General features: G+C 39.5%; 3 protein-coding genes and 1 long non-coding RNA gene across 14 annotated transcripts in view; all 4 read right to left on the reverse strand.

Annotated features, from left to right (window-relative positions):
* The window catches only part of pappaa (pregnancy-associated plasma protein A, pappalysin 1a), a 121,639-nt gene extending 94,645 nt beyond the window's left edge, over positions 1–26,994 (reverse strand). The window contains exons 1-6 of the mRNA XM_074690474.1: positions 26,109–26,994; positions 16,321–17,422; positions 4,705–4,850; positions 3,740–4,033; positions 3,443–3,635; positions 3,026–3,147 (exon numbers count right to left, since the gene is read on the reverse strand). Coding sequence (XP_074546575.1) covers positions 3,026–3,147; positions 3,443–3,635; positions 3,740–4,033; positions 4,705–4,850; positions 16,321–17,422; positions 26,109–26,499 — 2,248 coding nt within the window. The 5' untranslated portion in view covers positions 26,500–26,994. The remainder of the gene's footprint in view (positions 1–3,025; positions 3,148–3,442; positions 3,636–3,739; positions 4,034–4,704; positions 4,851–16,320; positions 17,423–26,108) is intronic.
* Positions 26,995–56,749: 29,755 nt separating this feature from the next.
* On the reverse strand, positions 56,750–87,930 carry znf618 (zinc finger protein 618). 5 transcript variants are annotated; one of them, XM_074690008.1, is made up of 15 exons: positions 87,580–87,930; positions 73,245–73,584; positions 72,079–72,156; positions 71,850–71,894; positions 67,759–67,848; positions 66,488–66,568; positions 65,972–66,061; positions 65,553–65,642; positions 65,222–65,311; positions 63,251–63,328; positions 62,345–62,389; positions 61,742–61,819; positions 60,117–60,287; positions 58,909–60,005; positions 56,750–58,816 (listed from the first exon to the last, which is right to left on the reverse strand). In XM_074690008.1, exons 2-15 carry the CDS (start codon positions 73,555–73,557, stop codon positions 58,289–58,291), a joined length of 2,874 nt encoding a protein of 957 aa, XP_074546109.1. In that variant the 5' UTR covers positions 73,558–73,584; positions 87,580–87,930; the 3' UTR covers positions 56,750–58,288. The 5 variants fall into 5 exon arrangements, with proteins under 5 accessions (XP_074546109.1, XP_074546108.1, XP_074546112.1 ...); XM_074690007.1 differs by having other exon boundaries at positions 65,514–65,642; XM_074690011.1 differs by lacking the exon at positions 65,972–66,061.
* A 29,399-nt stretch (positions 87,931–117,329) lies between these two features.
* On the reverse strand, positions 117,330–136,462 carry LOC141805897 (uncharacterized). 2 transcript variants are annotated; one of them, XR_012599742.1, is made up of 4 exons: positions 136,297–136,462; positions 124,395–124,495; positions 124,115–124,269; positions 117,330–117,538 (listed from the first exon to the last, which is right to left on the reverse strand). It is a non-coding gene; the product is annotated as an uncharacterized LOC141805897 (long non-coding RNA). The 2 variants fall into 2 exon arrangements; XR_012599743.1 differs by having other exon boundaries at positions 124,115–124,288.
* Positions 136,463–136,760: 298 nt separating this feature from the next.
* rgs3a (regulator of G protein signaling 3a) lies at positions 136,761–232,406 on the reverse strand. Of its 6 annotated transcripts, XM_074690207.1 has the most exons (8): positions 232,259–232,406; positions 219,776–219,910; positions 180,494–181,480; positions 154,234–154,304; positions 142,175–142,276; positions 139,910–139,971; positions 138,946–139,112; positions 136,761–138,852 (listed from the first exon to the last, which is right to left on the reverse strand). In XM_074690207.1, the coding sequence occupies exons 1-8, from the start codon at positions 232,349–232,351 to the stop codon at positions 138,652–138,654; spliced, it is 1,818 nt and encodes a 605-aa protein (XP_074546308.1). In that variant the 5' UTR covers positions 232,352–232,406; the 3' UTR covers positions 136,761–138,651. The 6 variants fall into 6 exon arrangements, with proteins under 6 accessions (XP_074546308.1, XP_074546309.1, XP_074546310.1 ...); XM_074690208.1 differs by lacking the exons at positions 219,776–219,910; positions 232,259–232,406 and adding an exon at positions 204,330–204,603; XM_074690209.1 differs by lacking the exons at positions 219,776–219,910; positions 232,259–232,406 and adding an exon at positions 196,592–196,748.
* Between the last annotated feature and the right edge of the window lie 17,758 nt (positions 232,407–250,164).

Below are 250,164 nucleotides of genomic sequence, written 5' to 3' on the forward strand. Positions count from 1 at the left end.
AAAGAAATAATAATGCGCTGGTTTCATATTCTGAGATTCAGAGGTACATCCAAAAAGGCACATGCTCAATAATGCTGTTGCTGTCAATATCAGCTCTGATATTTATGATATTTATCGTTGTCAATGAACAGATCACATCTATGCTGATCAGTACAACAGCATTTCCATTGCGTGATATAACTTCATCTTTTTTATTTAGATAGGCAGTATCAGACATTAAACCAATTTGTCTAGCATTGGGTAAGTGTCTGTTCATTTTCATTTCTTTTAAGTTAATTTATGGGATCTTTTTCCTCACTTTATTGAATCAGATAGCTCAAAGGAGACAAAAAATGTGGGGAGCTGAGATGGGGGGAGGTCTGCAGCAAGGAGATCTTGACTGGGGTCGAAGTAGAAACCGCTGCGGCGAGGATTACATGGGGCCTCTGTACATGGGGCACAAGCTTGAACCGCTAAGCCAAACCAGTGCCCCTGTTTATGTTTAACTTGTGAGTGTCTTTGTACTTTCTGTTGTGTTACATATTATGTAACAAGTTGGTAGAAGGAGTACTTTTTGTTGTGGGATGGTTATCCTTGTTTGAACCTTCCTCAGTCTAGAAAATGACTTCTGTGTTGTTTAATATCAGACAAATCCTGAAGTCATGACACAACATTTCACTTTCACTTCTCATCATCATCATAATATCAAAGAACAATACATACATGAAACATTATGTACCGTCCATATACTGCAAAAGCACACAACTATTATTCTATAAGGAAGTCTGCATCTGCAAAGTAACGTACACACTTTTCCACATCTGATGGCGCACACACACATCCTGAACCTTTCACTTCCATTTATGCACACACTGCTGTTTTCAATCAAGCCAGAAACCTCCCTTGTGAATGTCACTAACCACATGCAATTCTCTTAACTATCTTGGGTGGTTTCCACCCCTCCCAACCTCTCTTACCCCCTCCCTGAATCCATATCCATGTGTGTTTTCTCCTCTTTTATACTTTGCTTTTTTCATGCAGCTCTTTCTGCAAGGCACAGAGTGGTCAAGATTTATGACGGGTACTCAAGCTCTCTGACCATGGGAGTCTTTCCAAGTCAAGTGGTGAGGACACAGTCCACAAATCCTTCGTTAACAGGTGCCATGTGTATGCATGAGGGCGGATAAATTCATGGAGACACCTGCATAGTCACGCAAGTGGAAATATGAAGGTATTACCTCTTTGTTCTAACTTAAGATCGCTTGCCTTGCAATAAATCAATATGTAGACTCTTCAGCATACTGTATGTAAGGGTTTATGGTTTGGATGCTAGAAAGTGCTGAACACATTTGAGCTGTCACAGCAGGAAACACCAGCTGCACTGTCCAGTGAGTAGCTGGTCAGAGCACAGTTAACAGTGAACGGGGAGCTGTCACAAACAGGGACCCTTTCCAAGAGGGAAAATAGAGTACAGTTTACACACACAGCTTGTTAGACAAGCCCAGACTTGCCCCTGGTACACACACTATAGCCTGTGTGAAGGCAAGGCTGAGTGATGTTGGAATCTATAGATCATCTAAACATGGACACAAACAGGCAGACACGTACTTCAAAAGACACGATATGAGAGAACAGTGTAAAATGTAAAAGTTTTTTGTTCTTCCCAGTGTGTATAGCTTTCGATAACCACCATTTCACTGTTATTTGTCAAGTTTAAATCAGAAAAGTTGTAATATAACCACCACTATTTTTTTTCTTTTATTTTTTATTCCCCAAACTTTTATATGAAATAAAAGCTTTCCTTGGTTTAGGCCTTAACTTGGCAACATATAGGAGTAAACTTGTTAGCCTAGCAGCAATAAGGGAACAAAAAGGAAATACTGCAGCTCACTGAGTGTCCACTGGAGGTTGACTCCGGAGCTACCGTAAACCATCTACGTACCATTTTTACATTTCAACTTAGAAGATATTATGTTTACAAGATTTTCAAAATCAGAGGGGAAGCTGAACTGATTTACAGTTCAGACAGGTTCGCTTTAGCTTTTAGCACGGATGCTTAAAGCCCGTCTCTTTCCTTTACAAGTAGCTCAACCCAAGTTCAACATTTCCAATATGTCAACTCCTAAACACTACATCCATATATTACACAGTCTATTATGTTAATATGTTAAGGGGTTGGAAGAGGATTTTTGCATTAAAGGAGAACATCTGCTGTTGTAAATAAGTCTATGTGTGCTCTTAATGCAGTGGGAAAAAAGTCCCAAATTCAGGACACAGTGTTCCCCACGTTTTTTTGTTTTTGTTTGGACAAGTGGAAAACAATGCTACACCAAGGATATTTATCTTAACGCAACCTTGTGAGACGTGTTGTTCCATGTAATTGTTTTTGACTTTAAAAGTACATTGAATTAAATATTTATTAGAAAGTGCGTCATATGGGAGAACAACAGCTTGCATAAAGAGTATTCAGAGCAGCACAGATGGGACGACAACTATTTTTATAGCATAAATACCTCACAATAAATGAACAGAGGAGATAAAACGGCTTTCCCCTCCTAAATTTCCCTGATTTCAGCATTTGCTGGACTTAAATCCCCCTAAACTGAAATACAAAAAGGGTGGATTTACCACTTAGTGTGATCTTTAACCTCTGTTTTGTTTTTTTTGGCCTAAAGTGTGGTATGGGAATTGTACCATACAGCACCATCCAGTGGGAGGCGACCTCTCTGATCCTTCCATGTTGTCCCACGACCCAAGTGTCATGAATCCAGTGAGTCATTTGCATATTTTAAGGTTGAGTCAGTTTCCAGATTTTTTGCATGTTTTATTATTGACTCAGAAAATAGAGGAAAAGGCAAAGTTCAAATCAGGTAAAGAGTAAATTGTGGATAAAAATGGATGTGGGGTTTCATTTTGCTTATTTACATAAGGAAATGAAGATATATTCCAAATTGTGCTTATATTCTGTAGGACAAGTGTGAAAAATGTAACATTAAAAGCACAAAGAACAATAAAAACAGGCTAAGTTAGTTATTGTGTTATTTACCTTCAGCCTCTCGAGGGGACCAGTGTCCAGAGGGGGCACATGGTCTTGGGGACGAGGAGTTGGAGGCGTACTGCAGCAGAACTCTCCCCTCCGTGCATTTATCACACACTGATCCCACTTCTCTAGGAAACCAACAGACAGGCACAGCAACCAACTTAGATACAGGCCAAACACATAACATTAAGTCAGCAGAAGTTATGACAGCAAGGTAAAATTTAATTCATTTGAAAAGAGTAAAAGAGTTTTAAGGTGCTGCTCTCAAAGACTTGGCTCTCTTAAAGGCCTTCATGTTGGTAAGAAAATGATACACTGTTAAATGACATTATCGTCACTGGAGCTCAAGCAATAATAAATCTCAGTCAGCTTTATTAGCATACACACCATCATCTGATTGGCAACCTATGTAGCTCATTTCACCTGTCGTAAAAGTGTCCAGATATGGGCGGAAACCATTCCAGGATGATGGAATTATGATGCTGCTCAACCACTTGGGGCGGCATGGGCACTGGAGGAGGTTTGGAAGCAGGTTGCCAGGTTTGGTAGATGAGATCCAGGTAGCAGTGCATCCTCGCCACCTGGTTCAGTGTGAAGGAGTCTGTACAGGCGTCATCTGTGGGTAACACAGGTTAAAGAGGAAGGGGGGGTGAGTGCATGTGTTCCTAAAAAGCACAGTCTACCCATATTTTATCAAATCACATAAAGGCTACATCTCACCTGCATAACTCATGTAGTTGTTGAATGGTGTGTGCGTGAAATGCCGACATCCGCATGTTTCGTTCCCCGGTTCAGGGTCATGGCAGCCTTTGTATTTAGGGGTCGGGTTAGTGTCTGCACAAAGATCTCCGGTCTCCATGGAGGGCTCTGTCTCCAAACAAGCATCATTACACGACTCAATCTCTGATATTCCTCGAAACACGTGGTAGAGTCCAAGGCTGTGGCCGATTTCGTGGACCATGGTGTCGGTGTGACCGAATGTGCCGTAGAAAGAGGGATTCAGCACAATTCCTCCTGAGAGAAAAATACAGAAAAATAAGATTACATGACAGCATTGCATTATTGCAGGGCCTCATTCAGCTTCATTGTCACTTCATTATATGTGTTACAACTGTGAAAAGCAGATATTACTCCGGGCTTGGCCTGCAATTTCTCAAAATCAACCAACCAGAATGGTGGCAAACATGTATCTGGGGAAAGTTGTGGCTTTCAGGTAATTGAATAATTGAAAATTTGTTCAACATTAAATAAATATTTCATGTGATTTTCAAATAATCATGTCATTATTCAAAATATAAGGGATTTTCAGGGATTTTTAAATATCCTAATTTTTGTGACAATTAAATGTGAGTTTCTTATGTTTGAATAGTTGTTCGAGTTTTCTTGTAAGAAAAAATTTACTTGTTGTGGACCATCTGAAAGCTATACACTTTGTGCTGCGAAATAACAAAATAGCATTCAATTTAGCTTGATAAAGCACAAGTGCCCCTCTGAGATTCATAAATGGAGAACAACATTAAGACTTTTAAAGTTCTTGGAGGAACTTATACAAAAAAAAAAAACAGATTTTTATCTCCTTCTGTCAGAAGAGGGTGGCAGATAAATTGATCAGTTAGCAGTGACTATCAAATAGTATTCTTGGTTAAAATCCCTAATATGTATGTGTGTATTTATCTGTCTTCTACCCAAATGTGTGAGGGCCTCTTTGTCCCAGGGCCAAGTGGCAACCCCGGCCAGGTCTTCATCAGAGGAATTGGCAAAGAAGACGTTCAGGTGAGTAGAGCCATCCAAATGCAGGATCTCTTTTAGCTCTTTTACATCCAAATAGGCTCTGGAAAGAAGCACAAAGAAAAAACAAAGAGCATTAAGTTAAGTTAATTGCATTGCAATGAAGATAGTCTCTTCCTCATGAATGGAGAATTCACCATGGGAAATTTTACAAACAAGAGAGAGTCTGTGTAGCTTTATATTTTCCATGAAACAATGCTCAAAATGAGGTCCCGGTTGATTTGAAATATTTCTAAATTGGCGATCACATCCTGCAGTTTGACTATCCGACAATTACCAATGTTTCCTTTTGACTCATTCAAACAACTGTCCAGACTTGATTTTGCACCTGTAGTGCGGTTATAAATGTCGTCACTTAGGTGAAATGGCTGTGAATCACCCCTTCTATCAATTTTGCAATTAAGACAGCAGTCCCTGATCACTCACATTTGTGTAATCGCAGGAGATTACAGACGATGTTGTTGTTGATGTTGATGTTGTTGTCTAGGAAGTGCAGGAAGCAAACAAACAGCAAAACACCCCAAATATGTTGCTCTGGGCGTTTTGAATGCTTTTTAGAGTTTTGAGGAGACAGGGCATGCCAAGCCGCAAAGTTTGTGTGTGGATGATGATGTCAGATGTTTCCTGCTGGAAGACAGAGAGCCATAACCACTGAAGTATTTTTATTTTGTCTGTTTTTGACAATCCTTATGAGAGAGCTATGTTTCCAGTCTGACATTCAATAAGAGAGGTCATTTCAAGTCACACCATGTTAGCACAAAACAGGTGTGAGTGGGAAGAAATAGACTGGCAGTCAGACTTGAAGCTCCTCTGGACAAAGTCATTCCTCTTAGCTATTCATTTATCTTTTGTGTTTTTAATTTAAAAGTTTTACTCTGTTTTCTTTTCACAACTAAATGTGTAATTCTTAATATTTCCTATAAAAAAAAAATAAATAGGAGAGGCTTTTTCATTACATCATCTGATACCTACCCCCTCACATAAGCTACAAGCATTAGAAATGACAGTTTAGAAAAAAATCTGTCCTGTTTTTGATGCCCTTGTTTGCTTTTATAATTAATAAGGGGCACCACCCTCAGTAATTGTCTGTTTCATACCGAGCAAAAAAAATTCTCACAGGAGCTTTAAAGTAATTTCAGGATTTTTGATTTTTTTATGCTGGGACATTTGAACAAAGTTTTTCGTGTATCTGATGCGTACACAGCAATCTAATTACAACCTTTCTCCAGTTTTGGGTAAAAACTGTACAAGACTCCTGATTGGCTGTCTTTTCTGGATACTCTATTACATAACTTAATCGTCACTGAAGCCCTAAATTTATTGAATGATTCATTACACTGATTAGTAAGCAGTGTTCATTGGACGTGGGATAAAGCTACCGTATGGAACCCTGCAAGCAACCTTCGTCCTGTTTTTTCCTTTATTTAGTCTCTATCTGTAGCACAAAATGTGCTTTTTTCATCACATCCCAAAGCAGCCTGACTCATTCATGCCAAACAGGGACTTCAATTAATTGCTCAGCTATTCGGATGTCCCCTTATCCATGACACAATGTTTTGTCTCAGCCCCGGGAATACTAACAGCAGTGCTAATGGCTGCAATCACTCAACACAATGAGATATCTTTCCAGCAGTGAAACTGTCATTCAATTTATGAACACATCAAACAAGTTTTTCCTCTATGAGCCTGGCTGGTGGTCCTGGCAAACAGCATCAACATGCTCTGTCATCTCTTGGAAGAGTCAATAATGTGTTGCACATGCTGATGTGATGGTTTATCATTTCTTTTGGCTGAGGAAGGATTTGGAAATAGATACGCAGTGGATAAAAAAGGGAGTTCATCAGAAACAAAACATGACATCGAGCCCTTTATCACAAATAAGACCCCCTTCAAATGTGTTGACCTAGTTTATATGACCTACTTGCCCACCATACATTTCTTACACTAACTTTGTTAGTGCTAGGATCACAAGATTAAATGCAATAACAAAAAGGCTAAACTAGTTTCTTGATACTGCACCTGATCACATACAGCACAGTGTTTCTCTGAGCTGGCCCAAACACCTATTCATACAAATGTATATCAAATGATAAGTAGTTGGCTTGTTTGCATTTGCAGGCTCAAAAATGTATGCCAAAGTCTCAAACTATGGCTTGTAATGTAACAAAGATACATACATATATAAGTTAAGAGTCAACTTGCGTGTCTAGCAAAATGTAAAGAAAGAGGTTGGAAAACTGCTAGCTGGGCTGCTTAACCTGTTAATCAAGACTTTCTAGATGTGTCGATGACATTTAGATTGACAGATTCAGGAATGATCTACAAGTTGCTGCATGGTGAGTCACGAACTGTATCTACTATCCACATCTGAAATCAGCAATTACTTTCATTGTTAGCTTAGATGCTTATCTGTTGTCAAATGTGGTAGCTCTGTGGTGTACGCTAGCCCAGCACCAAACATTACCTTGTAATAGAAATAGAAGACTAAGTAGAAGTCTATCATGTAATGTTAGCTTGGATGCTTATCTGTTGTCAAATGTGGTAGCTCTGTGGTGTTAGCTAGCCCAGCACCAAACATTACCTTGTAATAGAAATAGAAGACTAAGTAGAAGTCTATCATGTAATGTTAGCTTCCAGCACACATTTGTATTGCTAGTTTAAGTACCCCAATTAAAAATATCAACTTCAGCTGGTGACTAAATTGTGAGTTACAAAACTATAAACACTTACTGTGAGATGTTAGCAAATACTGTTAACAGTGTTACCCTGCTTGCTCTTGCCAAATGGCACTTATGTTTTGCTAGCTAGTGCCATATTGCTAAACTCACTTTAGCATTGCAACAACTGCCGAACCCATCTTTACATCCAGCAACAAACTGTCACAGCAGAAAATGCCAAACCAGTCTGTAGTCACCTACAGTTTACAATACTTGACTCTTAGCACTTCAGCAAGCATTACATAAGCTAGCATTGCAGCTTTCACATGACTTAGGAATTAGATATCTTAGCAAAACCATGCCAAATTTAGACAATTAGGAAAGTTTAAATGACTTTTGATGGTTATATTTAAATCAATCTTGCCATGATGCTCAGTTAATCTGCTTTTACACTGCCACATAATTTATTCTACATATTTAACTTGATTGTGCTATATGGTTCATTCGAAATAATACAGTTTAAGCACCAAAGGTCCATTATTTGAATTTCCTGCTCAGCTGAGAGAATCAAAGCCTTATTTAGACTACATTGCAAACATTTGAAACGTGAAAACATGTTCTTTTTTGCTGCATGATTTTGTAAGAGTAAATGCCATGTTTTGCTTTTCAAAGTGAACGTCACATTTGTCCCACTTAGGTGAACTTGTGTAAATAGAGGTATAAAAGCAAAAGAAAGATCAAAGACCTTTTTGAAGTATGTAATCCTGGAGTGTGCTATTTATATTTGCTCTTCTACTCAACAGCTGACTCAAAATAAAGGTATTTACATTGTATTTATAGTTGCTTTGTAAAGTTGTGGGATGGTGTAAGGTGGATCATTCTGCTACACAAAGACATTTGATTTGATTGCACATAAGTGAAGGAAGTGAGGTTTTCACTGGCAGTGTGTAAAGGTATAGCTCACCCACTCATGACATTACACCTCTAGGCCGGCTTTCACAAGTTCTTGAACAACTGTGGGGCACTGGTTGACCTAGGTACCTTATTACCCTGACTCTCTGCCCACCGAGCAGAGTGTGCTTGCCTCTCTGTTTCACACTGGCCAATAGTAACTTGCCCACGCACGCCTCAACCCTAAAGACAAGTGTACTGTGCTCAGGCACTGTACACTTCTTTACTTTGGCACACTTCAGAGAGGTGTGCTTGTACATGGTATGCTTGATGTATCAGCACAAGCACAACTGGCGCAAAGCATGTATTCAATGACATATAATTGCAGTGACTGCTGCTCTCGACAATCATTTTTTAACAGTGACAGGGATGTTGGAGGGCTGTGTCAAATGACTTAAAAGAAGCCAAAAAGTAACTGAAGTTAAAGCCATGTTCTTTGTGTTCATCATTGTGCTTACTCTGATGGGACGGCGCCTCGTTTAAACAGACATTTCACAATGATGTAGGTCGGCCATACGTGTGATTGGAGTACACGCACATACGTGAAAATGTGAACCCAGCAAATGCACTCCTTGAGAGACGCCCCAAAATTGTGCAATTAAGGCTTTCAGAAGGTCTCTTGTGTCAATCAAGAGGTAACAGAGGGCCCCCATAGTCCCCCCTGTAATTCACACACTAAATACAATACTATACAATTGGATACTATACAATACAATGTGATACTATATGATATAATGCTTTGCTATAGGATGTGGTACCATACAAAATGATGTGGTACAGTCAAAATGATGTAATACAATGGGATGTGATGCGATGCTATACAATTTGTATACATTATGATGCTATAAGATATGATGCTACAGGATTCAATGCAATGTGATAAGGAAGGATCCTGAAAGATACGATATGATAGGACAAGACCTGATAGGATAAGATATGTTCTGTTTCACTTCAATATGACTTAATACGAGGTTTGATTGATAAGAGTTAAATGGCCTGTAATAGCAGTTATATCCATATGTATCTGCAGCATGCAAGGAAAATGCCTGTGATTAAAAAAAATCAGTATTTTTAAATAGTAAGGTTATTTTAGTGTTAGTGCTGAGTTAGTTTTGATGTTTAAAAAATGAAACACATTAAATGGCCTGAAAAGAAAATCTTATGGGTATTGAAACATTCTTGGAAACAAATCTAAAAAAGCCTTTAAAATGAGGCCAGCAGATCCAAAGTGTCCCATTTTCTTTTTTGAATAGTTAATATAATATTCTATGATACTTACACATTGGAAAAGAAATTTGTGAATTAAACATTAAAATTTGAGTGTAAAACCCAAAGGTCTCAGAGCATATGTTCACTGTCGCCTACAGGAAGCAACTTAAAAGTCAGTGAGACTGTTTGGGAAGACTTTACACCAGTGATATAGCTCTCCCTCTGTGACAGGCCTGCTAAGGTTACCACCAATGCACAAATTCATACACAGAGTGTTTCATAACATCTCCCCAACCCATGCTGGACAAATCTGTCTGCCTCAAATCAGAAGTTGGATTAGGAGCTGCTTAGCAAAGATGCAGTGTTCCCCCAAAACAGACGTTTCGAATAAAGGGTTCAGTGTAGCAGACACTTTCTTGAAGCCGATGCAGGAGCAACTGGGGGCACTCTCTGAGTGTGAGGGAGAGAAGAGATAACATAGGGTCTCTCGTCCTAATAATTTCAGGAATTTCATTATTTCCTTTGAAAATATTTGTCTAGAGTTTTTGGACATGCATGACGGGGAAAGGGGTCACAGGGGTTTGGTGTAGAAAGGATTGAATCAGTGCTGATTCTGAACAGAAATTCTACTTGGGGTCAAATCTGAGCTACTTGGAGTTCATTTATTTGGGAAAAACACACAGTGCATCACGTGCTTAGGTGATGCACCCCAGGGGACTCTAGGATCAAAAGTAGACGGTATCATGTTATCAATTGAGCAAACATTTTTTCTCTGCATACCCACATGTGCAACAGAGTTGTATTCAAGTCCAAGATTGGAACTTGAGTCTAACACAAGTCTCTGTTTTCAGAGCTTATTGTTTGACTTGGACTTGGCCACTGGTGACTCAGACGTGAAAATGGACCCAAGCTTGAGCATGGCTGACTTGGAAGATGGAGAGATTGAGTTGAATTTATTTATCAATTAAGACTCTCATGTTGCTGTTTTTGTGGTTTAAAGCCAGGATGAGCTTTCCAGTTTTGAACAAGGGTTGGCACGGGTGTTTACCTGCTCGTGTTTTCACGTGCTGCTAGGATTCCCAAAGAAGTACAACAAACCATGAGTTATTTTTAAGGATTTTGTCATGTATCAAACATGTTAGACACATAGAAGAGCTTTCAAGGAGAGGACCAACTTCAAACAGTAAGCGAAAGTGAGATGCTAAGATACTTAGCCTGTTGGCAAGTTTCTAGTGAAAACCAGCCTCTTAGGGGACTCAACCACTAGATACAAGATATTTGATCAGTTGGTGTTATTCTTCATTCTGATTAATACCAGGTCATTGTCAATGTAAGTCTCCAGAGATGCCTACAGGAGCAGTCAGGATCAAGTGGCACCCCAGTGTAAAATATGAAGCCTATGCAGAAATGCTAAAAACTACAGTTCCTCAAGCCTCCACTGAAAGCTTGCTCTGGAATTACCAAAAACCCCATACACACCAATCTAAAAAAGTTTTTTTATGGCAAAAACAAACATGACACAAACTGTACACAGGCTGATTTAAATCACAGGCGGTCAACCTGTAGCTGACTGCAAAAAGGGATAAAGGCCTTACGCTCTGCCCCATCGAAACTTGTATGAGGCTAGGTTGAGTTCAGTATTTCTAATATGACACCTGTCTTTGATAGGCTTAAAAACCTCATATCAGAAACAAACAAGTGACATCACGGATACTACTTCTAAATGTTGTACGTTCAGAATATAGTGTTAGTTAATGTAAAATTGTGACTTAAATAAGGATTTCGTAGAACCTTTGGTTTGCTTTCACCCAAAGCAGCCACATCCCAATGACATAATGCTGAGGCTGTTTGAAGTCAGAACAGTGTGCACCTTTCAAACACTGACTTTCTATCTGTCTATGCACATCTCACTCAAACCTCCTTGCCAGAAACTCCCCCCCTGTCACACACCCTTCAACTATTTCCCCATCCCATAGCCCCTGTTACCCTCTCTTGCCTCTCATCATACTTTTTTTTATTTTTTCAGGCGAGATGAGCCACTTGGGAAGAACAGGATTTTCCATGCATTTAACCACACCACTTTTCAGACATGTCCCAAGAAGAAAAACTTTTTAAGACCCAACCGAGAAAAAGAAAAAGAGAGCGCAGAAGAAGAAGTGAGGTGAAACTACAGATTGCTTGAATTCAAGCCTCACTGCAGGGCATCTGTTAGAGATCAAGAGGTGTGTGAGGAAGCATAAGTGCCATGTTAATGCTTTTATATCTGATACATTATAAAAGGGGATTATGACTTCTCCCATTTGCACCCATATATAATTTATAAAAGCTCATAAATTTGTTTTGTATACATATGTCTGAGGCAGCATGCTGGGAAAGCAGGGGTTTTCTGGCATGGCAGTGACGGTCTCACAGCCAAGAACACTTTTAAATTGGAGGGGGGCCCTCAGCTTCCCTGTCATCGAGGCGGTCAACACCACACCTTAAACCCATCATTCATCTCTGCCTTTATTACTATACTTGCAAGCTCCCCTTCTAACCCTCCAACCTACTTTCTTATTAAGATTTTCATGTCCAAGGAAGACACATGTGGAGGCAACTTGCCATGTGGATTCCAGAGATCCTGAAGATATACAGAAATGATGACTGGATGGTCCGTTTGGTCCATCAACTCCTTAGAAACAGTTGATTGAGTCGTTTGGTGGACACTGTCTCTTTGTGAACCTCTTCATTGGCCTTACTACTAAATTATTTCTTCTTTTCCATGATATCACCAAAGCATTATCATTTGAACTCCCTCAGTCCCCACACTCTACTTTCTCCTCTTCCATCTTGTCTGGTTATCTCTTTTCTTCCACAGAAGACACATAGATCAACACTTGCATTTTACGGATCTCACAGCATCTGCTACTTACTGAGACTTAAATTGGAAAACTACTATCTAGAGACATACACTCTGACCAACTGGATAGGAAAAGGATCCCCCAACTCCAACCTTAAACACAAATTCTTGATTAGATATCATAAACTCTCCCAATGTGTGAATCCCTTCATGAGCATCTCTTGACTTCAGACCCCCAGAACATTGCCAAAGCATTATCCGTTAAATTCCTCGGTGTGTAATATGTTAAAAAGACCACCTACAGTATCTGGCAACATATATTCCCATTTAAGCCAGATGTAATCGCTTGTCCTGCCTTTGGGCCCCTCCTTCCTGCAATTCCCTCTCTGACTCCAGAGCAGCAGAGAGACTTCTATCACCCCCCTCGAGAGCACAGGTGAAACCACCACAACAGGTGCTTTTATAAGTGTGCTGTGGCTTTAAAAGGGAAGTGCAAAGTCCTGGTATTTACGCCCAAGCACTCCATTATGTTTTATGGGACGGGGGCTAAGGTTTAGACGACCAACTGTAAAATACCCAAGTCAAGGGCCCTGAAGATTAGCTCCCCGCTCCGAGCTGGAATACTACAGGGAGAGGGAGTGGAGGGAAAAGAAAAGAGTGGTCCATCCATTAACCTGCCACACTGAGAGGTATTGACTCAGTAAGGGGAGGGACACAGAGGCCAAAGAAAAACAGATGACCTCTTAGCCCCCTATAGCAGGTGTAAAACTTCATTTCCCAAAACATACTTAAGTTGTCCTTTTATTACCTTTGAAAAGTTTCTGTATCCATCCTCATGAAGCATTTTAATCAACGCTCAACTCACATTTTGCCTCATATGAGTTCTTATTCCACGTCATCTATCATCTATCCAGTTACTCAATAACAGATCGTTTATAAGAAGTTGTAGAACAACACAAGAGACTTATATAACTTTTTTTAGAGTGCCTTTTTCTAGGGATGGGCATTTCAACCAAAAAAACTATTTACCGATTAACTGAATAGTTCCCTGCCGCCCCCTTCAGACACTTGGAGATAATGATCCATTTAATGACTGTGCAAAGTTGTTAAATATGATATACAGAGAAATAAGATCTACATATGTTTTATAGTTTAAACTTGTTAATCTTTTGAGAATTTATTTAATAGAAGTTTCTCCAGAACTTTTTTTGTTCTAAAACAGCAAACATGTACAGCTTTAAGATGCCCTACAACTACTGTCTGGGGGTTATATCAAGATGCAATTCAAGGCTGTTTAAAACAGGTGGAAAAACTATGTTTTTAAGGATAAAATAACAGTTACATGAACTAAGATTATTCAGGTATTCAAAAATCGCAACACATCCTTTTTTATTTATGTTTTTCATTCTTTTTTCAGAAATTGTAAATTTATGTTGCTTATAATTTGGTGGACATAATTATTAGGATTTTGAGTTTTTTTATTTAAAATGGTCATTTAAATACCCAAGAAACTAATAAAATATCTACAAAGTCATCATTATGTCATTACCACCAAATTGAGCTATCATAAAGTGATTTCGGTCATTTTCCCAATTAAAAGGAACACTGAAATATGGACTGGCCACTTCACTTTCGGACCTCAATGCCACTGAGCCATATAGGGCTGTGTTGGAAAATAAACTGGACAGGTGTATTGTACATTCAAAGAAAAGCCTGGGGCTGGAGTTGCTGAAGACGTAGGATAACATTAGAGTCTCAGGAAATGTGATGACACTACAACGGAAACAATAGGACTCACTCCATCTAAATTTTGTTGTTTTCAGAGCAACCATTTGCATGTTTCATATCATGCTTTAGACGCAAAAAAAAAGCTTCTTCACAAGCAACATTTCTGACGTGATGTAGTCAGCAGTACAATAAGTGCCATCTGAAACTATCATATACCACTAAAGTCACAAGACGTGTCAAGACCAAAGGCTGGCAAAACAATGCAATCCTTAGTCACACACAGCAGCACAGATAAAGGGGGGTTATTAACAATAGCATTTTAAGAGCAGAGACTGTTGCAGGACCACAGTGTAGCCCGAGTCCCATGTAAGCCAGACTTTTAAAAAACACTACATGTAAGTGGTAACAGGCGCAGATGCTGAAGAAATAAATGCAGGAACCTAACAACCATTGTTCCCTAGTATGCTCAGCACATTGTTCACCCAGGATTCCATAATTAAGAGGGAATGTCAAACTGTTTGTAGTGCAGCTCTCTGCAAGTCTCCCCAGACATACCATAATCAAAGCAAAATAAGCAAGCACTTGACGAGATTCCATCTATTTTGCGTCCTCTTTCCATCTTTCTATCTGTCATGTCTTGCCGGTAACCTAAGCTAGTCCTTCAATGTCCACAGGGAGGTCTGAACACTGCAACAGCAAGCAATTTGCCAATGGCTGATGTCTAAATGAAGTCCTTTGCCCGCTGCTTGATGAATGAGCTTCTAATGATGACTAAGCTGGAAGGGATTTGGTAGGAATTGAGAGATGGAGGCAAAGGCAAACCCACCTGCTTTTCCCCTCTCATGTTGTTAATTAGATGTCATTATTTAGCTATTTAGCAGTCATTTTAAACAACATGGCAGTGCCAAGCAGACAATGCTTCCAGCTCAACTGTGATTGAAAACAGTCTGCTTTCCCTGATTCATCCTATCAGAAGTACCCAAACAATCCCACACACTACTCGTCTTTCTCCTCTTCCCTTGTCCCCGTTTGACAGTGTCATGAAACACTGACAAACATCTGAATTTCAGCCATTTCTGTCTCTCTTTCTGGCGTAACCATAAAGACCTCCTGCATTGTCCACAAAAATGTCTCAGTCTACTGTGTCGAGTTTCGGTTGTACCAAGAATCAAACAATCCTGCTATTGGAGGTCTGGCATAAGCCTTATTACAGCAAATTCCAGAGATTTGTTCTCCTTGCCAGCTTTTACTCATCAACTAGGAGCCACAATGAGATAACCACAAAAACAAAAACTTGCATGCATTCATGAAGGCCTGTGTATTCTCCTGAAGTAGTGACATGACACCGCATAATCTCTTGCTCCATACACGGTGCACCTTGGAGAGTTTTCACTGCTGGTGTTCACATGCAAGTGAAGTGAACTTTCTCCAATGTTTTCTTTCTTGGAAAATTCTTCCAGGCATCCACGTTTAGGAAGCTATACCTGCAGGAAACATGTCTTTCAGTGGTTTCCTGGAAAGAGCAGCATGTCTTTGAAACTGTTTCCATCACCACACGCAAACGGCACACTGGACTCTCTTTTCTGACCTCTAATTGCCCCCATACTCTGTTTGAATTCCTCTTTAAACTAATAAACTTCTTCTCCAATCAAGCCGGCTTAATTAGGACCACTTGGTGTAAGAGACACAGTCTAGGGGAGGGTGGGGAGAGCTGTTGAAAAATTGATACGAAAATGAGTGGTCTGGCCTGCACATTTGCTACCAGTAAAGTCATCCGGTTGCGTTTGTTTTGCCCCGCTTAAGTGTGGAACACTGATTGAACCAGGCCAAGGCTAGATTGGACGAGCTGTTCCCTGAGGATTTCCCAGGCCACACAGGCTGGGAATTATGTTACACTCTGCCTCAGCCCAAATGCTCGGGAAACAGTAGGACTAGACATTAAAATCTCTCCTCAGGGAAACATGTATGGAAACATTTGATGTTTGATTGACTCTAGGCACGTACGACCAGTTGGTTTATGAATATGATTTAGTTACGCCAACCCAGAAGAACAATCAGAGCTCCGAGTCCTCTCTTTGTCAGACAACAACTTAACAGGATTTACTAAAACTGGAAACTTGATGACTTACTTGTGCGGAGAAGAGCGGTTGAAACAGGTTTTGGTCACGTCCGTCACATTGGGATTACAGCAGTCGCCAAGGTCGTAGAAGAAGTTCTCCCAGTTACATTCAGGATCACAAACACCGTTCCCCTGCTTGTGCTCAGGGCAACGGCTCCGGTGCCCAGACATACAATCACCTGCGTCGTACCCTGTCAGTGGATGGTTGCATTCTGGGTCGCATGCATCATCCCCGACTTTGCTGATGTCACAGTTGGCGAGAATCAACCGGTTTCGAAGGGAAGAATTTGTTACGTTGTGAATGCTCAGCTCCCACGTGATGTTGTAAGGGCTGAAGGCGTCGTTCAGCTGCTGGTGCTGCAGGCTGATCTGGTGGTCGGATACAGTTGGCTTCATGCGCTCGTCATCCCAAATATTTATGACACGATACCGTATTTTCTTGAGGCGACGAAAGGTCCAAAGGTGGTTGTAGTTTTTGATGACTTCAACATTGTCACAGACAGTTTGACCACAAGTTGGCGGCTCCAGTTTTGTGTCTAATAACTCCTCTGAATTTCCACCACCACTACTGAGAAACCCTGATCGTCCAATTCCTCCTTGCTCAGGCTGAGGGAAGCTACCATCTTTGACGGTCAGCCACTTCCGACCTGGGTGTTCGAATGTTTCTCGAATAACCAGCTGAGGTAGATCTAAGGGGTCATCATGGCCATGCATATCCCTGATAATATGCCTCTGCCCTCGAGCCTGCCTCCAGAGTCCGACTCTCTCCACCACCCCCCTGTAGTTGTGATTCAGTGCATTTCCTCCTATCATCAGTACTTTGCACTTTTTGGTCAACGGACTGAAGACGTCTCCTGATTGCTCCCGACTGACGCCAACTTGGGCGCCATTGACAAAGAGCTTCATGTACACACCATCGTATGTGACTGCGACGTGTGCCCATTGGTTGGGAATGTAGCGAGCGTTGGAGTGGATGGAGGTCACTTTGTGAGCGCGGTCGGTTTTGAGGGAGAAGAAGAAGCGAGGGTCACGATTCCCATGTTCACTAACAGCCTGGATGCCGAGCAGCCAGCCTCGGTCACTGGAGGCGTAGAAACATTTGTCGTAAAGGCCTGGAAAGAGAATAGGAACGAAGTTAGTCTGTGTAAACGTTTTAAAGAGACAACACTTGTTACTTTGAGTTCACATCCTCGCTTTCAATTTGACAAGTCTTGATAAAGCTTTTCCTAAATAATTTTTTTGTTGGGAGACAGTTCAATTTTTACATTTTGAACACTCTAGGTAGTTATTGCATGTTCTGAAAAGTTTCACAAGACAATCAAAATACAGAAGAGTTGAGGGAGCATATGTTTAAGTGTGATTTATTTGGAATCTGTGTGGATGCCATTCTGGAAATTGGGTTGAAGTGCATGTTTAACCAAGGGAGACCCCATGGAAATCTCTCTATATAGGGTTTTCTTGAACACTGAGCACATTTAAAAGCAGCTCGTGTAAATGTCCCTTGCTGGTGGGGAAGCCAGAAAAGGCTAGTTTTCTGTTTTTCTAGAGGTACCAAAACACCTTTTTCCTGTTTCACTTGGACCGTGTGTGTCAGCTTCAGCATGGTAATGTGTTTTCACTTCTTAGGGGATCTCTGAATGTTAACTGTTTGTTTGTTTTGCGCTTGTCGAGGTACGTGTGTGCCGGCACACATATTCATGTCTGTGTTCCTGAAGGCGTGTTCCTGACTGTGTGCGTAAGCTCGAACAACTGAGTGAGAGTTTGTGAAGAATCTAAAAACACCTCCACACTTCTTACACTGCAAAAAATGGGAGTCTAAATACAAGATTAAAAAAAAACTATATGCAATTAGAAAATGATTTTTCTTCAGATATATTCCAAAGTGCTACAAAAAAAAAGAAATATGAAATGCTAGCTAACAAACTGCTTAGAGCACGAGCAATAAAATCCAAAGGAACCCGAAAAATATCACATATTTATGTTAAACTATGACCCGCTATTAGAAAAGTGAGATTAAGATGATTTTTCAGTTTCAGTGAAATTGTTTGTGTCACAAATATATGTTTTTTTTGTGATATCTTGTGCAAAAACTGTCTCTTCTACATTATGTTTGAGCGTTTTAAATGGTCGGTACATGTTTTTAAATTATTTTGTGTAAGTCTTAAATCAAGCTACCTTGAAGGGGCTGTGAGTGCTAACAGAAAAGCTAATGTTTTTCCAGAACGAAGACTATATTTTGCATTAGCATTATCATCCACTGCCGTAAAGAGCTGATTCTTACCATGGCGCGCATTTGGTTTGGAAGCAAATGAACAGTAAGCAAATCTTCTTTTTAACACAACTTTTTTATTGTTTCAGATGGTTTCTTTTCAGGATACAAAGTTGCAAGGTAATGCATCTATTAATGGTTACATAGCACTGTTGTTCGAAACATGACAACAAACAAACTTTCTAAATTCAGTTTGTACCATTGTTTAGTAATGGACTATATTTAGTGCATGAGACGTGTCCAGAACATGTAATTTGGTTAATGCACAATGCTTATTTTACCTGGTGATAAATAGGATTCTAATTGATACAAAGAAAAGACATGTTCATGATCAGTTAAGGATGATGCCTTATATTCAAAGTTAAATAGATCGGTATTTGTCAGTATTGAGCTTTCAGGCATGTACTTCTATACACAAAAAGATACTCAAATGCGACCAGATCTTAAGTATGGAGGATCCTTCAGTGGCATCTTTGATTTGTGCATTACATGCTTAGAAATGCCCTCCATATTTGACTTTGGAAAGGTTTCAAATTATAAGCTGTTTACCATAGCAATGATCACATCTTCGCTTTAACTCCTCGCCTGCTCAGATGTCTTTGTTCCCCATCGATTAGGACGCTACCTAAGCCGCCAGTAAGTGGCGTGCAAATGGTGATTGCACAGACATCTTGCTAACTTTGACCTGCTTCTAATTAGATGCACACTCCAGTATGAATTCATTAACCGGGTGTTTCAATGGACTAATGTTCAAAGAGTGAGGGCTGGGTTCAGCGTCAAGGTCAGTCCTTTGGTGGATGACGTTTTCAGGCTTTCCACAACACTGGAAGGAAAAAGCCTTCCATCTGTCAGCTAGTGCACTCAAGGCTAAAAGGTGTGCTAAAATGCTCGTAGGGCTCCTAGTGTAAACAGCTGTCATAATTCTGCCATGCTCAATTAATCTAACACACTCCACTTTTCCAGACCCTGCACTGCAACTCCTCCAGTTCGCGCAAACACACCTACACACACGTGCACATGCTTATACACATGCGTGCGTTTTTATGCATGTGCACATCTGTGTCCTCTCTGAAACAACACACACACACACACACACACACACACACACACACACACACACACACACACACACACACACACACACACACACCAACACACACACCAACACACACACACACACCAACACACACACAAAGGGATTTGCATGTGCACACGCAATGGTAGAGAGCTGTTCCTGTCAGGTTCAAAGGCAACCTTCCCTGCACTTGCCATTTGTCTTCTTCCAAGAAAAACACACTCAGGAAAAAAAAGAAAAAGTCAAAAAACACACATGCACACACAAAGAAAAATGTCACAAGGACTTGATAAAAAGCAGGGAGGAAGGGAACAATGAAGACTTGGTTTACTTTTCAGCTGATCTGGCTCTGAAAGGTCAGAGAAACACTTTTCATAGAGTCATATTGAAGTGACCGCCACGGAGGGGACAATGGAAAACTCTGTTAACATTTAGAAAACAAGTTATTGACTATCAAAATATCATCAAATGACTTAAAACACTTGACTTGAACCTTTTCACCATCAGTCCACTTTATTACATCTCACTCAAGAGTTTGAGGTTACAATCGGTGCTCAACACACATTGAAACTCCAAACACTCATCAGGTGATTAGTCTAACCTTGAGATTCTCCTCTCAGAAACCAAAGTTGCTGCTTGTTATGTCAGAAAAAGAAAAGGATACTCTGTGAAGACAGCACCACAACAAACCTCTTATCACCAACATTATCTGCCACCACCTGCAAATAATCACCCTCAGCATGTCATGGAAGACATCCTCCTCTTCTTTTGATGCGGGACAACCCAACATGACCCGGTTACAAGTGCTAATAGGGCATAACAAAGTTTGCATAACATTTGGACACATAACTTGATGTTCTGATTGTGTATAGGTAACTTTGATAAATGCTTTCCCAAAGCTGGGATCAATTCTACCCATATGTAACAGTCGTGATGGGAAATGACGGCACAGGAAACGCTTTTCATCTGCAGGTCTGGTGGTTGAGCTTAGAGGGCTCAAGTCAGGCACTACACTTGTGTTTGATAAAAATTTGATCCGGTCATGTGTGGAGTGGGAGTAAGAGATATTTATCCCTGAAATTCTTCTTTTTTTCCCTCTCAGATGTGGTTCTGCCTTACCTCTTTGATAGACCGTTGGTCAAGGCAGGTTTATTTATATGGCATAATCTGGCAGCAAGGTAATTCAAAGTGCTTTAGAGGAAAACCTGAGCTTACAAATCAGTGATCATCATAAATACATGCAACATCTGTGGGCTTAAATAGTTTCCTGTTTAATTTTAATGCAAATGAGGAATTGATCAGCCATGGTCCATGTGGGGGATGCAAATTCACGATGCAGCCTTTCAATTTTCACAAATTACAGAAATTTCTCTGCAAAATTGACCTTCAAAACTGAAGATCCTCTCAGCTTTGCAGTGTTTTGCTGCAGTGGACTGGCCTTTTAAACACTGGTGGTGTGAGAACCTGATACCTCTACGTCAATGTGTCCGCATTGCTCTGCAGCACTCCTCCGAAACACATGAGGGCAGTGTGGTCTGTGTGATTTTCAGATTGCCTGTTTCTACCCCAGCCAAGTTTTCTCCTTGCTTTTTCACAGCGCTTTGAGCATATTCAGTTATACCGGAGCTGATACATGTTGCAGTAAAACATAGAGTAATTATTAAGGTAAAGACTGTAATGAGCTTTCAGAGCCCATTAGCGACTTTTTCTAAAGTTTGAAAAATCTGAAGTAAAAGTGTGGATCGATCTTACTCTTCTTAAGCAGTTGCTGCTGTGGGCCCCTCCCCTACTCCAAAACACAAAAGCGACACACTGGCCAGCCAGAGAAGGCTGCTACATGTAACTGAATGGTGTGTGTCTTTTTAGGTTACTTCTGCCAGTCCCACAAAGGAGAAGGGTTGTTATATTGACATTAAAGAAAAATAAAGAATCAACAGAAGAAAGTTCATTTGTAGTTACTAACATAGAACGGTGTTTTTTACTCACTTTTTGACTCTCCCACAACAATCGGCTCTCCTACAGTGTCCATAACAAATACATACAAATGGCCAATTATACAAAAAATTCAATGACGTCATTTAGTGACTTCCTCTAGTTACTTCTTTTAACAACAAGGACAGCCAAAAGGAACTTTCCTCACTGAGGACATGGCAACTCTTGACTGTTGGTTAATTGGAGTGTCTAAGGGCTCACTTACACAACAGCATTTCATCCGAAAACTCTGAAACACAGTGAAAAAATTACCATTTACACAGAAACGCTGAGACTAGAAATGCTGTAGTAAGCATGCCAGGCCTGTAGGTGGTGCTTTAACTTTCTTGTCCAGAAGCAGGTTCTGGGGGACTCCTCTGAGGAGAGTTGGGCCAATCATCTGGTGTATTGGTGAATACTAAGGGTGCGTCTCAAAGCTCCAAAGTTCCATCCTTCCTTCCTCCACATGCTTCGTTCACTTGCATCCTCCACCAGAGATGCATGGGAGAGACGCGAGGAAAAGAGAGGAGAGAGGATGGAGGAGATTCATTTTTTAGAGCAATGGGACATCCTCTCCTTAGGAGCGTCACATGATACGACGTGTTTCAGTGATGACGGCATCAGCTGATCACCTCTGGATCATCTGTCAGTCATCTCTAACAGCTGTTTGTGCGTCTGGGCATGTGCGCTGTAATAACTCTGATGAAACGTAAACAGTAACAGAGGTTTGTCTGTTCCTTTAACCTGTTTAACAAACACGTGACCATGAAGAAAACCTGCTCTTGGTTTATTCTGTGTGCAGTTTAGAAGCTCATATGGATCACTTTTCCGGTAAAATGCGTGAGATAATTTATGAATTATCTAGCCTTTATCTTGAGCCCATCTGATCGTGAACACTGAAGCATATCAATATAACCCACCTTATTGTGTCTCATGAAGATATTATTTATCAGTCAGTTTTCTATATTAATCCTCTGTTATATTGATTTGATGATGGTTGTGTTCAGTGTTTTGTGCTTTAAACTCACAGCGAACACTTTATTACCAGATTTACGATCAGTTTCTGAACGATCCTCCGTGCCCGTTCTCAGCTCGTCTTTTCTCTCATTAAACTTCGTTGTGTTTGTGAAGTTACATGAAAAGTCTGAGCCGCTGCAGCGTCCAATCAGAGAGTGATATTCAATATGGGGGCGTGTCTGTCAGTGAAAAGACTTCCGCAAAGCCGGCTCTTGTCTCCTTGATCATAGCTCCTCCGATCAGTCTCCTCCATCCTCTCTCCTCTCTCCTCTGAGCGCAATTATCGCTTTGGGACAGTCTTCAAAATGGCAACTGGGAAAGTACTTCCGGTGTCTTGGAGGAGATAGGACGGAGGAAGCAGAAAGTTAACGCATTGAGACGCACCTTAAGTGCAGAAGTGGAGCAACAGATGCACATTTTGTTGAAAGACAGTTAGCAGATTGAGCTGCACAAGCACAACGCAATAGTCTGCAACAATAGTAACAACGTTACTGTTGTACTGTTGTATGCACTTGCTTGAAGCGGAGCGTGATGTCAGCATTTCCACTGAAAACGCCAGCTTACAACTGTGTCTGCAGTGTTTCGGAAAAATTCCACTCTGGAGGCCATTCTCAAAAGTTTGCGTTTCAGGTCGGCAAGAATGCTGTGCAAACGCAGGGGTGAAACGCAACAGTACTATTGAGTTTCACTCTAAAACTGTTGACGTGTTAACGGCCCCTAAAGCACAAGTAAGTATTCCTCAATCCCTTTCTTTTATTTGCTGCCTTTGTTCCTTCTATTTGTTGTATTTTTTTATTTTGCTGATTTTTTTTTTTTTTTTTATATATTTGATGTACTTTGTGAAGCCTTGTAACAACATACAATGAAATTCATAAATGACTGTTTATTTTTTCTTAACTACAGTTCCTTTAGCCTCTTCCTGATTCTTCATGGTTTTATGTATGGTCCAATAAGAGACTTTGTTTCAAACTTGTCACCAATTAAGAGAATTCCTCTCATTTTCTTGCTGCCTGTCATTTTGATGGTTACATTCTGTTGATAAGGTGATACAGTCTATGGATGTCACTGGATGAGTCTCTTAACCAGCAACAGCACCCTGTCTTAAATATAAAGCCTATACAAAAGTTTTAGAAGCTGCAGTTCATTGAGCAGCCACTAGAGGCTGGCTGCTAAAGTAACAGCAACCACATACACACTAATTCAAAAAAGTCATTAAATTGACCAGAAATGTCACGTTCCTCAGACCAACAAAAATCATTGCCACCTTCAGTGCAACTTTTCTGAAGCTGCCATGAAATCAGGAGTTCCAGGCCCCAACAACCACAGAAATTACCTGTGAAATCTTGGTGTGACAGTACTAAATAATGACATGACAGTGAGTCCAGCACTCAATGACCATCACAACCAGCATAGAAAATAACAACTGAAAGGTACACTGAATTTAAGATGATGGAAATAAAAGCAGCAGTCAAAACAACAGTGTTAAAAAATAAACAGCAGCTTCTGCAAACAACACTGCGCTGGGATCAAAACAAGAGGATGGAGCGTTTTTCAGAGGCACTGGGATTTTTGAGTTCTGAATTGGATTTAAAAGATTAGGCTTTATTGAATTTGTTCAGTCATCATATTTGTTCTCTTTAGGTCCCCCTCTTTGGGACAAATCTTAAAAATGGACACACAAGATTACACATGAATATTAATCTCCAGCAGGCACACGTTGGGGGATGGGGTGCAAAAACAACACCTGTAAAATCAACACTTTCAGACATTAAATCGTGATGAAACGATACATTTTCTGTCAGGATTGTGTGCCAAGGATGTTTATCAAACTCTCTGATCATCTGTTGTCGCACAGGATTGCCTTCTACTGTGCAGATGTTCATGTTATTGTGTCCGTCCTCTGTAAATCTAGGAGTCACTCAGGTCACAACAGACCCTCTCACCCCCTTTTCCTCCCCCCCAGTTTGAGACTCTTATGAGGGATTGGTTTTACAGAGCTTGTCCCTGCCAACTGGCTAGCGCTACCTAAAAGTGTGCTGAATCTCCAAACACACACAATCTCACAAACACACACACACACACACACACACACACACACACACACACACACACACACACACACACACAAGTGATTATTCTTGCCTGTGTGTTTGAGGGGGGTTGAAGTCAGACAGACGGAAAGTAAAGGAGCATGTAAATTTACTCATATAGTTCTGCAAAGTCCCCAAACGTGCAGGCAGGCTGGCATAAAAGCGGCTGAGGAGGACTGAGTTCAATTCAGTTCAGTTCAGTTCAAAGGCAGCCATCTGCACAAGTACTGTAGCAGGCAATGACTTGTGTATGCAACGCTCCCTATCGGCAAGGAAAAGCAACCAAAACCGTCCTATACTGTAATGCACAAAAAGCGCCATTGGTCAAAAAAGCAGATGATGCAGAACTGTTTTAACACCTCTCTGGTGCTCTTTTACGCATGGCTGCAGGACAAAAAGGAGTGCGCGCAGATGTCAGCCGCAAAGTGAGAAGCTTTCCTCTGACGACAGGCATCTATTCAAGTGTGCCTCTGCAGTCAGGACAGATATACATCACCCAAATCTGATTGCGCCTTTTTTACAAACTCGTCGACCAACGCATGATTTCGCACAAGAGTCGTGCGCTTTGGAGAGACGCGCGACTTTCACACTACCACCTCCACCACAGCACAAACACAAGCACAAGCACGCAGGACATTTTCAGGCATGAAGAGGGAAACCCTGGGTCTCTCACTCCTGTCCCGTAACTCCGGTAGCCAATCCAAAAGGTGTCGGTTTTGGGGAAGGAGGAGGGGTGGGCACTCATGCTTGCGGCTCGAGCTGTGTGCTGTTGAGCGTCTCCACACACAGGCACGCACGCACGCGCGCACCCACACACACATTGCAAATCTCTCCCTTGCTTTGTGCCTGACGTGACGTGCTCGCTCACAAAGTTTTGGCCATTACATCATAGTTTTAAAATAGCCAAGACGGGCTCGGAGAAATTACATTTTACGCACAGTGACATCAGCTGCTGGTCAAGTAGATGCGGTAGCTTCTATCTGCTGCCTGTATTCATCACTTGTGTTTTTCTTTTCAAAGCGTAAATCACATTTTCAGAGTGCGAAATGAGAGGGAAAGCGGTGCGTAAAATAAAAGCGTACTGCAGCGATTTTTATCTGCAAGGTGGCCAACTTAAATGTGATCAAATCTTCAGTGACCCGGTGCTTGCACTACCTAAAATATCCGCTGTACTTTTTAGAGCATTACATCATTGTCTAGCCTGATAGATGAACTCATTTTCAACTCGCTGAAACTGCATGTTGCTTTGTTTGATTTGACTAAATGACACATGGATGGAATAGTTCACGTGTGCATGTTTACTTCTCATTGAACTGGCTTTGGAGACACTCTGATAAAATGTTGACATACAGATGAGGATGTGAAGTCTATCTTACCTGCAATCACCGTGGGTGATCGTTGACCTCCCTCCGGTTTGATCCACAACTCAAGAGTGAAATTTCCTCGGGGTATCTCCACGCCAGGCTTCAGCCGCAGCTGGTCTCCTCTGCCGGTAAAATAGACCGCTTTACCCCGATCTGGAGAGTTTTCCTCCGCTTGAGAGGAGCGCCGACGCTGCCGGAGCACCCGTCGCTCCAAGCCGGGCAAAGAGCGTTTGCCCCGGGGCAGACGTGTGGCACAAGCCCCTGGGATGGTGGCTTTCGCCTCCCTAATGCGCACTAACTCCCTCTTGGATCTCCCCTTTCTCCGGACTGTCCCACACTCTGATCCAAAACACAGGAGGAGAATCACCAGGCAAGACACCCAGGGAGATGTCCAAAGTTTCATTTTTCGGGAAAAATAAAAAAAGAAAAAAAAGAAAAGAAAAATAAAAAAAAAATAAAAAGAATAACTAGAAAAAAATGTAAGTCCACAATGTCTCTCTGGATTCCTCCCGAGTTTTTCCTTCTGTCTTTTTTACAGCCGTAGAATGTCAAAGCGTAGAAACTGTCTAAATAAACCCATAAAGCTATGCTGTTTTCCCCTCTTTATAATGCTAAGCCCCGGCCCCCTCTCTTAAGCAAAACTACTCTGGAGACATTCAGGGGACACAGGAATATTTGATTCATGTATGTGTTCCACGTTGCCTTTTCAATGGGTTCCCATTAAGCCAAAGGGATGACTAATAAGTAATCAATCAAGAGGGGGGTCCGGCCGATGCCCCCCTCATCCCCTCCAGTCGGTGTAGGAGTTACTCGCAGAAATCCACAGTTGTCCGCCAAGCTCTCGTCACACCTTTTTGTTGTTTCCTTATCCTACCCGTAAAACAGCATAAGAAATGGCACATATTAAATCCCAAAGAAAAGTGACAACAAAGCGACCTCTCATATTTATTACAGGAAACAAAGAGGTAAATTGGGAGCAAAAAAAGGAGTCCAAACTTCCCCCTCTCCTGTGTGCCTGTACAAAAGTTGAAATGCACTATAATATGTGCTAAGGCGAATGAGAGAAAGAGGGGCAGAGAGCTGCAGAAGTAGTAACCATCGCGGTCCTCATTGATTGCCTGGAGCAGATACACTTGGAGGAGTCGTGGCTCGGCGTCCAGCTTTAGAGGCAGTTTTCTCTCTAAGTCTTTTTAAGAACAACTCATGTTTCAAATGTTCCGGGGCTGCGTGCGTGTGTGTGTGTGTGTGTGTGTGTGTGTGTGTGTGTGTGTGTGTGTGTGTGTGTGTGTGTGTGTGTGTGCTTTTTTTCAAAGTGGGAAGTCACACAGGTAGGCAACTCTCACTGACGGCAATTCTCTCTGTGGCACATAGTGATAGGATGGTGTTTACGGAGTTTTGAAAGGCGTATATGTATCCCTCTAGCGGTTACAATTTAAACAATCCAACACTTCCACCGAGACCACAACACAGGAGCACGAGCAGACGGTCTGAGGACACGGGGAACTTACACTGAGCTGTGTTGTTTCCTCCTCCACATCCTGTCTAAAAGCACTCATTTTCTCTGACTTCACTTAGCAAGCAACAGACATTTACGCTTACCAATAAAGTGGTTGAAAAAAATATATATTGAAATCCATATTTTTATCACCTCAAAAAAATTGAAATGTTAAAAAAATATATTAAAATAAAAAAATAAAAAATCTGATGATTTATTATAAAGGTTGACCCACCCATCCTAAAAGTAATTTTCCATAAATTATCCTTGTAGTTACAGGAACAGTGTTTAGTTTTAGTTGGCATTTATTGGCTAAAACTTTGTTTGTAGTAATAAAACACAATAACCATAACTGTGTTTGAATAAGTAATTATCACCCGAAAAAAAGAAATGTTCATCTCAGGGGTTTAAAATTCACGAAGCCCTGAGATGTCCCACCCTGACGTCAGAATTCCTACTTGGAAACTCTTAAACTCTTAAACTTCAAATCCAAAATTTTGCAATTCACCACTTCATCCTCAGTGGGGGGAAACAAATAAGAAATAAATACACGGAACAAAAGAAATCATAATGATAATAAATTTATTTGTAACTTAGACTTGTTATGTGTAATAAAATTAAAAGTCCTGTCTTCCAACACGTTTCCATGTTGCTCTAACAAAGTGCATTGTCATTGCCTGGAATTTGCAAAGATTGCTGACAACAACATAAAAGCTAATGGTTAGCAATTTACGAGTTGCTTCAACCTGCCACTAGAATGCAGTCAACTTGTATTTGACACCATTTCCAATCTCTGAAATCCACTTTCTTATCATATAGATCAACATAGAAGCAGGTCCCTTCTTATAGATGCTTCCGTCTTGTTCCGCTACATTTCTTCCAAACTAGTACCATAAACATTTCGTAGTTTAATGAGAGGCCATGCAAAATGCACTGGTTGGAAGATGAACAAAAGAAAAGTGGTTGTTCTGCATGGTCAACAGACATCTTAAAGGAGGATGTTTCTCATGCCTCTCAGGAGTTTCTCGTCCTCACATGCCACCTTCCCTTCCAATCCAGTGTTGCCAAGTCCACTTACTATAAGTGACTCTGGGCTTCTTTTTCTGGAAAGTTTCTGAGGTATTGTCAGCTGTGGGTTGTGTTTTTTGGGCTTCTTTCCAAAGTGTTATTGCTTATTTGGGCTTGCCTCGTGTCCTGTATGAACCACTCTTGCTAATCTCACCCATTCCTTCCCCCCTGCAACCCCCAACACACAGATAACAGAAAAGATCAGAGCCATAGTTAAAAGAGCTATGCTGCTTTTTCAGGGCGGTTGAGTGTAAGCAGAGAGCTACTTTCTCGATCTTAAAAATTTGAACCAGTCTGTCAGGTATTTCTCTCATGCATACATTTTCTTGGACCTCATGTCTGTGATGTCACCCATTTGTTTCTGATACTGAGTTTTGGTGCTTAAAGTCATGGGAACCTATCAGAAATGTTGATTTTATCCTGGATTAGTTTTGAGTTTGGATGAGGTAAAGAGGCGGGTCTTTAGCCACTTCACTGGCAGCAACAGGGTCTCTGCCTGTCAGTGAAATCAGCCATGCCCTTGTATGGGCAAAACTCTGAAATTTAATAACTTCAAAAATAAAAACAAGTTAAAGAAAAATCAACAAATTTTCCAGCCAGCTTCATGCTGAATCTTGGAACTACAACTAGTCTGGTTTATACTTCCAACTCATAAGATGTGGACTTCCTCAAAAATAAAAACCAGGTTGGACTAACACATATCACAGGTCCTGTGATTGGTCTGCTAGGTGACATCATATTCCCTACATTGCCGACATTTTCTGGATTGCCATACAACTGTCAAACATCCTCTGACATCTCTTCTCTTCCTGTATTAGCTACAACTGCAATATGATCAACTGCTGCTCAATTTCTATCTGCTCCAACCCTGACATGACTGTTATCAGATAAGGTGTCAGGAGTCATCAAACAAGCAGAGAATGTAAGGTGGCTGGTAACTATTGGGAAAACCCGTGTTTAGCCATAGTATTGCAGAGAAATGAAGACATGCCAACTCCCAAGTATGTAGCACTCAAACAATGGTCACTATGATGTAGTGATAACGTAATGCCAGTGAAGTATAAACCAGGTTAAAATTTAGAATATGGTGTTAGCCTTCAGCAGCTTGGGTTCGGGTCCAGCCTGCATTAGTTTTTGTTCTACCCTTTGGTTTGTATTCGCCAGCTAAAGGCATAAACACCTGGGGAAAAGAAACGATTATAATTAATAAAAATTCTGATGCTCAATGTGACCCCATACTTTGTTGGAGTGCACTGCTTTTAGACCCAGCTCATGTCTTGTTTTACATCTTTGAGTATAGAAAGACAAGGATAAGTTAATGCAGTTCTGCAGTCCAAGTGGCAGCCTCCTAAAAAATGAAACCAATATAGAAGTCCAAACAAACTGCAGTACCCTGCCTGTCCACTAGAGGCTACAGAATCCACTTTAAAGTCCATATTAAGACACTCAGTTCAGCAATAGATTTAAAGGATGTTTGCTTGAGGTCTCATTACTCCATGTCCCAAAAACTACATAACTGCTGTTTGATTGAAGTCAGAAGTTTATATAAAAGGGGCGTGGCCGAGTAAACAGACAGTTGGGTTAAGTCAACTTAAGCTCCGCCTCTTTACCAGTTTCCAGGTCAAGTGACTGTTAGGTTGAGCACCACTTTCAGGCTTCGAAATGCCTCATCTGAAACTACTGGATGATGTCACAGCATCATAACTTACACAGTATTCTTTGGGCATCAGATCTGCCTCTTTGCCAGTTACTATTTACTGAGTTTGACTGATGCAGTATTCTCAATTTGACCACTGAGACTGTTTGATCCAGTCCTTGTTCTTGTCCTCACTTGACTTTACTGCTGTCACTTCTGCTACGCACCACGACTCACGACTTCTCCACTGACTGAAGCAAATTTTGATGTATTATGAAGATAGACCTCTCTCCTGTCAAAGTCATGTTCCCCATTAATTTCCTTTCAAAATAAAGTTAGCAGTGGATCAATGAAGTAATGGGAGAACAAAGATGGAGTTAAGCGACTTTTGTCTCCTTTTATGAATCACTTAATATGATGGATCATTTGCTCATGTCTTTTTAGTTTTAAAGTCATAGTTTAACATTTTTTAATCACAAAGTAGCAATAAGTGCACTTAAATTTTTCTACTTCTACCTGTTTTTTCTTTTTAATCCGGTGAACTCAAATGACTCCCAAGTTCATCCTGATTAATCGCACAAGGATTTCTGTCCCGGGTTTGATAAAGAAAAATGTAAAGGACTTTTAAGCCTGAGATTGACTCACACATCCTGCTGTTTACTGAGCCGTCACTTTAGATGGATGCAAGTTTCAAAACCACACACTCAGCTTAGGTTTTGTTAACAATGATGAATCCTTTGTAATTCTTGGCTGTTGGGTGAAACAAAGATGACAGAGAAAACGGGGACTTTACCTTCAACACCTTTCCTTAGAAACCATCATCTGGAATGCAAGTGTCCCTCCTCTATGTCCTCCCACGCTTGTTTGTTGTAAATGTGTGTTTAGACGGCCAAAACTTGCCAACTACCATAAAGGAAAGGGAGAACAAACATTCAATATTTGCTTTTCCTTTTCAAATGTTGTTGTGACTTCAGGCCACATATTTTCTTTTGTGCCTCCCAGCAAGGGGGGAAATGACACGAAGAAAGGTGTTTGACTTTGAAAAGTTACCCTGAGCGAGTTTCACATGGAGAACAAATTGAAATCTTTTCTCAGGACATGTTTGCATCTGAAACTTCCCATGACAGGTTGTGAAAGCACATTTTCCTGTCAGATTTGAACTCTGAGAGACAGTTTTCTTCTTTGTCTCAAAGGCTTTTCATTTTAAAGATGCACACTTTATTGTAAAATGTAGCTTTTTGCTCGACTGTCCCATATTTTTTCACTTTTAACCACAGCTGGATCACAGCCTGTACTAGAACTTAGTGTTGAAATGTACTCAAGGTGGATTTTTACAGCGTGTTCTTGATATATGAGGCTTGAAAATGGAAATCTGAACATGCTAAGGTGCCAATGTATCACGACAGAAGGTGAAAGACTTCCCCTGGTTCTATAATTGCATTTGTCACTCTCTTTGTAAGGGACCATGAGTGTTACAGATAGAAAAGATGACCTAATATCTTCCGGTCAGCATCAGCTCAGGTTGGTACACTGTGTTCAGACTGAAGGGGTAGAAAAAAAAACTCTGAAACATGCTCACATAAAGGTCATTCACCATCCCTTGGTTATGTAAGGAGATTGAGCTGAATTGTTTTAGTATAGCCTTGCACCCGGCACCCAGCCCCTCAGGGCAGGGACCATTCACCATGCACAGAGTTCAAACGGTGTGCCGCCCTGGAGCTCTAGCCGAATTGAGCATCGGGGTATCTCTCCTTTTTTCTCTTTTTGTTTTTCCTAAAAAAAGAAAAAATAGGCACATTTTTCCAGGATTTGATGGTCCAGGAAGACAACATCCCATCTTAACCCAGTGACCTGTGATGGTTCATGTCACAGAGCTCCTGTGCTGTTCAACAAATCCTGCTGCAGATCAGAGTCGGTGTGGAAAGTCAAAGCTCCTGCAACGCTTTCAGTTAGGTTTATGCATGGGTCAGCAGTAATTATGAGAGGACAAAAACATGGAAAGAAAAAACCTTCGACACTGTCAAATCAGAAAAAAGGCACATGCAGCAGTAAATCATAAATCTGGAGCCAGCTATTTAATATGAAACAACTTTTTTTTAATGTAAAGTTGCAAAAACCTAAGCAGAATTTTAGAATTTGTATCATCAAACTCTATGTTAAACACAAATGCACTCAAAATAAATGCAACGAAAGAAATCCAAGAAAAGCTTTTTAGAACCTAAAAAGTGCAAAAGTAGACGACACTTTGTGGATTATCATCATTTAGCATCCAAATTGCATGCAAGCACTTTTTGGCTTTTCCCTCCTCTCTTTTTTTCACTCACTTTTGACCCAGAAAGAAAACATCTGTTCGAAGAAGCAGCTTGGCTACACTGGTTAAAATACGACACACTTCACTGCAAGATTTTAACATTTTAGATTTTGTTTCAATCACTTTTGACGTGTTATGAAAATGAAGAAATGAAACATATTCTTCAACTTTATCTCTGGCTCCATTATGTTTCCATCACTGCCTCACTGTCACTTCTGTTTGCAGAAAAGTGGTTGCAGTATCGTACAATAATCCCACTACGTCACCCGAGTGACTGTGGAGCAGTGCAAGTCGAACAGGAAAAAAAAACATTGTCCCATAATCCATTAATGCACCGGCTTAATCTGAAACTGTGGCTGTTCTAAAGTGCAAACCTAAATGGCTTTTTCCTTCATTTTGAGTGGATGATCTGGAGGGAGAAATGATACATGCTGAAGTCATAAATATGTTAACAAACATAAAGAAAGGCAAATTAGTTAAACAGTAAAGCCACGTGTTTGAGAATGGTTGTCAAAGTAACCTGCGAGCATAAAGTGATGATGGGATGTTTAAGGCGGTGGTTCTTTCTACACATCACAGCGATGCACGGCTCACATTAAAGCCTTTAAGTGTATAATCCCGCACTACCTACAACCCAACACCAGGTCAAGTTTCCACACATTCTCTGAAACTAGCACGCAGTCGCTTTCCTGTAAGAAGAAAGCCCTACCCAGAAAGAGAGGCGACAACAAAGATGGAGGTGTTGTTTGTTACTTTGAGGGAGAAGACCGCAAAGATTACAGAAAATGTATACATTGGAGTAAGTCGGGTTTAATCTTTTCTAATGCTTATGACAGCTGTCAGTTATATGCGCTTAGCCAGTTCAGATGGACACTGGTGGACTATATATGGACCCTGAAAATACAGGCTACAATTGTGCGATGGTTTAAGAGTAAAAACATGAAAGACTATTCATAGCAGCAAGCAATTAAAAGCCTGAATGTATGTATGTCACAATTTTCACCTAGTCAAAGTTAATGACACCTAAAGTTGATATTTTGCATTCATCAAAGGAACTTTCACTGTCCTCCTTTATGGACACCCTAAAAGGAATATGATAAGATACATTCTTGAAAATTGTGGACCCGTCCAAATTACACCAGGAATACACCAGATGCGTCTTCTGACCAGCTTTGCTCCGTTGCGTGTTGGCTGCGTATTCTGTCATCTGTTAACTCAAACCGGTTCAGCCAGACAGCTGGACTTGCAACAGGAGTTCTTGTGCTTTGATGAGCCTCTCTTCATTCATGTTAAGATGTAAGACCTCAGGCCCATTTTACACTACGTTTCATCCCAAGAAAAACCACTAAAACGCAAAGAAAAAGTCTGTATTTACAGGGAAATGCTGAGGGACTGAAAACGCTGTAGTGAGCATGCCAGACCAGTAGGTGGCGCTACAACTGTCTTGTCCAGAAGCTGCTTTTGGTAGATCTCCACTGAAGTAGAGTTGGGCTGATCATCTGGTGTATTGGGGAACTCTAAGTGCAGAAGTGGAACAACAGATGCACATTTTGTTGATAGAAAGTTAGAAGAGTGAGTAACACAAGAACAACATGGTAGTCCGGTAGTACTGTTGTACTATTGTATGCGTGTGCGCAAAGTATGATGTCAGCGTTTCCACTGAAAACGCCAGCTTACTGTTTACAGGCCAATGGCGTTGGCAGCGTTTCAAAAAAAAAAATATCTCTGGAGGTTTTCAAAAGTTTGCATTTTAGGTCAGCCAAAACACATTTTCTCTGTAAACACGAGACCGAAAAGCAACAATACTTTTGCATTTCACCCTAAAACCATTGTCGTGTAAACGGCCCCTCAAACCTGTTGACTCCTGGCTTTCTCCTGCTCAAAATGTTGTTTTTTGTTGTAGTCAAGTTAAATACGACCTGGTTTTCACAGGATTTGGTTTTATTTTGAAAGTCACTGGGCATTTTTAGGTAGTTTACATGCATAATTTCATGTCCCGCTGGATCTGTTCTTTGTTAACCTATGCATCACAGCTTCATCATCAAGCAGACCTCAGAAGGTTGAGTATCTGCTGCGACCTGCACGAGCTGTGATACTGAAACTATAACGGAGAGGGTCCAGTATGAGCCTTTTTGAATGAACAGAAATGTGTTTCCTTGGAAGCACATCTGCTTTGAGAGACAAGTATTTAGCAGCAAAATTAAATAATTTTTTTGATCAAGTTATCTTTAAATCTATAATTAGCGTTAACATGCTAGTATCTTAAGATGGCAGCCTGTTAATACACAGAATAATGTGTAACAAGTTGCTGGCTTTTGGTTTTTAAAAACAGAATTCTGACTGGGTGATACTTCACGACTTAACAACCTCTGCTTTGCATCAAGCTAACAAGGCTGATTAGCTAGGAAATTGTAAACAATCAGCAGGTATTTTATTCTCTTAATTGCCTGGGTGCAGACATCAGAATCATCACACCTCCTTTAAATCCCTTAAACCGAAAAGGGTTTAAGGGATTCATTGCCAATTTTGTCTGATATCTCACAACTTGACCTTATCAGAATCCAGTCTTTAAATCTATTTTCTTTTCCAATTAGACTCAAAAAATGCTGAAAATGGGCCATTTGACCTGGAAGTACCAGGTACTTAGAGTCCCAGGAACTTCCCTGTAAAGTTCTAAATGGTTCTTGTGGTCCATCATCTTCTACTTTCCACCGAAGCCCACCAGACAAATAAAGATGATGCAAATTAGAGCCAGGGACGTTTAGACCCCGTTTACACGACAACGTTTCATCTGAAAATGCAGTGAAAAAATCTGCATTTACACGGAAACGCTGAGGGGCTGAAACGCTGAAATGCTGTAGTATGAATGCCAGGCCTGCAGGTGGTGCAATAACTGTCTTGTCCAGAAGCAGCTTCGGGGAGATCTCCATTGAAGTAGAGTTGAGCCGATCATCTGGTGTATTGGGGAATACTAAGTGCAAAAGTGGAGCAACAGGTGCTCATTTTGTATGAAGACAGTCAGCAGATACAGCAGATTGAGCAGTACGAGCACTGCACATTGCTTTGTGACGATCGAAACAAAGGTACTGTTGTCCTGTTGTATGCGCTCGGGTGAGGCGGAGTGTGACGTTAGCGTTTCCACTGAAAATGCTGGCTTACGGTTTACACGGCAATGGTGTCGGTAGCATTTCAGAAAAATCCCACTCTGGAGGCCGTTTTCAAAAGTTTGAGTTTTAGGTCGGCTGAAACGCTGTTTCCTTGTAAACGCGAGGCTGAAACACAACAAAACTTTTGCATTTCACTCTAAAACCGTTGTTGTGTAAACGGCCCCTTAGAGTAGTAATGACAGAAATTACAGTACACCACATAGCCAGTAGAGGGCAGTAAGAAAGAGACGAATGCCATAAGACATAGATGACACCATAGACAACAGTTGGCCAACACAGTTATTGGTTGTATATCACATGAAAGGAGACAAGTGCTTGCGACAAAGCTGATTGAATTGACAGATTATGAGACCCATGGCAGAGATCAACTGGTGTTTCGGTTTGGGGTGTGGTTTATATCCCTTGAGAACTGCTGTATATCATCATTAAAACCGTCAACGATGAGTATACTTTGTCATTGATGGAAAATTAAGCTAGGATACGTAACCAAGGACTCCCTCCTCGGGTCATCAGCTGATTTAAACTCGGTATTCATTGATATGTTTAGCTGAAAGTCGCCATTTTACTGCATCGTTCTTTAATCTGTAATACCAAGGGCTGAAGAGACACATTCCTTTTTGAAAAAGGTGTTTGTTAAAGAGTTATCTAAGGGGGAGATTTACTCCTCTGGGACTCATGTTTGGACTGGCCAAACTGCAACTGTTGTTGTTGAAGTTATTATTCTTTTGCATCTTTGAATACATAAAAATAAGCCATTCTAATTGTTATAGCTTTGATTACTTCATTGAATTGTCAATTTTAAACAATTATCAACAACACAGCATCATTTCCAGTTTTATACAGTTCACAAGGGTTAGCCAAGACTAAATTAACATTATTATTTCAAGTAAACTTTCCAGTAAAAAGTATTTCAGAACTCACCACATGATTTTTTGATCCTCTTTTGGAATTGAGCTAAACTAACACAAAAGAACATGAACACAGCTGAAAATGCAATTTACTCCCCAAAGTCTCACGTTATGAATTGTTATATGACTGTTTGTTGTCCCCGCTGGCATGCCAGAAACATGATCAAAAATTTGCTCTTTCATTGTGCTACAGTTAAAAGTTGGTTGACAAACAAAGGCATGATACTCCAGCAGCAGCGTCTGGTAAGCTGTGCGGCTGAACGGCTAAATTTATTTGACAAACTTGGCTGCAGAGGCACTTTGCCTGGCAAAGCTGATTCATCAACTGATGCAGCTCACTTTCTCTGAATTTGTGGCATGTCTTGCTTTTTTTCTGTTGTCAGAGGACCAGGCTGGCATTAAGTAAATAAATGCAAGAGAGAGTTGGGGATGGCAGAAAGTTGGTCTCTTACTTTCACTGGCAAATGGAAGTGCAGCGGCCATGTTTTTAAAAGCTTTAGCTGAAAAAAAAAAAAAAGTAGAAAAAAAAATCTGTGTTTTTTAAAGGCTTAATTTTTTTCCCCCTACATTGCAATGCAGGGCTGACATTTACAAATCTATCCATTTTGGAGAGCCAAAACACAGGGGGAAAAAGATGCTTTCGTCAAACTTATTCACATGTTAATTTTTAAAAAGAGCAACCTTCAAATGGTTTACTTTTTATGTCTAAGCCAGATGCATGGTGGGAAAATCCAACTACAAAAAGTGTTGAAGAAGTATAAAGAAACCAAACCAAACATCACATCATTGTCTACATATGCAAATGTGCATGAGGAGTGTGTTCCTCATCATCCTCACATCCTGGGTTGTAGCCACTGTTGTGAGCTCTGCGGTAAACAATAACCCATTATGAGTCCCTGACGGCAACTGGGTGCTTGCCCTTGGTTTAACTCTACCGCTTGTGGGGAAGAATTATACGTTCAGGGTTGTAGAGTACGGCACCGTCAGCACACCACGGCTTGCCACCACTACTGCCCCTCCGTCTAGACGTTAGAGCACGTCCCATATGGAGATGGTTAAAAAGCTCATTAGCCGGCCTACTTGAAATACAGTTGCAGTGACGCTTGTCCATAAAAACACAAAGTGGAGTGGTTTTCTGCAGCAGTATTAACCAGGTTGAGGCATCAAGCCCCCAAAGACTGACAACAATTTGGCTCAGAGCTCTAGTTCACCATACGATGCCTGAAAGCAGCGTGCTGTCCAAGAATGGAATAAGGAAAGAAATTATTTCTTGGAAGATTTCTGGAACTTTTATTTTTGCTTGAGGTAGAGCCCTGATCCATCTGGGTGAGGAAGAGTGGAAAAATGTCTGGTAAGGTGAGTGGGATATGGCCCATTGGAAGAAAAATGGTGTGGTCTTATTAAAAACATTTAGGGTGAACGAAGGATTGCTCCAGGGCAGGGAAAGATTTGAGTGGAGAAAGTGCAATTCTTGCAAAGTGCCTCTCCAAGTTTGTCACTTCTAAACATTCAGCATTACGTTCAAACACTCAACTCGCTGAACTTCAACTCAAACCATCCTTTCTTCACTCACAAATGGTCCTCACATAAAATAAACTGAATGTTCAGTAGGCTTTCAGGTTGTAAAATACAGTCATAAAAACAAATATCGAAAGGTATAACCCCTTTTACTTGAGTAGAGCAGTAGATTAAAGCACCTTCCACACCTACTGTACACCACACAGACCTCTACAAAGGCTTGATTTAGGCTAATTAGGGAACCTGATACCATGGGGAAATGTACCAAACTGTGCAGAGGAAAGTAAGTGAAAGTGGTTTTACAACCTCCGAAGCTTTGATTAACACACTGTGCGCTGTCTGCACAGCACAAGCAGACAGTGTTTGCACAAAGCTTGTTTTGCAGTTGAACAGCTCGGTATTTCACACGGGAGTTGGCGGGGAGGAAAAAATAAGGTAAAGGTAGATTGAGTTTTGAATTGTAGTCCTCAGGTTAACACATTTGAGCTGACTTCATAAATAAATAAATAAATAAATAAATAAATAAATAAATAAATATAAAACCCTCCTGGAAGCTTTACCCAGACTTTCCAAAGTGGGTTGGAGATGGGAGAAATTAACACCCTCTATCATTAACATCCTGATTTTTCCCTTCCCACTCACTACACGTCTGTGTGAAATCAGGGGCGGGGCTGATGTAAGAATGCAGAGGGTAATACAGGTGGGGTGATATCTAATATAAACCCTGAATGGGTTGGAAAAAAACAAAAATAAAAATAATAATAACTGAGAATTTCAGGGTTTGTCTACTGAAAAAAAAACTAGAAATTTTCAGGAGTGTATATGCAAAATATGTTATTACCTTGTGTTTAACTCCAAGGGGAAAAAAAAACGTGTCAAGGACACAATTTTAACTCTTCAAATCTAAACCAAAAATGCTTTGTTGTTCCTCAAAATTCAATCAAAAAAAAGTTTTTGAAAAGTTTTTTTCAGTCTATCTCTAACTTTTTTGTTTTTAAATTGTGGCCTTAAAGCTCCTGTAAGAAGAACTGATACCTACCCCTTTGCAGTGATGACAACCAATAAAAACGAAATAACAGAAATTGTCAGGTGCTCTGCTCATGGTCTTTATTTTATTTTATCTGTTTCACAACCAGTTAAAGAAGGGGTATCTTTTTTTTTTTCAACAACTCGAAGTCCCCCTCTGTGTCCCCCTGGTACCCCTTAAGTTGCTGTACATGATTCACAGTTTAAATAAGAATCCCATTTTCTCACATTTTTTTTTCTTGTGAGCCCTAATATCAGCCTTTCAATTGCTTCATTTTAGCTGCTGTCTCTTTAAGGCTCCCTGCACCACAAACCCCCCTCTCTCTGATTGGCCAGCCCTCTGGAAGCCAGTAGTCAGAGCTATGGGTAGACCTTGGTGTTTAAGGCCCACACCTCCAACATTTCATGAACCTGTCAGGAAATCCTTATGCGATGACCTCATCTTTGTAGCAAGTCTCATGAAGATCTTGCGCTATTTTTAGAACAAACCGTTTGGAGCAGTTTACTGACGGATTCGGGGATTTTCTACAGCAGAAGAGGTTTAATGATTTGCTCACACTTAGTATGATCATCCAGCACTGTTACTTTATATCCATGCTCAAGTATGGGACACCATAATACCTCTCTTTAAAAACTCCTTATGACAGCTTTAAAATGATAATTTTTCAATTCTGGTTGAAGATTTTTGTAATTCCTCAAATTTCAGAAATAAAAATTGACAGATGCATACTAAAAAAAGACAAAACGTGGCCTCATATTCCCAAGGAGCAGCACTAGGATTGTTTTAATAACATTCTCTGTTTTAGTTCGATAGTAAAAATCAGGAATTAATGGCTGGAGGAACATTCATCAAAAGAAAAATGACAAGGCTTGAGATAAGAAATGAAATGGCAATCTAGGATTGGGAAAACTTCATCACGTATTATGGTGTGCAGATCTGCAGTAACTCGCTCAGCAACCTTAACAGTGGTCATTTCAGGACTGAATAGTGTTTGACAGCAGTGACCACAGAGCAGCCAGAAACACCGTTGAGCACGAAGGAGGGAAAACCTCAAACATAGCAGATGGGAGATATAGATAGCAACCTTACACCACGGTTTAACTGGTTTGAAATTGAAGGTAATGCAGCTGCAGAGCTTGCCTCAGCACAATTTGTTTCATGCGAACACAACACCTGCAGTGTGGAGGTCAGAGCGACCAGTTTTCTAACAAAACAAAGAGGAGGAAACATTATGCAGAGCAGTGGATGTGCCATGGTCTAGCTGTACTCCCTGCCCAAGTATGTATGCAAGAATGAGTTGAAGTGAATAAAAGGCTGTCATACAACAGACCAAGTCAACATTCAATTGAATGTGTTGTGTTAGCACAAGCGCACAAGTTTTCTTAATGCAACCAAGCCTCATTGCTGAAAGATTTGTGTGATTTATTGGGAGGGCATCTTTGCATTGATCTTATCAATAAAAGAAAAACTATGTGCCAAATACTCATAGCGCATCAAATTTGTAGAACAGAAATCTTTTTTTAAAGTGTGTGCAGACTAGTGCAAAGAAGTGTTTGTGCAGATCTTGAAAAGATAGATACAAATGTCAAAGATGTGTAGCCCCCCGGTTATAACCCTGAGAGAAATGGCAAGAATGTCTAGAATGTGCTCCGTAAACAAGGCTAACAAAATGCAGCAGACTTTGTAAAGAACATATATACACCTTACGCTCTTTGGGTGTGTCGTAAATAATCAAATAGCTTTGTGGCGAGGGTAAACAATGTTTTCTGGACGCGCAGTCTTGTGTGAAATGTGATGTATATTTTACTCCACTTGGGGGCGGGGGGAGAAACATAATGTGTTTAGCAAGATGCTAAAGTCAGTAAGCGGAAAAACACATGCTGCAGCAGAAGTAAACAATGCATAATGCTACATTGAGATGAGCAAACAATGAGCACGTGCTGATTTGCAGTCAACAATGCAATGCTGCACCTTAATGTGTCTGGGCCAAACAATGCAAAAGCCGATTATGCAAATTGGGGTTATCGAGGGCACTGCAATGTAACAATGGCACCGAGTTGATTGAGCTGGGCTGTGTGTGCGTGTATGCTACCCATCCCCTTGGGTTTCTCTTTTTTTTCCCCACAGATGCCTTTCCCAAAACCCCCTATCCTATCCTCTCTGCTCTGAGGCCTCATTATAGGGGCTGCTGTCAATCGGAAGGTCAAGGGTCACGGCAGATCAATACCCCCTGGCCTGATCAATCAACTTGTCTTTTGGCATCCACCAATGAGAGACCAGCTTGCATCAAAACAAAAGAGTGAGAGGACCAAGAGTGCCAGAATGAATTAGACCGAGTAAGAAAAAGGGAGATTGTAAACAAGCCCTGCTTTGCCGAACAGATCCCAGAAGCGTCTTTTTTCTCTCAGTTTGGAATGACATTGTCAAGGACTAGGACATTGATGGGTGGTGTGCGTCATCGTGATGCACCTGTAATGCCCTTGGGCCTTTTCTGTGTTTGCTCCAGACCCTGAGACACCTTGTAGGAGAAGTACGTAGATTTGTGGCTGAATCGTGACCAGTTCCTCCTGCCAGGAGCAAATTGTGTTTTTCTTTGTAGTAAAAACTCCAGAGCAAAAAAAAAAAAAGTTGAAAGCAAATCCTTGGAGTAGAAAATCCATTTTTTTTAACAGAATAACTCAAACAATTACGGCACAAGATTACAAAAGTACACTTCCATTTAATTATGAATCACCTAATTTCATACATCCAAATTACAAGACACAGCAAGTCTCTCCTCATTACCTCTTAGCATTTCCCAAGTTAAGAAAATTGAAATGATCCATTAGCTTTGATTATCAAACAGGTTTAATAAATGGGTCATTTTTCAGTATCCTCTTAAATAAAATTGCTTACTGTGTATTTTCAATTGAGTGTCGGCCTCTGTGCCAAGGAATTATTCTCCCCAAGGAATCATTCCAGCCACCAAGTAGTTACAAATCATGGAAATGAGATGATGGAATATGGAATAGAGAGGCAGTCAATGCTAAATCATTAAAAATGTACTTTCTTTACTTCAGTTCCAGAGCGAAGCCTCACATGACATTCGCTGGCAGAGAGCCAAGCGTAAAAGCCTACTTTGTGGTAAGAGATAATTCTTTACATACTAAGGGTAATATCCTAACAACACAGTCATGACACATGGCAATAAAACAGATTTAAAAGGTTTGTAATGCTCTGAAATCAGGCAGAATAATGTACTTAAAGTGATGACACCCAGAGTGCCAGAAGGAGGGAGTCACTCAGAGAACCACTCTGACCTCGCTTCTGTTACCTTCAGCAATATAACAAAAACTTCTCTACTGAAGGAAAAGATTCTGACATCAATCTAGTACGACCTTTTCCCACAGCACCACACAACTTAGAAAAAAGAGGATTGGGAGTTTGGAGGTGCCAAAAAAGGCAGATCATTTACTCATTTTATTGGTGAAGTGCTCAACTTGGGATCAACTTAGCTAAGCAGTTAGACCAAATACTTGGAGAAGTGTTTGCCTTTCCCAAGTTTAAGAAATAACAAAACTCCTTAGAAAACCTTCTCTGTAGGGGTGGCTACCTGAAGTGAAACTACCTGCAGTGACTTCCTGGATGCCTCCCATCTTTATGCTAAGCTAGGCTAACAGTCTTCTTCAGATGTTTAACCCCTGTGCTAAATTGTTGCCCTATATTCTTTATCACTAACCAAAATATTCTTCACTTAGATTACGCTTTAAAAAAATAAAATAAAATCCCTCATTAAGGAACTCTTTTAGAAACTTGTTGAGTGTTAAGCTAGGCTAAAATTCTTCTTCATCTGATTTAACCACTGAGCTAATCAAATGCCCTTTCATTTTTGTAACAGAGCAAGAAAAATCATTTCATAACTCAGACCAATGTCTTTAAAACCATGTTGCATGAAACATTTTTAATACTGTTGTTTCTTTCAGACAACAAAGCCCTGCAGAGCCAAGCTTTCTTGAAGCCTCCTTCACTGTTGTAATGTAAATTAGATAATTGATCTGAGCTTTTATGGAGTTTCAAACGCAGATGATGAACAAGCTGTTTGGAGCAGCCAGTAAATGAATGTTGGATGTTAAGCTAGGCTAAAATAAAGAAGTGATAAGCTGATTTGACCCCTCTGCTAAATCAATCTCATTCACTTTTTACAGCTTATAAAGGTTCTTACCATATCTCAGGCTGGTGTCTTTATATTCCCTCATTTCAGCCCTCGTGTGAAACATTACTCAGCTTCATTATCTTTTAGACTCCTCAGTACTACCACACCCAGCATTCCTGAAGCTTCCCTCACTGTTGCCATGGGGAAAAATGTAAGTATCTCTTTTTAAAATGACAAAATATCTGTATTAAGGACATTCACCAAGTGGTGTTGACTGAACTGTTCAGAGTAACCTAGAAATGTTTGTAGGATGCTAAGCTAGGCTAAAATTATTTTTCACTTTATCTAACCCCTGACTTACATGACTAAAATGTAGGGATTTTAGTCATATGTAACATTTTTTAACTACTGTTTCTTTAAGACTCCTTAGCCCTCTAGAACCAAGCATTCTGGAAGCCTCCTCTACTGTAGTCAGGTGGATTTTTTTTATTTTTTTTATTAAAAAGTCAAATCTTTTTGGGGGATTCACCCACAGGTAATCAACAAGTTGTTCAGAGCAGCTAAGAAATGCAAGTTGGATGCTAAGCTAGGCTAAAAGTCTTCTTCATTTTTTAACCTCTGAGCTAAAATAATGGCTCATTAACTTTGACAGTTTAAGAATATCATAACTTATCTCACTTCTGTCTTTGAAACTCCTCATTTGTATTGAAGCACTTTTAAGCTACTGCCTTTTTAAGACCCCTTACCCCTCCAGAACCCAGCATTCTGGGAGCTTTCTTCACTGTTTCCAAACAAAAAATAGTTGACCATTTTTGAATTGACAAGTTTGGGTTTTTTAAGGGGACTTTTCCTCTGGTAATGAACTGTACAGAACTGTCAGGAAATGAATGATGGATGCTAAGCTAGGCTAAAAATAAAGTCTTTTTGCCTGATGTAACCCCTGAGCTTATTACATGACTCATAATTTTGCCACAGGCCCATGAATTCTTTACCTGTCTAAGGTTGATGTCTTTGAAACTTCCCATTTTAGTTTTGTCTTAAAATTGTTTTTGGCTTCGTCTCTTTTAGACCCCTACATCCCAACAACCCAGCATTTTGGAAGACTACTCTGCTGTTGCACTGAAAAAAAAAGTGTCTAAAAGGAAATATATCCCGGTGAGATTAGCCAGCTAGTATCCAACAAGCTGTTCAAAGTACTGCACCTTTAAGACCCCTCAGCACTCTAAAACCCAGCATTCTGGAAGCTTCCCTTATTGTTGTCTTGCAGAAAAACTTGTTTCTCATTTAAATGAAAAATTTAGCGTCTAATTATTTTATTTTAACAGATTTGAAACTTTGCTTATATGATGTATCTACATCCAACATTTGAACTTGATATTTGTTTTTAAAATATGGAAATAGCATATTACTTGAATTTCCCAAAATGCCAATGAATTTAGTTGAAGACAAGTAAAACTTCTCACAAATTTTTACCAAACTACTGCAATCCATTCTACTTGATGGTTTATGGATGAAAGGGAATCAATAGATATAAAAGAACAGTATTAAAACATGATGGAATATCATAGAATCTGAGCTGCAAGATTTGAAAGCATTTTAATCTATAGAAAGATTTATAAACAGTCTCTGTTTATTTTTCTAGTGCTCCTTTTTTCTAGTAAAGGAACAGACCACCAGAAAAAAGGGAGGGGAGGGGTAGGAAATGGAAGAACAAACAGGTCATGAACTGGATCTAAAATTCACTATGTTACAAGTACATGGTATATGTTTTAGCTTAGTGAGCTGTCAACACAGCCCACGGGATTGCATGTAACAAGTCATTTGCAGGGAAAGAACTTAGAAAGGTGAAGCAGAAGGTGAACTGATTGAGCGGCTGGAAACTGTGCAGACACCAGCAAGACGACAAAACAAAATAAAATACTGCAGTAGAAGGAACGGATTGTAGAAAAAAAAGCCAAGGCATAGGAGATGATTACTTTCAACTTCTGACATTCGTCATAATTTCCCAGCCAAATAACACAGTTTTATTGGTGTGTGCAATGTTACTTGTCAACCTTTAGGTTTCTTTCTGCAAATTAATTGTGGTATAGAGAGTTATTTCATTGAAAAAGTACTTAACAAAAGCCAGAGTCTTGTCAGAAACACAACCACAATGGTTGTAAAGACCAGTCAGCAATTCTGGATATGGCAGTACAACAAAAGGACAATTACATCTTTGAAAAAAAAAATTGGCCTGTTTCACCAAACCACAAAATATATGGACTTCATTGTTAGGGGTCTAAAGTTTGGTAACTGTCCTCTTGTCATTATCTACAGCAACTGAATAGTGAGGTTGGAAGCCCTCCCCAGATCATGACAACGATTAATAAATAATAACGGTGAGATCAGGGGGACGTCGCTGAAGGGGCTATTTATATCCACAGAGCAAATTTAACCTTGACCTCCTTTATTACAGTGACCACCCTCGCCTTCCTCGAGCCAAGAGTCAAACCACATTTTCACACTTCGTCGTCATCTCATAACTCTGACTTAGATATGAAATATTCAAATACTGCTCGGCCTACTGTAATAGGCAGTGAAATTCCTCATCACAAGGCTTACAGACTGGGTGCTCTTTGTTTCAGGAAGATGTTGCCGGCACCTGTGCAAAAGCAACTCAACTCTCACGCACGTCACCGAAGGAGTCAGTTTTGTTTTGTTTTGATTTGTTCTTTGCAAAGGTCCAGATTCAACATGAAAAATGTAGAATCTGTAGAATGAGTTCTGGTTTCATTTGTGAAACAATGAATCAGCAGCCTTTAGTTCATGAAGGTAAAACTTAACAAAAGTTGTCAATGTGCTATCCAATTGTTATCCAACAATGCATTTATCTCTGAAAACACAACAAGAATAGCCAGCAAGCAGTACTAGACCAAAAATTCTAACAAATCTACTCACTGTGTCACCAAAACTAACCAACTTCATCTTAACCACCTTGGAATATGATTTGGACAATTATGCTACAAGGTTAATGAAATGCACAAAAGAAATGATCTGACTTCTGATAAATCTGCATCATGCTGGAAGACTTAAGACCTTTAAATTACAGGTTGACTTCAAGATATTCTGTATCTCCTTCAGGGCCACACTTCTGAGGTACATCAGACTGAAGCCTCAGTATAACTTACTATTTACAGCAAAACTGAGACTTTCCACAAAGAATCATCCTCCTGAGTTGCTATTTGGACTTAAGCGCATAAAGAATGGATATTGTAAGTCAGTAAGGCGTTATTTGCTCACAAAACTGCTGGTTACATATGGATGCATGAAGAGCTAGCCCTCATTCCAAGAGATGCATATCATCATTGAACGACTGCTGAGTTGTTGTGAAACAGTTTTTTGTGTTCAATGATGGGAGCTGTATCAGCCTCTTACATGACGCCAATTCCAACAAGAGACGCAACGTTCGAACTACACAGCTAACTTAACGCAAATACAATTGCATTATGATCTATGTAAAGTTAATCTCTTAACACTAGCAACGTCTGATGCTGCATGGAAGATGACACCACACTAATACCAGTATGGATTAAAATGCAGCACCAGATGCACATATAAACTGCACTGTGGTGGTGCTAATATAGAGTGAAGTTCTCTCAAAAGCTAGCATGTTAGCATACCAAGTTTTCTGACACATAGCACACAGTTATTAGTGCTCAAGTCTCAAAAAGAAAACAGGCTTTGTTACTTTTCTATATCCTGTTGTATTTGCCTTTAAGCAGAGCAGAACAACTCCAAAAGGTGAATGAAAGAACAGAGACCGTCAATCTTTTTGGACCAACTGTGAGAGACCAGAGTATGAGTCAGAGTACGGTGTGCGTGCATCTCTATATACGTGTGCCTGCGCAGGTGTGCAGAAGGAGCAGAGCAGGCAGGCAAACAGACAGGTGCACCGGGTGCCTGTGAGGTCAGGGGCTAGGTGGAGTGTTAGCAGGAACGACACCTGACAGCAACTGGGTGGATGCGCCCTGGCAGTTCTGTACATTCATGTCAGTACTGATAAAAGTCAGCACCTGCTGAGCAGGAGAAACCACGGTGCTGGTGCCGTGGGGTCCTCCATACAGGACAAGGAGAGGTGGATGAGAACACTTCCTTCCTGCCTGTCCTTCTCTGTCCCTCCAGTGCTCACTGAGCAGACACGTCAGGACAGCTGTGATGGGCGTCGGTTGGGCAGGGGTGAAGGTGCCAACCTTGTCAATGCCAGAGGTGGGAGCAAAGCTGCACGGCACGACTGATTTGGGCTTGGAAAATGAAACCTGGATGCCTCTGTTGGTTGTGTAACAGCCAAGGGCAAACGGAAGTGTACAGAAGCCTCTCTGTTTCTGTAAATGTAGCTTGACGAGTACATGTGTTCAACTGAGTGGAGCAAAACAAGTCCAGAGGTGGAATCTCTTAAGTGCTCAGGACGGAAAAGTTAAACATGAAAGCTGAACCCAGGAGGTGATTTCTTTCAGAGACATGAATTTCTACCAAGATGTTAGAGGTTGATGCTGTTAAAAGTTACACATCCAGAAAAATAGAAGGTAATAAATCACTTATGTTAAGAGTTTGCATCCAAATCTGTGTTGTATCTTGTATGTAAGCTTGCAGTATTCATTGACTGGATTAACCTGTGTTTTGATTTGATGCTTTTATGGAGTCAACTATGTAGTTGATTATAAGCCAGATACTGCCACCTAGTGTTTAAGTGCTGGTACAGACAGGGAACCCCCTTTGTTTCTCCAGTGTTCCTGCTGCAACATCTGAAAATAAAGTTTGGGAATAGCAGTAAAAATATCCATTTTATTTCTGTTTGCATGCCCTGCTTGCCTGTATTTAAATTGCAGAGCAGCCCACCTAACTCCTCCTTACTTTCCTTCAAAAACAGCTGACCTGCAACTTTACCCAAATCCAGAACGAAACGGAAGCAATTGTCCAGTGGGAGGGGTTGTTTTCCCCAAACTTTGCGTTTCTAAATGACTGAAAATTGGGGCCTCAGCTCGCACACACTTGTTGCCGTAAGCAAAAACAAACTTAGCACGTCACTGTGGTAATGGCTTGTGGAAAAACGTCACCTTCAGGAGTGGGGTGTGGAGGAAGGGAGGAGGTTGTGTTTGCGAGTGTGTGTGTGCGTGTGTGTGTGTGTGTGTGTGTGGGGGGGGGGGGGGGGGGGGGGGGTAAAGAGAACTTGGACGCATGTGCTGCAAATTAAGCTTGGGTAGGCAGCCTCTTGTGTCTCAAGAAAGAGAAAAGTGTTTATAAAGACTGCAGCACCTTCAGGAGCAGACCAACCTGGTTGAAAAAGATGAGCAGGCCGTGATGAACACTTGCACCTTTCCTCTCCTTCTCTTGCTCACTCTGCTGCCCTATCGGTAGCTCTCTGGGGGACCCTTGCACGCACCTCTGAGCTGCCTCTGTATATTCACTTCCCATGTGTAGGTCTTCAATAGCTCTGCCCTCATACAGGGCCTCTTTCCCCTCTACATGTGTTTGAGGCCCTCTGTGGAAAGCTCTGCTTCTGAAAGGAAGTCCTCTATCAGACTGAAAATAAGCAGAGAGATGATTTTTTTCAAAGAAAACACACCTTTTCTCCCTTAAATTCTAAAATAAATGCACGGAAGGCAGTTTTACTCAGACTACACTGAAAGTTTTACCATTTAATTTGCAGGAAAAAGGTCAAACTGTTCTTCCTCTTGAATACTTCCCATATTTCCCCTTATACGGACACTGTATATCAAAGCAAGTCAACTCTTATAACAAGACCAGTGTGACTCCCATACATGACAAGGTCAACAGAACGCATCCAAAAAACAAAGAGGCACCACACAGGCACTCGAAAAGTTGTTTACTAGAGTAATCTGGGTGCATCCTTCTCCAGGTGCTGAGGGTAAAAGTCCCTCAAGACTTGCTACACTTGTTGCCAGACCACAGTACACTACACAGCTACACTTGTGGCTCATGTTTTCAATCACTTTCATATCCCTTTTACAGGGATGAACACAAGTCTATGGAAAACAGCATATCTCAGCATTATGAAAGAGGGATCCCTGACCCATCCGCAAACTCTTCAAAGTGGCAAAAGCACTGGATTTGCTAGTTAAATGTCAGTTAAACAATTCTTTCTCCCCAGTCAATCAAGATTTAGACCAGGCTATGGTACTTTCTCTGCAGCAGGCCTTGTCTTAAATGGTTTGGTAAACTGAATTGCTAAAGGCCAAAAATGTGTTGCCTGTTTTGTTGACTTACCAAAAAATCCTTTGAGACACCAACTTCAATCTATGTTCCAACCCCCACAAGCCGTGAGTAGTGACTGTGTAAAACATGGACGTAGTCTCCTCAACGTCACCCGTCTGTTTCTGAAATGGGAAATGGAGCACATTGGCTATAGCGGCCATATTGGAAGGGGGAAGGGCTTTGCGTACAGCTATAGGGCACCTGTTGGTCACGTGACCTGAGCTGTTCCTCTGATTGGGCGAGCTTGCGATCTTAATATCCTCTGAACGGCCCAGTTAGAATAAAAGTCACCGCCTGTACAGTGTGTGCTGGCGGTTAAATTAGCGACTCAGACAGGAGACGTTTTTTGAACCAGGTTGTAAATAGGTTAATTTCTGTTTTGAAAACAGCCTTTTTTGGGTTGGTGTGTATGTGACTTCTGGTACTTCCTGAGCCAGCCCCAAGCGGACACTCGAGAAACAGCAGATTTTAGCACTTCCACATTGTCTTATATTCTTTGACCGGAGGTTGCCGCTTGGTAGTGATCGAAAGAACAAGATGACAAACAGAAGTCGCTGCAATGAGCTTCCTCCACAGGGTGTCTGGGCTCAGCCTTTGAAGGGCTGGGAAGGGTTTGGCGCTCGGACATCTGGAAGAGGCTTGGAGTAAAGCCGCTGCTCCTCTGTGTCGAGAGAAGGTAGATAGGGTGGTTCGGGTATCTGCCCCCTGGTCACTCCCTGGGGATGGGTTTCCGACATGCCAGCTGGAAGGAGACCCCTGGGTAGACCTAGGACACTATGGAGAGATTACATCTTTCAGCTGGCCTGGGAACAACTCAGTATCCCCCCAGAGGAGCTGGAGGGAGAGGCCAAGGACAGAGGTCGTTGGTCCCCACTAATGACATTGCTGTCACCACAGCCCAGGCCTGGATAAGCAGCGGAAAATGGAATAGAACTCATGCAATTGCAGGTAGTGTAAAATTATCTTTCAAGGAAGTTTACACAGGAGCACCCCAGGGATCATTTCTTGTTCCACTTGTCTTTGCTGCAGGGCACCCCTGGAAAAAGATGAGTTAAAAAAGGATCAAACTGACCCTGAAAGAAAGAACAGTATCATTTATGAAATTCAGTGCCTTCAGTGAAACAAAGATTTTTCAGAGTGTAGAAAAGGGAACACAGAAAAGTATATGAGCAAGAAACATGACATAAATAAGGAAGACTTCGGGGATCAGGAAACAAGCCCAGAGGATGGTAAACCAGGATGAGGGGGCCGACACCCTGGAGGGACTGAGATGACAACAGGCGGGTGTGGTTGTCCTGTTGCTTCTGTCAGGATGCTCAAACCTCTACTACATCTGTTTGTAGTCAAAACATGTCACGGAAAAAAAAAAAAAAAGAAATCCTATTCGTCAGGTCACAAGAATTTTCTTACTAGTTATCTTTTTTTGTCAATAAAAAAGAAAAAAAACACATCTTGACACAGATTTGGAGTTTATTCACACATCACATACTACAGTGAGTAATGTATTCAAGAAACACTGAACAGCGCTGCCACATATGACACAGGAACAAAAAATAAACAAACCAAAAAAACCAACACGGAACCCTTTCTTCGCCGTTATATAAAAATAGTGTTGCTACAAAAGTATAAATTAGGCTTACTAATAAGACAACTCAGATCTGAAGCTACACAGTTATCTGCTGCCAAAGTGCGATAAAAAAGACAAAAAAAGAAGAGAATCAAACACATTTTTTGCATTTTTAGCAGAGTATAAAAAGGAAGTAATGCCTGTAAAGTAGGATGAAAGCAACACCAGATTCTTAACCTGAATTGATAATACAGACTATAATTCATAGTTAAAACAGAACAGATCTCCATGTTAGCATTCGTATACCATATTTTACAATTATTATCTGAATAAGTTAAAATCCTGGAACAAAATAAAACTTACAGCTGAGTTATAACAGTATCTAAGTTGAGTTGTCTATTATATCAAAACCTTTTTGAAATGCTACTGTAGAAAAGAGAGGTATAATGTTATTGGTGTTCCCTACTGTATCTCTGAAATGAAGGCTCCCCCTTGTGGCATAAAAACAGCAGTTCTCCTGTATTTACAGAAAACATCCTCTGAAATGGATGATGTCAACCCAGAAACACCAAGCCATCACCAGCGTCGCTACTCCCACCCTCGAGGGGTTCAGATCCAGCCCAGGTTGTTTATCTGACTCCTGAAAAGAGCGATTTGAAGGTAACTCATTAACCAGTGTTTGTCTTTAGATGTAACTGAATCATGTTGACTCTTACTTTATATATCAGTAATCTTATTAAAGCATGCATATCTTAGATATAATCTCATTAAATCAAGAAGAAAAACGCTATTTCTGAGTAGAATTAAGTTGACATCAGTGTGTCAACAATGGCGTTTTGTCCCAGAGTATATTCTATTTAAAATACTTATTTAAAAACTGTAAGAAAAATCCCTTCATCAGTTCAAATGAGCATCACTGCTTCAACGGCAAACCAATGTACAGTATTTTGACTATATTTGACTAATTTGAATCAGCGCATTTCAACAGCTGATTTCCAATCTCTGAATAACACGATTACCTTCTGAGTACTGAGGTAAAACATTGGATTGGTGCTCTAAATAAATCAAATTTAAAATATATTTTACAGCAATTTCTGTTTGTACCAAAATATAAATGTGTGAGATACATTAAGTGTGAAACAGCAGTAGACAGATTGATTTCAGGTACGCAAAATCAGCACATTGACGTCTTTCTTCCCTCAGAAAAGTAACAGAAGCACTGTTCAAACCTGGATAAATGTTTCTTTTCAGAATCTCAGAGTAAAAAGAACAATTAGACATGTTTTAAAAAGCCTTGAAGAGCAACGTTAACACCCTCTGAGAATGTAATCTCTGCTGACCTCTAGTGGTTGAACTTCTCCTGGCTGCAGTGACTTACAGGTAGACACTGACATCACCACTAGGGAGAAGAGGGCACATTTCTGAGGACAGAGGAGGAACTTTGCTTCTCAGTGTGGTGTTAAGTTACATATCAAGAAGAGACAAGTGTTAAAGAACACTGAACACTGAACTGTTGATGGAGGTAAAAAGATTCTGAAGCATTTTAGACCTTTTAAAAGCTGACTAACTTCATAGTGACAGACAACAGACTGAAAAGACTCTTCACTAAGCACTTTATCTGTTCTTGGCTTTCCTTGGATGCCCTTAAATGTCCCATGTGCAGTGTACTGACTCACTACTTTCCATAACAGTGAACTGTCCCTGTAGCCCGTTTGTGTACCAACAAAAGCAGATCTGTAAGGTCAAAGATACAACAGTGAACTTCCAAGAAGAGTGTTCCCTAAACCTGGAGGGTGTACCATAAAGAGAGGTCGAAATTAGAAAGCTGGCTCGACAAAGATGAAAACACTACGTACGCCATGTATCACAAACTGGTTATGAACTTATACTTATTAAGAAGTTACATTATTCATAACTTACTTTGTCAGATAAAATTAGAAGTGATGTCGAAGGAAGAGCGACTGAACTTTAGCAGACCAACATAATTTCAGAAGTAGACCTTGGTCAAGAACTGCAGGTCTGGTACTATCCCTTCGTAAAAAATATGTGAAAACAATTTTACTATTTAAGCAAAATCACAGAACTGGTTTTATTCCATTCCCAATAAATAGGACGCCTAAGACTTAAACATAGGAAGGATGGGTATTTCAAGCCTTAATGCTGTTCGATAGCCCCTGAGGCCAAGTGCACCAGCATGGTGTACATCAAGGTGGACTCATCAACCCACCAAAAGTTAAGGCCCATGCGCTAGTTAGATAAAAGCCTTGTTTGAGTTTCGCCTGGGCGTAACTTTGAGGGCTTGTCAGGAGTCGAAAGTTTTTGTATGTTTGTTTTGTTTTTCAGTCTGCACACAACTCTACAAGTCAACATATTATACCGACTATACGGTTTTCCTCTCTTAGGTTGTGTTGTCTGTACTGTCTGAAGCTAATTTGATCAGAGGGAAGAGAATAGAAGCGCAAATGTTCACATTAACGGGCAAGGTCAAACAAGGCCCAACTAAAACCAGTCGGGCTTGGTGCCCTTGGTGCCAGATAAGAGTTCGGAGCTAGGTCCACTGTAAAGAAAAACAACTTAACAAGACAACCGCTCTAACTCTGCTCCGGTTTGCGTTTACTGCGTGCATTAATCAATAAGTCACTGCCCATTTGCTTTTTATGAGTTGTTGCATATTGATGTTATTCAACTGCACTCAACTTCAGTTTCTTTTCTTATCTCAAAGAAGTTCTTCACAGAGACTTTTGACAACGGACAGTCACTTTGCTTTTCTCTGGTTCTAGATCTCCTAGAACCACACTTTCTTCTTCGTTTTTTGTTTGCGATTGAGATCTTTCAGAGGGGCTACAGTCATCGTGAGCCAGTTGTACAACCACAACCTTTTACACAGTAAATAAATTATTTTTAAATAAGGAAAGTAGTCATTCAAACCATTTTTTAAAGATTAGATATATGATTAATAAGATAATCAAACAATGTAGACTCATCCAATCCCCTCATGTTTAGTCTCTTACCCACATTTTCCCTGTAAAGTCAGTCAACTACACCTGATGAAGTTCTAACAACCTGCAAACAGGTGAAAACGAGATAAGAGGTGGAAATATTTCAGAATATGTTCACCATCTAATAAATGCTTTCACGGTGCACGTATAGTAGATGGTTGTAACTATAACTGCACAGCTTCAAGTATATTTCTTCCTACCGCGGCTGACAGTTCAAAAGACATGCCTCATCCTCTAAACTTTATGGTACACCCCCTTGCGCAATGTGTCAAGTGTACGATATGACCGTGTTGTGGTTTTGCGCTACATAAATAAGAAGTGATTCAAAAGATGCCTGAATGTGTCTGTTAAAAGACTAAAACCTGTACTGAAGAGGAGACTGAGGCAGAAGTGTCACAAGACTGTATACTAAGTTGTAGTGGGACCTAAGTCTGAGAAACCTGTCACAATATCATGATATGTTTTTGAGAAATGATCATTTCAGACATGATATAAAGCGTCTAATGCTTGATTTTGGCGTAGAAAACAGCGGGTGCTTGTGCTTGAGTGATTTCATTGTTGCAATATTTCCTGACCGGTTGTTCAAACTAGCAGATGAATCAGAAAAAAAAAGCACGTTAGGTTAATTCAGACCTTCTCAAGGTTGAGGACTTCAGCACAATGCACTGAACTAATACCACAGGTGTCCATGTCTACATTTGACCACTAGAGGACACTGTTTCCAACCCAAGAAGTCCCTTTGATTCTACAGGAGTGAAACAGATTAAAATAAACACAAGTTTCAGAAAGATGAAAAAAGAAGGCAATTAATAATAATAATAATAATAATAATAATAATAATAATAATAATAATAATAATAATAAAAAGGCATGAGGTCAGCTCTGATTGAAGGATCTAAGGTGATCACATGACCTAAGAGACTTAAGGCCCAAAAACAGAGATGACACACTCGTACTTAACGTTTAGTACCAAGGGCAACAAACTTGTTTACAGCATAACATCCATTCATCCAAGTCATTCCGGAGGTATCGTCTCATGTAAATGTATACTACAATCCATAAAAAAATAAATAACTCCGCTTCATTCGTATGCATGTGTTGACTCAAGAGAATGTACTGGCAGAATTTGCTTCATCCTGATAAAACAATAATCTCTCAGTGATGCGTTTGCTTTGAGTCGCCTTGTTTGTTGCGAATGGCACTAACTGAGCTCGGGGTGGAACGTCTCGTAAAAGTCGCGGTTCAGTTCATATCGCAGCTTTGAGGTCACAGTTAGGTGTGTTTTTTTCAGTACAGTGAGGAAAAAGAGTTGTGGGTGCCGGCTAGGGTGCACTCATTCCTGAGAAAATCCCGTTCATTTCACAAAGAGAGAAAATAATTTACCTTTTGTAATGACCTGTAGGAGCTTTGTGAACAGTCGTTGTGGTGGATAAAGTTGGAGGATAAAGCTTATTGCCTATAAAATGGACAGTTGTAGCTTATGTGAGGAAGACAATGTATGTGATGGAAAATGAGAAAAAGAAATAACTTTCCTATGGATTAGTCACAAATGCATGCACAGTGAGAAACAGCACAAAGACTCATGCTATGAGATCAATCCTTGCTTATGAGTTAACAAACTGATGGCTAATAATATTATTCTGAGAGGGAAGCACAAGAAAAACATTTTCCGTATCAATGCAACTGAAAGAGGACTGTATGTGACATGGTGATATTCCTGAATTACCATCAAACCAGACAGACTAACAGCCTCATGGCGCCATTTCTGTGTAATTAGTGACATTAGCTGGGTTGTACCATTAAACATTAACAGAAGTTTGATTTAGTTACCCAGTGTCATGTTTGATTTCCTGTCAGAACAGCAAAGCTGAACGAAACGTCAACTGCTGACCTTTTGACTGATATCATCCTTGGGGTGTTCACTGATTGCAGTGACTAATTTATCGTGTTTGACAAATTTGTAAGCCCACCACTCAGTGTAAGGTGTTCGTTTTTCTAATTATAAAAAAAAAAAATGTGTTGTTGCTGTAAAGGTTAATCCACCAGTGTGTGTATGCTATTTAATCAAAATTATATCTTTAATACTTAAATTATTTATGTTGGTCATTACTTTTCAAATGTACTGTTTTACAATAAAAGGGGAAAAAATAAAGCAATTTTTTATTTTTTGATTGCCAAATTACAGTTTCTTTACTTTCACTCCTGAACAGAGCAATTTTATTTTATTTATTTATTTTTTACTGGCGATTATTATTTTTTATTAATTTCTTGCTTCTCAGAAAATTGCAGGTTTCTGACAGGTGAGAAAAACATTTTTTTAGCCTTCTGTAAAGTTTTATTCTTATCAAAATATAATTTACATGGAAGCTCAATAACAGCTCGGACATATTAACCTCTAAAGACCTGAGCTTTTGTCTGGTATGCCATTTTTTAGTTCTCCTTACTATATGGGATAAGTAAGACCTGATAAGTATAACTACAGTTGGTCATTGTACAGGAAGTTTGATTACTTGTGTAATGAGTTCTTTATTAGTTGTTTGTTAGCAGTGTTGGTATACTTAAATACATTTGGGTTTTTTGGGGTTTTTTTTTTTTACTAAAATGGGTGTGATGTTGTGATTCAACCAAAAGATGATGCTGGCAGTGTCCCTAAATGTGGCTAATAGGTCAAAGTTTAAAAAAATGAAGTATCATGGGCGTGAGAGGCAGAAATGTAATGTCCACATTTGTGGACGCTGGGTCTTAAGAGGTTAATGTTATTTTCAAATTTAACTGCTTTTCTTATGATTTGTGAATTACAAAAATAATCATTCCTCAAAAAAAGGGTTTTTGTTGAGCTATTTCACAAAACACTTTTTTCCTTGTTTGTGATCTAACAGATTTCGAAAAGGCTTCCAAATCAGTTAATTCTACCAAAAATAATCTTTCTTTAAGCTAAAATAACAATAAAATTGAGATTATTGTGTTTATTTGTTGAACTAAATTTTGTTCCAATCAAATTTAGGGTAATTAAGGCCTGAATGACTTTCACAATGTAACGCAATGTTTTTTGTTACTTGTTTTGAGAAGATTAATTTGAGTCCGAGGCCAAGATGGGAGAATTAATAACGACAGAAATTAAGCAACAAGAGCAAAATTGGCTTATTTGGCTCAGTTATTTTCATTGGGTGCCAAAAGCTTTGGTGGTACATTCATAGCTAAAAACAAATTGTAAAAAAATAAACCCAAAGCTTGATGGTTTTCACAATCTGACTTGATGTAACTGGCCCTTCTGTGCAAATCTGTCTGATTTGCATATCTAGCAGCTAAAGACCCTTTTAAGTTCAATTCAGACAGAAAATAAAAACGCTATTGGGTTTATTTTTTTCTCCTCATGATTTCTAACATCAACAGAAAGGGAAAGATCATACGATCTTTAATCTTTTATCAGCCGCTTTGAATGCATGCAGAGCAGCGCATGCAAATGATGCACAGCTACATATTTAGGCCACTGAAGCAGGCATCCAGTTGGATGGGATGAAAACGTGAAAGCGGTGCTTGTGAGTAAATCATAAACCTGGTTTAGTTCATTGTCAGAGGTGCACTGGCAGTGAGGATTCACCACTTGAAGTTTTTGTCGTACTCCAACTGAAACAATACTTTCCTAACTTCCTGTATCCTTTCAGAGGTTTATGACGGTCGTTTCAAGCAGTGAAAGCTGACTTTACCTGAATATGTTGCCATCCAGAGAGAATAACAGCATTAGAGCCTTTAGGCTGGAGTAATTCAAACTACAGGCTGTGATATGACTGAAGCTGATCCTGCGTTTGTGTGCATCCCCAAACTGTGGGAGGCAAACAAACAGGACAATTTGAGATTAACCGTTCCACCCCTACTTTTTTCCATAATATTTCACAACAGTCCTTTCTCCGTAGAAAACATGGAATAAGCCGTGTTGTTTTATGGGTGATTGAGACCTGTACAACGTGAGTTTCCTGTAAGTATTTGTCTTGAGAAGTATATTAGTTTCCAAACACAGTTAAGTTTACAGTAAGTCTAACCCTACGGTATATAAATAAAAGTCCTCAGTCATTGGTTGGAGGTGAAGGTTTGGTTGGTTAGGGTTGGTTTTTCTAGCCCATATTGGAGCGCAGGAAAATAAGCTTGTTCATCTCTTCAGCGGTTACCTGCTGCCTCCTCTTCATCGCCAGACTCTGCTCGCACACAGTCACACATTCACTGCGGATGCCCACAGCAGGCACGGCGAGCAGCCACAGAGCCAAGCGAGACAACTTGGGAAACTTGTCCCCGACAGCTGAGCTCCAGTACTGGAAGAGGTCAGGTGTGCCTTGGAGAAGAGGTTCAGCCAGGTATTGGAAAATCTCTTGCCTGACTTGGCCAGAACCGTCAGAGTTTCCCCTTGAGGTGCTGCCGTTGTTTCCTCCTCCTCCCTCTATGCGGCTGATTTTGGGGGTTGGTGGGCCATCAGTGTCTCGCTCTTCGCCACCTGAGCCGCCTCCGCCACCGGACAATCCTCCATCTCTGTTTTCAGCGGCCATTTCACAAGCGCGGGAAATGATGTCTTCATGCTGGTAGGCTGGCACAGAGCGCAGCTTGAGTTGTGGGTCCAGCACCATAGCAACTTGATGAGCTCGCTCAACCTGAAATCAGAAAAACATTTTACCTTCCTTCATTTTAATGTTACCATTACTGAAAGTAGATTTTATACTGGTACCATAAAAAGCTTCTGTACCTTAAAATTTTCCTTGAGTGCTTCCAGAAAGTAGTGGCACAGTTTGCTAGCTGTTCCGGTTCCAGCCTCTCCAGCCTTTGATGTGAAAAACTTCTCCAGGCGTAGGTAGACAGGTAACACCTGCTGTAAGGTGGGTCTCCTCTGGCTGCTCAGCTCCAGAGCTGCCAGACGCAGAGGAGACAGCAGACAGGCCAGCGTACCAAGCAGATGCTTGTTGAGACCTTGGAGGATCGGAGCTGTTGCCTTACTGCGTCCATACGCTTCACAAATGTGCTCAAAGTGGGCATGGACTTGCAGGAGAGCTTCGGCCATGCGGTCCCAGCATGGCGGGGTTGGGCATTGTGCTGCACTGCTCTGTGTACCTTCCTCTGTTGTGCTTGTTGACATGTTGGTGAACTGTTCCTCACGAAGAGCCAGCGATGAGGAAGAGGCGATGTCTCGGCATGTGGAGAGAAGCTCGGCTAATTCGTGAAGACCTCGAGCCTGAAGGCTGCGTTTCCCGAGAACAGCCTGGACGACAGCGCCGAGAGAACACCCGGCGCATCTCAAGCATATTCTCCCACGCCCTCCACTGAGAGGTGAACCCGCAAACCCTGCTGCCCACACTTTGGGCTCTGAGACGTACACAGTGCGGATGTCTGACATCACAAACTCAGACAGCACATTCTGCACCCAGTGGTGAACCTGCTCGGGCCCCTCCCTCAGCTCGGCCTCCCTCACACCAAGCACGTAACGCTTCAGTCTGGACCCCTCCACCTGGTAGGCTGTAAGAACGTAGCACGCATCAGGACCTGAGGTCTGGGAGTGGCAGGTGACAGCGATGCCCAGAGAAGCGTTGGAGCCCAGAGCACAGGTAACTTTGACTTTGACTTGATTGTACATGCGGGGCAGCTGGCGCAGCGCCAAGGTGCTCATGTTGCCAAAAGCATCGCGGGTTGAGTAGGCTCCATGACGAGCACCTGTATCCACCAGGGTCTGAGCCAGCTTCAGGAAATCCTTGCTGTTGAGCACGTTGAGCATGCTAAGGTCTGCACACATTACCCGTAAGAGACGCTCGGCCACCTGCTGACGCTCCTTCTCAGGTAGCCCGTTATTCTCTGTTGGCACAGACAGCAAAAGAATTTAAACAACGTGACTAAATCTTCTTTTTTTTAAAAAAAAGGAGATGGAACTTATAAATACTATAACATTTTGAAAAATCTGCTTACGGCTGACAGTGTGATTTCTCTGGGTGATACTTTGAGGTTGGATTTGTAGTTTAACTGAGGGATGGGCCGGGGCCGGGGCCTGAGTCTGAGAACCTCTCCACAGTGGCTCTTGAGGACCAGAGACAGAGGAGGTTTTAGGAGAGTCGCCTTTGGTGTGGTTCTCATTGTCAGCTTGGGTGAAAAAAAAGAGAAAGAAGGAGAAAATACCAAATAGTTAATAGGGAAAAAAGTGTTTTGAGTAAAGAAAATGTGAAGAAAAAAACAAGAACTTAAAAGGTAATGAAACACTACTCAAACTGCCTGAATCTGCCTTTTATAAATAACTGATTTTAAACTAACCATGCAAATTAAAGGCACTGTGAGGATTACCCAGATTTGTATACTTTTTTACAGTTTAAAGACTCTGTCTCCCATGAGCACCTTTACCCAAGGTGGGCATTTGTTTCAGAAGCAAATGAATGGAGAGCATATCCTCTTTTTAGCACCACTTTCTTTGTTGAAGTCAACTTTTTGCAAGATGCAAAGCGACAAAGCTTAGCCTGTGTTTTCCTACGCTCTGTCACTCTCCTGTTTTGCTGTCTTCTGTCCCTTTTTTGACAGTTCAGCTCCAGTGTCCAGCATTGCCACAAAACAAATCCAAGAGATTGTTTTCTTTAAGAAAAAGGACAGATCTTGCTTCTTAGGGCTAAACTCTGCTGGCTGGGGTAGTGTCATGGTTGGGACTTTTGATTTATGTGACATAAATGGGTTTTGGCGCTGATCATCTTTTTTAAAACTGTGGATTATGAACAGGCAAATACATGAAAGTCAGAATATTTCAAGATTACTCATAAAGTCCTCACAGCAACTTTAACAAGTTAAAAGTGAGTATATTAGCATTGCTGTGGCCAGAACAACCACATTTAGCCCATTTAGCCCAGATGAAACATTAATGTGCTTTTACCGTTAAGGCCGGATGTGACATGTAGGTAATTTCAGGTAATTTCAAAGTTAGAATTGGTTTTTACTCCACATAGCATCTGGTCTGAAAAGTGATAGACGCGCATGTGTAGCATCCAGCCTTGAAGGTAAATACATGTAAATGTTGTACCCAGTCTAAATGGGCTGAGACTCCAAGGTGATGACTGTGGAAATCTAACTACATACATGGATAAATTGAAAGATAAAAAGCTGCACATGAAAACATTTTGTGGTTACACTTTCTCAGAGACGGGTATTTGCTTGTTCTCCTTGCTGAAACAATGTTTGTTTGTATACTGGTATGATTTTGTCATGACTTTCAGCTATGGTTGCATGAAATTGGAATTGGTGTTTTTATGGCATTTCCTTTCAAACTTAACAGGTGACAGTACACCTACTGAGCACGTAAGATTACATGTATGATGCACTGAAAACTGTAACCAGCAGCCTCAGAACCAGATCTCCAACAACCAACATTTGGTGGTTTTTTTTTTTCATAGTTCTTTAAACTCTAAATACATGTGCTGTGTTGTATGAAATAAATATGCTTCTGTCTCAATTGGGATTAAAAAGACTTCCACGTGCATTGCAGCCACCCCTTGGTGTGTTCACATCCTGCTTTAATCTTTGCTGAGCTCAACATGCAGTAGTAGTCGTGGACTCACCAGCGTGGGACTGCATGTGCTCCAGCAGGTTGTTGTAGAACTGGAACTGGATGCCACAGGCACCACAAGTGTAGGGTTCTAAAAAATCACAAGGCCCAGAAGAGTGTTGACTCTTTGTCAGAGCAGAAAATATATATACACTGTGCATCTTTACACCTACTGGCGTCTGGTAACCCTAAATTGCTACATCAGTTGAAAGTCACTTTCACCAATTCCACCAGTTTCTCTGTGATTTGTGTTTCCTAAATTTTTTGTGTTACTGCAACCATGGCCTGGATGCTGAAGGCGCCAACTGTGTCATAACAATCCTGGTATGAATCTGATCCAGGGACTTTGTAAATTACAGGATTCCCTCCAACAAAGACGGAAAAGAATAAAAAAAACTGATCGTTACATCACAAGACATTCAAAGAAGTGCTGCAGCTTCTCTAAGTCTGCTTTCCATGAGACAGTATGACAAAGTAAAAAGTAGAAAATCTAAAGTATTTTAAAGAGAAACTACTTGCACTAAATTGTGATAGATTAAAAAAATAAAAAAGGTAAAATGAGAAGGGAACAGCATGCATATTTTTTGTTCTGACAGGTAGGTGGGGTTGGTCTTACTTTGGGCTGTGACGAAGGTGCTGGCCACCAGAGGGCTCGGAGTTCCTGAGGACAAGAGGATAATGGGGGCGTTAAATCTGCAGGCACTGTTGGCCTTTCTCTTTTTCTCCTTTCTCTCCTTTTTGTCTCTTGTTTCAAACATGTACTGTCCTTGATTTGGCACCAAAACATTATGAGATTGAAGCATCTCAGTCTCAAAATCGTCATTACATTCTGAGATATTCTGGACTAAAAAAACAATTGAGGTTAGGCCTGAAAATATTTACATCCTTTAGGTGGTATTTTTAGGAGTTAGTGTGGTTTGTTTGTGCAGAAAAGCCAAAAAAGGAAATTCACAGCACACAATCATCAGATTGTGATTCAAATGAGGCAAATCAAGAGCACAGAAATACATTCCCTTCACCTTTAATCTCAGCCTACTTCAAACCAGTATGATTGTCAAAGACAAAAGGACACAAACAGAAAACTTAAAGATTTGGAACTTAAGCAGATTGTTTTTTTTTGCTCATGTAGGACAGCAGAACTTACAGTACAAGCCTGCTGAAGGAAATGTGTTTTCAGGCTCTTTAATTGCAAGTCTATTTTTGGGTCAGAGCTTTGATTTGTAGCAGCTGTTATCAGAGCCAAAGGTGATCCAACATGTTATTCAACAAGGTCTCTGTTTTCAGGCTCTGAGTATGGGCTGGAATAATAATAATAATGGAGCTCTCAGAGTAGAGCTTTATATAGTGACAGTTGATGTAAGGTAGGTCACATAAACCTTTTTACATCCTCTACTCCCCCCTCCATCTCCATCTCCATTTCCAGCCCGAGAAACTGGAAATACTTTTCACGGTTCGTGCAGAAACGATACATTTCCTCACAAGTGCACAAATGACCACATTAAGTAAGTGACTCAGTGCTCACCGCTTGAGTTCTGCGAGCTGTTTGTGTCAACCAGACTAGACTGAATTGCATTTTGCAGCTTCCGCCTGAATGGACTGTCTGAAAGTGAAAACACCAGAGAAACAATCAGTGACAAGTTAATGGAAAGTGATGTTTATAATTTGGAGATGCGACCCCACACAACAGAGAAGACGGAGCAGAAACCGAGACATGCAAGTTATTAATCTTAACTAGTTTGGAGCGTGCAAATCAATCCAGCTAACAGCCATGACAAAAGGATCCGAATGTTCGTATTACATTTAAATATGGGTTTAATTCCTCCTCTTCATTCCATCTTTTTGACCCACTTCTACCATGTGAGTGTGCCACGCTTTAAATAGTTCTTTATGGCAGAGCTCTTCTTAGCAGAAAGATAGAGGGGGGTGTCATGAACTACAAAATATAGAACCAGTTTGGGAGAAAAAATGATCTAGGACAGCTGAAAAACTTTTCATGAAGCAGTGAAGGGGTAAAAAAATGCATGTAGAACAGTAATTGTTCAAAATGTATCTTTATTTTAAAAAGTATCTTTAAGTTCAATTTGACCAGAAAAAACATTCTTATCAAACCCAGAATTTGTGTATCTCTACCAAAACTAAACTCAAAAGGATTATAAACAAGAATTTAAATGTCACCCATGCTTAATAGTTTCCAGCACCGTTGCCACAAATACAGCGACAAGGTGACCCAGAACCTTTAACTCAATCTCTTGTGGTTCACTTAAATCCTGTTTCCACTCTCTCAGTGTAGCACACTTCAGTCACAGTGAGCTATGCTCTTATAAATTTCCAATACGCCCTAACAGCAGGTCTAGTAAATTACCGTGGCCCTCCTTGCCCTCAAACCTTTCTGTGTCGGTATCATTGTTAACATAGAGGCAGCTGCTCAGCAGACATCCAGAGTGAAACCAACGTTTTAAGAAAAGAGGTTATTTAACAGTTTCTAATGATGTTTAATCATCAATCTAGGATCATTTTCTCCTGACTTCTTTGAAACAGTATAAAACTTCTTCATTTTGAAACCATGATTAACTCAAAGTATTACGTTCCAAATTAAAAAATGAAAGGTATTTTAATTTGATCTTTTAATACGTTAAACTGCAGGAAGAGGCTAAGGAAACAAACCACTTTAAACATAGCACATAAAAGTTAAAAAAATTGAGTTTGGTGGATTATTTCTTTGCTGTAACAATGCTTCTTGGCAATAAATCTTATACTGTTGGAAATGGTGTTTATTTCACTCTAAATGGTGCAATATTTGTAAGGAACATACATTTGAAGGATCAGCAACAGAGCGGACTGTATAGGTTGTGCTGATTAAATTTCTTCCAGATCTTCTCGGCCAATGCCCAACAGCCTCAGTTCCTAATCGCTGACAGGTTCAGGTGTCTTCTTCTTTAAGGCCTGTCTCTAACATCCTCCCTTGTGTGGAACTTGTCCTTTACTTTGGAGATGGTACCAAGGACTCACTTGAAACAGCGCAAGGTTGCTACATACAGATCAGTCTAACTTGGCGTGGTAATTCTTAAAGCAGACACAAAGTGACCACTGTGGCAGCGCACATGCTCACAGGTGCTTCCAATGAGGCACCAGAAGCTCAAAACAAGAGTCAATAGCAAAATCACATTAAGCTGTTCAGCACTGGCCGAGAGAATTGGCAAAATTTTCATGCTGCAACCAACATACTAAGCTCTGCTGCTCATCACATCAAATGCTTGTTCCTTGCAAATGTGGCGCCATTTAAAAGGGAATTTCGCAAAGTAACTACAAATAAAGGTTTTTCAACAAGATAAGATTAAGTGTCCAGAAGCGATGTCACAACAAAGAAATAATCTACCAAATAAAAGTTTCTCTACTTTTGTGCTAAATTCAGATTACGAAGTATCAGCTCAATCACCTCAACCTGTGAAAAAAAAAAAAGAAAGAAAAATCAGACAAAAGAAACTGTGCTTACTTTTTATCTTAGCAGCTGGGCTGTGGCCAAATTTACTCATATCAATGCCTCCGCATTCAGGTACCCGTGATGCCTTCAAATCAAAGGAGCCTACACATCAAAGACACATTTACAGAGTCAGTTAAATCTCAGAGCTTTGCCTTAAACCAGTGACTTCAGAAGTGGAAATACAGATTTTATCCTTACAAAGACGTGAAAACACCAAAACAGAATCCTAAAAGCTGATATGTGTGTATGAGATTGAATCTTTGTGCAAAGAAAATGAGTGAAGAGGGAACTCTTAAAATCTTACATTTCAATAAACCGGGTATTGCGGATAACTGAGGCTCACCCAGTGGTGTGTGAAGAGCAACATGCTCCTGGTAAGGGTTGAAGTACTTGTACTGCTTCCCACAGTACTCGCAAATGTAGCTCCCCGTTTCTGCAGACAAGAGGACACACATTCAAACCTATGATTACAGTTACATCCATGATGTCATAAAAACCTGACATTTCAATTTAGATCCAATTAGATGTTAAAAAAATGATTATTTGGTTAATTATTTCTCATTTCATCAGAAGCAGAAAAGAGGAGGTGGAAAAGAGGAAGGAGCTAGAGATTCTGGTGTTTTCCAAACAATTCAGAAAGTTTACGTTTAGCAGTGCCTCAGTATCAGAAATCCAAAGTCTCCCTGCATAGTGCATTGAGGTTCATAATAACCCCCCAATCAATAGGAGTCATTAGTGCAGTGACAAGTGCAGGCTTCCCACCTGCGAACACTGCCAATTGTGTTTGAAGGGACACCCGCTGCCGTCGGTAGAACCCACGGTCTCTGCAGAGGTGGGCGAGTGCTTTTTCCCCTGCGAAGGAGGACTTTTGGACTCATGTTCTGAAACCTTTCCAGTGTGGAGTTAGCTCATATGCTTAGTGTATTTTTTACTTTAAGGATCATAACCATGACTTAGAGTCATTCACTACTGAGTGTGTCCAATGGTCGGACAAAAGCGACCTGGCTTGACTTAACGCCGACACAGGTGGACCACAGACTGTCCGCCTGTGTGACATGTTAAGAATAATCCAAGGGATTATGAAGGCAGCTACAACCTATTTTAGAATGTTAATACCAAGCAGGCAAATGTCAAAATATTTCCTTAAAAATAAAACAACACAAGCGTGAGAAAATTATGTGTCAGTGTGCAAAAATCCCAATTTTTGGCTCTTTAATTATTTCCAATTGCACTGAATACCTGTGTTAGCAACTACAGAAGTGCATCAAACAGTCTTACTTGGTCCGATTTTCTGGTAGGGTTCAACAGGCTCCTCCTCTTTAAGGCCATCCACAGGTAACACTACCTGTTCGTATGGGTCTAAGAAGGTCAGGGCAGAAGGTAGAAAGAGGAGAGTCATTTGCCTGTCAGTGAAACCTTGAACCTTTCATGTTGATTTTGACTTTGATGGCATTTAAAGGTCTGCAAAACACTGAGAGCTGTGTAACGATAAGAAACAACCTTGACGAAAATTTCTTCACTTATAAAGTTAATTTGAAACACACAGTGGGGCAAAAAAGTATGAAGTCAGCCACTAATTCTTCAAGTTCTCAAATTTAGAAAGATGAGAGAGGTATGTTATTTTCATCAGAGGTACACTTCAACTACAAGAGACAAAATGAGAAAAAAAATCCAGGAAATTACATTGTAGAATTTTTTAAGAATTTATTTGTAAATTATGGTGTAAAATAAGTATTTGTTTATCCACAAACAAGCAAGATTTCTGGCTCTCACAGACCTGTAACTCCATCCTGTTCTATATTCTATTTTACTCTATTTTACATTATGTTAAGGTTTAGTCTCCCTCGACTTTGGAGAGACCTGCCCAAGGACACGAGGCCTGATTAATCAGTTTCATCTTTTAAATCTTTCTCTCTCTTTGTCTTTACTTTTCTTTTCTAAGAATTTTATGTGTTCGGTTCACAAAAGTGTTGTAAAAAATGAAGCAAAAAAACAAATGTTTTTAAAGGTTCTTTACAAAGAAAGTTATTATCGTTAGTCATTACTTTGGAGCTAAGGTTTTATATTATCACCAGCAGCGACCTTGACACTTGTCTTGATAAATGTGTTGTTGTTACTTTGTAAAATGTTAAATAAAAAGAATAAAAATTACTTTTACATAATAAGAGATCAAAAGATGTCTTTAACCAGCACCAATGAGCTTTATCTACATGAAAAAATAACAGTTTGAATTTCAAAGGACATCTTAAATCAGGACCAGCCTGAACTTTTAGGAGAAGACAGACTGTTCCTGAAACAATGAAGCCAATAAAAGCCTAAAAGAAAAAGTATTAACTATTCTCCCAGTCTGTTTTTTATGCACATCTGGGGTCCTGACTTTTTTACACTACAAGGTTTTTGTTGCTCCTGCACAAAATAGAAATTCTGCAGTGAGAGGGAAGTGAAAAATGGGAAGCTCACTCACACAGTCCATGACTCTCCAGTTCATGGCATTAAGTTTCAAAGGGGGAAAAAGTGTCGCGCAAAATTTCAGAGTACTTTAGGCTTACCATCCACTGCATGCAGGTCACGATGCTCCTGGAAGCAGCTGTAGTATTTATACTTCTTGCCACAGATGTCACAGGAGTATCGGAAGCTACCTGCAGAGCAAGAGATGAAAGAGGGACCAGCATTGTTTATCTGTGGCTGATACACAAGGAGGCAGGTAGAGCTACCAGCACTGAAGAGCAGTGAAATCTGGATTGCTGTGTGAAGAATTCTGCTGAATAGTGCCGCAGAAACAGTGGTATGAAAGAACCACGATACATGAACAAACACAGTGAGATTAAAATGCATAGGAATGGATTGGATTGTGACAGAGGGAGCTTTATGAGATCAGATAAATGAGACAAACAGGCTGATGAATCCCTTAGAGAGCTGGGAGAAGTGGGAGTAATGATTTAATTTCTTCTTGAATTAAGTGTGGTAGAAAAAAAAAAAGAAAGAAAAGTACACAGAAACTAAAGAATATGTATGCCAAACAAGTTAAATGTAAATATGTTAAAAGCTGCAATTTGTCTTCAATCTCTTTGAAATAAAGAGTTTTATAGGAGAGTGAAAGGAAACCAAAACTGCAGACTACATTTTCTGCTTCTGCTAGTTTTGTTGCAATGGGAGGAAATGCGCAAGCAGGTAACTTTCAACCTGGTCTCAACCCAACAAACATATGATAGCACACATTCCTGCTTTATTACCGTGTAATGACATGTTAATAACCTGCATTTCTTCTGTAACCTGGCAACCAAAATAACGAAAGGGATAACGTTCAAGGAGTAGTAAAATCCTCTATTTCAGTATTATACATTACTGTGACACAACCTGTAATGATTTGAATACATGATTTGTTAGTCAAACATTTTGTTCTGCGTCAAATTTGAGCATCTCAGGTGCTGGAAACAACACAGCTCTGCCAAATCCCTTCTATTTTTTGTCCCAACACCCACAAAGTCAAGACTACAGAAATTTTATTCAAGCAGGGCCCCCAAAATACTCTCTGCAAACTCCAAAACTCCTCCACAACACCACAACGTGTGTTTTCCTGTGCTGTTTCAGAGTTCTCCTGTGGCGAGGAATATTTTGCGAATCAAAGCAACTAGAAAACCAGGTTGATTTTGTTGTGGCTTAATTTTCTTTCGAAGGTTGACTTTTTTTCAAAGGAGGCTATTGATTTTGTCAGGTGTTTCTGAAATGTTTTCTGAAATGTTACACCCCTTTGCAACCCTATTATACACTAAGATAAGATAAGCCTCCTATTATCTCAGGTGACAACATTTTCATTTTCTCATTTTGGCACCATCATCACTAGTTTATTTCTGCTTGGTTATTTTCTATAGTTTTATGTAATTTTATACTTGGTCCAGTTTGCCTGTCCTTTGGGGATTTTACTGAAAATTGAATTTTTGTGGTTTTAACTTACTTTATGTTTTTTTTTTGTTTTCTTTTTGTTACCCTGACATGCTGAAAAACATGTTCCATTTTTGTACTGAATTAAAAAGAAAACTAGAAAAGCACTCAGAGAGCACAAACCTCCACCAAGCATACTGTGATTGTCACTCAACACTTTAGTCCTACTTTAATGTTATACCACCTTTCAGCAAACTGTCTGTTACAATTTGGTGTTAGTTGCAGGTTTGTTCGATAATTTGTTACCTGACAGTGTTGAAAAATATGATGACCCAGTACATATTTCATATTCCATATTTTAGTATCCAGAATATTGCCGGGATCTGGATCATACTTTTAAATTTGTCAGAAATGATGGTGATCTTGTCTTTTGTTGTTTTGCAAAGCAATCAGACATTTATGGTTTAGTTATACACGTATGGTGAAAACAGCTCTATCTCATAATGATAAAGAATCCTTTGAAAAAATCCTGGATCCAGATGACGATCCAGATCACCTCCAAAATGTAATCACTTCTTTCTTATCCCATTTTGAACATTTCCTGAATTTTTTTTGAAGATCCATTTGTAACTTTTTTTTACAATCTGCCTCTGTTTTATTTTTAGTGAGTGACATATTTGTTTGACTTCTTGGACCTCTCATGGATAGATTATGTTGATATTACATTTTTAAATTGGCCTGCCAGTCATTATCAAGAGGAAAGTCTAAATATGTCCCATCAACCAAAACTGCGTTACAGCATGTTCCCTCCTCTTAAGAATTTAATCTATCAGCATTTTGCCAAGCCGTCTCTGTGGCCTACTTATCACACTGTCACAGCTTTTCTGGTCAAAAAGTTTGTCCTTACTAAACAAAACAGAAAAAAATGTATGTTGTTAAAGGGGTTACTTTCTGTTTTTCTTTCCTTCCTGCTATGTTGATACTGCTGCTTTTAAGCGATGTGCCCATTCATGTAATGATTGCTGGGTGTGAGTGTAGGACGCATTATAAATAACTCTCAAGTACTACTCTGAGGTAGGAGTATTTTTAGTCCTAATCAAACTTTCACAGTGATTTCTGGGAGTGATTTTTAAGATGTCTGATAAATACAGGCCGCTAAAATGTTGGAGCAACATTCCTAAAACCTGCAAACAGCCACTTATCTTTACAACAGCTCAGGGTTAACCTTAGTCTAAGTGGTGTTGCTGACAATGAGGATCCAGTGTGTGACATTTTTAGGCTGTGAGGACATGAAGATTGGCCCTGCTGGGAAAATTCAGTTAAAGTGTAACCAAGTCGATTTTATCAGCAAAATATCTTCTGGATAATTAGAACATTGTGTCCAGAAATGTTGTGCAAGAAATGTTAGGGTAAAGTTGGATGTTGCTTCACTGGCATTTAATAATAGGATGTCACCTATGGGAGACAGATATAATGAAGGAACAAAACTGATGGGAGAGACAGAGGACAGACCAAGTAAATAATACAGCTATAAGCTTGCTGAGTCACATAAAGGCAGATCTTCTGGAAGCCAAGAAATATATGGTATTGAGACATATACCAAGGTTGGAATAAAATATTAATATGGAGGCCAATTTTGTGCATTTTGGAGCTAGAGAGACATCTTTTCTCTGAGAGGAAAACAGGCTCAGGCGCCATTTCCATACAGCCCCTAACTTTCATTTTACAATGTTTTAATTAAAGCATTGAAATTTATCATATTCTTAATCATGTGTACATTTTCATTTTCTTTCAAGTGCACAAACAAAATCAAAGCATTTCTAGTAACGTCTCAAAAAACTACATTTGGACTGTGCACAGGCTGCTTATGGAAAACTAAAGCTCTGTACTTTCTGCAGAAACTCAAGAACTCTCACAGCTGATGTGTTGAAACAAATGTTTTTCTCATGATGTGAAAATGTGGTTCATGGACATCCAGAGTTCAAAAAACACATCAGAGGACACAGGGCTAGCTTAAAGACAGAAGAGAAAAAATAGTGCATAAAATTGTTTAGATTGCAGGATAAGAAATATGGTGCTATAAATGATTCTTAAAAAAAAAATGAGATGAAATCCAGATCCTGATCCTGCCATAAAAACATTTTGACATATTTTTCACATATCGCCCCCTACTGGAAAACATTTTTGATGAGAAGAGGCACAGTTGGCTGATGTTTACGCAGCACGTGACACTACAGAAAACTGACCACTTATCATCCAGTACCAAAAGATGACTAAGGGACAGGTGAGGTTTTATTTTTTATGTCTGTGATGATGGCACCAGGATGTTTGACGACATTTAGTGACTGAATTTTTCAAGTAATCACTAAAAGAAAGTTAACAAAAATTGCATTTATCTGTTACTTTGAGGGTTAATAAATATTTAATTAAGTCACAAAATCAAATGCAGCGCTGAAATTAGGAAAGCACTGTTTTCAGCACCATTTTCTATAAGTAAATTTCATATGTTGAAACATTTTCAAAACCACAAACGTGCTAAATCAGTAGTGTCTTTTATTCTTTTCTCTTAGCTAAACAAAAACAGATGAAGCTACAGTCTGATCTACACTCTGGTTGAGCTCTGGTTTATAAAATAAAAAGTTTAGCAGAATGATAAAAAAGTACAGAAGCACAATGTCTGCTCAATGAGCCATGCACTAACTAAACAGCTTGTGCTGGAGCTGGTGTGTTCACTGAATGAGTGTGCAAAACTACTCACTGTTGGGCGTCGGGGGTAGACCATCTGCAACCATGCTCTCTGATTCTATAGAGAAAAAATAGTCAGCCTTAGAGAAGTCTGTGAGAAGAGGAGTGAATGCTCACCTTTTCTGCAAGCTAAATCAATATCTCTAATTCAAAAATAATTCAAATGGCAACATTATTGTACTTCTTTAATCGATAGGACGTACTCTTCATAAAAAACAAAAACATGTGAAAAAGTGTCTGACCTCTGTGTGCTCTGACGTGGGTCTGAAAGCAGTTGTAATACTTGTACTTCTTCCCACATACCCCGCAAACATAGGAACCTGCATGAGAATAATCACAAAAAACACAGAAAGCAAGTGGGATTAGGAGTGAGTTTATAGCATACGTGATCCTAAGTGCTGTAAACATTTAGCTCCTGATTACTTCTAAACCAAAATACTATCAAAAAGCGATTCAAACTCCAATTAAATCCAATTAAATGTCACTTTCCATAAAATTCTACATGTTATGAATCAGAGGTTTTTCCAGCTTTTGTTGCCTGAAAGAGTAGAATTACCACAAATCGGATTATTTGATTGTAATATGAATAATCAAAGTCAGGAGCCAAGACTGGTATTAGGGCCAATCAAGGGATTTTTAACCAGTCAGTTTGAGTTTTATAATCCTGCTGCCATTTTCGAGTCTTTGTTTATTGTGCTGCAATTATGTGAGCTGTCAGAGATCCTCAATTGTGCCCAACTCAAAATTGCAAAACCAGGAATTAATATTCTCAACTTTCTCAGATAAACTCCAAATGAGTTAAAGCTAGCTAGAAAAAAATGTGCAATGTCAGCTATAAAGTTAACTCTAAGTTTAAGATGGATTAGGTCACCCGGAAATGTAGGGGCCCATCTAATCCTTTATCCGCCTAAGTTATAAAAATTAGTTTCCACATTTGAAAAAAACATACAAATTAAATGAAAGCAGGATTTCTGCAAAGCTTATATTAACGATCATTACCACACAGGTTTATCTGTCTTTGGGATTTCAGCTGCAAACAAAAATTAAATACTGCATAAAACAGAAGTGAACAGAATTTCAATTGTGCCCACGGGGTTGGAAAATGACATTTGAAAAATTCAACAGCAACAGAATGCTGTAAACACATTTCACGAGGGCCATTTTGTCTAGGAAAAGTATTTCCAATTAAAACGGCTTACAGCAGGGTGTGTGGATTATCTCAGTAACAAGGACATTGTTTCTGAAAAAAGATGCTGCTGCTGAATGTTTAAAATGTCAGTTTTGGAAACGCTGTGCAGTTTGTTGTCTTGTTTGGCTAGAAAAAGTCAGGGTCAAAGAAACAACCCCAGTGTTTTGTTTTCAGGGAAGATAATGACATCTTTAAATGTATTTATGTGGTTTTACACACCTATGCATGAGTCTGTGCTCTTTGTTGGAGGAGGAGTACCCATAGCAAAGATCCCCTCAGCCTGAGCTCTACGGGATCCAGCTCCACTCACTCCTCCATCAGCTCCACCCAAGACGACACAGATCTCAGCAGGGTTGGCATCGCCTACTTTCCCATTACTCGTCTCTGAGGTCTCAGGCTCTTTCTTTACTACGACAGGTGGTGGGCTGGGGCTCTTAGGCTTTGGGGCTACAGTTGGTGAGGGTCCATCTGGGGCAGCACTGCTACCATCCGCCTGTTCCTCTCCTGGTTTGGGTGCCTCTTGTGCACTCATGACTCCACCTCCTCTGCACCCGTGATTCTGTACCAGGAGAATAAACAAAAGACAGACAAAGGCTTGTCATGACAGGCTTGACTTCATCAGGGGCCTTCTTCAACATTTAATATTTCTGCATTTTATCTAATATGTTTGTTTTCAAATTGCCATGGAAACAACATCAATATGAGAGGCATTTCTTTTTTTGTACATGTAAGATTGGATCTGATCTTGTCTTGTCTTAGAACCCAAGAACCAAACAGGTTTCATTCCTAAATCTCTGACAATTCACTGTTAATAATGGTAACTCAACTTCTGCATCAGCTTAAGTCATGTGGGGTTCCTCAGGGTTCTATCCAGGGTCTCCTTTTACTCTCCCTTTATTAAAAATCATTCACAACTCGCAACATTATTCTTTTTTTTCTTTCTTTTTTTTATGCAGGTGATAAACAGCTCTACATTCCCTAAAATTATGTTCATTCCCCTTTAAGATGAGGTACAGGGTGTGTAGTCACGTGACTCCACCCATCTAGTCGCCTGTTTTACACTGTCTATGGAAGCGACTGACACAGCTGTAGATGAAGTAACGTCAATCAAAGTTGGTCCTGTTGTGCAAACATAAACGAGACTGCCACGCACTACACCGTACTCAGAAACCACTCTAGTCAGTTATCGTATTCACACAGCACACACTACGGTCCACAAGGGGCACGATCGCCAACGGCTGAGCGCGGCTGTTTCGTCAAGAGTCTATTTTGCCAAAGTGTGCTGCAGACACGCGTCAATCTCTGCAGAGCTGATCGTACCAGTGAAGAAATCAGACACGAAAATGATCAGAGTATCCAGTCATTTCAATAAAAGGCGCCGTGTTCTAACTCCCACGCATCAGCAATGCAGGAAAGCGAGTGTTGCATCTTCACAACGAATCTTCACATCAATGAAAAGCAGTTAATTTGCATTTCCTGCAGTTATTTTTGGACGGCAAAGCCATACAGCACTCAGGGATTTATCGCACGTTTATCGTTATTGAGCTAAAACTGCCCAATTTATGGTGATATTGATTTGAGGTCATATCGCCAAGCCCTACTCTGTTCTAATTACATTGCATATTGTTTTGGATTGTTTTGGTCATAGACAGACTAGCTCACAATATTCTAGAGTTAAATGAAGAAAACGTGATTCTTCACTTTGGCACCTCCCATCAGCCTACACGTTAAAAACTTCCAACTCAGAACCATATCAAAAATCAAATATTTTCTACTACCCTCTGATATCAAAACAGGAGATAGTAGAAAACACTCAAAAACAGTTAAGGCATTAATATCCTACAGGCTGGACCTCTACAACTTATTCAAAATGATGCAAGGTGAAACCCAAATTTGCTGGCTGTGCCACGGCCAGACACAGGGCCTGTGGCACCTCTTCAGTCCTAGGTTAGCGTACCATAGGTCATTAGAAAGGCAAAGTCTGTTATAACATTTAGAAAACACTTTAAGACCTGCTTTTATTTTTTGCTTTTAAATGTGTGTAACTCTTTTGAAGAGTTGAAATTTTAATCTAGTATTATTTATAACCCGCCCTGCTTAAAGTGCACAGGAGTCACTGCCAGCCATTTATCTGAGCATGTGTCATTTTCAGGACAGAAATAGGAGACGGAATTCTCTTGTTATCCGTGAAGAGGAGCAGAATGGTTTTAATGTTCATGAGTGACCTTTGATGGCATGAATTCCTCAGCTCTATGACATCCAAATGCTCTAATTTCAGAAATATCCAAATTACACAACTTGCCACTTCAGCACAAGGCTATAAAAGGCCCTGTCAAGAGAATGTGCTCAAAATGCAACCAAGCAAAACAGAGTTATGCCAAGATGACTGATATTATGGAAAGAGGGAAAACTGGTCTTCTAATAATAGTACGCCATAACAGCAACAACAAGCCCTGTCATAGGCCAAACACACCTTTCTTTAGAAGTGAGACACAGTCGGGAAGCCTGAGCAAACAGGTCTGGAAAAAGAGTAATGTTGTAATAAAAAAAAACACTCCAGTTATTCAGTCTAAATGGCTTGCCTTGTGCAAAAATACAAAAAGACCTTAGGGGTTTTTGCGCTTTTGAAAGTGAACTGAGCCCAAACACAGCTTGACAAATTTGAAGTTAGGTTTAAATTTGATTTGGTAACAAAGTGTGGGCATAGTAAATTCAAAGCATACTTAATGAGAACTTCATTCAGTTAATTTCTTTATCATGAAAAAATAAAGCACAGAAGTTTGACCTTCTTGTGGGAAGCCATTTTTTCAGTATTTCCATTTAACTTTCAATTTTCATTCAAAGTTTAGTGTTAGTTCATTCAAAGAAAACAAGCTTTTGTTTTCATTTCCCCCAAGTTATCTTCATTTAAACTTTTTAAAATCCCTTTTATTAAAATATCCATTTTGAGGCTTTCTGGAAGTAATTTTGAACTAATGCAGTGATTCCCATGACAGAGTCACGTCCTTTTGTAAGAAAAAGTGCCATCAGATCACAGCCATCCAGTAGTTTTTTAAGCACTATTCCTCTTACACAGAGTTTTATCTAGATTGTCTTTCTTTTTTATATTGTTTTTTATATATTGTATGATAGAAAATTAAATTCTTTGCCGTTTGCTACTTAGGAACATTATTCTGAGGTCGTCAAACTATTTGTTTGTGCAGTCTCTCACAAAGTGGTGAACATCTTCCCATGCCGACTTGGGAGTGACTTAACCTCTGTGGAATGCCCTTTTTGCACATATTCATGTTACTAATCTGCTGCAAATTAACCTAATTAGTTGTGAGATGTTCCTCAAGGTGATATTTTATTTTTAGCCCTACATCATTTTTTTTTCAGTGTTTTGTTGTCTCTGTAACAACTTTTTTTTCAAATGTAATGCTGGCATCAAATTCAAATGAGTTAATATGTGTTTTTTCAATGTTACAACATTGCATTTGTCTTGGCACTATCTGCAGTTAAATCAAAGGTCTGAATGATTTTGCAAACAATCAAATTCTATTTCAAACAACCCTTCACTTAAAGTCCCAATTTCTTTGGGGTTGTATTTGAATTTTTTTGAAATAGTAGAAATGAGTACAACAACAGTTTAATACAATTTATACAAATTACACATGTGTTTCTATTCAATCAAGCAAGTAAATAATAATAAATTAACATAAAAAAACAAGCTTTTCTATGTTCAAACCATGTTCTGTAACATTTGGGGGTACATCAAAAGCAACACAATTTCTCGGTAAGAAGATTAGGTTGCATAATAGGAACAGTTTGATGAAGACTGCCAATGATTATAAAACTTATTCAAGTTAAACTATTTGCCCCTCTGAGTCACCACTGGTGTTTATTTAAGAGGATTTGGTTTGGTAGGACACATAACAAAACAGTGACAAAAGGGCTATTGGGCTTTACTCAGACAGCACTTTGAGGAAAAAAAACTGTAATGATCAAAAAAAAGAAGGCTGAAATGTATGTAATAATGATTTCTAAATATATAGAAATCACCATTTTAAGTTTTAGCCTTGGGTTTTAAAACAATATTGAAAAATTAAATAAAAATTTTGTCAATTAGTATTACAAAATTTTTTCCTTAAAAAGACTTCAGGGTAAATGTAGAGGTGGGTTAATGGATCTCAGTCGGCTGATTGACCAAAGAATATATTTTCTGGTAAATGATTGTTGATTAGCCTTTGAGTTTTCAGATGTCAAACATTAGGTAGATCTGCATACAGTTTGTATACAGTAAGAACTTGCTGCTCAACTGTTTATTATAATGTAGGTCACCATGTAAGAGCAGTGCAGTCTATACTCTTCATGTTTCTCTTATAATCTTGTTCTTAAAGACTCAAGAGAAAAATCAACGGATGGATCATTCTTTTTATCTACAGTAAGAAATGAGAGAAAACCTTGAAGTCGTCACGCTTGTGTTGTCAAACTAAACTTCAAAGTAAAGTTCAGTCATGTCGTACAAAGAGATTTTTTAAACCAAATTTAAACATCAGTGTAAGGCAGTGACTGAAGAGGCCTTACAGCTGCATTCGTGCAGAAATATTTTAGGCCAGCGAAGTTTGTGGCCCATTTGCTGTATGCGCAGCAGTGCCACATTTTACATCCAAGTGACATCATAAACTAAATGGGCAGCTCTCCGTTCACTGGCTGTTCTGTCTTGCTCAAAAGTTAATCTTTGTAATGGTTTGAACTCTGTTTTGTGAGTGCATTGCTGTTAAAAAAGCAGCCTTAAAATCAAGAAGAATGCTTAAAAATGTTTAATACTGGAATTGTGCTGTCAATAAGTCAGTGCTTTCATTTAGCATATTTTCTTCTGGCTTATACGACAAATCACATATAAACAAGCACCGCTGGTACATAATTACACAAATTTACAACATTTTTTCTCACAAATAGAAAAACTACCTCTTTTTTTGACCAAAATGCAGCAGCATCATTTAGGGTTAAAGCCACAACGAAAATAAAAGTGCTATACAAAAAAACTAAGAGCACCCTCTTGTGGCAGGAATTAAGTATTAAGAATTTTTGTCTCAGGGAAAGAGACGTGATGTTTATAGATTTATTTTTGCAGTTAATTTTTGCCAACCAAAGTTAAGTTGTTTCGCTGTTCTTCCCAGTGTTGTTAAAGGATAAGTTTGGTTTATACAGTTTTTACATTGTTTATAGAATGAAGTAGAACAAAATACTCACCCAGAAGGCTTTCCTGATCCAAGCAGTGCTTCGGAAGATATTTAGATCCAAAATCGTGGAGCGGACGTCCGTATAATGGGATCCATCGGGGCATAGACAGCACCGCTCCTAAAACTGCATTAATCGTCCAAAAACTCATGTTTTTCACCAATATTCCATCATGGTCCGCTCCAGGTTAGTCCTCTGCTGCAGTCAGACAGCGCTGCGTGGCTGTAATGATCTCTGAACTGACGAAGACTTTGTTCATGTTTGTAAACATGCGCATGCGCAATACTCTCTGGAGAGCCGACACCTTTCTTTGAGGGACAATCGTAAACAAAGTCTTCGTCAGTTCAGAGGTCATTACAGCCACACAGCGATGTCTGGAGTGACACAGACTGCAGCAGATCATCGATATCTAACCCGGAGCGGACTATGATGGAATATTGGTGAAAAACATGAGTTTTTGGACGATTAATGCAGTTTTAGGAGCGACGCTGTCTATGACCCGATGGATCCCATTATACGGACGTCCATTGCACGATTTTGGATCTAAATATCTCCCGAAGCACTGCTTGGATCAGGAAAGCCTTCTGGGTGAGTATTTTGTTCTACTTCATTTTACAAACAATGTAAAAGCTGTATAAACCGAACTTATCCTTTAACTTTACAAAAAAGAACAATTCAACATGGAAGTATGAATTTTAGTGACCAACCTGATCATGAAACACTGTTAGGAGAGTCGCAAAATCAGTTCCAAAACCAAAAACCTTTTAACGTGTTAAATGTTATGTAAAACAGTGCAACATTTGATTGATCTGTTTTCAATATTTCATTGTTCCTACAAGACCCTTGCCGTGACGTAGCTAGGATAACAACAGTATAAGTGGCGACAGGTACTTTTAACAATTAGAAAAGATGGAGAGTCTAATCTTTACTAAATTTAGTGTCTTTGGCTTTTGTTGTGGTTGTTGGTTTGTATTATGTCTATTTTTGGGTGGCCGTTTAGTGTATTCCCACACTCCCTGGTCACCGCCCCGTTATTTTGAGGCTGTGAAGTTTGGGAACCCCACCTGTTTCTCTTTTTTACAAGCTAAACTGATGCACACATCCCCAGTGCAAGGACTGCCTTTCTTCTTTATATGCAAATTTGACAACTTTTCCTTCAAGCTCTTCTGTCTCAGTATTTTCCAATCTGTAAGCCTAAGGGGAGCAAATTTCACAGCTGACTAAAGCAGAATTTGGTGCTTTTCTGGCAGAACTTTGATTTGCATCAACAGAAAAACCCACCAGGGTTGACAAGTCTAACCCATCATGTTCACCAAGAGCAACACATCATCATTGTTGTTTTTTATTAATGATAGGGTAAAGACATTATGTCAGCTAAATGGCAGCCAAAACAAATGAAGACAGCATGGGTAGTGACTCTTTACTTTGATGCATTTAGCAGCAGTTTATAATTGCTAACACAAGAGAGTTTGCAATGATCTTGTCATTCACTTGATTCAAAGTGAAACAATTTATGAGGAGCTGTCAGAATAAAGTTCTAAGTACATATTTTAAGGGCTGGTACCATTTCACAGCTAATGTTTGGATCCTATTCTTAAATAAAAGTCTCCATGAGAGGGACAATGTTAAATACAGCCACTTAGCCCCACAATGGCCTTTACTGAAGCACACAGTTCTGTCAAAGATTAAATGGAAAAATAAGGAATAACAAAATGTCTCTGATGCAATGTTAAAGATAAAACTGGTGGTACTGAAGTATGTTCCCCTATAAAAAACCTTGTGTGGTTAGAGGAGCCTGGGCCACGTTAAGCGACGCTTCCCCTCTAAACCTCCCACATGGTTTCATTTTAATAACTGTTTGAAGCAAAAAGAGGTGAAATTATACATTATTCTACCCCAAAGCAAAGATCAGAGAAAAAAAGAAAGAAAGAAATCAGAAACAGATTTTGTTCAGCAGGTTCTTTTTCCCCTCTCTTCTTCAATATTTGGATCTCAAAACCATTCAGATTTAAAAGAAGACCTTGAGGAAGTGACTGTTATTAAAGAGGATGGAACTAACTTTGCTGGCTGCATTCATAACATGCTGTCTCAATATTATTGATATATAATATTTACAAGACTATGATGTAGGCCTGCTAACTGAGTAATAAAGTATCCCAAGGTTAAACAGCAAAGGCTTTAGTTTCATTACATTCTAAAAAATAAACTGCTGCATGATACAGAAAATAAATACAAAGGAAATGTTTTTGCGTAGATCTTTTTCTGTGTGGTTAGGTTTTCAGTTTGTGTCTTTCAGACAGTACATTTCTTTTAACAGTTGATTTGGGAGATGACTTTTGAAAAATGATTATGAAGTTGTCATAATCATGTAAAAGCTGGTGATAAAAAGAGAGATAAGAAAAGAATCATACATGGCCAAAACAACACTTCATCCCACTACTTGTTAACAGTAATGTCAATTAAGTTCTTCAATGCAGAATTTACTTTTCAGATGTCAACAAGGTGATTTGTCAATTCAGAGATCTACACCCATTAATCTGGACAAGTATTACACTGGGGAACAATTTGAAAATAAAATGGGTTGAGTTTGATTTTTATGTTGATTGAAACTAAAAGTGGCATGCTGATTCTGAAACTGCAGTACGTTTTTTTTCTAGCACGTCAAGTCTTTTCTCCACAGCTTTCCCTCCAGATAAGCAAAATTCCTTTGATTAGTTTGAGTAAGATTTGCCGGTTGATTACGACTGGACTCATCTGCAGCTAAGTGGAAACTTGTTTGTGCAGTCACAATGGAGACAGTGTGGTGTGTGCAGCCCCCAATAGATCAGTACTATCAATAACTGCAAACAGAAAGCTAGCAAAGTAGGAATTAGGAGGATCTGTGCTGGCTTTTCTCTTGACCTTGTAACCATGGGCATACCGTTGTAAGTTCAAAAGCTTGTAACTATTACGTCTCAGTGTTTTATTTACATAGGTATATATTTCCTTTGTTTCAGTCCATGTCTGCTCTAGTAGCTACTTCAGCAGCCACATCCTTTGTTAAAAAAAGAAAAACATAATAGTGTTAAATAAACATTGCAGCCATGCCTGTTTCTTTCATATTTCATTGAATGTCAATATTTGAAGATTTTTGTAAAACAAACACATATATGTTAAGTAAAGTATTTTTCTTGTTTATTCAGAAAACTGAGATCTATAGTTCAAAAACTTGACAGGACAGAGATAAACTGAGATCAGTTTTGGATCCCGCACCCAAAAGTTAGTTAAAAACAGCTGTCAGACCTAACTCAACACAAACTGTGTTCCCCATTGTTATTTAACATCACTACAGAAGCAGCACAGTTAGTCTAACATGTTACTGCTTTTAAATCTTATTTTCAAGTAAGCAAAGTAAAGTGAAGGTAAAGTGAAGCCAAGCTTGACTGATGAGCGTGATTGATGTGTTGCACGTCATGTGATGTTGACACTAAGTCAGGCTGCTCAGGCATAATGAAGAGAATCTATAAAGGAATCTTAAAGCGTAAAGGCTAATCATGTCAATTGAACAAAATATTTTTAATCCATTCTTAAAAGGAACTGGTTATAGATGCCTATCCCTAAAGCCACCGTGGACATCTGTGTAAGTAGGGATGCAACAACCTGATCTTAACTTGAGTCTGACACAAACTCAAAAAGCTAGATCAGATATCAGCGGCAATGGACCAAACCAATGGGTAGATCCATTTAGCCGATATATTTTAAAACCATCATTCTTTTAATCATCCTATCAAGGGATAGAGATTGTCAAATTCATAGCGGTCCTGGATCAGGTCAGTATCTGTATTAGTATTGGGACTTGAAAAGTGTGACTGTTGCATCCTTATGTATAAGTGTTGTGGCTAGGGATGTCCCAATATTACATTTTCACTTCCGACATGATACCGATACTGCAGCATTGAGTATTGGCCGACACCAATATTGATCCAATACAATATCAGCATTAAACATACATACTTTTATTACTTATTTTGTAGTATGTCTGTCATGTTAGAAAAGGCTTGATTAAGTGATATTATGCAATCAAAGAACAGTAGTCAGCAACAGGTATGAGCAAAAACTGACTCATTTATTAATAACCAATGGACAACAGAAACTGCTTATATCGGAGGTTTTTGATGCATTCCGATACGATACCGATATCTGTTTTTTTTGCTGATATCGGACCGATATCTGATATCAATATCGAACTGGGACACCTCTAGTTGTGGCTAGAGATAGAGAACTAGGTTCTTTTATAGATACCTACTAAAAATCTGTCTGTAGTATCGAGTAACAATTGACGGAAAATCAAACAGTAGTACCATGTTTAGGTACCTGAACACACCCTTGTGACTCTAAGAGAATGAAAGAGTAGGCAATTTTCCATGCAGGACAGGAACACAGCATTGCAAGGTTATATACTGAAAAGTGAATAATGTTAAATTGATTAAAACGCTGATATTCTATTAATTAAAAAATTGATATCTATTACAGCATAAACACATAAAAGTACAGATACTGATTGCTAGGTACCAGGCATTGGTACTGTATCGTTTCAAATATGAAAGGTACCTATCCCTAGTTGTGGCTAACCATTCGTGAAGTTGTGGGATATTAAATACAGATATCTGTATTTCAGTTTCTGCAGGTCAAAATAAGAATTTTCAAAATCGACTAATAACATTTTCCCATAGGCAAAATGGCATCCCTCTTGCCATTCAAATGTTTTGGGCTTTGAACATCTTTTTTCTTTCAGAAAAAACATTTTGGATATTCTTCAGGGGAAACTCCATTTTAGATTTCTATTAACCAGTTGTTGAAACCAGATTTTTTACTTCAGATTGCTGCAAAGACAAATCATTTTAGATACCATAAAACAAAATGTGACTGGTAAAATGTTTCATTTCTGTGATTAGAGTTGTGAATAAGAACAGTTCTTAGTTTCAACACAAGATACATAGTTGATATTTGTTGATGGAGTAATAAGATGCTACTTTGTCATAACAACGGCTTAATGGCTGTTCACAATTCTGTTTCTGATATAAGATATAAGAGCATTTTTCTTAGTCAAGGCTGTAGCCTCACAAGTCTCTTCCCCCTTTAGAAAAGAGTGGGGGAAACTTTTCAACTGCTATCAACATACTAACAAAGTTAGTACTCCTATGGGTGACATGATGCAGTGACACATGAACACACAAGTTTGTTTGAGGTTAAAAAGCATCATAAGCTGCTTCGAGCAGCTGTCAGAAGATCGATTGGCCAAGATGAAACCAGCAGATATGTCACCTATTTTTATGCCTGTTTTTTTATATTAAATTATCTGACTAAAATAATATCAGCATTAAGTGACTTTTATCAGCTCTAATCAAATAAAATAATGGCAGGGAAAGATCAAAATTAGATCAATGCCTTATTCATTGTTTAATATTTCCTGTGCAACATTTTGAATGCATGCCCTGAATATATGAAATGCCTGTTGTGGCCTGTTTTCCTCTAATTAAAGTCAAAATGCAGAATTAGCCATCTGGCCTTCCGTTCTTTTAAAGCCTGAGCCTTCTGATATACTGTAACCTAGAGACCCCGTGCAGGAAGGAAATCTTAAACAGATGTATGTTTGCTTGATGTTTCTTCGAAATAAAAACACAACCTTAAAGAAACAAAGAGATCAACATGCAAGGGGAGGAGGAAATGAAGCTAAAGCATTTCCATTTTAAAGACCTCAAAGTGAAAGATTATTTTAGTGGTCCTGTGGTTTTTGTCAATTTACCAAACTAGCTTCCTCTTTAAGATTTATCCCTGCTGTATTTTAAAATGTCAACACATGCATGTTAATGACTATGTATTAAACCCCTGTACTACATTTATAAAGAGTCACAGAGTAAAGAGGTTAGGCGTACAAGGAAAAATCTCCAGGACGTACCTCTGCTCACAATTCAGCACTTAGTCGAGGTACTTAAAATAATTGGCCTATATTTGGGCAGTACTGTATCTGCCTCTGCACAGTAATGAAGTAAATCAATCACAGTGCTTGGTAAAAGAAATAAGAAGTATTTTCTTTTCTTCTAACTTGGAAAGCTTTGGTGACTTTGGATTGTACCTTACGTTGCTAAAAGTCACTGTGCCCTGCATGCTAAGCAGGCTGGAAAAGAGATTCCAAATATAAAATACAAATTTGTTTAAGGCTCATCGAAATGTTTCCACTCTGGAGGGATTAAAAATAGGAGTGAGCTGAAATGGGTGGGGGTGGAGGGGTGGAGGGGGTCACTTCAATCACTGCTTTCACTGCATGTTTGTCGAACTCAGAGCAGAGTCAGTGACTGAGAGCAAGGGGGTCCTGCAGAACCTGTTTCACACTAAATGCTTTGCTTTTCCCCTGTTTCTTTAATCAAATGCACATTTTCTCGTCCTCTGTAATAAATGTCTTCCAAGATGGTGTACGACCAATGATTTCAAAAAGCAATAATGCAGAGAAATGGATAAATCCCCCCTCCCTTCACCCCACATCACACACACACACACACACACACACACACACACACACACACACACACACACACACACACACACACTGACACACACACACACACACACACGGGATGCTCTGGAAAAAGAAACTGTGTCGTCTAGTAAAATTCCATCAGCATGCACTCAAACCCCCATAAAAACCTTTTCAATCTATATGTTAATGCCACGAATTAAAATTTAATAACAAGAGATATTGAAAAGCAGACTTGAATTATACAAAAATAAATCCTGAAAGATCAGGCCCCTAAAATTAGAAATTCAGGGCGGCATCCGGTCTGCTGCTAAACCCTTGTAGGCTGGCAGATTAAATTTTTGATGAAAATCAAAATTGCACTGCACACTGACGCAGGCGCAGCAAACCTGGCACTATTGTGATTTATGGATTCATTAAACCCAAGGGAGTTTCACCACCCCTCCCCTTTCACTCAGAGAAAAGAGATTTGCTTTGCTGAAAATTTGTGTTTTCAGAAAAGCTACTCAGGCTCTGCTCTACCTTTCAGAAAATGGTCAAGGTAAAAAAAGAAGCCTCTGTATACATAACCACTGCACGTAAACAGCCCTAATTTTCATTGCTGCAGCAATTGAACGTCCTCATGCATTATTCATGGAACCAATAAGGTTCATTTTTAAAAAGGAAGAGGCAGGAAAAATATGTGCAGAATGCACAGATTTTTTTTTCTTTAATGCAGCAGCCCCAACCTCTGAAAAGCCGTTCCCTGGAGACTAATTTAAGTGAAGCCATTTTCAGACAGTTTCAACACGCCACTAAGAAAGTAGCAAAAGATAAGATGTGCGCTATGTCTGAAAGGGATGTATGGTTTTTTTTCACAGACACATCTAAAGCTAAATCATGAATCTGTAATTGTGCATTAAGAAAAAAGGGAAGTGGGATAACATCAAAAGGCTGAAACTGTTTGTGTAACATCATTTAGCCTTTAAAATGGAAACAAAACCTCTGTGCTGAGTTAATGACAATCAGAGGAGAAGCAGAACAATGTTTTAATACTGAAACCCACAGGCAGTGATATGATCCCTCCACATCTTGTGTTTATCAGAGCCTAAAGGGACAAGTTTCACCCCTTCATCCAAACTATTTGCCCCCAAAAAATCCTGCATGGAACAAAGCTTTTGTTCATTAAAGTGCAGGCACACCAGCATTCCTGTTACCTCACTTAAAATGAGAAGAACACTCAACAAAGTCCCCATTAACTGATCAGGGTTTAAGGTGGTTTTCATTTCAACACTACTGCATTATTCCTGAGAGATTTATAACGTATTACTGGCTCCTTCAGGTATTCTGCATATAAACATTCCCATCACTGGCAGAACCCTATTAAATCCATGACACTGGTTGCCTTTCTTCAGCCCTGTGCTTCAACTCAAACTCCTGCATTTTGATGAGACTTTCCAAGCAAAGGTCAGAATTTACACCCAGATTTTGCATACCAACCATACAATTTCCACTAGCTCTTTGAATTTAAACAGATTTGAAGGTCAGCATTAAAATTACCCACAGCACAAAATAGAAAAAAAAAGATGGCCTCCGCAGTTTTTCCCTTACATTAAAATAAAAGCAAGCTGAGCAAGATGGGAAACTGTTTGGCGTCTGCAGGATTAATATAAACAGAAGAGACGCTGGTTGTGATTGTTTTTCCTGCCCTCAAATTATGCTGACATGGTTTTTTCTTCATCCAGAGCTGTTCACTCTGGATAGTTATTTTCCGCTTACACATTTCCCAATCTCTAAAGTTTAAAATCCAATTTGTTCTCTGTTTACCAAGTGGCAAATTCTATCTCTGTAGAGCCATGGTGACACATAAAGAGGTGAGGACAAACATGAAGTTAATGTATATGTCAGAGTGAAAGATTCAGCACAGATGGACACATTACTGTTTCTTATAAATACCTAAAACAGAGACTTTCAAGTCGAAATTATAACTAATAAATGACTAAAAAAGAAGGAAAAGGGACCTCTGTCTCAAAAAATATAAACCACTTTGTCTTTTACATTTATCTCTGACTCAACCACGTATACACCACAGCAAGACGTATTTTTACTTAAAAGGCATAAAAATGTGTATCAATCCGCATAAGCTCACATCAATTTAAATTAAAAAAAAAAAGTCTTGAAACAATTCTCATTACAATTTTTTTAATTTCCAAAAATGTCTGCCCACAGGTGGCGCCAACGACACCCTGATTTCAAATCCTCTATCTTCCGAAAATAAAACTCGAAAAGCATTTTGATACGACGCCACTTTCATGTTTTCTCACGGTTGTCTGCGTTGAAAACCAAGCCGTCAAATTAGATAAAAAGTAGTGCCGCTGTGGTGTGAGTTTCACAGGAGGCAACTCTGAGGCTCTGCTCAAATTTGCTGGAAAATTCACAAAACATGGCTGCAGGAGGTTTTTGTGTTTCAGATTGTTCCTCCCCTCATCGTCCTTCATGTTACCACTACCGCCTGCTCTTCTTGCCCTATCGGCGTATTCAGTGTACAACCTAGGTAGTATAAATGTGAACAAACTGGGTGCACAGACAGGCGACTAGTCAGCAGTTACACGGAAACTTCATTACGAAAATTCAGTCAAAAAACATCAACAGATTAGGACTATTTCGGATGGCTTCAAAGCCTACACCTGGGTTAGTGTCAGGCAGTAGTGCGAAAGAAAACACTGCCAGGTCTCGCCTTTTGAGTGTAGGGTGGCTGAAACTTAGCACTGGCAGCTGAAATTTCACAAATTTAGGATTCGTAAAAGAGAAAAAATAAAACACGGCGGTGTGACATACCTCCAAAAACGATGCAGCTCATGCGAAAGAGGCTCGCGCTCCAGAAATCTTCCCTCCCCGAGCAGAGGTGACTGCACAACTGCTTCCTCAAAAAAATTGTGAATTAGTTATGAGAAATTCCAAATGTTGAGAAAATTTCCACCACCGGCGGTTATTTTGCCTCCGTGACACGCTACGTTACATTTTAGAAAGAGTAATGGCGTGATGATTCATGAATTTGCCGAGGTTTTCTGTCTCCGTGCAAGCTTTCCGTTTCTGCCGTGCATACGGGGTTTGTGTTGCAGTTCCTCCTGTGGAAATTTCGTCCGCCATATACAAGGGCAGATTCCGAAATTGCAGCGCCGGCCTGAATATTAGCCTGCATGAAAAAAATAAAAAAAAAAAAAGAAAGAAAGAAAAGGAAAAAAGTCTGGGAAGACAGAAAAAAAGGGTTGGCCGACTATAAAGTTGCACGGCGAAAAGGGAGGCTGGAAAATGCGCAGAGGAAAAAATTCTCACGTGAGCTTGTAACATTTAATATAGTATGCTTCTACTGCAGATGTCCTATCGGCACGCGAGAGTATAAAATTAAGATAAGAACCTCTGATATGGCCTTTGTTTGAACTTATTCTGCAGATAGGTAGGTAAAAGGTCAAAATTATGTCAGCTGTAAGGTAAAGTTGTTTATTATTATTTATTTCTTCAGTTTTCAGTAAACCAAATTATTACCTCTTTCATTAATTGGGACAGGGACAGTGTTAGTTTTTAACGTACATCTGTGGTCCCGGAGACAATGCCTCTGTTATATATATGTATCAAACACACCACTACACAAAAAAACACAAACACAACTACATGGGTACTTCCACAGTGGGGAAAAAAACAGTGTAGTGTTAAAACTTTGTAAACTAAGAACACTACTCTAAACAAACTATATAAAACTACGAAATAGGCACACAGTACAGACTGACAAAACTAAATGTAATAACTAAAACTAAACAGCTGCACAACAGCATCAGATATTTTGGCAGCAATATGCCATTAAAACAGTAATAAAACAATAAATGATTATAGAATTAGACAAAAAAAGGTTCTTCAAAAATAATGTGTGATGTATACATGTCTGAGTCTATTTAAGCTATGTTTGTACTGTCTGTTGCAGCAGTAAATTTCAACTCCACTAACCCAGGGAAAGGCTTTGGTTGGCCAACATCTTTTGAATTCGAAACCCCACTCTGAGAATCGACACTTTTTTCTATTTTAAAATAGTTTATACATTGTATCTCAAGTATTTGATGACTTGGATTTTCATAGAACCTGCTATTATCCTATAAGACCTAATGTTTATCAGTGTTTAATTATACATTGATTGCGCAATATAAGTTGGAAAAATTAAGGGTTGTCACTTATATCATTATACTTCAACAACTGTATTATTATACAATTCTATGTATTACGGTATCTACTGAGAAAAGACATTGAAACCCAGATACCTTAAATCAGGCATCAGCTACTTGCAAGATAATGAATTATAAAACCATTAAGGACAGTTTCTGCCTCTACTTGAAGGTTTTTGCCACCATATCCTCATTTTTTGTCATCTCTATTATAAACCTCTGCAAAGCTACCTTTTGTCATCTGAATAATTAAAATATATGGTAATTATACAATGATAGATTTTCCCCTTTGGACTAATAAAATAATTAACTATTTTAATTTGTTTCTTAGGTATTCACAAATTAAAGGGAGTCATTTTGGACAGTAGACAACTATTAATGCATATTTCATACATTTAACTGCAAAATTGACAGAAAAATCTACAGATATGGAATGTATTACTATTGTATAACAGTCAAATTAAAGGTATGTTTGTCAACTCAGGTTTTAACTTTCATAATGATAATGATTTACTTAGTCTATGTTTCACTTACAAATCTAGAAAGGTTTTTATCGTTTTATATTTTGTACGTGTACATAACTTGATAAACTTTTTTTTATTATTCATTTATCAATGTTGATGAGGTGATCGTGAATTGTATTTCATAGATCTGCTTACCTGGAGCAAGTAAATATTCCATCTGTATTGAGATTTTGGTTTTGAAACCACTTTAACCTATAAATCTATGAAAAACAAAGAAGAAGACATAACTGTTTGACAGCCATTATAAACTGTTAAAAACTGGTTGGATGAGTTGTTGCCAGGTTTGTTGAAACTCAGCTAAAATTGTTTGCTTCCAATTTCTATAGCAGACCTGTGACTGACAGGATAGTATGTCAGTGTTCTTGCAAAAAGTAAAAAAAAAAAAAAAAAAAAAAAAGAGAGGGAGAGAAAGAAAGAAAAAATATAAATAGGTATAACTGCATCCAAAAACCCAATTACACCTTTAACAAGTCAATGTTACAGTTAGTGCAAGGTTTTAAATAGATGAAGGCACCAAATATGCGTCAGAGTACAAAAAATTCAGTCAAACTATAATGTGACAGCAAACATACCTCTCTTAAAAGAAATCTTCATTGGCACAGGATTGGGACTAAGAAAGGTCTGCAAACACAAAGGAACATTTGGTACATAACAGATGAGATTTGAAATCTTTGACCAAGGACAATGCGAACTTCAGCAGAGTCAACATCCTCAAACTTGAAGATCACTTTGACATTTCTCAGCTGTTGGCTCAAGAGGGCCTATGCTCGTAGAGGGGTTTGAATCAATGCAGTAAACTATGGTGAAAATCCTGGAGGAAAGCTTCCTGCAGTCAGCAATAACCATAAACATATAGCCACATCTGTACACCTTAACAGGAATGGCTGACACCTAACAATGCTGAAATCCTGAACTGGATTTGCCAGGATTCAACAAACGTTTGAGAATTTTTATTTGCTAATTATCTTTTTGAACTTTCTCTTAACTTTTTTGAACTTATTTCACAAAAAGAATGGAGAAAATTTTAATTTTCATGATGAAAATGATAGAAAACAGGCCAACATTCACATAAACTTACAACTGCTGTCATAGAAAAGATATCTCCTGGCTTTAGTTGATATCGAACAATGCTTTTTGAGCATTTTGCATTTGTTTAAAAGCCATAGAGTGTACATGTATGGACAAGGCTCCGTGGTGTCACCCATTTGTTTCTGAAGCAGAGTTTTGAAACCCATTGTTGGGGGCCATATTGGAAATGCTGAACTCAACAAAGCTTTGTTCGAGTTTGAATGAGGCAAAGATGTGGGCCTTTAGCCTGTAAGCAGACAGCTACTCTGTGCTCATTTGTCAGTCAAATCAGCCATGCATTTATAGTGACAAAACTCACAAGTTTGAAAACTCTAAAAATAACAAGTTTTAAAAGATAATTTAATCCTTTCAGTGTAGTGATAGTCAAATGAGCTGTTCAGACACAAACCATAATAGATTTTTTTTTTGCAATGAAAACAGCTTTTATTGGCTTTGTGTATGTGGTTCCTGATATTTCTGCAGTCGGCCTCAAGATGAATCTCAAAGAACGGCAGTTTTAAGCCCTTCTACATCAGCTCCACAGTTTTCAACCAGGTGTTGTTACTTGATTATAGCCATTTCAAAGATTAAACTTTAAAATCAACTTGTTAGTAAACTTTGTTTTTCCCGCCAACAGGGTCAAATTAGACATTCTAATAGAACCTGGTGATTTATTACATAAAAAAAAGAAGGGCCAGGTGTGTTGTCATGGGTAGAACTTCATCTATTTCCTTTCCAAATGAGGCCATTTTTTACTTTTGCAATCTCTTGCTGGAAACTGACATGACCACACATTATCAGCATAGATACAACATAATAAAGCCATCCTGTCTTATTCATATGAGACCAGTGATCAAAACAAAAGCAAATAAGATCTGGAAAAGCACTCAGAGTGCGCAGACCTCCATCAAGCATATTGTGATTGTGACGCAACACCTTAGTCCTACTTTAATGTTATACTCCCTTTCAGCAGACTGTCTGCTACAATTTGGTGTTAGTTGCAGGTTTGTTCGATAATTTGTTACCTGACAGCGTTGAAAATGATGACCCAGTACATATTTCATATTCTGGATCTTGGTATGAAGAATATTGCCAGGATCTGAATCTTCCTTTTATACCTGTCAGAAATTATGGTGACCTTGTCTTTTATTGTTTTGTTAAGCAATCCAACTATTTATCGTGGAGTTGTATAGACATATTTTCTCACAATGATAAAGAATCCTTTAAACAAATTCTGGATCCTGACAGTGATCCGGATCACCTCCAAAAATTAATCACTTCTTCTTTTTTCCATTTTAACCATCTCCTGAAAATTTCATCAAGATCTGCTTGTAATTTTTTGAGTTATGTTGTTCAAAGACAAACAGACAGACAGACAAACTCTCCCAAACACATAACCTCCTTTGCTGAGGTAATTAAGTCAGAGTTGCTTTGGATGCAAATTCTTGTGATAGAAATTTATCATTGAAGCTAGTAGGATTCGTTGCAATAAACAACTGCTTGTGATCTGCGTTTGTTATTTTCACCTTTCCTCTTCCCATCTCAATATTTCAATGTTTCTGTATGTCCTTGTATGTAAAGAAAGTTGACAATAAAAACCTTTGAATCCTTACTGCAGTTGGAGTGTTTGTCCAGTAGAGGGCACCAACATACTGATAAAAAGTAATGTGATGATACACTACACTGCAAGTGTTGAACACATAACTTTCTCTCTTACCCCCTCTGCTGTTTGAATTTTGCAGGTCTGGACATATTCATCCATGTAGAGCAGCTGCTCCTGAATGCTGTTCTGGTGGTTCCCCAGGAACATGTCTGGTCATTATAATTTGGTCAGTTTAAGCGTCTCTTGTTCACTTGTTAATGTGTTGAAATATATCATCTTTTTTATTCATTTAGATTTGGTGAGTTTAAACTGGGTTTGATTCATGAGCAAACAGAAAAATGTCTCCTTGATGCTAAATGAACCAGACACTGCAGGTAGGGTAGACTAGAATTTTATCAAAATAAAGATCCTCAGTCAAGGGCATCAGTCAGCTATGTTGGCTTAACCTTATAGGTATGCAAGAAGGTGTCTGAGACTCTTGGGTAGCTGGGATAACACTCCTGAGTGGTTTTGAATGCCACAGATCTTACAGAATTAAAATGATCAAATGTTATTAGAATAATAATGCATGGAAGGTGATGTATGCTTTTATTAACAAGCCATTTTGGAGAGCAATGTCTTATAGAGAGAAAGTCAAGGTGAATACCTCATCATAATTACAAATGTGTAAACATGAGAAAAAACACAACAAAAATATTGACAGCCATAGTGAAAAAAATGTGTCAGTTTAGATCAGGGCATTACATTTTATTTACTGAGTCACAGGGAGCAGGTTTATTGCTACAATCGCTTTGACTGCTTGTACTGGGAAAAAAAAAACAAAAAAAAAAGACAAAAAACCCATATCAGGTGTTTGTATTTCTTCTTGTGTGATTAAAATCAACTTATCTAAGTTTAATGTGAAAGACAGACAAGGGTTAAAGCCAAAGGGACTTTTTGGGGAGTGAATTGGACAGCAAGTTGAGTCCACTGACTCACACAAAGGAAGAAGTTTCTCACTACTCTTCAAACAACTGGCATTCACTCCATTTGAGATGAAACCTAGCAACCATCATGTCCTCAATTTTACAAAACACACTCTCTTTCCTCGATCGTTTCTCACCACTCAAGGTTGGCCTGACCTGTACTCAGCCTACTTTTTGAGATATATTCCTTCAAGTGGTAGAAGAAGCAACAGGTGAGTGGAGCTGACAACAAGGATGCTATTTTTTCCGTCACTGACCTACTTGAGATTTGAGAGCCACCAGACTTTTGCTGCATGCTGAAGAGCTTTGGCTTGATTTGGAGACAGTTTTCCACCTCTGGAGTGGCTATAATCTAGGTTATCCAAAATGTGACCTGCATAAAGAGAACAAACTCTTGAGGTAAATGTGCTGTGTGCTGTGGAAAAATGCATAAATGTTCCGATTCAGAGATGAAGTTGTTTGGTATGAAATCAGATGATCAAAACATATGTGTCCTAATTTAGAATGGGGATCTGTGAAAGGACACACACTTGTAATTATCAAACATTTGTAGTCTGTGGAGCCTTCTCAGGCTGTACTAACATAATGATCTGATCCATGGAGGACTTCCTTTTCCCATCACCCTTCTCATCTGGCAACAGGTTGCTAACTAGCTAACATAGCTCATTTTACATAGCTTGAACACAGTCACACTTATTTTCAAGTCAGTTATGATTTTGAAGGTCACTTATATTTCTCTCTGAACTAACTTTAAACTGCTACTAGCGAGCTAGCTACACACTAAATTAACACAAAGTTTTCTGCAACAAGCCAAAGGTGAGGGGAAAGAACATTATGCCTTCAAGTGAAAAGTTAAATAGATGCACAATTAAATGCTTTTATTTAATCTAAATTAATAAGCAGTTTTGCTGCTACTGCTGTCTTACCTTTTGTGTAACCAAATATTTCTAGTGGCATACATATGTCAACATAAGATAACTTTAAAGGCTGTTAACTGTCTTGTTCGGACAATTAAGTCTGATTGATTTTTGCCTACCTTCACGGCACTTGAGCAGGAGGATATCATTAAGGGCTTTGTACCTAAGAAAAACAAGAAGATTTAAGGAAATGTGATGTTTACCCTTGTAACTGTGAGTTAAAATCAGTCTTTAACTACAAAAGAACCTCACCTTATGAAGGCTCTCAATGGTATAAAATGGTATCATCAGCATAAAGATGAAACTTGATATTAAATCAATGTCATTAATGAACTGAGAAAATAATATGCAGTCCAAGAATTGATCCTTGGGGTACTCCCTGTTAACTTTTGAGGATGATAGTCGTCTATAATCTGCAACTATTGCATCAGTTTTGTGGGTTACATGGCTGTGGGACCAGTCGCATGCAACATGTAGACCAACGTAGGACAATCTGCATAGTAAAACAAAGTGGTCATCTGTGTCAAAGGCCTAAAACTCAATGAAAAGGACAGCAAATTTTCAGCCTCTGTCTGTTGGATTTCCAATTTCAGTTAAGACAAGGGTTGCTGCAGAGATTACATTGTGTTCTGGTCCAAATCCAAGAGCAATAAAATCTGCATTGAGTACAATGAAATTTTCTGATTCCCAGAAAAAATATACATCTATATATATATATATATATATATATATATATATATATATATATATATATATATATATATATATATATATATATATACTTCTGTGCACTTGTTTTTCTGCAAGGCCACATCTTAAAACCACAAATCATCCGTACACCTCACACAAAGAAAACACATGTTGAACCTCTAATCTTGCTCTCTGTGAGGAGCCAAACAAACACATTTTCCAAAACATCTTACTAAGCCTGAAGTCTTTCCTGGCTTGTTTTCACATCCGTCACTTCAGACAAACAAAAATATCCTATTTTCCTTCTGAGGACGGCATTAGTAATAAACAGTTCCCCTGATCCTAAATAACACACTGCACAAAGACTCAAGAGGCCACCGATTGGACCAAATTGGACAAAAACCTGCAATTACTCGTGGCAGCAGAACAACAGGCGAGACTCCGTCCTGATTTTTCTTGTCTGTGGTTAGCCAGCAAGTACTGTTTTCTTTACAATACACATGAGGCTGAGGATAAACCAAGTGCTTTGTATTTGAATGGAAAACAAAGAATTGTTGGAGATTGCATCATTCTGTTCTCTCATTATTCCAGTGCAAGGTATCTGTTGTCTTAAAAACACTGTCATCATTCTGTGATAATTCCCAATGAGGCAAGACCTTCTCTGTGTGCGACATCAAATGTGTCAGACTGTTTTTACATCACCTACAAGGCCTTCTTTCTATGCTTTTTGTATTTTCAAAGGTTGTGTTCATAGTGGTGTTCGCAAAGTAAACAGTATTTCCACTCCAAGGCTGTGATTTAGGATTCACGTTGCTCCTTGTTGTGTTGTGCTTGTTACAGGTTGTCAGTTCTGTTTTGAAGGTCATTTTAATTAAGTCTTTTGACAAGTCAACACGGAAAGAAAAGCATAAGCATAATAATAATTTAAATAATGCTGTCTGAAATCCTAACAAGGCCTGGTGTTGTACTTCTGGCTGGCACGCTTAGATATTTCACTGAGGTTTAGAAAAGGGACCTGATAAGATTTCATTGCACACTTTTTGTTGTAAAATATTTTCTTACTGTCTTGTGCCTGATCTTAAATAATATGATTATTTTGTCTAAGTGATTTAGTTTGAAAAACATTCATATTTTGAATTGTGTCTGGTCACAATCCACTGACAGCTCACAGTGGTTGGCAGCTCCTGGGGGACACCAGAAGCTGAAGCTGTTTGGAATTAGCAGAGAAGATATTGCCTGAGGGTTCTCTGGCATTTCCTAAAGGTGTCTATATTTTAATGCGCAATTGATTTTCAATAGGTTATACTTAAGGAGTTAAAAAATTCTACCTTTTTTGCAACAAGTTTTCATAATAACCACACAGTTTTCCTGTGTTTATAGTTTCCCAGAATTTATCTTTGTGTAACGAGCAGTTACAAGAACTGTCAGAGGTGGTAGAATTCTAGTTTGAGTGTAGTTTGTACAGCAGGACAACTCTGCACTGCAAAAAACTTAAATCTTGTTCAGTGTTTTTGTCTTAATTTAAATAAAAAAATGTCTTATTATACTCTTTATGAGTCACATTCAACCTATCAGTCCAGGAAAATGTCTTGTTTCAAGTTTCAAATGAGGTCTGATTTGCTTGTAACAAGTAAAATAAATCTGCCATTGAAAAATTTACTTGAAACTAGAACAACGTCTTCACTCTTGTTCCATTGGCAGAGGGTTTATTTATTTATTTATTTATTTTTTTACTTTTTCCAAGCAATTCAGACCTCATTTTTCTCTTTGATAACTTGAAATAAGACATTTTTCTGGACTGGTCAGGTGAATGTGGCTCATTTTAAGTCTAAAAAGAAATTTTCTTCTTTAACTAAGACAAAAAACACTTAACAAGATTTCATTTTTTTGCAGTGTGAACTGTTGGGGTGAAAGTTTTGATATAATGTTTGCAAAGGATCAGGAGAGGTAGATGGATGCTCTTTGCAAGCTGTAGAATGTGATAAGTTGAATGCTGGTGCAATGTCAGTGATAAATGTAATTAAATGTATTACTAAAACGTAATGCTGGTTACTAATTACTTTATCAGGTGCTCAGGATGATGGGTGAGAATGATTTGACTCTAACAGACCAAATTTCGATGCTAGTAGTGACAGAATTCTGGCAGTTTTAGTGTTAACTCAATCCATCAAACTCTAGTTGGTCTCTAGATAATGCCAAACTCCACATGAACTAAATAATGTAAGCTTTTCTCCAGACAGAACACTGAACCCATGATGATACCTCGTCTATATCAAATCATTTTAACATTCAATATGTCCAATGGAATGGGGAAAAAAAAAAACAAGTGAAAAGCCAAAGTTATATTCACTTTATACTTGTGCAAATTTTCTGCTTTTGTAGAAATTCTCAAGAAAACTGTTTTTACTTGAGTAAAAAAGACGTTATACTGAGTAAAAAGGGCTTTGAATCATACACATGATCATTTTCACTTTTTGACCTCAACCTGTGGCCAATCAAAGGCCCTCAGCTGGTTTGTTTGTCAAATGATTGCACATCATGATGAAAGCACAGGGCACAAAAAGCACATCACTGCCCTCTTGCTGTCTCTGCACATAGACCTTGAGCACCTGATTAGGCCAAGAGAAGTGAGTAATGTAATTGTAGCTTCAACAGGACAGTATGAACTGACTGCACCTCCCACACTTTCATATGAATGAGAGGGCAAGACAGAAGCTAAAAATAAAGCCTGCAATGACTGTACAGTAAACCTCTGCTGCCCACAATGACAAAAAGTGTCTGAATACAGCAGCAGCCCTTCTCAGGCTAATTATAGCAATCGACTTCCTGTACTTGAGTATTGTTTTTTATGTTCGGTCACTGTCAAGTCAGTGCCACAACCTGAAATCATCATCCTGAAAGTGAAATTATAAGCCTCTGCACGTGATGCATCATATCCTGCTTTAAACCTGACTTTACCAGAAATAGAAATAATAACAAACCCTGACTGTGTTTAAAAAAAACAAAAACTTTGAACTTGATAAATAGGTCTTATTTTATGAGGAATAACTCTCTCTTTGGATAAACTGGGTAATTCCAGACTTTTAGTGTTTAGGCAGGGTTTTTGTCCTCCCCACTAAAAGACACAAACACTTGAAATCCAGAAGAGGGACGTTATTGAAGTGTCAGCTTGAAATTCTTCATTTGGGGTTAAAGGTTAAGAAGTGCTCCAACCCAACACTCAGCATTATTTCTAAGTTATTTTGAGACTTGAACCCACGCAATATATATGTAAGTATAAGGAACCTGGTTGATGTCCAACCTTTAAATAAGAAATTAATGGTGAAACTAAAACTTTTGATGCTTAAATTCTGCCTTTTTCATCAACTTGTAGCATGTTTATTGCTGGATATCCAGTTTAAATTCAAACTGAGCCACTCTTGGTGAACTTTATTTCCAGCTTTATCAGCTCAACCATTCCCAAATCTTACGGGAGTAAATCCTCAGCTATCAGTATCGTTAGCGAGCTACTGTCATTGTCCTTGCGATGTTTTGGAACTGTCCCTGGTCTGACTCTGGGCTGAGCTAATCCTGACTTGGCCTGCTCCCTGGTACTGACATTTGAAAATCATCACTTATCTATCAATAAAAGCACAGTTTTGGCATTTGTTTTGTGAGAATTTGGCCAAAAAACACATTTTATTCTGTTGCTCTACATTTGAATTAATTTATTACTTTTGGAGGCTATTGCTCCACAGGATCCCATTGCACTTCAAACTACAGCCAAGGAAAACAGCTGCACACTCAAAATAACCTTTATCAAATCATCTTTTTAATGGAGAAGTCCAGCTGAGAACAGCCTCAAAACCTCCAAGTTGATAGTGCTTGCTTTCATACATTTTGCAAATTAGCAGATGGATGCCTTGGAAAGTCATTTGAAATTATAATTTATACAAACATTTGACCCAAATCTATCTTTTATCACAAAAACATGTCAGAACTGGTGAAGTTTATATCACTGTATCACTTGGACTGAACTTGTCTAACTCCCAGTATGCCCCCAAATGTAAAAAAAAAAAAAAAAAAAAAGTTAAAGCATTGCAGCTACAGACATTTTTGCTATGCTTCCAACAGAACATCACTCTTTCCTTGCTACCATGAAATGCTTATGGCTTCAATAAATTGTTCTTTGTCACCACAGTGGTTCCAGCACTTAGTTTTACAACCAACAGCAAGTCAGAAAAGAAAATATGAAACTAGGTCATCAACTTTCACCCGCATCTGCCTTTCTATTTAATACTTCTCCACTGAGCTGGTCTGTGAGCATGAAGCTGTCCTAAAAACTATTTTTAAAGATAAGCCCACATTTTTACTTGTGTTTCAGGTAAGAATAAAAGCAAAGACAGGACTAACACAATCCTTCACTCTGCATGTAAGGGCCTCAGTGTTAAACGTGAGCACCCTGAAACCACATTGCTGACTCTACTCCACATTCTCAGGGGCTGCTGAGTTCATGACTTGCTTTATTAAGAATGTACTCAGATAGATAAATTGAGTTTATTATATTGAAAACAGTGACAATGACCTGGATGCACCATCTGTCACAACTTTCTTGAGAACAAAACCAGGAAGCAGGCCAAGCCAGAGCAACATCTGATTACAAGGCCCCGAAAGTATGAAGGAAAACAAAATGAGTTTTCCATCTGCAGAGAGGGAGGGATACACTTGCCAGAAACTACAGATGGTGACAAATTTCAACAAGAAGCACAGATGCCTTTTTTTTTTTCGACTGAGGATGAGCAGTAATACAATGAATGGCCTTTCATTTGAGGATGTAAAAGTGAAAGTTTAATGGCTTTTGTGTACGTACCAGCCATATTCCAGACATGATGAAGTAGACTATAAAATTCAGCATATGCTATGATGCTTAAGAAAACCCTGCGAGGATCTCTGTCTGGAGTTACTAGAGAAACAGACCATGGTTGTTGAGCGAGACTGAGAGGGAAACATCAAAGTCCAAGTGAGCACAACCATTGATTGTTTTTGGATGAAAAGAAGAGTTATCACTACGGGACCATGTGGAACTCCTGCAGTCTCAAGCCTGTCCTTTTCCCCATGACCAGGGGCAGGGTTGTGGAGGTTGAAATAAGAACGTCTTGTCCGACCTTCGGCCAAAGCAGATAGAGACAGCTTTTATCGCTTAAAGGTTAGCTTGCATGGTTTGTTTTTAACTTCAATCAAATCGGGTTAATTCCAGTAAATTGGTTATGATGCATTCCAGGCTCTTTATCCCACTTCCCATGTGAGAACGTAATTATCCAGAGGTCAGGGATTAACCAGAGATAATGGGAATTTCAAAAATAGGTAGTATGTTCACAAAAAAGTTTAAAAAATGCTAAATAAAACACAAATTGTCTCTGAATGTCATTGCCTGTTCATAACTAAAGAAGCGAGGATCAAAGTAAAACAACAACAAAAAGTGCCAGTGTGTTCTTTAAATTTTTTTTACACTCATTCATTCTGCTTTGGTAGGACTAAATTAGCCTGGTTGACTTGTGACCAACAGCAGCCAATGGAGCCAACATTTAACAATTAAATTAATCAATAAAGAGACCTAGGCCCCACATTTGGCTGACTGCAAAGGATCAATCTGAGGGGAGCTTTTATTGTCATATACAACCTGAGATTTTAGTTTCTATAGCGATCAAACACGCTTACGTAACTGCAACAGGAATATGGGTCAGAGGAACCCCTGACATGAATCACCTGATGAGAATATTAAGAACGCAAGGCTTCTCAAGATATTCGTAAATTACATTTATCCATTAGGATTGTGCTCCTTTGAGACTCAGATATGGGGATGTGTGTGTGTGACTGCGTGTGTTAGCTTGACCTGAGCGCTGACATCATATAAATTAGCAGTCTATAAATGGAACCTCATTAGCTGGCTGGTATAATAGAGACAGGTCATCACACAGACCCTTGGGGCTTTATATTCTGCGAGTAATGCAACACTGAGACCCCTCCTATTGGTTCGTCCACAAAAGAGTTCAAATGTGACTTCTTGTCTGGGATCACTTTCAGCCACATTATCTATTTGAGAGTCATCACTGCAGATTGTTAAACTCATTTTATAATGTATGATGTAGTGCTAGCTTCAGGATACTTGACATGACAGCATTTTTTAACAGTTTAATCTTTGAAAGTGGAAGCATAATGTACCATTCATGTATGATGAGGTGTTTAGTATCTCAGGGTAATTCTGGTGTTGGGTTTTGTGTAGGCTAATTATGTGAATTAATGCATAGTTAATCTATCAAGAAGAAATACATCACTACTCAGAAATGAGCTGTTCAGATGATTACATTCAGACCATATGTTTCAGCTCATGATAAATCCTGTTGTAAAGAAGGAAAATGGCTTGTGAAGCCAGCATGTGGCCACTACAGGAACTGCAGTTATTTGCGTAGCATCTGCTCTGCTCTTTTCCCAAAACCAAATGCTGCTGCTTGGTCTTAGGGGGGGTTACTTATAACGCAGAAATGCCTGAGTGTGGCATGAGACCAAAAGTGTCGGACTTCATGGTATTAAATAAGCCTGATCTCTATCTTAGCCTCTCAACTGTCTGAAAATATGAGGCAAAGCAGAAGTGCTCAAATCTGCAGTTCGTCGAGTGTCCACTTGAGACTGGCTCTGGAAGTACCAGAAACCACATACACACCAAGCCAAAAAAGACAAAGATGGCAGAAATAAAAATGTTGTTTGAATAGCTAGTTTATCGAACAGCACACACTTACAAGGTAATTTCAAAAATATTAAGAACAGGAGTTCGCCCAATCAGAAACACAGCTCATCTGATTGACAGGCAGGCTTCCTATAGCCGTCACATTGGAGACTCAAAGCCTGCCTCATTTCAATATAGGTCTATTGCCCTATTTTCAGATCACAAAGTGTAATCTCACTTGTGTCTCAGGATATATTTATTTCAGTGGCCATAAGGTACTTCCATACCGGAGGGGAACTTTGCATCATGACTTGAAGTCAAAAACTCATTTTTGGGGCTTAACCTCCCCACCAGTGTGGCCCCCCCTGACGATGTGCTTCAAAACTTAGTTCAGAAACTGACAAATCATCACTGAAACTACATCCATTGTTTATATTATACAGTTTATAGCACTTTGCACGATTTTCAGGACATTTCCAGGGGCTCAAAAGGTTTTAGTGTAAGCAAAAAATAAAGTTAAAACTCTTTTATTATGAACTTAAAGAACTTTTACACATGGTCAAAGGAGCAGCACCCAGAGGTTTGTATGTCTGCTTTTATTGTTGCATTCTAAATAAAACATGATAAAAAAAAAAAAATTCAAAGTTCTGCAAAGACTGTTTGTTTGGTATTGTGTTATTTCTGAGATAGAGACATCATTTCCCATGAGCAACATCACCCACTGTTGAAAAGACATGAGTCTTGCATTTGTTTTGGAAGCCAATAAACAAAGAGCCATTACTACACCATGATTCCAAAAAAATGTTTTCCGTGAGGAAAAAGTCTAGACCTTTCCTCTCACTTAGTTAATTTACTTCTCATGACTAAACTTTGCAAATTGTAGTTTTGTCATCGGAACTTTGGTTTGCCCGAGAAAAATCTGACTAAACCACGGTTACTGAGAAAAAGCTTTTTGAAATAACCAAATTTGGTGCTGATAACCTCATTTTAAATTGTAGCTTATAGACAGGCAAACATATACAGGTGAGACTATTTTCTGAGCAGAAATCTGTGGGCAGATCTCCTGTTTTGTGGGTAATTTCCAGAGGGCTATCCCTTTTATAAAATCTTTCTTATCAATAAATAATTATGCTGAATTTTGAGTTGACACACAAACACATGCACAGAGAGCAGGTATACCACTGTTTCATTTTAATTTTAGCATTTATGTCCTAGAAAGAGGCTCAATATGTATTTTTCTGCGAAATGTGACCATATGCACTAAGCTGAAAGCATTCTGCTTTGTACAGCTCCTGCAGTGATCACAGCACAAAACTGGCCACAAGAGAACGTCTGATTGTTTTGAGCTGATCTGTTGAAAGTCTTCGATGTTTCAACTGCAGTGACAACTTACAGGTCAGGTCTCAATGGGCACATAATTCTTTGCTTGGAAGAGTGCCCAAACAACATGAATTTCCCTCCGGGGATTAATAAAGTATGTCTTATCTTATCTTATCTTAATGCATATCAGTTTGTATTTACCCATCCTTTCTTTCTCTGGCCCTTACTGGCTCTTCAACCCTGGTACAGATTATGCAATGTTGGTCCCCTTTGATAAATGTGACAGAGAGCCATATATTCAGCTCTTCAAAGCCACTGTTCTAATGTGAAGAGCCAGTCTCATTTTCCATATTCATCAGCCTTTTCTGCGACCCACACGTACGATCCTCTTGTGCTGCTTGGTTTTGTCTTCTCCTCCTGAATGCAGCATGACAAGCAGAGTAGAGATAAAAGTAGCCACAGGGAGACTAAAAAGAAACTGCTTAATTATTCTTTTGGAGAACATTTTACAGCTTCAGACCAGAGTAAAAAAAGGACCTCAACATGAAGTTTCTCCTTTTTGAGAAGTGTCTTGTTTAAATCTCTCATGTCTGACCCAAATGCTGCTATTCTGAGCTTGCCCTCCCTCTTGTTCTCTATGCAGGTTTTTACCTTGATTCTGTTCTCAACAACGTCCTTCACATCTGTCTTCTGTATGTTTAATTTTCACTCAAGTATCATTGTCCTCCTCCAGATAATCTATCTGTCTATGGCCTTTCTTCTGAATGAAACCACAAGTGACTGAGAATGAGATGCTGCAGGGTACACAAGACTGTTATAAAACACTGCAGTACTTGATATTCACAGTGCTGCCCCACTTACTGTGAAAGCTGCAAGAGCATGCACAGACACCCACAACGTATGGATTGGATCTGAAATAGTTTGAAAATACTGGTTTTAAATTTGTGATTCATATGTGTAGGTTTGAAGTTAGGAAATGAATGCATCCAGTTTTAGTAGAAAGGTCTTTATAGATTCAGGAAGATGACGTCAAACAAAGAAATTATGTAAAGGAAGTTGCTTCACTGATGAATTAAAAATGTCAACTTTTACAGGAATAGTCTTTCTCAATCATCTTCTGGGACTCTGTACGTGTGTCGGTGTCTGTGTCTGCCTCAACCCTCTCCTCTGCCTGTTTGTTGATGTTTTGGTTGTGCCAGAATGTTTCAGGACGTGGTTGCTTCAGTGAATCACAGTGCACAAGTGGCTTTGCATGTTGTTAACAGCAAGTGGAAGAAGCTATCCAGTGGTTACAGTAGTGGATGTAGTACGCACCAAGGAAAAACAACCGAAGTGAAATGAAATACCAAACAGATAAAGCCTGAAATGGAGGTGAAGCTTGACTCGACTTTCACTCGCTTGGAAAGCAGCACTAGTTGAAGGGCAGCCTACCTTGCTTTCTGCTAACCAGGTATGTGCCACATACCCATGATTAGCTTGTGCTAACATGCTAAGTCAGGTAGACGTCTCTCGAGTCTCAATCATGTGATGCTACAGGTGGTTGCTTGGCCAGTGAGTGTGTTCACGTAGCTTCAATCGGAGTCTGTTGGTGTGTACTTCTGCTTGAAGAACTTTTTTTTTCTGATTCAGTGCTATATAAATTAAGTGTGACTGACTGGTGATTATGCCAATTAGATAGGTTTAGCTTAAGCTTTCAGAAGATCCCAACACAACTATATCTATGCCCTGTTACTGTAATTGTTCCCTGACTGTCACATTGTCAACAGGCAGGAACTCTATTCTTAAGGTTATTCACATTTTTTTTGTTGTTATTTATTTATTTATTTGTAGAAGTGGGATGTTAGTACAGATGATTTAGCTACAGAAAAAAATGTTATATATTAAGAATTAACACATTTTATCACAATGTAGTATTGCACTCCAGACAAGACGGAACATTCCTGACTTACCAAAGGTGACGGTACACAAGGTGACACACCCCAATGTGGAAAGTGCCATTGTAATTGCAGAAAACAAATAAACAACAAGAAGGAGACGACATCACTTGGCGCAATAGATGGAAACTTAAGTTTAAAAAAAAAATCTAATAGAAGTGTGGATAAGGCCAGAAATACATCAGTTACACTACCAAGAAGTCTTTTTTAAGAACACTTAGATATACCTGGATATCTTGTTTCAATGTGTTCAACAGAAAGATGACTCATGGATCCTAACTAACAGACTTAAAAAAGAGTTTGTTTCAGATGCAGGCTGTAGAAAGGGCAAAATGGAAACCAATTTTTTTTCAGCCACAAAATAGAAACTTTCTCAAAGATCAAAAAAATAGCAGACTGAAGTTTTTCAAAGCATTGAAACTAATGTGTTGCTGTATTACATATGAGAGCTCAGCAATACAAGTTCATTTCGGGCAAACACAAACAGCAGATCATAACAAAAGAAACACAACAGATTAAAAAAAAGAGGAAAGGCTTACATCATAGATGTCAACAAGCCATCAGATTATGTTTGTTTATGTGGGAGTTGGAAAAAATCCCATGAAAGCAATTCTAACTCAAACTATTTACAGACAAGTCAATGAAAACATTGATCCATTACTGTAGAGCACTTGTACTTTTTTTGTCCATGTATTTCTGTTTTTTCTCTGTCCTTTCATCCTTATTTCAGACTGTGTCAGACCTTTTTCTGTCTTTACACACATCAGAAATAAATCCACCCTAGCTCATGCTCCAATTTTGTGATGTTACATAATTGACCTGCAGGTATAGCGAGCTTGAAGAGCTGGGGAATAAGCTGCCGGTTTCATTTATTTCGTCATTATTCTGTCAGTGGTTTCCATGCAAGGTAAAAGCCCTGGTGTATTTCCTGTCCTTAAAAGCCTCCATCACCCCACGAGAGAAGAAATATGTTCATACAGAGCAAGAAAGGTGCATACATATCCTACACTAAGGTAGTAAATTATTGAAAGTGCAAAATATATCATTAAGACTTCATTAATTAATAATTCACTCGTAATTTTATTTAAATAAGAACATTTTCCTTTTATTTAAAAACAAAGAGAATGATTCACTCTACGTGTTTTTCAGTATCAATGTGATTTCATTCATGCTTTTTGTTTTGAAACAACCCTAAAAATAGACATCAAATAACCTTAATGGATCAGTCCTCCTCCTGTGACGTGTGGATCTACGAAATCCAGCTGTGTACACAATCTCTCACACACACACACATACACACACACACACACACACACACACACACACACACACACACACACACACACACACACACACACACACACACACACACACACAAAGTGAGTGGGCACTTTTGTTTGTACATCATTTCCCATCATAACTCTTTGCTGCTGATGATGCCAGCACTGAGGATTATGCTAAACCAAACGTGAGCTCTAATCTGGTCGAGTTTCCGACAGCTTCTGCCTCTTTCCTGAGGCTGGATCGGGGATTGCGGTTTTAGTCTGACCTGGATGCTTCACACCAGGCTGCCAGTTATGGTTTTTAATCGTGAATGAGAGAAACCCGGCGAAGCATATTTTTAGATTTGATCCCTTACAGTCTTTCCTGGATCTTTCAGTGCATTGTTTACCTCCTCTTTTCTGCCGCCTTTCTCCTGTGCCTGCCTTTTTGTTTATGTATTTCTTCTTCCCATGGGTGTTTCTGCCCAATTACAGCAGTAGTAGCCCCCAAAAATATCCATCAACTGTTTTTAAACCAGAGCCCTTGCCTATAAGTAGGCACAAAGTCTTCACCGCTCATTTAACACGACACAGACGCTCAGTCATGCGTACACCCAAAAAAAGAAGCACCAGATTAAGACATTTTACAGGACAATTTGACCCTTTCCTCACGTGACCCTCCTGCTCTGGGGGTGGACATCCTGACTTTACCCACCATAACAAAAACTACTCCACATTTACCCTGCACTTCTGTATGCATCATCCCTCCTCAGACCAAAAGTGGCGTCACTCTGGTTGTTTGGTTACGCTCTGTTGCAACATTTACAGCACACAGCTTGGATGGGTGGGTATACAGTGAAACATTTACATTCCCTCTGTGGTATTTACGCTGTTCATTCACTAAAACATCCTGAAACAGCTGCTTGAGCCTGTTAGTCAGAGGCTGACGTAGAGACACATGCGTCATTCCTTATGATCTGATAGGCGCCTTCATGGTGTATTTGTTGAATCGTGGCCTTGAACCCAACGAAAACAAAACACAATTTCTGTCACCAGCTTCCGGTGTTGATTCATGTATTTAAAGTTTATCGCTCCATGTCAGTGCCATCCTGAATCATCTTGAATACCCAACTAGTCATCGACATCCAACTCATCCTGTCATCAGATTTGTTTGGCACTCAGACGTCAGATCAACCAGAAGAATCCGCGCTATTCCGCTCATGCTGAGTGCTGCATCTGCAGAGCAGCCACTAAACCACAGCTAACAAACATCAGATGTGATTACTAAACGCCTGGTAGTTATTAGTCGTTTCCTGTTTTGCAAAAGATGCTCCTGCTTGTATTTTTTGTTTCTGGCAAACAGGATATTTCAATAATTTCAGTAACATTCGTTTCTGGGTTTTTGATTGAGTAAATGGATTCTAAGTGGACTGCAACAACATGCTTTAGGGGCAAAGGATAGGAATTAGATTATTTATTATTTCGTGAGTTACTGGGGGATAAATGTTACGTAAAAGCCTGTTGAGACATTTTTGGCCTGCATCAGGAGTAAAGGATGAAGTGGCCTTCCTGTTAGAACCTCTCCTTTAATTTCATTAGATATTTTTAGTCTCAGACCCTACAGCAGATTGTGTTTTATCATTCTTCCCAGGCCGAGAAGGAGGAAGATTGCCCGTTATAATATTGTTGTAGACTATTGGCGTATTGAGGGGGAGAAAAATAAATACCTTGCTGAGAAAGGCACATTCAGAGGAGCAGGTTGTGTAACTGAAATGAAAATGAAAAGAAAGTCAAATCATCCCTTTCTCAGAGTCATGGGACCTCAGAGAGCAGCTTTCAGTGATTTGGAAAGTGAAAAGGAATTTAGAGGGAGATCATTTAAGAGCCATCACAGACATGTGGTTTCCTGTAGTTTCATGCCACAAAGATCTCATGAGTGCTGGTTTAGTTCCCTTAAGCCCCGTTTTCACCTGGCAGTCCAGTTTGGATCAATACAGCTTTGTATGGGTTGGATCGGTAAAGCCTGATCCTGTTTGCGTTTCCACAGCCAGCCGTGCCCCCTCTTGGTTGGCAGCGTGTAAGCCGGATGCTGATAGCTGTCAGTTACATAATAGCTGTAGCAGCGTACCTCACTAATAAATCCAACAAAGAAAAAGAATGCAACACAGCAAATGAAGAGCAATGATGAAAGACATCCAGCAATTCCTCTTCTTTGTGATTTCCATGTGGCTCTTTGTTACAAAGAGCAATCAAGCTTTGTTTCATAGAAGGAGAAATACAGACGCTGTCGCACGGTAAGCGACGATTCTTTTGACCAATCAACGGACTCCAGTGTTTCTAGCTCAACTTTCTGGGGTTGGATCTGTATGTCTGACACCCGAACAGAGGGGTACCAAATGGTGGGACAGTATGGGTCGGTGATCAGGGGCTCTGTCCTGGGGTTAGTCAGTGGAAATGCCCCACAGAATACGTGCAGTAACTAAACCAGGGGGTGTCATATCATAACGTATACAATAATACCGGTATAATTTTTTTGACGATATTCACTCATTCATTTTCTATACTGCTTGTCCTGTTCAGGGTCGCGGGTGGCTGGAGCCTATCCCAGCTGTCATTGGGCGAGAGGCAGGGTACACCCTGGACTGGTTGCCAGCCAATTGCAGGGCTCACACATAGAGACAGACAACCATTCACTCACACCTACGGACAATTTAGAGTGACAGATTAACTTGGTGAGCATGTTTTTGGACTGTGAGAGGAAGAGAGAGTGAACCCACGCATGCACGGGGAGAACATGCAAACTCCACACAGAAAGGCCTACCAGCTGAGGTGGGGATTTGAACCAGTGACCTTCTTGCTGTCAGACTGCAGCACTAACCATTGCGCCACCATGCAGCCTTTTTTGATTATTTAAATTTGTCATTTCCCAACATTTACAGTGCAGAGAAGCAGTGACGTATGACGCTCCCTGCTGTGTGTACAAAACAGTAATGACTGAGAGGGAAAGTAGCAAGGCAGCATCAACTTCGTCCTCACATGAGGATTTAGTGCCTAAAAGAGGAGCTACCTCAGTGATGTGGAGATGGTTCGGCTGACCAAAGATCAGACAAGCAGCAAAACACATTAAATGCAAACTGTGCAGGAGAACTATTACCGCGTAAGGTGGCAGCACCACAAACACGTTCCACTACCTAAAGCTGAAACACACAGTCGAAAACAACCAAAGTATGAAGACAAGTGAGGAGGATGCGAAAGCCAGGTTATTGGTGGATTATTTTGCCTCCACGACAGACGTGTGGTCTAGCCGAACGTCCAAACCCGATATCAGCATTATCCCTAATTCACATATACAGCGTGAGCGCCACGCAGTGCAGTTACATGGAATTTATACTGGATGCGTCTGGAGCGCTGCGCAGCACAGCGCAGGGCAGCAATCATAGCATCTCGATACCAGAGATCACAGAAGAACCACGTGTTCCTGCAGAAATCCCACCCATGACAACAAACTTTCATGGTGATTAATTAGCATGTCAAGCTCATCTGGCCCTTAAACTTCAGCATCTTCAGTCCATTTCTTCTCCTTTCTGTTGGTGTCCTTATAGACAGAATATGATGTGTCGTAAAAAATAATGAAGTTTTTCACCTCCAAGATTTACTTTCCCCTTCCAAAACGTCAGATTCCCTCTGGATCTGACCTACTTAAAATGTTTACATTTCAAGCTTGTGTAGTAGTAGGAAATGATTGGAAAAGTGGCTTCCATTCTGTGTGTGCAATAAAAATGCTGTTATTCAGAAGCAGCAACCACTAATAATAAGCTGTTCTCTTTTTTCCCTATACCCTCATAAATTTCATCATCGCAAATTTCCTTAAAATATCGTGATATAATTTTGCGGCTATATCGCCCACCCCTAAACTGATCCCAAACATTTGGTGGAAACGGGGCATTAGTAATCCCCTGTCTATACTGACAGACTCCAAAACTGATAAATTGACTTTAATTAAATCTATTATGTTAACTGGTTTCATGTTAATGTATTATGTAAGTTGAAAACAATAGTTTTAAGGTTTTCGAAGCGGAACTTGAAATTATTGCTTTCAGACAACCTAAAACATTCACATGGAACCAGCTGGCTAATACATTTCATTAAAATCAATTTTTCGTCATTTTGTGTGCACGGTGAGTTAGAATTTAAACCACTGAGAAAATACATACGTATGACAATCACCAACCTGGCCACCATAAAGACGAGATTTTTCTGGCAATTTGCTAACAATTATGCAGCACGTAACACTGCACTGACCATTCAACATCTGGTTTTAAGAGATGATTGAGGCACAGGTGAGGTTGATTTCATAGGTCTGTAATGATGGCACACAAAAAAATCAGCAAGTTAAATAGCTGACAAATAGAGCATGCTACTTTCACGGTTACCAATTTTGCCCTTTGTTGTTTTGTTTTCTTGTTTCTGTTTTGTTTGTTTGTTTGTTTGTTGCTTTTTTAAATAAATTTGGCCCTCTTTGAAAAAAAAGTCTGGATAACCCAAGGCAATTATCTTGTCTGCCAGCATGGCCCAGGACAACTTATTGGATGTCCTGGTGCAGGAAGTGAGAAATCTACTCAGTGAATGGTGACAGTAACAGAGCTATGAGCGAAATTGTGCATGATTTCCATTATGGACTAATCCCTGCTCTTGCTTAAAGAGTGTATTTCCTGCTTCAACCCAAGCCTGCTGAGTCCTGAATGGCGAAAATGTCAACCACTGAATGGGATCTCCCACAGTGAAAGTCAGACACTGAGTACAGGCTCCACATTCGAATGTTTTCTTTAAATAGAGGTTACACGCTGGACAGCAGAGAGCAGGATGAGGGACATTGTTACCCATCTCTGGTTTCTGTTTCTTATTTTACCTCAGCCAAAAAGGAGATGAGGAGTTTGCCTGAGGGATCAAGCCCTGGTTGCTAAGAGACTAATGGAAAGTCAGGGGCTAAAGGAACGGCAGGAGTGAGTCACTGCCTAGGGAAAGCTGAGCATAAGAGCGAGAGTGACAGAAAATGTTGCTGTTAAATGAAAACCAAAATTGTTTTCCTACTTGACCTGAAAAATACAACAAGGCTTATACTTTGAGCGTTTCGCTTGTATAAACATCTGTTCAGCACGTGCAGCATACCACTCCATTAACCATCCTTCCCACATCCGACACTAACAACACCATCTGCTTTTGATCAACACAGTTCTATTGATCCAGTGTAAAAATAGATTCAGGAATTTAGATTCACACCATGCCTCAGAGTAATGAAAGCCTGTTTCTCCCAGAACTACAAACTATGAAGCATGTTGTTCTGCCTCAAACAGATATCAGCAGTCTATTTATGGACATTGTGAGGATTACATTGTGTACAAGTCACATCAAGAACTTCACTGAGATTATTATACTGCTGTCAAACAAAGCTGATGTGAGTGTGCATCCACATGTGCAGCCCGCCTCTGATAATGTGCCACGGAGCAGAGATATGAGCAGGATGAGTAGATTAGCAGCGGTTATTACACATCACTTGAGCCTCCCAGTGCTATTAATGCCCTATTGACGCACTGAGAGGAGGCTGGATTCGTGCATGGATTAACTGCTTCATAAACACAAACTGAAGTGTGGGATGACAACAATGACTGGAACAGCCAGGGGACTAACCTGGACTTGAGAAAAACATTTTCTCTGGATGAGGCCTTTGGTCTAAAATTACAGGAATAGAAAAGAATAATCTTTCAATAAAATTAAACTTGAGTTTATCCGTCATAAGAGTGTCGGATGATCTATTCGAGTTATTTTACATTAAAAAGAGATACAAAAAGATGACTTTTGTATGAGTAATATGTTAAGTGTTTTCATACTTTTATTATGCTGAGTCAGAAGCACAAATTAAGTCGCTCATGAACAGGTTTTTTAATTTTCAAGCCTCTAAGTATAACTAAAGGAATTATTTAACCATTTGAGTAAAGGTTTTGTCAATATTGTGTAAAAAGACAGATAAGTTAAATTTCAATCAGGAAAGACTTACACACCAGAAAGGGCTATGAAAAGATTCAATGAATAAATGCAAAGAAAAGTTTGGCTGTAAGACCCTGTCAAGCGTTAAGCAAAATAATAAATGTAGGGGTGCAATGGTGTTATGAATTATGAATTATGAATATCCTCTGATGGAGTCTAGACACTGGTGGTGGTGGTGAGAGTCTTGAGAAGGGTGGATCTCAAAAATTTGGTGAGGACTGGGTTAGGAACTGAGCAAGGAGACTGGAGGTGCCCGGAAAGAGGAGGGTTGTGACGTGAGTCTGAAAAACAGCTGACAAGCAGAAGAGACCAGTGGCATGGCGTGGAGATTTTTTTTGAGGAAGCCAAGTGAGACAAAGCCTGTTATCTGTATTTTTTTTAGGGAGTGGGGTACATAAAAGGCTTTGTTGCAGTTTGTATCGCTATTTCATGTAACGGACCTGTTAGAGTGCCCAGAGAGCGCTCGTTTTACTTACTTCGAACACCGACACACACCCTTTAGCTCTCCCACCCTCACTCACTCATTCACACACGTACATTGTCCTCTTGACTTAGCTTAAACATCGTATTAATTAATTCAACCGCCCACTTAAACACACAACCGGCCGCTTCATGAACACTGCTAATGTGCTAACCTCCCTGATTTCATTCAGTGGCTCGAGGATGACGAAACTGTGATTTGATTGGTTTTGAGGCCAAAGACAGGGTGGCTTCCCTTGGCACAGTCTTGGTCAATCACAGATGAGCAGTGTCATGACCACGGCCTCATCTGATTGGTTAATCATTCTTGTTTTTTTTCACCAAGGGACGCCAACTCGGCTTGGCTTCCTTGCGGACAACAGCGTGCAGTATCGTATTTTCACCACGCATTCGCCACCATTTACGAGGGCGCTGTTTTACACATTGTAAAATGCTCGATAACTAGAGGAGAGGAATAAGGAAGAGATGACGGTGACAAAACACAGAAGAAGAATCGAAACTGTTAAAAAGGAATATTTTCATTAAATCACAGCTACAGTCTAAAAAAAGAGAGGAAGCATGGCTTCCCTTGGCCTCCGGGAGAAAACGCCACTGGAAGAGACGGCATTTAAACTTTGACAGCTATGAGACTATTGGCTCACGATTGAGGTGGAGACGATGTGATTGGATAGAGAGAAAAGTTGAAACACCTCCGGTCAGCTAATAGAGAGAAGTGGGAAAGAGTGAGTGAAGGAACAGAAGAGTGTGAGCATCCAGTCTTCCTGACTGAACTTTCACTAAGCTTCATTTAAATCAACAGTTAGAATAGAAACATCAAAATTAGCTTCCTTCCAAAAATAAATTATAAAAATAGAAATAATAAGATTTTTCAGTCAACACAAGTTTTCATGTTTCATTACTTGCTTCCTTTTTAAGGCAACTGGTTTACTAAGCTTTTTAAAGTAGACTTGACCTACCCAGGCTTACAGTTTACTTTTCAGGATGCAAAGCAATTGGCTAATGTATTATTTGTAGTGATGTAGCGCTATTGTTTAAAACATGACAGACTTTGACAAGTCGTTTTTTGTTGGTGAAACAAGATGAACCAAAACGTGTTTTTGACAGAACTGGTACCTTGTTGATGATGTGTTATTTAACTTGGCCAAAAAGTAATTTTACTGACCTATGTCACCTTGTTTTATTAGCTAACTGGCTTTAACCCTTACAGTTTCAACACTGAACTCCTGACTGACAAGATATCCTTCCGGTGCGCTTACCACAGCTCGTTAGTGAAAGAAGGTTGCTCGTCTCACAGCAACAGCATCAATGCAGTAATGAGGTCAACAGATTTTTTCTCCCCTAAAACAATTGCTCGTGCATTTTATTTTTGAATTGTGGACAGGTGATGTTATTGATTTTCAGGTTTGAAAATTTTACTTAACTAGGCCCTTAAAGGTACAGTGTGGAATATACAGCAGTATTTCACATAACAGACTCCGTTGTAATGCAATATAATGCTTTTTTTTCTTGTTAATTCAAAATGAGCCTCCATTTTTATTCCATTTTAAGGAGTTGGTCCCCTTTCCTTGGCAGCCACCATACTGCACTGCCATGTTTCTACAGTGATACAGAGGTTTGTTTCTACACTTTTCCTATACAGGGGTTAAGAAGAAAAAACACCAATCCAGAATCTAGTTCCTGGATGTTGCTTAATATTTCCATGACTACATACCCTGCCTTCAGTAGAAACTGGTTTTAATACCTCTCCCTTGTTACAAATTTGGAGTCTGAGTACTGTAAGTATTTCTTGGCCAGGCGCAGTGACTCCCAAAATAAAAAAATAAGAAAAAAGGTTTCCATGACTACACGGTTTCCAGGAAAATAATCATCAGGTACAGCTTTGAAGTACAGACTTGTTCTCATACCTTAGGCAAAGTAGACAGAAAAAATTAATGTCATCTGGGTTGTTTTGTTGACTTATATAAGTTGCAGAGATACACTTGACAACAAAACCATGTTCAGAGTCTCTACTGATTTTTTTAGCATCCAGTTAATAACGGTAGGGTTCAGGAGAGGTAGAACATTTTCTTCTTCAACAAGGGAAAAAAAACATGACAAACTCAAAGCTGGTCACAACTTGACGTGTCACTTCACCCTCAGCCCAGTGTACCTTTGTTGAAGTGTTTATCTCTGAGCTGAGAAAGGTCTCACATTCAGAACCTGGCAGAACAAACTGACATTAAGAGGGTGGTATTAGGTAACAGGTCTGTGGGCGAGGGGAGGATGTGTGTTCCTGTTTAGGTTTAGCGAGATTAGGTGAATCTGCAACGAGGTGTTCCCTTGACATTTGCGATAAAAAGAGAAAGGTTGGGGCGTGTGTACTTTCTGGGTGCACAGGCTATTCATATATCTGTCTCTATATTTATCAGAAACCAATTTTATCCCTAAATACATAGAACATCACGAAACACAACAAAAAAAGCTCTTTATAACACATCTACTCGAAATAGTCTTTCAAAAACAAAAAGGCATGCATTTTATTCCAAGTCAGATAAAAAGCACATTTTCATAACGCCAGGTGAGAAAATGGGTAAAAACTGACACCTCCTCTACAGAGTGAATGAGCCGTGACAGCTTGATTTGTGTGCATGTACACACACGCTGCTGTATAATGAGCCATTTCAGCAAACAGACAAGCACTGTGCCAATTGGAAAATAACTGTGCTGTTCAGTCACAGCCCGAGTCAGTGAAAGAAAGTTCTGTTGAAGGGGCCTCAGACCTGAAAATAAGGTGGTCCCACTCATGCAGGTTTGGGAAACTTTAACTCCAACACTCCTGTAGCCTTTTAGAAAACTGTCAGAGGGTAAAAAGTGCTGTTTGGTAGTTTTTATTTTGGTTGATGTAAAGGTCACGTAAAAGTAGAAGGATAGTAACAGAAACCAATGTTCCTTACAAACGTGGCCTCATTTAACAGGGAAATACAAAAGGTTTCCAATGGTATAAGATTTATTGCAAAGAAGCACTTATTTCAAGCTGGATACACACCACAGAATCACTGGGCTAATTTTGGGCTATATCCTCCCACCCTCCACCAAAGTATAATTGTTTTCCCCACATTTTTAGAGATTACATTGCAAGGTGTTTCTAGGTAGAATGGTATGACCAGAGTGACATACACTGATCTGCTTGGAAGAAGACCATGTCTGCAAACATTGTAAATCATTAAAATTAAACTTGTTCAATGTTCCTATAATAAGGGGGGCTGAACACAGCTGAGCGTGCCCTCTAAGGATTGTTCTGTGGAACAGATTAACCCTAACCTTGCAGAGCAGATGGACCTGCCTGATTCAGTTTCAGAAATCCTGCAGATCTATCTCGCCAGGCTCCAGTGACGAACGAATTCACTTGGCTAAAGTAACCGGCCCAATCAGGGAAGAGAGGCGGGAGCAGCGGGAGTGACGAGCAGACGTGACATTATGACTTTTGTACTGTCAGCGTTTCTTTGATTCCGAAGTTAACTTTGCAAAAACGGCAGCAGTCGTCTAACACCATTATCACAGCTGTTTCTTGTGTTCCTGTAGTTGTTTGTTTATTGTGTCTCAGCAGCAGCGCACATAAGGTACGTAATGTGGATTGGTCTGTGGTGAGTGTGTCAATCAGAACGATCGTCCAATCACCAGCTGTTGACTTTTTTGAAGGTCCTGCCCCTGACAACAAATCCAAAGAGCTGCTACCCAGATGGACTAGTGGAATATTTCCATTTCGCCTGGTGTGTCAGGTTAGATTAACCCCGGTTTCCACCAAGTGGTTCAGTTCGGTTCGCCTTGGTACTGCCCGCATTTTGTGGCGTTTCCTCTGACTAAAACTGGGACAGATCCCTAAATTACCAGCCTGTACCATCCCACTTGTTGGTACCCTGTTGGAGTACCAGACATACCAACCTGACCCCAGAAGGTGGAACTAGAAACACTGCAGTCTGTTGATTGGTCGAAAGAATTGTCATTTCTTGTGTGACAGCAGTAATAAAAAAATAACACTTAACCCTACCATGTTTAAATCTCCATTCGACTCCATGCAGAAAATTGTCTTTTTGTTTGAAAACGTTGTCACCAAACAGTGTGAAATTGCTGTCAAAACAACTGTGTTGCCTTCTGTCGTCAGATTTATTAGCAGGGTACACTATGCCGTGCTGCTTTACCATCACGCTATTACATAGCTGATGTGGCTAACCGCATCTGCTTTACATGCCCCCATCTAAGAAGAGTCTGGTTGGCTGTGGAAATGCAAACAGGATCAAGCTTTACTGATCCAACCTGTACCAAACTCTACTGAGCCATGTTGGACAGTTTGGTGAAAACGGGTCCAATGATATTTGGCAAGAAGTTGACTCAAGAGGGAGGCACAACACATGCAGCCATGGTGACTGCAGTGAATGCAAAGCATAACGTTGGACTGGTATCTATTGATTTGTGGCGATCCAACACAGGGGAACATCTTAAAAATAAACAATATGCTTCACAAGTTTGATTTCAGGGAGAAAGAAAAGAGCTCAAACACAGCAGATGCTTTTGGCTGCTATGTCAGTTATAAATAGTTCACCTCACTTGATCCTGATGATTGGCTCACACATGCTAAATCTTGCACACGATCCAAACTTGTGCCACAAAACATTAATAATGCCTCCACATTTTTAAAGAGACTCACAGCGGCAGACAGCGGGGAACCAGAGACAGCTGCTCGTCCTCGTATACCTGCAATTTTTCAAACCACCATCTAAGTGTGTGGGGTGCAGTGTCTGAAACAGGAGGAGATCTCAATGAAGTAAAACCAGTCATAGAGTGGAAAAAGCTCATTTATCATCACAAGGCTCCTGTGGTCTCGACTGGAGATACAGAGACAGTTATTCTGCCTTTGTCCAACCACTAACCATTTAAACTGCTTCATGACAATGAGATGCTTTTAACAGCCACAGAGACAAACCAAAATGCAGTTGTGTATTTTCCAAAATCCTCCTCCATCTCCTGCATCTGCGTGTGTTTTCTGCTAGTGATGTAACTGGACTGAGTTCAGTGTAGGTTTCAGCCTGAAGGAGCTGGAATCAACAAAGAGATCAAAAATTAAACACATCTGAAAAGCATCATCAGCTTAAATTTATGACGTTGTGTGTTTTGAATAATTTCCCGGACTGTTGTACAACAGAAGATTCAAGAACCAAAAGTATGCTTTGAACAAAAATTAAATGCCACTGGCTTAAGGACGACAAAGCTGTCGAAACAAACAAAAGCCAGTTTGGCATTCTTAAATAAAGTTGTTTTCATTGGTTATTTATGTATTTCTATTGACTGGGTGTATGGAATTAAAAAAAAATGTTGAAATCGGATTATTTTGGCTCGTAGATGCACATTGATTTTGCTTTTACCCTGCTTGACTTGTTCACCGAGCAACCTCTCTCATCACCTGAATTGACTGAACATGAACCTGCAAAGCAGAGATTAACCCGTCTGTTCTGAACCCTTTAGAATAACCTCCAGCCACTCCTAGACATTGAATTACACAATACAATAAAGCAGATATTCCTAATCTCATCTCGCAATAAGACAGCACTAGACACAATTAAGCTAGATGTAACCATAGACTGTATAAAAGATGGCTGGCTGTGAGTTTTCTTTTTAACAACTACAGGGTGCCCGTCATTCATGTTACCTGAGCTGTGTCTCTAATTCGACAATCAAATGACTCTAATAACTTCTAAATCTCAGAGTAAGAAAAAATGTACTCACCGTACAGTGTGTGCTGATAGTGAAATCAGTGTTTCAGACCTGTGCCGTTTTTTGAACCAGGCTATAAACTTGTTTTTAATGCCACAAAAGTCAGTTTTTATGGCTGGGTGTGTACATGACTTTGGGTCTTTCTGCAGCCAGCTTCAAGCAGATTCTCAATGAACAGCAACTTCTAGCACCTCCACATAGGCTTCATTAGTAATGAAACCTTAATCTTTTTTTTTTTTTGTCTCTTTTTCATAATCTTTGTATTTGGAGTGGATCATTACTTTGTGTGGCTCATTTATTGGTCATGGACACCAAACTTTTTGTGGCTTCAGCGATATTTTTACTACTTTTGCTCCTGTGTTCGTCTGGAGATCCTACATGTAACCATGGCTGCATTATTTACATGTGAACTCAGCTGTTAGCAACCTGTAGCATGTCAATGCTAACTAGTGTAAGGCCTGATGTTTCTCACAAGTGAAGAGAAGGAGGTGAGGACGACGTGCTGGTTCTCAGGTGTGAGCTAAGAAGTGACGACATGGACCTGTCCTTCCATCCATTGTTAATAGGAACGCAAGATCTATCTCCAATAACATGAATGAGCCAGCCATGCTAACCCAGCAACAGAGGGAATACAAGAGGGCAGAGTAGCATCATGCTATTTACAGACATGGCTAACAGAGCTAACACCAAACACCAACACCACACTGGAAGAACTTCACCTGCTGTGAGCAGACAGGATACTGGAGACAGAGATGGAGCATGACTGAAGAAGCTCAGTCCTGGACCCTGTGGAGGTGGAGGCTGGCTGAACTGGAGAATGATGGACAAGCTGTCATCATCTATTTTCTTATGGACCTTTTTGCACTTTCTATACACTTTCTTACTTTTGTTCTCTTGATTGCTGCTGTGACTTCAATTATGTTGTACTTGTTATAATGACAATAAAGTTCTATTCTATTCTATTCTATTCTATTCTATTCTATTCTATTCTATTCTATTCTATTCTATTCTACTATTCTATTCTTACTAACTGGATGTTGCCCCTTGGTTGTAACTTGATTTGCATTTTAGGATGAATACATTTTATGTTTTGGTAGTTTCAGAGGAATGAAACCATCTGAAAATGTTAATCCATACATTAGCTGACAGCAAAAACAATCATTAGTTGCAGCCCTAAACAAACCCCAGTCAATTGCAAAGTTCTTCCAAAACTTTATCAGCTAAAGGCAGCAGTATAAGATTCAACATCTAAAACTAAGACATGAGGGGATGTAGCTGAAATATGACTCACTTTGAGATGCACCCGACTCCTACAACTCACAAACACCCACTAAGAAGCAGTCAACACTGGCGTAATCATTTTTCTATCTCATATGATAAGAAAGGGACAGCGTGGAACGATGTAACTGATGCAGTTGTATGACATCATTAAAGATGTGACACCAGTGGCTCAGACATCGAAACCACTGACACCAGATAAGAGCTTCCCTGCAAGGTTATTAGAGTTTAGTATTTCTCTTAAGTTTTTATTATCAACCATCTATCTATCTATCTATCTATCTATCTATCTATCTATCTATCTATCTATCTATCTATCTATCTATCTATCTATCTATCTATCTATCTATCTATCTATCATTCATTTATGGCTATCTATCATTCATTTATGGCTTTCTGTTTTAAATTTCAGTTTTTAATAGATACAAAGCTGGTTTTCTAGTTTGGTTTAGATTTTGATTAGTTTGTCTTTTTTGTTATATGGGATGGTTGTCAGGGGTGAGGGTCAGAAATGTCAGAAAAACAGTGTTTAGTAAAAACTCTAAACATCAAACCATTTAAAAAAATGTTTTCACCGAGGACAGATAGACAACCATCCTCATAAAACAAGAAAGTGCTGCATCGTTATCTGTCCTCCGCTTGTGTCATGCTCCATCATGCTACCTGGCCCAGGAATAGCTTCTTGTTCAAGGGAAAAGGGGGGCTGGGCACTTTCCCTTGGTTTATGCTTGAAGCATCCACACAACTTTGTCCAGATGCATGACATCATTTTAGCAGCTTTGCCCTCTCGCGCTGTCCTTTTCAAGTGGAAGATTTCCACATCCTGCACAAGCAGCAACCTCCAGTCTAAGTATATGAGATAATGCGGAAGTGCTAAAATATGCTGTTCCTAGAGTGTCCACTTGAGGCTGGCTCCGGAAGTACCAGAAGTCACAAACACACCAAGCCAAAAAAAGGCATTTTCAAAGCAAAAATTAAATTATTTACAGCCTGGTTCAAAAAATGTCTGCTGTCTTAATCAATAATTTTATTATTACAAAAAAAAATGGCATATGATTCATCATTCAGAGATCACTGAGACAACCGTGTGAACATCAATTTCCTGGTGTGAAAATGCTGCCACACTCAGAGGAAAGGGGGAACTGGTGGCAAAAAGTGTCGTAAATAGTGTAAACAACTTCTTCTACTCCAGTTTAGTCCTGTGGTAGACATGCGTTTTTGATACACTGCCCCCTGGGGTTTGGGAACAGACACAACACAGTGTTAAAAAGTATGAAAGCCACGTGTTCTTGCGCTGATTTGACGTGTCTCATTTCCATACGTCAGGTTTGTGTGGGAAGCATAACCCAGCCTTTACCTCAAGACGAAAACTAAAGGCGCTTTCGCTTAATAATCTTGGTAGCTAGCCAAAACCATCATGGAGAAGTTGCCCTGCCACATTTGGAAAAAACATTCTTGAACAGGTCACCAGACAACAGACTGCATCTTTTTTTGTTTTTCATGAAGGGGAAGAAGAACTGATTTAACCAAGTTTGGTGTCACTCTGACTTATGTTGTGTCCCAACATGACCCAGCCCGTCTTAAACTCACATTCTACCTCAACAAACTTAACAACATCCTGTCACTTTCCTCACCCCACACCTCCACTTCTAGCTGGTTTTCACACCACATTAGTAACACATGTTTAGCTGATAGCCCATAAACGCTCCATTTAAGAATTAGCAATCAGAGGATGTGGGCAAGGGCCAACAGCTGTTGATGTGTCACCCACTGATCCCGCATGACAACATCATATCTCACCCAAACCCTGACCCTGAAGGCACCCACTCTGAATGATGTGGCAAAACAGAAAGCAGAAAGGAAACAACTCATCCGCGTGTCAGACTGTGGCCTGTCTCAACAGATTCATAACTTCACCCACTGTGTCGCCAAATCAGATTTTTGACGCCTACTTTGTCTGTGTGAGTCTTACGGACTCGTTGGTGCTTCTTGAAAACCTGCTGAGGACTTCACCTCATAAAAACCCTGAAAGGGGGCCGAGGTATTTCAAGGATTGCTTGCTGTGAGTTTGTTTTGGAGTCAAGCAGACATTACTTGATGCTGCTATAAGCTGCAGTGAAGATCCAACAGTGTGTTTTCCATTTTAACTCCGTGCTTATCCGCATGGTATGCACTGTTTTTGTTTTTTATGTAACCCAGAAAATTTCCTTTCGAAGAAAATGAATAGTCTACAACTCTGAAATAAGAGAAGTTTGTTAGATGTACAGAAAATGTAGATCCAGTGATTGCATGGTGTAGATGGAAAATGCATAAGCAAGGAGTATAAACATTTTAGAGAGACTGTATTTAAATAGAGGAAAGTGTGTCATTGGAGAAGCTCGGTCATTTCAGTTCCTTGTCCTTAAAAACCTGTTTTTCACCCATTCTTGCTCAGGTTTGAGAGCGTCCTTTAACCTATGCAGCAGTAACTTATTAATACCAACAGGAAACTGGCAACCAGCAGCTAAATAATAATTTTACCGTTTTTTAAAGATGCTAAAAGGCGTATCTGTTTTGACTGCACTCCCTCGCCACCTTGTGGCCTGGAGTCTCCGCGCACTGTCGTAAATTACTGTCAGTGAGGCGTGTGTTTGTTTTGTAATTAAATGGAGATCAGATCAAAACAAAATTTCTTTGTTGAAGACAACTTTTTACTGGGTACAACGCACTGAGGTAAGTGACAGTTCAGTTACGTAGAGCTACGGTTTGAAACATGACATCAAGCAACCGTTGTAGCAGCCGGCTACATATCTTTAGGCTAACGTGATGACAAGTAAACGCTGTGAGTTTGTAGTTTAGTAGCTGTTTATATTTAGTGCAGCAGTCTGGTGCTCTAATACATGTCTGTAATGTATAATGTTAGTGAATCCTGGTTAGCTATGTCCTGCCAGTCATCTACCAAGCAGAGCTAACATAACCTCACTCTTCATTTTATCCATAGACTCTCAATAAAATACTATTAGGCTAATTAGCCTTTAGCTTGGGCTGTATCACTGTCCTGTTTAGCTTCCTTCTGCTCTTCTGTCCTTTTTCTGTCTGACAGTTAGGCTCCTGTGTCCACCATCACAACAAAATTAGTCACAGAAATTGTTTTCAGCAGGGAAAAACACAGATCTCTGTGTTTTATCTCTTCTCACTACTAAAATTCTTCAGCCGGTGTGGTGTTGTCACAGAGACCTAGACGTGCCATAAATCAGTCAGGTCCTGGATGACCTGATCTGGAAGCTAAGAAGTAACAATTTAAAATAAGCTGATAATTTCATTTTAAAGTGTGGATTACATTCAGGCATGTATTTAGAAGGGAGGCTTTTAAAAGATCACTTTCAAACTCCTCACAGCCCTTGTAACAGACGGGCACTTCTCAATAGTCTTTGGTGAGTCAAGGGGAGAGTTTATTTTCAGTGTCAGGACTTCTGGAAGAATGAATCCTCTCACCCACCTTTAAATTGATGATTGATGCCCTTCATTTCTCAAATAGCAGCCGTATTAACCCAGCCACATGTATACACAGCGATCTTTAGCTTTGTAGGTGTTCATGCTAGCAAGAGTGAAGGAGGGCAGATTATCACCCAGAAATACGTAAACATCACTAAAGTGAAGTTTTGGTAACTTTAAAATTTCTCAATATGCACCTGGTCAGTCTACGCCAAAAACTGTTTCCAACAGTGCACAGTGCTAATGCTGTTTGTCTTCTTTTTCTGTTTCTTGAGGTTGACAGTTTTGGGTGTGTTACGGCCACCTACTGGAATGAGTGAGTTTTATTTATTTATCAATTTATTTATTTTTTCAGTGGTATCATAATTTGTCTGAAAAATCTGATGTAAAGTGTTATAAACAGGACTGGTTTGTGTTTTGTTTACAGTTAAAATGTATTTGCTGAAAAACAAAACAAAACAAAGCACATTGTTTGAATTATCAGACCAACGGTAGGGGGTGCTGTTTTCTCAGTTTTTGTTTTCAGAACAATGGCCAAACTGCTTCTGGTTTGAAAGCTTTTAGCGTAGTTGTAATAAATAATTAATTTATTAAAAAAAAAAAAAAAAAAAAACATTAAACAATCATGTGACCATAAAAGTAAAAATGAAGTCTTTTTTGGTTTATTCATTATTTTATATAATGAGTAGCCTATTTGTTATACCCCCAGTTGTACCCTATTTTACTATTTCACTGTTAAATTGCATTTATCCTTTTACAATATATTAAATATGACTGGTTGTTTTTGCTAATGTCGGAGAGACAATTTTTAAAAAGCAGTGTGTGTAATATTATGTTTGCATCTGTTTCATGCTCACTGCCTGTTTTTTGTTTTTTGCCTTTTTAGCCATTATCCCAGCCTGTGTTTATTCAGTATATACCCCTCTGCCAGGTTGTTAAAGTCACCCAGTGTGTTTAAGCTCTCCAGTCTGTTGCTAATCGTGTTTGTTCGCCTGTTTATCTTGGATTCGGAGTTTTCTGGATTAGCCTTTACTAGATTTGTTTACCTCCACTGATCAGACTTACTGTGCATGACCACCTGAACTGCAAACACCTTTTCTCTGCACCTGACTCCCAGTTTTTGTCCTCAGTTGTCACGGTGTGCTTACCCAAGCCAGTGGTTTCTTCCCCTGGCTCCTGCTTGAACTTGTCGGACTTGGCTGACACATTAATCCTTGGGGAGTTTGCAGATGTATGACTCACTGCCAAGATGGAAACCGCTGAAACCCCCTTTTGCTCATCCAATGCCATCCGTCACCAGGTTCTTAGGGATGGAAGATAAACTTAATACAAGAGAGATTGGATTGAGACTACCTGCCAAAATATTTCTCTCTTTGTAGAGGGGAGCTTTTGTGTTACTGGAGGAGATCTTAGCCAGATGCATCTCACCTGCACATTATGTAACTGCTGTTTATATTTCAATATCCTGCATATAGAAACGATTACTCCTGCGAGGTCCAACTGTGGCTGGAGGCCATTATTTGGCTTTCCTGTGGAAAAGAACAAAAGTATTTCTTATGCACAGCTCAGAATCTTAGCTGGCTCATTATTACATTAACAATCAGGCCAGGTTACATGCTTTTCACCAAAAGCCCCTTGTTCTTCATTTTGGTGAACAAACCAGATTTAAACACCTTTATAAATAGACAGCTAAGCTTATTACGGTTTACTACGTAATGTTATCGATGTCTGATTTTCTTAGACAGACCTTCGCTTCATTTCTCACATTAACTATTGACTAAATAAGAAGTCAGAGATGAAAAGCAGAAAAGGCTGAAAGAGTGTCTGGTCAGTGTTACGCTGTTACATAACCACGAGAAAGAAAATGGATAAATCATTCATGTGGCAAACACCTGCAGATGCAGTGCAGCAAACATAATCCATGTGTAAATCATGTATTGATTGGAACATGGAGGCTTTGTGTGTATGTGAAGCACGTAAAGGGTTGTGGGTCTTTGATTCTGTGTCATGCTATTGTAGGTTATGTTCTCACACTATCAGGGACAATGCAGTGCTGCTGAATGAACAGACTTGGGTTACATTGTGCCTCTTGGAACATGAGGGGAATGTGTGTGCACCTTTAATTATCTTAGCAAACCAATCTTACCTATGAGTGGGGTACTGAGAATGAAGGTTTTTACATTTTCAAAATCACTTTGGAAAATACAACCTTTTTTTTCAGAAGGGCAACGAGGCGGCTTTAATCCTATGATGCATTTAATAAGAAAGCCTGGGTTATGATTCCCTTCTTTAAAGGTATAATATGTAGTTTGATTTAGATACACTTTTTGTTATACTGGTTAAAATGATTTATATGTCCCGATGGCAAGCAAGACATGATGTGTTCTTAAATGAGAGCGAATAATGTCCGCTAAAACCCAGGAAAACATCAGCCAATCACATCAATTAGGATCCAATCTGTTAAACCAATCAAATCCCGTCCCCCTCTTGTCCTCCTCCTGTGCCTACAAGATGCTACATTCAAATTCATGCTAGTTTTTCAGGACTGCCAACCCTGCCTTTAAATGATATTATTTTTCTTAAAAACATTGAAATATATATATATATATATATATATATATATATATATATATATATATATATATATATATATATATATAAATGTATATATGTGTGTATATATATATATATATATATATATATATATATATATATATATATATATATATATATATATATATATATATATATATATATATATATATATATATAATGTATATATGTGTGTATATATATATATATATATATATATATATATATATATATATATATATATATATATATATATATATATATATATATATATATATATATTTAAATATATATTTTTATATAGACAGGTCCACTCCAGTGGACTTCATGTGCCTGAGTATTTAATATTAAACAGAATGAACTTAATTTATAAATGAATTGAATTGTGTGAAAAAGGTATTTTTATGATAATGATGTCCACCTCAGTGGACACATGGTTAATTACAGTTTGCAAATTGTTTGAAGCAAAAACAATTTTAAAATAATACAATAGTAATATTACTAAACTGTTACTGTTTGCCATCATTTTTATCAGCTGCTATTTATTCCTTTAATAAATTCTTTTATGCCTGTGAACAGCTCTATTTAAAGACAGTTTCAGACGTTAAAATGTTCCCGGACAGTGGCAACATGTGCTCACTGAAAAACTAACCACCCGGTACGACTGTCTGACTGCTTCTTTCCTGTACGGATTTGATCCTCCTGTGATTCAGTTCCGGCTCCCCGTTTATTCCAAGCTGTGTCCCGAGGATAATCCGGAAACACGCGGCAAACGAAGGAGATGAGTTTGACTTCACCTTCCAAGGTGAACTGTTGCTGGCACTGCTTCAATGGCACAGAGGCAAATAGCGCGGGGTTAAACACTCAAGTGTTAAAGTGGATCAGAAGTGACAGATGTTTCCCTCCACTGCAAACAGAGTGCACCGACTTCAACCAAACATGTTGATGTTTCCTCATTCTAATCTGCACATTTTTTTATCCGAAGCTTGACAATTTCCAGATTTGCAATGTATTTTGCAACCAGGTCACAAGAAACAAAGCAAAGAGAGATAAATGGAGCATGTCATTTCTCACTCCTATCTTCACTTGAGGTTTTCCGTGTTCAAAATCTTGTTTCCTGTGATTACAGAATTGGGGCTGTAACACATCAGTGTCACGTTAGACCTACTACACAAACCTGAATCTGTTTTCTGGCCCAAGCTTCTGCCTTTATTTTGCTTTCCACAGCACTTCAACAGAATCAAATATCATTCTGAGATGCCAGAGGGTTTCACAGCGATACTAATGCTGCATGCGTTAGTGCTAAATGTGATGCATTGGAAATCAGCCCCTCTAGCTTACTCTGTTGATGAAGTTTTGACGTTGTTTCTATTTTTGCGACTAACTTTGGAGAAAATCACATTGAGATTGGTTTCTGTTGCTTCAGTGCGTGGAGACTTGCAAGAAAGACGGCACTCAGCTCCAACGTGGTCGTGGTCACGTGCGATGATGTGTGAGTGTCATCTTTTCATAGTCATGGATCATCGTTCCTGTGATTATACCGCTCATATTTTCCACTTCTTCATCTCTGCTCTGCCTCAGAGGGAATAGTTTTCCACATAAAAAAGAGAGACTGTGCCTCTGAAAATGTTGCTCAGAACTGATCATGGTTAATAATGTCCATAACTCAGAAACAGCGTCATCTATGTTGTTAAATCGGGGACAACAATCTCTGTAAGCCCATGAGAGATGGAAACTTGATCATTTGTGCTCTGCGTTGGTTTTGCTCAGTGGAGAAATAAGTTCCTTCCTGTGTGGTGATAACTCCTCTTGCCTCTGTGTGACCGAGCTTAAAATATCTGTAATCAAACATGAAACAAACCATGAGTCACTCCAGGGTTCTGAAATGATGTGTGAGCTAGGACGCGCCAAGATTGATTCATTTCTGCTGCTTTGCTTCCTCTCTTGGAACGGCACACAGATTTCCTGAAGCCAGATCAGCAGCACCCAACACCTCATCAAAAACAACACGGGAAAGTGTTTTCTGATGTGCTACTACTACTCCACTTACTCTCCTAGTAGTAGTAAGTGAAAAAAACATGTGCAAGTCACAAGAAAAAAGAAATCCAAACTATTGGATTCACTGAAGGGTTGATAAGATGTCAAAGAAGTTCAATGCTCATAGAGCAGCAGCAAATTGAAAAGTAATCCATCCAACAGCTGTCAAGACTTTCAGCTACAAACCCTAAATGCCAACATATTGGATCGTTAAAGACAACAATGTTGCTCTCCGTACTTTTAACGTGCGCACCAAATGCCATCCAAGTCGTTAAACACACGCTGAGATATTTCAGCAACTGACTGTTTTCATCCCCATATGGCTGTGAATGACCAACAGTGGGGGTTAAACCAGGATAAAGTGCAACTGGGATTTTATTTGTGAATCTCATGTCCTCAGTTGTTTTTTATTCTAACACACAAACAGGTTAAGTTACTATAGGAATGCAGGAAACATGTTTATAGATTCTGTTGTGGCTTGTTGAGTAATCTGTTGAGGTCAGGGGATTGTTTTTGGTCGAATACAATCCTATTAGTGAAGTGCATTATTGGAGCTTTGTGTTACTCTCCTCAATCATTCATCATTTAAAGTGTTTGGTTAGGTAGAGCTCACCTTCCCTTTTTCTTCTGTGATAGATCCCAGTAGCAGTGTTTTAACAGTGTTTCGATATGATGTTATGAAAGGGTAAGTGGAAGCTTAGTTAGAAGTTGTTGATCAAGAAAAAAGTGTTTAAAATCAGCTTAACCCGTTTTGCCCCACCAACAACTGTTGCTGAGGTGTTTCACTGTCATTTTCTACTCATAATAAAAAAAACTAACGTTACTAATGCAACTTTTTCCACTCATATGCTACTAGACAACTTAGACAAAGATTCTGGTTTATAAAAAAATAGTTTACAAGTGGTTCCTGTCACATGGCATAACTGCTTCCTGCTACTTCTGGTGGAAGACAATATCTGGGTTTCCATTACACTTTTTCGCAAAATAAAAGCGATATTTCTGAAGTTTCACTAAAGAACAATATTGCCTTGCTGGTGTTTCCATTACAACTTGAGTAAAGTAAAACATAACGTCCGTCCAGATGCTGCACTCATGATGATGCCGATTCTTGAACATTAGTGTTTTTATTCACTGCTCAAACAGTCGGCCGTGATCACGCTAACTCGAAACAGGCAGGAACAAAACACTGAATGAAGATCATCATCTCCAGCTCACATACTCTCACCCATGCACACAGACCTCCACCCCTCCCTCCTGCTGCTCTCTGGCCCGCTCACAGCCGTCCTGCCAGAGTCTGTTTCCGTGGCAGTGGACACGTACAAGGAGGTGATGGAGGTGCCTTTTTATGACAACGTGACATTTTTGCAAAAAAGGTGTTTCCATTGCACTTTTGCGAGAAACTTCGATAATGAAACTTTTGAAAAACCACCTCATGAAAGTGTAAAACCTTTTTATTGACATTTGAGAGGTTTTTTGAAAATGTGGCGTTTCCATCACCATTTTTTATTGGGATTTTTACGTTTTGCGCAATTCTAGGTGTAATGGAAACACAGCTACAGTCATAGATGCAAATCGTTCTGGAAATAAGCAATTTTCATAAATTTCTTCTGTTTTTTTTCCCCAAATTATATCGATAATTCTTAAATCATTCAAGTCTGTAGACCCCCCCCCCCCCCCCCCCCCCACTGTTGACAGTCATGAAAATACTATTTTCTAAAAAAAAAAAAAAAAAAAAAAATACATTACATGATTCAGAGGGACTCAACTGATAAAATCATATGCCGTACAACTCTGAAAAAAAATTGGCTATAAATGGTTGATGATGCTTTCTTTCTCTCAAACAGCTCCCCTTTCCAAAGAAGCCCTCGTCCAGGAGTTCTACCTTGGTAATGTAAGAAGTTTCAGATTGACAGAGAAGATCAAGCAATTTTTTCATGGGCTCAACCCACATACTCAGCTCTGCTGCTCACCCCAGAAATGCATGTTCCTGACAAATGTGGTACCAATTTAAAGGGAAACAAACAGGCTTTTACCTAAAGTAAACAATTGATTTTTATTATATTATTGCCCGCTAAATGGCCTTTAGTGGTCAGTTTCACCCAAACTTTTTTGCCAAAAGTTGCAAGTCCAAGGGACACAGCCAGGCTTTAGCAGTCGAGGCAATGACCTTTACATGGGTTGTATCAAATATGTTTGCATAAATGATGATAAGTATGGAAGCCCTTAAAGGTCATGATTGAACACAATTTATTTTCCCTGTTTTCTCAAAATCTAGATCTCTAGATCTTTCTAGATCTCAATTTATTTTTCTGGCCTTGAGAAAATGAAGCTTGGATATCTTAAGATGACAGTATCAATTCTGGAGATCTAAAAGTCAGTTCCGTTGGATGATTGTTATCATTAGCCAGAAGATGATGTGCCAAGCTGCACATCCGCTGCTGCCCACACGACTGAGGTAAGTGAAGTCACGAAGCTCAAGCGAAGATTGGCACGCATCTTCTGGCTAAGATAGATTTGATTTTTTACATCACCAGAAAATTATCTCTCTATCACAGGGAAATAAGCTTTGTGTTTTCCAAATAATGAACAAATGAGTCAAAATCTCAAGAAAATTAAATTGGCATGTTATTTCAGGGAAACAGAAAATAAACTGTATAATTAATAGTGACCTTTTTGGGCTTCCGTAGAGTAGCATTTTAACCCCACTTTGTTAAACTACCAACAAAGAAGTATGCAAAATATGTCTCTTTTTTTACTCTTTATGGGGAGAGGTAGCATGGCCTAGAGGTCAGGTCACACACCTCATGAGATTAGCCCCTGGCCCTCCATGAAAACATTTCCATGGTGATTTGACTGACCCCCTCTTCAACAGTCATAAGTCCAACTCAGCATGAGGAGACACAGGAAGAGTTTTCTAACAAGAGGTCTGGGTTGTTATTCAGGTCTCTGATCTGTGTAATTTATACTTAAGGGGATGAAACTGCTGGCCTGCTCCTGGGAGGGGGTTTTAATAAACAGTGAAATTTGTAGTCAGTGAAAATGTTCAGCTGCACACAGCAGAAAGAAGAGGTGCAGACACAAAACAAGCAAAATGTCCTAATGAACTTCATGGACAGTTTTTTTTTTTCTTCATTTCACTCTTGGTTACTGATACGCTCTGCAAATCAAACCCTGAGGTAGAGCATTTAGCAGCTGCAGTCACTGCCCAACTCATGGTGCTATTAGCGTCTGTGATCCATTCTTAGTGTATCCGCCATTCAGCGTTGGGCTCTGATTGACCTTGTGGAGCGTCACTTTGAATTTAAACTTGAGCTGAAAATAAACCGTTGGATGGCGTTGATTAAATTCTGTTTCATTATGGAGGAACCATCTGGAACTAAAGCTCCTCCCGGGAGGAAGACTGTGTCCTTGAGCTTTAGCTGAGGATGTGTGGTCCATTAAAATAACTTTGGAGGAGGAATGGAGACAACACAATTGTCTAAGCCACTGGTCAGGTCCCAGACAACAACTGTTATGTAATGTTACTGGGGTTCTGATGTCATTGGCTCAGAAGTTTAAAAGAATCAGCTGTTGAAGAGAAGAGCAATCTGCCTAACTTCAAAAACTTCACCACTCTACACTGCAGCAAGTTGATGAAAAGTGTGCTGGATCTGGGACAACTGTTTCTTTGTTAGGAATTTGATAAGAAGAGGAAACTGTGGCCAGTTAGCCTAGCCTAGCATAAGAACTGGAGACAGGTTGATATGAAGTTAGCTTGGCCTGGAACTGAAGTTAAAAACATGTTACAATAACTCTCCTTCCTGTTTGCTTAGCGTAGCACAGAAGATGGGAAAAAAAGGTAAAGAAACCACTGCTAGTTAGCTTTGCCAGGGTCAAAGAATGGTAATATGTCATGAAAAACTTAATGAAACTACTTCCAGGTAGCTTAGCCTAGCATAGAAAATGGAAAAAGGGATACAACTATAGCCACTTAGTTTAGCTTAGCATGCCAAAAAGATTATAAAACTATAGCAAGTTAGCTTGGCCAAAGATAGAGCCTCAAACACATTTAACCAACTAGCCTAGGCTAGCATAAAAGCTTAAAACTACTGTCTATTTGTTTGGCCAAAGATGAAAATTTAAAACCGGTGAAACTGAGACTCCTGCCATGTAGCTTAGCCTAGCATAAAAGCCAACAACAAGGGACTGACAAGTGCCAGGGAGTTTAGCCTGGCATAAGAGGGGATAAAACTACAGCCTGTTAGCTTGGCTTAGCAAAGATGGCGGAAAATGGTGATTTAATTACAATTGAAGATTCAGACAATAGAGCTTCCAGGTAGCTTAACCTAGCACTGAAGCTAAAAATATGTCAAGGTAAAACAACCAACGTAGCCAAGCATAAAAGCTATAAAGATGGGAAAACAAAACTTTAGCTTGTTAGCTTAGCCTAAGACATGATAATTTTTAGGGCTCAAGTCTTTTGCTTGGAATGGTAGAAAAAAATGTGTCCATACTTATAAAGCAATGAAGCTACATTTTTACTTAAAGTAATTTTTATGGTGTGCTGTACAGATTTATGGTTGTAAAAATAATAAAAAGTAAAAAAAAATTGGTCACACAAAGGTGAGTAGTGGGATGAAAGGTCTTACAGCTGCTCAACGTCTAAGATGAACATATTTAATATTTGCTGGGGGAAAAAACACAAAAAACAACAGCTGCATGCAGGCTGTCTATAAATAAAACCGATCTTCTCTGATTGGACCTCTGGGATAAAGCAGCCCAATTTATTCTGCCTCCTTCCTCTCTCCCTTCCGCTGCCTGTTGCTGTTTTTAAAGTCCCGTTCAGACGGCAGCGATGACGACATCTGCGTAAGCCACCATGCTACATGCTTATGATGGAAAACTGGACACGCTCTTGAAGCGGCTGTGCACCAGGCAGGTGGCGTGTCAGGTACAAAATGTTCCACAATACAGGGGAGCTCGACGCAGATGGGGCTCCCCTAGCTCATTAAGGTAGGAACATAATTATCACTTTAGTGTAACTCTGGAAAATCTGGCAACAAACCAAAAAGAACCGTCTGACATTCACACTCTTAAAACCTCATGTAGGATATGGAGAAATGTGTTGAATAAAGACAAAGTCTTTCTGAAGACTCTCTGATCAACCTAATCCTGTCATTATTCCTTTAAATGGGATTCTGGCGTAGAAGATTCGAGGCAGCATCGACAGGAGGCCAGACAACAACAAACACACTCCAAACAGGATTTAAGAGACGGCAGCTGGGTAGACATGACGCTTCCTTTGCAAACCTGCCAAGAGTTGAAAGGATCGGCTGATCAGAGTATTAAGGATTAATCGAGGCTTAAGTCCCTTGACTGCTGCACAAATAGATGACATCCGGAGAGGAAGTCCAGCTGACTTCAGTATGGCTGCAGTTTTAGGGCTCCTCTGGGTACAGTGTAATGAAAACATATGTTCATTTCTTTTTCTTTTAAGATACTTATGGGTATTGGATCATTTGTTGGAAAACGGAAAAACTATACATCTATTGTTCGTAAAATTTAGCTTATCTGTTCCAGCCAAACACATTTCTCAGATGTTGACGGTCCATATTTTATTGGCAGCAAGAATGGTTACAACACACTCACTATAATAAGAGTTAATAATAATAATAATAATAATAATAATAATAATAATAATAATAATAATAATAATTATTATTATTATTATTATTATTATTATTATTATTATGAATTTCGTTATTTTTGTAACCAAGTGACATTAATCTGAAAATCGTGTGTGTGTCAAACGGTTCAACATGTGTTGGTATCTCTCTGTTCTGGATAAATATAAGTTTGAAGTACGATACACGTGAAAGAGCCACCTGTTGTTTTAAAAACCAAACAGGGTAATATGGAATACATGATGCTTTCTTATTTGCTTACCTGACATGAAATTAAACGAAAAGTCGTGGATTAGCTTGAGGTTTTTTTGTTTTTGTTTTTGTTTTTTTAATAACCCATCCTAATCGGTATTCTTGGCTTTGGATGAGTACATTGATACCTCTTATGACTACACTACCCTGCCTTATCCTACTGGCGACAATAGTTACTACACTTTTTTTTTTTTTTTTTTTTTACTACTGGAAACTCTCGACAAATTTTGGAAACAAATACCAATGCAGCTTACTGCTTTACATCTTGATAAATCATCCATAATTGTAGGATTAATCGTTTCTACACTGTTTACCCTTTACATGCTATCTTAATGCTGATCTAAGCTATTAACCTTTATTGTCACACATAACTTTATTGCAAAAGTCAACTATTGTATAAACTTTCTTACTTTAGAAACCCTGTAGTGGAAAGAAAGTCAAGTAATATGCTCATATCCTAAGTCCAGCTTACTTTGGTATCTTAGTTTGGAAAAAAAAAAAAATTCAACAAGAAAACAAATGTATTTGAAAAATTTGTTGGTAACAGAGTGTTATGGAATTGAAGTATTTCTTAATCCTATTTCATTTTTTTTCTGTGTGCTAAACTAAGCTTATTTTAGCTAGTCGCTACAAGAGACCTTCAAATGTAGGGTTAAAAAAGCCCTATACCACAGACTAATATTTCAAATGCTGTCACTTGACTTCTTTGTAGGGATAAAAGGGGTAGACTGATTCCAATCTTGTTTTTTCCTGGTAAACATTAGGTCAAAGCCAGCTAGCCATTAGCCTAGTGTAGTTAGCTGGGCTAAGCTTTGAGGTAAGTGATAAGAAACAACTAGCCCATGTGTTTCTTGGCTGAAGTGTGTTTTGAAATGCTCCTCATCTTAAATTAAGATAGGCTAAACTAAGGTAAGCTAAGCTAGGATGTTCACATCTAGTTTTATACTTAGCAGACAAATATATAAGAACTGTTGTACTTATTAGCCAAAGAAGCCATTTTTTTCATACAATGAACATGGCTTGAGGGTTCTTTGTTTTAATCAGCATATTTGAACACCAACTTGGACTGAAATGACAAAGCAAACTAGAAAAAGGCTCGAGGGGTATTTTCCTGAAGCCTGGCTAACAAGACATGTTTATCTTTATTATGTTGCATAACTTTAAAAAAACTGCTGTAAGAAAAGATAAGGCTTCTTACCCCATATCCTGTTGACAAAGTTTCAACTGACAGACAATAAGATAAAGGTCTGCCAAAGTGTACAAACTTTGACTGCCTTATTTGGTGCAGCAGGATATCAGAGGGAACGTAAGCTGGCGTTTTTTGAGGGGCTCACGTGACAGCTGTATTTAAACAGTGATAAAACCACTGTGTTATGGTATACACAGATTACTGGGAGGAAGGAAGCTTGGACAAAAGGACTTGGCAAAGGAATCCAGCCAAGAGAGCGGAACCTTGATTGGCATGAAAGATGAGCATCAAAAAGGAAAAAAAAAATACAAGCGTGGGTTTTGAAGACAAAAATGCAGTCTACAGGGAGTGAGACAGAGAGGAAACAGGCGGGGAGGCGATAGAAAGGCCACATGACAATTCCTTTTGGGGAATAGAAACTGTGACTGTCAAAACAGATGGCAGCTGGTAAAGAAGATTAGGCGCTGATACTTCTGTTTCCAACACTTCAGACTGATCAAACCTCCCCCTCCAACACAAACACTCAGCTGCGTGGACTGTTTCCTTTTGTCCCATCCTTACAAAAACGTGCAACAATTCAGAAAGGGGATCAGAACAAGGGATGGTGGATCTTATGTCAGAATCTTATGTCACTCCTCAATCATCAGCAATATCTGACTTTTGACAAAGTGAACAAACAAAGTCATGATTTAAGGGTATAGATAGAAGTATATTACTTAAAGTTAATGTTTTGAATGTACACACTGAATCACTAGCACAGCACAACATTTGAAAAAAATTACCATATAATGTTACAGTATATTCTTTCTCAACCAAACAGGTTTGCAAAGTAATCAGCAGAGGCTTAAGAAAGATTTGCCCATATCAAAGGCCAAACTTCACCCAGTAGCAGCATTTATCAATTACATTTAATCATATGCTAAAATGCTAAAGCCATGGGTCAGTTAAATGAAAGTTTGTTGCCAACTTGAAGTACCTCGTTTCATTTAAAAACATCAAAACATGTTAAAACTATGAGCTATGTTTCTATGCCACAAACAGCATAGCCTTTGTTAGCTTACTTTTTAGCTAGCCCTCTGTTAAAGGGATGGAATGTTAGCTCTATATTTTCTCAAAAGAGTTGATAGCAACAACAAATTCATAATCCAAGCCAGCTGTAAACTCATGTTGCCTAGTGTGTTAGGTAAGTTAGCCAAGTGGCAGCTAAGCTGAATTGAACAGCAGCTAGCACTAACTTCACATTCACCAGATACATGAGCAGTTTTGAGCAGGAATACCAAAAGATGGCAATATCAATACCAAATGTACATTTTTGCTTTGGAAGGGAGTTTGTAAGGGTGCAGTTTGGAAACTTTCATGCTAACAGTGTCAAGTCTTTATGCTTGATGTAGCATTAGCTGGAATAGCTTCACAGGTTTTAGATATTAAAGATGTTCAAGCAAGAATATTGTCACAATGTGCTTTTAAAGGTGAAGTTTGCTGATTTTCAGATTTGAATATAGGCGATACTAAACCCGACAGATAACTTTTAAACCACCCCATGTCTGAATGTAAATGTTTAAAAGTTTATAGCGAACCATGCAACAAATCTGGGTACCTTGTGATGTTGTTTTCTTCCAACAGCTTTCTCCTACTTGGCAACACAGCAATGTTCCTGGCTTGGCAAAAAAAAAAAAAAAAATGACCTCAAATAAGTATCACATGAGGACGGGAAGTAAAAGAAAGCTCTGTGTGGACCAAACCAAACACACAAGAATGATTGATTTTCTTTAAAAATGTGTGGTGAGGGGGCGCCACTGGCCCAGCAGTTCAAGCGTGCGTCCCAAATGTCTTCCTCACATTTCCTGTCTCTACAGCTGTCCTATCAATAAAAGGGGAAATGACCCAAAAATGTCTTTTTTATATTGTGGTGGGGAAGTTCTTTTTCCAGGCCTGCTGAATGAACACTGCAGCATGAAAACAAAACACTAGAGATACGAAAGGCGTAAATCCAGGAAGTTTGAGCAGCTGTGGGAGATAATGTCCATGGCACAGAAAATCAAGAGACAACACATGTGACTTCATCAGTTGGTTGGTTTATTTATCATTAGCAATGACACCAAATGTACTCTACTGTTCTCACTTGCTATCAGAGGAGAGATGCATTTTGAATTGTAAACAGTGAAAATGATAAAATGCATTTCAGAAAACTCCTTACAAGCAGTGTATGACCAGGGGAAGAGCAGATTGAACCTGCTCCCTCTCACTTAATGTTTTATTTCATTTTTTTAACAATACATGTCATCTTATAGTTTTAAGTCTCTCATATTTACATAGATACAGATGGGTCCCACATTCATCACCAGCAGAGACCTATCCACGTCTTGTTTTTGTTTCTTTTTAATGTGTTATCACATAGTTTTCTTTAAGAATTATATTTACAACCATAATGCCCCCGGCTGCCTGCTGCCAGGGGAGTTAACACACAGTTAGAATCACTTGCTTAAAATTCATTAAACTACTTATGTTTCTTGAAAGTTTGTAAGTCGATCTTATAGCTCTACATTTTTTTATGTGTGTCTTAACAAATATAGTTAATACAGAGCTCAAGCTGTTCGTCTTTCCCATACAAATTCAAAATTATCCAAATAAATGAACCAACACAATAATAATAATAATAAAATTAAAAAAAATATTGCACTTAAAGTTCAGGACAGCATTGGACCTGTTTGGTGGTTAAGAGGGAAAGTGAGAGCTTTTTAGCTGAGTGCTTAAGAAGAGGTGAGGGTCTGTGTCGTAGCATCCAGCGAGTTTATCTAAATAAATAGGCAAACTTTTGTACAACGTGAAGCATTTTCTATGACTTGAGCAACCTCTTGTGCACTGCTCAGTAGGTTTAAGGGAGTGCAGGTAGGAACCCTAACGCATAAAAAAACAGTGAGAGTGTAGAAAAACAGAAACAGCTGAGGGGATAAACTGGAACCTGTCGCGATGTCCTGAGAACGTTTCCCCCGTTAGTCCAGAATGAGCTACTATGTTAAAGGAAATGTCATTTGGCTGCTTCGTTTTCTTCTTGTCCTTCCTTGTTGTAAACAGTCTGTGGAGACAGGAAGTCGTCTTTTTTTTCCACTACTGGCTTTGAGTGACTTTGAATGTCTTTTAATGTGAGAGTGACACACATATGCCTGTGTACGTTTTTCTCACAGTCCATCGTGGATTCTTCAGTATCTTTGCCATCGCTGTCTCCACTTCCGTCCCCGCTCACAGTATCCGTCTGCAAGTCTGTAGATGAGCTGAAAGCTGTTTATAGAAGCTTTGTGAGGGTGGAGGTGTGAAACAGAGCTGTAGCGCTAGCTTTCATTCAGACATCTTGATTTTCTCTCCCCCCCTTCTCTGTCATACAGAAGAAAAAGAAAACAGAAAACCACGGGACGAAAAAAAAGACAAAACTTGGCGTCGTACCGACAGCTTTGAAGTGGCCTCACAGAGAACAAAGTGGGCAGGGGGGGATTCAAGGAAAAAAGTGACAAAACAGTACCGGACTGTCTTCATGTCTGCAGGGTTTAGAGCAACCCTTTCTTTTCTCCAGTACAACTGGACAAGAACAGGACCAGACCATTGATACCATAAAAAACGAATGAGACAGTGATCAGACAAGCGTCCAGCTCCTGCTCCGGCCCTCTCATGTGGGCTTCTGTATTTTTAGTAACATCCATCCATGCATTCACTCATACACTCATCCACCGTGTCACTGTGTAAACTACATTCCTTTGCAGTGCCATAGCTTTTTTTTTTCTCCACGTCCTCTAACACCATAAAATAAAAAATAAAAAAAGATCATAGTGGACACAAGGACAAGACACGAAATAAAAAAAAAGGCAAACAAAGAACCTCACATCCCAACCAAATCAAACAGTCTGCCCTCTTGTTTTCCTCTCTTCATCATCCTTGTTTTCTGTCTCTGGTCTCTTATTTACGATGAAGAGGACGTCGGAGTGGAGCTCTGCTTTTTTTGGTTGATTAAGTCCGAGTAGAGTTCTGAGCGCAGGAAGCGGGGGTATGAGTCCTTCTCCATCAGCCCGTATATCCGCCGCTGCGCCAGGTCGAAGCAGGAGCGCGTCACATTCTGCAGGTTGTCCTTCGTGTGATCTCTGGTGTACGAATCCAAATTCACCTGGAGAGCACAACAAAACGTGTTGATTTGAAGGAGCATTCACAGAGATGAGGCATGTTTCTCACTTTGTTTGTGCCTTCTCCTCTCACTTACCTCTTTACAAGACTGGATGGCGATGTATTCTGCGAAGATTTTCTTGGCTTTCGACGCCATCTTGGACTGTGACTTGATCTTCTTGTATTCCTCACATGCTAGCCAGAATTCCAGATTCTCCTCGCTGAACTCTGTGCGCAGAAAAGCTCTGAAGGCTGCCAGACCATCTAAAGGAAGAGGGAGAAGGAGGGTAAACATGAGGAGAGTTGACTGGGGTGTCATGGCAACCTCACAGCCGAAGCACCCGTTAAGTTTCGGCGCACAAAAATAGCTCAGAGACAGTAGGAAAAATAACTCTCAACATATGTTCATGTGAGTGACATCACCACCCTGCTGACCCAATCCTTCCTCGTGAACAAAGACGTGTCTGTTTCAGCGTGAAAAAACGAGGAAACAGGACTGATTCTGTCACCCTGGGCTTTTTTTAAAGTTTCACTCCAGTTAATGATTTGAGGAAGACGGCGTGCAGGAGAAGAATAGCAGGAAGCAGCGTCCACCCACAGCTTCAGTCTGCACCTTTCCGTTCCCATGAATCACCCCACGCTCTATAATACAGCAAGCCAGAGCACGCGGTCATCTCTTACCTCATGCTGCTGAGCAGGAGTGAGGTAAGAGGAAATTAGAAGAGGGGGAAGAAAGAGGCCAGCGTTGCTGAATGAGGAACAGATGTAGCGCTGGATTCATGTCAGGTTTTTCTCTTCTTGGAGAAAGGATGGGGGATGCATTTGGAAACAGATAGACCTACATGTTTGCAGTTTTTGTAGCTTTTTTAAATCTCTGCATGGACTTTGTCTCCATTGGGATTAGGGTAATTTGGTGCAAGCTGGCAATGTGTGTGAGTGTGTAATCCAATAATGTTTGTTTCCTGCCCTCCCCCGAAACCTCGTGCAAGCATTGCATCCACACTCACAGAAAAACACAGCAGTTAAAACAGAAAAAGAAAAGGAAGATAAACTTGACTTACATTTGTGCCCCAGCAGCTTGTCAAGCGAGTCCCCCCATTTGAGTGCCTCCTCCGGGGTGGGCCTGCAGATGAAAGCAGAGCGGTTCTTTAACAAGCCCATCTCAGCAAGGTTTCTCATTGTGTGACCCATCCGCAGAACTTTGGTCTAAACGTGGAAGTGTGTAAATCCTCTCCACTCAGCTCTGTGTCCGCCTCACTCACTCACTCACATTCAGGTCTGCCTCATAGAACAACACTAAGCGTCTGTCTGCTCCAGAGAAGTGGGGGGAAGGATTTTATACTCCCATTGAATGCTTCTTTGAAGGCGGGAGGGGAGGGGCTAAAGGGAGCCAATGGGGACACATTCACGGGGTTTAGAGCCCTCCTCCCCCCATTCGGTGTCTGTCTGCCCCCTGCTGCCTCTCATTCTAATCTCACACACACTGTAATCCACATCTGAAGCCTTGTTTAACATTATTTATTTGCAGTTTGACTGTTGATTTAAATTTCAGCGTCACTGTGACGTCTCTTTAAATCAGTGCTGAAATTTTCAGTCAGAGAAGCAACAATCTGATGGATCTCTTAAGATATTTATTGGCTACATTTTAAACATACTCCTTTTTCAGTCTTTTTAACACAAACATATGCGTCCGGAAAAAAGATCTTTAAAAATATTATACTCATCACAACAAATTTTCTGGCTTTCAATTAAGATCAAATAAAATAGAATTAAAAAATAAAATAAAAAAGAATAAAAATAAAATAAAATAAAATAAATAAAATTTAAAAAATATTTATTCCGAGTTGTCTATATAAACAAAATAAATTATGAGGCTAAAATTTTCATTCTATTGCTGTTATGAATGCTGGGGGGTAATGGTGCACCCTGCCAAAATGTCGACTTCTGGCCTCCAATGAATTGTTGTAAAGCTCCATGTAGGTTGGTAAATTTGTGCTAAGCAGAGCTAAAGTAGCATGAAAGACAATGACTACGACAGCAGAGCAGTTTGGAGGTATTTCACACTTCCTTTGCCAACATATTAAGGAATAGAGAATGCTGAATTCATTTCTGTTTTGGGATCAGAGCCACATCAGTATTCACCAGTACCAAGGCCAGGTTAACGATATGTGAATCAGGACTTAAAAGGTGGGTTTGGTGCATCCCTAGGCCAGCATCTCTGCTTCTGCCCTGTTTTATGAATTAAGCTACCACGTCCACATTGTTCACTGTGCTTAAGAGAAGTGAGCCGCTACCTTTGTGACCAATATCATCAAAAATGACGCAAACTCGGGGACTCTTTCTCTTTGGGAGTTGAGATTTCCCCCTCTCTACGTCAAGCTCTTGGGATGACTTGTTCATCCCATATGCTCTAGAAAATCTCACTTTTTACAGCTACTTTTTAGAAGAGAATTTTTAAAATGTCTATTTTACTGCACAACTTTGCACTGTAACTTAAAAACTAACATTTTAAATCTGTTTTATTCCCTTTAACTTTCTGTATGATTTCCTCAAGTATGATTTTTAATTGCCTTGTTGCCTAAATGTTACATAAATTAACATTTACTTTTATCAGCTACGTTTTTTTAAACTTAGTAGGGCGCTTGATTTGGCCCTTGAGCTCAAGAAGCTTTTGCATGCATTACAAAAACTCCTACATAGATAAGGATGTTGATACTGGAAACTAAACATGTTTCAGAAAAATCAGCAATAAAATTAAATGTTATGTTAAAATGGGTATCAAGTTTACAGTGTGTTTCAAGAAGGGACTGAAATTTGTTTTAAAGCAGTTGCTAATAAATGCCGAATGATTTATTACATTGATGTTAATTTGTCCTTCAACAAATTATTTACATGTATCCAAGATTTTTGAAGGAAATAAATATAAATGAATAATTGCAAAAAAAAAGTCAGTGAAGTTTGTGAAGTTTTACCGTAAGACTTGATCATTTTTAAGATTCTTTCCTCACAATAGAAAAAAGATCTGCCTTTACTATCAGAGAGAGCTTTATGACCTTAAATTTCCACTGGATATTTTTATTCCAGATGTTTTTAAATAGCTAAAAACAGATCAATCTCCTCCCTCCCATGTCGTGTCACTGCCTCATGAACATCCTCACATTCATCTCAGTAATTCCACAAACACCAGGCACACTCCCATCCCTCCTTCTGCCCACACGTCTGTCTGTCCAAGGCCAGGTCACAGCCACTTATTGTGGTGAGACCCGGGACATGAGTCTGACACCCACCCACACCAGCACATGCCCTGTCAGGAAGTGGCCACTTACTTGACTGACTTCATAGATTTGTCTAACTTCCCGGCTGGGTTGCTTCCTGGGGACTCATTCCTCCTCCGCAGGAACGCCAGCCGATTCTTCATGTCTTTGGCCCTGAGTGGAGGAAAGATAGGAGGAAGGAGGAAATGGGATGATAAAGGGATAAAGGAAAGTAGAGGAGGAGAAAAAGAGGAAAGTATGTTGAGTCCAAGTCCAGTCCATAATTGAAACAATCCAAAGGCAAGAGCGTCACCAATTAAGTTTGTAGATCCAAACAAAAACATTCAATAAAAGCCAGAAAAGAGGAAAGAATGCTTTTGTGTACATTTTTGTCTTCAAGTCCTGGTGAAAAGTCAGAATTACTCCAAAAAGGCGACTTTAATCTCCCTCTCGTCACCGTCTCTCCTGTCAATCTGATACCTCGTCGCTGTCGAGATGTGTCCCTGGCAGGTTCCTTGGCAGGGACTGAGTGAAAGTGACAGAGAAGGAGGAGAGAGACTCAATCCTCACTCCTCTGTTTCATCACGCCTTTCCTCAAAGTGTGCCCACAGGGGTTTCTGAGAGGAAGCTGACCCCGAGGGCCGAGGCAATGGGGCACGGTGACCTCATGCTGCATCATCTGAAATCCTCCTGACCGCCTGTGTCACCTTTTTCCACCTCTCCCTCACACACATACACACACACACACACACATGCATGTGTAGCTACCACCTTAAATCACACACACAACCCCTCAATCCCTGCATGCCCACAATCCCATGGTGCGTGTCCTGGCTTTTCCCGACCTGGAGCACGTGCTGCCTCGCTGGGATGCGACCTCACTCAACACCCATTTCCTGAGTCCCTGCTTTTTGATTTCCACTGTGGATTGCCTGGCCTGCTAATAATGCAGCGCTGAAGTGGCCCTAATCACTGCAAGCTGTTCCACTGCCAACCCACAATCCCCCCCAGGAGAGCACCAACACCCCAAATTAAGACACAGAGGCTTCAGTAATAGATGTGAGTGAAATCTGCACACACAGGAGGGGGTGGAAGACCCAACAGCTGCAGATTAAAACAAAAACTGCTCAACAATACACCCAGATGGGGATGAAACACTCTGAGAATCCCCCTCTCTATTTTTGGCAGCTCATGCCCACTTCACTGCCACTTTCATGCCAGTCCCAGGTGTTGGAAACCTCCCCCCTGTGTGTGTCTGGAAAGGGGAAGTGGTAGAGATAATTTATGCGTGCGTGAACTGCTGCGATCGAGACACAGAGAACACAGTCAGCAAGTTTTTTCCAACTGGGGAGGTCGAAACGTGCCCCACACATGAAACAAGATGACTAGAGGAGCTGTTGGCAGCAGCCGTGAATGAATAGCTCCTTCAGAGTCAGGTTGAGGGTGACCTTTGTGAGGTTCATTTGGGTGTGTTTGGGTTGTGGGGGGTTGAAGAAAGACGGTTACTTAAGTTCACTGACAGAGCAGAAGAGGCCTTTCTGGCCTGATGGGTGACTTTCAAAAGTTTTTCAAATTCCAAATTACCACTAAAGATAAGTTTTTGTGTCACTTAAAGAAGTGATGGATTTTCTTCTTACATACCATCTGGTTTCAGCATGGTTTACTTTGAAAGTCAGAGTGATGTTTTTATGCATTTTTAGTGCCAGACTCCCTGTCATGCTTGTGAAAATCGATTCAACAAAGCAAAAAATAGAAGTTCTGTGTATCTGAGAGATTTGGCCTACTGACAATCGGAGTGGTGACCGAGAACGTCTCACTCGCTACAACAGGTGGCGCTGTGTCCTTTTTGATATGCCAAGATGCACGGGTGTCGCACCGTATCCGTCTGGTTCAACCAAGAGGAAGCAACATCCTAACGATGCGGGGATGGATGCAGCTCTAGCTCTTTATGGTTCTCACATGCTCTGTGTTGATTCAATCACTAATTTATCACTGTGTTTGTTTTTTGTGCTGGAGCCCAGCGACCCTATCGATCATGGTCCTCTTATGGGTGAAATTTGCTGCCGCTGAGCACCAAGGCGTACAAAAACAGCGGAGTCCAACCACAGTTGGATAGCAATCACACAGGTCCAACAGGCCAATATGATGCTATATCTCTGCAAACTAAATATAAGATACCAAGGTGGGCATGTAGATTACACCAACGATATTGAAAATATACGATCCCAGAAGAGTAAGCTCCATAAATAACTTTGAAACTTGAACCATTTTATTTCATGGTCATTTTATGGTCAAACCTCCAGTCTAAAAAATGAGACAACACTAAAGTCCCCAAATCTGCAGTTTCTTGAGTGTCCACTTGAGGCTGGCCCTGAAGGTACCAAAAGTCCCATACACACCAAGCCAAAAAAAAGCCAATTTTCACAGCAAAAATTAACCTATTTATAGTGTGGTTCAAAAAACGTCTCTTGTCTGAATCGTTAATTTCACTATTGGCACACACTGTATGGGGGCGTGAATATTTTTCTAACTGGGCTTCTAACAGTTTAGAAGCTACTAAGATTGCGAGTCTGCCCAATCAGAGGCCCAGCTCAGCTCACGTGACTGTTGGGCGCCCTATAAATATTTATGTGGAGACTCGGGGAGACTACGTTCAACAATTATACAGTCAATGAGTTGGTCGTAGATTAGCAGAGGTAGTACCTCCAGCCCTAAGCCTGGTTTGTTGTGTTGACCTTACACCGTAGTGGGTGATGAAGTCATACGCACTACATACTCTGTGTCCATGTGTCTGAAATACTCCAAAACACATGATGTCAGTGTTACCTTTATGATGCCTGTTTCCAGACTGCCAATTTTTTTTGCCTTTGGGAGCGATTTTGAGCACATTTTGTTTTATTGAGGTTAAGACATGTTGTAAAACACACACTTTCCATTATAATCAAGGAGAGGAGTCATAAGATGTGTGGCAGTTCCAGATCTGTTGTAAATACAGGAGGCATGACCTTCCTCAGTGGACTAATATCAGGGTTTCTGGAAAGTGTAGTTTCAATGCTTTGTTTTATTTTAGAGGTTTATTCAGGGATACATGTGAAGGCTTCTGCATAATATAAAAACATACTAACCATTTGTTTCCTGACAAATAATTCTTGTGCCGGCTGGCAAGGATGACAATGTTCAATCAGCTAAATGTGAACATCTCAATTCACACACAAAAGATAATGCTATGAATTCATGGCTTCTTCTTTGTCACATCTTTGGTATTTCCAAGTCTGTCAAATTCCAAGAGAGGAAGTGAAAAAATACGACACTTGAGGGAAATAAATGACTACAGAAAGAATGAAAAATGTCAAAATCCCCTCTCTAAGCCCCCAAAAAGCAAACACACGTCAGCATGAATTCCAGTTTCTCTCCAGAGGAATACCTGAGCGTCCTCTCAGTGTCACTGCTGGAGCGATGACTCATCCATTGATTGAAATAATACAAGCTCCCTGCTGGATGCAGACTTACACCTCATTCAGAACTGCTGAACAGAAACAGGCTTGTCTTTCATCTTCTTACACTTTCCAGCCTGAAGGACATTACTACACAAATAAAAACCCTATGCTGTTAACTAAACTCACAACCCCAGAGCAGGATTCATTAGATTGCTCTATTTTTAGCTGCCACTCGAGGCACTTCGGTCTTGGGCTGTGCATGTGGTCTCCAGAAGAGAGCCAGTATGTGTGAGGAGGATCTTTGCTTTTATAAGGGCTGGAAAATGTTTTGTTGGCCGACAAAAGGCTCTTCATTATTTATGTCTGGATTTCTACAAGCAGCGCCTGCATGTGGATGATGTAACAGTGATGTCACAGTGAGGGCAAATGTATGTTTCTATCCTGCCACCATGTGGGTGTTAATGGATACTGCAAACACAAACAGGGCGACATTTTTCACCCTGCAGCAGCACAGATTGCTGCCACGGTATTCTTTCACTCTGAGTCGGCTCAAAGTCGTCAGCTGCTTACAACGTGTTTACAACACACTGATTTATTTCACTAATTATCGTCAGGAGCTCAAACACGGCACGGATACTTTTCTCCATCAAAACAAGCAATGAGTATTGAGCAACAACCTTGGTAACAGTTTTTTATGTATAAGATGTAAGGCTTTGCCACTACTGCTGCATTTAACTGAACTCATTAATATAAAGAATCCAGCCCAAAGCGCTTCTTAAAAAAACAGACAGAATATTCCTACAGAAAGAGACAGCAGTGGCAGACAACGGTAAAACACCAAAACATGAGAAGAGCAAATAGAGTGATAATTTTAAAAATATGGTATATGAATAAATGAAAGTACAGGTTAAATGATAAGATGTTAGAAAACGACAAAGAAAAATCAGTAAAAAGTTGAATAAGACATAATAAATGGGCAAAATATATGTTTCTGACAAAACTGAAGCTTGAATTGCTTAAAACGAGTAAAAAAAATCTTTAAGTAATAAGAAAATGTTATGGTTTGTAGTTTCTTGTATTATTCAGAAAATTGACATACATTTTTTATTCTTAACAAGTAATAAACATAAGACATTTCTGGACCTGTCTGGTGAATGCAGCTCATATGAAGTCTAATTAGACTTTTAAAAAAATAATAAAACTAAGGTATAAAATGTGCAAAGATTTCACTTTTGCGGTTTCATAAACATTAATTTGAATATTTGAATAAAGATAGAATTTAAAGCTCCCACGAGGGGTTTTTCATCAGTCATGAAAAAGACTGAAATTAAAACTGATGTCTCAGCATGACCCCTAAAAGCAAAAATGACTATCTGTGATTTTTTACAAATAACTTTGAAGGCCTTTCACTGCTGCTGCTGCAGGGTGGGCATCAGACAAAGTGAACAAAGGCATGTGAGCAAATACCTCACATCAAGAAAAAGGCTCCGCTGTCAGGACATCAGGATGAGGTTTGAGATAAGATGTTCTTAGAGGTACCACAGGGGGCGCCAAAACCAGTACATATGAAAACCCATCTAAATGGGAGGTTTCAATTTTCTTCAAAAAACACATTGATAGTTTACAAGAAAGTGTCAGAGTTGGAGAAAGCTGTTTGATAAGTGTTTGTGTGATGAAATCGTAGGCACATTTGAAGGTGCAGTGTGCAGTATTTATAGTGGGCTTCACATTTAACCTGCAGCCCTTTTCTCACACATCACTCCTCCCTGCTCTATCCTCTGTCCTGTTCTAAAAACACAAAAAGCCTTAAACTAGTGTAACAATGTGTAAAATTAAATTAAAAAATAGTTTTGTGTTTGTTAACTTTGAATTAACCATATATATCTACATCACAGTGGGTCCCCTTAGATCAAGGCTGCATATTGCAGTTGTTGAATGCAAGAATAAATACATTTTTATTGTTGTTTTTCAACCTGGAAAAAAGAGGCACATGAGTTTCTTGCTCTCAAAAGCCACCATCACTTCACCAAATCTGACCGCTTATCACTTAGCACTACAATTTCCACTCACTGTACCTCTGAATAAAGTTAACTGTCAGCTCCATTCAAGTTAAAAACTCACTCAGTGAAGGAAAACAACTATTCCCCCTTGTTTCTGTGTTTCAGCCCTGCCTGCCACCAGATTAACACTTTTACACCAAAGATTAGCAATATTAGATAACTCCCCCATAACTAATCTCCCAATCAGAGGGAAGGGAAAGAACGATTAGGACACTGAGTAAAAGCTGGATTAAAAGGCTGTCCATACATGGCATTTGAGCTAAACACCAGCTTGGAGACAAAAATATAAAAAAAAGTTGTGGTGCAGCAGATTCTCAGGTTTCTCTGTATTCAAAGCAGGGACCTCATTCAGTGAAGTTTACAGTGTCTCTCCAGCTGAGCATGCTAATAGCTCAACAGCTCTAAAACATTAGCATTCTGATGTATCACATTTCATAGGATCCACTCCTCATCACGACCCTTCCCTTAACCTCATATGAGTAAAGACTGGCACATGCTTTAAAGAGGATTATCAAATCAGGACTATCTTTGATCATGCTGCCATCATGAGCTGAACACTTCACTGAGTGTGTTTGCAGACCAGGGATAATGTGTACATACACCTGAGTGTCTGCCTGTGTGAGAGCGACTTACGTGCTCGAGTGAAGGAGCAAGAGGTCTTCAGTTCTGCAATTATCTGCAGGTTTCCGTCATTTTTATTCCCTCTTTGCTTGGCTCACATTAGACGCACTAATAGCACCCCGCTGGCTATTCCTGGTGTTCTGAAAAAGTAGGCCGCACTCCCAGGGATAGGCTCTGGGAGCACATGTGGGGAGAGAGCTGCAGATAGACGTGCTGCAGAACACAAAGGGCCGCTGCCCTGCTTAAACCCCACTTTGTTTCCCACAATGACAGGGGTAAACCCTCTGTAAAGAGTGGTGTGTGAGGTGTGGGGCTCAGCAGGGAGGACAGACAGGGACTGAAATCCAGGGGATGAAAGGTGAGTGACGTTCTAGCATGTTTTCAGTCAGAGAGCAACTTTCTGTATACAGAAGGTTGAGGTGAAATCAAAACAGAAAACTGTGAAAGTGTAAAAGTGTGTTTCAGGATGTTTGTTTCAAATGAGACGTGAGATGTGTAGAAACTTAGCAAAACATCAAAAAGACAAATCTAACAGATGCTCCAAACAAAGAGGGAGCCGCTCAATATTCCTCGAAGTACCAAGAAAAGGGGAGTTGTCCTTAAGTTCCCTCATGCATATAACACCATCTCATCCACAGTCTCTTAATCAGGACCAAAGAGAGAGAAAAAGCTCTATTTCTGAGCAAACTCACCTTCCCAGCCACCAACACCACATGAGCAGTCCTATTCCTGAAATCCAGGCTGCGTATAATAAGAAAAAGGGGCAGCCTGAAGTTAGAAGTTAAAAAGCTTCTTCCTCCAAAATAGTTAGCCTCACAGGGGGATTCTTTCTCCCTCACTGCGACTGTCAAATGAGATCCACGTAGAGGTCACATAGCTTCCTACCAGAGGAACCATTCCTGAGGGAGGCAAAAACAGCCCCCACCCTCTCCTTCCTTCCTTCCTTCCTTACCCTCCCCTCTTGTGTTTTCAATTCTTGATATCCAAAGCACACAAACACGCCTGCTCTTACCTTTCCAGGTACTTCTCAGAGAAATCGACCATAGTTTGAAACATGAGGGCCAGCCTGTCCAGAGGTTCACTCGCTGTGAACGGGAGTTTGACCGCATGTAAGCGCGTGTCAGGAGTGCCGATGTTTGGGGTCCAGGGGTTTTGTTTGACTATCACATTCCTCTAACCCCTGAGAGGCTCTACTTGAGCTTTTTATAGTCAGGAGGGTCTGGAGAAGGCGGACCCTAGGCTCACCCAATCACAATGCAGTGCTGAGATGGGATAGAGTCCTTCCTCTGGGGTCTGGTCTGGATTTTGGTTTGAATTGGTTTGAAAATTGGATTTGGTAAGAGAGATTAGGAAAGTGGCATACTTCATGTTGAATATATCCCTCTCTTGTTTCTGCTCAGACCTTGCTTCTGTTGAATCAATAAACATTTAACACACATGCATTCCTGGAAACACCCCAAATTTTTCATTTTTGGAATTTGAGGTATAGACTTTTTTCCAGCTCCACCGGTGTCCTCATTTTCAAAATTACCCAAACTTTGATGTTATTCAAATTGCTCCTGAATTATCCGTGCTGCCACTTTGGTTTCCCTGACTTCACACTGGAGTTTTACTCGAAAACTGGCAGAAAAGGTCCAGGTGAAATCAGGCCAAAAATTCCACCTGTTTACATTCACACATGTAACTCATCTTGAAAATTTTAAGAAGTTTTCAGGAATTTTCCATGACAATTCCTGCTGCACTCTCAGATTGGCTTTTCCTTTTAAAAACTTGTATCAAGAGCTGTCAGTTCAGGTAAATTCAGGAGTAGTTGTGTGCTACAACTTTTGGTGCTGGAGTTGAAAATCCCAGATTGTATTCGTATTCCTGTAACACTAAGCATAGTTTTTTTTTCCTCTAAGTTACCTGGCTGAGGGGATCACATTTCTCTATCTGTAAAAAAGGCGTGGTCAACGGCAGAGAAGCACTAATCACCAAAGTTTTAATCAGATCCTTTGTTTACATACAGTAATTAGTGTTGTGTTTTCCAGTAACACCCTGTTACTGTTTTGTGGATCTCTATCTTTGCCATTGCTTTATAGTAAGATTTAAAGCTCACCACCAGTTCTAATAACAAGAGTATCAGTAAAACAATCCCGTATTTTTTTTTGCCTGTTTGTGATGATTATTCTCCTAAAAAAATCTTCTAAAAAAGTAGGAAAAATCTGCTGCTGGGTCTGCATCGTTGCTATAACGTGAGATTAGTTTGTCGAGGAGCTTACATTGCTGCACATTAGTCTGGTGCTCCACTTGGTGTGCTGTAGGTTTTTATTGCCACTTTATAGAAACAATCAGATCTATTGCTTGAGGAAGCAGGACACCTGGGCTGAGGACAAACAAAAGACCATAATTTGGAGTTGGAGGGGGCGGGGGGTAATGTGAACAATTTAAGGAAAACAGCTGTGCTGGTCCAGAGAATGAGACACAGGGGGACAGAAGAAAGATAACCAGGAAGGACAAAGAGTTAAAAACAGTAGGGGAAGAAATAAAGTTTAGGAAGTGCTTTGTAAAATTAAAAAGAAGGTGAGTGAGATAGGTGTCTTTTTAAAAGAGGACACATAAATGACCAAATGTATTGTGTGAGGAGGGAAATGGTTGAATGTTGTATTTTACTCATAATTTAACTCTATGACGTAACTTATCTCGACTTTCTTCCTTACTGGGTTTTTATGTTTGAGATCTTTTTTCTTTTTCCTTTTTTGATTACAACAGAAACATAAAGAGAAACAAAGTATGGATTTTACTGAAATAAACCCCCTTCATTGTGTCGTGTCTCAGTCGTATCATATTGTACCATAAGCCACAGTGCCTTCTCAAAGCTATAAATTGCCGCAGCCTTGCATGTTTTCCCCACAATATAAGATACCTCGCTGGTGACCACTGGTATGCATCTGCTTGTCTCCTCCTGTATGATAAATCACTCCCAAACATCTAAAGAAAATAATTTCCTTCATGTTTGGTTTCCTGGAGTCTGGTATTCTATATATAGCACCCTTGTATTATTGCATCCGTATTCCTCTTAGCAACATGGGAAGAGATTGTATTGAGGGTATGTTTATTGGTGTGGCTTATTGTGATTGAGGAGATTATTGCCTCTGTTATTGGTTTACAGGGTGGCAAAATGAAAAATGGCTAAAAAGGGTCAAACACTGGACAATGAAAAGATATTTATAAACGATAACAGGCTGATGACATTTTGAGTTTAATGAAAACGAGGGCTATGAAGACGGAAGACAAGATGAGTGAGTAAACATGTCAAGTTTCCAACTTGCTTTTTTCTGCTCTGTAATTGGCCAACACTGGCAGACAAAAGGCTGAACTCAATAGCTGGAGGTCAGTTTGAAGATTTCTTTCCATGCAGCTTTATCGCTGTGAACAGATGTCTCTTTAACAGCAAGACAAAGCGTGACTCACGTGGGGTTATCAGCTTTATGTGTTCACAAAGCAAGCTATCAATAACTGGCACAGCAACAAGAACAGGGAGGGTGATATGGAAGAAGATGGGATACAGCTATCCTCCTGTCTTTGTACTTTCATCTGGGTTATAATCTTTTTCAACCTTTCTTTTGTCACTGTAACATTATTTCACATGTTCATGAGTTTATCTTCCACAATCAATACGACTAATCTAAAAAAACAGAGTATTCTCCAGAGACAAAGTCCATGTGTAATTTTAGACTAGCTAACCTAATGATGCATCCTTGTTTACCTATTATTAGTAACACAATGACTGTTTGCTAACCCTGACCCGATGTATGTCAACAAATGCCCTCAAGCAGACAGGCTGAAATGTCCACGTACGTCTGCTGTTGACATAGCGTCTCATTTGTGACTCATTCTGGGCTGGGTTGCAGTTTAATAGATTCAACATGTAAACACGTTTGGTCCATAAGTGAAAAGGTACACTTTGTATATTGTGTTGTACTCTTTTCCGTAGGCTCCAGAGTTCTCCTGCCCCTCTACTCCCCATGTTATGATGTTACTGTCTTTTTTAGGTTTCTTGGAAGGGATGAAACTGAAATGTCATTTCCCCTCAAGGATCAATAAACTATTTCTGATTCCGATCTGCTGATGTCCAATATATCTTTTATCAATTACATTTTTGTCCTATGGAGATCTATTGAGTATATCTAACCTCATCTTAATTCTTTGTTAAAGTGCAAAAGGTGGTATTGTTGTTTTTCTCACTTAAAAACATACATTTTTGTTAGCATTGTAGGTTAATTTCAGTAAGCCTATATTTGTGAATAATGTGGTTGAAATGTTAGATTTTTTTGCATAATCAATTTCTTTTCAGCATTATATTAGTAATCAATATGGCTAAAATGTAAGGTTTTTTTTTAATTACATTGGTAAACAATGAAGCTTCTGTGTTAATTTCGATTAGCATTACATTAATAAAGGTGGCAAAAATGTTAGCTTTTGTTAGCATCATGTTGGTAAAAAAATGTGTTAAACTTAGTTCTGGTTAGCATTTTATTTGTAAGAACTGTAAAAAATGACAGTGTCAGTTAGCCTCACATTAATGAACAATGTGGTTAAGATGTAAGTTTAGCAAGCTAATTTGGCAAGCTAGATTTCATAGATATTTTCATACTAGATTCTGTCCACTTAAAATGGTGGTGATGATAACAGCAAGGTTACAAGATGTGATGTTTTGTGTATTTCTAGAGGATGCATGAACTGCAAAAAGCAGAGAAGGAAAGCTAACTGAGGACAGTTTTATTCTAACTTGACCGCAACTGGAAAATAAGAATCTAACACCAAATGCCCTTAGATCATTGGGACTATTCAAAAAAAAACAACAAAACATTTAATTCATTAAAAAAAAAAATTGCAGTAATGTTTTTTTGCCAACGTGTTTGTATCTGAAGTTAGTAGACAGGTTAAAGGTGGGACAATGTGCAGTTGTCAGGTCGTCAGTGGAAACAGGGTGTGACAAGACCCTGACATAATCTACTGTAGTTATCGATCTGCAGACCATTGTTGGATTTAACTGTCACAGAGGTGTCAATGCGCATTTTAATTTTAACAAAACTGACCATAAAACAGCCACCGAAACAGAAAAAATAGTTTCATTTAATAATTTACTCAAAGTGAATCTTTCTGCAACAGCTGCCAGAAGCGACCATACTTCTGGACTCAAGGCAAACAGGGGGGTTGAGGAATCTTAATCACTTAATCTGCTGGTTAACTAAACAATGTAAAACCGCAGCCCGTGCTCAAGGATGGGTGCCTATCAGCCACAGTAAGTGGTTGTATTGTCCTCACCGTGTGAAATGTGCTTTCATCCTGATGAAGGAGAGTGTGAATACAGCTCATTCAACAGCTGAAGAACCACAGAGGTGTCAACTGACACATCTGACACACACAGACAAACACACACCAAGCTTACTTCACACACTGTTTAAAATCTGCGTTATACAAATGGTACACTTTAACAGTACGCACATCATTTGCCTGTTAGTTAAGTGTTAAACACTGTTAAATGATTAGCAGTCACCTCAGGTTTCATAGATGACGCTGAACATGTACTGACATCTCCCAGTCTCCTGATCCAATCACACCAGCAGAAACTGTCACTCCACAAATCTCATTTTTAACCCCCCCATGTGCTTGAAACAAGCCATTGTCAGTCACTATCAATTGAGCTTTAAAGAGGACATCCTTTCAAAGTAAAAACTATAAAAGCAGGCTGTGAAAATGTAAATTTTTTAAAGAATACGCATGATGGTTACATTTGCATGAGAATAAGGGTCAATTACTCAGTGCTGACAAGACAAAAGTCAAATGTGATGAGATTGCTGGGACTCTGAGAGTATCATCCACTCTATTCTCACAGGCTCCTTGACCTAAACATTAGATATGTGCAAAAGTCAGAAGCTAACTGAAGTCTTTTTAATTTCAAAATCCACACCTAGGTGGAGAAAAACACCATTCCACACAACAGACATACATTTCAGCATGTACTTACAGGTTCTTGGATTTTTTCTTCTTTGTTCCGTCAGAGCCAACCTCACAGCTACAGGGAGATCCGGAGCTCAGCTGGGGGGAAATGAAGGAGAACACACACTGCATCATCCAGCCTCCAAACAGAAAGAGGTCCCTGAAGCTTAAAGCAGATACAGGCTCTGACTCGCCCTCATGGGCAGTCAAGCTAGCCAGTGAGCTAGTCAGGCCTCAGTGGGTTCAGCTGGCTTAACTGAGTTTGGCCCAGTCTGGACCGCAACGCACCAAAATAGTTAATCCAAAGCAGCAGACCACTGTGTAAATCCCACAAGGCGAAGCTCTCAGAGATGTGCATCCATGAATCAAACTGTGCAGCAGATGGTGTTTGTAAACTTTAGCAAAGTCAGGAGATTCTGCAAGTGTGAGAGTGTGAAAGGCTACGGCTGTTTTCTGTTGGCCTCCAACTGTGCCCTAGGTTTGAAGTGTGGAGCCAAGACCCTTGGTTTCACATTACACTTTCTGCCAACCCTCCATTCTGATTGGGTTAGAGAAAAAGGGAAGTTGCCTGAGGGTGGGGAAGGGGTCAATCTGCACTAATCTAATGGCCTGGAGCTGCTCCATTGTAAGAGGCTCTGAATAATGAGCCATTGTATTACAGGAACAGAAGTTGAATCAGAGCTGGAGCAGAGTAACAGCTGGTAACACATGGCGTGTGTTTTCTATCAACCTTCAAGAGGAGGACATTCTGGGCAGATAACAGACCTTTGCCAGCTGACCTTCTTTTTCTCAAGGTGCTGTTTGAATTACAAGAGACTTTCTATCTGAAACTGTCCTCCCCTGGGGTTTTTTACCACAGTCTGAAACTACCTTGATGTGGATGATCATTGGCTTGAATTCATGATTAATGAAGGTTCTTATCAAAAGTAGTTCCAGAAACCTTTCAAACCACTAAAGCCTAGACTTTTTGTCCTTTTAACAATCAACACTTACCGTTATTGTATAATTTTGTGTTGTCACATATAATGTCCATTAAAAACACTATGAAAAGAAATGGTCTCCTAAAACCACAGACTTCTTTGGTCCTTATCCTTTTCTTCAGGGTGACTTCAAAAGAGTAAAGGGTAATGCCAATCACAAATTCAGCCTATCTGATCAGCTTAGGGATTTTTTTGTTTGAGATCTACACAAATGCTTCACCCCACCCAGACACACAACAAAGCACAGTATAGAAGAGAACACTTTAGCCAAGATTCCCTGATAATAAACATGAAAAGGAAACACATTCCCCTCAGGAGCCCTTTCCTTCTTTCTTCTCAAATCAACATTAAGTTCTTTTGTTTTTCCAGCTATCAAAAGATTTTGTGTCTCCTTATAGGCATCCTGTTGTCGCATTGTTGTTTTACCTTACAGTTTAATATTGTATTGTACAGTGTTGTACCATATTGTATCTTGTTGTGTCATAATGCATTTTATCATACTAAATTGTGTTGAAATGTTTGGTACTGTATTGAATCTTAAAGTAGTTTTATGTGATGCCATATATCGTATCATATGAAACTGTCAGGGGACACTGTATTGGGGATGGGGTATTGTTATCGTATTAGGTGATGTTTTTCAGGGCCTCCTTGTATCGTACTACACTGTATCATGTTGTGTTATATTCTCTTGAATTTGCTTGGTGTTGTATCCCATATTACATTGTACGGTATCGTATTGTATCACGTCATATTTGAAACATCATATATTCAAGGATGCCACTGTTTTATTAGCTGTGTCCAGTGTATCATATAGTATTGTGACATGTTGTATAGTGTATAATGAATTGTTCCACATGGTATTGTTGCCAATTTTCTTTTTATGTCATGGCAGTTCATTTTGTATCATTTTGCATTGCATCGCATCAAATCCTATTGTACCATATCATAGCGTATCTTACCATACCATATCTTACTGTACCATAACTTACCGTATCCACTTTGTTTTGTGTTGGGCACCAACAAATATTTTACTTCTTGTCATAAAGTTTTGTATCATAGAGTGCCATATTCTACTGTTTTGAAACATCTCATCCACAAACACACTACAGTTTGTCAAGCTACATCTCAATTTCACAGAAGCAGAGAGGAGTTCTTCTTTACTGAAGCAGCTTAAGTTTTTGGGCAGCAATTTCCTTCCCTACCAAAGCTAATGACATGAATGGTAACAGCTACCTACTACTGTTTTTCTGTCCAAATTCTTAACTAGTGCAATAAAATCTTAACTCTAGCTACAAATAGAGTAATTTCAACTTGGCTATGGAACAAGTTTCTATAAAATGTCAAACTACTTTGGGTTAAAAATTCAGAGCAAAGGTTAGTGCTGAAGAATTGTGCATTCAAACAGCCAAAATGTGTGTGCGTATGTGTGTGTGTGTGTGCACTGTGTTTGTCAGATTATAATAGTCTTGAACAATAATGCTAAGCCCCATGAGAAACCACGTCCTGCATTTTTCCTACTGTAGACTGATCTAAGAACAGCTGCATGGAGTTATATCCTGTTATTCTTCTGCAATCTTGTTGGATCTGGTGAATACATCACTTACATGAAACTTTTCAACTAGTTAAACCTTCATCTCTGAATCTGTTGTGAATGAATTGTTCTACCATTCAGAAGTTTTTTTTTTTACAGTAATTACATATCTTGACTTCCCTGCTTCTCACCTGATACAAACCTCTCAGCCTGGGCGTGTTTTTAACAGTACCATACTATTTGTGTGAAGCTGCTTTTAAACTTACAACTTACTGTATGTTGTACATTTTACCAGCAGCAATCCTGCAGTAGATGGGGATAGTTCATAGTTTAATAGTCTGGTTTAAGCTCATGATGTGCCCCTTAAAATTTATGACATGTTTTGATCCTGACAATTATCTGATCCTCTAAAGATTTCTGCAAGAAGCACAGCACAGACAGTGCTCATGTCATGGCTCCTAATTCAATGCTGGTGCAGCTAGTACAGTGTGCAAGCTCTCCTTGACCTCAGAATGAAAGCTGTACTAGTTTTTTTATTGAGTGATGAGAAGTTGAGCACCAATTTACGTAGGCGATGAAATAAATCTGTGAACAGACTAGTCCTGGATATCATTCGATCATCTCTCTCTCTGATTCATCTTTTCATTTCATTATCCCCTTCCTACTTAGATTCAGGGGTTGTTTAGACGACAATGGTTTTAGGATGAAATGTAAAAGTATCGTCCACTTCTGGACAAGACGGTTATCGTGCCAACTACAGGTCTGGCATGCTTACTAGAAGCGTTTTCAGTCCTTCAGCGTTTCCATGTAAAAGCAGATTTTTTCATGCATTTTGTGTAAACAGGGCATCAGATTATAGAAAGTGTTCAGGGATGCACTAAATACTTTCTGCCTGAAGTCGCAGTTGACTGTGAAAGGTGAGGAAGTGCGTTATGCAGGAGCTGTCTAAATATAAGTACAAGTTAAGAGCTGGAACAAAATATTTTTAGAGCTGCTGTTTGATGGGAACAAAGGCCTGACAGGCTGATGGTGAATTTATAGGATGTAAAAAAAGATTTCAGATAATGATGTATGTCTTTCAATAAACAGAGCTAAGATGATCTGTTTTGATTTTTAGGTCAAGAAGCTGCTTTATCAGCCTTTAAAAACAGTTTGAAGTCATTTCAGGTGAGGAAAGACATCAGACCTAACCATTAATCTGAGAGGTAACAGTGTAACAGAGAGGTATCAGTGACACAGTCGTCAGACACGCTTTCGAGACAGTTCACGCGGCTTTTGTCCCCAGGACGGGATTATTCGGGGGTATCAGGAGAGAAAATTACGCTGCGTCGACACTAGAGATGAGAGGGGGTATTGTCTGTCTGCTTGGTCAGCCTTTGCTCGACTCACTGGCTGCATGTAAGGACTGAATGCTCATTCACACCAGACTGCTATGTTCCAGCTGGATGAGATCCAGATGGATACACAAACAGGAAAAGATCTCTGCTCTTAGCCACGGTTAGCATTCTGTTTATAATCGGATCAACTGTGAGGAACAAGGGAAAATATGAACACAATCAGCCTAAATGTGCCATAAACAAAAGCAGATTTGAGCCAAAACTGTGTAGCATTGTCAGAATAGGTTAAATACTGACCACTTTCAGTCTCTTACCCCAAACAGGCCCCACATACAAGCGCCTTAAACTCACACCCCCTGACTGCCTGGCAAAGCCTAGCAGAGCATAAAAAAGTCTGACTCTTTTCTAAAAATAACCCCTAAGTGTGTGTGTGTGTGTGTGTGTGTGTGTGTGTGTGTGTGTGTGTGTGTGTGTGTGTGTGTGTGTGTGTGTGTGTGTGTGTCTGTGTGTGTGTGTGTGTGTGTGTGTGTGTGTGTATTCAGTGCTGGCTGAAGATACAGAATCAGCCAAAGACCACACAATAATACAGCCCCTTCAGGCATGTCATGTAAATGTTGAGGGTTGTTGGATGGTCGTGCTGATACACAGATAAAGGTTTAAGCCAGTTGCATGTGTGTTGCACACGTGTTTTGGAAAACACTTCAATAGTCTACAGTGTAACATACACACACGTGTGGAGGAAATCACGTTTTTGGCTAAAGTAAGTCCAGGAAAACATTTATAGGCACACAAGCACATGACCCGGGAACATGTCTGTTTGGGCAAAGTCAGAGGAGGAGGGGGTTGGTGTGTGTGTATATGTGTGTGTGCAAGAATTTCAGACACAAATGGTCTACCATTCTCTGATAACAAGGCAAAACTCTTTGTCTCAACAAACGGTGCATTCCTCACTTTACGCTAACAAACACAGTCAAGAAACAATATTATCCACAAAGCTTCGAGACATTCTTGACCCAAACTCCAAATCCTCCATCAAGCTAAAACCCAGTGAGGTAAAGAAAAGATCCTCACTCTTCTCACCAGTTTAACACCCACTGCTTTTCTTCATCAGACCACCCCTGGGCTGCTTTCTTCATTTTTATTCCCATGCTTTTTCTTTCATGTCAAAACAAGTTGACATTCTCATGTCTGACCTGAGTTATCGGGACCAAGACAATCTTCCTTACCATTTAGTGAAGCGTTTGTTGGATGACTGTGTTGCAAAGTGTGTCATTCCACTTATGGGGTGACGCAGTAACAACACTAATTGAGGCATTATGACCCTGCTCCTCTCCTTGATTTACATGAGGTTTGAAGTTGATCAGCTTTTATGTGAACATGTGCTTTAACAGTTAATTTCAACTGATATATAAAGTTTAAATTATTGCAGTTTTGTGTTATTTGTCTGTATCTTAATGACATCACTTGGTGGTTTATATGGCAGAGCTTTGAAGCCTATCCATCATGGTCGCCATATTAGAAATGCTAGAAATACACAACCTGACTTTAGTTGAACTTCTAGAGCTGAAGTGTTGGAACTAAGGTGGTCTTTTAGCCTACTTGCTAACAGCTAAAGTGTGCCCAACTGCCAGTCAAGCTAGGTGCATGGCAGGGCAAGGGCATGGCTGTCTTTACTGACAGGTGAGCACCCTGTACCTGTTAGCAAAGAGGCTAAAGGTCAGCCTCTGTGGCTCATTTAACTCAAACAAGCTAGGGAGAGTTCAGATAGACTTCAAAACTTTGTTTTGGATACAAATGGGCAACCACAGACACCATGTCCATACATTACATAGTCTGTGCAGTCAAAACAGCCATGCCCCTTATTTGTTGATCAACTTTTTTGTTTTTGGCCGTAAAGATCAACTTAAAGAATGGATGTGAATGTAGCTTCCTGGGAGTTTGCAACCAGCCCCTAGTGGACACTCAAAAGAACTGCAGATTTGAGTAGTCTGACAGTTTTAGTTCATAAGAACAGAGGCTGCCACTCATTGGAAGATGCAACAGTGTAATGAATATAAGTTCAATCTGTTTTTGGCAAATCAAGAGGGATGTTTTGCTGTCCATAGAAGAAATTATGTTGAAAGGGTGTGTGGATTTTGATTCTTGGGTGGATGATTATCTAACATGAAATGCTCATATTACACATTGGGATTTTGTGTTGGTAGCATATTTTGCTATTCTGTGGATGTTTGGGGCAGTGATACACACAGAGCTTACCATCTCAGGCCCTGTGTGGATGATGGTTGATGAATTGGCTTCAATGATCCGAACAATGGGTTAACTCTATAAACACAAGTTGATATTTCTGAGAAAATAAATAAAGCGGTTTACTGGCAGAGCTGTTTCCGTGCATATCTACTTTTACTTTCCACTATTAGAGTCAGGAAAAAGCATCCACTTCAGACTTAACCCAAGTTCTATGTCATTATCAGGACCTATAAACAGCACAAACTGAGGGGGAAATGATTCCCCTAATTGTTTTCATGTGACTAGCCAAACCAGCCTGGACCACTTTCACTCACTGGAGGCACATTATTTAGTAAACAGAAAACACAATTCCTTGCTTATTTGGTTATCAATGAGGGCAATAAAAACTGAGTAGGCCATTTAGCTGCAAGGCTTCTGTATGCCCACGTTGATGGGATGTTTAAAATTCAATTTCTGAAAGCGCTAAAATCTTTTTAGCTTTTTTACTTTCTTATCCAAAAGAGTAGCCTGCTGTTCAACATGAACCTTCTCCATAATTATTACTTTGATGATAACTGGTAAAAGGACAACCATGCAGCTTTTGGTTTGGCACAGAATGGGATGTGAATCACAGTCAGTTCACACAGTTCTTTTTTTATGAGAGTGGAAGGAACTATTTACAAGGATCCAACCTAGTAGATTGTGTTTCCAAGTCTTCATAGTAGATAAAATAAGTCTTAATGATCTAAAAGTGACATTGCTTTGATTTCAGCAGATGTTACAATTTTAGGATCTGTTTTTTTTCTCACTTAAAATATGTCTTGTAATCTCACCCAGGATTCTGAGGGTTCTCAGTGCAACAGAGTAATAATAGATTAGTTCTGATTTACTTTGAACAAAAGCTCTAATTGGAAAAACTTTATTTTTCAAAGATATTCAGCTGCAACAGGAGGGTTTGGGGGCATTATTGAAGGAAGGTTTCTCTTGCCAATGTGCTCTACTTATGGTGGATTAAAATAAGATTAGACTGAGTCCTGTCTGTAAAATGAAGCTGGATCTGATGCTGTCTTGATATTAGTTCAGTAAATTTCACATGCCTAATTTCAATTCATATAAAAAAAGAAAAAGAAAATATGCTAGTTGTTTCTATTTTAAAACGTTCCATTAAAATAACTGGTACCACTTAACCAAGCAAATAACAGGACACAGCTTGTTTGTTTGATGATATTCATGACCATTTTTTGGCCACGATAAGTGTCAACACTTCCTTGTAGATTTTGGCCAGAGAGCCAAAAGAAAATAAGGAAAAGAGGAAAAAAAGAAGACTGGGGATTCTTTGTTTGTGGTACTGAAGGAACAATGGAGCTTTATAAGAGTCAGAAATAATGAGGTGGGAATGAAGCAAGATTAAAAAAAATGTAAGATCAAAAACGTAAAGTTTCAATGAGTCTGAATCATCATTAAATCTATATATTGAAGCTAACAGAAATACTGACCATGAACTGTGCCAACAGAAGGTATTCACAAAGAAATATATTGCGAGTTTCTCACAGTTCCCTCTTTGTTTTTCTAAAAGTAGAGACAGAAAAAGTATTGATGTCTTTCATCTCTTTAATTTCCTTTGAAGAAAGAACTTCAAAGACTTTCATTTTTCCTTGATGTCTAAAAACAAAACTTTTAGAATACTGTGATGTTTTTTTGTTGTTGTTCTTTTAGTTTATGTCAAACAAACTACTCTTTAAAAAATTAGAACCCCAGGGTAAAACAAATCAGTGGTTATAGCCAAGGGAGTGCTAATTTCTGTATTTGTTTCTCAGGAAGCGTGAAAGCTTGTGTAACTTGATGACAGCTGCTAACACACACACACATACAGTATAACAGCAGAGCCAACAAATGCAGGAATCTCTCAAAATAAACCCAGTGACCCACAGACAGGATACTGACTCATTCCTTCTCAAACTACATAATGAAAGCAGATACAAAAGGTGCATTGTCCGCAAAATTGTGTGTATATGTGTGTGTGAATTTGTGTGTGTCTACTGTTATTCAGCAAAGCTTGGGAGATTGCTGCTTCCTGCACAAGTACTTCCCATGTCACAGGATGTTAAAGAACAATACTTGTAAACCGTCACTTCTCTGAAAAGCTGGAGGGGTACTCCGACCAGTAACTACAGACATACATCAAAATGTTACTGACATTTAACTGACCAGCCAATGACCTTCAGCGTTGTATTTTAAATGATTGAAGCCCGACTGTATTAACACAGCAGAAACACAAATGGACCAATAAGCTGCAGACACACTGGGGAAGTTCTAATGTATATTTTCCTAATGTGCAACAGTCGCTAAATGACTAAAATCACTTGTTTCCAAGGGCTTAATAACTAATTTATTTGTAACTCCAAGCTTGTAGTTTGTTGTCTGATCTGAGGCTGTTTTCCTCTCAGACTCTCTCAGACAAAGCAAAGATGATGAGAGCACCACTTGCAGTCATGCAGCCAAGATTAGATTTTTTTTTAATGGAAATGGAAAATATAAAGTTTGCGTATCATTATTTGCCCTGATGCAAATTTGAATACCTGGACTTACGGACAGGCCACTACAAAAACTTTACTCTTCACTCACAATCAATGACTGAATAAGTTGTTGGGCGTTGACAGAGAAGATTTGGCAAATTGTTCATGAGTGCAACTCACACACTCAGTTCTACTGATAATCACATGAATGCATGTTCCTTACAAGTGTGGCATCATTTAAAAGTGAAATTAAAAGGCTTTCCAGCCATATAATATATATATTATTATACCATACCAAATATGTTATTATATAACAATAAACCATATATACATATTATTAATATTACATATAAGATTTGTTACCGTGAAATGTTTTGTTTTTTATACTTCTGTGTTGTTAATCACTACACTGTTGTACCAGACGCAGTTGTGAGGACTTTGTCCTTTTGCGCTGACGGGTCCTCTGCTAACCTTGCAGAGCAGACGGACCTGCCTGATTCAGTTTCTGGACTCCTGCAGGTCCATCTTGCAAGGCTCCAATGACCAACGATTTCACTCGGCTGAATTCTGACCGGACCAATGAGGGAAGAGAGGCGGGAGCTGTGGGAGCAGACATGACGTCAGCAGACTTTCGTACTTGTCAGCGTTCCTTTGATTCTTAAGTTAAATTTATAAAAACGGAAGCTGTCGTCTAACGCCTTTTTCACAGCTGTTTCTCGTGATTCAGTAGTTGTTCATCTATTGTTTCTCAGAAGCATTGGCCCACATTAGGTACGTCCGTGGCTTGATGTGGATTGGTCCGTGGTGAGTGTGTTAATTAGAACGGTTGTCCAATCACCAGCTGCTGATTTTTTTTAAAGTCCCGCCTCTGAAAACAAATCGGAAGAGCTGCTACCCAGATAGACTAGTGAAATATTTCCGTGGCGGATATATGAAACTGTCCGTCTGACATGTCAGGTTAGTCCTCTGCACCACACCTCCAAAACACAAGAGGGCGAGGTCATCTGTATGGTCGTCAGATCACCTGACCTAGGGTAGGGTACACCATTAATTTGACACAGAAGTGTGAACCAGGCGTAGGGAGTCACAGTCACATTACGTATTACTGCCACATAGGCTTATTTTTATTGGTGAAGTAGGGATTGTAAAGTCATATACTGGATAGGTTAACTGATTCTAATACAGATTATGTCAAAGAAGTTCAGGGGGTATTTCTGCTACTGGTACTGGTACTGGTACCGGTATCTGCCCAGGGTAGCCAAACAGCTAAAACATCCATGGACCTGCCTCCTTACATCTTACACTCCTCTGCTAAGAGACAGTCTGTTCTGAATGGCTTTAATTTTATGATGTTTTGTTTGGACTGATTAGGCTGGTGGCTTTTATTTCACAATCTAAATGTCTTTCTCCCAGTTGTTACAGATGCACAGCCATTTCTCATGGAGTAATTACTGTACAGCATCACTGCTTGGATTAGATGAATATCAGGGTGGTAGCCCAGTTATATTTCAAATTCACTGTTATGTTCAGGACGCAGTGTACTCCAGTATTTCTATCCACCAACATACTCCAATTCATAGACAACTAGTCATTAATCTTCCTCCCTTATTAAGAGGGTCAAAGCATTTTAATGTACAGAAAACTCATTTCTCACACTTAATTGCGGTCATGTTTTGAACATTTATGTGAGTGACGTCCAGCATATTATCACACTGCCTTGACTGGAGGGCCGTTCCCAAAGCCTCTTCACATTCCTCTCCAATTCACCGCCTCCAACAGCTTCGGCCTTGACTCCTATGTGGTAACACTCTGGGAGGGAAAACTGATAAATTTGTTCAAGGAGGTGTTGTGCAGATGCTGCCAGGTGCCAATTATGAACTTCAAGAATTCCATCTACAACCTAAATAAAGGGTAGGTTTCTTGACAAGCAAAGTGGTTTCCAGGAAAGCAGCATATCAGAGTGGGATGCTTGGTATTGCAGAGTGGAGGCAGGAAATACTGCAAATGAGATTCCGACAGGGGCAGACAGGGAACGATGCCTGGCATACAAACCCCAGTGTAAAGGTCGCACTCTAACACCCAGTGGAAGTAAACACCACGCAGCAGGAATGGAATAAGTTTACAGCTGGTCTCTATTTGTGGAGTGACAGATGAAATTAAGGCATCTGTTGACTGGCTGTTTGGCAAAGCTAGAGGTCCAAGTTACAGGCTTTATTAAATGTGTTACATAATGCTAGACCCTTTGCCTACAAGCCTTTAAAAAGCTGTAGCTCACTGCTTGGATTTAAAATGGTTAATTGCTATAAGCATATGCAAACTTGAGCTAAATTAAGTTGTTTGGTTATTGAGTTAAGAGTAAACAAATCCAAATAAACAAAATAAAGTCTAAAGGAGTATTTGTGCTATATTAAAGTGGACATGAGGCTCATTCCTCTCCTTTATACTTCTTATCTACTTCAGTTCATAGTTTTTTGTTTGGTTGCAATTTCATCTCTTTTAAGGGCTTACAGACTTAAACAGCTGATTATACTAGGTAAGGGGTATTTGTAGTGTCAGAAAATTGTGTTTAATCAAAGATGGCTGTCTGAAGAAAACATAAGGTGCTGAAAATATTCAACATACACTTTTCTAGTCTTTTGGTCGAATTCTCTCAAAATTAGCTTAATTACATGGCAGAGTTGACCACATGCGTTAGTTTTGATACCTAAGAATAAAAACCATGCTCTGTAAGGTGTGAACCATTTTAAGAACCAGGCTGTAGAAATGCTTACTAATGATGTGTAAATTGTATTTTCTGAATTTCAAGTTTCCAGTCAGTCAAAAGTCAGCCTCATGAGAACTCTTGAAGAACTGCAATTTTTAGCACTTTTATGTTGGCTTTATATTTTTAGATGGGGGGACTGCTGCTTGGGTAACACATGTACAATAACTCATAGCCAAGAAAAAAATACAAAAATTAAAAAAATTTGTCTGCTCCTTTAGAAGGTCACACAATGAACTGAATGAGGGTGAAGATCGGTTTTTCAGATTAGAGCCCAAAATATTCCAGTCCAACTCAAGAATTTGAGACCAAAAATGTTAAAAGAAACTGTAAACTCTTGTAATGGTTTCCTTTTTCCTTATACTTTGTTCCATTTTTTTAAATTCTGTATTGTTTGTTTTTTATTGGGATGGATTACAGTTTCGTGTCATTCTTCATCTTATGAATGTATTAAATTCTTATCACTCTTTGGCCCTTTTGAGATACCAAGACAAACTGTTGTATTTGCTCTGCATGATAACCCATAATTGTGAAGACCTGGTAGGTGGTTTTGGCATCAATAAAAAGACATTATAAAAGAGTACTTCACCACAGTTTATACGCAAGAGAACTACCATGTACTTGATTTGTTTCCATTCAAAACCAAAAGTGAGGGACAAAAAACCCCCAAAACAAATTTGAATTTCATAACGCTCATCTTATTATTACATCAAGAAGAGAACTTCCCTACCTCTGCCACCAGGACACTCTGTTCCTTTGACCTATAACAGCCTGTTTGCTCCCATCATCCCACACTCATTGTTAACCCTGACTCCTGCCAACTGTGAAGTACGAGGGATTGTGTGTGGTCGTGTGCTGATTCTGCTTGTGCTGATACACAGTGGAGTGTCCCGCATTCAATGGGGGCCAAGGTAGCATGCTGATGAGGACCACATAACTAGCATGCAGATAAAGTACACAACGTACTTGGTATTCTCACTGTATGTTCCTTTTTTTCTGAATGCTGTAGAAGCTGAGAACACACCGAGACTTGTACAAAAAGTTGTGTATCTGATACACTTGGTTGCAAAAGGCCTCCTTACATGGTAGTGAATTGTTTAACAGTTTTTTTAATTCTTTTCTCTTTCTTTTTCTTTTTCTCAGTTTTTTTCATTCCGTTGCTAGGCGCTGCCCAAGTAGCTGCCTGTTGCAGCAGCTCTCTCGTCTTTGTCCGTTTCTTATAATTTTTTCGTCTCTTTTTCGTAATCTTTGTATTTGGAGTGGATCATCACTTTGTATGGTTCATTGTCGGTCACGGACACCAAACTTTTTGTGGCTCCGGCGGTATTTTTTACTACTTTTCTCCTGTGTTTGTCTGGAGATCCTACATGTAACCATGGCTGCATTGTTTACATGTGAAATTAGCTGTTAGCAGCCTGTAGCATGTCAATGCTAACTAATGTAGGGCTTGATGATTTCCCTCGAGCTGAGGAGGAGGAGGTGAGGACGACGTGCTGGTTCTCGGGCGTGAGCTGGGAGGTGACGACGTGGACCTGTCCTTCCATCCATTGTTGTTGGGAACGTGGGATCTAGCCCCGGGGGATGGATGAGCTAGCTGTGCTAACCCAGCGGCATCGTGCTGTTCACGGACGTGGCTGACGGAGCTGACATCGGACGCCGGCTCCACGTTGGAGGAGCTTCGCCTGCTGTGAGCAGACAGGATCCAGGAGACAGAGACTGAACAGACTGCTGAAGAAGCTCAGTCCTGGACCCTGTGGAGGTGGAGACTGGCTGGGCTGGAGAGTGGTGGACGAGTGGTGGCCGGGATGTCATCATCTAATTTCTTATGGACCTTTTTGCACTTTCTATACTCTTTCTTACTTTTGTTTTCTTAAATGCTGCGGTGACTCCTGAATTTCCCCCTGGGGATAAATAAAGTATTTTCTATTCTATTCTATTCTATTTCTAGTTTAATTTCTGATTCCAGGACTACAAAAACACAAAGTCGTTAAGGGCACTGGGTCGACTTTGTGATTAATTTCTGCCCCTAAAATATAGAGACTATGGTCCTCACAGGACATTATCCTTTATTTATTCCCCATTTCTTTGCTTATCTGTTTATTTGTTCCAATCTGAGGATGTGTCCTAAACCTTAAGATTTGCGACTTGCATGCACAACTTTGTGATGCAGTTAAGTGAACCTGTATCCTTAGCTTAGAACTATTTGTTTAAACTTGTTTTACATCTGTGATCATTTAATTCTATTTGACACCAAAAAAGAAGAAAAAAAGAAAAAAGGAGTTAACACCAATACAGCCTGTTGATCACAACTGCACTAAAAGGTATTGTATATAATAATAAATATTAATCTTTCCAGATTGTCTACAATCATACATCTTGGTTAATGATTCAAATGGTAATTGATATCCTTTTCAATGTACTTCCCATAATGATAAAAAAAAAACAGTCTAAAAGGGGAAAAACTATTGATCTTTGGTCATTTTGACTAGGTTAAGCTTTTGGAGCAGGTCAGCCTGGGGGATTTGGAGCAGTAGCAGGTCACAAGCAACTGCACTCAAATTATCTCATTGTGTTTGGACTTGTGTCAGTGATATAACTACAAAGGCCTGGGTCAATTTTGAAAAGTCAAACAATCTGTTTAAGGTTATTAAAGGTCTTCATTATACTGGAATTAGGTTGTTAGCTTATCAAAATGCCATGACAAAAATGCCAACTTTTGATGTGGGATATAGATAATATCTCGATCTTTACAGCTACAAAGTATCATTGCTCCAAAACAACAGTGCTTGAAAAACATCACACCACACTGTGTCTGTACTGTGTATCTTTGACGATTTGTGACTATATGGTGCAAGTTTCAGAGCATTAGTGCATGTAGATTCCCATTAGAGAGACCATTTATTACCATTTATGTAACCGTTCAAGATTCAGCCAAAATTCTGCTATGGCAACGAGCGCTGTAAACACCTCAGTTCAAACAAACACACACAGCACAGCTATGAAACGAGGGGCCATCTGGATCCTCTCCTGAAGTAGGTAAAGCCAGGAGAAGGCTTTGTTGTAGCAGTGACAGCATGCAAAGTTCTGTTACTTAATAAACCTACAGCATACAAAGTAGGGCACTGATGCTAGCAGGATGTGTGGGAGAGCTGAATATGTCCAGTCACCGAGTGCTGTGACATCAAACCATCAGGCTTTACGAAAAATAAGACACGCTCACGGTAACTGTTGTGTATTCCCCTAAGCTGGTCCTACGTTGGATGTGATGAGTGTTTATTGTGTTGGTTTATTTGTCAGGTCCACTGTCATTGTTTTTAATGATTTAGTCAAAGCAGTTGACGTGGACTGGAAAGAGCCTTGTGACTGTTTCCAGGGTGATGTGAACCCAAAAAATGTATCTAAATGTCTCTGAATCTAAAAATGTATGTCTCAAGCCAGGCCTGGGAGCCAATCATGGCCCCATTTTCATATGACCCCTAACTCTCATCTCAAAGGAATCATGTTCAGCATTATTAGTACATTTACCTTTTCTGTCAAGTGCACAAAATAAACCAAAGTATATCTAATAAAGTCTCACACAACTATAACTAGTCTATGCATAGGCCATTTGTTTACAGCTAAAGCTCTGTATACTCTGCAGAAATTGAATAACTCCTACAGCCAAGGTGTTTTATTAAATGTATTTATCATGATGTGAAAATGTGCTCTGTGGGCGAAATTCCAAAAACACAATAGAGGACACAAGACTCGATAAAATTTATGGAATGGTGTAGAAAGAGGCAAAAGTGCTACATTATATAGCTCAAAATGCATGGTGAGACATATTTGTGCCTAAAAATATTGTTTGAGGTCAAAATAGTCTTAAAAACATCACAAAAAACAAACTTGATAAAATCCAGATTGTGATCTGGCCCCCAAAAATCCTGACATATTTACCCCATATTGCCCCCTTGTAGAGAACAGAGTTTGCTGATGTTTACATGACACATAATACTGCAGAAAACTGACCACTTATTATCTGTTCCTAAGAGATGATTGGGGGACAAGTGAGGTTTGATTGTTTTGACAAATCACTAAAGAAATAGTGATTAAAGAGAATTCATATGTAACTTTCATTGATAAGTTGTACAGATGAAAGCCTCCGTAATTACTCCAAAAATTTACTTTTGTAAAAGAAAACCTACTGATTTTGAGAACTCATCACAAAAGTTCAAATACAAAAAAAAAATAAAAAAAATAAATGGAATTACTGCAACATGAGTAAATGGTATCAGTTACTCTCCCCCTCTGAATAAGACCACAGTGTATTAGAACAAATTGTTTGTTGCTAATCCAAGCAGCATTAGCTGCTTAAATCTGCTCAACTACTGTTTTCATTTTAGCTTTCAAAGTCCACATTGTCATTTCTTTATGACTTAAACTGCTTTTCTGCTGTGCTGAATTTAAAAGCTTAGCAGACCCTGCAGAACAAACTAAGAATAGTGTGAACTTTGATTTATCTCACAATATTTATTGAGCAATAAGCAGAGGGAACACTCAACACAAAATGCTTGCAACCATATGTTATGTTTGTGCATGTTTATGTGTTTCAGGGTGTAATTTAAAGCATCATAAATTCTGTTTCAAAACTATTCAGGCCAAGGTTGTAAATAAAAAGAATAAAGAGCTGCTTGGACTAGAGGAAGGATATTGTTTGAGGGCATATGGTTGTATAATATATAATATATCTTCGCTATGTCTGCTAAAACTCGCTGAGAATGACTTCTTGAATGTTTTCTTCATGAGCATCTCTTTACCTTATACTGACTTCCATACTGTAGGTGGTCTTATGATAGTTAAGTCTCTAAGATTGTATTCAAAGTTACAAAACATCACGTTCACTCCTGTGATGGTCAACATACACATGGGTGACCTGACACTATGTTGACTGTTCTGAAAGCTTGTTCAGTTTGCTGCAGTAAATATTTACTTGTTACTCATTTAGCATTTCTCTGGACAGATCCAGCCTGGTTTCATGAACCCCTGAGACCTTCTGTCCCATTGAGGTCATTGACTCAGACACAAAGAGAAGAAAACAGTCTTATTTACCTACAGCATTTTATTCTGTATATCATAGAGTGTATTTACACTGCTGTTTGAGCAAAAATTCCCCACAGAGCTCATTTTCTGTGGTACTTGGACAAAACAGTTAAAATGCTGAGACTCACACAAGTTATTAAGTTTATGATTTTTTTTTCAATGACTACTACATGGAAAAAAAAACATTATCATTAGTTGTTATGTTGACTCATGTAAGGAAGAAATCCAACATTTGAGCTGAGATATGGAAAAGTACAAGGCACAAGGACATTAGGCCCTGCTGACTGAGGTCAGCATGGATAGACTTTTCTTGGAGAGTCTAGACATAAACCTGAGGTACTTGTAGAGGAGTGGAAAGTACAAGAAGTTTACTAATATTGTTCTACTTAGGCTTTAAATAGCATGTTTAGGTTCCTGTTACTGTTTACCCTGCTTATCTCAGAGAAGTGGACATTAAGTGGAGGTCCAGGAAATGGAAGACACATTGTTCTTTGAAAACACAACACTGCAAACATGTTGTTCTGGGCTCATCCTAGTGCAATTTATTCAAAGTTGAGATCACACACATTTGCATCACTAAACTGATCTTTTAGACACTCTCTTTGCTCAGAGAATTATTGAATTAACTCCAAAGGATGATATAAGATTCTAGATTGAAGCCAATAAGGAGGTGCTATGGACTGTGTCCACTTGGGGCTGGCTCCAGAGGCACTAAAAGCCTTAAACCCATTCATAAAATCTGATCTTTAGGGGAAAATAATCATGATTAATTCTTGGTTAAAAAAATGTTCTCGTTTTCTATCTGCACCACCAGCAACCTCCAGCCACGAGAAATGTAGCTAATGTGGAAATGCTAAAAAAAACGCAGTTCATCAAGTGTCCACTTGAGGCTAGCTCTGGAAACACTGAAAATCATGTACACAACAACTTTGACTTTGGACTTTTTTATATGTATAACTCACAAGTATAGAAGATACTGAAAATACAAGTTCAACCTGAGGCACAGTTCACCTGACTAACAGGCAGGCACTCTGTGGGTGCAAGCAAAGGGGCTCACAGCCCACCTTAACCAACATGGCTCCCAACACTGATTCGCTTCAAAACGTAAAAAAAAAACAGATGAGTGGCAACACAGATAGGTTAATAAACTATACAGTATATGATCTATACACATTGTATCTTTATTTTTTAGTTTTGTTGTTAGCTTTGTATGTTTTTTGAAAACACATTTTTTTCAACATGTGTGGGGCAGAGTTTACTTGACTGACAGGCAGACACAGCTGCAATCAAGGAGGCTGAACACCAGCTTTGACTCCACCTCTTTGTCTTGAGTCAAACAGAAGTTGGATTAACCCCTCATGAGGCGCTGAACTAAAATTGGTAACTTTCGCACACACTCAAAAAATTAAAATAGAAAAACCTCTCATCAGAAAGAAAGCTTAGCTATACTGTCCAAATACGTCTTAGGGTGAAATTTTGAATTTCAGCATATTTTAATGAAGTGCCAAATAAAGTTAACCATCAAGGATATGCCTCAAAGCACTGCTTCAGAAACCAATGGATGTGTCACAGAGACATAATATTGTATATTGTACAGTTTAAGGAGCCAACTTGACAAAGAGATGTCATCTTTGCCTCCACCTGTAACGTGCAGATATATGCAGGGTAGATGGCCTGGTGGTCTAGGTCGTGCTCCATGAGGTTCGCCCTTGTGCAGGTGGCCTGAGTTTGACTCCGACCTGTGGCCTCTGCACACTGCATGTCTCTCCCCCCTCTTGCCCTGATTCCTCCACTATTCACTGTCCTCTCCTCCATTAAATCAAAGGCATAAAAGCCAAAAGAATAACTTTAAAAAAAGATGCAGATTTGTTTCAATTTGCTGTGAAAATAGGGATTTCAATATAGGTCTTAATGAGCATTCCTTAATTTTGAAGCCAGCCTCAAGTGGATACCAGAGGAACTGCACTGTTTAGGATCTCCACACTCGCTAAGTGCTCCAAAAAAGATTTAGTCTCTGCCAGAAGAGCCAATTACAGTTAAAAATAAAGAAGTGGGGCCAGAGATGGGCTGATGCCATCTCATGGACGCACCCCCCAGTGACTTGGATTATTTAACGATATGTTAAATCTAGCAGCATTTAACCGGCATGAATTTAGAAATATAGTTTCTTTAGTTTAGATTACAGTAATGTAGATCAAACCTACAGTTTTTTTGTTGTTTTTTTCTTTTGTTTGTTTTATGATCAGGCTTAGGTAGCTTCATTTAATTTACTCTGAAATCTTAGATTGGTTTTGTAGTAGCATTCAGGTTTGTATAAAGACAGTAATAAATGATGGGCTGATTATGCACACAGTGTCCAAAGACTGAAAGGAAATTGGCTGCTTCAGTCTCAAGTTTTGGAACTACTATTTTTACACTAATGTCAGTATTTTTTTTTATAACTAGATTGTATCAAGGACAGAATTGTGATTAAATAAGAGATTAAGGACAGAAGCACATGTTCCTCGCCAGTGTATAACAGTTCTATTTCATTTTGTTCTTCACTATCTGTACTAAACTCCCCACCACTCCCCGCAAAAGTCAGTTCTGTGACTACCTCCAGCATCTACTTCCATTTCACAACCAATCTGAATCATTCTGTAGGTGTCAAACCTTGCATACCACATCTGTGTGTCAGAGTGTGTAAGTCTCAGGGCTGCACCAAACACTTGCATGCCGGGTTTCAAGTGCAGCTGCATGATAACCTGAATTCATGTACTTTTCATTTATGTGACACAACACAGGAATGTGAGCCTTGACACAACCGGCAGTAAACACATTATAAGTGTTTGCCCCCCAAACATCTGCACCGTGAGCTGCTATTTACCGGAATTTCAAACAAACACTTACACCCCATAAACAAAATGTTTGGCCTGTTTGAGCCAAAAGCAGTACAATCAGATGCCTCCAGCTGTTGCAACATGCAACAATCTCTGTGTGTTAATGCAGCACATACACAAACTGAAACAAGATGATGGACAGCGTGATGATTAGAAATTATAAAGGGGGGATTTGATTGGTTGGAAAGCAAGATGAAGGTTTAATTTAATGGTGCTGGTGGAAAGAACATACCATGGTTTAATCTTGACATTGTTCCACAGTGTCAGGAGATTTAAGACATGCTTCTTGCTGCTGCTTTGTGATGGAAATGAGCTTATAACAGATAACTCATTAGCTACATGCAGACAGCACCTAATTTAGTGTCTAGCCACTCACTTCAATTCATTAAAGTTAGCCAGGTAGTTGATGCTAATTTTTTTACACACTTGAATATGTCAAAATATGGATGACGTGTCTTGATTTCTTCCCACTCTAAAAAAATGAAGCCAAAATGCTGCTGCATTGACGCACAGCTTTGTTAGTTTAATTTTGGGCCAAGGTACATCATCCAGACACAACCTGGCAGTGTGAATGACTTCACATCTTCTGTAATAAAAAACACAATTAAATTACCAATAAACAACAAGGTTTCCTCAGGTTGCTACGGTGCAAAGTCATCTGCTGATTTATGCAAAACTTAAAGTTATGTGAAGTTCAGTGACTTTAGTGTCTTTGAATTTTCAAACCGTTCAATGTCTGTTATGATTATATGGCAAATAACTCAAGAGCTTACTTTTGCATTTTGAATAACCGATAAATCAAGCTAACCTTCTCTGCAATATGAACCATTTCACAAAAAAATGAGTGATTATAAAAGGGTTAGAACTTGACAACTGAATAACTGATAATGAAAGAAGCAAAAGTGAACCTGATTTTGTATTTTTTTAGTTTGGCATGTGTTTATACTGCAGCCAGTCACCAGGGGAAGCTTTAAATGTTCTGACCTCACTTGGGAGGATCTCTTGTGCCATCTATGTTTATACACAGTCTATTTCATATCAATTTAAACTACAGTACAAAGCACTGAAATCTATCAATAACACAGCTGACTGATGTGGTGTGCTTGACCACTCTTAGTTCTCCTAACTGTCTCTTGACTGTCAAAACCAGCTAAGAAAAATCTACCTTGTCCATGGCTCTCTAGAGTTCCAAGAAAAGAAAAAAGAAGAGGACTCAGGACAGCAGAAAGAAAGTGGTGTCAGTCTGAAAAACCCACTGATTTGTCCTTTTTTCAGCTGAAACTTGCATTGTTCACTTCCTGCCTTCATGCAGCAAAGAAAGCATTATATCAGAACAAGATCTGGGCTGCTATTCACACCAGAAAACTGTTTATGGCAATTCTTTCCTTACTCTCTCTCAACTTCTCAGCCCTCCACTGCGATGCAAATTTTCACTTCTTTTTTTTAACAAACTCTGTAACCAGAAAAGGAGAAGGAGGATTATTTTGCCTGTCCTGTACAATCCATATAATAACCCAGAATATCATTAATACAGAGAATGATGAACATACTGTTAGCTTGGCACAGACTTACCAGTTTACGTATGTTAAGCTAAAAAATGTGTTTGCTGATTTAGAGTAAAGTAGAAATTGCTGCCCTTAGCTTTTGTCTAAATAAGCCAATGAATTATCAAATAAGTTGTTTTAATTTGAAATAATAAGTGAAAAGTAATGGAATGAGAAAGATTGTTGCATACCCTAACTCACTTTTTATCATGTTACCATGTTGTTGTTGTTTTTTTATCACATAACTTGTAACTAATAAATGGGCAAAAATGGTAATTTAAAAAAAAATGTTTTTCCCATTTATAAGTCAGACCCATGTTCTGTCTGTTTTATCGGAGGAATATATATCGGAGGGGGGCACTCTGGCCTTTTTTGGGAGAAGCTGTTGTGCTATACATGTTGTTAAACAGTCTGTGTTTTATATTTTCTTTACACTGAAAAAAAAAAAATTTAGTCTTGGTAAACATAATGTTAGTTTAGAAAGTACTTACCAGTTCCGCTGAGCTCAGATTTGGTGACAGTTTTTATTCATTTTTATCGTCACATACGCTAAATCTTTTTAAAATTATAGCATATGGGATTTTTAATGCTGTTATTTATCTTCAACCTTTATCCTTACCTTTTTTTTCATATAACTATACCCTATTGCTTTTTAAATGCTTTAACTTATTATAACTTTTAAACTTTAAGTACATATATTTCATTGCTCTGGGTGTGCATTAGCCTTTAATCTGAAATATTTTTTACACTGTTAAGCACTCTGAACTGGATTTAATTTGTATAAAAATGCTACGTAAATAAGAGTTGGTGGATTGATGTGAAGCATTTAACCTGGAAAAAAGCAGCACCACATTATAAGGCTTAAAAGGAAAACAATCCCTCTTGGAATAGAGTGAACAGACTTTGCACTTTCTGTCACGCTTCCTTTTTCGAAGAAGTTCAAAGGTATTTCAAGGTAAACCTGAAAGAACACAACAGCCACACTACAGTAGGAGTTGCATGTATTCCTTTGTTGAATTTGATTTTTGTTTACCTCTGGTTAAACATCACTCTGTTTTAAAAAGTGACCCATAAAGTTTGATTCAGCAGATTCAGTCACAACTTTCCCCTTGTGAGTGAAAGGACTTACAGAGTTTCCATTACAGCAGTCAAGAAAATCCCCTTGTCAAACAAACTGACATTTTCCCTTTTAACCTGCTCCCCGTCTGTCTGTCACCTGCTCTCTTAGCATGGATGATAGGCCACTTTGACTTGGAAGAGAAGGTGCAGAGAGGAAAAGGTTCCGAGTGGAAAGAAAGATAGGACCAGAGAGTGTATTTGTTAAAGGGCAAGTAAACACAGGCTGGCAAAGAAAAGTGAGGCGATGGGCGGAAAGATACAAACACGGGGATGACAGAGGCTTCACATTATGCAACATCAGTGGAATTACAATAACTGTCTTTCTCTATCACACTCATCTCTTCATGCAATGTAAAAAAAAAAAAACTACATGTGAAGATCGTATCTAGCACAGTGGAACTTTTTATATGGATCCTCATTGTAATCTGAGACAAATGATTAAAGCCTGACTAAGTGTTTAAGTTGCCTAACAATGTCATACATTATTACGAGCAATATATCTTAACTATGAACAATGTCAGACTAATTACTACGCAAATTAAAAAGTGGTTATAAATGGAGCTGGAAAACTAGCTTCAGAAAAAAGCCTTTTTAACTGGTACTGCATCTCACAGGGGCCTGGGTTAAGTATATGCCTCACTATTGACCAAATATGGATCAGAAAGATTTAATGCAGGAAAAGTTTGTTGTACCTACACAAAAACAGACCATATGGAGAGCAAAAGATGCAGTACAAAATCTGTTATAAATCCAACTTCATGTCAACAAACAAGCTTTAAAAAAGTTATTTTCTTATCCTTTGAGGACAAACCTGACAAAGCTTGCCTTGTTGCAAAGAAGAACTCTGCATTGTAAGGTTGCCGTCATTAAGACTTGTTCATTGTAGGCAAATCACAAGGACACCTATAACTTTTTAAAGTCATACTGCCAAAATATGGCACAGAAGAGTCTTTACACTAATTACAATGAAGTTGAGACTCACCAGAAACTGATAAGCAGGTACTACACTGGGGACAAAATGAAATGAGGATGTGGAAGTTTTTACTTGCTACAGTGGCACTCCACCTTGGGATGTTGTAAAATGATGGTGTTCCTTTCAGAGAAATGTTTGGGTTTTACTGCTGAGGAATTCTTTACAGTTGGAACAGTGAAACTGTTGCAGAAAAAAATAAACAGGCAGAAGTCTGAATACTAGTTACAGTGAAACTGAGACTTACCACAAACAGTTATTACACTGAGGGATGTAATAAAATGACAACGCATTGGTTTCACTGAAATATCTGGGTTGTACTGCCAACGTAAGGCATATGGCATATGGAAGCCTATACATCAGTTACAGTAAAACTGAGACTTACCAGAAATGGAGGAACAGGCACAACAATGGAGTATGTACTGAAACAAGGGCATTTCTTTCAGGGATTTCCGAAGAATTTCACCTCAGTTAGCAAGGTTATTGCTTACGGTTGATGACACACATTCATGCCCCCTGATTAGTTATTGCACTTCCTCCTCTCATGATTCATGCCTTTTGCTTACTGTTTTATTTTGTCTCTCATTTCAGGTCCACTGATTTCATACTCCTCTGTGTTTCCTGTGTCCTTGATTACCCTAATCTCTGTGTGCTCCCTCCCTTTGTGGCAGCTAATTTTGTAGCTTTCCGGTGTAGCCTTTCTTCCTCCTGTTTCGAACAGTGTTTATAAGTTTTACTAGCCATATGCCTCACCTCCTCTATAACTTTTCATTAGCAAAAACTTGTGGATTGAATTTTTCTGTGCATCCCTTCTTATAAACCAATCCCAGTGTATCCCACGAGAGATTCCCAAGTTCAAAAGTGAGACGTACAATCTCAACTCCTGCAGCTAAAAGTATCACATGATAAATAAATGAGTTATGTGGTGTAACCGATCATTTGGAATAATGGAAACACCAGCACTGAAGGGACTGAGTGTGTGACGTGAAAAGGTAGTAAAATTACCGTTGCATCTGCCAAGAGCAATAGGCCGCAGCCCTGTCTGCTGCATTCCTCCCCTGCACAGCTCACACACAAACTGCCATTTAAGGCCAGTGAGTGTGCTGACAGACGAGTGGAAGGAGGGATAGATAAAGCGGAGCAGTGCTTCTGATAGTCAACAATGACGGAGTGGGCTCTTCATCACTTCTGTCATTTGTGTATCATAAAGTCAACATGATGTTTACAGAGCCCAGATACAGCTGTCATGTTCTCCCTTTTCTGTTTCTCTTCATTTGTCTGATCATTTTTAAAGAGGACTCATCGGGAAAAAATCTATGCTGATGACTGAGGTGTGAAGGTGTGCTGTTTCAGATCACTTCAGGGGAAATCGATGGAGAAATTACGACCTCTCTACATTCCAGCCAGGGTGTATTTTTCTTGAGAATTCATAAAACTCATTACTTCACGGAAAACAAGCCACTGAGGGGTTTTTCTCACTGTTCAACCTTGGCCAAAGTGAAGTGAGAAATGATGTGATGCACACAAATCAGAGGCTGCTGGGCCAACAAGATGTGATAAATGCCTCCCTCTGTTGGACACTGAGTCTTACTACTATCTCCACTGAAGTGAAGAGTAAACTCACTGCACGATATTTCTTTCAAGAGGTAAAAAAACAAAGGAGATCTATTTATGATACAGGTTTTGAATTCAGCAGCTCTGGTTTCTGCATTTCCAGACACAACTCTCAATTAAGGAACATTTTTACAACAACGTAATAAAAAAGTCTAACAATCCTCGCAAAATTCATTGACAGATAGATTCTACATTAAAATAGGTCTGAGTCTGAATGTGTGAAAAGAAAACTTTTTAAAAGTCACCAATAAATAAATTGCCATTGTAAAATCTTATTGTGATATTCTGGCTTTATTGGACTAGTCTCATACGACTTGAGCTTTATTTTAAACTGATCCCTAAATTGCTTGTAAGGAATATAAAAAATCTTTCAGTGGGATTAAAAAATGCTTGCTTATTTTGTTGGATTAAGAATAATGTCTTAATTAAAGAAACTAAACCAGAACATCTGTCTTGCCCCACTGGGAGATTTTTTGATTCCTTACAAGCAATTTAAGCACCGTAATGACCAATGCATCAAGTTTTCCATTATTACTTACATTCATTTTCACTTTCTGTTTTATTGTGCTAACTTGTCTTTAAAAAAAATCCTGTCAAATTTATTTCCCTCTCAGCCGACCAACAAGCTTCCTTTTTAAGTCTTCTAGTCATGTGTCGTTTAGTTATGGCTGTTTATGCCCAGGTTTTCACCTTAAATCCCTGCCAGATTACCATGTGTGTTTTTCCAGCATTCTGTCTAGAGTAGTTTCCTCATGTACTGACCTTTTTTAGTCTCAACATTGACAGTAATAACCTTTGTAAATGTACTGTAGCATCTGTATCTGTCTTCTGGTGTACTGGACCTTTTTTTTTTGGAACATAGGCCTCATTGTACTTGCACCTGCCTTCAGCATTGTAAGTTTTTCTATCTGTGAATGTGATAAAATAAGACATTTGTCTCAACTTGTAAGGGAAAAGAAGCTCATATTAGACCGTTTTTACTAAATATGAGACAAAGACACTTCCTTGTATTCCAGTTTTTGCAGCGTGAGCTTTATTACTTTCTACTATTAGATTTTTGGCATCGTTCCGAATAGTAAAACAAATCAAAAGGTGAAAACAGCCTAAAAGTCATTTAGGAGTATTAATGCAATTGTGAGGTCATTTTTTACTTTAATATTTTTCCACAAAAACTAATTTTAAGGTGAATCTGCCTCATTCAACTCATTCACTTAGTTTGCATTTGATTTTAAGTTAGTTTTCTGTGATGCAACTGTGCCGTGTTGTGTCTGAGTTTTATATACATCCAGATGTATGTATGTGCTTTGTAATGTTTTTATTGATGCAAAATAATAACACCTCGATCACATTTTGAATTTTTAGACACCGAGCTTCAGTAAACAATGTCCACTTAGACTTATTCAACTAAATCTGCACCTCAGTAAAAATAGTTTCACTTTTAATGTGCGTCAGACGACTGTTTGTGTAATTACTTTGACATTTTGGACAAAACTGCCCTCTACATGCAGGGTCTGTGTGTATCTCCTCTCTCTGACCACTTGATGTCACCCAAGCTAAGACTTTGGGCTGAATGGTTAAATCACTCACATGCTGCTGATACAGTCAGGTGTTATAAAGGAAATAACAGGCTAGTATGAAATTATAGTGAGTGTCAGTGTGAGGACATTTGAGAGTGTATTTATACATCTCTGTGTCATCCTGAGTGTTATCATCTGAGTGTGACTCTGCTCACCTTCCTCCCAGAGAACAGCATACACAGTTGGTGCATGGAGCCTCCGTTCTTGGTCAGCTCCTTCTTCAAGGTTTTGGGTGATGGCAGCGTCCACCCGCCCTTGTGATGCCCTCCTCCGACCTCCAGGCAGTTGATGGCGTTGTCTGAGGTGAAGCATGGCGTGCGCGGGTCCTGCAAGAGGCTCCCCTCACTGTGCGTGCGCCTGCGGAGGGAGTTCTGCACACTGAGCCCACCTCCCCCGTGTTTCTCACAGGTGGCGCCCTCCACCATGCTGCGCCGCTTGCTGTCGCTGCGCTGCAGGTAGGCGTCGTCACTGTCGTCTTCATCCTCTTCCTCTTCCTCTTCCTCTTCGGACTCCTCGTCTTCATCTTCATCGTAGTCTTCGTCATCGGTGTTGGGTGAGGAGAGGGCATCTGCGCTGAAGGAGCGATCGAGGCGCAGCTCGGGAATGACGAAGGAGGATGAAGACGAGGAAGGGGGGGCGTTGGTGTCAGGTGGCTCTGAGGCGTTGTCTTCATCTGTGTTTGACACCAGCAGATTTATGTTCACCTCCTCTTCGTTCCTCTCTCCATCTTCCTCCTCTTCTCTCTCCACACCTTCACTTCCTGGACTCTTTCTGCTTCTTCCATCTTCCTCTTCATCCTCTTCCTCCCCCCTGCTCTCCATGTCCTTGCCTACCCTCCAGATCTCCATCTCATTCCCCTCCATGCTCTTGCAATCCTCCCCCTCGGTGGACGGAGGTGGTGTGGGAGGCACCTTATGTCGCTCCACAGACCCTCCAAGAGGTGTGTAGATCTCATCCAGAGGAGTGAGGGGCTCTGACGGGTGAGGACTGCCGATTGTAGGGGGCTCTGAGGGACTGGAGGGGTACAGGCTGCTCTCCTCACCTTCAGAGCTGCGGGGCGGCAGGTGGAGGCACACCCCTCCTCGGTCTCCTCCTACTCCTCCCAGCTCACATGAAGAGGCATCCACCTTAGGCTCCAACATCTAGGCCAGAGAGACACAAGGAGAGGGTGGTTAGTCACATCTGTTTGGACAATTAATGCACTGTCTATAAATCTAACAGGTTTAAGTCTGTGTGATTGAGATTTACTACACAGCCGAGAGCAAACCCACTTATCACAACTATCCCATTAACAGCTATTGAATTAGCTTCTGAAATATCTACGGTGGGCTAAATGTTAGTGAACCCAGCTCAGACTAGGTGACATTTCTGTCTTTTCATAAGGTCACAATGTCAGGAGAAGTGATTGTAGTGCTGCCATGACTCACTCAACAGATTGTACATTTTGAACCCTGCCTGACCACACTATAAAGCCATTCATGACCTTTGACCTTTGATAGTAAGGGAAGGACCAAGAATGAAGTGTCTTTTACAACGAATGCTCTCAAACTATAGACTATATCAGTGAAATAGGGCTGCACAGTATATCACTGATTCATTGTTATCTCACATTTTCAGGTGAGTTGGTGCCAACAAACTGGATTAAAAATGACTGATTTAGATTCATTCTTCAGTTTTATTTCAGGTTTTTGAGCCTGGGGTTATTGTGTAGGACAGAATAGCACACACAAAAACTACAGTTTTTTTGGTCAACTAAGACACATACAGAGACATAGAACTGGGGTGGACTTTGAGCCTCTTGGCAAACAAATGCAACTTAATTATGCATCTAATAATATAATGTCACGTGACACCATTCAGGTGCCTTTTGACCAGAAGGCCTAGGAGCTATACCATGCCCTAGAAGTAAATTGCACCTGTTATCAACTGTGTGTGTTTCCACTAGATTACATAATTCAAACTAGTGATGTATGGAGAAAAAAAAAAGAAAAGTATTTGCATTACACCTTGACACCAGTAGAGGGCCGTGAGACAAAATGGCACCACAGAATGCCAAAACAAGCCGATATTATCATGGAGGGTATTTAGCATGTGCTGGTTTGACTGTGCTTCACTGCACTGCAGATAGATTAGTTGGAAGGGTTAGGGTTAAGCGCCAGTGGCAAAGCAGTCGCCGACCAAAACTGTTTCAAAAAGCATAAAACAGCTTTGGAGCTTTGTTATAAAAAAAAAGCATAAAGACTGCAAAGATCAACCAGTGTTGCAATCGTATGCATCCTTCTCAAAAGGTTTCAGATTATCATTAAATACTTATCTGATGAGAATATTCTGACAAATGTATTAGAGTAAGACACACTCTTGAGTCCTTCGTCTGTGTTTCTACAACTGATACTTAATTTTTTTAAACTTTGACCTATTTTTGGTGATATCACATTACACCCCTTCCAGTGAAAATGAAAGCACATTTAAGTACAATAACACTCAGAACAAATAAATAATAGCAAACTCATAACTCGAATAAACAAACTCTCTGTTGTTGTACTTATTACGTCGTACTTATCCCAAATAGCAAAGAGAAATAAAAAACACACACCAGACAAAAACTCAGGTCTCAGGAGGTTAATGTTTGTGCCTCTATCTCATCTTATCATTGTTGCAATATTGAACAATTTCAGCTCACATCTGTTGGTTATACATCATGGTGTCATTTAGAAAAAGAAGACAGATGGATACAGGTAAGTGAAAGATGGTGATACTTTTCAGTTGAGTTATTACTTCAGCAAAGATTCACTGATGACTTTTGTCTGTCACTTATTGATATTTATCCTGTAAATAATGGACCCATTCAGGGTGAAAATTATGAAGCTGAATATGTTTAAGAGTGATGCTCTGTGTGGTTGACAAATAACAGCTAGGACACAGACATAAAGAAATCAGGTCCCAGTCTTACACAGCGTTAATGTTTTAATCAGCTATTTAAAAAAGTCAACAAATGGTCTCTCTTAGTCCTGGTTTTGGTTCACAAGAACAATACAAAACCAGTCTGCCACGCACCATACTGTAACACATGTGAAAGATAGTTAATATTGTGATAAACCAAAGTTTTCTCACTCCTGTAGCTTTATCTATTTCACTCCACTCGCGCTTTCTGCACAGATTACGTCAAACTGACTGGTTTTGTACCCTTGGGGGATGTGGGATATGAAAACAACCTCATGCAGGAATGTATGATATTACTGTTACAAAGTGTTAGCATCAGACACTTGGATATGTTTCTGTCATTTCAACACACTGTGATTTCCCCTTTCATCCAAATAGCCACATATACAGTATGCAAGCCTTCCAACAACCTCTCAGAGCCCAACAAAGTGACTCTGCCACACATCATAAAGTTTAAGTGTGTAAAAAGTACAAAAACCAAAACTCCACAAAGCTTGTAATCCCTCTACATAAACTCTCTCTGTGTCCAAGTTTGTTATGTAACAGAGCAAGCCAAGGTAAATTAAGGAACTGTTGGAAGTTATACAAGATCCTTTTTCCATCCCACCCCCGAAAATAACATTTGCATGGTTCTGAAATTAAAGGAATAAAAAGTGAAATCAATTCTACCTGCTTTTAGTCAGCAGTGAATCTTGTGAAGGGCTTAACTGTGTTGGTCAAGTTAACCTTTGATGACAAGCTGTAGTCACAAGACGCTCTGCTCTCACTGGAGATAATGCTGCCTGCTTTCAGACAGCTCTCATGATATTGCACAAGCTGTTTGTGAACTTTTAAAGCTCATGCGAGTTTCCCCAAGATGCTCTGACTTGTAAACATGTGACCCGTGTTTATAAACTCTGCAGAGAGCATTTGGGACTTTTGGTTAGAGTCGACTCGTAAATAAAGCAATCATATACTCATTCTGATGTTACTTGTACTGAGATTGAAACTTCTTTTGCCTGTTAAAATATAGATTCTGCCCCAAAAGAGAAGGGACCAAAAGAGAAGAAATTCAAATGTAGCACAAGTTTTGTAAGCCACCCAGAAGGACAAGTGAAAATCAGGTCCCTGATTCCCCGTAACTGAAACGAAAGTTGCTAAAATAAGTCAGAATTTTTCCAATATCGTAACATGTTGCTTTCCCACTCAGCACGCACATGTTCCCAAACTTCTTAGTCTAAAGGCCAATCCCACCTGTCACTCTTCCACTTCTCACGTCTACCCCTTCCCTTAAAACGGAGGGCCAAGGGAAGGGGTGAAAACACATCTGAGAAAACACAAATGATACGCCACTCAATCCTCACTACGTCATCACCCCTAGACGCTCGCTGGCTGTAGTAGGCAGAGTGACTATTCACTTCCAGACCAAATATATTTTTACAAACTGATGAAAAACAGATGTCAGATTAGGGCGACACATTTACAGCAATTGGGCTTCACTATGATGTACTGCATTACATGAGGGGTTAGACAGCTAAGCAATGAAAGGCGAACGTTACAGGTAGGGGTGCACCGATCACAATTTTCTGGCCAATCCCTGATCTTTTAAAAGCCTGACCTGCTGATAGTGATTTGAGCCGATTTTCTATTTTTTTATTTTCTATAACTGACAGCACATACCTTCAATATCCCAATCTTATTTTATTGAAAATCATTGAACAATACCTGTGAAACAATAAAATCTTCATGTTTTCACTTAATCAATAACGTGTCCTGAGTTTGAGGTCTCAGAGCAAAAAGCAACAATGGCTGGCTGTCAGACCTACCTGGAGGTATATAAGATCCATTTCAAAGATCACAGTAAGGATGGGCCAATACCCTAAAATTAAGCAAATTGGCACCGATCGAATAGTGCATGTCTAGTTACAGTATTTAGAGACTATGCTGTAGCTTCTCAATACTGTAATGTTCACTTTTCATAGCTTATGTAGCTGATGCAGCTTTAAACCACTTAAGATCATGACATGATAAGACATGGTTCACAGCATGTTTGCGGCAAATTTGTCACCCTGGTCTGATATTTTTGTGGCTATAATTAGCTTTAGCTGTGGCTGTCCCTATGGCAGGATGGGGTAGGCCGTTATATTGGGCGATTTCAAAATACAAAATACAACTTACAATTCAAAACATGTCTTATATTTACATAAAGTAGCAAAGGATTGGATATCTGATCATAAAAAAATATATTATCATGGGAAATTTGTCAAACCCCTTGGTTTTAAGTGAGGTCCTGGTTTGTCTTCATTCCCTTCTCCTTGATCTTCTAAGAATTGAAACACCACTTTGCTAGACGTGCACATGCAAACCCAAAGGACTAAGGTTGTATTCAGACCAGAAAAGTCCTTTGGTCCACTTGTTTGGTCCAGACCAAAAGAGGACTTTATTTTTTTCGTTTGGTGCGGTTCGTATTCAGATTGTACTTTTTGCAAGTGGACTATATTCTGTCAACACATCCACGTGTGTGACGATCAGTGCTCTCATTGGACAGCACTGACGAAGGCGGCACACAGAATACAGACCCAGAAATGGAGGTAAACGTGTGTTTGTGCTCTTATTGGAGCTGCAAAATCATTTTCAGTTTCAAGAGCAGCTCCTTCAAATCAGGCTTAACAACACCGTTTCAAAGTTTGGAACAGCGAAGACAAATGCGCGCAGCAAGGAGACGCTATGCTCTGCATGTCCTGACCCACAACATGCTAGCAACAGCGTGGCTAAACAGAAGACGGAGGATCAGGTTTGAACCAAAGACTGTTAGGTTACGGTGGCTTTATAAGCCCAAAAGGCACATGTATCCTGTAGTTAGTTCGGATGGACCTTGGTTTGTAGTCAGACCTGCACCGGAGAACCGCGAACCGCACCAGAGTTCGTTTGGAAGCAGACCGAGACCACCTCAAAAAGTGGGTCTTGGTCCGGTTGTTTGGTCCGCACCAGGGTTCATTTGTGTCTATTCACACCTGCATGAAAAGTCCGCACCAGCGTGGGAAACAAACCCTGGTCCATTTAAAGTGGACCAAACAGTCCAGGTCTGAATACGCCCTAAGAGGTAGAATCAGGATTGGCCCTCAGTCTGGATGTTGTAGTTTAACCCAAGGTTCATTACACCTTTCCTTTTTTCTGGCTTTTTTTCTACAAGGGATGGATATATTTCACCTTTCCACCCAGTGTTCCTGCTGTAGAACCTCTTGAGACTAGAACAGAGATTCAGAGCATTAAACAACCTTGATCTGTCTTGATGTTCATGGATATATTCAGCTACCCCAAGGTATTTCTGACTCACATTGTGCATTCTAACTCCGTCTTAACCTCCCTGTGATCCCATCCAATAGTTCACAGTCATGTTAAAACCAAGTCAGCGAGGCTTCTTGGATGTGGATGGGGGGGGGCAAAAAGCATCAGTGTAGAAAAGTGGAAGTAGAGCCTATCCTTTACCGCCCTCCCTTTCCTGTTCATTCACTTATTCGCTGTGGTGGTTGTCGGGAAAGTGACTCACTGTGAGAAAAATTATGACTTTTGATTTGTGAGTCACCATCAGAGTTTAAACATTTTGAAAAAACACGGAGAGGAGCGTTTATTGGCATTTTGACCCATGTTTTATTTAGATCCGTGATTTACACTGACAGTTCCTCCGTCACATTTACCAATCCGCTGACCTTCTTCTCCCCCTCCCTGTCTTACATACAGAAACCCCTGTCTGTTGAAGATATGGCTTGAGACACAATGGAGCCACCTGTCCTGTTAGATACACTTGTCTGGGGACACACACATGGGAAGACACACACACAAAAAAAGACATGCAGGAAGAAAAGAACCCTCTTTCAAGGCTGTCCTCATGTCTTACACGGAATATAAAAGAATAGACTCATTAACAAACATGAAAATGTTCAAGGCATTTACTGATTTTGCTAATTAGCACCTCTCAAATTCCCGCTTCAATGCGTTTGCTTCAAAAGATGAATTAAAAGTCACAAGCTAATGGGTAATACACTCGTATTTATATGCATGTTTATAAGCTGGTGCAACGCAAATGTATTCAAATACGGCTCAGAGTCATCAATGATTTAACACAATACAAACCCTGGCAGGAAAACAAAAGCAGCGCTAAAAGGCAGTGAGAGTGGGATGCAGAGTATAAGTGATGGAGGAGACAAAGTGGATAAGACAGGCAGAAGGGAAGAGAGGAATCAGAGAAAGGCAGTGACACAGAAATGAGATGAGTACGAAAGGACAGAGAGGAAGACATAACACAGGAGATGAGTGGGGAGTAAATCTTGGACATTGTCCATCTTTGTTTCATAATGTTGATGACTTAGAAGTAGAATAACTGTCTCCAAAGTGACCTAACAGCAGACATATTAAGCAGGAAATTTCTTTTAATTCCAAAGCGACTAGGCGTGATAAAATTATCCACCAAGAAAAGAAACTAATTCCGCACATATGAGTTTCCAAACATAATTTAGTTAGAGAAAGTGTTTTATAAGTCTTCACAAAGGGTCATAAAGTAGAGATTAGATTCAGCTGACTGATGAGATGCAATTTAATGCTTTGTTGGCTGGCTACCCCCATTTGTTCGGTGAGCTTAGAAGATGCTTTTTTAGTGTGTGAAAGGTCAAACAGGAAACATACCAGCTAATTTTTCTTTCTTTCTTTCTTTCTTTCTTTCTTTCTTTCTTTCTTTCTTTCTTTCTTTCTTTCTTTCTTTCTTTCTCAGCAAAATTGAAAACCCCATACCCTTTACACATTTCATACATTTCTATCTTTTTTTTTTTTTTTTCAGCAATGTTTTGTTTTGATTTTTAAACAGATATTCGTTGTCACCACAGGGTGACTTCTCTGGACTTTAGTGGCCCCCTTACTTCTCATTAAATCACTAGCAGCTTTCTTTTAAGTGGTGCCACATTTGTAAGGAACGTTAATTTGTGGGATAAGCAGCAGAGCTGGGTGTGTGGACAGTGGCCATCAAAATTTGCCAAATCTGCCAATACCAAGCAGCGTATTCTGCTATTATGAATGACCTCTTGTTTAGCGCTGCCGATCAGATGTTATATTGCATTGGCTTGCACCTTTTACCAAGTGACAAGCATGAACTTTGCATCTGTATTTTCAACTTTTTCAAAAGTTTCATCCCCGTCAAAATCTTAACTGACCTCTCCCTGTCTCTCTGCTATTAACAACCTCACAATAAATAATGCACACACACTCATGTCTCTTCAGTGCTCACTTCATCTAAATCTTTTTAAGATTGTCAAGAGCCTTGCTCTTATTTTACATTAGGGCCAATCAATTTGTTAATTGATGATACAAAATGATTGAGACATCAACTTTCACAAGTCAAACTCTGAAGTGCTTTTTAATCAAACAGCTCAACAGCTTATCTTTTTGATGCATAAGTTAAAAGCTGAGAAAGATAACATGTTGGCAAAAACTGAAAAACAAATTAAAAGAGGAGAAACACATTGGTTGTCAATTAAGTCTCATCCCCTTGAAATACATTTGGGCTTCAAAAAGAAAAACAAGTTGATGGGAAAACATTTGCATGCTTCTCAGGCCTTAAAGATCCATAATTGGAATTTTTTGGCTTTTGTAGTGAAAACAGGCTGTAGAGAAAAAAAAAACCCTCTTGACCCCATTTCCAGTACTTTGTGACTTTTAATGTGTACCACAACACAAAAGAGTGCAGGAACCCTTTGAGTTGCTTTCATCTACAATGTTGAGAATCAAAATAAACAAAAAGCCATTCCCTATGAAAAGTAATGCACTCTGAGATGAAAAGGATTGAGATAACTGAACATGAATTGCCCAAGAGAATTGGTAAGAACTACACAAAAATAAATGCATCGTAAACTTAAATTCTGCTATGTTTACTTGGAAATGCATTGTCACTAACATCCACCTTGAGGCTGGAGCACATAAGTCTAAGCTATATATTGTATTGTATTGGACTGTAACAAATTTTTACCATATCATGCCATATCATATCACATCATATTGTATTGTACCATACAATATCTCACCAATATTATACTGTCACGTACCTTATTGTATTATGCTTTATTGACAAATAGCAAATTGTAACATAGTAATCATAACATGTTGTGTCATATCATATGGTACCAGACCATATCACACCATATAACTTTGTAATGTACTGTATCCCATTGTACCACATCATATTGTCATGTACTGTACCATATTGAATCATACTGCGTCACATGATATCATACTGCACCATTTCATTCCCTATTCTACCTAACTGTATTGTACTGTATCTTAATGTACTGAACCTTATCATACGGCATTAGACTGAACTGTGTCATACCATGCTAACTGTTTCATATCATATTGTAGCACAGGGTATCCTATCATATTGTATCTTGTGGTACTGTACCAGGTTGTATCGTAATGTGTCATACCGTATTGTATCCTACCACATTAAATCTTACTGTATCTTACTTCTATTATCGTATCATGCGATAATGTACTTTATAATATATTTCACATAAAAAGTTCATTTATTGTATATGTTATACACATGTATCATATTGTAGCACATTTTTATCATACTGCTTTGTATCGCAATGTACCATACTGTTTCATATCTTATGTCAAAGCACCATATCCCATTGTACTGTAGCAAAACATTTCTTCTCAAACTGTACCATCATGTATCATGTAATAATGCACCGTATCACACCATGTCCTACTGTTACAGACTGTATCATAACACACTGTACATAACATTTTGTAGTGTAATGTATCGTATCAATACAAATCCTTTTATATCATACTATATTATAGGGATGCACAATATTATCGGCACAATATCGGTATCGGCTGATAAAAGCTTAAAAACACGTTTATCGGTATCGCCAGATATGAAAATTTATGCCGATAAGCACAGCCGATAAGGTGCTATTCAGTTAGAATTATTATTATTTTCCATCTGAAAAATAAGCTCCTTAAATAAAATGTAGCACTTTATTTATTTGCACTGCAGAGCTCTGTATCTGTCACCAGGTTGTTACAGTAGCTCTAAAATAATCAAATGCAACTTGGTTATGTTTAATGATGCATTGTACATTTAAAGTTCATGTGATCTAAAGAAAATATTTTTCTGTATTTCAATACTGAATGTCTTGAGTTTGAAAAAATAATACATTTCTTATTTATGGTAAAATCAAATGTTTTTTGTCTTGTTTTATGTGTGTTTCTCAAACAAATAAGACCGTCACAATAAGACTAACATATAAATTCCAGTACAGGATAGACTTAGCTTTCTTTACAGTGAAAAAAACAAACAAACTTGTGATTATCGGTATCGGTATCGGTATCGGTATCGGTATCGGTATCGGTATCAGCAAAAAGGGGTTTCGATATATCAGCATATCGGATATCGGCAAAAATCCACTATCGTGCATCCCTACTATATTATTTATATCATATCATGTTGAGTCATCTCATTTCCTTTCATATTCATTCATTTCATACTTCAAATACAAAACTGGTGTGGCATATGTTTCTCCTCCAACCAGCATATCAAACAAAAAGCCTATGCCTTGATTTGAACACCATCTGTTAAGAAAGTAAGTACCATCTTCCAGGGAATGTTGCCAAGTGACTCATGCAAAGTGTAGCTGTGCCAACTAATCGTACAGAAGAAAGAAGTAACAAGACCAAGTCCCATCCCCCAAAACCTCTCCAAAAAGTAATGAAGACTGACAACCAACTCTGAATGTCCATGTCCTCCTTTAAAGATAGAGCTACACACATATAAACACACTCACTGACAGTCATCTGGGGACAATCCTCTGACCTATGTCCCTCAGTAACCATGGCGATGAGATCCATCCCAGGGGAGCAGCTGTTTTTGAAAGCTAAAGAAGCACCTCTGAACCCTCTGTCGTTGTATTCATCCCCAAACCCTGCCTGCATCCTACTCCAAAGGTGCCATCTCTCATCATTCTCTCTCCTGCCCTTTATTCAATTTCCTGTGGTTTTAAGACATTAAACTGTGGAGCATTAAAGTCTCTCCCTGCTTCACTTTACTCAGACTAATATTAATGGTTTAATGCCAAACCCAACTCCATCCTCCATAAATTCAGCTCAACTCAATTAGCAGTCCTGTTAAGTATATTGTAGACTGGCAAACAAAGGGGCATGTTTTCTGCTCTCTACTCTTTACCACTCCCTCGACTCTTGTCTCGACTCTCTTCCTACTAATAACTCAGCGCTGGATGCACATGACAGCCAGGTGGCTGGCAGGATGTCTAATTGATGTATCTCCACCCGATTAGTCTGCATTACTCTTGTTTACGCAATTCCTCAGTATTCTTTGCCAACAGACTTCTCTTATTGATTTCCTCAAAGGACATGTAAGGTCAGTGCAATCTAGAAACCAGGCCTTACCACATTAAATGTCAAAAGAGGAAACAAGACATTGGATCTGAGTTGATCAAACAGAAATCTCTTTAATGCATTTTGTTGTTTCATGATACACCAAATGTTTTTAATTCAGCATTAATGGCGCCTTCTGAGATGTGTAAACTACTTAGCAAAGCACTATGGCATCTGTACATGTTCTCAGATTTCTAAAATGAATGTTAAATTTTGAAAAGGGCGCAAAGTGGGATTTATTTTATGACCAGGGAGGTGTAGCAGGGTGCTGTCCTGTTTGATTTTTACTTATTTTTGCTTACAGCATTTTCCCTAACACACTTGAACAGCAACAAATCTTCAGTTTCTATGTTAAATGTCTTCACTGATTTTTGACCAAATTTAGAATTTGAAGGATTTTCAAAAAATAAACATCTTTATTACATTCTACACAGAGTCCAAACTCTTTGGTTATTGGGAAAAGTTTATTTCCCACATGCAATAGTCCATGTAATCCATGTCAATGGGGGATAATGCTGCCAAAGTTGATTTTCAAACTCAAAAAGAATCTCAAAAAGAAGGTTGCATATTATAGAAGTTTGTTAGCAAGCCTCACTCAACACGCCCTATGTGGGTCAGATTATGTTTTTGAATCTTCTTCTGCTTTTCCAACGTGACATTCAAATACATAACAAAATGAAAAGCATGTTAGCACTTAAAATGTTTTTAAGTGTAAGGGAATTCCATTATTGTATTTTGGAATTCCTTTAAACTTAAAAACATTCTATTATTCAGGATTCAGATTCTTGACTTGAAATAAAAGCGGAAATGTTGAGTAAAACCAAGTCTTGCTGTCATATTATTCAAGCAATAGTTTCAGCTGTATTAGCTTTGATGATCAAACAACAGCTCCAATAATTTGTCTAACAAGGTCCCTTAAACTGATGCAATTCGTAATTTTTATACGTAGTGATTCTGGCCAAAAAGAAAAATAGCATTGCAGCAGTTAGATATGTATCACTAAGTGTTTTGGTGGTGAGAGTGGCTCCTGACACCATGCAGAAGTTAAATTCATTAAAATTAACTGCAGACATGATCTGTGTTTTTAGCTCACAAAAACAATTCAGTGTAAATTTCAGTCTGTTTTATAACATGTTAAAAACATCTTAAAATAGCTATAATTTTTGTGCAGTCATTTTAAATAATGACTAACTCAGAATGTAGAGTTACTTTTAAAAACAGCTCTGGTGAAAACCAATTATGTCTGAAGTGGAGTTTACTAAAACTAATCTAAGGAACAAGAGTAAAACGCTTAATTTGTATTTATTCTGATATCAAACCCTTTGAAGCTGACATTTTTAGACCATTAGCCTTCTCGTAAAAGTGGTGATTCTTTCTTTCCTCAAAGATAACGTCTTGTTTTTCACAGCACCTGTAAACAACATCTTCTCTCTAACCTCTTCTTATAAACTCAAGCTGTTTATTTGCCTTAAGTGAAATCATTTGCTCAAACCTACGTCACAGGTTGTTATGTAATCTCAGACTCATGGTTCATTTTCTACATTCCTGCAACCACAGGTCACACATTACAAGCTGCTCACACATGGTTTTTCCAATTTGGGAGATTCACGTGTTAGCAGTATTTTGATTTATGATCATTACTGGTGCAAGAATGAGTATTTAGAATAAGTATGGGTAAAGTTTATGTGAAAACAGCCCATGGATCTGTGTGTTTGCATGTGTGTGTTGCTTGATTTCACCAACTGTGGCTTTACAAATGATGAATGACAAATGATAAGTTGTGGCATGTACTTTTTAGATCAACCTGCGAGCCATTATTGCTTGGTGTTATAGCAATAACTCATTAAGTCAGCAAGCCACATAGATGATCAATCTCTGAGTGGCCTCATTACATGCAGCGCAATGCACCGGCCTATTTTCCCCTCGATTTCACTGAGTGAAGAGCGATGAGACGGTAATAGTTGTTCATCTGTCAGCCCCGGCTATTGTGTCTAGGCCAGAGAGAGGGGGAGAAAATGGAAAAGCAAGCAAGGGATTACAGGGAAAGAGGGTCTGTGCTTTCGAGGAAACCCAGAGAGATAAGAGAAAAGGTGGATGAAATAGATATTATGGTTGGATCGCTTGGAGGAACTGCATCGTACGACTGTTGGTGACGGAGAGTGATAAAGTTGTTTTATCTTTTAGTGGATTTACAGTTTCAAGTTTTTACAGCTGCATTTTGACCAGAGGGTCCAGGATCGGTTAGATCCTGTTAAACAATTCCCAGAACGAAATTGTTTCTGTGACCCATTGTCTGTCTGTGTTTCGACCTCAGGGCAGAGCACCTGGGCAGATTCTGCCAAAACAGTACAACGATGGCTAGAGGAAAAAAAAAACAGGCAATGCAGAACAACCCCCGACCAGTAGAGGGCAGTAAGACAATAAAGTAGGACTTGGGAAAGTTGCCATTTCAAAAAGACCCAGACAGCTTCCATTAGCGATGGAGTGGACCACTCTACTGTCTAAAGCATAAGGATGGCGGAGATTGACTGGTGTTTCAGCTTGAAAAATGAGCCTGTTGTTTAACGATGTTCAGCGGGATGCATCCTTCTCAGAAATTTTTACCCCTTAAACGTTTCAACCAAGAAAAAATAGTTCTGTAGCACTAAGATTAGAGACCACAAATTAAAAAAAAAAAAAAATCAAGCTGTAGAAACAACCCAATGAGATTTCTTGTGTTTTACTCAGTTCAACATATTTTCAGTGAGAAATAGCGACTCAAAAAAATGCTCTATCAACTGACTGAGCAGCAAGTTCAAGGGTTAAATCATCATCAGTCACTCAACTGATGAGGATATTTGACACATATCTTAAACTAAACTAGAATGTAATCGTAAAGACTTCTTCCGTGTTTTAACAGCTGTTGCAAACTGGATATTTGCTGGCACGTTCAGCTGAAGGTCAACAGTTTACAGGGTCACTCTTAAAACTGTAACATCAGACGCATTCATGCTATGAGGCCCAAAATACGATTGTAGACAATCTTGTTGTAGATGGAGGGGGAAATAAAAACACTGTGTGTGCTCCACCAATTAGAAACATTCAACTTCTCGGTCATGCCCCACAAAGTTCCTGGACTTCTGGAAAGAACTAGCCCAGGGTGAGACCGTTTTCAGAGGGTAAATTTATTATCCCACAACTAAGTTTCTACCTTTGTTTCAACAGTCAAAATGCTGCTTATTTGAGGCTGCAGGTTTCAAGTGGCCAAAGTTGTAAGAGAAAAGAACAAACTAGGGAGATTTTCCCTGACTCTGCACACAGTTTAAGCTAAATACACAGTTTTTCAGCTCAAAGACCAAATGTGCAGAGCAGCAGAAAAAATCTGTATGTCGGCAAACTTGTGGAAGCAGGAAAATCACCAGGACGACAACCTATCAATCCCTCACATTAGTACTTTGTGGTGCATTCACTTTGCCGTTGTCAAATGCATTCATTAGCATGAAATCTATTCTCATTACAGTGTATGCGAACAGTGATAGCCCTGCATTTTTTGTCTTAGTCTTTAAACTGTGGGTATTTCTTTTTTAAGAATAACACTGCAAAAAAATTTGGAGGATTAAAGATTCCTTTTCACAGGGATCAGAACGACTCATAGGGTGTGTAAAGTCAAGGCCTGGGTTCTTTTTTGGGAGGGGGAAGTGTGTCGCACCGAAAGATGCAAAGGCGTTATTGATAGAAGCCGAGGGTTCAGAGAGAAAATGTCACTGACGCAACTCCCCCCGTGACGCCAGGCAGCTGAAGACAATGTGACCACTGAAAAAGAGAGTAAAAAAAGAGCAGAGAGCTGTGTGTGTGTGAGTGTATGTGTGTGTGTGTGTGTGTGTGTGTGTGTGTGTGTGTGTGTGTGTGTGTGTGTGTGTGTGTGTGTGTGTGTGTGTGTGTGTGTGTGTGTGTGTGTGTTCGCAAGGTCGTGATTAGTGTGAGATTGGATTTCTCAGGTTATAGCAAAATAACAAATATCTCATTTGTACAAGGCTGGGACTGGCAGCGCGTTAGCAGCCAATGTATCACATTCAGTCACAGACACGCTCTTGTGTGTGTGTTTGTGTGTGTCATTTTGTTTGTGTGTGTAGGTGTGTGTGTACGCTGCGGGTGGGCCAGTGACACTATCAACCATTGATCACCGACAAGGGAAAGATTGAGGGGATGACACTCCATATCTTTACAGAAAAACCCACAAACAGTATTCTACACATCACTTCCTTATTTGTGTATCAACAGGCGCTGCCACACACACATGAACACAAACTGTCTCTCCTCTCTCTTTCTCGAAGTGGAGAATAACCTCCTCAGTGCGCTTCCTGTTGTTCCCTCTGTCGGCTTTCTCTTCTTCACTCGTCGCTATCACTTCGAACACTTAGCTCAGATTCACTTAAAGGCATGTCTTCTTAATAGCTTTCTCATTAGCTTCCTTTATTTGACATCAAACAACTTCCCGGACATGTCACTTCAACATGAACGGGGCGGAAACAAACAAAGCAAAAGTCATCAGGGATGTCAACAATGTATCGGTTGGAAAGTCTGCCTAAAAACTGCGTTTCTTGCCGAATGTATTACAATAAAAAAGCCATGAGTGAAAGGATTGAAGGGACGAATGAAAAGCATGGCTTTATTAAATCTCCCCATCTTCCCTCCCATCCCTCTGTCTTATTTATATCTCCCTGTGACCAAACTGCTCCCATCCCTCTGGCAGCACAACTACAAGCAAACTAACCAACCAGATACTCAAAACCTGCCCCTTCAAAGCCACAAAATCCACAGGAGTAAAATTCCCACTATAGATTAGCTTCAAAGTAAGATATACTTCAGCGATGAGAGCCAAAGCGCTGGTTTGTAAAGCCTACCTGGCACGAGGAAGTGGTCCCAGGTTACAATCCACTTACAGGCACTCCACACATCCCCATTAAAGTGGCCTACTTCCTCTAACAAACCGGCGTGTGAGTGTTTGTGGCCAGCTAGCTGGGCTGGCGTGTGTGAGTCTGTCAATGTGGGCTAGGCCAACTGAGCAGTGTGTGTACAGTGAGAGAGAGAAAGAGAAAGAGAGGAGGGAGAAGGGGGGAAGAGAGAGCGAATGCCCAAGAGGCGAAGAAGGTAGACTCCCAAGCTGCACAAACAAGAGGGGAGGAAAGGAGGAGAGGAAGGAGATAGCGGTAATGAGAGGAGACAAATGAGCAGTGAGCGCTCAAAGAGAAGCACATGTATGCCTGCATGTGTGCGTGTGTGTGTGTGTGTGTGTGCTCTTTATACATACTGCCTGGTTTCAATGATTGCAGATGTGTGTCTGCAAATATTGTCTGACATATGCGTACATATTTGTCCCTGCACAGCTCCCCCCGCCCTTCATCTCTTTGTGAAGACATTATGGCACTACTGGCAGGTCCCACAGGATGCACAAAGCCCACAATGGACACACTGGAAACACACACACAAACACACACACTAATCTGAGCAGCACGAGTTAAGTTATATGTGTCAGGCGCTCACAGTAGAGCTGCATGAGGCGACAATAAAAGGAGCAGGAACTGTGATATTGTAAAGACTTCATATTATGAGGAGAGAACAGCAGCCATAATGAGAGAGTGAGGTCATCCATGTGTCACAGGTGGGCTTTAAAATCTCAGTAATGACATGAATGACACACACTTCCTGCTTTTATCTCCTTTGGCCTTAATTTCACACAAAGAAATGTGAGCGCTACACTTACAGGGAGTCTGTTTTACCTTGTCACTTCTTGTAAGCATTGCCCAACTACTATATATAGCTACTGGATGCTTGTTCTCTACAATTATACTGAGTCATAACCCGTCACAATATCTTTGACTTGGATGACATCAGTGCACCTTTCAGTTCGAACAACACTGAATGAGGAAAGAGCAAGGTGGACATAATGAGCCCGCGAGAGAAGAAGAAAACTGGAACATGCTGGTAGTAAACGAAGATGATAACAGCGTCTGACATAGGTTACTTGAGCTCGTGTGTTTTGCAGCAGGCCAACTGTGAACAAAAAAAGCATACAATAACGGATCAATGTAAAAAAGTGTGAAAAAGCAGCGGGAAATCAGTTTGAAACACAGTTTGCCTTTTTGAGGTCAGTTGTAAGTGTGTTGATGCAGGAACAACCAGGGCGTTATTCATTCACTGACAGCCTAAAAACCCACAAAGGGTTTGAGGAAAAAAATACTTTTTCACATTTTTCTGTAAAAAAAAAAAAAAAAGAGGGGTGCATACACTAAAATAAGTAATAAATGACACTGAGATAGAACAAGTGAAAGAAATAAAATTTCTTGGAATAATTATTCAAAACAAACTTAGTTGGAAACCTCACATAAACTATATTAAAGCAAAGTTATGCAAATCACTAGGAATAATTTCCAAAGTCAAAGAGTTCCTGAATGAAAAAAACTTTTATGTTTTGTATTGTTCTCTAGTTCTCCCTTATATGACCTATGGCGTAGAGGTGTGGGGACATACGTATAAAACAAATCTTGATCCGATTTGTGTGATCAAAAAAAAGAGCAATTACAATTGTAAATAAAGTGACCTAGAGGGAACACACAAACAAACTTGTTATCAAACTGAAAGCTTTAAAATTTAGGGACTTGGTTGTCTTTAAAACAGCCCAGTTTATGTATAACAAAGAACAACAAGTTACCTGTTCATATCCAGGGATTGTTTCAAAAGAGAGATATGGTTTTTAATTTCCGAGGGGGTGAAATATTTAAAAAACAGATTGCAAGAACAAACATAAAACAGCACTGTATTTCTGTTGCTGGGGTTAATATTTGGAACAAGTTGGTCCCAGAGCAAAAAGACTGTTTGTCATTATTTCAATTCAAAAAGAAAACCAAGCAAAACATTTTAAATTCCTATGTTGAGAATGTCCAATGACTGTTTTAAAAAAAAATATTGAAAAGTCTTTGCATCCAGTATATTTTGTTTTGTGTCTTGTATTAAAGCATTGTGATGCACATCGGCTTAAAAAAAGAATTGGTAGTTTCTGTTAAAGCTGTGATGTATGGACTGGTAGCCATCTATATGTTTTAAAAGCAGTGCAACTTGTGCTGGGGGCGGGTAAAATAAGCCTCAGCCTCAGCCTGCTCCTTTTCAGACTACCATGTTGTTTTGTTGCTATTTCTCGCTCAGTTAACAAGTTTGTCTGAATAAACTTAAATGAATCCTGAATCCTAAAATGGCCACATTTTTTTCCACAATTTTCCCAGCAGAGCTGACCCTTTAATTATTGGATCTTAGTGTCCAAGCAAACAGAAAAAAAACACAAAAAAGAATGACAGACCATGTCAGGTTTAACCCATTTTTGAGCTTGTGGATCCCTGACTAATATGAAAGCTGCTTTGTGGAGCAAGCACCTCAATATCCCTGTAACTGGATGAATAACTCCACAAGCAGTTGTCTGATGAACTCCAGCATTTCATCACACACATCTTGGAAGGATCCAGACACATAAAGGCAAAGAGCAAATCAAACTTGCAAAACTGACGGCAGCGAGCCTTTTCAGTTTGAGACTTCAACTGCCCCCAATATCTTCTCTGTTAACTGAAAAAATGTTGTATCTCCTAAATCCAATGTTTCTGTACAGCTCCACATCATCATATTACCAAAGAATTATTTTGATCCATTTATTCTTAAACCTTAATGCATAAGCACAATATCTGCCTTTAAACAGCGGAACAGGTGCATTAATTCTGCCGTTAGCGTCTGTAATGGTAGAGTCAACTGCCATCAAATATAATGCTCCTGCAGGCTGTTAGCCTCGGCTCATGCATACTGCTAACTGATTTTTTTTTTTTTTTTTTTGCCATTGGCACAAACTGTACATTTTCCTCCCTAATGACTGGACATGCATACAGGCCCAGATCTCAATTCTGCCTCCAAAACAAATGCATGCCTTTGCAAGAGTCATGTTTTTATGACAGTGGGTGATGGTGCTCATGGGAAACGGAGTCTCTAACCTGGAAAATGCCAATTCCAGCCACAGGTGTCACCACAAACAATGCCAAATGACAGAAAAAAGGTTAAATTTACAATGCTAAGACCAAAAATTAGAAAATCTCTGTATGAGCTGATTTCACTGAAAAAAAATCTGGCAATAAATTGCAGCATATGTAACTCATATGATTTAAACATTCACTGAAGCTTCAGCTCAACTAAGCAGACTAAAAATAGCATCAAACAAAACATCAGATCTCCTCAGAGCAGCTGGCAGACTGCAGTGTTTCCTCTAACATGAAAAAAGTTTCAGTTTTTAAGTTTTCTATTATTTATGGTTACAGCTTGGACATTTTGAACAAATGACCTCATCATAAATAATCTTTATTGGTGTTCTGGGATCAAACAGAAGAATTAACGTAAAGCAACTCTTGTATTTCCTGCAGCTGTCAGACATGGTGCTGTATGTGTGTAGAAACCTCAGTGGTGAGTCCTGTTAGACAAACAAATGTACCTGCTATACCTAAGTGGCTTATTGAACCTCACTGTACTCTCTCTGTCTCTCTTATTCACTCATTCACACACACACCCTCTCGCTTGTCAGTCTCTCACCTTTCTCTTCACTCTGTTATCTCGAGAGCCTCTCAGCACTACTCAGGAGGCAGGTTTTTTATATCCACAGTGTGACATGGAACATTTGCAACTGAAATGTGGAAGGCATACGCGGCACCTGCTGACCTTTATATAGCAGGAAAAGGAAGACAAACGTGATTGATCTCACAGAGGATCTTCTCATATACTCTTATGTCTTCCTATCTACACAAGTCTACATACATGTGCAAAGTGAGTCCCATACATTGGAAGTTCAAGAGAGATGTCACATGGATGAAACGCCCCAAGCAGTTTGAGGTGTGCTGCATGGCTCAACTTTAGATACCTGCTCAATTTCCATTCTTTTGTCCATACGTGGACTTCAAATGGAAACCCTTCAGTTTCACTGCCCCGGGTGATCTGCTGAAGCCAAGAGCTACCTCGACCACAACTTCCAGCATACTCATCTTTTTAGCAAATGCTTAGCAGTGGATGCATTGTATGTTGTGTTTTTCTAGTTTTGAGACAGCTTTTATTGCAAAGTGTTCATTGTTGCTGACTCGAAATGCTGGTTATATGTCAGATCTGCTGTGGTGCAGTCCCTCACCATTAGCTGGGGCTGTAGCTGCAGTTTATGAGTCCTGCCATAATGCTACCAAGCTAACTGGTATGTGATCGAGCACAGATGGGATGACATCTCATAGTGTGGTGTTGTTTGTAAGTGTTTGAAAGTCATATTTTTGAGGCTTTTCTCGCTTTGGCAGTACTTTGATCAAGAGAATGGAAATATAAGTTGTATGAAGCCCTGTTTGGTTGAAATGCTATACAACCAGTGATGTTAGCGCTGCCAATGCTTGCCACACTTCATGAACCAATTAGACATATGATCCTGAGTCATATTGTTCTCAGTTTAACAGTTTACTGTTTCCTAACTTTGCCTGCAGTCTGTGAATGTTTCAAGAATGGTTGAATGTGACTAGCAGTGTAAAAGTGCTTTGAGCTGCAAGAAAAGACTAAAAAGTGTAATACAAGACCAAGACCAAGTCCGCTAACCATATACTTTTAGTGGAAATTATTTGCTTCAGAACATCCTTTGGATTGAGATGATAGACAATACCTCTGCGCCACAACAGCACAGCTCTTTTGAAATAAGCCAAAGCCATCCTCATATCTAAAGGAGAACCTTGAGAAGACCCAATCAATCGTGAGCATTTCATCTCAGGTCCTTGAGGACAAGAGCAAATTCAGCTCCTTTCTCAGTCAGGTAGATAATCCAGAAGAATAGCGACCTCGAACCACAGATAATCACAATCTAAGAGAAAATGGTAATCTCCACCATCAAAAGGGGGATCACTGTCCTGATGTTGCCAGGAACTGCATATCTGAAGAAATCCAACCTTCGTAGTAAGGACACCAGAGAAAATAAAATGCCCTTCCCCAAAAAAAGAAAAATTATGGGAGCAGCTGTGTGCCTTCATGCGAAACTCTACATTTAGCCTATAGCTAGCTGAGGCAATCCCCTTTGACGACATCAGAGCTTTGGGCATACGTCCCCTGTAAGACCTCCAACTGTCAGAAGAGGAATAAGAAATTCATGTTAATGTAACTGCTGGGAACAACCTCGAAGAGACAGACGGTTCTCATGAGAAGCTTAGACCTTCAACGTCCTTTCATGGGTCGATGATGGTGCGCGTCCACCTTTGCATGCCAAAGTTCAAGCAATAAACAAACTGAAAGTCCTTGACCTAAATGACAGACAGTTCCGACAGCTGTGTCAGAAAAACGACAGATTTGCACTTGCTTTGGGCGGCTCTTCGACCTCAATGTTCTTCTCTGGATGGGGCAGCCCTTTTAGGCAGATGTGACCGAATGCTAGCTCAATATCAGGACTATCTTTTCAGCATCCAGAGGGAAGGCAAGGCCCGGTCTTCTTTCAACCCACTGGCTGTGGCAGCATGTGGCTCATATTTACCAAGCATTACTCAGCTTTTGGTTGGAGGACTGGGCAGCGTCTTCTTAATCATTCACTCACATCTCTCACTTAAAGGGGAATGATAGAGGTCTTGTTAAGTAAAAGCCCCTGTAGTTGCTTGATCTTCACCACAACCAAATCAGCTTTTCTGCAAGCCACAGTTCAGAGACAGGCAAAGAGCTCCCAAGCTGAACACATTTTCTGGCATTTGTGATTATAACACGCTGTGACTGGGGTTTGAAGGTCAAATTCCAAACTGTTGCACTTGTGGCGCACTAATTACTGTGATACCCATCCCATGGCTTCTCACCTCATGGGAGACCAGGACTCATAAAAATCTTTAAATTATTATTGGCTTGCATGTTCGATGAACAAGGCAATCACTTGTTGCTCTCAGCCAGAGCCTGCAGGGCTCATGCTCTGCAGGCGATCAGAGACTGTGAGGTCCTACAATGCGTCCCTCCTGTTTAATGATGTAATTGAGGTGGGATGTTTCATGTGCAGCTGGTTGCTGCAGATGTCATTCTGCGCTTACATTTGGACTGTTCCAAACTCAATTAACCAGCCTTGTTTGTTTGCCAGTAACACATATCAACAACATGATATTAAATAGAGAATTTAAAAACTGGAGTTGTATTATCTTGGAAGCTGTATACTACGCACAGCGGATGAACAATGTTAAAAGATCAGATGGATGCAGATAAACAAAACTGTTGGAGGTGGGACAGGACACGACACTGTATAAAAAGAGGAAAGCTGTTGGTGTATGTGTAGATATGTGTGTGTGTTCATGTGCGCCATGCTGTGGGAAACACTCGAACTTTGCAAATTCACAAAGACAGCAACAATTATATGCTGCTTTAGCTTAGAAGTTAGGTTGCATGGCTCACAAAGTTAGTACTGGAGCAGTTGGTCCAGAGTCAAATCCAACCTGTGACCCTCATTACTGCAGGTCTCTCTCACTCTGCTCTATCCACTACCCTGTCCCTTCTGAATACAGACAGAAGATATAACAAAAAAAATAATAAACAATAAATTAAAGTCAGCCTATAGTAAAAAAATTAATAAATAAAAAAACTGTTGAATTTAAATCAATTTCACAGTGTTATTTTTTAATAGATTTAAATTTCTCAAATTGTAAACAAAAACCTCCAAATTTGTATTTTTCTCCTTTTCTTTTATTTGATTTCATTTTTTAGGTTTTGTGCAATTCCATGATTGTGTTATAGTTGTGGTTCTCAATTGATCCATTATAAGGATATATCCCTTCAACAGACACGCTTATATTAACTAAATTAATTTTGAGTTTTGAGGTTTTTATTCATTTATTTATCTCCATTCGTCCCTGAAAAAGGGTTTCAAAGCCTATCAGCATCATGTTCGAAATGCTGACTCAGCAGAACTTATTGATGACCTAATAAGAGCCAAAAAGACTGAAGTTGAGACAGCTCCAATCTGCCCGCCTGCTGCTAGAGTGAGATTTGCACCTAATAATAAAAATTGTGTAGCTTTAATATCTTGAAGAAAAAATCTTCTGACATGAAAACACCAATATTAAAGACAAAACAGACCAAAGGACAGGTAGTAGTATGTCTTGTGTGGCTAACCCTCAAGTGGTTGGTTGGAATCAAACCTGTGACGCCTCACTGCATGCTTCCTGTTTCATCCACTGTTCTGTTCTTATTTGATAAAGACAAAAAAGCCTTAAAAATAACTAACAAAATGAATAAAGGAAATGTGGAAGATTTGAATCAGGAGGGCTTGGAAATACCCACTTTAGTCAAAAGAAAAAGAAAAAGATAGAAAACTCTTCAAAAATATTTTTTTAAGGCAAAGTAATTATTAAAAAAACAGCACCCAATTGAAAAAGTTGTGACGAGAGCATTTATCGAACAGTTATGATACCAGCCCTCAGACACTGCAACTTACTCACACATCTATTTTAGCCATTCATGCTGATATTTGTATCCCACACACACACAGTAACCCCAATCTCAGCACTACACCAGTAGAAGTCTCCGGAAAGACCCCTCTGTTTGACCTTCACATTAGTAAAACATGGATCACAGTACCTTGGACACAGGCATCTGGACGCGTGGTGTGCTTGCTCTCTTGTGTGTAAATGAGTTATTGTGGGTGTTTTGTCCCTGACTGGCACAAAAAAAAGCGGTGCAGTTCAGCTCCTGTGAAGCCCAAATAGATACAGGCTTCTAATCCAGCGTGACCATATGAGACTTTTTCCTTCTGTCCGATTTTCCAGGTATGTCAACGCTTTCTTTTGCCGCCTTCTTCAGTCTTGTCTGTGTTATTGCTGCAGTCCCAGCTTCAACCCCCAGCTCGGCAATAATGTGCGTGCCAATGTGTGCGCAAAGGAGAGCAGAGCGACAGAGAGGAAGAGCGAGAGGGAGAGATAGAGGGGGTAAAGAGGGATTTGGTGAAGGAGGGGATTGAAGACAGATGGCATCAGGGAGACAGGGAGAGAGTGAGAGGTGTGAGAGTGAGAGGAGGAAATGTAAAAATGTGATATAGTGGAAACGCAGAGGGAGTGAAGGTGATGAAAAGATCAAATGTAACCAACTCTCAGGGGACCAAAGCGGTCTGTGTCCGATGGTCTGTCTCTCCCACTCTCCCCCTCTGTCTGTCTGTCTCTGTCTTCCTCTATGAGCTATTTTTAGAAGTTGCTCTGTCGCAAATCAAAGCCCTGAATCAAAGAGCAGGATGTAAAGGACTGTGTCTTTCACACCAAATAAGACAGAGAGACATCACCTTATCTGTTACAGTGACCATGTCTGTGGATCAGGCCTGAGGGGAGCCTCTCATCTGGCCTTATCTAATCGCATCATGTGCGAGGAAACACAGCTCTTCATAGTTATTTGGAACAGCACACACAACACAAGCCAGTCTGGTGTCTCGCCCACTGTCTCCTAGCAGAGGTATTTTTGTTTCCAGCTACATTAATGATTGACTCACACCTTTTTTACTCTTCAGACTTAAACTCCAAACTAAGGAATATTGTATAGAGCACATAATCCAAAAGTAAAATTGATCGTCAGTAGAGTTTGATACAGCATGTAATGTTTCTATTGGAATGTTTAAACGATCTGTTGTTACAACTTGGATACACATATGTGTATTAAAAAAAGAAAATATGAATAGTTGTAACAAAGCAAAGGTTGTTTTTTGTATTTATGTCATCTTCATATTGATGTTATGATATATAGTCAGGATCTGCATTTGATGTTTGTTTTAAAAACCATGGTTTGTGCAGCTTTGTATAATATGGTTCAGCCTAATGCATATTAGCATTTTTACCACTTGCACTTTTTTAATCGCCAAGTCTCAGTAGCTAATTGTGATCAACTAAACTTTAAATTAAACGTTTGAAAATTCACTGTTTCACATTTTGGCATCATTTTGTAGCCCATATTTATCATTTGAAATAAAAACGTATCTATGTCCTGATTTCTGATTTAAATGAATATATGAATCATATGAAGCTTGAAATTTTTTATTTAAAGCATTTAACTCAACGCTGAACTGCTACATCTCTCTGTATGACTTCATTATAGTGTGATTTCTTTGTGAAATACACCTTTCATTCCATTTTGTTTAATACCACTTTTTTTGTTTGTTTGATAACACCATTTCATTTTAAGCATTAAGCATCAGTGTACCCAAAATGTCCAGCACACTTCAATAAAGTGCATTACAGACAAAAGCACCCAATATTAAATCCAAGTGCTGTTGAAACTGAGGATGTAAATGAAAAACTAACTTAGAACTCATCCATTTCCTTGAATTTGCTCCGAGGAAACAACTCAAACAGGAATCAATCACCTAAAATATGTCCTGGTGGCTTTTGTGATGCGGTTGATGAGCTGCGCCTGGATGCTTAGCTCACAGCTGGCAGCTCAAAAGTGCTCTGGTGATTTCAATCCATTTGACATGGAGTGTGTCTTAATTTTGACTTCTAAACCCAAAGACTTGATGCTGACAGCTCTAGTTGGAATTTTATTTTCTGAGGGTATTTTTCCTCTTGGAGTAGTTTATATATTGGACCATATGTGTTATATTGCTCACAAGCTCATATGTTACCCCTGCTCAACTTTAAGTGCCACTGAGTACATGTGAGGGCTCCTTTTAGCTGGAGTTTCTGATCACTTTGCACAAACAGGGCAAGCTTTCAACTCCCAGCTTTAACCATAAAGTAATGATTGACATTTAAAAAGTAAAAATATCAACTTGTCTGGTCTCATGTTTCCACTGTGATCCTTTTTTCTGTTAATTGTTAGCAGAATGTTTTATGGTTTTCAGTTTCATTTCTGTAATCACACACTTGCACTCATCCAAAGTGTCACCGAGTTAAAAAGAGCTCTCTTGTTTGCAAATTATCCCAGCTCTGCTACATGCTCGGTGGAGCAAACGTCACTTCTTGGAGTAGAAACGTGTGTAATTGAAATGAATGGATTTCATGCTCCACTGTCCACTCTAAGGATTGAGTCTATGAGGCTCTTATCTATACGAGCCCCTGTGCTGCTGCATAATTGCTGTTATATAACAGAGTTATGAATAGTTAAAGGTGGGCTAAAATAAAGCCAAACACCGCTCCATCAAAGCGAAATCATTAATGTTTAAAGAGGGACATGGGAATTAATCCTACACTACAGGCCACAATGAATAACATCCCTGTGCTGTTTGTTAGTGTATGAAGAGGACGGCGAGAGGGGTTTGCAGAGGAAAACAAAGGTAGCTATGAAGACAGGGAGAGAATGTGAGAAGGTGAAAGGCTATATTTGCACCTGACAGGTGTCAAAGATTTCAAAGGTAAAGAAGCGAAAGGTACAAGGTGAGAGAAGACAGAAAGAGGATGTATGACGCAGGAGAGGATGAGTGTCAGGTCAGGGCTACACAGGAAATAAAAACACTGACAGTGAAGATATGATTAGGTTAACCTTTGAATTTTTTTGTTTTTTGTTTCTAGCTGTCAGGTCAAAATATAAGCTTTCTAGTTTTGGAGGTGTGCATTTGTAATGGACATTTCAAACAAAAATACAATTCATTACTAAGTGGCCTCTATTCGGTGATTGGTTGCAACTCTCTTGACGTTAACACCCATGTTTCTGTGACGCACCAGCGTGTTTCTTGTTTCAATTCAATGTAGTCACTGTTCCTTTCCTGTTATTTAATGCAGCTAGCAAACCACTTTGGCCTTCATCTGTCATGTCCTGTCATTTATGTAAAGTTCACACATTGTAACTCAATCTGGCTTTACTTTGTAGTAATGTCTCTCCTCTTCTTTCAGAGAACTTCCCCTCCCATTCTGATGTGTTTCCTGCCTTTGTGATTGTTGTCCCTGCTCTCACTGTTTTCACCTGTTACCTCATGTACAAAAACTCTGTCTCCCCTCATCATCTTGTCTTACCCAGTGCGTTCCCTGAAGTCATAATTTTGTATTCAAGCCCTATTGTTTTAGTTTTCCTAAAAGCTGGTGCTTAACAAGATTTTTTCATTGACACTCCCAAAAACATTTTTTTTCCCAGCATTGCTGATACTGTGTACTTTTCACGTCTTTGGCAAAGCTGATCTGTGATCTTCTGTAAACTTACAGTTTTCCAAATCACCCACTATATAAGCAACCAAGAGTTGCTAGAAGTCACTAAATCATGTCATGGTTGAATTTGCATAAAACTGTGTAAAACACCGTAAACATGGTTAGAACTACACATTAACCTTCTTCTGGTCTTGTTTTTGAAAAGGTCAAAATGACAACCCTCCTGAATCAGGACCTGCAAAAGTGACCTAAAAGAGCCAGCTGCTCTGGCTGCAGTTGGGAGGGACTGTTATGTAGGTAAGGAAGACTCGCCTGTGTAGGTAACAGGGAGAGTGGCCCACAGCGGCTCGTTGTCGGTTTGTTGAAAAGAGTAAGGTCCTTATACACACTTCAGTCTCTGAACCCCAGAAGAGTCGCTAGATTTGTCACTAGTCAGTTTTCTAAAGAAAAAAAGAAAAAAAAGAGTCCCTTGAGGGTCTGAAAAGTTGCTAAATAAAGCAACCAAGCTGCTAAGTTGGCAACCATGCTTTGAGGCGCATTACTGCCACCCACTGGGATAAGTTAGCATTAAAACTACAATACGAAACACTAGTGTTTGACAGTACGTTAGATAAACCATGGAGTAATTTTGAAGAAACAATAGTAAATTTTGTCACTTCTAGTCATAAAAGAGATAATAACCATCTCACAGGTAACTGTTTACTTCTGTAAAATCTTTAAAATATGATACAAACCACTTAACAATTTTCAAACCATGTATGGATGCTTCAGAAGAAGTTTTTCTTTCAGTGATAGCTTTGTTTCCACTTTCCAAAACCAAAAACAAACATAGTATTCTACAAAAATGGATTAAAGAGAACTGTTATACTACAGTCAAAAGCAGTAGGCAGTATATTACGTACTACAGTATGTAGTGCATACTACATTTATATGTAGTTGGCAGTACAAATTTGAATCATTAGGTTGGTTCTTGACACCAGTTGGCGAAAGCACCATATTACAACCAGGCACCAGTAAAAGCAATGAAAATTTGTGATTTTTTTAACCATATAATGAGCATAATAATGATTTTTAATAAAGGGAAAGATGTAAAGATAATCCCTCTAATCAGCAGACCGCTCTGTTGCCATGAAACCCCGTAAGACACAACTTTTCAGGAGCTGAAATCTCATTAAAAACCACTGAGGAGAAATCAAGTCAAAGCTCCGCTGTGATAAGCCGATACCAGAAGTGTGTCATCTCTGCTCTTCATATCTGCTCCATTTAAACAAGCACTAAATTTGGATGTCACACTTTGAGGTACAGCACATCCCACAAATAGCGTGCAGCATGCTGTTTGTGTGTGGACGTGAGCATGAGCATGTGCATGCGCGCGTGGAAAGGAAAGAGACGAGTAAAGACAGGATGGTTGGGATTCATGCGTGTCTAATTGGAGACAGTGAAGAGGAAAGTGTGGCTGTTGTGGAGAAATAAAGAGAGCAAGAGAAATGTTAATCATGTGAGGCAGCACAGATGTTCCAGGCATGCTTCTCATTCATGATCTATTTATAATTTAAACAGAGAGGTGCAAAAGACTTTGTGTATTTCCTCAGTGCAACAGTGAAGGTGGTGGGTTTTGTTTTTTGCAGTTTTTGCACAGGTGTTTAGCAGCTTTTCTATTCTCAACAGACAACCAGAGAAAATTAACTGCTAAACATGTCAACACTCCTTCTTCAATCACTCGATGGCTGTGTTGAATTCTCCCGCTGCTCACTTCCTCCCATTGTACCTCTCACTGTCAGTAATCAGACTATCACTTTTAATGCGCTCCTCTTACTCTCTGTGTCTTCCTGCTGATCCACTCCATATGCAAAATCCTATAACCTGTATCAGCAAAGCTTGTGTTTGATTAGGCAAATACTTTCATGTTAGGCCCTGATGTAACCTCAATCTGTCTCGGCTCAGATCCACTTAAAGAAAAAAAAATTCTAAATCCAAGTTTCTCTTCTGTTGTCATTTTTCATTTCCCTGTTTTTTCACTTGAGATTTGCAGCATGGCTTACATACATATACTTGAGCCTTGAAACATAATCTTACAGATTTTGAATTAATTATGACATAAGCAAAAGGATGGAAACCTCAAAAATGAATTTAAACTTCTGTGAAAAATACTGTTACACGTGTAGAAGAGAAATTTCACTATTTTTCGTACAATATGGGCATTTTTTCCCTTAATAGAAGGTTGCATTTAGTGTAAGGGGATCTGACATCCAGATTTGACAGGGGTCATCCCATTTTCAAGCTCCATGTCTGGTGTCCCAACAAATATCTGATCAGTGGTTACCAAAGTTGAGGTTGCAAAATGACTTCCAAAATCAAAAACTGTTTAAAATGACACATTTCATTAATAATTGTAATTCATACACAAAAAGGAGGTTAAAGTTTCAAAAACACTTTTAAAATAGAAAATGTTTTATATGTTTTGAGGTTTCTTTACAGTCACAAGAGGTGGCCAAGCCAGGATAATAAATTCAGAAATCTCTTTATTTTCCACAGATTAAGTTTCTTAAGTCTTTTAGTTGGTTTGGTTTTGTCTGTTGTTGGATTGGCCTTTTAGTTTATTTCTACGGAATACACCACTAACCAACTTTTGAGGGGCTGAAAAGTTCAGAAATGCTGACTTATAAAACACCAACATGTCCATGTTTTGGGTCCTCTCTCCCCAGGTTTCAACAAACTGAAATCCTGAAACAATGCACTGTGCCATACAGAACGTCAATCAATGTCATTGCCAACACCATGTCCCCTAATGCACCGTGAGTCAGTTTTCAGTACCGGTTTGTCAGTACATGTGGCAATAATTCTTGTCAAACAGTGACACATAGACAGGTCCTACTGCTGCATGACATCAGGTAAACTAGCTGTCATACAAAATGATATGTCATATCGAAATGGAAGGCAGTGTTTTCTAAACAGCTTCGGGATGGTGCTGTTGAATTCTGGGCCATTTTTCATGCTGCTGAAAGCTGCACTGATAGAAGTCCAATGGTAGCATTACTTAGTTAAGGAAACATGTTTTAACTCCTTTAAGCCACGTCTATTTCTCCTCGCACAACAAGGTTTCAGTTTTTTCACTCTTTCAGCAGGTTACTCACGTGGTCCCACCACATTCATGACCTGGTCTTCTGTCAGAAGGAAGAAATATACAATTTCCGACTAACATGTACAACCAAGCCAAGAAAAAAAAAAAACACTCGGCATGCTGCCAACGTCTTCACAATATTGTTTAATCGAGACATATGTGTGTGCAAATGTGTGTGTAAGTTATGCAACAGTGTCAAGTTAAACAGATATGTCATGAGAATCTAGAAGAAAACTTCTTAAAAAACGATCTAGCGACATGCCGTTCTGATGCACTCCAGCTGTAACTGATGATGTCATAAAACGGTGTCTGCATATTGTCGACTGCTGAACAAGGCGTGTATACAAATCAACTAAAATATAAGTCTTAATAATCACATGTCCTAAGATTTTGCTCCTTCACAGGTGATTTAGTAAACAAAAATAAAGTGGGAAAAAAGCCGCAATTGGGGAACTAAATAGACTCAGAGTTCAGTGGCTGCTCATCCATAAACTTTGTTTACCATTTGACCATTGATAGATGAAGCAAATAGAACTGGCAGCAAGTGGACACTGTGCAGTAGAGCCCGACCGATATGGGATTTTTGGGGCCGATGCCGATACCAATACTGGGGGCAAAACAAAGCTGATATCCAATATATATCGGCTGATATATATAATAAATTCATTGATATTCACAGGATATATACTGTATATGAACACAAATTATTATAATATCCATATGATTCAAGACAGAGACAGAACACTATTAAATTAAAACAAGGAACTTTAATTATAAAACTGCCAACATAAGAACTGTAGTGTAAACCACTGATAAATAAGAACAAGCTGTAAACACAATAATAAATAAAGAAGTCAAACTTTAAACACAGTAAGTAGAGAAAAAAGTCAAACTGTAAACACGCAATGAGCAACTTACACAACGTTAAAACGCCGTATTATAGTCTTACATTAAATACTGATGGACGTGTAAATAAACAGTGCCATTTATCTCTGTTTATCTCTCAAAAAAGCAACTAACACAACGTTAAAACGCTGTTCTATAGTCTTACATTACACAATGGTGGACAGAGGGGGCAGGCACTCGGGCAGTGTACAGCCCAACGCACAGACACACAGGAACAGGAGTGACAGAATCTCCGCGGAGCAAAATTTTTTATAATCCGCTACATTTTGGCTGATGTTGATTAATCAGTGACAGGCATAATCGGCCCGATTAATCGGCCTGGCTCTACTGTGCAGTAATGAATTATGAGCTTAAGTTCCCAAAGAAGAGCAGGGAAATGGCGAAAGGGTCAGGGGTGACCAAGGTATGGAGAGCAAAAGCAGGCCTGTGAGTTGGATGTTGGATCCCAGGATGAAGAGTCCAGAATTGAAAGGCTCTGCTGCTTGTGTCACAGGCTGTCACAACGTTATGGCAGATTTTGTGTATTGATCATTAAAAAGCAATACACACCAGCTCATTATTTGATGCCTGTGGCAGAATGTGTCACACAGACGGAGGAAGCAGTCTAGGTATGTTAGACAGCATCTGTCGAAATAAAAGTGATAAAACCAGTGACATGACACGCACACCTGGGAATGCTGTGTTAGGCCATTTCCTGAGGAGTTGACACATTCAGGACACTGCAGTGCGTGTGGTGCTGAAAGATCTTGTGGACTTAAACAGTGAAAATGGTGAATCATCCAGTTTTTCAGATACATCCAAAACTCAGTGGGAGATATCAGCGTATTTTCTGTGTTGCTGCTTAAGATTCAGTGTGTCCTCGTAGTGAGATATGATGCTCAAAAAATGCACATTCACTGGCACTTCCTATCTGACAAGAGCTTAATGTGTCATTAAATATGAGGTGTTGTGACATGTTAGAGGGGGAAGACGGAGTAATAGTGAGACCTCCACTTTCTTTACTTCCTCATGAATATAGGAGTTGAGAGGGGAAGAGGCAGCAGGGGAACAAGACAGGGTCTTTGTTATTGTGCGTCACTGCTTCCCCTAACATAAATGCTGTATTATAACCACTCCAGCAGCTAAAACAGATTCTCATAAATGTCAAATGAGACAGCCAGAGAACAAGAAGAACAAGCTGCCTTCGAAGCTCCAAAGACACACTTTGTTCGTTGGCAGCAACCATTTTTTTTTGCACTTTTTATGATGGTCGTTCTGTCATGGAGAAAATGTATGCAAGGAACTTTACTTCCTCTGACTCAAAGATGGGGTGCTAGCATGGCTCATCAAAGGCTAACTGTGGGTGATGAAGTGGGGGCTGTCATTTTCGAAGTAGCCAGTCTTGCTTGACTTCTTATTTGAGCATGTGTGTGTGTGTGTGTGTGTGTGTGTGTGTGTGTGTGTGTGTGTGGCTGAACAAATACATTTCTCCAGCAGCCCTGTGGCTAATGCAGCGCAGACAAGTGTGGCGGAAGGAAGGAAGTAACAGACTTATAATGGCAGTGGGATACCAGAATACCAGACCACAAGAGCAAGAGTTTGTTCCTGACAGGAAATAACTTAGCAGTTTACATAAATACACAAAATAAAAACTGCTTTGTTAGACTTGATCAAAAAAATTGTATTGGGGCAAATTTTAAAAGCATAGCTTAAAAGAACCTCCCCTTTGATGGAAAAATGTCACATTGATTTGTGAGTGTGGCTGAAGGCTGGGGAAACTTGAAAACTGAACTCTCTTTCAAAGATGTTCTGATTTAAAGCTCCCGTTTTGGGATCAGGAGGTGGAGGGTGGGGGGTCAGACAGTTTTGAAAAAGACTGAAATTAACACTAATCCATTACCATAATCTAAGAGCCAAATTTACTTTTTCCTTTTAAATACATGTGAAGTTGCAAACTGCAGTGGCATAGCAGGTGTCACGAGAAGTGACTGAAAGAAAACTGCCAAAGGAGCCTTGTTTTACATTTTTTTCATGGCAACAGTAACTGAAATGTGACATATTTGACAGCTTAAACATTGCAATATAAAATCCTTGTCAGAAAAGAAGTGTGTGTGTGTGTGTGTGTGTGTGTGTGTGTGTGTGTGTGTGTGTGTGTGTGTGTGTGTGTGTGTGTGTGTGTGTGTGTGTGTGTGTGTCAGCTTGGCAACCTTAAGAGCCTAAAGCCTCTGTATTGTTTCTGCAAAACAAAGCAATTTTCAATTCACTCCCATAAAACCTGTGACCTTAAAGTCACCAGAGACAATGAGCATGAAATGCAAGGGAAAAAACACTTGTCAGAGTTACAATACTTTTAGGAGGCTTGAATACAACCTAGTATGAATAGTGTGTATTTTATTGAAGGTTATTTCACTGTTAAATGTCACTGTCTATGCAGCCACATATTCTGCAATAAGAAGTGCAGACAGTGCTGAAAGCAGACGCACTGTGTGATGAAGTCACCAAAAGCTGATTCTTTGTGCATCAAATGTTGTAATTAAATATATTCTTATTCTAGGTAGGTAAAAACATATATTTAATCAGGTCTTTGTTGAATAAGCCTAAATGAGATGATTCAACTTCAAAGTATGATACATCTGGCTGTGAAATGAACCACTAATGTTATTGAAATCAAATACTCTGAATGTGTAATGTGAAATCAATAATCTACTCAGGAGCTGAATCATCATGACTCAACATTTAAATGTTATTTTTGTTTGTTTGTTATCAGACTTCATGATTTCATTGGAGTTTTAGGCAACCAAATCTTTTCATTTCAGAAGATTTGGGCAAATCTGTCCCACCCGTTCTCAAGTTCTCTGTGCAGGTCTTCTTAAGACAATACCTGCTTCAAATCCCTGGCAGAAGTTTTCTGTGACTATCTCCATGTCAGATAAAAAGACGAGTCATTTATTCAAGTTAGTCATCATAAATATATCACCCTCATTCCTCTGACTGGAAATGAAGCACCAAAAAAAGAGAAAAAAAATGGCTCTTACTTCCCCTCTCAAAAAAAGAATTGAGGATTAAAAGATCTCCAATAGAAAAGGCTCAGGTCCAAATGTTTTCAAACAGAAGTCTTTCAGGGCTGGGGGGAAGGGGATTGAGACAGCTGCTGACAGTGACGGACTAACCCTGTTTGGTGGAGAACATGAATGGAGACAGTGACATGAATAGTTGGTTGTGACTTCTGCTGTGTGACGCTTCCCTTTTGAGTGGAATCTGCTCTCTCTGCACACTTACACCTAACTCGAGAGCAAAGTGCATGCCTCAGCTAAGTGTGGATATACTCAACTCTGTGCATGAGAGGACAAATGCTGTTTCTGACACAAGGGAAATGTGTGAGTCGATGGGTAATTTTCTAAAGCTCCTTTGCGATGAGTCTTACTCACTGGCAGGGATACACACACCGAGCATCAAAGACACATTCTGTTCTGGTGATAGAATAAGTTCATGTGTTGAGTCAGCAGTAACAATGAGCAATGGAGTAATTTCAGCACTACAGAGGGGAATATTTTGCCATGTCCAATAGCTGCAGTGTTCTTGAATAATGCTTATGTAAAACAACCATTTTTGAGTTTATCCTTTGTACTGTTGTTTTTCAGGTTTAAATGTTATGTTTTTGTATTTTTTCCAGGCACTTGTCTAAGAAGGACCATTATAAATCTACAAATCCCTATCTTTATATATTTGTCCTCCATTCTGTGCCACATCTAAAATGTCTCTAAATTCTTTTATGTAAGACTCAGGACACTGCAGAGGCATTTCCGTACATCTCCAGTACTTGACAAAGCTGATTTGCATTAAATTAAACGCTTTTTGAGTTGACTGAATACAAAGTATTTGCCTCTAAGGTACTCTAGAGAAATGCAATCAAAATTGAACTAATTTGTCAAGATGTTAAATGTTATGATTAAGCATGTATTCTCTTGCCTTCAGGACACCATTCACTCATTTAATAAATGATTACACAAAAAAAGGTTCTCATTACTTCCCAGGCATGGTACACAGGAATAATCCGACAGAGTTATTCATGCATGGAAGTTTTGCATGTTTCTGTGGGAATATGTGTAACAGTGTTGGTGTCGATAATTCCATCTACATGGACAGGAGTGAATCCTGAGAGCACAGTTTAATTCTAACTTTTCTTCTAAATGTCAAAAATCTACAAAGAAAAGGAAAGAGAAATAATCTGAGTTTAAAAAAGGAAGTTTTAAACTACAGGCACACTGTGTTTGATGAGCTTTGTGAGATTTAAATGCATATGTAGAGAATTGATACAGTGTTCCACCACAATGTTTTAAAGGAACATTGAGAATATTTTATTTATTGTGTTTTGTTGAGTGGTATTTTATTTCCATTCATTCACTTTCTGAACTGCTTATCCTACTCAGGGTTGCAGGTGGCTGGAGCCTATCCCAGCTGTCACTGGGTAAGAGGCGGGTTACACCCTAGACTGGTCGCCAGTCAATTACAGGGCTGACACAGAGACAGACAACCATTCATGCACGCACTCACACCTACGGACAATTTAGAGTGACCAAATTAGCCTGATAAGCATGTTTTTGGACTGTGAGAGAAAACTCACGCATGCACGGGGAGAACATGCAAACTCCACACAGAAGGGCCCACCGGCCAAGCTGGGAATCAAACCAGTGACTTTTTTTCTGTGAGGCTGCAGCGCTAACCGTTGCGCCACTGTGCAGCCAGTATTATATGCTATTTCATCATATTCAGTTGTATTGCTATATAAGGTATAGTATTGTATGTCTCATATCACATCTTATGGTATTGTATAATGCAGTGCTATGTAATGAAACATCAGGTCCGGTCTAAACTCTTCCATATGTTTAACATCGCTTTGGTGAAAAGTGTCTGCTAAATAAAAACAGTAGAATTGTAGAGTTGTAGGTCTTTCCTTGTCATAATGTGCATTGTTGTACTTCACTGTTAGTTGTTGCATATCATATCATATTACATCTCATCTGATTCTATTATAATTTTAAGTATGTACAGTAACATAACATGTTGCATCAAAAGAGGGATGTATTGTAATGCAAACACACTTACTTTTTGTAACCTAGCATTTGTAAGGGTGGCATATCATATTATAAAACATATTATAAAGTAAAATTTAACAGTGTTGTGTTTTTGTTTGATATCTTATCATAATGTATCATGTAGGGCTGTATGATGTCACATCTGCTCGTTTCCTGTCATAACCTGTCTTATTGTATTTTGCAGATTGTATCGTTCTGTATTGTATCATTGCACCATTGTGCCCCTGCACTTTTTCATGTAGTGTCATATCACTTCATACCATCACATACCAGGCAGAGGCATTCTGTAGCCAACATACAGTAAGGGAGATGCTTTAATACTTTATTTGTGTTGTTGTGAAATGTTCCCACAAATGATGAGGGCACAAGAAAGAGCTCTAAATTTAATTTGCCTCTCCTTTTAAGAAAACGGCTAAAACACAATCCCTTTCCATCTGTTTAAAGATGTATCATCTAAACCAGAGCGAGTACTTAATGAGGACAATGGTACAACAAATATCAAATGGAGTGCAGTGTCTCTACAATGTCTCTGCTGATCAATATGCTGGTGGTCAATAATGTTTGGGTAAATCCCATTGACTTACGCGACTGAGAATGCTTGCAAAGCTGTTGTGGTATCGAACGTATTGACCACTGCAGCATGTGTAAATGTGTTTTTGCTTTCAGCTAGGTGCACCTCATCGACAGAGGAAGTGATTGTAAAGAGGTGAGGGAAGCTCTGTGGAATGGTACAGTATGTGTACATACATGTAAGCCCTAAGGTATTGTTTAGAAGGATGAAGTTCAAAAGTTCACCTGGAAGTAGCTCAATTATTGTGTAATAATCCAAATACAGGCCAAGTTCTGGGTCATTCGCACTTCTGGTTAATCAGTTCTCATCCTCGGTCTTTACAGATAAAGGCAGAAATACACACACACACACATGCACAGGGCCAAACACACACACAGACACACACACACATCCATGGAGAGGAAAAAGGATGAAAGAATCTCGGCTCATCTCTCTCTGGTTCTTTCTTTCATGTGAAGATGAAATGAAGCCCTCGTGTACAACAGGTGTGACATCATCACACAAAGCCATTTATCCCTTTTTAATCACCTCTCAGTTAAACTAGGAGGACGCCTCATGGAGAGCTTTTTAATGTATGACGTAGACCCACCACCTTTGGTCTGGACACTGAAAATAAAGTCTTTAATGTTTACATTGAAGAGATCTAACATAGTTTGAAAGGTTCATCTAATTTAGTGTTGACTGAGTGTCAGTCACTTACACAGCTGAAAAAAATAAAATCCCAAAATAGAATTTGACCAAAAAGAAAAAAAGGGAAAGGAAATTTGTGAGTAGGTTTCCCTGGTATTCCTTGGATGACCAAAATGGGCCACAGTTGACCGCAGACCTCTAAATCAGTACCGTCTGAGCTCAGTGAGCGCAAGTGGAAGCTGCAGTGTGCCCTTTAAAACACAAAGCAAACCCTGAGCACTGCACCATTGCTTCACAGTTGCACATTTATACAGCTCTACTTCTTCAACTACAGCTGTTGTGTCTTTATGCTGTTACTTTTTTTTATTTTTTTTTACAAAATTCTGTTACAATACGCGTCTCTATTTTGAGTCTAGCTTTTCTAATTCAGTCCTCTTGAAGTAAAGCTACACACTGAGAGGCACTGATTAGCAAAATACAACCATAAGGTCAACTCCTCTAACAAAGAAATAGCGTCTCTATGCGTCTGTGTTTGCTAACATTTAACAAACCATTATGCGTTCACCTGAAAGAAAATAGGCCAATTTCTATTCAGATAGTGATTATTGCAAATTATATCAAATTTTCAAAGACTGGCATTATCCGACCAAACACAGTCAGAGTATAGAGTATATATGTATATTAAAGGGTTAAATCAGTCTACTAGACATACAAGCTGTGCGAATAACATATCAATTATTGCTGCAGATAGCTTGCGACTTCCTGGGTAGTTAGTCCTCTGGATTACCGTATATAAAAAATCTACCGCACATCACTCGTGTAGTTTCGTGCAGTAAATCAATTATTGTCCTCCCAAGAATATCTGGCACAACAACGTAAACTGAGAAATAGCATTTAGAGGTAATAGTTTTGGCGCTGATCATTTCTTTCTAAACCGTGAATGATACTGTAAGTATCACCAATAAAGTCCACACAGTCACTTTAACCTTGTACATTCAGCCGTTTTACAGAACACTAAAGCTACTAGTCTGTTGTCTTTTCTTTTTTACAAACAAAAACAGCTCTTTACTACCCACAATCCCTCATTCAGGTCTGTAAATGTTATACATAAGAATCCCAAAGACATTACATTTTTGAGTACAAGTTGTAGCTTTAAGGTTAACTCAACAGAGTGGCAACAAACATCCAAAAAGAAAAGAGAAAATGACACTGATTCTGAGTCACAACACCACATGTAAGCTAGCAGGCTGAGAAAACATTGTGACAACAGAGTATGAGTGTAGTTTTTTGTGAATGAACACAATAACTACACACTAACAAGGCTGTGAACACACTGAACTGCATAAAGCAAAGGAGGGTTTACGATGCTCAGAGTTGACTCCAAGCTGGAGCCTTGCAACTATTCAAAACAGACTGATAAAAGTCAGCAGGAAAAAGTAAATGTAAGAGCCAAATGTTAAAAAGATGGTTAGCAGGCTACAGTCAAGTGTCAAATGCAACAAACTAAGTGTGTTTTCTTGTGAGTATGTGACGTTGCAGAGGTAACTGTGATGGGGCCATGCACAAATATATGCAACACCATGTGTTCATGTGTTTGGCGATTCATCTCTTGCCTGAAATGAAACAGGAAATGCTTCCTAGATGTGTGCGTCCATGTGTCATACCTGCTCAAAATGAGGAACGGAAGGCTCCCTCCTGTGAAGCTGGAGCTGCTTGTCAATGTTGTCCTTCAGGCACTGACACACGCGGCGCTTCTGGTCGGCAGAATAGGCTTCCAGGCTGAGCAAGCAGTCACACTTCTAGAGACAGAGGGAGGCAGAGAGAGGGAGGGGGAAGAGGAGAGAAAGTGTTGGAGGAAGAAAAAAAAAGAACTGTGAGCAATTAGGAATCTCCTGTCAGGGAAGAGAAGAAGTATCTCCTGATGTTTGGATAGTGAGGGAACAAATAGGAGATAAGAGAAAGAATAACAGCAAATAAGAAATATGAGGCAGGCAGAGGAAGTGTTGCGAGTACATGCAAGAATGGGAGGTCTGTTCAGGAGAGTAAAATCAACAAAATATCACAGCGGCATACTGGTACAGTCTGTGCTGTCACAGACTGCTTCTTTTGTTCCTCTTTGCGCCTGCCACTGTCATCCCAACTTTGTTTTCATGACACCACAGACTGTAAAGTGGCACAGCCCTCTGGGTTAGGAAAAATGCTAGCATTAGTGAAATTAGATAATGGCCAGTATCGGCTTTTGGGCAGAATTTGATACGCTGACAAAACGAGTACGTGACCAACAGCAAGATGGCTTTTCTAAAGGAGGACAAATCAATAAACCCCGCTGGGAAGAAGACAAGAATATTTGATGAGGGGTGGTAAAGTTGGATATGGAATGGCTTGGTCACATAGCTTTTCACTGGAATGGACACTGATACCTCTCGAGGGAACTCTCCAAAATCTGTGTTGACGTCCAGACTGAATCTCCTAATAGTTTAATGGCTCCATTTGTTTTTTTCACAAGGACCAAACTGGGAGAGGAAGACCAATCTGCTAAAATAATATTCTTAATACAGCAAATAGATGTATGTTTGTTTCAAAAAACCCTTTCCAGGGGTATTGTAAAAGAAATATGGAGTGCGCCTTTGGGACTTTCTATTTCTTTCTATTTAAGTTAAGGACATTTAAGGTCAGGCGCTGTTTTTGGCCAATCCAGCTTCTCTGAAGTTAAATGTCTATCTAATGGCAAAAAACCTTTCGGACACTGTTTCAATGCAGTTGAAAGGGCCCATTTGGTTAGAATGTATTTCTATACCATAGCATTTAGGGACCTTCACCAGAAATTGAAAGATAAGACCATACTGTGAAGAAAAACAGCCCAGACCTCTATCCCTGAGTGTCTGAAGTATGTATCAAACTAGGAATGTACCAATCCAATCATAGTATTGGGAAAAAGTTAGATCTGATTGATGACAAAGGGCTGTTCCATTGAATAGATCTATTCAACTCAGTACTTTGCTTTTTGATATTCATACTAATGATAGGTATTATGCTATCACCACCAGTAGGTCGAGGCATTATTGAGGGGCAAAGCTACAACAGCGTGAATGGAGAAAACTACAGTGACTCAGTACTTCAGATGTTTTTCAAGCTTGCCAAGCCTGAAGTTGACATATTATATTACATGTTGTGTAACAGAGGACATTAAACCCGATACCAAAGCTAGAGTATCGGTATTGGAACTAAGATATAAAAGACCCATACTACAATAGATCCTTCTGAACTCAAGATTTCTCCATTAGTCTGCAGGAGAAGCCAGCTAGTAGCAGCCTCAGATGTCAGTGCCATAATGAAAACAAAAGTACTTCCTTTAATGTCCACTTGGGGCAGGCTCCAATAGCCCAGGGATCCATTGACACCCATGAAAAATTTCCATTTTCAAAGTGACATTAAATGTGTTTACCAACTGGAACAAAATAGTATTTTTTTTCCACAATGCAATTTACCCAAATCCCTGATTCTGGAAAAAAATTGGTATGCAAAGACAAGTCTACCCTGCACAATATTTCCCAAAATGCACAGTGCTAATATTGCTGATCCTCTGTTTGTTTGTTTGTTTGGTTTTTTTTATGGCAATAGTGCTCAATTTTAGGGGTGTATTCCTGGCCCCTACTGTGTAACTAGTGCAACTACATTACTGCAATGCCAAAGTCTTTGTAGTAAAGTATTGGAAAAAAATGAAATAAATAGGTGGAGGTGGGTCTTTCGATACCCATGTCACAAGTAGCGTTTTATTTCTATACAAAGTATTTCGGTACACATAAACAATGTGTGAACTATTTGAACCTATAAGTTGACACTACAGAAGCAGCTAAGCGATCAACTTTACCCCTGCTTTGCAAAACCAAAATCAAACAGTCATACTACATTTAAAAGCAGTATGCAGTACCTACTGCCTGCATTCATATGTAGCATGTAGCAGGTGGCTACAAAAAACAATCAGTGACATCACTGAGGCCAAATCCCTTTTTAAATGGTCTTATGTTGTGTCCAAATATAAGGTTTCTGCTTTCCAAAGCCCAGTAGTGACATTCTTTGCAAACTTTCTCATCACTGCATGTATCAAACATTGTAAAGTAAGGTGTACTTCCAGCTGTTTCATCTCAAAAACATGCTCTCTTTGGATCAAGATGCTGAGCCCTCATGCTCATGATACAACACCAGGCAGATAGAGGCTGATATGTTAGAAGTGAGCCAACAGATGATGGATGGCTCCAACATGTTACACGCTTCAGAATTTGTTGGCCTTGCTCTTTAAAGTCGCGTGGTCTACCCCTTCATGGCTGAGCTGTTATTCCTCCTTGGGGCAACCACAACACAAAAATAGCACTTAAATTGACCTGGGTGGCTCTGATGGAGCGAAAAGGTTCATGGATTGACTTAAGGGAAGGTTGGAATTCTTTTAAAATCAGTCAAATCTTTTTGACACCATAAGCTGGTTTACTCAATCAGCAGATGAGATGAATGGAAAACCTCAAGTTGATAATCAATAGGGGGTGTGACTTTACCATATTCTGTCTAATTTAAACACTTTGTTCCTTTTGGTGGTTGGGTTAAGAGGAAATAACTGGTGAATTTGCCTCCTGATGTAAAATAATAATATAATTTGGTGAGGCCAGTAGAGCTTGACAAAAACCTCAGATAATTATGATAAATGAGCAACTAATTTCATTTTGCCCTCAGTTCATTTACATGGTTTGAACTCTGAATATGCTGAGCTATTAAGGCTGGAATTTTTTTTTTTCAAATGGTAGACTAAATAACTTATCTTTTTGATTGTAGAACAGATTAAATAGTGCATGTGGCTTTCATTTACACTTACATCAGCTTCTCTCTCCACCTTCCCCATTGTATCACCAAGGTATTTTCAGCCAAACAACAGTTCCCATGATCCCTCTCTTCTCTCATTTAAGCCACACATGAAAGGAACCCATTGTGCTCAAGTATAGTTTCTATTTTCTCCTCTTTCCGACTCGATTACTTCTATCTACCTCAGTTGCTCTGCTTCAGGCGATGTCAGGAAAAACATTTGTGTCTTGACATTTTTGGGTACGAGTCAGACCACAAATAAGATTCTTTCCATTTTGTGCAAGTCCTCAGAGACAGACTATAGCCCTTAGGGCTTTTCTTGATGCTCTGTGCCCTGGTCAGGGCTGAATAATGATGATAGTTGATTTGTCTGTTTCCTGGCTGCATGGGCTTTTGCGTGACCTGCTGTGCATCTATCACGAGAACTATCTGTCTCTTTCAATAGAAGTCAACGTCAGGTTGAAGATGGGGATGCTGCTTTTGTAAGGTCTGGAAGCACTAAGTGTTTAGTGGCACAAGACTTGTCATTGTACGTGATGGTAATGAGGATAAAAAGCCTTAATCACGGTAAAAAATAAAGGTAAAAAGCTTACATTATTTTTAAGTCCTTGAGGGAAAATACTCAAGGAACGGCTCAACAATAAAGGAAGAATGTATGAGGTAAGTGAAGAGGCAGAAAGAATAGTTAGACTAGAAATCAATGAACTGAGAAATAAAAGGACAGAATAGGACAAACAGCCATGGTAAAAAACTAAAGCATTTATGAAATTCAGCCTGAATGTTTTCAGTCGAACAACTGGATGATGAAATAGGAGCTTTTCCAGAGCAGACAGAAATCAATGTTCATGTTCTTTGATATCCATCATTTGGACCCAATCTCAGCTAATAAGAGATGAACAGAGGCCAGGGACCTTTGAATACAAAAACAAAACACTTTCTCAAAAGTAAACACAAATCCTTCTTCTGCTACTGGGTGAAAATGTCATGAAGTGGCTTGATGGGAAGTTGCTTTCACTTTTTGTGAACGTGCGTACATTTGAGACTGTGGTGGGCTCTATTTATAGCAACACTACAGTCCCCCACTTTGGGCTGAAATACTCCCAACTTGAATAGAACCAGTGGTGGGGAAACTTTGTGCAGGGGTCACTGGTTCTCAGGCGATGAAGTGGACTTTGACGCTTCTGGGAATTTTTACAGTTACCAACAGGTCAAAGCTGACCACGACCCCACACAAATGAAAATATGCATCACAAGGGATTCTATTCAGAGATAAAGAGAAATGTCTGATCTGAAGAAATACCTCACACTAAGAATGGATGTGCAGAAAATTCAACACAGACAATCACAAAACCAGGCAGAAACACACTGGTTATCTCTATTGTTCTGTCTATTATCCTTACATTGCTTTGTTTATGGCCACACAATTATCGATACTTCCTGTTATCGACTGGCCTTTTGTCATCAATCTAGGAAGTTACTTCCCTGGTCCGCCTTGGACCAGTACCTGATACTAGTCTTAGAACAGTGCATCTCTGTTGTTATTTATGTATCAGATGTTGTTCCTAATATTCAGTGCTGCCATCCACCACTAGCAGAGGCTGTAGCTCCAGCTAAAGGACCCTCCTTTTATGGTTTGATGCTTCACAACCCGGATGTAAACAAGCACAGATGACAGACAGTGCAGTGAAGCTTGGCAGCGTTTTATTTTGTTTTATGAAGTGGAGATAAAGTTGTCAGCTGCCTGTGTTTAGTCTGAGTAGGTTGCATTTTCAGAATCCAACCTAAACATATAGTTTAAAGCAAACAAAGCCCTAGCCAAACCTTTATCACCACAAATATACATCTCTTTGTCAGTGAAACAAAAACAGGGATATGTAATAAATTATAACAAATAAGTGACATTATGGGGGTTTGAGTCAAGCTTGTTTCCTGCTTTGATGAAACTTTTTGACAACTTTTGAAATGAGTTCAAATTTACTCAGAAAATGGGATTCGCTAGCTTACTAATTGTTATAATTTAATTTTTCTGAAGACGTTAAAGTGACACATCTTCAGCATACACCAAATCAAGACAGAGCTGTGTGCAAAGTTAATTTCTCATGAAATGACATGTAGTCCCATCCTCAGACACATAACCTTCAGTTGTCTGATATTAATGAGTCGTGTTAATGACAGCAGTCATTTGCTTTTAATGCTTATTGGATTTCCACATAACTGATGTGATGCACTCATTTCAGATTGGGATCGTCTGTTACACTGTCTGCCAGATCCATCAGCCTGAGTTTGTTAATAATTGTTTTGGATGATACATTCAGTGAAATGACTGCAAAGGTTCAGGTTTTCCAAAACAAAGTTCTTTTCAGGTAACTCCACACAGCCCAACCTTTGAGAAAGCAAATATGGAGATGAGCAGCTCAGGGACCTGCATCAAAATGAATGACGTATACAAACTACACGGTCTTACTGTAGTCATATATTTATAATGTTAATGAAAACAGAAAAGCATTCAGCTGGGTGCTCTGCTCAGTGAGTCATCGTGGGGCTCAAGTCTCAGAGCTGCATGATTGCTTACATCCTAATCTGTCAAAGAGAGGAAGAGCCAGTGTTTACAGAAGCTGGGTGTGTAAATACGAGGCTGTGCATACCACACTGTAAACCACTCAGCAGCGTCGTGCACATAAAGGGGGAAACGAAAGATGATGAGAGATGTTGAATGGAATGGAGGCCGCTCTTATTATTAGCACAGAAGAGCATTTTCGTTTCACATTTTTAAAGTGAACTATACTCTGCTGGGAGACCGCTAAAGCTGACCGTTTTACAACTGGACATTTTTGTGCCTCACTGTTTAACTGAGACACATTACAGACATCATAGTATTACATCAGAATAAATGATCAGTCATGCCAGCAAATGAGTAAACCGTTGACAGCCGGTCACAGACCACATGTTTTAGCAGGAGATGTGTGGAGCCAGCTGGAGCTTCCCCTGAATGTTGGCGCTGCACGCGTTTAGACAGAACAGCTGTCCTCCTGTTTGAGAGCTGCTTTACTTTAGGATGCATGCAGCATTGAGAAAAACTCTTAGCTGTATATGGCCGTCTTTTTGAATACATAGCATCACATTTGTGTTGGGATGAGTCCAATTTGGACTGTTTTGAGTCTGGAGGGGATTCAGTGGAATCTCCCTGCCTCCGCAGAAGCCTGTCATTAGGGATTTTCATGTTAGCGTAATTGGGCCTCTTGTCCTTAAAAGCTTCCGGTCAGCAGCCCAGACTGCAGCAGTTAAAACAATAAGCCGCTCTTACTCCAAAACAAACTGTAGTTTAAGCAGCAGAATCAAGTCATTACCCAAAACACAGTATGAGCAAGAGAAGCTAATAGTTCCCTTACTCTGGCTCCAACTTTTCATCACCCCTGTTTGTAATCCACCCATCCAGGAGATAAACGTGTGTGCTAATGAAACAAAATTCAATGAATGGCTACTGGCTTGCTGTAGAGTAGCTAAAAATACAGGCAGCATTTCCCCTTAATCAGATTGATTAAAGTGCTCACTGGTTGAAGCCCTCCCCCTGAGCCATCTGGCAGATGAGTTTTCACTGTGTCACTGTGCTGTTGTCAACACAGATCACCTTTTTTTTTACTACAGGTTGGAACAGCGATAAACTCAAGGGTAGATTTTTCCACATTTTCTAATATTAACGCAAAGATATGGAGTAGCTATTTAGCTTGGCCCGGAGTAAAGACAGTGTAAGACTAGAAACATTTATCTTTTTTTTTCTGAAATACAACACTTGATTTTACCCATTCTGACAACACAGACTCGCTAAGTCACTGCTCCCGCCCAGGAAATATCACAGACTCTCATAAACATAGCTTGTCACTTTCATTATGTGTGTTAAGCAAACAAAATGTGACATGTGAATTAACAAGTCTCAGTGGTGCTGAAAGGGCTTTTTCTTTGGACAGAGTATTCCTGCATTTTCACGGGTAGCCAGTTTTGCCTCAGCAGTGCTATCACACGCCACATGTAAGACAGCTGTGTATCATTTCTGAAGTGAGCGCCCAGTTGTAAATCTGACCCCTACATGCTGTTATATATCATTTACTGCTCTCTCTTTCAAGTTTCCAATCAATCCACTGCATCCTCTGAAAGCATAAAGGCCTTTAAAGACCAAGAAAACAATCTTTGAACACACAAAAAAATCATGTCTTTCTGCTAAGCCGAACTGTTCACTGCGCTAAGCTGCCTGCTTTTGTTTCTTTCTTACCAAACTGAGCACTTTAAAACATTACTGAAAACCCATCTCTATTCTTTGGTGTTCAATCCCAAGTAAATGAGTAATCTTGTTTTTTTAATCTCTTTTTATCTTTTTATCTTTGTATCTTTTATCCCTTACATTTTATTCCCTTTCCTATTTTTTACTCTACTTTGTTTTTATCCTTAGCTTATTTTATTTCTGTTTTTTATGCATATTTAATGTTTGGCTCCTTAATATAAAGTGTATCAGAGATTGTTTTGTACCCCTGTAAAGCACTTTGGTCAACCAAGGTTGTTTTTAAACGTGCTCTATAAATAAACTTTGACTTGACTTGACCATACCAAACAGGCACAATAGTGAGAGTATAATAACACACACTGAAATTTGATAGAAAATACAAAATATCCCATTTCAAATATTTAATTGGAAAAAGTTTGGGTTAGGTCTCCCCAGCTCAGGCTTTGATATTCCACGTAGGCACGTGAAATGGAGAGGAGCTACCTGCACGGAGCCATACCACTAAATTTATCTTCCAAGCAATTGATTCTTTTGACAAGAATGGTCCTAAAGATTGGTGATAAAGCTAATGATGTCAACAGATGAAACTACTTTAAATCTATTCTTAACAGGAACCAGTTATTGACACCCATCCCTACTGATTTATCAACAACCCCCCTTACACAGAGATGAGGAATACCAGCTATAGCACCACCATTGGCTACAAATCCAGCCTGCCAAAATGGAACCAACATCTTCCAAACCCACATTTTTTCAGTCTAATTTTAAGCTTTTGCAGTATTTTTTTTCTTTTTTGGGCTGAATTTTTGTCTGGGGTTTATGCATGGAAGCATTTGGGTGACTGCATAGACTATTCAGATTTAAAACAGATATGACTCAAAAAACAGAGTTAAACAATAAGAAAAACAGAGTAGAGAGACTGATCTTTTCACTTTACTGTGCATACTTATTCAAAACATAATGATTTCAGAGTCTTGATATGAGAGCATGTGTAGTTTAGTTTTGCGGCATCATGTGCATGATAATAATAGTAACACTGAAGCATATGTCTAGCAATGCTGTAAATCTCTCAAAGTGCTTTTTCAGATACTTGCTGGAAAAGAGATACAGTCACAGGAATGATGAACAGCATTAAGAGCCCTTTATGTCAGGTATTGTTAGTCTTCATTGTTCCACTTTTCCATACAGAGAATCCCTGCAATGAGACACAGAGCCTTCTCATACACGGAGAATGACAATGTATATACATCAAGCTAATTGAAAATAAAACTCAAGGTCTATCACTCTGCTATAATGTCAGAGGCTGACTTCATAGGGAGCACACGGTGAGCAGTAACCCCTGGCCTGTAACCTTTAGACTAACATGTCATCATGCTGGTGTTTGCTAAAAGGTTTCACTTGTAGGCACTAGGCTTGTTTTGAGGTTGATTAATGAGCTCATAGCTTCTTTTAAGTGGAGGGTAAGGAAAAGGAAATTAAGCCCACGCATGGACTCCAATGGCAACTTAAGTCTTTTTCATAAGGTCTTTATTTCCTTGGGTAGAGTTACAGTATATTTGGACCACTGGTGTAGATCCCAAGTAATTTGCTGTAGCCTTCCATGATAGTAAACAAATGTAAGGAATCAACATTCATTAGGTAGACTACTTAAACATTTGTGTAATAATTCATGGTTCCCAGAGGATGAAGCCGAAAGATTTTGTTAGTGGGCCTAACACTGTAAAAACTGAGATAAAGCACATTTTATGTGTTAATTTTAGGGGGAAAAACTGTGTAATTGAACTTAACATGAGCCTTATTCAAGATATTAAAAGACAGAAATGATACATGAGTTGCTTGTAAAGTGTATGAACATCTGCCAGTGGGGTAGGAAAAATTTCAGTTCAGTGTCTTGAGTTAAGACATAATTAAGAAATGAAACAAATTAATTTCTTTTACCCAATTCTCTGATTTTGTTTGCTGGGAAAACCTCATGAACTGATTTTATTTCGTTACACACGAGTATTATACCATTTCATCAGATAAGGAGACTTCATCTGGACTACATCAGAGGGTCCATTTAGGTCAGGATGATGTAATGCCCTGTAGCCTCCCTGCATGACTGTCTTATGACTGGACTAAATGAGGGCAAAGAATTCAACTCCTTGACCTGAGAGTCTATACAATCAAGGGCCAACTGGTCTGTCATCTTCATACACACAAACTTGGTTCATATTAGGTTAAAGTTGAACTAGTCCCTGAAGTGCTGCCTCCCATGGCTTCTGATTTAATTGGTGGGAATTCACAAGTAGTCTCTGGTAGAGCAAGTTACCACACAAATTCAAACATATGTCTTATGTTCCATAAACGCGGACAGCACAAAATCTGATTTTTTTATCGGCTTGGGGGCTTTTCCCAGAGTCATTCATTTATTTCTGGTTTGTTTCTCTATTTTCCAGCTCTGTAGTTTGCTTCCACAAAGCTGCCATGGAAAGGGCATACAAAGTGGAGATCCTGGCCAGATGCCTTTCGTGTAGCCACTGGGGAGGATGATAAGCACATGACAGGGCGGGCAGGAAGTTTTCTGAAGTCGTGTACTGTTTTACACAGGAAAGTTTTTTCATGACGTGTTTGGCTTTTCTTAGCAACAGTCGCTTCAGGTGGTTTGTAATATCACAACAGAACTGGGTCAGTGAGTTCATGCAGCAATTGGCTTTTTTTGCCTTTTTGTGGTGGTACCAACTGAATCGAGGCGCTCAGGTGCAACATTCAGATTCAACAAGGTGCCAGATTCAGTGCATATTGACATGATAGCATCACACAGTTGCTGCAGATTTGTCGGCTGAACATATACGTCAAAAATCTCCCGTTCCACCACATCCCAAAGGAGCTTTATGGGATTGAACTCTGGTGACTGAGGAGGCCACTGGAGTACAGTGAACTCATTGTCATGTTCAAGAAACCAGTCTGAGATGATTTGTGACATGGAGTGGTATCCTGCGGGACGTATCCATCAGAAGGTGGGTACACTGTGGTCATAAAGGGATGGACATGATCAGCAACAATACTCAGGCAGGCTGAGGGAGTTTAAACCAAAGTGACCCAAGAAAATATTCCCCACACCAGCAGCAGCCTGTACCACTGATACAAGGCAGGATGGATCAGTGCTTTCATGTTTTTAAGACCAAATCCTGAGCCTACAATCCAAATGTGGCAGCAGAAATCAAGACTCATCAGACCAGGCAACATTTTTTTCAATCTTCTATTGTCCAGTTTTGGTGACTGCAACGCCAGTTTCCTGCTTTAGCTGCGTCCAGAGATTGCTTTTGTATACTTTGGTCGCAACAAGTGTTTATTTGAGTTCCTGTTACCTTTCCATCAGCTCTTTCTATCAGCAATCCATTCTCTTCCGACCTCTGGCATCAACAAGGAACCAAAGAACTGCACTCAGGGGATATTTTCTCTTTTTGGGACTATCTCTGTAAATTCTAGAGATGGTTGTGCATAAAAATCCCAATGGTTCAGCAGTTACTGAAACGCTCTGACCAACAACCATACCACATTGACAATCACTTGAATCATCTTTCTTCTCTATTGTGATACTTGTCATGTCTACATGTATGGAGATGCAGTCATGTGATTGGCTGATTAGATATTTGCATTAACAAGCAGCTAACCAGGTGTTCCTAATTAAGGGGTGGTTGAGTTTCTGTGCCAACAGAGGCAAAAGATAAATTATTAACTCGGAATTACTTCCCATAAAAGTCAGTGATCAATTTGGTCGCTGATTACCATTAACTATCACAATTTATACATCAGGGAGACAAACTGTGGCTCAGTAAAGCTCAGGAGAACATTTTAATCACTGAGATCAATGCTGCTGGATAAGTTGGTGGTGGTCGTAGATCTAAATGCAATCATATCCTGAAGATGGAAGTCTTTAAGTGATTACATTTAGATGTATCGCCATTGTCAGTGCACTCCTGCCAATCCGTGCCCGCAAATTAAATCAGAGCAAAAGTGAAGTTCACTTAAAGTTCTGGCTGAACTGGAATGAAGAGGGTACATTTCAGTTCAATCACACCCCTGAGACACTGATCCTGCTCTGACCATGTTATGAATGGCTTCCATAAAGTAGGTATTGTGCTGACAAGAGCCCCAAGCTGCCCATCATTCACACCCAGTCTGTGGACTGCAAGTCACAGCATGCTTGCTAGGTTGGTCAATGAAGCGCCTAAAGAAAAGGAATAAAGCACACTAGCAGAGATGCACAAAAAGCATACTGTTCTCTATTTGTGTGCACAAACAGGGACTTAAATGTCTACAATGAATATGTTATGAAGATGAGTTTTCTTGTCATGGGAAAGGTGCCCCAACACGTTGTAATCACATCAAAATGGTACCATTATTGAGCGTGTCCACAAACGTCACAAAAGCGTCACCCTCTGCGTACAACACAGAGGACAATCAGACATTTAGAGACCTCCTTGCAAGAGAAAGAGATATTTGTGTGCACAACACTCTTCTTTGTATGCCCGATCACAGAGCTCCCTTGCTGTTTGGCAAGCCGCCACACTGTGATTTCACCTAATTTGCCTGTGCCTTGCTGCATATCTCTTCTCATCTTAATCGACATCAATCAACTTTGTCTAAGAGGCTCCAAGTACACAAGGATATTCAAAAAGAAAGCCCTGTTTCACTGATATAACAGATGCAACAGCTGTTTACATAACCTCAGCGTCACATTGATCTGAAAGTCACAAAGCTGTTCTTTTTAAACCAGATCACAACTCACTGTTGGCTCAACACTTAGGAAACTTGATAAGCTAAATTTGTCTCATTCAAGTTAACAGTTATATCCATCACTAACTAAAGTCTGACAACAAGGAGGCAATTTACAAAAATGATGCCGTCTTCTTTCAGAACTTCCTCTTATACCATGTTTTTTACTTAAAACAATGTGGTAAGATCAGGAACAATGAATCTTTGTCTCAAAAGCTTCAAAAACACTTGAGGCAGGACTAACATTAGTACAGCTTACATCTCCAGAGTCAGATAGCAGGTGCCGCTGAAGAGAGCTCGTCTCCCTGCCGAACCGTTTCTTAGGTCCGACCCGATCCGACAAGTTCCCCATGATGACTCTGATGACCCTGATGCACTCGACCGATCGATAACCTGACACAGCGTCTCTCCTTACCGTCTATGTTTTGACCATTTACAGAAAAATCTCTCTCTCATCCTGCGTCGCTGACACACTTACACACAAACACACGCTTGTGTGCGCGCACTCGACACACACTTGACTTTCCTGAGACACAATTTCTCCAACCCTCCTTCATTTCACCCTATACACATGCGTACTTTATCTAAATCTGGGTTAGATCAGTTCTGTTTTGAGCAAGAGCTATTATAAGATGACCTCCAGTGATGGAGAGGAAGGGCAGGAGGAGACAAAAGGAGGCGAGCGGACCGTGACAGTATGTGATGGAGAAGAAGATTGGCATTGTAGTGTTGTTGGAAACGACAGATAATTATGTTTTTCTACGGTCTGCAAAATGATAGTGCAATTTATCTCAATCTGTGCTGTGATCTTTTAAGCATAACAAGGAAATTCAAGGTGCACAGAGATAACTTAGTAATTGCAGTAAATCAAGAATAAATCAAAATTAATGCGACATGATTGTCATGTTTAAATTATTCTTTATAAAGTCTAATTTAAGATTTAATCTTTCCTCTTTCTTTTTTGTCTATTTACAGCCTATTTACAAATAAATAAAAGGTGGCTAAGATTATGCTGTAGTGATATGCAGATGACACTTCAATCTCTGTGTGGTCCCCTGAGAATAACACTTCTGGTTTTGAATTGTATGGATTTCCACTGGGGTGGGTAGTATTCTTGTTATAAAAGAAAAACATTTTGTGTTTGAAATTGTACTTGCAGGTTGTTCAGATTTTTTTATTTTTATGTGATGAACTTTAATGTGGTAAGTTAGGGCCTGTTTCCACAAAATGCTGTTTTTGTGCTGGTAGCATCAATTTTTGATACCATATCAAAGCTGTTCAGCTTTTTCAGCTCAGCATACTAAACCCTTTAGAGTTTTTGTCTTAAAACTGTTATATGCATTCCAAGGGCATCTCCATTGATAACACCAAAAAAGGTTGATTTGGTTCAAACGCTGAATAACAGTTCTTAAAGCTACAAAAGTGTTTTTTTTGTTTGTTTGTTTGTTTTTTTACCATTGATAGGTCAAAAAATGTCATACATAAAATTACATACATGATTACATACATCAGTGAATCAGACAAAAGCCTGGAAAACAAAAAGTAGACACAGAAAATAATTTAAGAAAGAAAGAGAATAGTTAACCCAGATGAGGGGCCAACATGGAGTCACACATCTGGGATGCTGTCATAAGACCTTCGAACAACAGGGGGCATGGTTGTCCTGCAGCTTAAGGTAGGATGACCTTACCTCTATAAATCAGCTGACAGATGAATCACAACATCATGTGACTCTTCTGAAGATGACGCAGGAAGTTTGTAGTCCAAACGACATGGTGACAAAGAAATCACACTGGTCTTGTAAGAGCTGTCTTATTGTATCAGCGAGTAGCTGTTCAGCTTGTAGAACACTGACTTCTCACTCAACAACCAATTAAACTCAAGTGGGACCGGGCTGTCCATATCAGTTTTGTCAACTGCAATGGTAGATGAAAAACTAAATTTGAATTTTTAAGGTTATAATTAAAAGACAGAAAGAGAAAGAGGTGATGTACCAACAGTTTATCTGTAAGTTGTAATAAGGCAAAGGAAGTGTAGCCATTCAAATAAAGAGTGGTTAACAACTTCTGTGTAGTAAAACTAAAAACACACAGTTAACAACAAGAAGCCAAAATATGTCATGCTAAATATATCTCCTCTTCTCTGTTTGAGTCCATGCATGTCTATGACCTTTGCACAGACAGACCAGAAAGAGCAATTCAATTAGAGTCCATGACATAACGCCCAGCTCTACTTGGGTCAACACAAACAAACAAGCACAAAAACACAGCAGCATGAGCCGGGGTTAAACCCTTCAAAAGTGTCTCCGTATTCACTCCATCAAGGAGCCCAGTGGATGTTTTCCACCCTAACCCTCTCCTGTCTTCTTTGAAGTGGTTTCCTCTTTTACTTCCCTTTATCCTTCAGTGTTTTTACCTATCACATGATCTGTTGCAGAGAACAACCACCCAGAACAGACTTTTAACTTAAAGTTGAATGAGCTTTACATTAGCTAAATTAAAGCTTAGTTTGGTAGCCTTGATGAAAGAGAACAGGAAGTAAAGAGACATCTTCACTGGTGCATTTGTGGGATCAGCAGCAAAGCTGAGTTGGGTTGCGCTTGTAAAAAAAAATTGCCAAATCTTCTCCGCCAATGCCGAACAATGCCAAACTTTGTTGTAAAATAGATAATCTACCAGTCACAAATTGCCTTACTTTTTAGTTCTACTGCAAGACTTCAGCTTTCTGTGTTTCTCATACATTGCTCAGACCTTCAAAAGTATATTTTCAAATTTGCATTCATCTCATCAGATTGACAACCAAGGCCTATAAACTCAATGGGCCTTCCTTTAGTTCTCTTAGGAACTGTTCCAAAATGAATACTGTCCTCGTTGAAATTAAATTTTGAGTGACCAGCTGATCTAAAGGTAAGAACACACCACGAAAACAGTCTAAACTGAGTGCAATTATTCACCATAGCTCACGTGAAATCACAGTCTGTAGGTAAACAATCTCAATTTAGCTTCCTGTGTGACTAGCATTAGCAGAGCTAGCACCCTCATCCTCAGTTCAATTCAGCTTTTAGATTAATGTTCTCATGCCTGTGCTGGTTACACATTACTTCTGGGGTGTGTACATACTGGATCTCTCCATCTGCTAGATCAAAATACTGCCAAACCATACTGAGAAGCCCAATCTGTCATCTGTGCTTGTTTACTTCTGGGTAGTAGAGCATTAACTAGAGATACAAGTCTGGCTAGTGGTGAGTAAGATGCCATATGACCTTTATTTTTGGAGTGGAATTGTAAAAACATGTATCAACCTTGTATTGCCCAATGTATCGTATTTGATACACAAGTTTCACAGACTCTATCTAATCAACACGATTAATAGTTTTTTTTTTAAACTTGATGAAAAAAATCAATAAATAAAGGTATTCTTCTCCCTTGAGGATTATCGTATCACTTCAGGCAGCTGAAGTTGTATTTTGGCCATTTTTAAAAAGGCTGCTCCCATGAAATCATCCACACACTTTTCTCAAGGAAAATCATAGCTTATTTTCAAGAAATTGCAGTAAGAGTAAGTATTTTCTGCATTAAAATACAGTACATTTACTAAAAACTTTAATTAAAATGTCACCAAAACTGCCAAATTTATCAAATGTAATAATTTTTTAATATAATAAAAAATAATGCAGTAATATTTTTTGTGGGTTTTGTTAAAAGGTCTAATAAACATTTTGCATCAGCTATTGTTTGATGGGTCCGGCTTTTGAGTGATCGTAATGTATAACCAAAAAGTAACTCTGATGCTGAGAGAGATGATGTAAAATTCAACAGTTAACTAAACACACACATTTCCGGTCATGAGCAGCGTCTGACTCTCCTGGTTGTCAGAGACACAGCTCTGATTTTGTGCATCAATTGTGTGACACACATCTCATGATGAAGCAAACTTCTTTGTATTGTTGAATTAACATTATCTGGGATTCTTTTCTGTATTATCATTGATCTCAGTTACTGATAGATGCTATGTCACTGCAATTGGTCAGGTCTTGGTGCAAATCACCTTATGTTATGGCGAGCTGTAGTTATTTGAACAGGAACTGTGGTATTGGGGGAAATTTATAACACATATGGCTCATAAAGATATATTCTTTTAATTACTCATCTATATTCTACTCAAGCGCTTTGAAGGAACCGCTTCTGTCATCAGTGTTTTGACAGGTTTTAATAACCTAAGTTTTCTGTAATGTAAAGGAGGAGACCGCTACAGATAAAGATGATTCATTGTCTGCTATTAACTTCAGGAAACATGGTTAAAGGTCTGAGGTGTCGGGAGAATACTAATGTAACTCATTTGTATGGAGGCTGGGTCTGTTGGACTTGACAGTTCTGAATGGGTTGGGTTGTTTACTGAGGTGTTCTGGCGATGGATATGATGGACACTGTGGGAGCTGGCATGGCTGTCCATCTGTCTTCAGGCTTTGGAGCTTTTGGGGAGTTGAGGCAGCTGATAGTAGATGACTTTGTAGGTAACAGCAGTACACTCATTCTTTTATCTCATTGATTAAAAATCCATAAGTGATTTTGGTTGCCACTGTAGCATAGTTAATGAAAATTCACATTTAATGTTTGAGCTCTTAAAGAGAAAACTTATGATCCACTGTGGGGAAATTTTAAAGTAACGGATCCATATTTGTTATGTGTCTTTAACAGAGCAGGGTAAAAATAAGAGCTATAGTGAGAGTGAAATGCATTCTGAGCTTCACTGTGGCTGCTGTTTACCCCCTGAGGTATGAAATGAACTGCTGACAGGTGTAGCAAATGTAATAGATGACTGCACATTTTCTGTATGTGTGTGTTCGTGTGTGGGCACCTGACAGGGCAGATGGAGAAATGAGACCAGACGAGGGAGAAGCAGAAAGAATGAGCTGAGTGAATCTTTACAGTAAACAAACAGGCTCTCTGAACTGTTTTCCTGTCAGCCCGTCTTCTGTCATCATCACGACGCTGGTTTGGTATTTTGGGGATTATTCGTGCGAGGCTTGTGTGAGCTGACTGTTTTGCCACAGAAGGAGTAGGTCTCTGTGAGCCTCGGGAGTCAAACTGTCAGGAGCCCTTATTGCTGCGAGTGTGATCGGGAAATGTGAGACGTATTTGTTTGGATTTGACGTTTTTTGAGCTGCAAGGCAGAGGACAATCCAGGAAAAGCTACAATAATAGCCACAGTAACAGACAGAAACATGTGTTTAACAAAACTAAACTCACGCAAACTATTCCCCTTTCTCCTCCGCACCCTCTTACGTAAGAGATTCTATTTATATGTAGCCTAATTGGATAGACTGAATAATTTTGGAGACGTTTTCCTTCCTGTTTCCAGCCTGTGGGACAGATATCAGGCCTCCTCTCATTCTGTCTGAAACTTCTGGAAAAAAAGTCCCTCTAAATTATTCATAAGCTGCTAATGAGGTTATGCAGCACATTTCAAAGCAGAAAACTGGTGTGACGTGTGTGAGTGAGTGTGTCTCTGCAAAAGGAGGGGCTGGGTTTAAACGGCTGCTCAGTGAGAAGATTATCCATACGAGCAGACATTCGCAGCCGCGACAAATCGCAGACGAGTCACAGCAGTCTGGACGGAAAATGGGCCCAGTAGCTATAGGGTTGTTTTAACTTTGGTAACACTGAGACAATCGATGCCCAGAGCCAGAGTGTGTTAAAACGTCTAGCTGGATGACACGGTTGCCTTAAGATCAGAAGAAAGATGTCTGATGTGATTTGTTTAGGGAGGGAACTGATAATTTTAGTTTCATAGACTCACATGATATTTGTTTGAGTTGAACGGTGCAATTTGGGGTTGTGGCTTCAACTGTCAAGTATAAATAGGCTTTGTACTGCAGATTTGTCTCATCTCAAGCATGGTGGCTGATCCTTTATTGCAGTGCATTTATTTATTGAAACTTGAAGGTTTCCTGTTGTTCACCTTTTAGTAACAGATTGTAAAAGATACTATAAAATAAGTTAATCTAAAAATCTTTTTTTAAAGGGACTGTGAGGAGTCTGAAAGTGATCTTGAACAGACAAGCAGAAGAAAGCTAAACAGGAGAGTGATACAGCCTGAGCTAAAGGCTAACACAGGGGCTAAACTGTTTGTGATAATGTTCATTCCAACCCACTTGCAGCAGTTATTCTGCAGTGGTCTGTTCAAACTTTAGAGTCTATCAATAAAATGAAGAGTGAGGTTGTGTTAGCTCTGCTTGGTAGATGACTGACAGGACATAGCTAACCAGGATTTACTAACGTTACACATTACAGACATGTATTAGAGCACTGGGTTGCCAGCTGTGCTAAATATAAACAGCTACTAAACAACTTACAAACTGACAGTGTTTACTTGTTGTCACATTAGCCTACAGATATGTTGGAGCGTTGCCATCACTTGCCTCCATATTCTCACTTCTCACAACGTTGTTTCGATCCAATCTCCATTTAATTCCAAAACAAACACACGCCTCACTAAAACTAATTTGTGTGTGTGACTCCGGGCCAGAAGGTGGCAAGGCAGTCCAATTACAACAGATCCTCCTCATAGCATCTTTAACACCACAGACTAATCTAAGTGTGTAGAGGTTTCTGCTGACACTACAACTAGCATTATTGACCCACGCTGAACCAGGCTTAAAGGTCTACTTAAAAATGTCAATCGGATCCAGTACTGAGCTCACTTCACAAACAGGCACTTAAAAAAAAGATAATGCATGGACAGAAAAGTCTAAGCTGGAAAGGTCTTTATTACTAACTGCTGTCTTTTTGTAACCAGAAGCCTTGAAAGATGTTTGTGGTCCCCAGAGGATGTGGCAGTGTTGAGTTTGAGAACATATGAATTCCTTTTTTAATCAGTATCCAGAGTTAAAATGTTAAAGAGGGGTATTGTGATTTGTTTAAAAACGTTTTACTGTTGTTTTGGAACAGTTTTAGTAGCTTTACAAATGTTTTCCACCTCTCTATTCTGACAGAGATATTATCAGATGAACAAAGAAGTTTTAACTAACCATAAATTCATCTACATTCCTGCCATGGTGGAGGACTAGATTACCTCCAACATGACTGGAAATGGCAGTTATAGAAGTGCCTCCTTGTCTTTTAATGTATTTTTATCGAGTCATTTTGGTCAAATTATTTTTTAGAGGCAATCAAATTGTGAAAAAAGTTTTTAAAAAGGGGATATTCTGTTTTCTTTAAGGCTCTGTACTGTCTCTCTGGTAACATAATAGAACCTTTACATGACTGAAAGCTCAAAGAAATCCCTGTTTTTCTCAAGTCATTCTAGAAAAACTTCCGCTCCACATACCCCCTTCCTTCTGATTGGCCAGCCCTCTGGAGGCCTGATGGTAGCAGAGCTATAGGCAGACTGTGATGTTCAAGGCCTGAGCAGTTTACTGACATTCTGGCATATTTCCACAATATAGGAGTATGTAGAGGTTAGAAAACAGTACAGCTTTAGTCTGACTATCCAGCATTGTCAGCCATGCTTAAATTATGGGAAAGCAGAATACCCCCTCTTTAAAAAAGCATAATCATCACTATTCACAGATCTGAAAATGTTGTAGCTGCAAAGATGATGCATTCATTCATTCACAACAAAACTAAGGGTTTAGCAGAGCAGTGTTGAAGGGGCACCTCTGCCCTCAAAAGTTACTGACTGATGTAGGCGGGGCTTAAATTGCACTTTTTGGTTTGCCTGAGGACATTTTCCACATCAGGTTAATTCTGGCCGGAGTCTTCTGTGGTAAGGTCTCCAGGCACAGAAGCTACAAGATAGTAGAAAAGTAATAATATTGTGGCAAAGATCAGTAACCTGACTCCAGTGAGAGCATCTAAGCTGATTGGATGAAAGCCTGTGGGGATTTGTGCAGGATGTGGAGGAAGATAAAGTGAGAATATGGAGGCAAGTGATGATAAAAACTATACAGCAAAATAAAAGTGTAACAAGCCTGCAGCTTGATGCTCTTTCTGCAAATCTGGACATAAAAACATGTAATAAAACAGGCTCGTGGAGCAGCTGAGGAGACAGGGAGAGAACAACCAGCCAACATGACCTGCAAACATGCTCATTAAAGGCAGAAGAGCTGTCAAGACTCAGGAAAATATCCTGACTGCAAACAGCCAAACAAGCTAAAAAGTATCAAATTCTACCACGTCCATCCTACCGAGCATGTGTCAGATCACTATCACATTGTCCTGGTTTTCTCCCTGTTTCCCTGCCATGCTCTCTGTTTCCTCCAACAACGATTGTCTGAGAGCAACTGATACAATTCATTCTCCTCTGTACAAGAACTACCATTACATTGTTAACATGACTGGAAGGATGGACAGTGAATAAGAAAAAAGCCGCCATTCAAAAACTGTCACGAGGGGTATTTACCTGGTTGTGAAACACTGTAATTAAAACTGGTGCCTCTAAATGACCCGGAAGAGAAAAATGTGACCACCTGCTGGCAGATTATTTTCACTAAGTACTTCAAAATGCCTGTCAATCCACTGAGCAAGACATTTGACTCACAAATAGAATAGAATAGAATAGAATAGAAAATACTTTATTTATCCCCGAGGGGAAATTCAGGAGTCACCGCAGCATTTAAGAAAACAAAAGTAAGAAAGAGTATAGAAAGTGCAAAAATGTCCATAAGAAATTAGATGACGACATCCTGTCCACCACTCATCCACCACTCTCCGGCCCAGGAAAAGGAAGGCAATATGAATTTATAACTTTTTTTATGCAGGATTGTATCAACAAAAACCTTTGTATGGTATGTCCATAAGGGGGCACCAAAATTAAAAACAAAAACCAAAGTTCCTCACTTCCAAACAAAAATTTTTGATGCTTTTGTTGTGCGTCCATTCAATTGCCACTCTGTTGTGTTCTGACCGCTCTTATTCATAGACTTCGATAGCTGTGTGTTTAGTTCAGCATGTACACCAGAGTTGCAAGACCAAGAACCAACAATGCTGATAAGCCTTTCCTAAAACATGTTTGGCTGTAACACCTCAAATCTGTTGACTTCTCACCTGGCTTCACTAATTTTGTTGTTGTTTTTTTTTTTTGTTTTCTGTTTTTTTATTATTATTATTATTGTTTTTTGTTTGTTTTAAGTAAAGCTGGTGTCAACAATTTTTTTTCATTTTTTTGAAAGTCATAAGATTATCCTTTATCTTTTTAAAATCAAAGGATTTTTCTTTTTTTGGGGAAGTCAAAGGATTTTTTTTTGAAAGTCAAAGGATTCTTCTTTTGTTTTGTTTTTTTGTTTGTTTTTTGAAAGTTAAAGGATTTTTCCTTCTTTTTTTTTGAAAGTCAAAGAATTTTTTTTTTTTAAGTCGAAGGAATTTTTTTAAGGTTGAAAGTCAAGGGTTTTTCTTTTTTTTTGAAAGTCAAAGGATTTTTCTTTTTTTTTTGTTTGTTTGTTTTTTGAAAGTCAAAGGATTTTTCTTTCTTTTTTTGAAAGTCAAAGGATTTTTCTTTTTTTTTTTTTTTTTGTTTGTTTGTTTGTTTGAAAGCCAAAGGATGTTGTACCGTGGTTTCAGTCCACTCACTGTGCTCTGTGTAAACTAGTGTGCTATAAATCCCGGGTCTAGGAAAAAAAAATACTTGTGTATCTGATCCAAAGGGCTCAGACCTGCAAGAGCTGGGACGCAGCCAGAATGCAGCAGAGCTAAGTTAAGTGTGAATTAACGCACTGATTAGGACTCTAACCCATCAGATCCGGTGCTGTGACGGAGCAGAGATGCATCAGATCCAGTGTGTCTTTTCTGGTTGTCCTCCAGAAGAGGAGGGCATTGAATTCTTACTATTTCCGTAGCCAAACTTGAACCGTCCTAAATGTGATGATATAAGGGAAATTTTTGTCCAAATGTCCAAAGTGACACATTTGAAAGCAACCCTACTGAGATGCATTGAGAATGATCCAAACAAACACACATTGTGTATGTGACAGAGACAAGCCTGAGGAAGCTGCACAGAGAGAAGACACTGTCATTAGAGCTTCCTGCTAATCCTTATGTCTTCTCTGTAATGTGATTTCCACCAGACTCAAAAGGCCCCTCCGGCTCACAGACAAAACAAGCCGTTTACATTTGACTCTCCTTTTAGCTCTTTTTGCTCACAAACACACACAACCACACACACAGTCCTTTGTCTTACCTCAGTCATGTGTATAAGGTAGAATCTCAGCTCTTCAGCATAATCTGTAAAACATTAAAAAAACATTCATTAGAATTCTGTCCTCTCTACCATCTTTCTTTTCTTTTAGCCACTTTCTTCTTGTAAATAAAACATTAGCTCTGATTTCCGATCACAATTTAGTCATTTGTTGATTGAAGGCTTTTACTTAAGCTTAGCTTTACAGGAATCTTCCCATAATGCACTGCAGTATTGCTCTCTGGGACAGGCCTGTGGGACTGCAGCCAGGATAGATGGCTTTTAATCTAGACAGTGGCTACAGACACACAATCACAAACTCAGGAGGAAACCTACACAGTTTATTTTTGTTTTAGTGTTCTTTACAATCTTATTACACTTACGCGCTCACACACCAGCCCACAGTGTGACTGACATGCTGTCATTGTGCCCCAGGGTGAGGCTCCAAGAGATAAAATATGTTCCAGACAGATAACCATCATGTACTGCAACCATCAAGCCCCCTTCTTTCTTACACACGTACAGAAGACTTTCTTACTCTCCACAATAAATGAAACGATAACTCTTTCTACATCCACACCTGTCAAACCTGCATTAATCTATGAATCCCAGAGCGTGTGTGTTTGGGGATTGCTATCTGGGTCCAGTGTGTGGCCAGCCTTATCATGCAGTTGTCTTATGAATCAGGCTTTTCGTGTAGGGGACATTGTGTAGAACACATTTTATACCTTTGAAAAGTGAAACAACTACACATGAAGGAATGGGTACCAAAGTAGGTACTTTTATTGTACTGACTGAACTCCGTCTGTAGTACCGGGTACCAATTCATGTAAAATCAATCCATACCATGTATCAGTAACTAAAAGCGTCCTTGTGACTGTGAGGGAGTGAAGAAGCAGGTGATTTTCCATTCAGACATCAAGTTTATATATTGAGAAATAAATCTGTTGAATTGAAGAAGTTTGAGCTTTTGTTGTTAAATAAATCAATAATTACAATAGTATAAACACACACAGAAGTGAAAATTGGTAAAGTTGAGTACCATTACTGTCTTAAAACTGCCAGGTACTGGGCATCAGTACCCTATTGTTTCAAATGTGAAAGGTACCCATCCCTATACACCAGTACAAAATGCAAAATTTTAATGTGTAAGAAAGTTTGACCAAAATGAAAACAATAGATCTTTAAGTCATTGTTGACACAAGGTGAAAGCTCGAGGTGAAAAAAACAACAACTTAACAGTCAGATAAACTAACAAAATCAACGAAATGTGGAATTAAGTACAATAAAACAGCAAATATAAGTGTGACTATAAGTTGTATGAAACAAAAGAAACATGGCGCTTTAATCTAGCTTACACTGAATATGTGCTGTAACGACCATCAATGCAGCCACAACCCTCAAAACAGTCAATACTAAGCAGAACATCTGTACCGTACCATCAGTATCAGGACACCTGTCACTAACTGCACCACACCAGGTCTGAAAGTTAAGACTAAAAACAGTGCTTCATATCTCTTAGTGACATGAACAAATTTCTCTGCCGGGGAAGAGCTCCAGCAAAAAGCCATGAAGGCAAACTTTCTAGAGATTAATACCAGCTCATTACTGCAAAGTCACGCTTGCCAATCATAACAGAAGGCTGGGATTAGATGGTGCTGTTTGGCCAGGTTTGCCAAGCTGAGAATTTAAAGCAGAGTCTAAATTTCTTTCTCTGGTGAACTTGTTTATTGCTCCCATAAATTTGTCTCTCTTTTTTTAATTACACTGGAAGAAACAGAATAAATCCTGCCTCTGATTTCCGACAGCAGCCTATCACTGCACAGACATTTGAAGTGTCTTTAACCAGTTCTTGTTTCTGTATCTCTCCATCAGGAATTAGATATATACACTGCTGCAGCTCAACCAGACGGGAATGCAAGACACACTGACGCCACCTTGAGGGTGGATTTGAGGTTGTAAGTATTACACAGTGTTTGAGAAAAGCAGGGCTTCATAGGCACTGCTGCTTTTGACCAGTTTCAAAATGAAAGTCTTCATTTTAAAAGGAACAGCAGAGGTCACTGTTGGATATCTTTCTTTACCACAGACTGGCAGATAGCTGTTGTTTGGACTGCAACACAGAACCTGAATCATATTTTCTGATGTCTACTATTTTTTTAAGCTTCAAGCAGTGATTAGTCATAGGTTTGTGAAAATAAAAAAATAGTTCACATTTGAAAAATAAGATCTCAAATGTCTTAAAAGTTGTCTCACATGACAGCAGTGAACTCAAAATGTCAAAGGTGTAGAAAACTTCACATTTGCTTCTTTCCACATTAGAATAACAAAAAAGTGTAAAACGTATAATCTTCGTTGCTGCTGTCAAATCATCTCTACTTGACTGTGAAACACATTTTCATTGTTAATTAAGCAGATGATACCGTCTGGATTGACAGATGTTAATTACATCCCCCTGTGTTTCCCACGCTCCTCGGCCGGGTATCAGGGTGACAGGAACACAGGAAAGCCCCTGTGCTGAACTTGAACTGTGTCATTACACACACACTCGTCAAACACACCCTCACTGAAACAAACACAATCCCCCGGCACCTCTTTCCTGAGTGACGCTACCGAAGCGAAATAACAATGACAGGCAGCAGGGTGGAGGTGTGTGTATCTTTGTGTGTGTGTGCGTGGGTGGGTGTGTGTGTGTCCTCTAATGAAACACAGACTCCACTGAATCCCCACCCTGGTGATCTCCTGATTGTCTGAGTGAAGGGTGGAGGTCAGAAGTGGTTCAGAGGAGATCAGAGATGCTTTATTTGAAATTCAAAGACATTTATCTTTATTTTATATTTTCTGCTCTGTATCTGGCATGTATAACCCGAAACAAGACATTTCTGTTGATTTTCATGGTAACAATCTCACACCTGCCCCTGATAGCGCTGACCAACGGGAACAAATTAGCTGCTGACTTCCTGCACTGATAACCACCAGCTTACAGTCTGGAAACATTTGGTCTCTGCAGATATCATTAGCTGATAGAAAAAAAGTCTTTTAGAGGGGAGGACAGAGCTACATTAAAACAAGGTGTCAATAAAAAATGAAAATAGCCGCAAAAAAACAACTGATAGTGAAAGTTTCAAGTCAGAATTTACAAATGAGGACAAACCATCAACTCAAAGACTTTTTTCTTCACTGAAAACTAATCTGATGTAACACTCTGTTCATACAGCTGCTTTAAGAGGATCCATGGCCATCATACCTTTACACACTGGCCTTTGTGCAATACCTGCTTCCTGTTTGTCATCTCACACTACATTATGGCGTTACAGAAGAGAACACACACACATATACATTAAGAGACGCACCACACACATCTACTTCCCTGTTACTACCACTGATTTTCACTTTGTAAATGAGACGTAACAGGCAAACATATATAGCCCTTATGTAAACTGCCATATGTGCAAGATTTCTTGCATCCAGATTGGGGGTTCCCAAAAACATAGCAGTGCTGGAGACTGGTGGCCCCTGTCATTGGAAAGCACCAATAGGTAGGACTGGGACGACACGCTATACTCGCAACTCCAATCCATTACAATTTTTGGGTTGCTGATTCGATACAAATTGTGATTCTTCCATATTCACAATTTTTCTGATTTTTTAAATTTGCTTTTTTAAAACCAGACCATGTAAAAAAAAAAAAAGTTAAATCTGATGATAATATCTACAGACTATATCAGGAGCCATATTTTTCCATATAATGCGCATCACGTGGGTCAGAGAGAAACATTTCACCCTCTGCTGGAGAAAATTGGTAACTTTTTTCCAATCCACTTCATAAACAAAGACTGAAAAGAAGAATTTCAATCTAAAAAAATTGATTTTTTGGCAAAGAATGATGATTTTGATATTGCCAAACAAAAAATCCTGAAATATTGATTTTTGATTTTTTTCCCCCCACCCCTACTAATAGGCCAATCAAAGAAAGAAGCAAACCAACAGAAAGACCAAAGATACCTAATTTAGCTGATTAATAGAAAGTCAACCAACCTATGTGCACGTATTGCTGTGTTTCTTTAATGAATCTGCCATCACTGATACTATTGTTACCTCGTTGTCTCTTGGAGACAAAGAAATGTGAAAAAGAGATCCAACATTTTCTGTTTGCTTGGTTTTACACAATATTTAAGTTGTGCTTTTATTTTGAAGGACACAAAAGTAACTTTTGACAAGTGGGACACATCAAACTGCTTAAACAGTTCAACATTTCTGGTATTGCCTTTGGGTTAGGTCGTGCAACCACATGACACTCCCTACTCCCACCTTGTTTCCTGCTCAACCCACCGTGCTGCCCTTTCTATTTAAAGGCAGATAAAAAGCCAAAAGAAATATCAGAAAGAATAAAAGGTTAAAAAAGAGAAAACCTAAAGCTTCACCATCGTTTCGACAATTTTTCTAAAGCATCTCTTTCTTTTTAACCTTGTCTACGTTCCCGCTGTTCTCTTCTGGTATGAAGGTTCAGTCAACTTCCGCTGTTGTAAATAAACTGTTGTTTATATTTACCTATTGTATATTAGTGGCGCCAGCTTGTGGTGTTATTATTAAGTAGTGATGTGGAAAGTCAAATCGGCAGAGAAGCTCCTCAAATCAGCTGATTTCTATGATTAAAATATCAGCATTCCAATGATGTATCACACAGGTCAGGATGACGATTTATTGGCACGTTGATGTTTTGTCCTCTCCTGGTAATGACACGGAATAAGACGCCTCAAAGGCAAACAGCGCCTGCTGCAGATTATAGAAAGGTATAATCAATCATTTCCCATCTCAGCAATTTGATTTGTTCTCGTTGTTTACCAACAGAATGCAGTCTAAGGAGGCAGAGTTACATCTTTAATTGAGAGTTCGGCCCAGTAATCCATTAATAGAGTCAGTTTAAGGGCATCATTTGTTTACTTTGACTGAACCTTTATTTCCAGTCATTTATCTCTGAGTCACAGTTACACTCCCGCTGCCTCTAAACCCCAAGCTGCCATTAAAGTCATTATTCTGCAGGACTGAGCATGCAATCTCCTCTCAACAACATCCTTTTAACACCTGTTATCCTGCTAAATCAATCCCATAATCCCAGCATGAAAAAAAACCTGTGTTAAGCTTTTCCATTCTCAGCTTTTGATACCCCTGCATGGCACACTTAGGGGGATATGGCGTGTGTTTTTGTGGTGTACACCCCACTCACTCAGCATTACAACAGACTGATCCCACAGCCAGGCAGCTGGAGGCGGGAGTCACTGATTGCTGTTCTCTACCCGTGCACTTATCAACTTTCAGCAGACTAAGCCCAACGCCGCTCTCCCCTGGCTCTCCCTCTCTCAAGCGTGACTCCAAACTTTGTCCCCGTCTCCACCCACCTCTCTAAACACAGATATTTACAGTCAGCCTTATTTGTTTGACTTGCTCTGGGGCTCTCTCCAGCACTGATGGCCAGGCTATTCTCTCCGTAGTGCCAGGGGAGGTAGTTATTTACAAGAAGGTGAAAAAAAAGACAAAGCAGCAGGAACTTTGGCAGCATTTTCCTAAATATCCTGTGGTTTTAAATATCACTGTTATCTCAGTAGCGTGTTTATGGTGCTGTGTGATTTCTGTGTTTGACCGTAGAGTTTCCCTTTTTTTACTCAGGGTGGAGCTGTCAAAGATCCACCGGGGTTTGTGATGTAAACACAGTGCGTTGTTTGTTGATGGTTGTTTTGTTCTATTTTAGACACGTGACTAATTTGATGATGTAGCAACAAATCTACTCTCAAACTCCAGCTAATAAGTCTGACTATGTACATTCAGAATTCATTAACTCTTACCATCCTGGAGCCTCAGCTGTCGGAGGTACAGGGGACTCTGAAGGACGTTACATCTGCCCGGCTCATCCTCCCTCGTCACCAGCATCAGGTCGCTGTAGACAAACACGGTGACCTAATGGATCAGGTGGAGGGGAAAGATAGAAAATGAGAAAGTTGAGAGACGATCAAGACTTAAAAATCCTGGACAAAAATACAAACTAGACCCCACCACTGTCGTGTTTAAAGTAAGTTTACTTTGTAGTTGTTTGATTGATTTCTCTCAAGTGAAGTTTGTGTACAAGATCCATCAGAGAAGCTTCAAGGAGAGTAAAATCCTGGAACTCTTTAACTTATCATTCAATACATCTTGCGCTACTTCTTTCATTTTTTGTTTGACAAACTGTTTTAATCTGTTATCTCCTGAAAAATCCTTCCACGAAGGATTGCTGGAAATCAGCCTTCCCCTGCAAACACATTGGTACTTGCATATTTGGCTTTTTTTTTGTTGTGTCTATAACCCTGTAACTCCCCCTGATAAATAAATCATTAATAAATATTAAAAAAAAATCTCACAAACACGCTTCTGTAGTCCAATGAGATGCACATTTACCACTTTACATGTTAACAGTTTTATCCTTCACTACACAGGAACTGCAGTTCACACGTGCAAAGTCTTGGTGACACACTATAAATAAGTGCTTCTACTTATATGTTACTCGGGGACATCCAACTATAACCCGGGTCAGAGTAAAATTGTAAAATGCATTTTATACAGCCTGATATATACAGTTGTGTTCAAAATAATAGCAGTCCCACATCAATAGCAAGATAAATCTCTGTTTTTGTTAGATTTTCAACTTCTACACTGCAAGTAAGTTTCTAGAAGGTTTAAGAAATGTATAGAGAACCAACAGACCCAACAGGCATGACGTGCATGCTGCCAATTCTGTGAAACTGAATCATTAACTGAAAGGGGTGTGTTCAAAAAAATAGCAGTGCTGAGTTCAATTAGTGAGGTAATTGATTTTGCGACAAAAACAGGTGTTAAACAGGTGGCCCTTATATAAAGATCAAGACAACTGACGCTGCTCATGCTGGCTGTGCATTTGTCCTTGAAAAACAGAGTGAAATTGGTCGTTCAAGACACCGTTCAGAGGAAGAGCGTTCTTTGATAAAGGAGTTAATAAAAGAGGGAAAAACCTACAAAGAGGTTCAGAAAATGATAGGCTGTTCAGCTAAAATGATTTCAAATGCTTTAAAGTGGCAGCCAAAACCAGAACGGCGAGGACGGAAAAGAAAAACAATTATTCGAATGGATCGGAGAATAACCAAAAAGGCAAAGGCTCAGCCGATGATCAGCCCCAGGAGGATCAAAAAAGATCTAAGGTTGCCTGTGAGTACTGTAACAATCAGACAACGCCTGTGTGAAGCCAAGCTTCCAGCAAGAAGCCCACACAAAGTCCCATTGTTAAAAAAAAGACATGTCCTGAAGCGGTTACAATTTGCCAAAGGACACATTGACTGGCCTACCAAGAAATGGCGCAATATTTTGTGGACTGATGAGAGTAAGATTGTTCTTTTTGGGTAGAAATGTCACAGACAGTTTGTCAGACGACCTGAAAACACTGAATTCAAACCACAGCACACAGTGAAGACAGTGAAGCATGGTGGTGCAAGCATCATGGTATGGGGATGTTTCTCGTACTATGGTGTTGGTCCTATTTATCGCATACCAGGGATCATGGATCAGTTTGAGTACATCAGAATACTGGAAGAAGTCATGCTGTCGTATGCTGAAGAGGAAATGCCCTTGAAATGGGTATTTCAACAAGATAATGACCCCAAACACACCAGCAAGCGAGCAAAATCATGGTTCCAGACAAACAAAATTCAAGTAATGGAGTGGCCAGCACAATCCCCAGACCTCAATCCCATAGAAAACTTGTGGGCTGATATAAAAAATGCTGTTCATGAGGCAAAACCAAGAAATGCAGAGCACTTGTGGAACGCAGTACAATTGTCCTGGGCTTCAATACCCGTTGACCGGTGCCAGAAGTTGGTAGACTCCATGCGCCACAGATGTGAAGCTGTTATCAGAAACCGAGGTTATGCAACTAAATATTAGTTTGTGATTCTCAGGAAAGTTGAATCATCAAGAATTTCTTTATTT

The sequence above is a fragment of the Halichoeres trimaculatus genome, unplaced genomic scaffold (assembly GCF_033239565.1).
Source record: "Halichoeres trimaculatus isolate MK-OKI-2021-1 unplaced genomic scaffold, fHalTri1.1 fHalTri1_scaffold_16, whole genome shotgun sequence".
Classification (NCBI taxonomy): Eukaryota; Metazoa; Chordata; class Actinopteri; order Labriformes; family Labridae; genus Halichoeres; species Halichoeres trimaculatus.

What these genes read in the sequence shown, in the direction of transcription:
- rgs3a (XM_074690207.1), bottom strand. Translation starts at nt 232,351, where the DNA reads ATGGGGAACTTGTCGGATCGGGTCGGACCTAAGAAACGGTTCGGCAGG. An exon ending in CCGTTCCTCATTTTGAGCAG is followed by an intron (nt 181,481 to 219,775) that starts GTATGACACATG and finishes TCTCTGGCCTAG; the next exon opens with ATGTTGGAGCCTAAGGTGGA. An exon ending in AAATCTATGAAGTCAGTCAA is followed by an intron (nt 139,972 to 142,174) that starts GTAAGTGGCCAC and finishes TTTCATCTGCAG; the next exon opens with GCCCACCCCGGAGGAGGCAC.
- znf618 (XM_074690007.1), bottom strand. Translation starts at nt 73,557, where the DNA reads ATGAGTGCACAAGAGGCACCCAAACCAGGAGAGGAACAGGCGGATGGT. An exon ending in AATACCCGGTTTATTGAAAT is followed by an intron (nt 65,312 to 65,513) that starts GTAAGATTTTAA and finishes TTTGATGTGTAG; the next exon opens with GCTCCTTTGATTTGAAGGCA. An exon ending in CAGCTCGCAGAACTCAAGCG is followed by an intron (nt 62,390 to 63,250) that starts GTGAGCACTGAG and finishes TCTTGTCCTCAG; the next exon opens with GAACTCCGAGCCCTCTGGTG.